The 273,813-nt window shown below is 28.4% G+C and overlaps 30 protein-coding genes, 1 long non-coding RNA gene and 5 pseudogenes across 37 annotated transcripts; 18 read left to right on the top strand and 18 right to left on the bottom strand.

Moving 5' to 3' along the window:
* Window positions 1-45,974: 45,974 nt before the first annotated feature.
* On the bottom strand, window positions 45,975-65,417 carry LOC145751296 (uncharacterized). Its single transcript, XM_082567410.1, has 15 exons — window positions 65,145-65,417; window positions 64,647-64,805; window positions 63,910-64,143; window positions 63,319-63,476; window positions 62,965-63,160; window positions 51,281-51,389; window positions 51,020-51,152; window positions 50,812-50,880; window positions 49,695-49,888; window positions 49,022-49,590; window positions 48,775-48,912; window positions 48,647-48,696; window positions 48,428-48,530; window positions 48,158-48,310; window positions 45,975-47,991 (listed from the first exon to the last, which is right to left on the bottom strand). The coding sequence occupies exons 1-15, from the start codon at window positions 65,301-65,303 to the stop codon at window positions 47,719-47,721; spliced, it is 2,697 nt and encodes an 898-aa protein (XP_082423536.1). The 5' UTR covers window positions 65,304-65,417; the 3' UTR covers window positions 45,975-47,718.
* A 1,277-nt stretch (window positions 65,418-66,694) lies between these two features.
* LOC145751592 (tetratricopeptide repeat protein 21B-like) lies at window positions 66,695-91,063 on the bottom strand. The gene is made up of 32 exons (XM_082567775.1): window positions 90,924-91,063; window positions 90,569-90,698; window positions 90,143-90,253; window positions 89,853-90,016; window positions 89,316-89,434; window positions 88,892-89,044; window positions 88,618-88,732; window positions 88,229-88,297; window positions 87,775-87,891; window positions 86,797-86,991; window positions 86,188-86,388; window positions 85,639-85,768; window positions 85,119-85,276; window positions 84,653-84,800; window positions 84,239-84,324; window positions 83,632-83,691; window positions 83,156-83,263; window positions 82,884-82,954; window positions 82,631-82,703; window positions 82,362-82,472; window positions 82,020-82,139; window positions 81,438-81,578; window positions 80,885-81,061; window positions 80,505-80,618; window positions 79,952-80,044; window positions 78,829-78,974; window positions 70,488-70,643; window positions 70,171-70,357; window positions 69,603-69,698; window positions 69,018-69,146; window positions 68,374-68,494; window positions 66,695-67,134 (listed from the first exon to the last, which is right to left on the bottom strand). The coding sequence occupies exons 1-32, from the start codon at window positions 90,948-90,950 to the stop codon at window positions 66,989-66,991; spliced, it is 3,972 nt and encodes a 1,323-aa protein (XP_082423901.1). The 5' UTR covers window positions 90,951-91,063; the 3' UTR covers window positions 66,695-66,988.
* Window positions 74,846-78,326, top strand: LOC145750422 (uncharacterized). Its single transcript, XM_082566461.1, has 5 exons — window positions 74,846-75,570; window positions 75,997-76,135; window positions 76,536-76,697; window positions 76,932-77,169; window positions 77,396-78,326. The coding sequence occupies exons 1-5, from the start codon at window positions 75,186-75,188 to the stop codon at window positions 78,023-78,025; spliced, it is 1,554 nt and encodes a 517-aa protein (XP_082422587.1). The 5' UTR covers window positions 74,846-75,185; the 3' UTR covers window positions 78,026-78,326.
* A 168-nt stretch (window positions 91,064-91,231) lies between the features above and the next one.
* Window positions 91,232-92,396, bottom strand: LOC145750163 (calcipressin-3-like). Its single transcript, XM_082566125.1, has one exon. It carries the CDS (start codon window positions 92,296-92,298, stop codon window positions 91,660-91,662), a length of 639 nt encoding a protein of 212 aa, XP_082422251.1. The 5' UTR covers window positions 92,299-92,396; the 3' UTR covers window positions 91,232-91,659.
* A 505-nt stretch (window positions 92,397-92,901) lies between these two features.
* Window positions 92,902-94,938, bottom strand: LOC145750233 (hematopoietic prostaglandin D synthase-like). The gene is made up of 4 exons (XM_082566214.1): window positions 94,176-94,938; window positions 93,867-94,069; window positions 93,496-93,591; window positions 92,902-93,211 (listed from the first exon to the last, which is right to left on the bottom strand). Exons 1-4 carry the CDS (start codon window positions 94,306-94,308, stop codon window positions 93,047-93,049), a joined length of 597 nt encoding a protein of 198 aa, XP_082422340.1. The 5' UTR covers window positions 94,309-94,938; the 3' UTR covers window positions 92,902-93,046.
* Window positions 94,939-95,038: 100 nt separating this feature from the next.
* LOC145750527 (putative thiopurine S-methyltransferase) lies at window positions 95,039-96,188 on the top strand. The gene has a single exon (XM_082566586.1). The coding sequence runs from the start codon at window positions 95,094-95,096 to the stop codon at window positions 95,826-95,828; it is 735 nt and encodes a 244-aa protein (XP_082422712.1). The 5' UTR covers window positions 95,039-95,093; the 3' UTR covers window positions 95,829-96,188.
* Window positions 96,189-96,204: 16 nt separating this feature from the next.
* LOC145750529 (putative thiopurine S-methyltransferase) lies at window positions 96,205-97,060 on the top strand. Its single transcript, XM_082566587.1, has one exon. The coding sequence runs from the start codon at window positions 96,207-96,209 to the stop codon at window positions 96,906-96,908; it is 702 nt and encodes a 233-aa protein (XP_082422713.1). The 5' UTR covers window positions 96,205-96,206; the 3' UTR covers window positions 96,909-97,060.
* A 453-nt stretch (window positions 97,061-97,513) lies between these two features.
* LOC145750528 (putative thiopurine S-methyltransferase pseudogene) lies at window positions 97,514-99,811 on the top strand (annotated as a pseudogene). The gene is made up of 2 exons (XR_014283683.1): window positions 97,514-97,827; window positions 97,936-99,811. The product of XR_014283683.1 is annotated as a putative thiopurine S-methyltransferase pseudogene (transcript).
* On the top strand, window positions 99,282-99,806 carry LOC145750530 (thiopurine S-methyltransferase-like). The gene is given in 1 exon segment (XM_082566588.1): window positions 99,282-99,806. A coding segment is annotated over 1 exon segment (525 nt).
* A 1,229-nt stretch (window positions 99,812-101,040) lies between the features above and the next one.
* LOC145750041 (transmembrane protease serine 9-like) lies at window positions 101,041-110,781 on the top strand. The gene is made up of 34 exons (XM_082565955.1): window positions 101,041-101,147; window positions 101,245-101,479; window positions 102,097-102,262; window positions 102,451-102,582; window positions 102,763-102,857; window positions 103,038-103,130; window positions 103,214-103,319; window positions 103,524-103,629; window positions 103,928-104,025; window positions 104,185-104,280; window positions 104,435-104,519; window positions 104,609-104,696; window positions 104,771-104,881; window positions 104,948-105,068; window positions 105,225-105,369; window positions 105,436-105,623; window positions 105,808-105,922; window positions 106,134-106,231; window positions 106,603-106,698; window positions 106,787-106,874; window positions 106,959-107,046; window positions 107,126-107,236; window positions 107,295-107,415; window positions 107,601-107,748; window positions 107,978-108,168; window positions 108,336-108,444; window positions 108,633-108,754; window positions 108,858-108,953; window positions 109,024-109,129; window positions 109,235-109,298; window positions 109,379-109,492; window positions 109,647-109,740; window positions 109,960-110,098; window positions 110,211-110,781. The coding sequence occupies exons 1-34, from the start codon at window positions 101,143-101,145 to the stop codon at window positions 110,401-110,403; spliced, it is 3,963 nt and encodes a 1,320-aa protein (XP_082422081.1). The 5' UTR covers window positions 101,041-101,142; the 3' UTR covers window positions 110,404-110,781.
* A 249-nt stretch (window positions 110,782-111,030) lies between these two features.
* On the top strand, window positions 111,031-130,282 carry LOC145751591 (transmembrane protease serine 9-like). Its single transcript, XM_082567774.1, has 43 exons — window positions 111,031-111,125; window positions 111,212-111,446; window positions 112,095-112,269; window positions 112,476-112,607; window positions 112,743-112,837; window positions 113,106-113,198; window positions 113,269-113,374; window positions 113,450-113,555; window positions 113,664-113,761; window positions 114,025-114,120; window positions 114,197-114,284; window positions 114,372-114,459; window positions 114,540-114,650; window positions 114,713-114,833; window positions 114,998-115,145; window positions 115,254-115,444; window positions 115,644-115,752; window positions 116,310-116,431; window positions 116,755-116,850; window positions 117,060-117,147; window positions 117,256-117,337; window positions 117,484-117,594; window positions 117,652-117,772; window positions 117,931-118,075; window positions 118,370-118,560; window positions 118,734-118,842; window positions 119,034-119,155; window positions 119,234-119,329; window positions 119,399-119,504; window positions 119,577-119,640; window positions 119,725-119,838; window positions 127,057-127,177; window positions 127,331-127,481; window positions 127,591-127,781; window positions 127,843-127,951; window positions 128,113-128,234; window positions 128,400-128,495; window positions 128,566-128,671; window positions 128,757-128,820; window positions 128,901-129,008; window positions 129,177-129,270; window positions 129,540-129,678; window positions 129,830-130,282. The coding sequence occupies exons 1-43, from the start codon at window positions 111,121-111,123 to the stop codon at window positions 130,020-130,022; spliced, it is 5,058 nt and encodes a 1,685-aa protein (XP_082423900.1). The 5' UTR covers window positions 111,031-111,120; the 3' UTR covers window positions 130,023-130,282.
* LOC145751593 (mannan-binding lectin serine protease 1-like) lies at window positions 121,065-126,124 on the top strand. Its single transcript, XM_082567776.1, has 11 exons — window positions 121,065-121,202; window positions 121,277-121,511; window positions 123,432-123,606; window positions 123,974-124,105; window positions 124,328-124,422; window positions 124,604-124,696; window positions 124,986-125,094; window positions 125,197-125,302; window positions 125,525-125,622; window positions 125,782-125,886; window positions 126,009-126,124. Exons 1-11 carry the CDS (start codon window positions 121,198-121,200, stop codon window positions 126,023-126,025), a joined length of 1,170 nt encoding a protein of 389 aa, XP_082423902.1. The 5' UTR covers window positions 121,065-121,197; the 3' UTR covers window positions 126,026-126,124.
* Window positions 130,283-130,796: 514 nt separating the features above from the next.
* On the top strand, window positions 130,797-135,793 carry LOC145750254 (uncharacterized). Of its 2 annotated transcripts, none has more exons than XM_082566245.1 (6): window positions 130,797-131,117; window positions 131,199-131,399; window positions 131,667-131,770; window positions 132,070-132,162; window positions 132,681-132,932; window positions 133,257-135,793. In XM_082566245.1, exons 1-6 carry the CDS (start codon window positions 130,994-130,996, stop codon window positions 133,467-133,469), a joined length of 987 nt encoding a protein of 328 aa, XP_082422371.1. In that variant the 5' UTR covers window positions 130,797-130,993; the 3' UTR covers window positions 133,470-135,793. The 2 variants fall into 2 exon arrangements, with proteins under 2 accessions (XP_082422371.1, XP_082422370.1); XM_082566244.1 differs by having other exon boundaries at window positions 132,678-132,932.
* Window positions 135,794-135,972: 179 nt separating this feature from the next.
* Window positions 135,973-138,527, bottom strand: LOC145750848 (uncharacterized). Its single transcript, XM_082566922.1, has 7 exons — window positions 138,524-138,527; window positions 138,239-138,369; window positions 137,991-138,157; window positions 137,466-137,587; window positions 137,312-137,388; window positions 136,825-137,046; window positions 135,973-136,134 (listed from the first exon to the last, which is right to left on the bottom strand). The coding sequence occupies exons 1-7, from the start codon at window positions 138,525-138,527 to the stop codon at window positions 135,973-135,975; spliced, it is 885 nt and encodes a 294-aa protein (XP_082423048.1).
* An 803-nt stretch (window positions 138,528-139,330) lies between these two features.
* LOC145750847 (uncharacterized) lies at window positions 139,331-141,967 on the bottom strand. Its single transcript, XM_082566921.1, has 8 exons — window positions 141,859-141,967; window positions 141,325-141,499; window positions 140,954-141,069; window positions 140,611-140,777; window positions 140,371-140,492; window positions 140,206-140,282; window positions 139,707-139,925; window positions 139,331-139,498 (listed from the first exon to the last, which is right to left on the bottom strand). The coding sequence occupies exons 1-8, from the start codon at window positions 141,964-141,966 to the stop codon at window positions 139,331-139,333; spliced, it is 1,152 nt and encodes a 383-aa protein (XP_082423047.1). The 5' UTR covers window position 141,967.
* Window positions 141,968-143,576: 1,609 nt separating this feature from the next.
* On the bottom strand, window positions 143,577-145,534 carry LOC145750846 (uncharacterized). The gene is made up of 7 exons (XM_082566920.1): window positions 145,441-145,534; window positions 145,246-145,376; window positions 144,999-145,165; window positions 144,486-144,607; window positions 144,332-144,408; window positions 143,847-144,068; window positions 143,577-143,738 (listed from the first exon to the last, which is right to left on the bottom strand). Exons 1-7 carry the CDS (start codon window positions 145,532-145,534, stop codon window positions 143,577-143,579), a joined length of 975 nt encoding a protein of 324 aa, XP_082423046.1.
* A 691-nt stretch (window positions 145,535-146,225) lies between these two features.
* On the bottom strand, window positions 146,226-148,986 carry LOC145751029 (uncharacterized). Of its 2 annotated transcripts, none has more exons than XM_082567098.1 (8): window positions 148,866-148,986; window positions 148,325-148,502; window positions 147,954-148,069; window positions 147,611-147,777; window positions 147,370-147,491; window positions 147,205-147,281; window positions 146,718-146,939; window positions 146,226-146,508 (listed from the first exon to the last, which is right to left on the bottom strand). In XM_082567098.1, the coding sequence occupies exons 1-8, from the start codon at window positions 148,971-148,973 to the stop codon at window positions 146,341-146,343; spliced, it is 1,158 nt and encodes a 385-aa protein (XP_082423224.1). In that variant the 5' UTR covers window positions 148,974-148,986; the 3' UTR covers window positions 146,226-146,340. The 2 variants fall into 2 exon arrangements, with proteins under 2 accessions (XP_082423224.1, XP_082423225.1); XM_082567099.1 differs by having other exon boundaries at window positions 148,325-148,499; window positions 148,866-148,979.
* Window positions 148,987-150,583: 1,597 nt separating this feature from the next.
* Window positions 150,584-152,541, bottom strand: LOC145750845 (uncharacterized). Its single transcript, XM_082566919.1, has 7 exons — window positions 152,448-152,541; window positions 152,253-152,383; window positions 152,006-152,172; window positions 151,493-151,614; window positions 151,339-151,415; window positions 150,854-151,075; window positions 150,584-150,745 (listed from the first exon to the last, which is right to left on the bottom strand). Exons 1-7 carry the CDS (start codon window positions 152,539-152,541, stop codon window positions 150,584-150,586), a joined length of 975 nt encoding a protein of 324 aa, XP_082423045.1.
* A 692-nt stretch (window positions 152,542-153,233) lies between these two features.
* On the bottom strand, window positions 153,234-155,994 carry LOC145751060 (uncharacterized). Of its 2 annotated transcripts, none has more exons than XM_082567139.1 (8): window positions 155,874-155,994; window positions 155,333-155,510; window positions 154,962-155,077; window positions 154,619-154,785; window positions 154,378-154,499; window positions 154,213-154,289; window positions 153,726-153,947; window positions 153,234-153,516 (listed from the first exon to the last, which is right to left on the bottom strand). In XM_082567139.1, the coding sequence occupies exons 1-8, from the start codon at window positions 155,979-155,981 to the stop codon at window positions 153,349-153,351; spliced, it is 1,158 nt and encodes a 385-aa protein (XP_082423265.1). In that variant the 5' UTR covers window positions 155,982-155,994; the 3' UTR covers window positions 153,234-153,348. The 2 variants fall into 2 exon arrangements, with proteins under 2 accessions (XP_082423265.1, XP_082423266.1); XM_082567140.1 differs by having other exon boundaries at window positions 155,333-155,507; window positions 155,874-155,987.
* Window positions 155,995-156,214: 220 nt separating this feature from the next.
* Window positions 156,215-157,091, bottom strand: LOC145751247 (uncharacterized). The gene is made up of 5 exons (XM_082567354.1): window positions 156,988-157,091; window positions 156,848-156,901; window positions 156,722-156,778; window positions 156,502-156,618; window positions 156,215-156,359 (listed from the first exon to the last, which is right to left on the bottom strand). Exons 1-5 carry the CDS (start codon window positions 157,058-157,060, stop codon window positions 156,298-156,300), a joined length of 363 nt encoding a protein of 120 aa, XP_082423480.1. The 5' UTR covers window positions 157,061-157,091; the 3' UTR covers window positions 156,215-156,297.
* Window positions 157,092-161,363: 4,272 nt separating this feature from the next.
* On the bottom strand, window positions 161,364-162,283 carry LOC145750844 (uncharacterized). The gene is made up of 5 exons (XM_082566918.1): window positions 162,211-162,283; window positions 162,045-162,113; window positions 161,900-161,938; window positions 161,676-161,786; window positions 161,364-161,485 (listed from the first exon to the last, which is right to left on the bottom strand). The coding sequence occupies exons 1-5, from the start codon at window positions 162,281-162,283 to the stop codon at window positions 161,421-161,423; spliced, it is 357 nt and encodes a 118-aa protein (XP_082423044.1). The 3' UTR covers window positions 161,364-161,420.
* A 1,358-nt stretch (window positions 162,284-163,641) lies between these two features.
* LOC145751105 (uncharacterized) lies at window positions 163,642-164,934 on the bottom strand. Its single transcript, XR_014283710.1, has 4 exons — window positions 164,603-164,934; window positions 164,457-164,510; window positions 164,219-164,326; window positions 163,642-163,912 (listed from the first exon to the last, which is right to left on the bottom strand). It is a non-coding gene; the product is annotated as an uncharacterized LOC145751105 (long non-coding RNA).
* Window positions 164,935-192,868: 27,934 nt separating this feature from the next.
* Window positions 192,869-196,576, top strand: LOC145750843 (uncharacterized). The gene is made up of 10 exons (XM_082566917.1): window positions 192,869-192,935; window positions 193,107-193,334; window positions 193,684-193,862; window positions 194,016-194,149; window positions 194,304-194,425; window positions 194,515-194,647; window positions 194,833-194,989; window positions 195,104-195,238; window positions 195,474-195,686; window positions 196,394-196,576. The coding sequence occupies exons 1-10, from the start codon at window positions 192,869-192,871 to the stop codon at window positions 196,574-196,576; spliced, it is 1,551 nt and encodes a 516-aa protein (XP_082423043.1).
* Window positions 196,577-197,129: 553 nt separating this feature from the next.
* On the top strand, window positions 197,130-198,017 carry LOC145751295 (uncharacterized). Its single transcript, XM_082567409.1, has 3 exons — window positions 197,130-197,276; window positions 197,426-197,655; window positions 197,858-198,017. The coding sequence occupies exons 1-3, from the start codon at window positions 197,130-197,132 to the stop codon at window positions 198,015-198,017; spliced, it is 537 nt and encodes a 178-aa protein (XP_082423535.1).
* Window positions 198,018-212,700: 14,683 nt separating this feature from the next.
* On the bottom strand, window positions 212,701-219,658 carry LOC145749306 (uncharacterized). Its single transcript, XM_082565033.1, has 12 exons — window positions 218,400-219,658; window positions 217,886-217,973; window positions 217,428-217,552; window positions 217,182-217,281; window positions 216,785-216,909; window positions 216,225-216,356; window positions 215,871-215,944; window positions 215,342-215,481; window positions 215,187-215,270; window positions 214,693-214,789; window positions 214,407-214,547; window positions 212,701-214,202 (listed from the first exon to the last, which is right to left on the bottom strand). The coding sequence occupies exons 1-12, from the start codon at window positions 218,531-218,533 to the stop codon at window positions 213,508-213,510; spliced, it is 1,935 nt and encodes a 644-aa protein (XP_082421159.1). The 5' UTR covers window positions 218,534-219,658; the 3' UTR covers window positions 212,701-213,507.
* A 303-nt stretch (window positions 219,659-219,961) lies between these two features.
* Window positions 219,962-222,667, bottom strand: LOC145750320 (uncharacterized). Its single transcript, XM_082566320.1, has 2 exons — window positions 222,546-222,667; window positions 219,962-222,425 (listed from the first exon to the last, which is right to left on the bottom strand). The coding sequence occupies exon 2, from the start codon at window positions 222,399-222,401 to the stop codon at window positions 220,602-220,604; it is 1,800 nt and encodes a 599-aa protein (XP_082422446.1). The 5' UTR covers window positions 222,402-222,425; window positions 222,546-222,667; the 3' UTR covers window positions 219,962-220,601.
* A 1,070-nt stretch (window positions 222,668-223,737) lies between these two features.
* On the top strand, window positions 223,738-226,623 carry LOC145750842 (tudor domain-containing protein 1-like). The gene has a single exon (XM_082566916.1). It carries the CDS (start codon window positions 223,738-223,740, stop codon window positions 226,621-226,623), a length of 2,886 nt encoding a protein of 961 aa, XP_082423042.1.
* Window positions 226,624-227,071: 448 nt separating this feature from the next.
* Window positions 227,072-230,707, bottom strand: LOC145751645 (leucine-rich repeat-containing protein 47-like). Its single transcript, XM_082567833.1, has 7 exons — window positions 229,733-230,707; window positions 229,488-229,612; window positions 229,067-229,186; window positions 228,742-228,860; window positions 228,396-228,534; window positions 228,083-228,178; window positions 227,072-227,945 (listed from the first exon to the last, which is right to left on the bottom strand). The coding sequence occupies exons 1-7, from the start codon at window positions 230,649-230,651 to the stop codon at window positions 227,766-227,768; spliced, it is 1,698 nt and encodes a 565-aa protein (XP_082423959.1). The 5' UTR covers window positions 230,652-230,707; the 3' UTR covers window positions 227,072-227,765.
* On the bottom strand, window positions 230,707-231,943 carry LOC145751646 (proteasome subunit beta type-7-like). Its single transcript, XM_082567835.1, has one exon. It carries the CDS (start codon window positions 231,809-231,811, stop codon window positions 230,981-230,983), a length of 831 nt encoding a protein of 276 aa, XP_082423961.1. The 5' UTR covers window positions 231,812-231,943; the 3' UTR covers window positions 230,707-230,980.
* Window positions 231,944-233,098: 1,155 nt separating this feature from the next.
* Window positions 233,099-237,856, top strand: LOC145750368 (uncharacterized). The gene is made up of 14 exons (XM_082566389.1): window positions 233,099-233,297; window positions 233,613-233,797; window positions 234,234-234,325; window positions 234,417-234,507; window positions 234,650-234,691; window positions 234,816-234,917; window positions 235,122-235,178; window positions 235,429-235,539; window positions 235,819-235,929; window positions 236,138-236,287; window positions 236,492-236,626; window positions 236,985-237,050; window positions 237,147-237,192; window positions 237,277-237,856. Exons 1-14 carry the CDS (start codon window positions 233,256-233,258, stop codon window positions 237,301-237,303), a joined length of 1,257 nt encoding a protein of 418 aa, XP_082422515.1. The 5' UTR covers window positions 233,099-233,255; the 3' UTR covers window positions 237,304-237,856.
* A 1,915-nt stretch (window positions 237,857-239,771) lies between these two features.
* Window positions 239,772-242,928, top strand: LOC145751079 (Y+L amino acid transporter 2-like). The gene has a single exon (XM_082567159.1). The coding sequence runs from the start codon at window positions 239,966-239,968 to the stop codon at window positions 241,436-241,438; it is 1,473 nt and encodes a 490-aa protein (XP_082423285.1). The 5' UTR covers window positions 239,772-239,965; the 3' UTR covers window positions 241,439-242,928.
* A 10-nt stretch (window positions 242,929-242,938) lies between these two features.
* Window positions 242,939-244,839, top strand: LOC145751080 (Y+L amino acid transporter 2 pseudogene; annotated as a pseudogene). The gene is made up of 2 exons (XR_014283707.1): window positions 242,939-243,130; window positions 243,322-244,839. The product of XR_014283707.1 is annotated as a Y+L amino acid transporter 2 pseudogene (transcript).
* Window positions 244,840-245,298: 459 nt separating this feature from the next.
* LOC145751082 (uncharacterized) lies at window positions 245,299-247,333 on the top strand. Of its 2 annotated transcripts, none has more exons than XM_082567161.1 (5): window positions 245,299-245,389; window positions 245,998-246,105; window positions 246,265-246,305; window positions 246,495-246,691; window positions 246,969-247,332. In XM_082567161.1, exons 2-5 carry the CDS (start codon window positions 246,009-246,011, stop codon window positions 246,988-246,990), a joined length of 357 nt encoding a protein of 118 aa, XP_082423287.1. In that variant the 5' UTR covers window positions 245,299-245,389; window positions 245,998-246,008; the 3' UTR covers window positions 246,991-247,332. The 2 variants fall into 2 exon arrangements, with proteins under 2 accessions (XP_082423287.1, XP_082423288.1); XM_082567162.1 differs by lacking the exon at window positions 245,299-245,389 and adding an exon at window positions 245,673-245,792 and having other exon boundaries at window positions 246,969-247,333.
* Window positions 247,334-247,574: 241 nt separating this feature from the next.
* Window positions 247,575-248,826, bottom strand: LOC145751081 (aflatoxin B1 aldehyde reductase member 2 pseudogene; annotated as a pseudogene).
* Window positions 248,827-250,554: 1,728 nt separating this feature from the next.
* On the top strand, window positions 250,555-251,783 carry LOC145750565 (aflatoxin B1 aldehyde reductase member 2 pseudogene; annotated as a pseudogene).
* A 595-nt stretch (window positions 251,784-252,378) lies between these two features.
* On the top strand, window positions 252,379-253,405 carry LOC145750605 (aflatoxin B1 aldehyde reductase member 2 pseudogene; annotated as a pseudogene).
* The last annotated feature ends 20,408 nt before the right edge of the window (window positions 253,406-273,813 follow it).

Here is a 273,813-nt window from a genome sequence, read left to right as displayed (position 1 = left end):
GACCTGTGCGGTTCTAACACAACAATTATTTTTCGATTTAAAATTTTTTATTTTTTTTCAAAAAAATTGTATGCAATATCATTGGCCAAAAATATCACGTGACCTAAAAAATACAAAATTTTAGGTTTTGAGATTTCATAAATTTTTAATAAAAGTGTCATAACTTTTATGAATATTAATATTTTTGAAAAATATTTTGTAAACACGGTAATTGGACCTGTGCGGTTCTAACACAACAATTATTTTTCGATTTAAAATTTTTAATTTTTTTTCAAAAAATTTGTATTATCATTGGCCAAAAATATCACGTGACCTAATGAAAACCAAAATAAAAATTACCTCAAACTTTTGTTTTACTGAAAATTTTTGCAAAATGTTTTATCTTGAATGTTAGTTAAGCCAATGCGCGTGTAATAAAATACAAAATTTTAGGTTTTGAGATTTTATAAATTTTTAATAAAAGTTTCATAACTTTTATGAATATTAATATTTTCGAAAAATATTTTGTAAACACGGTAATTGGACCTGTGCGGTTCTAACACAACAATTATTTTTCGATTTAAAATTTTTTATTTTTTTTCAAAAAAATTGTATGCAATATCATTGGCCAAAAATATCACGTGACCTAAAAAATACAAAATTTTAGGTTTTGAGATTTCATAAATTTTTAATAAAAGTGTCATAACTTTTATGAATATTAATATTTTTGAAAAATATTAAGTAAACACGGTAATTGGACCTGTGCGGTTCTAACACAACAATTATTTTTCGATTTAAAATTTTTTTATTTTTTTGAAAAAAATTTGTATGCAATATCATTGGCCAAAAATATCACGTGACCTAATTAAACCCAAAATAAAATTATCTCAAACTTTTGTTCTACAGAAAATTTTTGCGAAATGTTTTATCTTGAATGTTAGTTAGGCCAATGCGCGTCTAATAAAATACAAAATTTTAGGTTTTGAGATTTCATAAATTTTTAATAAAATTTTCATAACTTTTATGAATATTAATATTTTCGAAAAATATTTTGTAAACACGGTAATTGGACCTGTGCGGTTCTAACACAACAATTATTTTTCGATTTAAAATTTTAAATTTTTTTTTAAAAAATTTGTATGCAATATCATTGGCCAAAATTATCACGTGACCTAATTAAACCCAAAATAAAAATTACCTCAAACTTTTGTTTTACTAAAAATTTCCCGAAATGTTTTATCTTGAATGTTAGTTAGGCCAATGCGCGTCTAATAAAATACAAAATTTTAGGTTTTGAAAATTCATAAATTTTTAATAAAAATGTCATAACTTTTATGAATATTAAGATTTTTGAAAAATATTATGTAAACACGGTAATTGGACCTGTGCAGTTCTAACGCATCAATTATTTTTCGATTTAAAATTTTTAATTTTTTTTCAAAAAATTTGTATGCAATATCATTGGCCAAAAATATCACGTGACCTAATTAAACCCAAAATAAAAATTACCTCAAACTTTTGTTTTACTGAAAATTTTCGCGAAATGTTTTATCTTGAATGTTAGTTAGGCCAATGCGCGTCTAATAAAATACAAAATTTTAGGTTTTGAGATTTCATAAATTTTTAATAAAAATTTCATAACTTTTATGAATAATAATATTTTCGAAAAATATTTTGTAAACACGGTAATTGGACTTGTGCAGTTCTAACACAACAATTATTTTTCGATTTAAAATTTTTAATTTTTTTTCAAAAAATTTGTATGCAATATCATTGGCCAAAAATATCACGTGACCTAATTAAACCCAAAATAAAAATTACCTCAAACTTTTGTTTTACTGAAATTTTCGCAAAATGTTTTATCTTGAATGTTAGTTAGGCCAATGCGCGTCTAATAAAATACAAAATTTTAGGTTTTGAGATTTCATAAATTTTTAATAAAAGTTTCATAACTTTTATGAATATTAAGATTTAAAAAAAATATTTTGTAAACACGGTAATTGGACCTGTGCAGTTCTAACACAACAATTATTTTTCGATTTAAAATTTTTAATTTTTTTTCAAAAAATTTGTATGCAATATCATTGGCCAAAAATATCACGTGACCTAATTAAACCCAAAATAAAAATTACCTCAAACTTTTGTTTTACTGAAATTTTCGCAAAATGTTTTATCTTGAATGTTAGTTAGGCCAATGCGCGTGTAATAAAATACAAAATTTTAGGTTTTGAGATTTCATAAATTTTTAATAAAAGTTTCATAACTTTTATGAATATTAAGATTTAAAAAAAATATTTTGTAAACACGGTAATTGGACCTGTGCGGTTCTAACACAACAAATATTTTTCGATTTAAAATTTTTAATTTTTTTTAAAAAATTTGTATGCAATATCATTGGCCAAAAATATCACGTGAACTAATAAAAACCAAAATAAAAATTACCTCAAACTTTTGTTTTACTGAAAATTTTCGCGAAATGTTTTATCTTGAATGTTAGTTAGGCCAATGCGCGTCTAATAAAATACAAAATTTTAGGTTTTAAGATTTCATAAATTTTTAATAAAATTTTCATAACTTTTATGAATATTAATATTTTCGAAAAATATTTTGTAAACACGGTAATTGGAACTGTGCGGTTCTAACACAACAATTATTTTTCGATTTAAAATTTTTAATTTTTTTTTTAAAAATTTGTATGCAATATCATTGGCCAAAATTATCACGTGACCTAATTAAACCCAAAATAAAAATTACCTCAAACTTTTGTTTTACTAAAAATTTCCCGAAATGTTTTATCTTGAATGTTAGTTAGGCCAATGCGCGTCTAATAAAATACAAAATTTTAGGTTTTGAAAATTCATAAATTTTTAATAAAAGTGTCATAACTTTTATGAATATTAATATTTTTGAAAAATATTATGTAAACACGGTAATTGGACCTGTGCAGTTCTAACGCATCAATTATTTTTCGATTTAAAATTTTTAATTTTTTTTCAAAAAATTTGTATGCAATATCATTGGACAAAAATATCACGTGACCTAATTAAACTCCAAATAAAAATTATCTCAAACTTTTGTTCTACTTAAAATTTTTGCAAAATGTTTTATATTGAATGTTAGTTAGGCCAATGCGCGTCTAATAAAATACAAAATTTTAGGTTTTGAGATTTCATAAATTTTTAATAAAAGTTTCATAACTTTTATGAATAATAATATTTTTGAAAAATATTTTGTAAACACGGTAATTGGACCTGTGCGGTTCTAACACAACAATTATTTTTCGATTTAAAATTTTTAATTTTTTTTTAAAAAATTTGTATGCAATATCATTGGCCAAAAATATCACGTGACCTAATTAAACCCAAAATAAAAATTACCTCAAACTTTTGTTTTACTGAAATTTTCGCAAAATGTTTTATCTTGAATGTTAGTTAGGCCAATGCGCGTCTAATAAAATACAAAATTTTAGGTTTTGAGATTTCATAAATTTTTAATAAAAGTTTCATAACTTTTATGAATATTAATATTTAAAAAAAATATTTTGTAAACACGGTAATTGGACCTGTGCGGTTCTAACACAACAATTATTTTTCGATTTAAAATTTTTAATTTTTTTTAAAAAATTTGTATGCAATATCATTGGCTAAAAATATCACGTGAACTAATAAAAACCAAAATAAAAATTACCTCAAACTTTTGTTTTACTGAAAATTTTCGCGAAATGTTTTATCTTGAATGTTAGTTAGGCCAATGCGCGTCTAATAAAATACAAAATTTTAGGTTTTGAGATTTCATAAATTTTTAATAAAAGTTTCATAACTTTTATGAATATTAATATTTTCGAAAAATATTTTGTAAACACGGTAATTGGACCTGTGCGGTTCTAACACAACAATTACGGTTCTAACACAACAACCTCAAACTTTTGTTTTACTGAAAATTTTCGCGAAATGTTTTATCTTGAATGTTAGTTAGGCCAATGCGCGTCTAATAAAATACAAAATTTTAGGTTTTGAGATTTCATAAATTTTTAATAAAAGTTTCATAACTTTTATGAATATTAATATATTTGAAAAATATTTTGTAAACACGGTAATTGGTCTTGTGCGGTTCTAACACAACAATTATTTTCCGATTTAAAATTTTTTATTTTTTTTTTTAAAATTTGTATGCAATATTATTGGCCAAAAATATCACGTGACCTAATTAAACCCAAAATAAAAATTACCTCAAACTTTTGTTTTACTGAAAATTTTCGCGAAATGTTTTATCTTGAATGTTAGTTAGGCCAATGCGCGTCTAATAAAATACAAAATTTTAGGTTTTGAGATTTCATAAATTTTTAATAAAAGTTTCATAACTTTTATAAATATTAATATTTTCGAAAAATATTTTGTAAACTCGGTAATTAGACCTGTGCAGTTCTAACACAACAATTATTTTTCGATTTAAAATTTTTTATTTTAAAAAAAAAAATTTGTATGCAATATCATTGGCCAAAAATATCACGTGACCTAATTAAACCCAAAATAAAAATTACCTCAAACTTTTGTTTTACTGAAAATTTTCGCGAAATGTTTTATCTTGAACGTTAGTTAGGCCAATGCGCGTCTAATAAAATACAAAATTTTAGGTTTTGAGATTTCATAAATTTTTAATAAAAATTTCATAACTTTTATGAATATTAATATTTTCAAAAAATATTTTGTAAACACGGTAATTGGACCTGTGCGGTTCTAACACAACAATTATTTTTCGATTTAAAATTTTTTATTTTTTTTCAAAAAATTTGTATGCAATCTCATTGGCCAAAAATATCACGTGACCTAATTAAACCCAAAATAAAAATTATCTCAAACTTTTGTTCTACTGAAAATTTTTGCAAAATGTTTTATCTTGATTGTTAGTTTGGCAAATGCGCGCCTAATTAAATATAAAATTTCAGATTTTGAGATTTCATAATTTTTAATAAAAGTTTCATAACTTTTATGAATATTAATATTTTCGAAAAATATTTTGTAAACACGGTAATTGGACCTGTGCGGTTCTAACACAACAATTATTTTTCGATTTAAAATTTTAAATTTTTTTTTTTTAAATTTGTATGCAATATCATTGGCCAAAAATATCACGTGACCTAATTAAACCCAAAATAAAAATTACCTCAAACTTTTGTTTTACTGAAAATTTTCGCGAAATGTTTTATCTTTAATGTTAGTTAGGCCAATGCGCGCCTAATTAAATATAAAATTTCAGATTTTGAGATTTCATAAATTTTTAATAAAAGTTTCATAACTTTTATGAATATTAATATTTTCGAAAAATATTTCGTGAACACGGTAATTGGACCTGTGCAGTTCTAACACAACAATTATTTTTCGATTTAAAATTTTTAATTTTTTTTCAAAAAATTTGTATGCAATATCATTGACCAAAAATATCACGTGACCTAATTAAACCCAAAATAAAAATTACCTCAAACTTTTGTTTTACTAAAAATTTTCGCGAAATGTTTCATCTTAAATGTTAGTTAGGCCAATGTGCGTCTAATAAAATACAAAATTTTAGGTTTTGAGATTTCATAAATTTTTAATATAAATTTTATAACTTTTATGAATATTAATATTTTTGAAAAATATTTTGTAAACACGGTAATTGGACCTGTGCGGTTCTAACACAACAATTATTTTTCGATTTAAAATTTTTAATTTTTTTTCAAAAAATTTGTATGCAATATCATTGGCCAAAAATATCACGTGACCTAATTAAACTCAAAATAAAAATTACCTCAAACTTTTGTTTTACTGAAAATTTCCCGAAATGTTTTATCTTGAATGTTAGTTAGGCCAATGCGCGTCTAATAAAATACAAAATTTTAGGTTTTGAAAATTCATAAATTTTTAATAAAAGTGTCATAACTTTTATGAATATTAATATTTTTGAAAAATATTATGTAAACACGGTAATTGGACCTGTGCAGTTCTAACGCATCAATTATTTTTCGATTTAAAATTTTTAATTTTTTTTCAAAAAATTTGTATGCAATATCATTGGACAAAAATATCACGTGACCTAATTAAACTCAAAATAAAAATTATCTCAAACTTTTGTTCTACTTAAAATTTTTGCAAAATGTTTTATATTGAATGTTAGTTAGGCCAATGCGCGTCTAATAAAATACAAAATTTTAGGTTTTGAGATTTCATAAATTTTTAATAAAAGTTTCATAACTTTTATGAATAATAATATTTTTGAAAAATATTTTGTAAACACGGTAATTGGACCTGTGCGGTTCTAACACAACAATTATTTTTCGATTTAAAATTTTTAATTTTTTTTTAAAAAATTTGTATGCAATATCATTGGCCAAAAATATCACGTGACCTAATTAAACCCAAAATAAAAATTACCTCAAACTTTTGTTTTACTGAAATTTTCGCAAAATGTTTTATCTTGAATGTTAGTTAGGCCAATGCGCGTCTAATAAAATACAAAATTTTAGGTTTTGAGATTTCATAAATTTTTAATAAAAGTTTCATAACTTTTATGAATATTAATATTTAAAAAAAATATTTTGTAAACACGGTAATTGGACCTGTGCGGTTCTAACACAACAATTATTTTTCGATTTAAAATTTTTAATTTTTTTTAAAAAATTTGTATGCAATATCATTGGCTAAAAATATCACGTGAACTAATAAAAACCAAAATAAAAATTACCTCAAACTTTTGTTTTACTGAAAATTTTCGCGAAATGTTTTATCTTGAATGTTAGTTAGGCCAATGCGCGTCTAATAAAATACAAAATTTTAGGTTTTGAGATTTCATAAATTTTTAATAAAAGTTTCATAACTTTTATGAATATTAATATTTTCGAAAAATATTTTGTAAACACGGTAATTGGACCTGTGCGGTTCTAACACAACAATTACGGTTCTAACACAACAACCTCAAACTTTTGTTTTACTGAAAATTTTCGCGAAATGTTTTATCTTGAATGTTAGTTAGGCCAATGCGCGTCTAATAAAATACAAAATTTTAGGTTTTGAGATTTCATAAATTTTTAATAAAAGTTTCATAACTTTTATGAATATTAATATATTTGAAAAATATTTTGTAAACACGGTAATTGGTCTTGTGCGGTTCTAACACAACAATTATTTTTCGATTTAAAATTTTTTATTTTTTTTTTTAAAATTTGTATGCAATATTATTGGCCAAAAATATCACGTGACCTAATTAAACCCAAAATAAAAATTACCTCAAACTTTTGTTTTACTGAAAATTTTCGCGAAATGTTTTATCTTGAATGTTAGTTAGGCTAATGCGCGTCTAATAAAATACAAAATTTTAGGTTTTGAGATTTCATAAATTTTTAATAAAAGTTTTATAACTTTTATAAATATTAATATTTTCGAAAAATATTTTGTAAACTCGGTAATTAGACCTGTGCAGTTCTAACACAACAAATATTTTTCGATTTAAAATTTTTTATTTTAAAAAAAAAAATTTGTATGCAATATCATTGGCCAAAAATATCACGTGACCTAATTAAACCCAAAATAAAAATTACCTCAAACTTTTGTTTTACTGAAAATTTTCGCGAAATGTTTTATCTTGAACGTTAGTTAGGCCAATGCGCGTCTAATAAAATACAAAATTTTAGGTTTTGAGATTTCATAAATTTTTAATAAAAATTTCATAACTTTTATGAATATTAATATTTTCAAAAAATATTTTGTAAACACGGTAATTGGACCTGTGCGGTTCTAACACAACAATTATTTTTCGATTTAAAATTTTTTATTTTTTTTCAAAAAATTTGTATGCAATCTCATTGGCCAAAAATATCACGTGACCTAATTAAACCCAAAATAAAAATTATCTCAAACTTTTGTTCTACTGAAAATTTTTGCAAAATGTTTTATCTTGATTGTTAGTTTGGCAAATGCGCGCCTAATTAAATATAAAATTTCAGAATTTGAGATTTCATAAATTTTTAATAAAAGTTTCATAACTTTTATGAATATTAATATTTTTGAAAAATATTTTGTAAACACGGTAATTGGACCTGTGCGGTTCTAACACAACAATTATTTTTCGATTTAAAATTTTTAATTTTTTTTTTTTAAATTTGTATGCAATATCATTGGCCAAAAATATCACGTGACCTAATGAAAACCAAAATAAAAATTACCTCAAACTTTTGTTTTACTGAAAATTTTTGCGAAATGTTTTATCTTGAATGTTAGTGAGACCAATGCGCGTCTAATAAAATACAAAATTTTAGGTTTTGAGATTTCATAAATTTTTAATAAAAGTTTCATAACTTTTATGAATATTAATATTTTCGAAAAATATTTTGTATACGGTAATTGGACCTGTGCGGTTCTAACACAACAATTATTTTTCGATTTAAAATTTTTTATTTTTTTTCAAAAAATTTGTATGCAATCTCATTGGCCAAAAATATCACGTGACCTAATTAAACCCAAAATAAAAATTATCTCAAACTTTTGTTCTACTCAAAATTTTTGCAAAATGTTTTATCTTGAATGTTAGTTAGGCAAATGCGCGCCTAATTAAATATAAAATTTCAGATTTTGAGACATCAAAAATTTTTAATAAAATTTTCATAACTTTTATGAATATTAATATTTTCGAAAAATATTTTGTAAACACGGTAATTGGACCTGTGCGGTTCTAACACAACAATTATTTTTTGATTTAAAATTTGTTATTTTTTTTTAAAAAAATTTGTATGCAATATCATAGGCCAAAAATATCACGTGACCTAATTAAACCCAAAATAAAAATTACCTCAAACTTTTGTTTTACTGAAAATTTTCGCGAATTGTTTTATCTTGAATGTTAGTTAGGCCAATGCGCGTCTAATAAAATACAAAATTTTAGGTTTTGAGATTTCATAAATTTTTAATAAAAGTTTCATAACTTTTATGAATATTAATATTTTTGAAAAATATTTTGTAAACACGGTAATTGGACCTGTGCGGTTCTAACACAACAATTATTTTTCGATTTAAAATTTTTTATTTTTTTTCAAAAAATTTGTATGCAATATCATTGGGCAAAAATATCACGTGACCTAATGAAAACGAAAATAAAAATTACCTCAAACTTTTGTTTTACTGAAAATTTTTGCGAAATGTTTTATCTTGAATGTTAGTTAGACCAATGCGCCTCTAATAAAATACAAAATTTTAGGTTTTGAGATTTCATAAATTTTTAATAAAAGTTTTATAACTTTTATGAATATTAATATTTTTAAAAAATATTTTGTAAACACGGTAATTGGACCTGTGCAGTTCTAACACAACAATTATTTTTCGATTTAAAATTTTTTATTTTTTTTTTAAATTTGTATGCAATATCATTGGCCAAAAATATCACGTGACCTAATTAAACCCAAAATAAAAATTACCTCAAACTTTTGTTTTACTGAAAATTTTCGCGAAATGTTTTATCTTGAATGTTAGTTAGGCCAATGCGCGTCTAATAAAATACAAAATTTTAGGTTTTGAGATTTCATAAATTTTTAATAAAAATTTCATAACTTTTATGAATATTAATATTTTCGAAAAATATTTTGTTAACACGGTAATTGGACCTGTGCAGTTCTAACACAACAATTATTTTTCGATTTAAAATTTTTAATTTAAAAAAAAAAAAATTGTATGCAATATCATTGGCCAAAAATATCACGTGACCTAATTAAACCCAAAATAAAAATTACCTTAAACTTTTGTTTTACTGAAAATTTTTCGCAAAATGTTTTATCTTGAATGTTAGTTAGGCTAATGCGCGTCTAATAAAATACAAAATTTTAGGTTTTGAGATTTCATAAATTTTTAATAAAAATTTCATAACTTTTATGAATATTAATATTTTCGAAAAATATTTTGTAAACACGGTAATTGGACCTGTGCGGTTCTAACACAACAATTATTTTTTGATTTAAAATTTGTTATTTTTTTTAAAAAAAATTTGTATGCAATATCATAGGCCAAAAATATCACGTGACCTAATTAAACCCAAAATAAAAATTACCTCAAACTTTTGTTTTACTGAAAATTTTCGCGAAATGTTTTATCTTTAATGTTAGTTAGGCCAATGCGCGCCTAATTAAATATAAAATTTCAGATTTTGAGATTTCATAAATTTTTAATAAAAGTTTCATAACTTTTATGAATATTAATATTTTTGAAAAATATTTTGTAAACACGGTAATTGGACCTGTGCGGTTCTAACACAACAATTATTTTTCGATTTAAAATTTTTTATTTTTTTTCAAAAAATTTGTATGCAATATCATTGGGCAAAAATATCACGTGACCTAATGAAAACGAAAATAAAAATTACCTCAAACTTTTGTTTTACTGAAAATTTTTGCGAAATGTTTTATCTTGAATGTTAGTTAGACCAATGCGCCTCTAATAAAATACAAAATTTTAGGTTTTGAGATTTCATAAATTTTTAATAAAAGTTTTATAACTTTTATGAATATTAATATTTTTAAAAAATATTTTGTAAACACGGTAATTGGACCTGTGCAGTTCTAACACAACAATTATTTTTCGATTTAAAATTTTTTATTTTTTTTTAAAATTTGTATGCAATATCATTGGCCAAAAATATCACGTGACCTAATTAAACCCAAAATAAAAATTACCTCAAACTTTTGTTTTACTGAAAATTTTCGCGAAATGTTTTATCTTGAATGTTAGTTAGGCCAATGCGCGTCTAATAAAATACAAAATTTTAGGTTTTGAGATTTCATAAATTTTTAATAAAAATTTCATAACTTTTATGAATATTAATATTTTCGAAAAATATTTTGTTAACACGGTAATTGGACCTGTGCAGTTCTAACACAACAATTATTTTTCGATTTAAAATTTTTAATTTAAAAAAAAAAAAATTGTATGCAATATCATTGGCCAAAAATATCACGTGACCTAATTAAACCCAAAATAAAAATTACCTTAAACTTTTGTTTTACTGAAAATTTTTCGCAAAATGTTTTATCTTGAATGTTAGTTAGGCTAATGCGCGTCTAATAAAATACAAAATTTTAGGTTTTGAGATTTCATAAATTTTTAATAAAAATTTCATAACTTTTATGAATATTAATATTTTCGAAAAATATTTTGTTAACACGGTAATTGGACCTGTGCGGTTCTAACACAACAATTATTTTTCAATTTAAAATTTTTAATTTAAAAAAAAAAAATTGTATGCAATATCATTGGCCAAAAATATCACGTGACCTAATTAAACCCAAAATAAAAATTACCTTAAACTTTTGTTTTACTGAAAATTTTTCGCAAAATGTTTTATCTTGAATGTTAGTTAGGCTAATGCGCGTCTAATAAAATACAAAATTTTAGGTTTTGAGATTTCATAAATTTTTAATAAAAATTTCATAACTTTTATGAATATTAATATTTTCGAAAAATATTTTGTTAACACGGTAATTGGACCTGTGCGGTTCTAACACAACAATTATTTTTCGATTTAAAATTTTTAATTTAAAAAAAAAAAATTGTATGCAATATCATTGGCCAAAAATATCACGTGACCTAATTAAACCCAAAATAAAAATTACCTCAAACTTTTGTTTTACTGAAAATTTTCGCGAAATGTTTTATCTTGAATGTTAGTTAGGCCAATGCGCGTCTAATAAAATACAAAATTTTAGGTTTTGAGATTTCATAAATTTTTAATAAAAGTTTCATAACTTTTATGAATATTAATATTTTCGAAAAATATTTTGTAAACACGGTAATTGGACCTGTGCGGTTCTAACACAACAATTATTTTTTGATTTAAAATTTGTTATTTTTTTTTAAAAAAATTTGTATGCAATATCATAGGCCAAAAATATCACGTGACCTAATTAAACCCAAAATAAAAATTACCTCAAACTTTTGTTTTACTGAAAATTTTCGCGAAATGTTTTATCTTTAATGTTAGTTAGGCCAATGCGCGCCTAATTAAATATAAAATTTCAGATTTTGAGATTTCATAAATTTTTAATAAAAGTTTCATAACTTTTATGAATATTAATATTTTTGAAAAATATTTTGTAAACACGGTAATTGGACCTGTGCGGTTCTAACACAACAATTATTTTTCGATTTAAAATTTTTTATTTTTTTTCAAAAAATTTTTATGCAATATCATTGGGTAAAAATATCACGTGACCTAATGAAAACGAAAATAAAAATTACCTCAAACTTTTGTTTTACTGAAAATTTTTGCGAAATGTTTTATCTTGAATGTTAGTTAGACCAATGCGCCTCTAATAAAATACAAAATTTTAGGTTTTGAGATTTCATAAATTTTTAATAAAAGTTTTATAACTTTTATGAATATTAATATTTTTAAAAAATATTTTGTAAACACGGTAATTGGACCTGTGCGGTTCTAACACAACAATTATTTTTCGATTTAAAATTTTTTATTTTTTTTTTAAATTTGTATGCAATATCATTGCCCAAAAATATCACGTGACCTAATTAAACCCAAAATAAAAATTACCTCAAACTTTTGTTTTACTGAAAATTTTCGCGAAATGTTTTATCTTGAATGTTAGTTAGGCCAATGCGCGTCTAATAAAATACAACATTTTAGGTTTTGAGATTTCATAAATTTTTAATAAAAGTTTCATAACTTTTATGAATATTAATATTTTTGAAAAATATTTTGTAAACACGGTAATTGAACCTGTGCGGTTCTAACACAACAATTATTTTTCGATTTAAAATTTTTAATTTTTTTTCAAAAAATTTGTATGCAATATCATTGGCCAAAAATATCACGTGACCTAATGAAAACCAAAATAAAAATTACCTCAAACTTTTGTTTACTGAAAATGTTCGCGAAATGTTTTATCTTGAATGTTAGTTAGGCCAATGCGCGTGGAATAAAATAGAAAATTTTAGGTTTTGAGATTTCATAAATTTTTAATAAATATTTCATAACTTTTATGAATATTAATATTTTCGAAAAATATTTTGTAAACACGGTAATTGGTCCTGTGCGGTTCTAACACAACAATTATTTTTCGATTTAAAATTTTTTTTTTTTTTTTTAAATTTGTATGCAAAATATCATTGGGCAAAAATATCACGTGACCTAATGAAAACCAAAATAAAAATTACCTCAAACTTTTGTTTTACTGAAAATTTTTGCGAAATATTTTATCTTGAATGTTAGTTAGACCAATGCGCGTGTAATAAAATTTTAGGTTTTGAGATTTCATAAATTTTTAATAAATATTTCATAACTTTTATGAATATTAATATTTTTAAAAAATATTTTGTAAACACGGTAATTGGTCCTGTGCGGTTCTAACACAACAATTATTTTTGGATTTAAAATTTTTTATTTTTTTTAAAAAAATTGTATGCAATATCATAGGTCAAAAATATCACGTGACCTAAGTAAACCCAAAATAAAAATTACCTCAAACTTTTGTTTTACTGAAAATTTTCGCGAAATGTTTTATCTTGAATGTTAGTTAGGCCAATGCGCGTCTAATAAAATACAAAATTTTAGGTTTTGAGATTTCATAAATTTTTAATAAAAGTTTCATAACTTTTATAAATATTAATATTTTCGAAAAATATTTTGTAAACTCGGTAATTAGACCTGTGCAGTTCTAACACAACAATTATTTTTCGATTTAAAATTTTTTATTTTAAAAAAAAAAATTTGTATGCAATATCATTGGCCAAAAATATCACGTGACCTAATTAAACCCAAAATAAAAATTACCTCAAACTTTTGTTTTACTGAAAATTTTTGCAAAATGTTTTATCTTGATTGTTAGTTTGGCAAATGCGCGCCTAATTAAATATAAAATTTCAGATTTTGAGATTTCATAATTTTTAATAAAAGTTTCATAACTTTTATGAATATTAATATTTTCGAAAAATATTTTGTAAACACGGTAATTGGACCTGTGCGGTTCTAACACAACAATTATTTTTCGATTTAAAATTTTTAATTTTTTTTTTAAAAATTTGTATGCAATATCATTGGCCAAAAATATCACGTGACCTAATTAAACCCAAAATAAAAATTACCTCAAACTTTTGTTTTACTGAAAATTTTCGCGAAATGTTTTATCTTTAATGTTAGTTAGGCCAATGCGCGCCTAATTAAATATAAAATTTCAGATTTTGAGATTTCATAAATTTTTAATAAAAGTTTCATAACTTTTATGAATATTAATATTTTCGAAAAATATTTCGTGAACACGGTAATTGGACCTGTGCGGTTCTAACACAACAATTATTTTTCGATTTAAAATTTTTAATTTTTTTTCAAAAAATTTGTATGCAATATCATTGACCAAAAATATCACGTGACCTAATTAAACCCAAAATAAAAATTACCTCAAACTTTTGTTTTACTAAAAATTTTCGCGAAATGTTTCATCTTAAATGTTAGTTAGGCCAATGTGCGTCTAATAAAATACAAAATTTTAGGTTTTGAGATTTCATAAATTTTTAATATAAATTTTATAACTTTTATGAATATTAATATTTTTGAAAAATATTTTGTAAACACGGTAATTGGACCTGTGCGGTTCTAACACAACAATTGTTTTTCGATTTAAAATTTTTAATTTTTTTTCAAAAAATTTGTATGCAATATCATTGGCCAAAAATATCACGTGACCTAATTAAACTCAAAATAAAAATTACCTCAAACTTTTGTTTTACTGAAAATTTTCGCGAATTGTTTTATCTTGAATGTTAGTTAGGCCAATGCGCGTCTAATAAAATACAAAATTTTAGGTTTTGAGATTTCATAAATTTTTAATAAAAGTTTCATAACTTTTATGAATATTAATATATTTGAAAAATATTTTGTAAACACGGTAATTGGTCTTGTGCGGTTCTAACACAACAATTATTTTCCGATTTAAAATTTTTTATTTTTTTTTTAAAAATTTGTATGCAATATTATTGGCCAAAAATATCACGTGACCTAATTAAACCCAAAATAAAAATTACCTCAAACTTTTGTTTTACTGAAAATTTTCGCGAAATGTTTTATCTTGAATGTTAGTTAGGCCAATGCGCGTCTAATAAAATACAAAATTTTAGGTTTTGAGATTTCATAAATTTTTAAAAAAAGTTTCATAACTTTTATAAATATTAATATTTTCGAAAAATATTTTGTAAACTCGGTAATTAGACCTGTGCAGTTCTAACACAACAATTATTTTTCGATTTAAAATTTTTTATTTTAAAAAAAAAAATTTGTATGCAATATCATTGGCCAAAAATATCACGTGACCTAATTAAACCCAAAATAAAAATTACCTCAAACTTTTGTTTTACTGAAAATTTTCGCGAAATGTTTTATCTTGAACGTTAGTTAGGCCAATGCGCGTCTAATAAAATACAAAATTTTAGGTTTTGAGATTTCATAAATTTTTAATAAAAATTTCATAACTTTTATGAATATTAATATTTTCAAAAAATATTTTGTAAACACGGTAATTGGACCTGTGCGGTTCTAACACAACAATTATTTTTCGATTTAAAATTTTTTATTTTTTTTCAAAAAATTTGTATGCAATCTCATTGGCCAAAAATATCACGTGACCTAATTAAACCCAAAATAAAAATTATCTCAAACTTTTGTTCTACTGAAAATTTTTGCAAAATGTTTTATCTTGATTGTTAGTTTGGCAAATGCGCGCCTAATTAAATATAAAATTTCAGATTTTGAGATTTCATAATTTTTAATAAAAGTTTCATAACTTTTATGAATATTAATATTTTCGAAAAATATTTTGTAAACACGGTAATTGGACCTGTGCGGTTCTAACACAACAATTATTTTTCGATTTAAAATTTTTAATTTTTTTTTTAAAAATTTGTATGCAATATCATTGGCCAAAAATATCACGTGACCTAATTAAACCCAAAATAAAAATTACCTCAAACTTTTGTTTTACTGAAAATTTTCGCGAAAGGTTTTATCTTGATTGTTAGTTTGGCAAATGCGCGCCTAATTAAATATAAAATTTCAGAATTTGAGATTTCATAAATTTTTAATAAAAGTTTCATAACTTTTATGAATATTAATATTTTTGAAAAATATTTTGTAAACACGGTAATTGGACCTGTGCGGTTCTAACACAACAATTATTTTTCGATTTAAAATTTTTAAATTTTTTTTTTTTAAATTTGTATGCAATATCATTGGCCAAAAATATCACGTGACCTAATGAAAACCAAAATAAAAATTACCTCAAACTTTTGTTTTACTGAAAATTTTTGCGAAATGTTTTATCTTGAATGTTAGTGAGACCAATGCGCGTCTAATAAAATACAAAATTTTAGGTTTTGAGATTTCATAAATTTTTAATAAAAGTTTCATAACTTTTATGAATATTAATATTTTCGAAAAATATTTTGTATACGGTAATTGGACCTGTGCGGTTCTAACACAACAATTATTTTTCGATTTAAAATTTTTTATTTTTTTTCAAAAAATTTGTATGCAATCTCATTGGCCAAAAATATCACGTGACCTAATTAAACCCAAAATAAAAATTATCTCAAACTTTTGTTCTACTCAAAATTTTTGCAAAATGTTTTATCTTGAATGTTAGTTAGGCAAATGCGCGCCTAATTAAGTATAAAATTTCAGATTTTGAGACATCAAAAATTTTTAATAAAATTTTCATAACTTTTATGAATATTAATATTTTCGAAAAATATTTTGTAAACACGGTAATTGGACCTGTGCGGTTCTAACACAACAATTATTTTTTGATTTAAAATTTGTTATTTTTTTTTAAAAAAATTTGTATGCAATATCATAGGCCAAAAATATCACGTGACCTAATTAAACCCAAAATAAAAATTACCTCAAACTTTTGTTTTACTGAAAATTTTCGCGAAATGTTTTATCTTTAATGTTAGTTAGGCCAATGCGCGCCTAATTAAATATAAAATTTCAGATTTTGAGATTTCATAAATTTTTAATAAAAGTTTCATAACTTTTATGAATATTAATATTTTTGAAAAATATTTTGTAAACACGGTAATTGGACCTGTGCGGTTCTAACACAACAATTATTTTTCGATTTAAAATTTTTTATTTTTTTTCAAAAAATTTGTATGCAATATCATTGGGCAAAAATATCACGTGACCTAATGAAAACGAAAATAAAAATTACCTCAAACTTTTGTTTTACTGAAAATTTTTGCGAAATGTTTTATCTTGAATGTTAGTTAGACCAATGCGCCTCTAATAAAATACAAAATTTTAGGTTTTGAGATTTCATAAATTTTTAATAAAAGTTTTATAACTTTTATGAATATTAATATTTTTAAAAAATATTTTGTAAACACGGTAATTGGACCTGTGCGGTTCTAACACAACAATTATTTTTCGATTTAAAATTTTTTATTTTTTTTTTAAATTTGTATGCAATATCATTGGCCAAAAATATCACGTGACCTAATTAAACCCAAAATAAAAATTACCTCAAACTTTTGTTTTACTGAAAATTTTCGCGAAATGTTTTATCTTGAATGTTAGTTAGGCCAATGCGCGTCTAATAAAATACAACATTTTAGGTTTTGAGATTTCATAAATTTTTAATAAAAGTTTCATAACTTTTATGAATATTAATATTTTTGAAAAATATTTTGTAAACACGGTAATTGAACCTGTGCGGTTCTAACACAACAATTATTTTTCGATTTAAAATTTTTAATTTTTTTTCAAAAAATTTGTATGCAATATCATTGGCCAAAAATATCACGTGACCTAATTAAACCCAAAATAAAAATTACCTCAAACTTTTGTTTTACTGAAAATTTTCGCGAAATGTTTTATCTTGAATGTTAGTTAGGCCAATGCGCGTCTAATAAAATACAACATTTTAGGTTTTGAGATTTCATAAATTTTTAATAAAAGTTTCATAACTTTTATGAATATTAATATTTTTGAAAAATATTTTGTAAACACGGTAATTGAACCTGTGCGGTTCTAACACAACAATTATTTTTCGATTTAAAATTTTTAATTTTTTTTCAAAAAATTTGTATGCAATATCATTGGCCAAAAATATCACGTGACCTAATGAAAACCAAAATAAAAATTACCTCAAACTTTTGTTTACTGAAAATGTTCGCGAAATGTTTTATCTTGAATGTTAGTTAGGGCAATGCGCGTGGAATAAAATAGAAAATTTTAGGTTTTGAGATTTCATAAATTTTTAATAAATATTTCATAACTTTTATGAATATTAATATTTTCGAAAAATATTTTGTAAACACGGTAATTGGTCCTGTGCGGTTCTAACACAACAATTATTTTTCGATTTAAAATTTTTTTTTTTTTTTTTAAATTTGTATGCAAAATATCATTGGGCAAAAATATCACGTGACCTAATGAAAACCAAAATAAAAATTACCTCAAACTTTTGTTTTACTGAAAATTTTTGCGAAATGTTTTATCTTGAATGTTAGTTAGACCAATGCGCGTGTAATAAAATTTTAGGTTTTGAGATTTCATAAATTTTTAATAAATATTTCATAACTTTTATGAATATTAATATTTTTAAAAAATATTTTGTAAACACGGTAATTGGTCCTGTGCGGTTCTAACACAACAATTATTTTTGGATTTAAAATTTTTTATTTTTTTTAAAAAAATTGTATGCAATATCATAGGTCAAAAATATCACGTGACCCAAGTAAACCCAAAATAAAAATTACCTCAAACTTTTGTTTTACTGAAAATTTTCGCGAAATGTTTTATCTTGAATGTTAGTTATGCCAATGCGCGTCTAATAAAATACAAAATTTTAGGTTTTGAGATTTCATAAATTTTTAATAAAAGTTTCATAACTTTTATAAATATTAATATTTTCGAAAAATATTTTGTAAACTCGGTAATTAGACCTGTGCAGTTCTAACACAACAATTATTTTTCGATTTAAAATTTTTTATTTTAAAAAAAAAAATTTGTATGCAATATCATTGGCCAAAAATATCACGTGACCTAATTAAACCCAAAATAAAAATTACCTCAAACTTTTGTTTTACTGAAAATTTTCGCGAAATGTTTTATCTTGAACGTTAGTTAGGCCAATGCGCGTCTAATAAAATACAAAATTTTAGGTTTTGAGATTTCATAAATTTTTAATAAAAATTTCATAACTTTTATGAATATTAATATTTTCAAAAAATATTTTGTAAACACGGTAATTGGACCTGTGCGGTTCTAACACAACAATTATTTTTCGATTTAAAATTTTTTATTTTTTTTCAAAAAATTTGTATGCAATCTCATTGGCCAAAAATATCACGTGACCTAATTAAACCCAAAATAAAAATTATCTCAAACTTTTGTTCTACTGAAAATTTTTGCAAAATGTTTTATCTTGATTGTTAGTTTGGCAAATGCGCGCCTAATTAAATATAAAATTTCAGATTTTGAGATTTCATAATTTTTAATAAAAGTTTCATAACTTTTATGAATATTAATATTTTTGAAAAATATTTTGTAAACACGGTAATTGGACCTGTGCGGTTCTAACACAACAATTATTTTTCGATTTAAAATTTTTAATTTTTTTTTTAAAAATTTGTATGCAATATCATTGGCCAAAAATATCACGTGACCTAATTAAACCCAAAATAAAAATTACCTCAAACTTTTGTTTTACTGAAAATTTTCGCGAAATGTTTTATCTTTAATGTTAGTTAGGCCAATGCGCGCCTAATTAAATATAAAATTTCAGATTTTGAGATTTCATAAATTTTTAATAAAAGTTTCATAACTTTTATGAATATTAATATTTTCGAAAAATATTTCGTGAACACGGTAATTGGACCTGTGCGGTTCTAACACAACAATTATTTTTCGATTTAAAATTTTTAATTTTTTTTCAAAAAATTTGTATGCAATATCATTGACCAAAAATATCACGTGACCTAATTAAACCCAAAATAAAAATTACCTCAAACTTTTGTTTTACTAAAAATTTTCGCGAAATGTTTCATCTTAAATGTTAGTTAGGCCAATGTGCGTCTAATAAAATACAAAATTTTAGGTTTTGAGATTTCATAAATTTTTAATATAAATTTTATAACTTTTATGAATATTAATATTTTTGAAAAATATTTTGTAAACACGGTAATTGGACCTGTGCGGTTCTAACACAACAATTATTTTTCGATTTAAAATTTTTAATTTTTTTTCAAAAAATTTGTATGCAATATCATTGGCCAAAAATATCACGTGACCTAATTAAACTCAAAATAAAAATTACCTCAAACTTTTGTTTTACTGAAAATTTTCGCGAATTGTTTTATCTTGAATGTTAGTTAGGCCAATGCGCGTCTAATAAAATACAAAATTTTAGGTTTTGAGATTTCATAAATTTTTAATAAAAGTTTCATAACTTTTATGAATATTAATATTTTCAAAAAATATTTTGTAAACACGGTAATTGGACCTGTGCGGTTCTAACACAACAATTATTTTTCGATTTAAAATTTTTTATTTTTTTTCAAAAAATTTGTATGCAATCTCATTGGCCAAAAATATCACGTGACCTAATTAAACCCAAAATAAAAATTATCTCAAACTTTTGTTCTACTCAAAATTTTTGCAAAATGTTTTATCTTGATTGTTAGTTTGGCAAATGCGCGCCTAATTAAATATAAAATTTCAGAATTTGAGATTTCATAAATTTTTAATAAAAGTTTCATAACTTTTATGAATATTAATATTTTTGAAAAATATTTTGTAAACACGGTAATTGGACCTGTGCGGTTCTAACACAACAATTATTTTTCGATTTAAAATTTTTAATTTTTTTTTTTTAAATTTGTATGCAATATCATTGGCCAAAAATATCACGTGACCTAATGAAAACCAAAATAAAAATTACCTCAAACTTTTGTTTTACTGAAAATTTTTGCGAAATGTTTTATCTTGAATGTTAGTGAGACCAATGCGCGTCTAATAAAATACAAAATTTTAGGTTTTGAGATTTCATAAATTTTTAATAAAAGTTTCATAACTTTTATGAATATTAATATTTTCGAAAAATATTTTGTATACGGTAATTGGACCTGTGCGGTTCTAACACAACAATTATTTTTCGATTTAAAATTTTTTATTTTTTTTCAAAAAATTTGTATGCAATCTCATTGGCCAAAAATATCACGTGACCTAATTAAACCCAAAATAAAAATTATCTCAAACTTTTGTTCTACTGAAAATTTTTGCAAAATGTTTTATCTTGATTGTTAGTTTGGCAAATGCGCGCCTAATTAAATATAAAATTTCAGATTTTGAGATTTCATAATTTTTAATAAAAGTTTCATAACTTTTATGAATATTAATATTTTCGAAAAATATTTTGTAAACACGGTAATTGGACCTGTGCGGTTCTAACACAACAGCTATTTTTCGATTTAAAATTTTTAATTTTTTTTTTAAAAATTTGTATGCAATATCATTGGCCAAAAATATCACGTGACCTAATTAAACCCAAAATAAAAATTACCTCAAACTTTTGTTTTACTGAAAATTTTCGCGAAATGTTTTATCTTTAATGTTAGTTAGGCCAATGCGCGCCTAATTAAATATAAAATTTCAGATTTTGAGATTTCATAAATTTTTAATAAAAGTTTCATAACTTTTATGAATATTAATATTTTCGAAAAATATTTCGTGAACACGGTAATTGGACCTGTGCGGTTCTAACACAACAATTATTTTTCGATTTAAAATTTTTAATTTTTTTTCAAAAAATTTGTATGCAATATCATTGACCAAAAATATCACGTGACCTAATTAAACCCAAAATAAAAATTACCTCAAACTTTTGTTTTACTAAAAATTTTCGCGAAATGTTTCATCTTAAATGTTAGTTAGGCCAATGTGCGTCTAATAAAATACAAAATTTTAGGTTTTGAGATTTCATAAATTTTTAATATAAATTTTATAACTTTTATGAATATTAATATTTTTGAAAAATATTGTGTAAACACGGTAATTGGACCTGTGCGGTTCTAACACAACAATTATTTTTCGATTTAAAATTTTTAATTTTTTTTCAAAAAATTTGTATGCAATATCATTGGCCAAAAATATCACGTGACCTAATTAAACCCAAAATAAAAATTACCTCAAACTTTTGTTTTACTGAAAATTTTCGCGAAATGTTTTATCTTTAATGTTAGTTAGGCCAATGCGCGCCTAATTAAATATAAAATTTCAGATTTTGAGATTTCATAAATTTTTAATAAAAGTTTCATAACTTTTATGAATATTAATATTTTCAAAAAATATTTTGTAAACACGGTAATTGGACCTGTGCGGTTCTAACACAACAATTATTTTTCGATTTAAAATTTTTTATTTTTTTTCAAAAAATTTGTATGCAATCTCATTGGCCAAAAATATCACGTGACCTAATTAAACCCAAAATAAAAATTATCTCAAACTTTTGATCTACTCAAAATTTTTGCAAAATGTTTTATCTTGATTGTTAGTTTGGCAAATGCGCGCCTAATTAAATATAAAATTTCAGAATTTGAGATTTCATAAATTTTTAATAAAAGTTTCATAACTTTTATGAATATTAATATTTTTGAAAAATATTTTGTAAACACGGTAATTGGACCTGTGCGGTTCTAACACAACAATTATTTTTCGATTTAAAATTTTTAATTTTTTTTTTTTAAATTTGTATGCAATATCATTGGCCAAAAATATCACGTGACCTAATGAAAACCAAAATAAAAATTACCTCAAACTTTTGTTTTACTGAAAATTTTTGCGAAATGTTTTATCTTGAATGTTAGTGAGACCAATGCGCGTCTAATAAAATACAAAATTTTAGGTTTTGAGATTTCATAAATTTTTAATAAAAGTTTCATAACTTTTATGAATATTAATATTTTCGAAAAATATTTTGTATACGGTAATTGGACCTGTGCGGTTCTAACACAACAATTATTTTTCGATTTAAAATTTTTTATTTTTTTTAAAAAAATTTGTATGCAATCTCATTGGCCAAAAATATCACGTGACCTAATTAAACCCAAAATAAAAATTATCTCAAACTTTTGTTCTACTCAAAATTTTTGCAAAATGTTTTATCTTGAATGTTAGTTAGGCAAATGCGCGCCTAATTAAATATAAAATTTCAGATTTTGAGACATCAAAAATTTTTAATAAAATTTTCATAACTTTTATGAATATTAATATTTTCGAAAAATATTTTGTAAACACGGTAATTGGACCTGTGCGGTTCTAACACAACAATTATTTTTTGATTTAAAATTTGTTATTTTTTTTTAAAAAAATTTGTATGCAATATCATAGGCCAAAAATATCACGTGACCTAATTAAACCCAAAATAAAAATTACCTCAAACTTTTGTTTTACTGAAAATTTTCGCGAAATGTTTTATCTTTAATGTTAGTTAGGCCAATGCGCGCCTAATTAAATATAAAATTTCAGATTTTGAGATTTCATAAATTTTTAATAAAAGTTTCATAACTTTTATGAATATTAATATTTTTGAAAAATATTTTGTAAACACGGTAATTGGACCTGTGCGGTTCTAACACAACAATTATTTTTCGATTTAAAATTTTTTATTTTTTTTCAAAAAATTTGTATGCAATATCATAGGGCAAAAATATCACGTGACCTAATGAAAACGAAAATAAAAATTACCTCAAACTTTTGTTTTACTGAAAATTTTTGCGAAATGTTTTATCTTGAATGTTAGTTAGACCAATGCGCCTCTAATAAAATACAAAATTTTAGGTTTTGAGATTTCATAAATTTTTAATAAAAGTTTTATAACTTTTATGAATATTAATATTTTTAAAAAATATTTTGTAAACACGGTAATTGGACCTGTGCAGTTCTAACACAACAATTATTTTTCGATTTAAAATTTTTTATTTTTTTTTTAAATTTGTATGCAATATCATTGGCCAAAAATATCACGTGACCTAATTAAACCCAAAATAAAAATTACCTCAAACTTTTGTTTTACTGAAAATTTTCGCGAAATGTTTTATCTTGAATGTTAGTTAGGCCAATGCGCGTCTAATAAAATACAACATTTTAGGTTTTGAGATTTCATAAATTTTTAATAAAAGTTTCATAACTTTTATGAATATTAATATTTTCAAAAAATATTTTGTAAACACGGTAATTGGACCTGTGCGGTTCTAACACAACAATTATTTTTCGATTTAAAATTTTTTATTTTTTTTCAAAAAATTTGTATGCAATCTCATTGGCCAAAAATATCATGTGACCTAATTAAACCCAAAATAAAAATTATCTCAAACTTTTGTTCTACTCAAAATTTTTGCAAAATGTTTTATCTTGATTGTTAGTTTGGCAAATGCGCGCCTAATTAAATATAAAATTTCAGAATTTGAGATTTCATAAATTTTTAATAAAAGTTTCATAACTTTTATGAATATTAATATTTTTGAAAAATATTTTGTAAACACGGTAATTGGACCTGTGCGGTTCTAACACAACAATTATTTTTCGATTTAAAATTTTTAATTTTTTTTTTTTAAATTTGTATGCAATATCATTGGCCAAAAATATCACGTGACCTAATGAAAACCAAAATAAAAATTACCTCAAACTTTTGTTTTACTGAAAATTTTTGCGAAATGTTTTATCTTGAATGTTAGTGAGACCAATGCGCGTCTAATAAAATACAAAATTTTAGGTTTTGAGATTTCATAAATTTTTAATAAAAGTTTCATAACTTTTATGAATATTAATATTTTCGAAAAATATTTTGTATACGGTAATTGGACCTGTGCGGTTCTAACACAACAATTATTTTTCGATTTAAAATTTTTTATTTTTTTTAAAAAAATTTGTATGCAATCTCATTGGCCAAAAATATCACGTGACCTAATTAAACCCAAAATAAAAATTATCTCAAACTTTTGTTCTACTCAAAATTTTTGCAAAATGTTTTATCTTGAATGTTAGTTAGGCAAATGCGCGCCTAATTAAATATAAAATTTCAGATTTTGAGACATCAAAAATTTTTAATAAAATTTTCATAACTTTTATGAATATTAATATTTTCGAAAAATATTTTGTAAACACGGTAATTGGACCTGTGCGGTTCTAACACAACAATTATTTTTTGACTTAAAATTTGTTATTTTTTTTTAAAAAAATTTGTATGCAATATCATAGGCCAAAAATATCACGTGACCTAATTAAACCCAAAATAAAAATTACCTCAAACTTTTGTTTTACTGAAAATTTTCGCGAAATGTTTTATCTTTAATGTTAGTTAGGCCAATGCGCGCCTAATTAAATATAAAATTTCAGATTTTGAGATTTCATAAATTTTTAATAAAAGTTTCATAACTTTTATGAATATTAATATTTTTGAAAAATATTTTGTAAACACGGTAATTGGACCTGTGCGGTTCTAACACAACAATTATTTTTCGATTTAAAATTTTTTATTTTTTTTCAAAAAATTTGTATGCAATATCATAGGGCAAAAATATCACGTGACCTAATGAAAACGAAAATAAAAATTACCTCAAACTTTTGTTTTACTGAAAATTTTTGCGAAATGTTTTATCTTGAATGTTAGTTAGACCAATGCGCCTCTAATAAAATACAAAATTTTAGGTTTTGAGATTTCATAAATTTTTAATAAAAGTTTTATAACTTTTATGAATATTAATATTTTTAAAAAATATTTTGTAAACACGGTAATTGGACCTGTGCAGTTCTAACACAACAATTATTTTTCGATTTAAAATTTTTTATTTTTTTTTTAAATTTGTATGCAATATCATTGGCCAAAAATATCACGTGACCTAATTAAACCCAAAATAAAAATTACCTCAAACTTTTGTTTTACTGAAAATTTTCGCGAAATGTTTTATCTTGAATGTTAGTTAGGCCAATGCGCGTCTAATAAAATACAACATTTTAGGTTTTGAGATTTCATAAATTTTTAATAAAAGTTTCATAACTTTTATGAATATTAATATTTTTGAAAAATATTTTGTAAACACGGTAATTGAACCTGTGCGGTTCTAACACAACAATTATTTTTCGATTTAAAATTTTTAATTTTTTTTCAAAAAATTTGTATGCAATATCATTGGCCAAAAATATCACGTGACCTAATGAAAACCAAAATAAAAATTACCTCAAACTTTTGTTTACTGAAAATGTTCGCGAAATGTTTTATCTTGAATGTTAGTTAGGCCAATGCGCGTGGAATAAAATAGAAAATTTTAGGTTTTGAGATTTCATAAATTTTTAATAAATATTTCATAACTTTTATGAATATTAATATTTTCGAAAAATATTTTGTAAACACGGTAATTGGTCCTGTGCGGTTCTAACACAACAATTATTTTTCGATTTAAAATTTTTTTTTTTTTTTTTAAATTTGTATGCAAAATATCATTGGGCAAAAATATCACGTGACCTAATGAAAACCAAAATAAAAATTACCTCAAACTTTTGCTTTACTGAAAATTTTTGCGAAATGTTTTATCTTGAATGTTAGTTAGACCAATGCGCGTGTAATAAAATTTTAGGTTTTGAGATTTCATAAATTTTTAATAAATATTTCATAACTTTTATGAATATTAATATTTTTAAAAAATATTTTGTAAACACGGTAATTGGTCCTGTGCGGTTCTAACACAACAATTATTTTTGGATTTAAAATTTTTTATTTTTTTTAAAAAAATTGTATGCAATATCATAGGTCAAAAATATCACGTGACCTAAGTAAACCCAAAATAAAAATTACCTCAAACTTTTGTTTTACTGAAAATTTTTGCGAAATGTTTTATCTTGAATGTTAGTTAGACCAATGCGCGTCTAATAAAATACAACATTTTAGGTTTTGAGATTTCATAAATTTTTAATAAAAGTTTTATAACTTTTATGAATATTAATATTTTCGAAAAATATTTTGTAAACACGGTAATTAGACCTGTGCGGTTCTAACACAACAATTATTTTTCGATTTAAAATTTTTTATTTTTTTTTTTTAAATTTGTATGCAATATCATTGGCCAAAAATATCACGTGACCTAATTAAACCCAAAATAAAAATTACCTCAAACTTTTGTTTTACTGAAAATTTTCGCGAAATGTTTTATCTTGAATGTTAGTTAGGCCAATGCGCGTCTAATAAAATACAACATTTTAGGTTTTGAGATTTCATAAATTTTTAATAAAAGTTTCATAACTTTTATGAATATTAATATTTTTGAAAAATATTTTGTAAACACGGTAATTGGACCTGTGCGGTTCTAACACAACAATTATTTTTCGATTTAAAATTTTTAATTTTTTTTCAAAAAATTTGTATGCAATATCATTGGCCAAAAATATCACGTGACCTAATTAAACCCAAAATAAAAATTACCTCAAACTTTTGTTTTACTGAAAATTTTTGCGAAATGTTTTATCTTGAATGTTAGTTAGGCCAATGCGCGTCTAATAAAATACAACATTTTAGGTTTTGAGATTTCATAAATTTTTAATAAAAGTTTCATAACTTTTATGAATATTAATATTTTTGAAAAATATTTTGTAAACACGGTAATTGGACCTGTGCGGTTCTAACACAACAATTATTTTTCGATTTAAAATTTTTAATTTTTTTTCAAAAAATTTGTATGCAATATCATTGGCCAAAAATATCACGTGACCTAATGAAAACCAAAATAAAAATTACCTCAAACTTTTGTTTACTGAAAATGTTCGCGAAATGTTTTATCTTGAATGTTAGTTAGGCCAATGCGCGTGGAATAAAATAGAAAATTTTAGGTTTTGAGATTTCATAAATTTTTAATAAATATTTCATAACTTTTATGAATATTAATATTTTCGAAAAATATTTTGTAAACACGGTAATTGGTCCTGTGCGGTTCTAACACAACAATTATTTTTCGATTTAAAATTTTTTTTTTTTTTTTTAAATTTGTATGCAAAATATCATTGGGCAAAAATATCACGTGACCTAATGAAAACCAAAATAAAAATTACCTCAAACTTTTATTTTACTGAAAATTTTTGCGAAATGTTTTATCTTGAATGTTAGTTAGACCAATGCGCGTGTAATAAAATTTTAGGTTTTGAGATTTCATAAATTTTTAATAAATATTTCATAACTTTTATGAATATTAATATTTTAAAAAAATATTTTGTAAACACGGTAATTGGTCCTGTGCGGTTCTAACACAACAATTATTTTTCGATTTAAAATTTTTAATTTTTTTTCAAAAAATGTGTATGCAATATCATTGGCCAAAAATATCACGTGACCTAATGAAAACCAAAATAAAAATTACCTCAAACTTTTGTTTACTGAAAATGTTCGCGAAATGTTTTATCTTGAATGTTAGTTAGGCTAATGCGCGTTTAATAAAATACAAAATTTCAGGTTTTGAGATTTCATAAATTTTTAATAAATATTTCATAACTTTTATGAATATTAATCTTTAAAAAAAATATTTTGTAAACACGGTAATTGGACCTGTGCGGTTCTAACACAACAATTATTTTTGGATTTAAATTTTTTTATTTTTTTTAAAAAATTTGTATGCAATATCATTGGCCAAAAATATCACGTGACCTAATTAAACCCAAAATAAAAATTACCTCAAACTTTTGTTTTACTGAAAATATTCGCGAAATGTTTTATCTTGAATGTTAGTTAGGCCAATGCGCGTGGAATAAAATAGAAAATTTTAGGTTTTGAGATTTCATAAATTTTTAATAAATATTTCATAACTTTTATGAATATTAATATTTTCGAAAAATATTTTGTAAACACGGTAATTGGTCCTGTGCGGTTCTAACACAACAATTATTTTTCGATTTAAAATTTTTTTTTTTTTTTGAAATTTGTATGCAAAATATCATTGGGCAAAAATATCACGTGACCTAATGAAAACCAAAATAAAAATTACCTCAAACTTTTATTTTACTGAAAATTTTTGCGAAATGTTTTATCTTGAATGTTAGTTAGACCAATGCGCGTGTAATAAAATTTTAGGTTTTGAGATTTCATAAATTTTTAATAAATATTTCATAACTTTTATGAATATTAATATTTTAAAAAAATATTTTGTAAACACGGTAATTGGTCCTGTGCGGTTCTAACACAACAATTATTTTTCGATTTAAAATTTTTAATTTTTTTTCAAAAAATGTGTATGCAATATCATTGGCCAAAAATATCACGTGACCTAATGAAAACCAAAATAAAAATTACCTCAAACTTTTGTTTACTGAAAATGTTCGCGAAATGTTTTATCTTGAATGTTAGTTAGGCTAATGCGCGTTTAATAAAATACAAAATTTCAGGTTTTGAGATTTCATAAATTTTTAATAAATATTTCATAACTTTTATGAATATTAATATTTAAAAAAAATATTTTGTAAACACGGTAATTGGACCTGTGCGGTTCTAACACAACAATTATTTTTGGATTTAAATTTTTTTATTTTTTTAAAAAAATTTGTATGCAATATCATTGGCCAAAAATATCACGTGACCTAATTAAACCCAAAATAAAAATTACCTCAAACTTTTGTTTTACTGAAAATATTCGCGAAATGTTTAATCTTGAATGTTAGTTAGGCCAATGCGCGTCTAATTAAATATAAAATTTTAAGTTTTGAGATTTTGTCAATTTTTAATAAAAGTGTCATAACTTTTATGAATATTAATATTTTCGAAAAATATTATGTAAACATTATAATAAGACCTACGGTTCTAACAGAACAATTATTTTTTGATTTAAAAGTTTTTTATTTTTAATTTGTATGCAATATTATTGGCCAAAAATATCACGTGACCTAATTAAACCCAAGAAATTTTCCAAAACAATTAAAAAAACAAAAATAAGAGCATTTTTTTATTTCACGTACATAGAATCGTTCGCGTGACCTTTTGACCTATCAAAACTGTATACTTAGCTCGACCAATGATCATACAAGGGTTGTATGATTATTGGCTCGACCAAAAAAAAAATTTTGTCGCAAAACTTAAAATTTTATAGTTAATTAGAATTGTAATGACGTTACTAAGATTCAAGATAAAGAAAGTTTTTCAAAAAATCAAAAGAACAAAAATTTGAGCACTTTTTTCTTTGCGTATTCATAAAATAAATTTTTTTTATATTACAGGTCGTGACTATAGCTATGCGTGAAAAAAAAAAAAAAAAAAAAATTATTTTCAATGGGGAAGCTGGGTTTCGAACCTTAGACTTTGCTACTTACAACGTATGGAATTACGCGTTGAGCTACCAGACTCGATTTATAAGCGTTACCTATTTATATACATATGTTTGCAAGAGACTTTTGATAATAAAAAAATATTATGATCAATTTTATTTAACAAAAATGATTTTATAAAGTTGAACAACCGATGTTGTAATGTGTTGTAATGATCAATACTGCCCGTAAAACAAAAAATATATTTAATAAAATATTACATAACGTAATTTGAAAACTTAAATTACAAGCGATATATGAATATAAACTGTATACGTAATATAAAATTGATGTAATTTTTGTTGTGTTCAATATTTTTTGAATTTTTTTTTATCTTAGGTGTTCTTTTGAGTGTTTTAACATAAATATAATCTCAAGTTAAAGTAACGACATCCAACTATTTTGAAGTACTTTAAAAATAAAATTTTACTATGATTGTTTAAGCCAAACACATTTTAAAAGTTAAAGCAAACGAGCCTAAAACCTAAAAGTAATCAACAAATTAAATTTTTTTAAACTTGATAAACGCAGAAATGAAGTTTTGTGATCGTCAGTAGAGATATAACAATATTAGAGATATAACAAGACACTTTGGCACGAAGAAATACTTTTGTAAACAGTTAATATTAATAACATGTTAAAACTATGAATTTAACTTCGTCATTTTTAGGTTGCACTTGATGAACTTCTTTTGTTAACCTTCCAACTATTTACGTGAAAGCGAGAAAAACCTAATCAAAAAGAAAAAAGAAAATTACAATTTTCTTCAAGACGCTTCGGGGAACTCCCCGATTTCTGTTTTTATTTATCACGCTCGGATGGTTTTAGATGTAAATTGCTTTATCCTCGATTATATAATATTTCATGTTAATTAATATTTTACATTTTTAAATATAAATTAAATCACAATGTAAGTAACAAATTTTTGTTCATAATAAGTTATTATTTTTTTGTCTTAATCAAAAAATTTAAATACAGTTAAATATTTCAAGTTTTCTTTAAAATTTCCAAAAATTATCATTAGTTAACCAACTTTGATATATTGTTATTACTACATAAATATTTATTTTTTGGGATGTATTTATTTAGATTCCCATACTAAATCAAATACTTTAAAGCTCTTAAACTTGATACACTATCGAACACATCAAACAATCATTTAAATTTCTTAAATTTAAAAATAAATATCTATTTAATTTTTAACTTTTTTAGTTTTTAAAAAAATGCTAAATTATGTATTTAACTGAATGTTAAAAATTCAGTTAACTTTAAGATAACAAAAAAATAGTTTTTAAAACTTAAATATGTTTTGAATCATTTTTTTTAATTTAACTGTAAAACAATTTTTTAATTTAATTATTTTTTTATTATGGTTCGAAATCTTAGATTTCGAAACATATTGTTATTGTCATTATACTTATTATTATTATGGTTCGAAATCTTAGATTTCGAAACATATTGTTATTGTCCATATATTTATTATTATTTTTATTCTTACTAATCCGAATTTTGAAATCGAATAACTTTTGATTTTGTGTATATTAATTTTTAAAATTTTAGTATGTTGTTTATTATCATATTGTGTTTCAATCCTCCTATTTTGATAATTTAAATATTATTAATTAGTAATTAATAGGTGTTTGTTTATTAAAATTTAGTGATCGTTATTAAGTTTTCAAATTTTGGTCAGTTATATATCATAATATTACTAACTCGAAAATGGATTAAAAATTTAATTTTTGTTTGTTTATTATATTTATTATTATTATTGTTTTTATTCTTATTTGACGAATTTTGAAAGACGATAACTTTTGTTCTTTAAAAGTAAAAGTTCTAAATCTCGGAAAAGGAGTTTGTTTTGCAACATATGCAAAATATTCACATGGTTATACAAAACCTAACCAACAGGGAGAACGTTTTATGTTTTTAGCTGACGTAGTTACTGGGGAATATTATCAGGGTAATTCATCATATTCCGTAGCACCAACTAACCAAGCAACTGGTCACGCATTTGATAGTGTTGTTGATGATATCAACAGTCCATCTATGCATATGGTGTTTGAAGACGCCAGCATCTACCCCAAGTACTTACTAAAATATTGCTAACCTTTTTATAAAGAAAAGTTTTAGTTTGTTCATGTCAATAGTTTTTATTCTTGCTATATTTGACATTGATTGATTATGTTGATGTAGATAAGTTTTTATAGCGCCAAGTAATTTCCTTTGTATATAAAATTATGTATGCATTTAAATTAACTTCGTCGAGTTCCTAAATAGTTAAAAATTAAAATTGATTTTTGCTTTGTTTTATTTAATTATGGTATTTTATTTAAATGCTTGTTTATTTATTAAAAATCAAAAATCAATTTTGGGAATTTAAAATTTAGTAAAATGTATATCTTGATATTAACAACATAGAACTGGGTTAAAAAATTAATTTTATTTGTATAATATATATATAAATGCTTGTTTGTTTATTAAAAATCAAAGATATGTAAAATTCTTAGTTAAGGTGTAAGCATATTTTTTTATTTATAAAAATTTATGCTAAACATAATCAAATAATTTCGAACCATCTTTTATTTATCAAATAAATCTAGTTATTATGGTTCAAAATCTTAGATTTCGAAACATATTGTTATTGTCAGTGTATTTATTATTATTATTATTATTATTATTATGGTTCGAAATCTTAGATTTCGAAACATATTGTTATTGTCATTATTATGGTTCGAAATCTTAGATTTCGAAACATATTGTTATTGTCATTATATTTATTATTATTATTATTATTATTGTTTTTATTCTTATTTGACGAATTTTGAAAGACGATAACTTTTGTTCTTTAAAACTAAAAGTTCTGAATTTTTAGTATGTTTGTTATTATCCCAACGAATCACAAACCTCCTATTTACAACTTTTAATTATCACTAATTACTAATTAATATATTTTATTATTAAAATTAAAAGATTAAATTTTCTGAAATTTTAATATGTTGCTGGTATTATTATTTTGTATGTTGCTATTTAAAATAAAGATTTAACTCTAGCTAAATATCGTTTAATCATTATTTTAGTTTTTTTATAAAATAACGAATCAGTGTGAGTTTAACGCTTGAATAATTTAATAGCGTTCTGGTCGCCGTCAAAAATCGTTCTTTTCGCTGTCCATTAAAGTAAAAAATATTAGTTGAAAATTTAAGTAAAATGTTAAAATATAAGTAAAAAATGTGTAAAATTTTTGTTTTAATTGTTTTGTTATTATTATATTTTAATACTTGTTTGAATACTAAAAAATTAAGATCGGCATTTTGCTTTTAAATTTAGTTTACTTTTATATCACAATATCAATGAGTGCGTGTTCGCTTGTTAAAATTAGGTTTAAATATAAAAAAGTTCATATTTAAATTTACAATTTAATTAATAAACCTATTAAATCAATTATATTTATAAAAAAGAATCAAACAATTTCGAACCATATTTTATTTATCAAATAAATCTAGTATTTATTATTATTATTGTTTTTATTCTTATTTGACGAATTTTGAAAGACGATAACTTTTGTTCTTTAACAGTAAAAGTTCTAAATTTTTAGTATGTCTGTTATTATCCCAACGAATCGCAAACCTCCTATTAACGACATTTAATTATCACTAATTACTAATTAATATATTTTATTATTAAAATTTAAGGATTAAATTTGCTGAAATTTTAATATGTTGTTGGTATTATTATTTTGTATGTTGCTATTTAAAATGAAGATTTAACTCTAGCTAAATATCGTTTAATCATTATTTTTGTTTTATTATAAGATAATGAATCAGTGTGAGTTTAACGCTTGAATAATTTAATAGCGTTCTGGTCGCCGTCAAAAATTGTCTTTTTCGCTGTCCATTAAAGTAAAAAATATTGGTTGAAAATTTAAGTAAAATGTTAAAATATAAGTAAAAAATGTGTAAAATTTTTGTTTTAATTGTTTTGTTATTATTATATTTTAATACTTGTTTGATTACTAAAAAATTAAGATCGGTATTTTGCTTTTAAATTTAGTTTACTTTTATATTACAATATCAATAAGTGCGTGTTCGCTTGTTAAAATTAGGTTTAAATATAAAAAAAGTTCATATTTAAATTTATAATTTAATTAATAAACCTACTAAATAAATTATATTTATAAAAAAAAATCAAACAATTTCGAACCATATTTTATTTATCAAATAAATCTAGTTATTATTGTTTTTATTCTTTCTAGTCAGAATTTTGAAAGACGATAACTTTTGTTCTTTAAAACTAAAAGTTCTAAATTTTTAGTATGTTTGTTATTATCCCAACGAATCGCAAACCTCCTATTTACGACATTTAATTATCACTAATTACTAATTAATAGGTGTTTGTTTATTAAAATTTAATGGTTGTTATTAATTTTTTAAATCTTGGTCAATTGTATATTATGATATTACTAACTCAAAAATAAATTAAAATTTTAATTTTTATCACTAATTACTTAATAATAGGTGTTTATTTATTAAAATTTAAAGTTTGTTATTTATTTTTTAAATCTTGGTCAATTGTATATCATGATATCAGTAACTCAAAAATAAATTAAAATTTTAATTTTTATCACTAATTACTAATTAAAAGGTGTTTCTTTATTAAAATTTAAAGGTTGTTATTAATTTTTCAAATCTTGGTCAATTGTATATCATGATATTAGTAACTCAAAACTGAATTAAAATTTTAATTTTTAATCACTAAATACTAATTATTAAGTGTTTGTTTATTTAAATTTAAAGGTTGTTGTTAATTTTTTAAATTTTTGTCAATTGTATATTATGATATTAGTAACTCAAAAATAAATTAAAATTTTAATTTTTAACACTAATTACTAATAAATAGGTGTTTGTTTATTTAAATTTAATGATTGTTATTAGATTTTTTAATTTTGGTCAGTTATATGTTATAATATTTATAACTTGAAAATGAAATAAAAATTAATTCTTGTTTGTTTATTATATTTAAATGCTTGTTTGTTGATTAAAAGTTAAAGTCCGATATTAAGCATTAAAAATTTGGTATAATGTATTTTAAAATATAAGTAGTTGAAAAACATATTTGAAAAATAAGTTTCAATTGTTTATCATATTTAAATGCTTGTTTATTTAATTTAAATCAAAAATCAATTTTAGGAATTTAAAATTTGGTATCATCTATATCCTGATATAAACAACTTAAAACTGCGTTAAATATTAGTTTTTGTGTGTATAGTATATATAAATGCTTGTTTGTTTATTCGAAGATATGTAATATTCTTAGTTAATGTTTATGCATATCTTTTTTTATTTATAAAAATTTATGTTAAAAATAATCAAAAAATTTCGAACCATATTTTATTTATCAAATAAATCTAGTTATTTTTATTCTTACTAATCCGAATTTTGAAATCAAATAACTTTTGATTTTGTGTATATTAATTTTTAAAATTTTAGTATGTTGTTTATTATCATATTGTGTTTCAATCCTCCTATTTTGATAATTTAAATATTATTAATTAGTAATTAATAGGTGTTTGTTTATTAAAATTTAGTGATCGTTATTAAGTTTTCAAATTTTGGTCAGTTATATATCATAATATTAATAACTCGAAAATGGATTAAAAATTTAATTTTTGTTTGTTTATTATATTTATTATTATTATTGTTTTTATTCTTATTTGACGAATTTTGAAAGACGATAACTTTTGTTCTTTAAAAGTAAAAGTTCTAAATTTTTAGTATGTTTGTTATTATACCAACGAATCGCAAACCTCCTATTAACGACATTTAAATGTCACTAATTACTAATTAATATATTTTATTATTAAAATTTAAAGATTAAATTTTCTGAAATTTTAATATGTTGTTGGTATTATTATTTTGTATGTTGCTATTTAAAATGAAGATTTAACTCTAGCTAAATATCGTTTAATCATTATTTTAGTTTTTTTATAAAATAACGAATCAGTGTGAGTTTAACGCTTGAATAATTTAATAGCGTTCTGGTCGCCGTCAAAAATCGTCCTTTTCGCTGTCTATTAAAGTAAAAAATATTGGTTGAAAATTTAAGTAAAATTTTAAAATATAAGTCAAAAATGTGTAAAAAAATTTTTTTTAATTGTTTTGTTATTATTATATTTTAATACATGTTTGATTACTAAAAAATTAAGATCGGTATTTTGCTTTTAAATTTAGTTTACTTTTCTATTACAATATCAATGAATAGGTGTTCGTTTGTTAAAATTAGGTTTAAATATAAAAAAGTTCATATTTAAATTTATAATTTAATTAATAAACCTACTAAATAAATTATATTTATAAAAAAGAATCAAACGATTTCGAACCATATTTTATTTATCAAATAAATCTAGTTATTATTATTTTTATTATTATTTTTATTCTTTCTAGTCCCAATTTTGAAAGAAGATATCTTTAGTTCCTTAGAATTTAAAAATCTGAAATTTTAGTATGTTGTTTATTATCAGATTATGTTTTCATTCTCCTATTTACAACTCTTAATTATCACTAATTACTAATTAATAAGTGTTTATTTATTAAAATTTAAAGGTTGTTATTAATTTTTTAAATCTTGGTCAATTGTATATCATGATATTGGTAACTCGAAAATGAATTAAAATTTTAATTTTTATCACTAATTACTAATTAATAGGTGTTTATTTATTATAATTTAAAGGTTGATATTAACTTTTTAAATTTTGGTCAATTGTATATCATGATATTAGTAACTCAAAAACGAATTAAAAGTTTAATTTTTATCACTAATTACTAATTAATAGGTGTTTGTTTATTAAAATTTAAGGGTTGTTATTAATTTTTTAAATCTTGGTCAATTGTATATCATGATATTACTAACTCAAAAATGAATTAAAATTTAAATTTTTATTACTAATTACTTATTAATAGGTATTTGTTTATTAAAATTTAAAGGTTGTTATTAATTTTTTAAATCTTGGTCAATTGTGTATCATGATATTACTAACTCAAAAATGAATTAAAATTAAAATTTTTAATACTAATTACTTATTAATAGGTATTTGTTTATTAAAATTTAAAAGTTGTTATTAATTTTTTAAATCTTGGTCAATTGTATATCATGATATTACCAACTCAAAAATAAAATAAAATTAAAATTTTCATCACTAATTACTAATTAATGGGTGTTTGTTTATTCAAATTTAAAGATTGATATTAGGTTTTAAAATTTTGGTCGGTTATATCTTATTATATTTAAAATTTGAAGATAATTAAAAAATAATTCTTGTTTGTTTGTTATATTAAATGCTGGTTTGTTAATTAAAAATCAAAGGTATGTAGTATTCTTAGTTAATGCTTATGCATATATTTTATATTTATAAAATTTTATGTTAAAAATAATCAAATAATTTCGAACCATATTTTATTTATCAAATAAAACTAGTTTTAATTTATTATTGAACCCTTATTATGGTTCGAAATCTTAGATTTCGAAACATATTGTTATTGTCATTATACTTATTATGGTTCGAAATCTTAGATTTCGAAACATATTGTTATTGTCATTATATTTATTATTATTATTGTTTTTATTCTTATTTGACGAATTTCGAAAGACGATAACTTTTGTTCTTTAAAACTAAAAGTTCTAAATTTTTAGTATGTTTGTTATTATCCCAACAAATCGCAAACCTCCTATTAACGACATTTAATTATCACTAATTACTAATTAATATATTTTATTATTAAAATTTAAAGATTAAATTTGCTGAAATTTTAATATGTTGTTGGTATTATTATTTTGTATGTTGTTATTTAAAATGAAGATTTAACTCTAGCTAAATATTGTTTAATCATTATTTTTGTTTTTTTATAAAATAATGAATCAGTGTGAGTTTAACGCTTGAATAATTTAATAGCGTTCTGGTCGCCGTCAAAAATCGTCCTTTTCGCTGTCCATTAAAGTAAAAAATATTGGTTGAAAATTTAAGTAAAATGTTAAAATATAAGTAAAAAATGTGTAAAATTTTTGTTTCAATTGTTTTGTTATTATTATATTTTAATACTTGTTTGATTACTAAAAAATTAAGATCGGTATTTTGCTTTTAAATTTAGTTTACTTTTATATTACAATATCAATGAGTGCGTGTTCGCTTGTTAAAATTAGGTTTAAATATAAAAAAGTTCATATTTAAAATTATAATTTAATTAATAAACCTACTAAATAAATTATATTTATAAAAAAAAATCAAACAATTTCGAACCATATTTTATTTATCAAATAAATCTAGTTATTATTATTCTTTCTAGTCCCAATTTTGAAAAGAAGATATCTTTAGTTCCTTAGAATTTAAAAATCTGAAATTTTAGTATGTTGTTTATTATCAGATTATGTTTTCATTCTCCTATTTACAACATTTAATTATCACTAATTACTAATTAATAAGTGTTTATTTATTAAAATTTAAAGGTTGTTATTATTTTTTAAATCTTGGTCAATTGTATATCATGATATTGGTAACTCAAAAATAAATTAAAATTTTTATTTTTATCACTAATTACTAATTAATAGGTGTTTATTTATTATAATCTAAAGGTTGTTATTAACTTTTTAAATTTTGGTAAATTGTATATCATGATATTCGTAACTCAAAAACGAATTAAAATTTTAATTTTTATCACTAATTACTAATTAATAGGTGTTTGTTTATTAAAATTTAAGGGTTGTTATTAACTTTTTAAATCTTGGTCAATTGTATATCATGATATTACTAACTCAAAAATGAATTAAAATTAAAATTTTCATCACTAATTACTAATTAATGGGTGTTTGTTTATTCAAATTTAAAGATTGATATTAGGTTTTAAAATTTTGGTCGGTTATATCTTATTATATTTAAAATTTGAAGATAATTAAAAAATAATTCTTGTTTGTTTGTTATATTAAATGCTGGTTTGTTAATTAAAAATCAAAGGGATGTAATATTCTTAGTTAATGTTTATGCATATATTTTTTATTTATAAAATTTTATGTTAAAAATAATCAAATAATTTCGAACCATATTTTATTTATCAAATAAATCTAGTTAATTTTTTTTATTCACAATGATCTAACTATTATTTAAATCAAAATAAATTTCAAACAAAAAAAATTACAAAGTATTTTTGGAATCGTAGTAGGCGAATGTTGACCCTTAAAGCTATAGGCCATATAGGATATTTGTATATATATCAAATTTATAAAAAAAAATTTAGATTTTAAATTTAACTATTTTAAAGCAACCCCAGTTAGTCTTATGAGCCTATTTACAGAAAAAACGAGTTCATACTGGTAATGTATGCGAGAAGTATGATTTAAAATATCAATCTGTGCAAAAGTCTTAAAAACGAAATTTAATGATTTTATATTATTTGCAATGGCCTAACTAACATTCAAGATAAAACATTTTCAAAATATTCAGTAGAACAAAGTTACATCATTTTTTTTATTGCGGACCCTTATATAACCCTATCTATGTTTGTATTACAGTCGATATCAATCAACAAGACTGCAAACCGGGTTTCCGGCATTTAAAACAAATATTAAAAGAAAATCTGACGTTGCTACATTATGTAAATCTTGTGAGTTTTATATGTTTACAATAGTTCAAAGCTATTTAGAAGACCTATATTATTAGAAAACAAAAAAAAAAATTTAAAATGAGAGTGGTTATTAGAGCGGAACTGATTATTCATGTGACCAATTAACGCTGATTAGATAAGTATAATTTCTATCATATCCGGAATGTAATCAAAGTTGATTATTCACGTGACTAATTAGTTTCGCTTGAGTGAGGACTATATTAAAAATTTGTTCGTATAATGTTACATTTAGACTTTTTAAATTTTTTTAAACTAGGTCAAAAAATTTACACATATTAATGGTTTTAACTCATTTGTTTTTGTAAATGCGCATATGAGGCTATTGGGGTTGCTCTAAAGTATTTAAAATTAAAATAAAAAATCATATTTAATAAGTTTAGGGCATGTACATACATGCCAGCATATAGGTTATTGACGACCTATTCCGTCGACACAAAAAAAACCCTGTAACTTTTGTTCTATTGCATATTTTTCTAAATGTTTTACGAAGTAATTTAGTTGGATCAAGGCGCATCTAATAAAATATTTAAATTTGAGTTTAAAAATTTTTTAAAATATTAATAAATTTGTTATAACGTCATTAATTATTAATATTTTTTGTTATTTTTTTGAAATACGTTGTTTAGACTAATTGGGTTGTAATGGTATTACTGAAATTTAATTTAAATTTTTAAATTTTTGCAATTTTTGTTCTTGGCACTAAAAGAAGGTCAAGTGGGGGCGCTATAGGCAATATGAAATATACCTCTAATTTTTGATTTATAAAATATTTTATCTTGAATGTTAGTTACGTCAAGGCACACCTAATAAAATGTTTAAATTTAAATTTTAAAAGTAAGTAAAATATTAATTTTGAAACAATGATTAAAATTCAAAGGCAAAAAATTAATCTTTAATTTTAAACAATCAAAAAAATTAAGTGTAATGAACAAATAAAACTTGATTTGGAACATGTTTTATTTTTTGAATAAATCAATTCGAATTTAATAAACTATTATCGATATTAGATTTCAGATACTGAATAAGCATTTAAATATAACAAAAAATCTTTTTTTATAACATTAATATAATTAACCACATTTTGAATGCTTAATATCGATCTTTAAGTTTTGGTAAATCAACAAGCATAAAAATACATCAAACAGACAATAGTTAATTTGTGAATTTAATTTTATAGTATTAATATCATAATATAAAATAAACCAAAATTGAAATTTAATATCTTTTAATTTTAATAAACAAACATCCACTAAATAGTAAATTTCAATTTTTTTAAAATATTTCCTATGCTAATACATTAAACCAAACAGCATTTCACAAATTTATATATTCAAGATTTGAAAACAAAAGTTATTGCAACTTAAATTTCAAGCTATCCCAAAAATACATCAATAAAATACACTAAAATACATATTAATAAAAAAAATACTGATATGTTTTAAAATCAAAGATTGCAAACCATAATAATACTTACAATAACAATATAAAAATAATAATAAATTTTTATTCAAAATTTTTAAATTAAAATTAAAAACACCTTTTAATTGGGTCAATCAGCAATTGCAACACATATTTTTATTTATACATGAGAAGCGAACCTAATTGTACAAAAAGTACAGTGCGACTACAACTTAAGTATAAATTAAATGGAAACTAAATAACTGGATCACGTTTTCTTGTTTAGTTAAATTGATTAGTGAGGTAATTCACATAATTTCATTTTTTCACTTGGACTGAATTGTTTGGATATTTCATCAGCTAGTATGGCATACTTTATAGCTTTAAATTCTTTACCCAATGCTTTGTAGCATAAGTGTAGACCTAGATAAATGCTGTGTTGTGCTAAAGTTTGTTTTACTGTTAGTTTGTTTAGTAAAGTTTGTGCCTTGTTGTAATAAAATATGCCCCTTTCATTATTTTTTAATTTTTCATAACATTCTCCTATACCCCGATAAAAATTTATCATGTTAAGCGGATAATTCAAAAGAATGCATTCATCAATATTTAAATGTTGTAAATATATAGAAAGTGCAACTTTTATTTTTTTAAATTTAGCTTTTGAGTAGGCGTATATTTCAAGAATTCTTAGTTGTATTCCAAAATCTTGGTCTGGTATTGGAAACTTTTTAAGAAATGGTTGGGATATTGTTTCCATTTGCTTATAAGCCTTAAAGTAAAAAAGACATTCCATTTTTATACCTAAAAATGTAAGAAAAAATTTATGCTTAGGTTGAATATGAAGCATTGTTTGTTTGACCAACTTTAGTGCAGCTTGATAGTTTTTCATCCGACGATAAGCATTACAAACAATATATTTTATTTCATATCCCACTAAGTCATTCTTTAACCAGTTCAAAGATTTTCTTTTCTCCCATTCCAATGTAATTCTTTCATTTTGATGTAATTCGTGTAAACTACACCAATAAACACTACTTGAAATACAGTGATCTGGAATGTAGATATAACTTAAAAACTCATCTTCTCCTTGAGCTTTTATTAAACACAACAAAATTTCAAAATATCTAACAAGACTTGCTTCTTCAACAGCTTGAACTAGTTCTTGTGCAGGATCATAATCGTTTAATCCACGAAAAGTTTTTCCCTTGTCAATGTAATCAGCTTGACCTTGTTTTTTTGTATAGAGTTTTAGTCTGACTTCACAAGCAATAGAAAGAGCATACTTAAGATGGTGAGATGTACTTGAATCAATTATTTTGTGCACATTTAAATTATCAATTGCTTTAAATCCAGTGGCAAACTCATTATGGAAATTACAAATAATTGTCAAAAAAAGTGAAATATTTCTATATAAAGTTTGTTTGATGTTAAACTTTTGATCCAATATGCTGATTTTATTTGGAGTAAAATCTATTTTAGTTAACTTTTGAAATAGATCTGATTTGTTTTTGGAAAAATATTTTGTTTTAAGTTTTTGTTTAACCAGATCACAGTATTGTTTATAAATAATATTATCTCCATAAACAAAAGATGTACATTTCAACACATCAGATAAGTGATAACCATTCTTTAAATCTACATCATAGTCAAGATACTTAATCATTTCTTTGACAGGTTGAATAAGTTCTGTTGACCATGGCTTTTTTGTGGTACCTTCTTGTCTTCCCAGTGGAAACTTGCAAGCATGTGGCATCATTCCATCAAAAGAAATTCCACGCTTTGTAAAACTATCAAAAAACCAGTCACCACTATTTTCATTTGTAAAATCATTTAAGGAGGGAATTGCAACACTTGGAATTATAGTTTCCCCCAACATTATAATAATAAAATGAAAAATTACAGAAAACCATCTAAAGTAATTTAAAGTATTGTTATTCACACTTTTGTTGTCATCAAGCAAAATAATGTGTTCAAAATCAGAGTAAGGAGTTATTTCTTTTCGTGCAAGAGACCCCATTCCAGCTATCGCAAATTTATGTGGAGGCTTTCCCATGATTTCAACACACTTTTCAGCTATAAATTGCATAATATAAGTGTATTGGCTGAATATATAATCCTGTATGTTACAAACTGTTTGTATTTTTTGCCATTCAAGTTCTTTTAATTTTGCTTCTGATACTTCATATGGAATATGTTTGAGACACAATAATTTATCTTCAGTGTTCTCCCTTAGCTTTTTTACTTTTTCGGCAACTTTTTCTGAAATATTAGATAAATTTGTAAAAGATTGATCTACATTTGCTATTTTAAGCAAATGTGTGCAAAGTCTATCCAGATCTTTTTTAATCCTCTGCACATTTGAAGGATTTCTCACTATAGCTGATTTTAAAAGAGCACAACTTCTTATTAAGCACAATTTATTGGGACTTTTCTCCTTATAAAGCAGCCCAATTTTATGAAGAATTTCTGCTGATTGTTTTGGTTTATTTTCTTCCCATTTTCCATCCTTTGTTTCTACACACAGTTGTTTTAGCTCGGCAGCAAGTTTATTTTCTTTTTCTATAAATTTCATCTTGCCATTGAACTATTATTTTTAACTAAACGCTTAAAAATCCAAAATTATTTTTTCACTTTTACAATAACAAACTTTAAATAATAGATGTTAAACTACTTTAAATGGAACAGGTAGGCCTATTGTGAAATACCTGGCCACACAACTTGGTTTGTTTGTTTGGTAAACATTTAATTACATATTAATTTTTTTTTCTTTGTTTTTATAGACTCATAAAACATTAAAATACAAAACCCAAGCTTATTATTTTACAATTATAGCCTGAAATCTAATAAAAAAGTTTTATTTTAAATAAAAAATTTTTCTAAAATTTTTACCTAATTTAATCCTGTCTATATTTTAAATTTAGAGGATCTTAAATTACCAGAACAACTGTTTTATTACTTCTACCTTATCTGAAGAAGAGTTTAGAAAGCATTAATTTCTTTAAAAATAATATTAGCACTTTTACAGATTCTAAAACAATCAACATGTTGTAAAACAGACCGCAATGTCAACAATAAACCTGGCACAACATTTGGTCAAGGTACTAGAAACAAACATTCTACATGATTACATTTCTGATAAAGGCAGTTTTTGTTTGGTCAGGTAGAAAACCAATCATTGGTGATAATCAAATAAAAACATGTGTTCATAATAAAAAAATTATGTTTAAAATTATTATCCAAAGTATTAAAATTGTACAAATAGTTTTTTAACCACCTCAGTTTCACTTTTTTCTCTTCTCAAGAACTCATTCATCTTCCCAAGCATCCCAATGACAACACTTTTTGTCCAACTCTTTAAGTCATGCCCATTCACCATACCAGAGCATTAACTAAGAAACAAAATTAATAACCAGATTTATTCGATGAATAAAATTGTTTGATCATTTTTAATTTATATTGCCCTAAATTAAAAAAGTGTGTAAACATAAACAATTGGGACTACTATATGAAATAAAAAGTCAAATATATAGTTTTAAATAATAAGACATAATAAGAGTTTTAAAATCACGATAAACAAAAGATTCAATTTTAAAATATTCCAATTTCAGTTAAAAAACAAGTATATTGTTAAGTAAACAAACAAAAATTCATTTTAACATGTGATTCTATTCTTTGTTATTCTTATTAAGAAGTTATCATATGCCTTTCTACAAAACAGTTGAATTTTGAAAAAATAAATTTTGAGTTATTTTTTATTGATATAATTATACAGTTAATTTTTCTGTGTGGTTATTTTAAGAAATCCAAACCAGCAGTAATCAGCCAGTTAAAATAAACAAATAACTAAAAATAGGAACAATTAACTTTAACTTCAGACAAAGTCTAAATATAATGCCAAATCAATTTTGAAAATTTTAGTATGGTAGGCTAATCATAACTTAAAGAAATATTAATACTTTTTGAAATTTCTTTTACAAGTTTACATATATATTTACTATTTAAAATTTCACCTTTTAAATAAATTCAAGTACTTTAACATAAATCCAGTGTTGATTCTTATTTAGCAGTTAAGACTGCCAACAGATTAAATTTTTTTTAACATAATGTTGTTGACTGTTGTCCATGTTTAAAAAATGTAAACAATGTCACGTGATTGGATTATTTCAGAGTTTCCAAATCAAACAGGTTTGATAATTTTTCAAATTTTATCACTTTTATCAATAAAATAAAAATTTCTTAATAAAATCATCCAAATTGTTTTGTCTTTAAGCCCGCAAACTATATTAAAGATAACACCACCTAAAATTAATTTTTAACATTTTTTTAAAACTACTTTTTTCGTTATTTGGTATAATTTCCTACCATTTTTTTATCCTGGGCAGACATTCTTTAACCTACCTTTAAACATATAGAAAAAAAGCAAAAACTTGTTTGTTTATCCAACAAATATCTATAAAGTGTATTATTATAATGGTTTAAAATAGCTTGTTTTTTTCCTTATTAAGAAAGCAAAAAAAAACAATTTTGATATTAAATTTTTAAATTGCTTTGTATATATAAATCACCCAGTTTTAGCAGATTTTAAAATGTATTGAACGTTTAACTTTTTTCAACTTGCCGAGAATAAATTAACAATCATTTTCACCATAACTCCAAACCAAAATCGTAAAAAAAGCAAATTTATGTACAACAAAATCGCCATATTACTTTATCATCATATACAAATTGTGCTGTAGAAACAAAAAGTTGTTTCTTAAATCATTACCCAGCGATTCGATGCAGAAAATGAAAAAAAAACGTATAAAACAATCACAGATGGTTCGTTAAAAATGAGGTATGGAGAAGAGTATACTGATCATGTCAAACAATAATTATAAGAAAACAGTAAAATTAAAGCGAATTGTATGAGAAAAAATGCGATAGTTGAAAAAAAATGTTGTAGTTTTACACAGGCGCTTTAAATAGTAAAAGACAAATGGGTAAAACGAAAAAAATTTAAATGAGGTCTTCGCGGCCGGGTTTTTTTACTTAATATCAAGCAGAAAAAAGAAAATCAAAAAAGAGAAAAGCACCATCATAATCTAGGCGGGAATTTTATGTGATTGGAACTTTGTAAAATAAAACCGATAAATTTAAAATGTTGTTCAAAAAAAAAATTTTTTCGCTAATTATTTTTTTGCGCAAAAAAGCAAAGAGGTATAATATTACCATGCACAATGCGTATTCAATTGTACACAGTGCGCTACTAAAAATTCGTTTTAAATGTTGACGTATGATTACCAATATAAAAACCGAGGTAAAGTCAAAACAACGCAATTCTAATATGAAGATTTCGAAATTTTTGAACGCAATGCAACAGCTACGAGGTCAAAGAGTAATAATGTATTATTATTACGAGGTCGCTTATTTACGGCACAGTAGGACACGGGTTCGAATCCAGCGGGTGAGGTTTGGAACACGGTAATGTACTACACTAAGTGTTTCTGACGGCGTTTTGAGCATATAGCATTATTACAGGAAAACAACAACACAACTATACATGAAAATTGAGGGTTTTGTTTTTAAGATTCACAGAAAACAGTATGGAGTAAAAAGGGAGTTAAAAATGCGTCTAATACATTTAGGAGCCGCGACTTTCGAAAATTAATTTTCTACGGAACAGCGTGGAACACAAGGGGCGCTTTTTCATGTGAACTATAGAAATCATATATAAATAATATTCGCCTACTCCACAATGGTAAAACAGGCACGAAGCTAATTCTAAGCGACAAAAAAAAACAAAATAAGCGCTAATTACAAAAAAACAACTAAAAAACTTTTATCACGTGACTTAACCAAACATTTAAAAATCCAATACCCCCAAAAAATATTAGGGGCTGCCCCGTAAAAAAATTGGAGTAAAAGAGTGATAAAATGGCATAAAACGCGAAAATAAAATAATATCTCGAACAAAGAACAAAAAAAGAGCAAAAAAATAAACTTGAGGTATTTTGTTAACTTCGTAAGAATATTGCAATCGCTAAGTAGAGTAAAGCGCTAGGTCAAATACAACAACAACAATAAGAAATAATGGTGAAAAACAACTGTAGTATATTATTACCGATATTGCAGGAAAAAAATAGCTCACTCGCATTTCGCCCGCTAGGTGGACACAGAAAGTTTCAATTGATCTGTGACGTCATGACCCTGGTTCAAGCTACTAATTACGCGAAAGCGACACTTATTTTGATAAAGCGTTGTGCGGTAAAGCTGCAATAAAAAGGAGGATCTGATGACGTAACGATATGGGGGCCTAAGTTATTGTGACGTCACAGACTTATCACAGCGGTGATACGTCGTAGATGCCACTGTCTTTCGACGAGTGATTGCGCTGCTCGTCGCGGCACAACTTCGGGTGAGCAGCGTGTGACGTCACGACTTCGATGACGTCATTCGAGTCGTCTGATGACGTCACGGGCGGGCAGTAAGCTGACGAGGCGATGGTTTCTAGACTTCTTCTACTGCTGGCGGAGAGATGGTAGCGACTACTTTTTTCGGACGGATCTTCTTGTGGTTTACGCGAGCCTCGGATCATGGTAGCTAATGGGCCATCCTATTAAAAAAAGTTTGAGTTACTAGATTTTAGTAATCCTACTTGAAGTATTATGTAAGAAAAGCTGGAAGATTGTGTATTTTACTTACTCATAAAACTCAAGTAATTTTAAGCAATTTGTTAGTAAAATATTTACTTCGTAAAAGAAAAAAAAAAGTGTCCTTACCACTAGAAAAGGCATGCTCATTCTTCCAGGAGCGTCCACCTCCTGTTTCCGCTCCTTCTCCAACCTTTGATCCCTCCCTAAGGATAACTGCGCCTGAAGGCGACTGTTCTCTTTCTCTTGTTTCCGCAACCTCCGCTCATAATCATCCAAAAACTAAAAATATAAAATTTTAATTTTTTTCTGGAAAACTTATACAAAAAAATTTTAGTATTAACTAAAACTACCATTAATATGTAAAATATTAAAATAATAATTGTTAAGTTAATTTACCTCTTTATTTTCACTTTCTCGTTTACTACTCGGCGCTTCCAACTTTCTTCTTAACTCAACCAAAATCTCGTTCGCTTCCTTTATTCGAGCATTGTGTTCCGATCTAGAAACAAAGAAAAATTAATTTAAAATCAAGCTACAAATCAAAATAGAAGGTTTGTATGTAAGTTGTATGGCATAAGTTTACTTGATTTAAAATATTGACAACAGATTACATACCTTAATCTTTGCATTTCTGCTTTTCGTTCACGTTTTAAAAACTGTAATTCCTAAAAAAAAAAAATTTACCTAAATTTCTTATTTTTTAGGATTTTATAATTTTTGATTATTCCCACAAAAAAACTTACAGCTTCGAGATCTCGTTTAACTCGTTCTTGTACTTCTAATTTTTCCTCGTGTCTAGCTTTCGCTTTTAAAAGTTCGATTAAAATTTCATGTTTGACCGAACTGTTATTTTCGCATGCATTTTCCAGTAAGCCTCGTATCTAAAAATAAAAAAAAATATTAAAAGTTTAATTTGTGAATAAACTATTTTTTTTATAAATTTGTTGCTAACATTTTAATAAAAGAAAAAAAACAATTTTTTGTTCTCACCGTATGTAGTTCTTGGGTTCCAGCAGCACTGATGACGTAGGACCCGTCACCAATCGACCACTTAAAGTGCTCGTGGGTCGAGGTAAGTGGCACGACTTGTGGCCCGGTTTTTAAATCTTCGTTCGCCGTTCTTTTGTCGTCAACTTTCCGCGTAACTCGATTAGCTTTTGAGGGCGAATTTAACGTATCGCTCTCGCGCGACACCTTGCGGAGATCGGTGGCCGCGGAAGAAAGTTCTAGCATCGCAGTAGCGGCTTCGACAGTTTGACGCATAGCCAACAACGGTGGCATTGCGTTTTTATTTGACGTGGATGCTTGTTTGTGATTAGCAGGGCGAGACTCGTACGTTGTGACGTCAATAATTTCGTTTTCGTGTTCATCCGAGCGTGGCCTATGCTGCGCATTGTTTTGGCGCGCAGGTCTGGCTTGGTAATGGTGGTTGCTGCCGTTTTGACTTGTTGAAGGTTCTTCTTGAGTTTCCGATTGTTTATTTTCGATAAGACGAGAGTTTTCCGAGCCGCGAGGTGGAGCCAAAGTTCGAATTTCGTCGCTTGAACGACGGTGCTCACCTGATGATATCAAAATTTATTTTTATAAAACAAAAACTATTATTTGTAGTTTTAAACTACAATAAAAATCGAAATTATATTAAAATGATATTTAATCTTCTAACCTTCTTTTCTGGAGGACAAAAAAGTAGATTTATGACTAGGAGAAGTCCTCCGGGGTGATGATGAAGATATTCTCCTCTTTGCTTCCTCCACGACGTAACTCGCGGTCCTTTTCTGTTGCTCTGCGGGAGCTAGAGTGATATTTGGAGCTCCTTTTGCCCCAGGTCTTCTTAATGATGACGTGGATGGAGGAGTCCTGAAAAAAAAAGTTTTTTTTTAAATATGTAACTTGTAAAAACAAAGGTTTTTATATATTCTGGAGTATAGAAAAACTAGGGAGTATAAGTAAGCAAAAGGAAGATCTGTTAAGTAGTAAACACGCGAAAACGACCACATTGCGCTTGTCCAAAGTAAGAGAGGCCTGTCTGTTTCTTAATGCAAACGCGGATAAGGCGGGCCTCGAACCCGGCTAAAAATGAGACCGTGTGCTTTGATGTATGGTAGAGAACCCGTTTGAAAAAAAGAGAAGAAGATTAAGATAAAAAAGAGAAAAGTTAGAAAAAAAACGAAAGAGAGTGTCAATTGACAAAAACCAAGAACGATCAACTGTTTCACAACGGAAGATCAATACTAGCCTTTAATTTAAATCGATTAACGTCAGATTATACCAAAAAATACGATAAAATACATAAAAACAGCTTTCATAAAACCCTCCGACTTCATAGGCCTAACTATATAGCACAAAATGCAGCAAAATTTAACTATTTTTACTTAAAAACGCTTAAAGTTATATTGGATAACGTTTGCCAAGTGCTGCTTCGTACAGTATGACCCGCAGGTCAAACGTGGCTATTTTGTTTCTTACAGCGCCTCAGTGTATTATACATGCCGCTAAGGTCTTAGTAATGTCAAGAAGCACTTATACGAAAGTTAAAACGTAGAGTTAGAAAAATGTGGGTGGTCATATATAACAAAATAATAAAATTTTGTCCACAAGTTTAGTTTAAAAAAAAATAAAAACTATTTTCAAAGAAAAATAATAAAAGATTGACCATAGCTATTAATTTAAAAATATTTTTACCAAAAATCCATTTTTTTAAGATTTAGTAACCCATAAAATTATATGGAAATATGTATATTTATTTAAAAATAAAATATTATTAACTTTTTATAGCTTACCAGTCAGAAGGTTCCGAATTAGGTAGAACTGCTGGCGGGCCATATTGCAAATAACCTGGCATTAACCTTCTGCAAAATAAAAAAATAAATGAACACTCAAACAAAAATATTGACAAAACATTTACAAGTAAAATAGATAAAAAAAATAAAATAGATAAAAAAAAATCTCCTAAATTTTCTCGAATTAAAAAAAATCTTATTTTCCAACCTGTCATGCATTAGTGGACCAAAAGCTTTTAAGATTGCTTCCTCCTGAGCAGCATGAAGGTCCGGAAGTTGAGCAAGGGGGGGAAGTCCAGATGCCCAAGGTTTAAATGCAGATCCCCTTATTCCATATGGAACTACAAAAAAAATAAATGTATGTCTAATTTATAAAACATCAAAATAAAATAAACTGCCATTTGTAGTGCGTTGGAAAATTATCATTAGTAAAAACAGATTTTTCTAATATGAAGCACTTTACACTTACATCCAAAGCATAAAGGAGGAGGCGGAGGTCTTTGAGGAGACAGGAACACAGAATCTTCAACTTTTTCATCTTTAAATCTTTTTCCTTGCTGACCAGCATAATCAAATTCCTGAAAAATTCAAAATCAAAAATTTAATTTTATAAAAAATAATATATTTTTTTTTGATTTTTTCCAAGGTGTGTGTGAATGTAAAATATGTGAGTTTGTTTACTTAAATCGGAATGGACATCAGGGCTTAAAAATCGGTAGTCTAAACAAGATAGCCTAATGACTGAATCTTATGTAAACTACTGACCACAAATCTAACCAAACCCCTTTTTACGTCGGCATTTTCAAAGAAGCGGGGAGATATGATAATCAGTCGCGGAGCGCGGTATCTAACCTTTGATGGCAAAAACTATTTAGGAATAAGAAAAAAATGGCAAGTTTATGTGTTATCTGCCCTTTGCTTTTCAGTCCTAGGCTTGAAGAGCAAATTAAAATGGTTTTAAGATTTGCTGTAGGCTTGCTGTGCTGTTGTTTGTCCAATAAAGCTGGACAGCGATTGTTCGAGGGCTTAGCAACGGCTAAACGCATATCGAATGACCAACTGATAGAGCCTCGCCAAATACGTCTGGTACTTCGCTTGACAGTTTTCAAAATTTTGATCGATCACTTAGACCAAATTTGCTACAAACCCTCGCGCTAGCCAAAGACAAAGTCGATTTAAGCTCATTTTTCTTACACAGTCCCCGGCAAAGTAACGAGACAGATGCCAATAAAGGCTGGGCCGGCTATACGTCAGGCTGTCGAATGACTATTAGATTCGAGTACCTGGTTTAACGAGCAAGGTTTTGGCTTAACTGCTTTGAAAGGGTCTTGTCCGGCCTGTTATTGCACAGGCAGAGGCAAGGATTAACCCTGGATAAGGTCTAGCTGAGCGGGACAATAGAAAAACAAGCAGACTGGCTTTTACAGGCGGCTATCGGTTGATCTCCGGCGACGCGAAACATAAAGAAACACGCGAAAGACCGAATCGTAAAATTGTCGAAAAGGCAGCTTTATTAGCCGTACCAACTCACCACCCTTTGTCTGCAAAGCAGTAAAACTACAGCAAGTTTTAATGCAAAGAGTCGTTCGTCGCGGCAATAGGAAAACACAGGACAGCGTTGTCCAAAGGTACGACGTCCAACCAGAGAAAGACAAGCACGTACGACCGCGGGCAGACACACGCACGCGCAAAGAGGCGAAGTTGGCGTATGTTAGCGCTAAATTGCCTGGCAAGTCTGGCCAATTGACGGGCAGTCGAAAGCCATAGGTAGCCCAAAGTGCGCTTTCAAGAAGGCCTGCGGACCATAGAAGCGACGCTATATGCGCTCTAGTGGCCAAGTCAAGGACGCTTCAGCGCGGTTATCCTGTTTTAATAACTGGCGAAACGCAGGCGTAGTGTTATTAACCAACCAAAACACGTTGCAATTATGCTATGTGCACACCAAGCCTTAATCCCATAGCTTTTAAGGGGGGTTTAAGCTTTCAAGCTCGTGTGTATGCTACGTAGACTTAATGTACTTGGCTCTTTATTGAAAAACAATATATTATATATGTTACAGACATATTTAAAAGCAGTTATGTTTTTTACTGAGCCTAGATGGTCATTAAAATACAAAAATTGCAGTTTTAATATCTTTAGCCTAATAAACAGGGCTTGCTTTTTACTGGACACTGGTCAACAATATCATTCTGTTTTTATAAATACAATCTGGAATTTTCGAAGGATGTCGTCGTGTCATTACTACATTTTCACAATTAAAACACATTGCCAAAACTACGTTCAATTTTGCACACGGAACGTAACAACGGAAGAGCGATATTTATAACCTTTTTAACCAAATGTATTCATATTTTTTTTATCAATTACGTTTTGGCATATAATAAGTTTTAAATGTAAAATTACTTAAAGTAAATACCAATTTTAACACGACTTAATATGTAGAAACACGCGATGGCATTTTAAATACAAATAATGCTCTGCAGAAACGTACAAAAAAATAATTACTGCCTAGTCACTATGACGTCATTGGAACGAACTTTTTACGAACCCTTGCCGCGCAGCAAGCTAATTACTTTCCAAATTTCGTAATAAATTTCCAATCAAAAGTCAATAAAATGTGATGCCTACATTAGGATAAGGGCTTAAAATAGATTTTGACGGAAAGTAGCAGTTGTGAAATATTCATTTCGGTATGACGTCATATAGTAAAAACGAAAAACTAATTTGAATTTAAGAATAAAAACTTTATTTACAGTGTTTCCAATTTGTTAATTAAAACTGCAAAAATAAATGAATTCAACTCAGTTTAATGATTTTAACCCATGTTAAGGGGGTCAAATCAGGTTAATACTAACCCACTTAATGTCCCAAAGGCACCCCAAAAAGGCCTCTAATGTCCCCAAAAAATCTCCATTACTTCCCATTTCTGTCAAACCCCAAGTTTGATCGATGGGATTTGGGGTCTGATTACTTTTTAACCCACGAATTGAAATGTTGCCAAAATTATTGAAAGGTCGTCAAATTTAGGAGACAAGTCGTCATGAATTTAGGATATGCTTTACCAATGCCCTTTTAAAATATAGCACTGTTAAAATTGCATGTTTTTTTTAAACTAGAAAACCCAATGAACCCCAGCGTGTTAAATCCCCGTGTATAACATTACAAGCTTAAAAGAAAACAAAATTTTATTTTAAATAGGATTTGGCTTTGAACTAGTAGGTAAGGAGTTAAGAAAATATCCAGTTTTTTAGACAGTTTGACATCGTAATTAACCTGAATTCGTGCTTAACTACTTGGCCTCTAACCCAGTTGTTAGGCAACATCACATAAAAGAGGCATAGGCTTGATAATTCAAGTGCTGAAAATCGTCATTAGAAACGGCCACGCTAAAAGGAATTCGGGTAAATGACCGCTGCACCGAAATCGGATTTGCACAAGCGAAATACGAGACCATAACACACACAACAGCGCCAGTAATGCGCCTTGGAAGCCTAAAATAGCGTTAACTGGACCCTGGTAATCAGCGTTTGCAAACGAAGACTGGACACTTGACTGACCAGCCTTATCATCACTGGCGATTAGCATCGGTCAGTTTGTAAGATAACATTTGCAGTTGCATGCGAAAGCTTGGTCAATAACTCGCCAGCGATTTCAAGTGTAGTTTTAAAGTAAATCCAAAGCAAAACAAACTTTAACGACTGTCGACAGAGGGGCATAACTGCATGGAATATTTCAGCTAAGATTAAAAAAAGGGCTCTGAATGTAAAGTAAGAACCCATATAAGGCCATATTAGGTTGAAATCGGTCCAACGGTATCTTTTTGATTGCAAAAACTCCTAAAAAATGCCAGCCCTAATGCGCGTTTATGCGTTTTTTCCTTTTTCGGTAACCTGATCGCCAATTCGAATCACAATCTTAATGGAAACTTGAAATGATGGACGACTTCTGTCAGTGCCGTTTAAAAACAAACAAAACTCGCACTTGGACAAAAGTCGTTAGTTCTCCAGGGCTGGTAACTTTAGAATGTCCAGGTGCTTAGACCGCCAAATTAATAAATTTAAACGCAACTGTCATAACACTTCCTTTATAGTAAATAAAATAAGCAGTAAATTTCCGTAGTAACAAAAACAAAAATTTACAACCGTAATTTATTTTAAGCAATAAAAATGGCAATTGTAATTTTAAACCACATTCATTTCGAATTTAGCCTGTTGTTTAATACAATTATAACGTTTAAGCCATAAACAAAGGCCTTTAATCAGCTAACCCAGCGGGCGATGGCAGTAGGCTTGTGCTTATACAATATAGTATGCAAACTCTGCCTGACTAAACGCCACGTTGTACGTCAACTCGGGGAAAGTAAAAAGCTATCCATAAAATTTTCCCAAACGTCATGTGGGCCTAACGCACGCACAGGAAGCCTGTATTAGGTCAAACGCGGTTAACCTAACGAGAAAGGTTTACAAAGTTGTAAAGTCCAGCTGCAAAGACGCATCCTTTTAACGTCAAAAAGGAAGCAGTATTCGGTTAGCTTGGCATTTTCCCCGTTACTTTGGTATGTCTTGCCATTTTTAGCAGCCTTGGCGTTTTTAGTAGTTGGAACATATTTTATTCAATTTGCATAATTTCGGCAATTCCTTAAAATAACTTAACAGTATTCGGTCAAGTATTTTATTATTTTTTGCCTTTTTTGTTTGTATTACACCAATTAAAATATTGTGATAACGTTTTTTTGTCAGAATTCCGCCCGATTATAAGAAAACAGGTTAAATGTAATTATAAACACAGACAGATTAATCCTTAAGGTTGTAGGGTCAGCCGTCTATCAATCAAAAATAAAAATAATGAAAAAATCAACCTGACTTATCCGTATCACGAAGGATACTAATAAAACGAACGGATATGCACGTCACAGAAATTCACTTGAATGACTATTTTGGTGACAGACTTGGCAAGCTTGGGTCTCGAAATATGACGTCACGTCCGGTCAGTTGTCTCTCACGTGGTCGACCGAGTGCGACCACAACACTAAGGAAGTAGGCTAAGGGTAAGAGCCAAGATAGCGTGAGAGACCATCATTAAAAACCTGTAATCACGTGACAGTGTCGAGTCACGTGATTTTTGTTGGCCGGTTCGACGAGTTACCAGGAAATTTAGCCTAAGCTGTTTTATCCAAAGCGACTTTTATTTTTATACAATTTAAACCGCGGCTCATGTCGCGCTGCTTTTTAAGTAAGTCTGAATATTGTATTCGATTTTATCGATTTAACCCTTTCAACACGAACAAATTACAATTAGCATTACAACAAGGTTCCAAGTCTCGCCTTGTCGTCGCTAAAGCCTATCACAAGAGCACTGAGTGATTGAATTTAGTGACCACGACAGCGTTTAGATCGTAATCTAGCAAACCGCAGCATTGGAGTTTTATATACTAAGAAATTGGCAGTCATTAAACGAAATTCAAGGGACGGTAGACCATTTATAAAAGGTCACATACACAGTCTCTTGAAACCAACAACAAAAACAACATTTAAAAAAACATTTGGTAGGAAGAGTTTACTTTTAACATTATGGCTCAAAAATTTGCATTTAAAAATACGCATACCAGCCAAAAAACCTTTTAGAAATGTTTCAAAATACGACCTTTGATAAATAGGACTGAATAAACAACTATTAAGGAATCCAACACAAATTAAGCCAACCCTAATAAAATGTCACCGTTCATTGAAGTTCAGTGACGTCACAAAAATTGTTTTCTCATTCGTTACTTCCGAGTTTCATAATAAAATATCGTGTTTACTTCACGGAGTCTGACTATATTCGGGACGCTCAGCCGAATCGCAAAAACATCCACTTCCCGAGTTATTTTAAAAAGTCACGATGATTTCGGTCAATTCAGTTTAAAAACAACACGGCAGTAGGAAAGACACAACAACCCTTAGGAAAAAACATTCCAATTTTAACCGCAAGCTATTTTTCAACTCCCCCTATGCCACGCCCCTCGTCAAACCAGCCAATCAAAATCAAGGCCGACCGACTCTTGGCTCTATCTCACATTTGTGACGTCACAAATACGAGCAAATAAACGTCGGGCGAGTCCGTCTCCAGTTTTAAAGCGAAAAACAGGCTCGCAATAAAAATATCCACTTTAATAAGATTAAATTTGACTTGGGCAAATAAAAACATGAAGTTTTATTGTTTTGCATTCTAACACATCGAGTAATTTAATTTAGACCGGATAGCCAGGAAGCTAGGAGCTGTCAATCAACGTCAAATTTCAAAGGGCGATTTTAACCAAACATCTGGAAAACTAATTCTTGTCAAAGGCAGATAAATGTCTGGCATAAAAGTTAAAGCATTTAGTCTGCTACAGTGAGCTAGTCAGATTTTCGCAAAAAAAAACGATTTTTCCACGAAAAATCGGTGGACGATTTGAAGAATAATTAAATGACAACACTAGACGCATTCATAAATCCATCTAACACGTGACAATTAAAATCAAGTCGCGACTGCCGTTTTGTTAAACGTGTTCAGACTAAACTTCGCAGTTTTAACCATAATCAAGTCTGCGCGTCGATTTTCAACACGTTTTGATCCAGCAATTCAAAAGCTAATTGCTGTGACTCGGTACGATAATTAGAGAAGCGGTCAAGATGGGCTGTAATTTGTCTAGCTTATTATGAAAGTCGTGTTTTTTCCTGCGAAAATTGACCCCTTGACCTCTAAAAGTGCTTTAGGTTATAAGAAATGTTTGGTTTTCGCATAAAAGTGGATTTGTATTCTATTACATGGTCTCATTAAAATTTCATTGAAAAATATCAAATTTGATGGAAAATTTTTCCATTAGGATTATTAGAGGTAAAAATATGATCAAAATAGTACTCGGTAATTCGTAATTCAATAAACAAATACGCATCAAAAATAGCCCGAATTCCAAATATAGAGCTTGACATAGACAAATAACCTTGTTATTATTCTCAGCGGAGAAAACGACATTATAATACGAATTTAATAGGCATGCCGTCGATTAAATACAGATATGTTCGTTGCTGGAAAGAGAAAAGAGAAATTTGAGACAGGGAAGGGGCGCGCTAATGGACCAAGGCTTTGGCGGTTGTCTCGTCGCATCTATGAATTATTGATACGACTGCTTACTGCACGATGCCGCGTGAAGATAAGACGTTGTTCTACAAGGCACTTTATCATGCGCTGAAATGCCATTATGGGCTTTGTATACAAGCAAGTCCATGTTCATTGGCCGTCGTTAGATACAATCATATATCGATTATCCACCGATAACAGGCAATCCAAGAATTCGATTAAGGTGCGTTTCATAGCGGCTTACCTGCGTAGCTTATTGCCAGCGCTGGCTTTCTGCATTTAGCAGAAGAGTCCCGCGTTGAGATAAGCGCGATTAGTCCACGTTGTACCGGTAGTTCAACTTTGTATACACAACTTCAAGCCGAAATCGGGTATTAGCGCGAACGGTGTGGTTATAGGATTTACATTAGAGCTTACGGTTCCCCATTGTCTGGATATCCGACGACTACCTTAGGTCCAGCTGAACAAACAAGCTGGTAGTTTTTGCAAGGCAGAGTAAACGGTATAACGACTTCTTGTTTTATCGCAATTCAAACAAGCCAACTGTTTAACGTCGACCGCGGCATTTGAAGGGTAAAACGAACATAAATTGTATACTCACAGGCTAAGCTACCTATTAAATACAAAATAGTGTTTGGTCATGTACTCCAAATTAATGTCAGTTAAAATGCTAATTGTGGTTTGAATACATGTAAAACAATCGCGCACATGAGACTGCTACACTCGAAAACGGACTTTGGAAGAAGAAATTTGCGTCAAAACATCGGTTTGGATCGTTAATAGTATACAGATGATTCACTGCTAAAATTCCTTGTAAGGTTTTTCAAGGTTATACCACCCACTAAGCTTTAACTCCTATTCATTGTGCATTAAAAATAGGGTTTAATCCGCGTGTCAACGCCTCTAGTTATACTGGTTTGTATAGGATTATAGTTTATGTAGACAATATTGATGCCAAGGCTACTACAGGGGTTATAACTTTTTTTGTCGGTTGTCGGGTTGTCAGGTTGTCAGGTCTAAGTTGTCGGGTTGTCAGGTCTAGGTTGTCGGGTTGTCGGGTCTAGGTTGTCAGGTCTAAGTTGTCGGGTTGTCAGGTCTAGGTTGTCGGGTTGTCGGGTCTAGGTTGTCAGGTCTAAGTTGTCGGGTTGTCAGGTCTAGGTTGTCGGCTTGTCAGGTCTAGGTTGTCACGTCTAGGTTGTCGGGATGTCAGTCTAGGTTGTGAGGTCTAGGTTTTTTTTGTATGTAACTTCATCCTCGCCGTGGGAAAGTCGAATGCGCGTCTTAAACATAGAGTAACATCAGTTACCCCAACCCAGTCTCGAGTTGCCTATGCTAGTTTGGGATATTATAGATTATAATTGCCCAGTAATTCACTGCTGCATAAGTGCCGGCTCAGCAGGAGTTCACAATTTTAAGCAGGAGTTCACACCGCCTTACTCAAGGGCTACAGCATAAGATCACTGGGAATTAAACCCTGCACCTTGTGTATGGTAGAAGAGTGTCCTGACCACTACACCACGCTGCCGGTTGTCACATCTAGGTTGTCGGGTTGTCAGGTCTAGGTTGTCGGGTTGTTAGGTCTAAGTTGTCCTTGTCGGGTTGTCAGGTCTCGGTTGTCGGGATGTATATTGAGTTAAAAATAAATACATATTTTTATAATTCATATTTTTTGGGTGGAATTTTATTTTTCTTTGTTTTTATTTTATATAATCCTTTAAGGGTAGATATATGGTTAATGTGTATAAATATATATTTAAAAAAAATTAAAGAGCCATTTATGAGTTTATTTGACGACAATATACAACAATCAATACAAATATAAGTGGTCAGTCAATTTACCCCATTGGCAACTTAACACCAGACAACTCAACGAACACCTCAACCCGTAGACATTTCAACCCAAGGATAACTGACCATGTAGACACATAACTTGTGTGTTAATGGGTTATCTGAATGGGTGAGGGTTGGGGTTAGGGTTTAATTCATGCAAAATTTTTGTTTAATTTTATATCCGTTTGATTTCATTCGATCTATTGAGTTGTCCATGGGTTAAGTTGTCGGCTTTTGGGTTGTCTGGTGTTGGGTTGTTGTAATGTTTAACATCTTTTTGTTTGATATTTGGTTATAAAGCAAACATTTTATATTCTATAATAGTAAACAATTTTGCCTACAAATAACCCAAAAATTATACAAGTTTTTTTGTTATGTGACCTTTTTTCAATAGCATTAATAATTGATAGATGCATTTTTGCATAAAATCTGATAGTAGAGTGTTAAACCACTCAACAACCTATTGACCAAAATCAAACAACCTAGATAGCTAACAACCTGACCAAATATTTATATAATTCATGCATGCACCATATAACATATTACCTAAACTTGACTACCTTGGTCTAACAACTCAGCAACCTAGACCTGACAACCTGGGTATGACAACCCGACAACTTAAAACCTGACAACCTAGACCTGACGACCCGACAACCTAGACCTGACGACCCCACAACCTAGACCTGACGACCCGACAACCTAGACCTGACAACCCGACAACTTAGACCTGACAACCTAGACCTGACAACCCGACAACCTAGACCCGACAACCCGACAACCTAGACCTGACAACCCGACAACCCGACAACTTAGACCTGACAACCTAGACCCGACAACCCGACAACCGACAACCGCCAAAAAATAGTTATAACCCCTCCTCCAAGGCTAGACGAATGTTATGCCTACAGTAAAGCAGTAGGTTATATGCCACGAGGGATTAAAACGTCAAAAACATAAGCAGCATAGCTGAAATATAAATTACAAACCCTTGGGCATCCTAGAAAAATGTGATCTTGGTATGCGAAAAGCCAAATACATTGAGAAATATTGATTGGAATTATCTTACTTTAAGTGTACCATACAATCAATATTAAATTTCAATAAACCTAGTTATATTTAGATTAATTTAATGCAAAGGCCAATTAACTTTTTTACACAAATACTCATTTTTTTATAAATGTTAAGGCTTGTTTAAATATAAAGCCTATGTCAACACATCATTATCATTTTTAACTTGCAAGTATAACTGGTTTGAAAAATAAATGTCCAAAACTTGAAACATTATTGGGTTCTGCCTATCACAAAATGCATGCTCCAGTGACTTTGGCGGAAAGACCAAGCCCAGGCTTTAAACCAAACTAAACTTAAAACGTGAAAATGTGTCGCTTGTTGACAACGCATCAGCGAACGCAAGTGTCATGAACAGTTAAAATGTAATGCGTCATCGTCGGACAATTTGGCCCTCTGTAAATAAGAAGACAAAAAGACCAGCGTTTTATTTCGAAATACGTTTTTAGACGCGCTGTCTAGCAAAAGGCTTAATATAAAAACGGTAGAAAGGTCATCCAATTTAATATTGATGTTTAAAGTGCAAATTTTTGGGAGTGAATTGATTTTAAGGGCGTTTTATTTGCATATTGGCGTAAATGAATTTAAATTGCTTTTCGATATTGCCAAATTCAGATCAAGTGTAAATGGATCACATTGAAAAAATCACGTATTCGGATAGGATAAAAAAATTGAATTTAAAATTAACTAAAAAGGGTAAAATATAGTATACTAACTAACAATCCGATCCAAACACGGGACTTTTACGTCACAATCGCAATATGAATGTCATCATTATTTGGCAAGGGCCTAGAATACAAAATCCAAAACAAATTTCAAATTACAAAAAAATTCCGCTCAAATGTTATCCAAAAGTGGCAGAAGCGTTCCAAGAATCCCTAATGATGGTAGAGATACATTTGACAACTTTTTTAGGAAATTAAGTTATGCGTTATGCCAGTACTGTTTAAATGACGCAGATAAATGGTAAATACATTAGTATGATATGGCAAATTAATCAGTTTATAAATACGAATTAATATTCCCCTATTTAAAATTAAAAATCGGAGTTAACTTTGCTTTTGTAATCTCAAAATAATAGAAAATCTACACTTTAAAAGCACATTCCATTCCTTTAGAAAAAACGTCACTCCTAAAACTTTAAAGTTAAAAATAGGTAATTAAAAATGGCATGACTAATTGATGGATATTTAACTACGAGGGTATTATCACGTTTACATCGAATAACCACAGTAAAGTTACCTAAATCGATATAACACCACATTTCCAAGCCAATACAACAGGGACGGCGATTTTGTAATGTTTAATTGATATGGCGCTTATAACCGCTAGCATATCAAATCCAAATTGAATAATACGAAAAATTTTCGAATCTAAAGTCACGTGACCGCATTAAACGCCAGCCAAAGCTAGGATCGGATTTGTAGTCGTATATATGCATCTGACACCGTTTATTGAGCGAGCAAAAAAGTCGCACAGTCTGTAATTGCCCCATTTAAGCGACTTAAAACGACGTTGCGGTCGCAGACTATGCTAATCTTACTTAATCTATCGCAGGCATTGCAATACCGTGACGTCATCACGTTGAAATCGCGACAAAGACGCAACCTTTTTTAAGTAAAATCTTAAAATAGCATTGTTGGCCTTGTCCTGAATTTGACATCAATTTTTTACCGCAAATCGGTGATCTAACCACAGCGTAATTTCTATTTTAAAAGGTCAAAAGCATCATGCCTTGGATTCGGAAAATAGGATTATATTTTTGCCCACAAGCTAAAGTCTGGCAAAACAACGGTAATGGAATGGGTAAAAGCGTCGACCTTTACAACCCAACATTTACCTTGTAATTTAAAACTAGAACGTATATAACTTTTTCATGTATATAACTTTTCAGGAAAAATAAAAATAATTTTTAATTTAAGTGCAATATTATGCTGTGCTATGGTTTGTGAATTAGTGTTACAGCCCCAAGCAACTTGAGTTAAACTACCAACAAGGTTGTAGTACAAATAAACTTATACATTACTACATTTGTATATATCAAAAATGCATTGTTTAAGACTATAAAACAGCTCAAAAATGCCTTGAAAATAAAATTACTGTTACAAAAAATTTAAAATCTTCCAGAAATAAACAAAAAAATTTTAAACTTACAAGTCTTCGTTTTAAGGAAGGTGGTGTAGCAGTAAACCTTGTCGACAAGTTTGATAAATCGAATTTAGCTTTTAGCTGGTTTAAAATTTTCTCGTATTCCTTTTGTTTAGTTTTTTCCAAGTTTTTGGGAAGCAAAATGTAGGCCCGCCAGTTTTCGGGATCAAAACCCCAATGACAAGTTCGTTTTTCCAAACCCCTAAAAAGTTTAAAAACAATTGGGTAATTGGGTAAAAGATTATTAAATTGAAAAATAATTTAAAGCAATATTTATGCTTTTTAAATAAAAGTATAAAATCAAATAAAAAATTTTATACAATTTTTGTCGGACATAAAATTTTCGAAAACAATTTTTACTTATGCGAGTGTGCAACGAAGCGTGCAGGGGAAAAAGAAATCTCGCAATCGAGGCAAGTTATGCATGGAGATTCGGGGGTCGTGTAAAGGTCAGGATGAAATATTCCGTCGCTTTGGCCGAAGCACTCATGATACACCTGAAGACCCTTGACATCGTTCTGTAAAAAAATAAAAGTAAATACCAATTTTAAAATCCAATTTCACTTTTTTAATAAACTTTTTTTGAAGTAAAAAAAATAAACTTTTTGTAGCTGATACATTGTTATATAAATCACGAATTATTAGAAAAAAAAATATTTTTTTTTGAAAAATTTTCCAACTTATTTTACTAGATTAAAAATTATATAATAATAAAACCCTTAACTTTAATCGATTAGTAAGGAATGATTACCCTATTATTAAAAACACTTTGGTAACATAATAGCTTACTGAACATTATTTAGCAGTCATCGCTGAATATCCTGTCATTAATAAAACGGCCCTTTTTATTCGACATGATAAAACAACAACACAGCAAAGGTTTATAGAAACAAAGGCACGGCAATTGATTACACACTGTTAATCAAATCTAGCACCATAGTAAACATTTACCTTGTTTAGATCATGCTTTGAGTTCAAGTGAAATTCAACACCTAGAGCCGCTACTAGCCGCTCGGCATCCGTTTTTGTAATAAGTCCACATTGTGTTGTGTTGAATGGCAGAATACCAAGCACTTTAAGAATTTCTAACTGGTCAGGAGAACACCGGCTACAGTAGATGTGCAACTCTGCACATGTTCGGTTAATATCTGAGATACTATATTCTTGCAAGACTGTTGTCAAAATCTAAAAAATTTTCAATTTAAATTTAATGAAGTTTTGGTGTATTTTAAGTCTAATGGTTGTATTGTAAAACGAAAAAGACAAGATCCTGCAAGTTTTACAACATTTGGGCTTTACTTTAAAAAAAATTGCATTTATATAGATTTTTTTGTAAAATAAATACAATACTTGTACAATTACACTATATATGTAGTTTTTGTATTAATAGTTATATAAAATCCAGCTTTTTAATTTCAAAAAGTTAATTATAGTCACGTAGAACGGTGTACTCATAACATTGCCTGTTTAAAAATTAGACATTTTTGAATACCCTTCATTCAGGAACTAAACTCTTTGTTTTAAAGCAATATAGGACAAAGTTCAATAAAATATTCGAAACCATACATTTCCTGACTGATTCATTAAAAAACAACATGAACACAGTAGGACTAGGTCACTGGCCAAATTCAATAAACAAAAAAATAAAAACTCACATTTTTGCCAAAAAATCAATATCAAAATAATACCTGTGGTAAGCAAAGTCTTTTTTCACCACCAACAATAAAACAAGATATTCTTTCGCCAGCTAACTGAGTCTCTGAGCGATTTGTTGACGTGTCATTTGGCATTAGTAGAGGTATTTGTATGAGTGGAGGGGGTGGAATAGGGGGGGATTGATTATTTTCCTAAAAAATATCAATTTTTTTTATTTTACAGCTATATACTGATTTATTATTATACGCTATTTACTATGCCTTTGTATTTTTATTTTTAATATGTTGTGCTTTATCTATTTTTTAAAGCTTTGCACAAAATGTTAAACAAAATTATTTTAAAAATAATTTCCATTTCTTTTATGAAGGTGATACACCATTAGGTTGAAAGTTTAGGAAGGAAGAAGGCTTGAATCACAATAACAGCTATATATGTTACAATAAAAAAATAAAAATAAAGTGTAGACCGAACCAAAATAAATGACGTCAAGTTTACAGATAATATTTAAATTGCATTTCCTTAACAAGTACCTTGAACCACAATTGCGCAGCAAGTGCAGAATAACCACTAGGTCCACTTAAACTGTCAGCACTACTCAGTTGATAGCAATTCAGGGTTGTTTTCAAGCTATCAGGGTACGACTGACGGCGCAACTTGTCCATGACAGCATTTATATCGTGTCCATACATCCAATGTTGTTAATTAAACTTGATTAGGCTTGAATTGTTATTGAAGGTGTGAAGGTTTTATTATTTTTTCAGACATAGTTTTAATGTTTTTTTTCACTAGCAGCAGTATTCTAACTGTCTGACAACAACAAAACATTATTTTATTTTTTATTTGTAATAAAAAAAGGTAAATATTTTTCTTTTTAATATTTAGGACAAACTTAAATAAAACTTTCAATTTTTGGATTTTTAAACAAGAATGAACAATTTAAAATCTTTTCTCAGTTTGACTTTACTGACTATTTAATAAATTTACTTGTTTCAATTGGTTAACCTGAAAAAAAAACAAGATCTAACAATTCCAAACAAAACGCTTAAATGTTTTTACTAATACAATGCTTTCTTTCTGCGCCTAACTTGTTTACGCCAACTAAAAGGTCTCGAAATACAACAGCGTACTTGAAAAAGGCAAAAATATCCATTGAGCCTGGCTACGCGACTACATTCAGCCAGTATCGCCAATGTGACAGACAAATAACGCGAAGTCTACTCTGCGCGTTGACTACTTCGCCAGTCGCCACTATTGTTGTAGTGTCGTTTCTCGTCTCATTGTGTGTGTACCGCGCGCACAGCGTGTATTTAATCCACACACACTCACACAGCGCGACGTCTAGACGAGGTGGTCAGACAACGTCGGGAAAGAGTCGCTCGCTCTGCCCTCTTATCCACACTCCCGTTCAAAGTGGTTCGAAATTCCTGAAATCTAAAAATATTTTTACTTAGAAAGAAAGCCGATTTAAGTCACAACAGCATTTTAGCAATGTCATAGTTTGTACTTGTATTTTACAGCAAATTAATCCCATTTTTTGTATGTTAATTAAATTTTAATTAGTCTGTTTACATTTTTTTGTCTTAAAATATTAAGCATACTAGTCATAACAAAATCCTGTATTCAAATACGTATAATACCTCTACAAACAAAAAATATGACGTAGTTGTGAATGAATCAGAATTTTTAAATTTCTTTGGATTAATATTCTATTTTGGCTTACTTTTTTATGTCAAAATTAATATATTTATTAATTAAAAAAATATTGTCAATCTGCATGTAAAACTAAACATTTTTTTTAATTAAAAAAAAGTTTTTTTAACACTTAAATAGGTAAAATTGAAACAAACATACATTTTTTGGGTAACATTATTATAAATTCAATTATTTATATTACAATATGGTTGGTAAAATTAGCAAAATTTTTCCTACTGAAAAATTTACAACTTATTGTATTTCTTTCTTTACTAAAATGAAGAATGTTTATTTTTACTGCCTTATTTTGATCACATTGACCTATTTGAAAAAAATATTTTGTATTTTATAAATATTTATTCTAACATCAAATGCAGTATTAAAGTTTTAACTAAAAAAAATATAAATCTTATTTACAATAACAGTGTTCAATAATTTTTATATGAATTTACGTTGAAGTGTATTAAAAAAAAATAACCATTTGAGCACAGTATATGTAGAACTAATAAGCAACGTTTAAAAGCACCAATACTATTTAAAATATATTTTAATCTATAAAGAAAAACTAGAAAAATTTTTTTTTCTAAAAACTCTATATAAATTTTTATTACAAAAAAGTAAAAAAATATAAACATCAGAATTTGCTACATAAAAGTCACGTGACATTTGAATCCTTATGATGTCACACGCGAATCCCAGCCCTCGCCTTGTCCAAGATTTCTTTCTTTACCCTGGGGTAATTGGGGTTTTGGGAAAGCACCTGATGTGCTACATCGATAGCTTCAACGTTGCGTTTTGCCTTCAAGTAATTAAACGCAAGTTTGTATCCTAAAAAAAGAAATGTTTTGTTTTTAAAACGTAGATTGGTTTATTTTTTATTGTAATCTACTTAATCAGGCCAAGCATATGATAATTCTTAAAGACTTAAAAAACGTGTCAGCAATGGGAATTAGACAAAAGAAATTGTTAACTCTTTTTAATACTTTTAATATTTTATAAAATAAAAACTTATGGCTGCATCAACCTTGGAAGAGTTTAAAATATTATTTAAAAACTTAAAGTTTAAAATTCAACATAAAAACCATAAGAAAAAAAACGAAAATTTAAAATGTGGTTAAATAACTTTAACCCATTCACTTCGTTACACCGGAAGCTTTACAATGGGTGAATGGGGTCTATTTGGACCCGGTGTTAACGGTGCGTTGTGAGGCCCAGGTGGGTGCGTGTTTTATCAAAGGGGCTAATTTGACCCCAAAGCCACAAGGGTCAAATTGGGTCACGCGTACAACCCGATAACATCTATGGGTGAAAATTAACCGAAATGAGAATTGATTGTTTTCGAATTTTTGACACTCAGAAAAAATCCTTTAACAGATTTTTACCGCTTTAAACTAGGGAAAAATACAGTAATTGATTAAAAAGTTACTATTTTTATATACAAAGCATTTCATTCAGTAACAATACACCTTAACACGTTGGTTTAATTAGAAAAAAATAATTAACGCGGTGCTATTGCTTGATTTAATTTAAGATAAAATCATTTATTACACTTTTTTATGTGAACTGGCACAAACTCAATAGTAATTGTACACCAAGTAAGTATTTACTGACACTTAAGTAGTAATGTCAGAATAGCCACAAAATAAGCAACGGAAATTCAGGATTATTGTTTAAAACATTTGCGAAAATGACCTGGAGTAACCTCTGAACTCGGGGTTAATCCATCTGCCAAGCTTGTGGTTCTTTGGAATTGAGATAAATTATTTTTTTTTTTGAAAATTCGTGCGAGGCAGACTTGGTGCGTTTTTGCTCGGTTTAAATCCCATTAACGCAGTCTTAAACTTTAAAGTTTAATTACTAATTTTCCTGACAGTCAAAATTAAGTTGCTTTTAAAAACTTAAACAAAAACTAAACAGCCAAGCCCAGCAAACAACTTAATTTTTCAAAAAAATTCGCTAAAAAAGCAATTATTTAAAAAAAACTTCAAAAGCCCAATTTTTTTCCAAAATACAAAAACTTTTACCAATCAAATATAATTACTTTTACAAAAATAAACCTTAACATACCAATAACTGGATTAGACTTATTAGAATACTCCCAAGCCTTCTCATAATGGTTTGAGGCATCTTTGTAAGATTGTTCCTTCTCGAATATAAAGCCCTTGTATTCATATGCTTTGCAACATGACTGCAAAAATGAAAACACATCAATAAATATAACTTAATTAATTCAGTAGGTAGTGATTTAAGAATGTTTAAGTTCGATTTCTGGCCACTTTTATTTACCCAGTCTTTGCAAAAATAAGGGAATAGATTTTTGTCAAATTATTTACCCGAAAATCATATGCCTTATAAACCCACTTTTACCGACAATGAGAAATATTCTATTAATCTTTTTTTACCCTAACCCTTTTATAAAAAAAATGCTTACCCTAACGTAAGTTTTAAGTCCAAAGTGTTTACCGTTAATCGATATTTTAAAAATGGCAGAAAAAATAAACTGGTAGTTTTTTTTTATATTACTACTGCATTCTTGTTGAGTTTAAGTGTAAATTTTGCATTATATCGTTTATATAAAATTGGATTATGTTATCGATGGACGGTGATATACTTGTGACGTACAAAAAAAATTCAAGAATTAACAATGGCACATAAACGTATTTTAATTTTAAAACGAATTTAATCCAAGTCAAACAACACCTAAAACATACTTTATTATGTTCGAGACACTTGTTAAGAAGATCGTTGGCCATATCATATTTTCCTGCAGTGATGTAGAGATCTGATAATAAAAGCCAAGCTCGCTCGAAGTCGTCTGCCTCTTCCGAGGTCCACTGCATCTGTGTCACGTGATTAAAATTGTTGATTAATTTATATTTTATATGCTTTTAATTTCTGAATACGTGCCAAATCCAAACAATAATGTGTTATTTTTTTAAATAATTTTTTTATAAAATGCACCAATTGAAATTAAAGTGTGCTATCGAAGTACCAATAACAAGATTACAATACTTGAAAAATAAAATTTAGTGCAACGATATTAGATTTATTTAATTGCAAAATCACAGCATAAATAGTGTCCCTTAAGAATAGCATACCTTACATATTTATGGCAGGTCTAATGATTAAAATTAAATTTCCATTTTTCTTTGCCAATTTGAAAGTTATGTTATTCCAATGTAGTGTTTAGTTAGTCATGTATATTACCCCGAATATAAGTCTTTTTGAGATATTTTTTTCGCATAGGCTAATTACGTATTTTTACATAAATAAATTTACACAAAAATGTAATTTACCTTTGAAATACGTTTCAGTTGATTTCTAGCTCTTGGTGTTTGTTTTAATATCTGGTAAGCTATAGCCATCCCTAATAATGCAGGAACATAATCTTGCTGTAAATATAACAAAAAATTATAAGTTTATAAGATAAATAAATGCCCGATAGGTAACACAGTTGTTATTTGCTGTACCTAGACTCTAGACTATAAGAGAGAAAACCATTTGACCCAAAAAACATTAGACCGAGCACCAACATTTTTAAAACGATATATTACTGAAATTAAAGTTACATTTTTTCAAAAATTAGAGAACAATTTTAGGAGAATGGTTGTAGTAAGCTGGGGTTATTAGAAAATGCTTCAGATTCGGTACAATTTCATTTTTAAGCATAAAGTTTTTCGTCAAATGTATATTAGGTCAAATGGTTATTGATTAAAAAAACTTATTCCAAAAAACAAAACTTTTCCCTAAAATTATAAACAAAATTAACGTAAAATATTATAAAGCATATTTATTATAAAAATCACAACGTCTTTAACAACTAAATTGATATTTAAAATTAATGCAAAAACAAAAATATTTGACCTTTTGTTTGCAGATGTCGAGAAACGAACTCAGTGCCTTTTCAGCATGTGGTTTATGTTTTGTGGTTACAAGAACCATGTTTTCCAGATATTTGACTTTGTAAACATCACTTGACTTAAACTCCTTCACCAACCTTTCAGCTGTTGATAACGCACTGTTGTTTCCTGCTGAAGATTTATCTGAATTGCTGTAAAAAATAATTTATTTAAAAATAAACAAAAACTAAGAAAAATAAAAACATTAAAGAAAGTAAAATAAGTTGGAATTTTTAAAGCACAAAAAAATAAAACTTCTTTAGTGGGATTCGAACCACCAACCTGTCGTTTAGATTTTCGAACACCTCGCCACCCAGAGTTTGTTGATCAGGATTAAGGCAAATTCGAATCATATTTTCAACAGCTTTTTCACTCCAGTCCACATCGCATCTTGCTCTGTTGAATAACTGCAAAGCATCTTGAGCCTTTCCACAATACCTATTAAAATTCAAAAATATAATTTTCATTTAGAAAATCCCTCATAGTTTATTTTAAAAATAATTATATATTATTTGAATTTTATTAATTTTATATTTTTTGAATTTATATTTTAACTTTTGTTGTAATTTTAAAAGTTTATTATTAATATAAAATTCTTTATTATTTAAAGATTTTTAATTGTATGCAAATCTCCGCTATTAAATTTTTTATTCCCCTATTTTTGCCAAAATCCTCAAAAAAACAAAAATTTAAATATTTGCAAAGGAAGTAATACATATTTTAACAGTTAAATATTGAAATGTATTGGCCAATATTCACCAATAAAACATAAATCCCAGACCTACAACGACAGATTACAAAATTGCAAAAAATTCCAATAATTTGTTTGCCAATACAAGGTGTTAGTTAAGGGTAACCCAATTTTAAAAATCATTTTTTACGAAAACAATTATTCTAAAAATTATGGTAACTTTTTATAAATGAAAATATTTTTAAAAATGTTTTTTTTTTAACTTTATTATTTAAAAACTGTTTGTTTTTAGTATACGAAAATTTTAATAAATAAGAGGTCGTAGGGGTATATTATTTACCGTATTTTTTACATAGGAAGTCAAAGTATTCCCATTTCGAGAATATGTAAAAACAAAAGCAAAAAAACAGACTTGTTTGTATAGCAGGACTGTTAGAGTATTACTCATTCAACTTAACAAGATTCCCATCAAATTTCTGTAGTAATTAAATACAACACACAACTTGAACATAAAGTTATTTGATACCTAGTCAGACATATCTTAATTCCTATCAGACAGAAAAAAAAAATGTCTTATTTAATGTCTTATTTTTTTCAAAAAAATGTCTTATTTTAAAAATAGCTTTATTTAAACAAATAATAGGTTTGCGTTCCCCAAAATGTAAAAAAAAATTTTTTTAAGGGTTTGGTCCTTACAGAAAATTTACTGTAAAACAGTCTAAACAATAAACATCTAAATTTTACGTTAATATGTAGCCACGTGGTGTTATTGCGACTATGTAATATGAACACGATATGATAGGAAACGTCTCAAGTAATTTCCTATATCTTTACTTCACGCCGTCTGCTAAGGTCAGTAAGGTCAAAACATGTGTAGTCTCAACCCATAACCCTTTAACTACGATTAAACCATTACTAGGCAGGTACACAACGCATATATACGTCAGTGCGAACACAAAGAGTTCAATTTGAAATGTGACTCTGTAACTGAAGGGTTAGAGTCAGACGACGTTGTTTGGTCTTCAGTCTGCGGTTACCCAAATTTTTTAGTGTTTGTTGCCTATGTTAGGATAAAGGAGCACGCAGTTATATAATAAATAGTATATCCTGTTAAAAGGTATCAAAAAAGGCAATTTGATTATTTAAAACCGAATTCTATGTTTGAATTGATAAAAACATAAAAAAATTATTATTTGATAAAATATATATATTTTTCGGCAACATATTTTAATAGAACACGTGTAGTAAAATGTACGTTTGAGCATTTTTTATATTAAACAAAATAGGTTGTTTCAATTTTTTAATTGACAAATGCATCTCAATTAAAAAAAAAATAATTAATCACTACACGGAACTGCTAAATGTTGCCACAATTTCACTCCAGAAATAAACAAAACCAGACGTTACATATTAGTCATAAAAATACCAACTTACTACAAAGCACTTTGTGGCCAAACAATTTGTTTTGTTTTATTTTAGTCTAGACAAAAAAGATTAAACACTACAATTAATTAAAAATTTAAAAATTAATAAACTCGCAAATGCCCAAAATAAAATTATGCATAATTATTTTAAAATATTGTCGCTTTATTTTATTAAAATATTCTAGTCCGTAAAATTGTAAATAAAAAAAACAAAAGTGCATTATTTCAAATACCAAAAAAAATAATAAAACTTAACTTCCCTATTTTTTCATTTTTTTTTTTTTTTAAGTATTTAGTTTAATAAAAAATATTATAACACAAACAAATTTACATTTAACTGTTTAGAGTTAGCTTATAGTTAAATATTATAACAAAATTGTAGGAAAAAGAAAATGTGTTTTTTTCTATTGGGAGAAAACATCCCAAACAAAAGACACAAACATTTTCTACTAACTCAATAGCGCCAACGTGCGAACAAAAAAAAGTCAATTTTATGCGATCATTTTTACATAAACATAATGATATCCATCACGATATAGAGTATGGTTACTATAAAATTCAAAAATTACTCTCCCTTACAGAGCACGGGTATTTTATAATTAATAATTTAAAAGGGCTGCGACGTTCTCATAACTTAAAGCAGGTAATATAGCAGTAATAAGAAGTAAATTATAGTAGGTCTAAATCAATCCTCATGCCTTGATAAGAAATTTAATTTAAAAAATTTAAATATTTTTTGACCTGTTTGGAAGCACATTAAGTTTTCTTTACACAACGTTTTTAAAATTTATAGCTTTTGTTGTTAAGCAGATTTTTGACTTTAACATATTTAATTAATTCTTTCAGCGTTATGAGAGCGTTTCACTAATCACAGTTAAACGCTAAATATCGATTCTCGTTCGAAATCGATTAAAAGGTTGCCAATAGGGATGTATTGAAAATTGAGAAAGATCCTTTGTACATTTTGGGCAATATTTCGATTAATTATCGAAATAGGTTTTGAAAGTCAATTACTAAGCAGCAATAACAAAATTAGACTGTTTAAAGGTTGTTGTTATTGGAATCTAAGCTATACAACGTAAGTGTTAATAAGTTTAGAAAAATACTCTATGTTTAGGACGTAAGTCAGTGTTCACACATTGCAAATAAATTGAAAAATAAACAAACCATGGTTTACAGTTATGCCAAAGGGCGAATAAACGAAGTGATTATTTTTACAAGTCAGTCAGTAGAAAGAGAGTAGTGTAAAGCAATCATCACCAGCAATATTCAATTTGTTTTTCACACTTTGAACGTTATACGATTGCTCTAACGCGTACTGGCGACAAATTAAAATGAGATTTAAATTAAGGTATAGCTACTTATATAGCAAAGTACTGTATATAGATATATAGACAGTCAGCACGATTTAATCCTACTTCGGCGCGTAGAATGATTTATATAGATCAAAGTTATTAATGTATGGGTAAGTAATGCGTATGTAATAACGTATATTAAATTAGAAACTGTATCGAAATTCCAATAACATACATACGTATAGGAAAGTGATAGCATAGGTACCGTTTTACATTTAAATTAAAAACTATACAGTAAAATGTTCATTACAGTAGTATATATATCTATCGCTGAAGGCCCAAACAAAAAGTTAAGTAATGCTATGTAAAGCAACTGTATAAAAACTAGCACTTTTATTTTGAATAAAAATAGCTTTAAGTAATGTTATGGAGATCCTAAATCAATATTTTCCATTAGTTGGTGATATTGTCAAGTTAATAAATTTTGATATTATAAAATGATTGAATAACAACAAATGTTACGTGGTTTATGCATAATAAACTACTACTACTGTATACACTATAGTTGATTTTTGTAAAGCAAGTTATAGAACTGTGTTTATAGCTTTAATAATTTAAAATATATCAATATTAATATAATTCTTAAAACAAGGTATGTATGAAAAACGCTTTTTAGTGTTTGGCGAATTTGTTTTTTATTAGAATTAAATTTTGTTTTTTATTAGAATTAAATCATTAAACCAATGAACCTTTCAGAAAAAAAAGCAAAAAAATTTAACAAAATGAAAAAGAATTAAAAAATAGGGCAATTCCATATATAAATATACAATATTGGTTAACTATAGTCTTCTAAAGAAAACAAACCTAAATGGAATAAAATGACCTAATCACTGCTTAAAGGCTAATCATAACGACCGCAAGTCACTACAGCACCAAAGGATCAATATTTATAAATATTAAATTGCTTTTTTTGCCTTGCTGTCAACGCGGTTTTATTATTATTGAAAATGTCTATTGATTAAAGCCAGACGCTCGATACAAAACATAATCAGAAACCTTAACGAGTGTTTTGGTAATTAGAATTGAGCAGTTACAAAAATAACGCCCTTAGTAACTTTCAAATGAAAGTTATTTATAAGTAAGGTTAGCTTAAATAGCTAAAACAAAGTATATTAAGCTTTAGGAAATTATGTATTTGGGATCACTTGTAATTTATGGTTCTACGAATCAATTTCGAACCGTAAAAATAAAAGATGCAGAAACACTGTGTATTAATTTTCTTATAGAAATTACCTTTTATTAATAATATAATGATTAGAGAGTAAGGGTAAGGTAGGATTTGGTTAGAGTTTATATATAAATTTTAAAAAACCGTAGAAGTAATAGAAAATTTAGCGAGGACCGTAAAATTAAAGAGTTCGTTTGGGGACCATAAACTAAAACTGACCCAACTTGCTTTTTTGTTTTCAAAGTGTAATTATTTAATAATGTAGGTTTAAACAACTGTGGATTATCAAAAAATATTTTAAATAACTGAACGCCTAAGATCTAATGAAAATTTGCTTGAAAAATGAAGACTTATAATCCTAGAGAATATTCATCAAAAAATATAATTACTACAACATTCCTTTTTTTCGCTTTTATTCGCCCTGCAATATCACAAACATACTCGTGCGCAGGCAACTGTCTTTGCACGTCTACCCCAGACATCAAGGTTGACTGCCACCAGAAACACGTCACCGAAATCCCGCCACAACTCGCCACAGAAGTCCGGGGTGCAACGTCAATCGATTTGAGCCGAAATGACTTAGTCGAGTTGGAAGCAAACGCGTTTTACGAGCTGACTGAGTTAAGGACTTTAAATTTAAGGGGGAATGATATAGACCACGTGAGCGAAGCATCGTTTAATGTGACAAAGCTTCTGCCTTCACCTATTCGCTATCTAGATTTAACAGGTAAGCTTGTTATCAATTTTTAATATTTTTCAAAAAACTACGGATGATTTGACTTGCCCGGTGATCGAACATAGCAGACATCAAAATTTATATTTTAATAAAAAATATAAGTTTGCAGATATGTTTTTGCTGTAAGAAACTTTTTATGTATTACCTTACGATATGTTTTGTATTGCTATTAAAAAAGTGTGGGTTTAATTATTTGTAAACGCCAGTCTTAAGGGCGAATAGTTTGGCATTTGTGCGTTTCGGACCCGAAACCTGTCGGTTCGTAATCCGTTTCCATACCCAAAATAACACACTGCCGTATAATGTAAGATATCGGTTTAAGTTTAAGCACTGAAACATGCTACTCTGCGTTAAAAATAAATTATTCTTTTCTAACTAAACTAAGAAAAACTGAATGACATGAGTTAATTTTTTTAGATAACCACTTACACTTTGTACCACCTTGCTTCGGCGAGCGAGCACCCGATATTTCAAACTTCGATAATTTAGAAGTATTATTATTGGGCGGGAATTTATTTGGTTCTTATATCACAGTCGACTCTTTCAATGGGATAGAGTAAGTTTATTGTTTATACTAGATGTGCGCCTATTTCATGGGCCATATTTTTACCCAATTGATATACAATTAAATCGGTTAAATAGTCGTTTGCCTGTGGTAATTTTTGACGTCATTTTTCCTATTATTGGGGCTTAGAAATTGAACATCTATTACCATTAGGCTTTATCACATAAAGAATTAGGTTAAATGTGATGTATTTAATATCAGAAGTATGACACGTTATTAGAAAAATTAATGTGTTTTTATAACAACTTTTAGGAAATTAGAATAAATTTATTGAATTTTAAATATAAATTATCTGAAATAAAAATATTTTAACATTATTTTTAACAAACATTTATTTAAAAAATACTTTTTATATTTATTTATCAAAATCAATTTTTTTTCTAATTTACAGAAATATTCAGAAATTAGATATTTCGCAAAACTTTGTTCGTGAACTACCTGACCTTTCGTTTAAATCATTGGAAAACTTAAAAGAATTAATTTTATCCGATAACAGAATACCTGAGATCCCTTACACAATATTCCCAAGATACTTAGACTTAGAAATATTAAGGTAAATATAAATAAATATAAAAAAGGAAAAAAATTAAAAGTATAACTACCAAGAGATTTTTAAAATTCCATAAATATTTTTTTTGGTAGCAATTACCCATTTTTTACAGTAACACTAATTTTTGATTAACTCTTTTTATTTAATTTTTTTTTAAGTTTTTTTTTTTTTTTTTTTTTTTTATAAAATTATTTTTTTCAATTTTATTTGTTCAAAATATTTTAATTTTTTTCTCAGAGCTGACAAAAATACAATTAAAACCCTCCCACCTTTAATGCCTGAATCGTTGCAAGAATTCTACCTTTCACAAAACATGATAGGAAATATAACACGAACGGATGCGACTCAAATACAAAGATTAAATAAACTAAAAGTTCTGGATTTAAGCAAAAATCAAATCGAGTTTATTTATTATGGAACATTTTCCACTTCGCCCAATTTGCAGTTTTTAGATTTATCCGAGAATTTAATAAAGGTAAAAATTTATAAAAAAATTTTTAGATTATTGAAATTTTTAAAAAATGCCCGCCAAATCAAAATATCTTTTGTTTAGATCAAAAAATAAAACTACTTCATTTTTTTAACATCAAATTTTTTCTAAGTTCTATGACCAATATAATTAAAAAACATTAGTAAAATATTTCTGAAAAAAAATTTACCATTTTTTTTAGATTGTCATCAATTTTGTTTTTATATTACAGGTTATACCAAAAAACTTTCTAAACGGGGCCCAAAACCTAGAAGTACTTTTTCTACAAAACAACCCTTTACTCACATTTATATCTCAAGAAGCATTTGCTAATTTACTTAACCTCCAATACCTCGTTCTATATGGGTGCTCGTTAAAAACGTTTAGTCTCAAATCTAAAGACGCGATATCAGAAGAGTCGACCTCGCCGCATTTAAAAAACCTATGGCTTTTCGGTAACCCGATAAACTGTAACTGTGCTATATTACCACTGCTGAACTACGTCACATCACAAAACGTCAGCCTGGATTCGGAATTTCGGAACAACAACTACGGCGCAACTTTAACATCGTCGATAGCGAAGCAAAAACTGAATCAAATCGACGTGAACGTATTTAAGACGATATGCGTTAGCCCGTTGAATCGACATTACGCTGTTGTGGGTAAACCTATATTAGACGTTCCGTACGGTCATTTAAGTTGTCCAGATGAACCGATTTACGTTTTAATTTCGATTTTTTTGGGTATCATATCATTTGCAGCATCGATACCGGTTGTTTTTTGTTTAATTGGTTGTTATTTGTTGATTGTAAAATTTGGTAAAGTGCATTTAGGATGGGAGTTTGAAGAAAATGACGATTAGTTTTTTTTTTAATAATTTTTTACTTAACTTTACTTAATTTGCTAAACAATACATTTTATATGCCTAAAAATGCTCTACTTTTTTTAAGGTTTAATTTGTTTGCGATTTATTTAAAAACTTTCCAATAACCTTTAAATTGCAAATATTAAAAATTTAAATAATTATATTTTTCTTAATTATACAAATATTTTTTAGTTGCTCTACTTTATTAGCAACGTAGCAAAAGTACTGTAACTTTATTATTCTTTTTTATCGTAGCACTGATTATAAATGTTATTTATTAGCGCGTAATTTAAATAAATTTTCTATTTTCTCTTATCTGACATTTCAATATATTATAATAACAAACAAAACTAAGTAGAATACTGAATTATGCATATACACTTTTACTTACTAAACCTGTTTTAGGTCTAGCTTAGCAAAAATATACCTTTTTTACTTTATCTTATATATGATATTTAGTAACAAAATTAGTAATTAAATATGTAAACAAATATTTTTAAATTTGTTTAGATAATAAAGCTAAAAAGTTAATTTACAATGTTGGTTAATTTTTAAATGCTATTTCTTATCTTAAAAATAAAAAGGCATAACCAGAAAAATTTCGAAAATGGATTTTTTTCTTAACAAACCGAAGCCATGGGTTCGATTACCACCGGTGTCTTTTTTATACTGCAATATATATCTTTAACCAGTATTAAAAAAAAAATCTAGTTTGTTTGTTCAATAAAACATACCCCTGTGCTTAGCCTGTATACTTCTTACATCAGAAAAATTTAAATTTTTGGTGTGAATTGACTTACCATTCGTACAGTCCTTTACAGTATTGAAACCCAGCGTCCATAGCTGTTCTACCCTTTCCTACCTTCTCTTCAGCAAGTGTGATAAACCTGTTAGCCTCGCCCAATTCACCTCCTCTGCGTAGTAATGTTATAAGACGAGCAAGGGCCTGAAATATTGTTAGTTTATATAATTGTCCATGTAAACAAAAAACTATTTCATTAAATAAAAATTTTCTGGAAAACAAAATTTCGAAAACAACATTCACCGAAATTTAAGTCAACAATTTTCAATAATTTAAAGTCATTTTTTAGAGAAAGGGTATATGGGTAAATTGGGGTTAATAGAGAATGTTTTAATGGTAGTAAAATAGAGTTTTTGAACACACTTTACGGTCAATCGTCTATTTGATCAAACAGTTTTAAGCAATTTGACGGTAATCCAATTTGAACTAATTAAATGAAAGTAAAACAATTTTTCTGCTGTATTTGCTGTTTTTTTTTGTTTAACGACCACATTTAAATGCCTACGGTAAGTTAAAAAAGTTCTAATAAAATACCCAAATTCTCATGTAATGTTTTTAAATTTTAATTTAATTTTACAAAAATTTAAAAAAGTGATAGCCGATATAACTACATAAATTATATTTAGATACCTTAAATAATTTTAACTAAGCGATTAAATTATAAAATACATTTTGATCGTGTTAAAGGAATACAGTTTTATATTGCTATATTAATATTCATGTTTACATTTATATCAAGCATTACGTCACTGATTTGCAACTGGCCCGCGATCATTATTTTAATTGATTTATCCCCGCCGAGACTTATTTTAAAACAGAGGTATTCTCGTTTACGTAATTATTATAAAAGGATAAGGTACTTGATCGATTTTCAATTAAAATATTGTAAAAAAACAACACTAAATAAATATGTATAAATACTGGACTAGTCGAATTACTGTTATTTTACCAAAATAACATTTGACCAAAAATCAAAAACTACATGACCGAAAATGCCATTAAAAATATTGACCCAAATTTCGGTAAAATTTCAAAGGTTTTCGGCAATATATGCACTACCCAAACCAATCTGAAAAAAATACTTAAAATTTGATAATAGTTAAGTAATAACTTAATTTTACCTCATAATGGTCAGGTTTAAGATCTAGTAGTTGTTGGTAATGGTAAATAGCATCCTGATATTGTTTTTTACTGTACATCACATCAGCCATCATCTAATATTATTAAAACGTAAAAGTTTGGCCAAAGTGTTTTAAATTAAAAAGTATTGTTGATGCATAGAGCAATGTTTATGTAAAGGGTAAATTTTAAATCATTAAGTCTAGAGTTCGAATCCCACTGATAACACATTGTTTACAATCATTTAAAAGCATTTCGTTATACCTGATATACTCCAAAACAGTAAAATTCTAAAAGAAATTTGCAAAATCTTTTTTACTTAATGCGTTTTTTAAATCTTTCTTGTAATATTTACAAAACCTGTTTAATTTTTTTAGTATTTTAGCGAACCGAAAGGTTTTGGGTTTGAGTTGCCCAAATGCCACACTATTTGCCCGGCGTTTACAGACAGCTCAAATGATGTCAAACTGAAACACCCCTTTTTAAAAACATTAATAACCCATAACCGAACCAAAAAACTGTAGACAAAAATTTTTGTAATGTCATTTTACTCACCATACTTGCTTGATCGTTTCCATCACTCGACAAACGAAGAGCTTGCATGCAATATTGTTGACATGAATCCAAGTCACCAGTTTGTAAGAACAACCGAGCTAAATCAACCATTATCTGAACATAAAAAAACGTGAATTTATCCGTTTATAATTTATATCCTTTATGTTAAACAAATTATTTTATAAATTAAAAATATAGCATTTTTTGCATGTTTGAAAAGCTTACAGTTACATGTGCAAGTTTAATAATTATACTCGTAATATATGCCCGTTTTTAATATACCCGCACACCACAAACGGCAGTTTTTCGGAAACAAATTTCAAAAAAAATAAAATGATTAATATTTTCAAAAAAAAAATTAATATTTAAAGTTTTTTCACCTCCGCGTCGGTTTCACAATAAATAATTGCCTCCTTTCTGTATTTAATTGCTTGTTGAACATTATTCTCAAATGTCTTCGAGTGATCGGACATCTTACAACATATATCAGCAGCTAAACGTTTTTGTCCAACTGCTAAGTCTGGTTGTTCAACTTGAATTCGTTTTAATACCCGAGCCTTAAAAAAGAATTAAAATATTTGTACATTTTATAAAATAGTTTTAAATTATTATAAGGGCATTCTTAGATGTAAATAATATATTAGGGTTTCAGATTTTTATTTTTTTGCCAATTTATGTATACAAAAAACTTATTAATTTTTGGAAATGTAATTTGTAGGTAAATTATACTTAAAACTCTGCTGTCATGTTATCGAAAAAAAATTTACCAAATAGACATTTGACCGAAAAATATATGCCTAAAAACTTCATTTTTCGGAAATTATGATATTTTCTATTAACTTACCAACTTTACCCTTACTATTCTTGGAACAAAAAAATTATGACCCGAATTTTCGTAAAATGTTGTATTTTGTGCAAATTGTATTTGCTTACCTGCGTATCTCTCGCCTGTGTAAGGTAAGCAATTTCATCATCATGTTTCCCATTCTCCCTACACAAGGTTGCCAACAACATCAATCTTTTCGTTTCGTTGATCGAATTTTCAAGAACGTTTCCGCTATCATCGTCCACGCTCTTATAGTAAAAGATTTTGTTATAAAAGAGTTTGTTGGATATCTGTTATTACCGGCAGCGTGGTGTGATGGTTAGAATATTTTGTTTTACTACATTAGGTCCCCGGTTCGATTCCTAGTGTTGTAATGCTCTAGCGCTTTTGGTAAGGCGTTATAAACGGTACAAACTCCCGTCAAGCCAAAAAAAACAACAACTGAAGTTTAATAATCAAGAAAATATAATTAACAAAATCCTTAATAAATTAAGACAAGATCAGGTTTTACACTGTGTTCAAGCTATAACCTTCCCACATCAAAGATAAATATAGTCAGAAAAAAATATGCCTTTTTGTTTATAATGTCTGTGACACTTTGTTTATATATAAAAAAAAAATTATTTCATAATTTAACATGTCATGACAGAAAAAAAATTATAAGGTAAAATAAAATACAATATTCCTACTTGTTGTAACACCCTCTCAGCTTTGGTATAATGTTTCAACCTCAATAATAAATCAGCAAGTTCAAATCTTAAATGACCTTGTTGACCATTCTTCAATGCTGTTTCATAATAAGTGATAGCCTGCATATAAAAAAAATATAAAACAAAATAATTTTACAATAATAATAAAATCTGTGTTCTATAAAAGTTCAATAAATGTATAAATATTTAATAATTTGGCATGTGTTAAATCATAATTTACATTGTCATTTTTTTCTACGACATGTATTGTTAATTGTAGAATTCTTTCTTAACATTTTGACTAATATGTAAACCATTTAATTTAAAAAAAATTAATAAAACCTTTTTAAAGTCGTGAGTTTTAATAAGTGCTTGACCGATTTTGCTTGCAAGTTTTCCATCTTTGGGGTTTCTTTTTAAAGCTTGCTCATAAACTTCTATTGCTTTTTCAGGCTAAAATAAATAAAAAAAAATTAAATATATTTTATTTTAAAAAATATAACAAAAAATCCAAAAAAATTTAATAAATTTCATAACCAGTAAATTGTATAGCCTATTCAAATTCAGTATACTTATATAAACTTAAACATTATAATTTTCATAATTTATACCTCTTGTACTTTAATGTAAGCATCACCAAGTAATAATAAAGAATGTGCAGTAGGTTGTTTATCAACTAAATCCCTGAAAAATGTGTTTTAAATATTAACAATATAGTATTATAATTTTATAGATATTGTTTTTTTTAATATAAAGATATTTTTATATGTCAAAAATTATAGCAATTTTTTTTTAAAAATACTTATATATAATTTTTTTTTAATGTTTTGAAAATATAAAAAATTTTGAAAATATAAAATTTACCTGTAGCAGCTTGTGTATAGTTTTTTGTCTCGTTTATGATTTAAATAAATGGCTGCCATCTGTTCTTTAGCCTGTAAGAAACAGTAACAATTAATAAAATAAAAAATTTATAAAACACAAGTTTAACAAACAACTTAAAAAAAATATTTATAACATAATCATAACCTTTAAGTTCTTTTAAATACTTTTCGATTAAAGATGCAATTTTGCTTAAAACCAATATTTGATAATAAAAAATTTTTAAATAATGTGTCAAAATATAGGAATTATACCTGAACATAATAAGGTTGGTCTGGTGTTATACCACGAAGAATTGAGAGAGCTTGCTCTATTTCACCTCTTTTAACTGCTAAGTCAGAGTTAGCAACCCTTACTCTTATCTAAAAATTTGTAAAAAATGTTTTTGTTAAAATATGTTTTACTTATATAATATACTTCAATGTAAGCACCATTTGTATTAATTTATCTTTAATAAAAACAAAAAAAATTAGAGTAACATTAGTTACCCTGGCCCAGTCTAAAGTTAACTTTAGCAGTTTTGGGTATTATTATTCATAAGTGCCTGATATTTAATTTACTAATTGGTTTTTGGCCAGACAGAGTTTATATCGTTTATAGCCCCTTACTTTAAGTACTACAGCATTGAATCCAGGACCTTATGTAGTGAAACCAAGTGTTTAAAACACTATGACATGTCAATGCTACAAGATATGTTATCATGATAAAAATATTTATTTCATTATGTTACCTCTTCTGGTGTGCCTTGAAAAGCATTCATAGCATCTTGCATTACCTTTGCAGCTTCATGCTATTTTATAATAATAAATTTGTTTTTAAATACAATTTTTTATTTAAAATTTACATTTTTTTATATAACTGTGACTAAAAAAATGCAAGGCAACATGGATGTTATATTATTTAATATATAAATTTTATCATAATATTATAATTATTCCTTGCAATTTCCGTTGATTGTATTTTGAAATTAAATTTAATAGACTAAGGAAATGTGGTTTTTAGATTTGCTTTTAAAATATATATTACAAAACATACCGCTTTTAAGAATAAAGCCTTAGCTATTTATTTTAGCATATTGTTTTGGCAAAATTTAGTAGCATAAACGTATATTCAGTCCTATAACTTAAAATTTTTTTTGTAGAAAATTTATTTTATGCCAATTTTAATAAAATAGTACCTAAAAATATGTAGAACCTACGGATTAAACAGATATCAAATAAAACAAATTTTTTGAAATAAAGTTAAATAGGTAGAGTTAAGGTGTGATCCAATTTATCTAGAATATTTTAAAGCTTTTTTAATATTTGTAAAAGATTTTTAGAGTATTTTACACCAACCTGTTCATTGTTAGCTAAATGAGCATCCACCAACTCCAGAAATATTGACAATCGATCGTTATTTTCAACTGCTATTACTTTCTTTCCTAATTTACATAAAAAAAGTTTAAAAAATTTTAAAAATTAAGTTTAAAAATATTTATAAAAATTGAATAAAAATGTTTGTATTAAAAATGTTAAATATTATAAAAAACTTGAAAATGAAATTTATTCTCAACCTTTTTATAAATTATTTCTTTAAAAATCATTTAACAATAAAATATTCTGAAGAATTCTAATCAACTATACACCATGTGTTAATGTTTAAAAGCATGTTAGTTTTTCTACCTATTTACACAAAAATTCACCATTTAAATACAAAACCTAATATAAAATTTTCCTTTTTCTTGACCCCAACTAATTAAAACAAAATACCTCGATTTTGTTTCATAATAGCAGACACCGGTCTCTTAATACCAGGTAATGATAATGCCAACTTTAAAGCTTGTATGCAGTCAACCAATCTCTCAGCATGTCGTAAAGATCGAGCTCTTACGAGTAAGTACAAAGGGTGATCACGAATCTAAATGTCAAACATTTTTTTAAATTTATTTCTAATACAATTTTTTGAAAAACAAAATTATAGTTTAAAAACTCAAGTCCTTTTATTGTGCCTTTTTTTTCATTAATAAGCACAAAAATAAATAATAAATCTAATAATTTTACCAGTACTTCTTAAGTACAAGTTGCTGAAAGATATAAAAACAAAATTGTTATCGAAATAAAGGTCCGTTTATTATTACTGAAAAATACAAAAATGAAATAAAAAAATTTATTTGATAAAAAACACAATATAACTAACATTAGTAAATTGTTCACTTATAAACAGTTAAGGTTTTACCTCAAAGTTAAAGCCAAGGGCAGTCTCAAGATATTGTTCAGTTGCTTTGTAGTTTCCCAAATGTTGATAGATTTGTGCAGTTAACAAGTGGGCATCACCGTAAGTTGAATCCTGGTCCAAACAATGTTTTAAAGTAGACATCGCACCATCTGAATCACCTGTAAAAAACATATCAAAATTTTTCTTAAAATATCAAAAAATTAAATTTTTTGATATTGTCAGATTATAAACTACAATATATGTGTAGAAATTATTTTTTTCTAGTTAAAGGCTTTGCATTGTATAGCCTATAATTTATGTTTTAATCAGCATAAATTCATGGGTTTAATCCCCACTGCTGCAATGTCGATGCTTATTTAAATACCGCCAAAAATAATGAACAAGTCAATAGGTGTTATCCAATAATACTACAAACTGCAAAACGCAATTAAAAAATGATTCAAAGTGACAAATGTTATCTAAAAATTAGGCTGTGTAAACAAAAAAATAAATAAACAAGAAAAAGTTGTAAAAAAATTACCTGAAAGAAAAAGGACTTTAGCATAAGAATACAAAGCCTCCAATAAACCAGGTATATGTTTGGTCAAAACTTCCAACATTTCCTTGCACAAGTTTAAAGCTGGAGAAATAGCTTGACCACTCAACACAGGCTAAAACAAAGATACAATTATAAACATTTATATTGGGTCATTTGATTAACAATGTGTTGTATTAATTAGACTATAAAATAACACAGACACTAAGAAAAAGACTTGCATTTTCTACATAGGGGGCATTGGGGCAACTTAAACTCGAAATCCGTTGGCTTGTATATAATGCCTTGACTCATATACCAATGCAAAAACTAATTTACAATGGACACAGTGCAAAAGCTTATTATTTATAATATAAATTTAAATGTCTAATTAATAATAGGTTACATTAACGTTCAGTTGGCCCTTACAATAAAAAATTTTCTTTATGGTAGGTGGGTAAATTACCACAAACAAAAACAACATAACAGTAACCGATCAAATGCAAAAAATGAATTCAACAAGGCTAGCACATAACTAGTATGAATGTTTATTACCTGTGAGGGAGATATTCTTAACACTTCTTTTACCAACTCCATCACCAGATCAGGATTAACTTTCATGAAAAATTCGATTCCATATCTTCCCCCCGCCACTGAGTTCATATGATTCTCCCAAGCTGTGCTCGCAAACTTTAGAATCTCTTCCTGAGATTTGGAGAGGCAGCGAGCGTGAAGAACTTTAAGATACCAGACCTCCTGTAGTGTTAAGGAATTTTTAAACATGTTAACTATAATAATTATTTTTACAGGTTAATTAGATAAATCATGAATTAAAATTAAAATGTTATGTTTTTTAATAAAGCTTTCAAAGTTTAAAAAAATTGTGTTTTTTTCCTACAGAAAAGGACTGTGAGATAGCTAAAAAGTATAAAGTTTTTATAAAATTACCATATATGACACCTACAGTTACTAATTTAGCTAAATCAAAAAAAAACATTTAAACAAAACACACAATATCAAGTAATTTAAAAAAATAAACTGACATTGGTATCTTTTTTAAACAGTTTGTTATAACAAAAAAGGATAGCTTTTTTAGGCAAAAATATTATTTAAAAAAAAACGCTTAAAAGAAAAATGCTTATTTTAAAAAAATACAGAACTTACAGATAAATTGTCACTGATAGAAGATTCCAGAAAATCAATAGAATCATAAGCATCACTTAATAAAGAATTATCTGAAGATTTAGTTGACTCATATTCAATTAATTGACATCTAACTCTCCCAATTAATGTTAAAACATAAGATGAATCAAGCTCAGCAGCGTTGTCAAAGCATTTTCGACAATCTTTTAGTTTATCCTAAAATTTAAAAAATATTTAAAAAAAAAAAAAAATTAATTTAGAAAAATAATAAAAACAGAAAAAAATACATAAAAACAATAACTCACATTCAATTTAGTGCTATTATTTAGATTAAACATTTTTTTAAATATCCAAAATTAAAAACAAAAAGCATAACACAAAAAATGAAATAATACTGAATACACTTGATAGTGTCTTATTATTCAGTCCAAATATTGGAATTTATTAATAATAAATGAGTTTGTGGTCTTTGCGGATTTTGAATGTTGAGAAAACATGTAACATGACAAAAATCAATTTATCAAAATCAAGTTTTAAAATATAAAAACAACTTTATATAAAAACAAACAAAAAAATTAATATCCTAACAATTATTTGTGCCAGAAAAATTTAAGTGTAATAAATATAACATTAACAAGTAACATTTATTTAATACACATACTTCAAAATAAAATTTATTTTAATACAGTGAGTATAATAACTGAAAAATATGTATATAGTGAAATGGGCTCCTAATACTAAAAATCACTGAAAAATACATTTATCTGAAAACCAAAATTTGGGTTTTTCCCAGATAAAGGGTTAGGGTAAGAGAGGTAAAAATGTGATGTTGTCTGTGAAATAGTGTTTTAAGGCATATATAAAGTTTTTAGTCGAATGTCTATTCGTTGAAATAGATTTTGGTAATATGACAGTCTTCCATATCAATTGATCATAAAATTAAAATTAAATAAAGTTAAAATTTAAAAATAAATTTTATTTTGAATAAGATATATTTACCATAAGTAACAACTGCATGCCTAGTTCATAAGCATACTCAGCACTGATAGGGTTTAAAGATACAGCTCTTTCAACTAAAGTGTAAGTCTGGTTTAAGATTGGCAAATTTCGACCACACTGAAATAAAAAGGAATTATTTAATCTTGTTTTAATCAATTAAAATTCAATATTTGTTAATTTATATATTTAAACTTAACTTTTTCAACTTAATGTTTTTGCACCAATTGTATTATTTAATTACATAATTTTCCCAAAAAAAAAAAAAAAAAAATTTTGAAACTCCTATTTATATGCAACCTTAAGTGATAGTATACTATAAAATTAATTTTCTTTCCTTAACATTATATATTTCTTCAAAAACAAAGATATTCATACTTTCCAAAAAAAAAAGAAAAAACGTTTATTTATTTAGTTTAAAAATATTTAAACAAAATTGTTTAAAAAGTTGACTCACCATTCTAGAGAAAAGCTTTCCGGAAGAATAATAGAGCTCATCATTTTGGGGTTCAAATCGATCAATGACCTACAAATTGTAAAAGACAATGTCATTACACAGTAACAAATCTATTGTATTTTAAATATTAAAATATCAAAACAATAAAAAGGTGTTTTAATTAAATGCTTTAAATTAATGATTATCTATATTGTATTTGATATATACAGAATCGTAGTATACATATTACCATACTTTTTATATATATTAATAAAATGTTAAATAACAACAAAATTATTGTTTATTAAATTCTACAAAACCTTAAAATCACATCAGTTTTCTAATAAGGGTAACCCCCAGCAAAACAGGGAATAAAGCTTTTTTAGTGATTGTTGTTAAGGCATTTTTACCTGTATCAGTTCTCCTAGTTTGTTTACAGCATCTGAGTATTTTCCCTCCCTACCTAGAGTGTAAAGAATTTCCATTCTTAAACCTTCAGGGTGGTGTGGACTCATTTTCAACAACCTATCAGCAATATATAGTAAAAAACAAAAATTATTTTTACAATATATGTATATTTTGTGTATTTTTTGTTTTTGCAATGCATCTCAAAAACTTTTTTTTAATTTTTTAAATTAAAACAAAAATATTACACAAGAAAGTTTAATTTAAAAAAAATTTCACCTTTGCGTAGATTCGATCATCTGATCCCAGTTTTGCATTTGTAAGTAAACTCTTATTCTTTCAACATATCCAGGCACGAAGTTGGGAAAAGCAACATTAACTTGATGAATAGCTTCTAAAGCATTTTTCTTCTTACCATAATGCATGTTGTATCTTAATTAATTTCGTTAACAAAACATTAAATTTAAATTGATTAAGTAATTTTTAAAAAATGTGTACCTATAGATATATATTTAAAGAAACCTATTGTAAATATGTTTGGTATAAAACAAATTAAAAAAAAAAGACATTAATTTTTAAAATAAAAAAAAGTATATAAAAAAATTAAATATACAAACTAAAATAAATTAAAATCTTAACACTAGCCATACAAGTAAACAAAAGTGTAGAAAAACAAAAAATAATTTATCAAGTTTTCCCTCACTTTGCTTTACCAAGAATACCAAATGGATCATCTTGACCCTGATCAAAATATTTTATTGATTTTTTTCGCAAAATTTCTCGATCCGTTCTTAAATCAAACCAACCTTTCAACACAAGACCCTGAATAACAAAGTTAAAATAAATAACTTGAAAATTTTCAAACTATATACATCTTTTTTAAAGTTTCAATTTAAGCATATAACATTTTTTAATACAATTACTATATTATAGTGATTTTGTTGTATTGTACTACTATAGATTGTAACTAATTTAGAATAAAATGTTAAAATTTATAAAATGGTTTCTTAACGTCAAAAAAAGTCAAAACAATGAATTATTCTCACAGATTATAATTTTTACGCTTAAGAAAATTTTAAATCACTTGTATTTTACGGTTTTCTTAAACCAAAAAATACAAAAAAAGTTGCAAAAAAGGTTAAGTAAAGAAACAATTCAAAAGAACTGCTATGATAAAAAATTTGTTTAAAGGCATAAAGTAAGACTGATTTAAAAAACTTTAATTACTAAAAAAATATACCTGTTTAAATTGTTCATTTGCTTTAATTTTATCAAGATATTCCTTGGGACTTCTACTACCCCCTGCAAACCAGATCGCAACCACAGCAAAATAAAGTTCCAGGTCTGTTGCGTTCCTCTTTAGATCATTGATCTTCATCTCAAGAGCATCAATCGAGGACCGATCTGTTTAAATTTGTAAAAATTAAATAATTAAACAAACTTAATGACTGAATATGACGTAAGAAGTAATGTTTTTTTAATCTTTGATACATTTATATGTTAATTTAATTAATTTATTCTGAATTTTACCTGGATTTCTAGCCTTAGCATAGGCAGTACACAGAGCAATATGAGCCCCAATAGTTACATTTTGTTTGTCTTTTACAAGTTCCAACTCTCTTGTAGCTTCTTGTAATTGATCTTAAAAAACAGAAAAAAGTTATTAGCATAAACAACAGGTAATCATTTGAATATCAAATGTGAATAAAATAACGACCAAGTAAAACCTACATAACATAAAACTTAATGTATATGCCTTTAATATTTAAAAAATAAACAATTTGTAAGTCTTTGAAATATAAAAATGGTGTTTGTGGTGTGTAGATAAATTATTACAAGCAAATATTAGTTGCAAGTTGCGTTCATATAATGACAAAACTTATTAACATACTATTGAATAACAACTACTTTTTTTTTAATTTAAAAAACAAAGTTGACAAAACAAAGTTGACTTACTTTCACACAATAGACCAAGCCCCTTATAGAACGACAGCACAGAGTCAGATCCATATTTTCTCATAGCATCAAGAGCGATCATTTGCACATGCCTATAGTAACCCTCATGTAAGTTGTAGTTAAGAGTCGCCTTAAAAAATAAAATAGAACTTCTATGATAACAAAAAAATAAAAAGCAAAATGTTTTGAGTTTTTTTATGATTACACAAAATAGTTTTTTTAATTTTGAAAAAAAAAATTTTAAAACAAAAAAGTTTGTTTACAACAGTTAAAGTTACTAATGATTATAAAATAACCACAGTGCGTATTAAAAAAACTATCATAAAATTATCCTTTATAAAGGATTAAACCTTACCAGTGTTTCTAAATCATCGGCTGCCATTTCTTTAACTTTTTAACTTAAGTTTTACACAAAAAACTTACAAAACCTATCACATGCAAAAAAATAGAATCAAAAAACAATAAAAAAATAATTTCAACCAGCAACTTAACATATTACTCTAAATCAAAATAAATAAATATTTGTTTAAAAATTTCTAAACTTTTAATTAAAGAAATTTATATACATAAATACATTCACGCAATTTAATGGTAAAAAAATGCTTTGATTTATAAATAAATAAAAAAATTAAAAAATAAACTTTACGACCAAAGTCATAAGATAATAAAGTTTAATCTTAAAGGCAGTATTTAAGTTAACAAAATCCTCTTTTAAAAGTAAATTCACAATAAACTTAGTCAAATTAACTAAAAGATTTGGGTAACAGGGGCATACATAAAGTTTATTTTGCTGTATAGAAAAAAAGAGGTTAATTAATGTTGCCATTTTTAAAGTTTCCACAAGACTTGATAATAAATGCGGATATTGCATTTTTTTATATGTGCAATTTTTTAAAATTAGTGTGATTTTATATCTTAAATAGAACCGCCCATTAATCTAATAATGTAAAAAACTTTAACACAAAACCGAAAAGTAAGCATAACATAAAAAACATAACAAATACAACTATGAAATAGGTGATGCTATAAAGGTAAGTGTATTTTTGATTTATATATATAATATATTCAATAAAAAAAATTTCATAATATTTTTAAGCGCCTGGCCGTCTAGTTTGTGGAATTTTTATTGAGTTTTCAGAAGATATATCTGCGTCCTCACAAACATGTACAACCACACTTGGCGTACATGCAGTACCACGGTGCAACTCGTGCGTTTGTCCTGGCACCATGTTTACCACGGCAGACAGTAGGTCAAAGTTAAAAGCGGGTTTGTTTTCTTCAATGGGCTCCCACCCTACCGGAGGCGAAGCGGGGGGTGAAATTAAAAATTGTTTTTCTGGCTTTGGGGGTAACAAACTTGTAGACGTACCCTCCTCGTTAGGTGATTTTACTTGTGTAAAATAAAGTTCTATTGATTTTCCGTTAAAATTAGATTGATGAAGCGATATCTTTGCGTCTGTTGCTTCTTCTGGTGTCTCGTAAGAAACCCGTACTCGTCTGAAACTTGGTAAATATAAAAAACTAGCAGATCCGAATCTTTCAAATAAAAACTGAAACCTTTGCTTGTCAGGTTCGTTGTGAAATACGCTCTCGTGGACGTTACATGCAAATAAACTATTTGGTAATCCAGTAAATTGATCCATTTCGACCATCATGCTTTCGTTGCCATTATTTTCCATCTCGCAATCCATTCCTTCTAGTTCACCGAAATTCTCATCCTCAAATTTCATGTTTTAGGCTAAGTTGTAATACCTACTAATGTTTAAAATCAACCGTATACATTTTCTGCTAATTAAAATGTTTAATTACCATTAATTTACAACGTGACTTTAAATAGTGTAACTTTACAAAATATTATTTTTAATCCAAACGGAATGTAAACATTTTACATAAAAATGCTATAAAAAACATAGAAATCATATAAAATATTTAAATTGTTTTATGTTTAATCCAATGATATATATAATTATTATATATTATTGGTTTAATCAATCTATGTTTTAGTTTTAACAAACATTTATGGTCATAAAATATTTTGATTTTTAAATTAAATTTATTAATGTTTTGCATGATTAAAAACGAAAAGAATAGTTTGTCAAGTTATTAAGGTTGAAGTATAGTTATTAATACAAAAAGAGTTATATTTGAATATCATCTAAATTTAAAAGATATATGCAAATCTACACTTTGTTTTTCAGTTTCAGCCAATATTTTTGTTATATATAAACTGTTTTACTTAGGTTTAAAAACATTTTTTCGTAATAACTAACTGTAATTATCTATTTTCAATAAACTGTTATAAGTAATTTTTAACTAGAAAGAAAACTCACAATATGATCGTTTTTTTATTAAAAAATTACATGAATTGAAGGTAGCAAAACGTTGGTATGGCAAAATTGACAATCAAATGGTGTACACATTGGAATTATTACATGGTAGTAAGTACATGTGGTTGTGGTAATTTTTAATCGTGTTGGTTTAGAAAGTTGTCTTTGGGCGGCTTGCTATATACTTTGCAACCAATGGATGGGCAAATATCTTTTTGTAAATGGACAGCAGTTTTGGAGTCGGGTCAAGTATACTGGGTTTCAAATCGACTAAATAATCGGCACAGCTTGCCCAACCTATATCAGCAATAACAGCCTAAAAAGAGTTTTATTGGTTAAATTTTAAAGCTTAAATTAACGCACTAAGAAGGTTAAACATAGACTTAATTAGTAAATAAACTTTTCCGTATTGTGTGTCGAATTAATAAATACTTAATAAGAGGATGTACTTGTTTATGCTGTATTTTAAGACAGTATAAACCCGCATAACTTTAGTTTGAATAGATATGCATGTATTTGGAAAGTAGTGAAACAGAAAATTGTGTATTAAATACGCTATAGCATGAAAGGCAAACAGTTTGTAACCTACTGCAAACATACCTCGTCTCCTGTCACATATTCTCCCTCTATTTTTTCTTCCATTTCGAGCAGCAGCGGCGGTATAACTTCATTCAAGGCCTTTTCCATTAAAATTTTCTTTGAAATGTAAACAAAGTTAAATATAGCTGGGTTGTCAGAATTGATTATTAACTTTTTGATTGATTACACATGATAAGATAAGTTACATTTTATTTATTATAGGTAAACTTTACTACGGCCAATTATTCAAAATAAGTAAAAGTGTTTATCTTAAAGTATGATTTAGATCAATTTGGATTGATGGCCTACAGCCAACTAAAAAGTACGGTAAAACGGATTAAGTTTGACGTTAAATGTGGTATAAAAATATACCTAACTTAACGTTTATACACCTTTTGCTCTTCATTTTTTTCTAACCAAGGCAATTTCATCATTACATCAACTCCCGCTTCGCCAAATTCGTCCGATTTTGCCATTTGGTATGATGACTTTCCGGCCAGGTTCAACTCTCTCGCTAGAAATCGGTTGATTGCATGGGATTTGGAGATTTTCTTTCCGTCCACCTCGAGAACTGGCAGCTGTTTATATGGCATATCTGCAAAAAATGCGTTTAGCGTTTCATTTTTACTGCCCCATATATTCTTGAATATTAAACAAATTAAAATTTTAGTTACAGAGATTAGTCAAACAGGCAAACTCACCACTCTTGTGTGCCGGCCAATCCTTGAATTCGATGCGAAAATCTTCAAATTCTTGTCCTGCATAGGCAAAAAGCAAACGTGACAATTCACCCCGTCCTCTCAGATTGAAATAGTACAGTTTGTAGGTAGGCATTTTATAAACAGTCAAATTTAACTCGACACTAAATAATGTTGATATGTTCTAAACGTTAAAGTATTGTTAACAAAAACACATATATTTATGTACCAACTCTAACACAGCGCTTGTATAACAAGAAAATACGAGAAAACCTTACTCAAAATCAACGAACCATGCAACTTTTTTACACAACTAGCTCACCGCTCTACACATACAAACCGTTTAAAGTCTACATAACTGAAATGTTGGACCTTACAGTATTTTATAGCTGTAGTACCAAAGCGTGACAAGGCATTTTTGGGCCTGCCTTTTTCGGCGAAGATTAGCCAAACTAGTATTGCACCATCAATCGAAATAAGTAATATAAAATACTCAAGTTTTAACGTAATACAGTTGGTAGCAAACCGGAAAGTTATAAACTTTATTTAACTAAATACCTAACAGCAGATTACATTGTAAATTTTATGTAGTAATGAACTGTTACCTAAGTTTTCCAGGCATTTAAACGTTTGGCAGCAAACATGTAACAGCTTTTGTTGTGTTATGTTACCATGTTTTTGTTGTCATAAATTGTCATGTTCGTGTGTAAGAAGTTGTGGTTAGTAACAGGCCCGGAAAATAGGTTGCACGCACATGCTGTATAACCACCGGTGCGTGTCAACATATATAGAACGCTGTTGTAGATGTTTACGTTAACCATTTTTAATGGGCTTATTCCGTTATTACCTAGTATGTTGAAATTTGTATTAAGCTGCAGGTTAACAGCTAAAAGAACTTGTGTTACTAGGTTAAACCGAAATATGTCGGATTCTAAAAATACGGTAGATGGTAATAAACTGCCACCAGGAATGCGTATAAACCATTATGGTGTTGTTGAAAGGATTACATTGGGACTTACTGACTGGAAAGAGCGATGGAAACGGGATTTTTGCGGCTTTCACAAAACTGAAGTCCATCCAGACTTGCTTAAACATTGTGATCAAATGTTGCCAAAAACTGGTCGTGTTTTCGTACCTTTGTGCGGTAAAACTTTGGATATGAAATACCTTGTTGAAAAAGGAAATGAAGTAGTTGGGCTTGAATTTTCAGACAAGGCTGTTAAGGCCTTCTTTGAAGAAAATAATATCGAGTATACTGTTGCAAAAGAAGAGCCATTTGACGTATACAGGGGGAAAAACATTGCAATATTTAACGGCGATTTTTATAAAGTTACCCCAGCACAATTAGGCACATTCGATGCAATTTGGGACAGAGCTTCTTTTGTTGCTATCAACCCAGAAGACCGAGCAAAATACGCACAATTGATAACATCTTTAATGAACCAAAGCTGTGCTTATTTGCTTAACGCCTTTCACTATGAAACCGACACCTTTATTGGCCCACCACACAGCATGACAGACGACGAAATCTACTCTTATTTCACTGGTATTTGTGACGTCACAAAATTAAATGCTGCTGATACTTTAACAGAACAGCAACGAGCAATTGGATTTAAAAGTTTTGCAACTAAAAACTTTATTCTCAAATTAAAATAAATAGAATATTGTTTGCTGAATTACGTGCGATTAAATTACTACCATGACTTGCGCTTTTTACATAAACATAACACGAATTTAATTGCTTTCTGCGAAAAAGGCAAATTTTAGCTTATGTTACCTTTTAGCTTATAAATGCCGGTTTAGTTTTTGGTATGTTAGTCTAGCTTAAAATAAGAGTTGTAGTTGTTGAAATGCTTTATTTGCAATATCAGTCGGCACAGTAAATAAATATCTAATGCTTTTGTTATGTTATTAAAAAGAAATTGATAATCTAAAGTGTTACCAATTAATAGTATAGTAATCATTTCTTTTATTCATTTAACATAAAACTAACAAATTGATATTTATTTTTAAAAGGTTTAAAAAGTTATAAGCATGCCTAAAAATAAACTGCATTCAACGGAAATAAATAAAAATGACAATATTTGCAAGAAGTTAAAATTTGACGAATCTTATTGGACAAAACGTTGGCGTGACGATGAATGTTGGTTTCACTTGGATGAACCTCATGACGTTTTGGTCAGGCACTTGGACAGGCTTTTACCCAAGAAAAAAAGTCGAGTTTTTGTTCCACTTTGCGGAAAAACTGTGGACATGAAATTTTTTGCTGACTTAGGCCATGACGTTGTCGGTCTCGAGTTAGCCAAACAGCCTATTTTAGAATTTTTTGATGAAAACAGAATTGATTATGACGTCACAGAGAAGGACGAGTTCAAGATTTACACAAGCAACCACGTTCAAATTTATGAAGGAGATTTGTTTAAGTTGGACTGTGAGAAAACAGGCAAATTTGACGCCATTTGGGACCGCGGAGGGTTCGTTGCGATTAACCCCGAAGAAAGGCGAGATTACGTAACTGTGATGACGTCACTAATGCACTCGCAATCGCGGTATTTGTTAAACGCGTTTACCTTCAAAGAAGAAAAGTACAAGGCACCACCGCACTCCATGACCGATGACGAAATTAACGATTATTTTTCTGAGTGTGACGTCACAAAGCTGGAGACAATAAAGTCATCGGCTTCGTGGACGACAAACAACTATTTAATTCAATTAAAAAAGAATTGTTCAAAATAGTTTTTTTAATGTTGTATTTTACATCTAGGCACTTAATATTAGAATTTATATTCAATTTTTTCTTTTCTTATATTAGGTAAAATAATAAACCAGTAGCCTAATGGGTTATAATATTTTGAAACAAAATACTATAGTTTGTAAGTAGACATTTTATTGAACAGTTAAATTTAAGCTGACACTTGGTATTGGTAATATTTTCGGTTCAGGTTAACTGTCCGTAACTCAACAAAAAAAAGTTACGTTCTCAAAACCAGTGAATTTAGGAGTTTCGTAATATTTACGAGATAGCTCTCTCGCGATGTAGCCTATGCGAATAAATAATAAACAATAAATAATAAACATTAGCTATAAATTACTACATTTTAGTGTAATCATCAAACTTAGATAGGGTTGGGGTAAGGGTATATATATTTGAAGAATCGGATGATAAAACACAACAAACTTAGATAGGGTTGGGGTAAGGGTTAGATAAAACAACGTTTCTTTCACAAAACGCGAGAACCACACAAAACGAAAAAGGCGTTGCGTAGGAGAGTTACGTACAAGCTACGAGTAAATTTGGGAGGTACGTAGTGTTTATCAGTTTTGTCTGGGTACGGACAGTTAACGTGAACCATATTTTCTAACCCTTGAAGTAACGTTTATGTAAAATTTGTTTTGGGTTTAGCAGCGAAATAAAAAGTATAAATTTTATGTGACATACTTATTATAAGATTGTGTTGTACCGTTTGTGTAGTAGGCTACTGATATAAAAGTATCTTAACCATATTTATACATCAGCAAATAATAGTTAAAATCTTTTGTACTGTTTAATAAACCTCTACTATGTTTTTAATGGCCTAACTTGTCAATTATTAATAGTTGTGGTTAATAAACTTCACTGAAGTATGTATTTCACTTGAAAGCGTGACAACCATCGGTGCGTATCGACTAATGTAAAAAGCACTTAAAAAGCCTTAGCAGCTTATTTTGCAAAACTGGCTTGTTTTGCCATTATCAAATCAAGTATGTTAAAATTTTCATGCAGTTGCAGGGCAACAGCCAATAAATATTGTGTAATTGGATTAAAACGAAAAATGTCAGATTCTAAAAATAAACTGCCACCTGGAACGCGTATCAACCATTATGGTTACATTGAAAGGATTAAATTGGAACTTACTGACTGGAAAAAGCGTTGGGACGGAAATTTTTGCGCCTCACACGAATCTGAGTTTCACCCAGATTTGTTAAAACATTATGATAAAATATTGCCAAAAACTGGTCGTGTTTTCGTGCCTTTGTGCGGTAAAACTGTGGATATGAAATACCTTGTCGAAAAAGGAAACGAAGTAGTTGGGCTTGAATTTTCAGACAAGGCTGTTAAGTACTTCCTTAAAGAAAGTAATATTGAGTATACTGTTACAAAAAATGATCCATTTGACGTGTACAGGGGGACAAATATCGCTATTTATAAGGGCGATTTTTTCAAAGTTACCCCAGCACTATTAGGCACATTCGATGCAATTTGGGACAGAGCTTCTTTTACGGCTATTAACCCAGAAGACCGAACAAAATACTCAAAAATAATCAAGTCATTAATGAATCAAAATTGTACCTACTTGCTTAATGCTCTTTACTATGAAACCGATACGTTTATTGGCCCACCACACAGCATAACAGACGATGAAATTTACTCGTATTTTACTGACATTTGTGACGTCACAAAATTAAGTTCTGCAGATACTCTGACAAAACAGCAACGAGAATTTCAACTAAAAAGCTTTGCAACCAAAAACTATATTTTTAAATTAAAGTAACGCAAAAACATTTGTGTTGAATCAAGTGCGATTGAGTTGCTACCATGACTTGCGCTTTTTATAAACACGTATTTAATTGCTTTCTACAAAAAACGCTAATTTTGTTGGTCTTGGTCAACTTAAAAAAGGGGGTTTGTTAACAGCATGCTATATGTAAACAATAATGGCTGTCGAATAAGATAAACATTATAAAGCATTAAAAAATAATTAACTAATTCTGGCATAACAGTGTATTGAAAAAGATATAGTAATCTATTGTCACAAAAGTACCTAACCCATTTATACATTGGCGAAAGAGATTAAAATATATTGTACTGTTTAATATACCTTTTGCTATGTTTTTTGTTGACATATTTTTTTAATTGTTAAACTTTGTCGTTAGTAAACTTCACTAAAGTATGTATTGCACGTTAAAGCGTGATAACCACCGGTGCGTATCGACAAACACAGACCTTTTTTAAAGCCCTTCTTGTTTATTTTGCAAAAAAACACTTGTTTAGTTATTATTAAGTATGTCAAAACTTTTTTTTAGTTGTAAGTTAACAGATAAAAGTTATTTATTAAGTGTAACCAAAAAATGTCAGATTCTAAAAATACAGTAGATATTAATAAACTGCCACCAGGAATGCGTATAAATCATTATGGTTACATTGAAAGAATTAAATTGGTCGTTACTGACTGGAAAAAACGTTGGGACGGGGATTTTGGCGGGTTTCACAAAACTGAAGTTCACCCAGATTTGCTGGAACATTATGATAAAATGTTGCCAAAAACCGGTCGTGTTTTCGTACCTTTGTGCGGTAAAACTGTGGATATGAAATACCTTGTTGAAAAAGGAAATTAAGTTGTTGACCTGGAATGCTCGGACAAGGCTATTAAGTCTTTTTTTAAAGAAAGCGATATCGATTATACTGTTACAAAAAAAGAGTCATTTGACGTATACAGGGGAAAAAACATTGCTTTATTTAACGGCGATTTTTTCGAAGTTACCCCAGCACTATTAGGCACATTCGATGCAATTTGGGACAGAGCTTCTTTTACGGCTATTAACCCAGAAGACCGAACAAAATACTCAAAAATAATTAAATCATTAATGAACTAAAATTGCACTTACTTGCTTAGTGCACTTTTCTATGAAACCGACACCTTTATTGGCCCACCACACAGCATGACAGACGACGAAATTTACTGGTATTTTACTGACATTTGTGACCTCACAAAATTAAGTTCTGCAGAAACTCCAACAAAACAGCAACGAAAAAACTTAAAAACTTTGCAACGAAAAACTATATTTTTAAATTAAAGTAATGTGAAATGCTTCCGCTGAATCAAGTGTAAACAAGTTAGTAACTATAACAGGTAAAGGCAAATTCTAGCTTAATATTATTATTTTTAGGCTCACATATCTTGGCTTGGTTTTCGTCCTGTTGTCTTAGCAAAAAAAATGATGTCCATAATAAAATGCTATTATAAAAACAGTAATGGTTGGCTAATAATATAGATAAACATTACAAAGCCACAGTAGGCCTAAATAGTTAACTAATTTTTGTCTAACAGGGTTATTAAAAAGATATTGACAGTTTATAGGGTTGCCAATAATTTTATAATTGTGTATTTATTATTTTTATTAATTGTTTTGCTATTAATTAACAAGTTAATACCCGTTAAAAAACAGATAGCCTATAAAAAAATTAAAAAATCAAGTTTTAGTTTCACTAAATATGGTCATGACGTGATCGGTTTTTGGTTTGTTTGTGGCAATGAACTTTCGAGAAAGGTGTGACGTCACTGCAATGATGACACTCATGTACTCAAAATTGCGATAATTGGTAAAGGGGAAAATAACAAGACACAACCCACACTGGGTCAATCACAAAAATAACGAGTCTTTTCTAAATGTGACGCCACAAAGCTTGAGACAATAAAGTCATCAGCTCTGTGGACGACAAACAACTAATTACATGTTTGCACTTGACATTACAATTTATATTAATTTTTGTCTTTTTTTATTTTAAATGTTAGTTGTAACAATCACAAGTATTGCCTTTTATTAATATTACAGAAGAATAAAAGTCATAACCATATTGAACTTGGCCATTTTTTAATAAAACAAAAAAACAATTAAAACATAAATAAAATCCTTATTCAAACTTCACGTGGCAACGTATTGGACATTTATAATAAGTTAAAGCTTTTAAAAATAAGTTCTAAATAAAGTAATATTCCGAATCATCATTTTTGAATCATCAGCCTACCTCAACAATTGCAAACACATAAATAAAAGCTTAATTTTCGTTGGTAAAATATTGCTTCAAGCTATTATCGTAAACAAGTCTAAATAATTACGCATCAGTTTACGCTAAATCTTAATTTATGTATTGGTTGTGTTGCCACGAAGGTTGGTAACGTTTTATATTAACAAGCAGTGTGTCTTAAATATGAGGTGAGTTTGTTTGGTTGTTTTTTTAACAACAATAGTTTGAGGTTTTATACAAAATCACAATTTAAAGCGTTTGTAATAAGGCATTTAATTTATACAGATTCGTTCAAGTTTACTTGATAGTTTTTGCTGTCGTCTTGGAGTTTACTTTGGGTCAACTACCAATACCACTGACTGGAAAATTTGGTTCTTTTAATAGTCCAGGTTATCCAAACCCTTATACACCAGGATCTATGGTCTGGTTTGCACAAGCAAGAAGAGGATATACATATAAAGTATATTTTACAACATTTGACTTGTTTGAATCTCCGGACTGCCGGGTTGATTACGTAGAGGTTAGTTTTATATGCTTCTTAAACAAAACTTTTGTGTTGGAATCAATTAAAAATCATAAAAAATCCTGTAACCAATGTTGTAATAATAAAATTAAACAATAAATATAATTTTACTAAAAATTTTAAATATTTTTTAAAATCTGTATTTTAAATAAATTCGTTGATATCCTAAGGCTAAAAATTTTAATAAAAACGACTATGACTCAAAAAAATGTTTACCGAATGAATCAAAAGTTAAGTTGTTTTTTTTTAATACAATTTTTTAATACATATTTTGTATAATATAACATTTGATTATTAAATCTTTAATAAATATTATAAAAATAAATTTATAGAAACAAGATCGTTATATTACTTATATTATTTTCATACTAAGTATGTTGCTTAGCAACACGTCAGTGAATCAGTCGCTTAATTACAATAAAAAAACAAAAGTATCGCTTAATGAGAAAAAAAAGGTTTGCCAGAGAATTGAAAAACTATAATCAAGGCGAAATTCTTTAACAAATCGGCGTGCGTTTGATTCAGTTAAATTGCGAAGTAAATTAATGCGTGCCTTCGCACTTGTTTTAGTTTGTTTCAGTTTACTTAAAAACTGTTTATGTGTTACTTAACAGATCGATAACGAACGCTTTTGTGGAAATTTGTCAACGCTCAAAAAGGAACCAACTTGTCCTGGACAATCCAAGACTAACAGAGTATTTGAATCGGAAATTTTGGTAATTAGTTTTGTGGCAAGAAACCGAAACTATGTAGGATTTAAAGCAAATTATTCTGAAGAAGGTTAGTGTTTTATTTATGTTTGATAAAGAAATATCTTGCCATGATCACCGACACAACTTTTACGGAAATATTATCACCTCAGAAAATGTTTTTTTTTGTTAAGGTCTTGTTAAAATTAGTATAGGTTGTAGCTATTTACTTATTGTCATTTTAATAGGAATATATAAACTATATATTTAAACATTCAGATATAAATGAATGTGAAACAAGGCCAGAATCGAATTTGTTGACATGTAACCAAAGATGTCACAACACGCCAGGATCTTATTTTTGTTCTTGTGTTGAAGGATTTAGATTAAGAGGGGATCAACATACTTGTGGTTTGTATAATAAACGTAATTTAGGTATCTAACTCAATACTGTTATTCTAGTACAAAATTTTGCTTAATTTTTTATGTCAGTTTATATAACCATTGCTAATTCTTTTACGACAATACTGCGTTTTACTAGTAGTGGTGTTGTGATAATATGAAGTTAAATTTGTAAAATTTGTTTTTTAGAACATGAAAATGGACAAATTTTTATTGACCAGTCGGGCGAATTTTCTCAAATACTACCATTTAAAAGCAATGAAATATGCGAAGAAGTTATAGTGGTATTATAAGAATTATTTTTAAGCAAAGATTTAATATGCCAATAAATAGATACTTATTTTTAATTTGTGTACCTTTATATACAACTTATAAACAATTTATTACATTTTTATTATGTTCTTTTTTAAATGAAGTATTAGTTTTTTTTAATAATAATAACTAGTTTTCGTTCTTTTTTAAAGGTGCCTCCTGGACAGACAATTGAGTTCGAGTTTTTAAGTGATCTTTTTGATGAAGAAGGATGTGGGTCAGAAGAAAACTACAACTGGCTAACAGTAATTTATTTTTATTTAAATTTCTACAAGTGTTATAACGTTGCAATATTAAATAGTTTGAAAACTAAAATGCTTTTTTATAGGTTGAGGGAATTTTGGTAAATTCAAGCTACTCATTTTGTTATAACGAAGGTCCTCAAGCAAATTGTAGTGGAAAGAATGAACAGGAGCAAGTCAATTCAGCGCAAGGTAGATTAATAAAAATGTAATTTAGAAAAAGCCTTGGTTGTGTAAAACAGTTGTGCTGATATCAATTTGCAAACCAAAAGGCGACGGTTTGGAGCTTTCCGATGACACAAAATAAATGCATCTCGTATATTAAAATAACATAAAGAAGAGAATATAGATAAATCAAAATAAAATCTAAAAAAATTTTATTTAATATTTTTTTAGGATGTCCACCACTTACTACATTGCTAGAAGAAAATTCAAACATTCAAGATCCGCGAGATCTACCAACATCTATTGGATCTGTTATAAGTTTTGAATGCAAACAATGGTAAAGTGTTTTTTTATGTAGTTTCTTAAAACAAAGTATGCATTACGCAACCAATTTAGTACTGTAAAGAAAGATTTTAGAAACAAAATTTAAACTTTACAAAACAATTGTTGGTTAATTATTAATTATATTCAATAAGATTTAAAACTGCCAAAAAATTTTAATCCAGACTTGGTTGGGGTAGCAAATTTTTCTCTTATGTATTGTCAACTAAGACTTCACGTTTGATAATTTAGTCAGTGTAGCTTACCTTGGACAGCAAGGAACTATATTTATGTGTGCAATGATTACTTTTTAGGTATACAAGTGAATCAGGAACTTTTACGTGGGAATGTGCAGAAGACCAGACATGGATTCCTTTTGGATTTGCATTTGGGCCGCCTCACTGTATACTTGGTATTTTGTTAACAAATTTTTATTGTTACAAATTATCTTACTGTCTAGAAAAAAAACAGAAATGCTAGGTGCAACTTATCTACACTTACAAATATAATGTAAAAATTGATTAATTTTTTGACTAATTGTTTTAAATTTTACTCGACACTTGCTTGACAGATTGTGGAATGAGAATTTTAGGCAACCCTGGACGAATTGTTGGCGGAGTGAATGCCCAACTTGGAGAGTGGCCATGGGCAGCTTTTATTGCTTTTGGTAATGTTTTTTTTTAATTTTTTTTATAAAACATCAACCATTTGTAATAACTTTAATAATTATTTAAACATATATAACTTTTCAAACATATATATATTAATGGCAAACATTTTTTGAAAGCTATATTTATCAGTTTTTTATTTATTTAAATAAGATATGGTTGGCCTAAACACACGGAATTTTTGCGGAGGATCATTAATAAAAGAACAGTATGTTGTATCTGCTGCTCATTGCCTAAGGTAAACAAAGATTACATAAAAACTATTAAACGATTTTTGTGAAAAAAAATTTGTCGAAAGATGTTAAACATTTTATAATTTGCGTTCAGAAGGGAAAGTTTAGTGGAGGAAATGGAAATATTTTTGGGTGTTGTTCAAAGGAACGAAGAAGGAAATAGGAACAATCCCGATTTACAAGTAGCTCTTGATGTTTTTTTCTCTATGGCGTAATAAAAGGAATGTATCAACTTTATTTTTATTATTTTGTTTAGAGATTTAGAGTAGAAAGTGCTACTGTACATCCAAATTACGACCAAGGTAGTCCATTTGACAACGACATAGTAATATACAAACTACGCACGAAAGTGAATATTGCGAGAAATGTAAGTAAATACAAGTAACGCAAAGACATAGGTTAGCGCTTCTTAAAATTCTAATAATTTGTTTAGGTAAGACCAATATGTCTCCCAATTACTCCAAAGGAACAAAAGCTTCCGCTTCAAGGAACAATAGGTTATGAAAGATATGGCCCAAGGCAGAATGGTGTTGTGATAGGATGGGGTAGAACATGTAAGTTTTGTTTTACGGGCAAAAAATTTGAAACAATTTTTGTTTTTAAATTATATTGAAAAAAGTTGATGTTATACCTATGTGGTTAAATAAAAGTTTTTAAAAGTTTTATTAGTCCTATATTTATTTAATTTTTTGAATGTTTTGTATCTTTAGCTGATGCGTCCAATTCACTCAGTGAAACTTTAAACATGGTCAGTTTACCTTTTATTGAAAGAAATAGATGTGCAAGAGAATTACGAACGCAAAGTCCCAATCCCGACCTCCGGATTACGGAAAATATGTTTTGTGCAGGATTTTTGTATGTAACACTATGCATAAAAATTTAATCAAATATATTAAATTTATTATTTATATTGCGATCTAGAAATTTGGCTAGAGATTCTTGCAACGGAGATTCCGGAGGACCTCTGATGTGGGAAGACGACACAAATAGATCTTTTTTGAACGGAATTGTGTCTTTTGGATCTCAAGGAAGTACATGCACCAATGTTGATGGATTTGGAGTATACACAAATGTTTCCAATTACATTGATTTTATTAACTCTGTAACAAGTAAATTGTTCAATAAAACTTACTAAATTACTTTTTTAATGCGGCATTATACTTAAATATTAAAAAACAAATTATTAATGCATTACCTTAAGCGCTTTCAAATACTGGCGTTTGTTAACTTAAGCCACTTGGCATAGAAATAATCACGCAACAAAATTTATTGAACAATATTTGAATAATTTAGCGTTGATGTCATGCCCCTCACTTACCACGTTGCTAACAGAAGATTCAAATGTCCAAGATCCTAGAAGTTTATCGCTATCTGTTGGTTCAATTATCACCTTTGAATGCAAACAATGGTAAATGTTGTGTTGTTGCAATTTTTTACTTTTTTGTATGTGGAATTTAAATTTACATTAAAACATTAAGTTTCAGCACACTTTAAAAGTGAATTAAAAAAAAACTTTTAGTAATACAATATATTTAAAAATTAATTTTTTTGTAAGTATTTGCAATAATAATAAATATGACTTAATTAAATGCAGAGTTAAATACTATTATCACATCTAGGTATAGAGCGGGATCAGGAAGTTTTACTTGGGAATGTGCAGAGGATGGTACATGGGTGCCTTTTGGATTTGCATTTGGACCGCCTCGCTGTATACTCGGTAGTTCGTTGTTAAACAACTTCCACTTTATTGCTAATGTGCAAAATAAAAAAAATTAATGGCTATAAATTAATTATCTATGTTATATAAGCAAAGTTGTTTAGATTTTCTATTTAAATGCAAGCTCTATTTACAACAGAGGCCAAACCAGTAATTATGTATTAGCTACTAACTTAAAAAGTTAAAAACTGTTCGATTTTATAAAACCTTTAATCATTTTTAAATTTTGTAAATTGAATTTTTAATCATATTTTAAGTTGTTAAATTAAAAGTTTATTAAATTATATTAACTTTTCTTAAATGTTATTTTTATTACTTTATAGAAATTATATTACAATAGTTGTGTAATTAAATCGTTGCTACTTGCATAGATTGTGGAATGAGAATTCCAGGTAACCCTGGACGAATTGTTGGGGGCAGGAATACCGAACTTGGAGAGTGGCCTTGGGCAGCCTTCATTGCTTACGGCAAGTCTATTAATTTAACATATTTAGTATTTTACACGGTTATGTACTGGTTTTCGGCTTGTCTAAGTTTTATATGTTTTTTTAACAGATTCGCGCGGCTTAAATACACAAAGATTTTGTGGTGGATCTCTGATTAAAGAACAATATGTGGTATCTGCTGCACATTGCCAGATTGGGTAAAATGTGTTGTAAATTTTAAATGCTATTTGTATAAAGAAATTTCTCGTATAGTTATTAAACGTTGGATAATTTATGATTAGAAGTGGAGTTTCTGTGGAAAATGTTGAAATATTTTTGGGTTTTATTCATAGAAGCGAGGCAAGAAATCGGAACAATCCTGATTTACAAGTAACATTTTTCGTTTTATATTTTTCAAGGTTATACCAATTTTTTAAATTTTTTATCTAAAAAAATAATTGTTTTATAGAGATTTAAAGTAAATAGTGCTACCATGCATCCTCGTTATAACCAAGATCTTCAATTTAACAACGACATAGTAATATACAAGTTACATACAAAAGTGAATATTGGAAGAAACGTAAGTAAATGCAAGTAATTCAAAGCCACAGCACAAATTAAACTTGTAAATTGTTTAGGTGAGACCCATATGTCTTCCAATTACTCCGGAAGAACAAAAACTTCCGCTCCAAGGAACAAGAGGTTATGAAAGATCTGGTCCAAGGCAAGATGGTGTCGTTATAGGATGGGGAAGAACAAGTAAGCTTTGTTGTTTTCAGTAAATTATTAACAAAAATAGTTTTGTTCGGTCGCTGAACACTTGCATAAACCTATGACAAAAATTATAAATAGGTTAATATAGTGCCATACTAAATATTAGTTGATAATTTTACATAACTTTTGTTGATTTTATTATAATTATAAATCTTGTTTTGCACCTTCAGCTGATGCTTTTAATTTCATCAGTGATACTTTGAAGATGGTCAGTTTACCTGTTATAGAAAGAAATATTTGCGTTAGGGAATTTCGTAATCAAAATCCTGATACTCCCCAACTTGGCATCACAGAAAATATGTTTTGTGCAGGATATTTGTAAGTTGATATTTGTAAAAAAAATAGATAAACTTATTAAATTAAACATTTGTTTTATATTTGCAATTATATATAAAAGCTGATCTTTGAACGCATGAAACTTTAAGTGTTCTTAATTAGTTCAACAGACTTATATGGCCTAATATTGTACAGTTTTTGCACAGTTTAACCCTTTCACTATAAAAGTTTTTAATTTGTAAATTTTTGTGCAAATTATTTGGTGTTTTAGAAATTTAACAAGAGATTCTTGCAACGGAGATTCCGGAGGACCTCTGATGTGGGAAGACGACACAAATAGATCTTTTCTTAACGGAATTGTCTCTTTTGGATCTCAAGGAAGAATATGCACTAATGTTGATGGATTTGGAGTTTACACAAATGTTTCCAACTACATTGATTTTATTAACTCTGTGACAGGCTGTAAGCATACTTAAAATTATTGTGCTTAAAATTATTAATGTTAAGCGTAACATGTTTTAATTATATATTAAGAACTAACAAACTATGTTTTATATAAGTTTTTACTTTAATGTTATTTGAAAATGGAAATTTAATAACATTTTATCAATGCCTATTTTTAAATTTAGCAATTCTCACCTGCCCTTATCCACATCAGTTACTTAGTGTCCCAAACAGTGAAGCCGAAATTGGTGGTTTTAGTATAGGCTCAACTATTACAATAACTTGTTCTGAACCGTAAGTATGCGTAATATAACTATGTAGTGATACAAAATATATTTCTTTTGTTGTTATGCTAATTATCTGATTAGCAAAACAACCATTATCAGTTTTTTTTTTAAGTTTTGTCTATTTGCGTATTTGTGAACCTTTTTTGGGATTGTGTATAAACTGAGATTTATTCAAATAAGTATGTTATTTTAAAGGTATATGGAAGATGAAAATAAATTTTATAAGTGGGTTTGTGGTGAAAATAAAATATGGAGAGCTAGTGTTAATAGCGATACAAGAATAAGCAATTCCGAAGACTTACCTACATGTACATTACGTAAGTACTATGTTGTTTGAATCACCAAAAACGCATATAAGACCGTATAAAAAATGTACAAAGTAGCTGATGAGATATTTAACTGTAGAAATTATTTTTTTAGAATGTGGTCAAAAAAATTTTAGAGTTGGAAAACGAGCTGTCGGGGCGAGAGATTCGTTTGCTAATGAATGGCCTTGGATGGCTTTTATTGATACAAGTAAATATTGTAATGAAGGCCAACTGTTAGCTTGATGTAAGGTTTTTTTTATTGATGCTTTTGTACCAAGGTGGAAGTAGCCGTGGTTTAAGGTCCCCTTCCTTTTGCGGAGGTTCACTAATTCACCCTCAATACGTCGTTTCTTCAGCAAGATGTACATCTCTTGCAAACACCAGGTTTTAAAATCTAAATAATAAAAAGGGGTTTAAAACATAATTTATTTTGCAACTGTAAAATTTTAGTATTTAGTAGTATGCTTATTTATTAATCCGTGCTTACAGGGTTCCATTTAATCAATACATAGTCTTTTTGGGGGTAATTGACAGATCAGAAAGAGATTCTCAGGTAAACTTTTTTTTATTTTTTTTAAAAACAATAAATAACTAATTGTATTTCGTACAAATTGAAATTTTGATGTTTTAAAGGATCTTGACGTTATTGACCTGGTAGTTCCTCGTGAATACAACGCTGGTGAAAATGAGTATGACAACGACATTGCTGTACTGAAGTTAGACCATTCAGCAACATTGGGAGACATGGTTTTTTAATTATTTTTTAAGCACTAATCAAATTTATAAATTTTTACTGCAAAAAAAATTTTTTTTTTGATAACATGTCACTTCAAAATCTTATTAATTTATTTTTTGCATTAGACATATTTATATAATAATTTTTTTATCACTTTGTTTTTAGGTACGACCAATATGTCTGCCTCTAACTGAAGAACAACAAATTCTTCCCTCTACATCAAGTGTTTATGGTGCTGGTATTGGTTGGGGAAGAACGGGTAAAATCTAATATAATCCACAATATAATAACAATAACGTATCATTTGTTTGTTGCTTTTTCTTTTAGTTTTTTTTTAGTTTTTTAAATTTTAACTCTTTTATAGCAAACTTTTTTATATTAACTTGTTTTTTTTTGTATGTAAGTTAATTTTAAACCGCTTTTTTATTTTAATTCTGAATTTGCCTTAGTATTACTTTTATTTGAATATATTTTGTAGAAACGAATAACGAGGCTTCATTATTACAATTATATCGTGTTCCCAAAATACCTAACTGCCGAAATCATCTTAACCCTCGATCGCTATCTCAAAGAAATATTAAGTTTACTCCTAATATGTTTTGTGCTGGGCTTACAAGGTAACGTTTAAAAACAAATATGTTGGCCTTTAAATAATCATTTATTAAGCTTCATACCTAATTTTTAAGATATTTGAATTCCCTTTATTTTCTCTTTTGCAATTGTTTTTAGCGCGTTCAGAAATTTTTGTACAATGGACGAGGGTGGACCTCTTATGTTTAGAGATCCTTCACGACTGTGGTATCTTAATGGAATTGCTTCATTTACTTCGTTGCCAGATTGCCACAACAGATTTACATTTGGTATTTACACAGATGTATCTCGCTACGTTGATTTCATTACTAATACTATCAACCAAAACTAAATTTCTTTTATTATTTACATTTGTGTAATGTTTTAAGGTAAACTATTGCATTTAATCAAATTAATAATAATGTTGTAGTATTTTTAAATGACAAACTTTACGTTGAAATGTATTTCAAAATTATCCTTTTTTTACAAATTTCAATAAACCAAAGAAACGTTGGTTTAAATTATTGATTTATTTAGTTAGGTAAACAAGCGCCACCAGTGGTTTAAATATTGGATTTTAATTTAAACTTTATTTAAAAACTAAAAATATTCTTAGAATTGTTTTTCTTGTTAATGTTGTTGAACTTTGTATAACAAATTAAATTTTAATCATGTTTTATGTTAGTTGTAACAATAAATCAGTATTGTGTTTTAATAACATTTCACATTAATAAAAATTAAAACATATTTAAATTTTTTTTTTTTTAATAAAAATTTGTACAAACGTCACGTAGCAACATATTAGGCAATTCAAGCTTTTAAAAACAAGTTCAAAATAAAGTAAATATATTGAATCATCATTTTTGAATCATCAATTTACTTCAAAAAATGCAAACACGTAATAGATAGAAATTTATTTTCGTTGAGAAAAAATATTGCTTCAAGCTATTATCGTAAACAAGTCTTTAAATAATTACGCATCAGTTTACGCTAAATCTTAATTTATATATTGGTTGTGCTGCCACGAAGGTTGGTAACGTTTTATATTAACAAGCAGTGTGTCTTAAATATGAGGTGAGTTTGTTTGGTTTAGGTTGGTAATAAAAGTTTACAACTAAATCATGATTAAACCTGTTTACAATTAAGTATTATTAATTTAGATTTGTTCAAATTTGCTCGATTGTACTTGCTATCGTCTTGGAGTTTACCTCAGGTCAACTACCAATACCGCTGACTGGGAAATTTGGTTCTTTTAATAGTCCAGGTTATCCAAACGCTTATACACCAGGATCTATGGTTTGGTTTGCACAAGCAAAAAGAGGATATACATATAAAGTATATTTTACAACGTTTGACTTGTTTGAATCTCCGGACTGCCGCCTTGATTACGTTGAGGTTAGATTTAAATGCTTATAATACAAAACTTTTGTTGTGAGCTTCGTAGTAAACCTTTGATTAATTTTATAGCTAAAACAAACAATGTTAAAACTGATTTAAGAATAGATTTTTCTAAAAATTTAAAATAATTTAAAAACTTTAATTAAAATCTATATTTTAAATTATTTTGTTAGTATTATCCTAAGGCTAAAAACTTTATTAAGAACCACTATGACTCAAAAAATGTTTAATGAATGAATCAAAAGTTAATTTGTTTTTAAATATTGTTGTTTTTTAAAAACTAAAAATTGCATCTATTTTTTAATAACAGATTGCAAAAACCAATATTATCGACACAAGATCATTATATTACGTATCTATTTTAAGTATTAAGTATGTTACATATCTATTTAAGTAATTCCATGTTTTGTTTTTTTTCTTGGTAATACGTCAGTAAATTAGCCGCTCAAAGGCTAGTGAAATGCAATAAAACACCAGTACATCGCCTCAACCAATAAAAAAATACGTAATTTGCGCTTTATTCAAGGCGAAATTCTTTAACAAATCGGCGTGCGTTTATTTCAGTTGGATTGTTAAACAAATTAAGGCGCGCCATTACATTGGTTTTAGTCTACTTAAAAAAACGTTTCATGTGTTAATTAACAGATCGATAATGAACGTTTTTGTGGAAATTTGTCAACGGTTGAAAATGAACCAACTTGTCCTGGACAACCTAGGACCTACAAGAAATTTGAATCTGAAAATTTAGTAATTAGTTTTGTGGCAGGAAATCTTGAAAATCGAAACAATGTTGGATTCGAAGCAAATTATTCTGAAGAAGGTTAGTCTTTTGAATATGTTTATTAAAAAAAGGAAAATGTTAACATCTAAATGTTTGACCTATGGCACGAACACCATTTTTTACTAAAAAAAATTAGAATTCTAGAAAACATTTCATTTTTATATCTTGGTGGAATATGGCCATATTGTAGTTATTCAGCCATTATTTTTTAATAGGCACAAATTAAACTATATTTAAACATTTAGATATAAATGAATGTAAAGCAAGGCCAGAATCGAATTTGTTGACATGTAACCAAAGATGTCACAACACTCCAGGATCTTATTTTTGTTCTTGTGTTGAAGGATTTAGATTAAGGACGGATCAACATACTTGTGGTTTGTACAAAATTTTGTGTGCAAGTTTTGCTAATTGTTAAACGACTACATTGTGCTTTAACAGTAATATTTTTGGGAAGTATCATAACATCAAATATGTTTGTGTTTTTAATATGATTTATCTTATGTTTCTAGAACATAAAAATGGACAAGTTTTTATTGACCAATCGGGCGAATTTTCTCAATTAGTACCAATTAAAGGGGAGGAAATATGCGAAGAAGTTATAGTGGTTTGTATTTTAAAAATGATATCTCTCCAATTATATTTTATCATTTGTCATAAAAATGCTAACAAACATGTGAAAAATATTTATAAATTTTTATAGGTAAAATCTAAATACTTAATATATTAATGATTTTGGATGTGAAATATTTATATTTTGATTGGCCTGATTTTATATACACATTTGATAAACTGTTTAATACTTTTTTACTTTGTACTTTTTTAAATGTTTGTATTTTTAAATAATAATAACTAGTTTTTGTTGTTATATAAAGGTTCCCCCTGGACAAACAATTGAGTTCGAATTTTTAAGTGATTTTTTTGATGAAGAAGGATGCGAGTCAGAAGGAAATTACAACTGGCTAAAAGTAATTTATTATTTTTTTGTATAATATGAAAATTTTAAATTAATCAAAAACTAAAAAAGTATTTTTTTAGATTGAGGGAATTTTGGTAAATTCAAGCTACTCGTTTTGTTATACGGAAGGCCCACAAGCAAATTGTAGTAAAGAGAATGAAAGAAAACAAGTTGACTCAGACAAAGGTATTATTTAAAATAGATTAAGTTTTGGAAAAATAAAAGTAATGGTGTGAAAAAATGGTTGTGCATTTTCTTTAGGATGTCCTCCCCTTACTACATTGCTAGAAGAAAATTCAAATATTCAAAATCCGCGAGATCTGCCAACATCTGTTGGATCTGTTATAAGTTTTGAATGCAAACAATGGTAAGTTTTTTTTTTCAGCATGTAAATATTGGCAACTAATACAAAACGGTCAGTATGGCCTACCCTATACAGCAAAAATATATATAAATGTGCAATAAATATTTTTAGGCATAGAAGTGAATTCGGAACTTTTACGTGGGAATGTGCAGAAGATAAGACATGGATGCCTATTGGCTATGTATTTGGGCCGCCTCACTGTATACTTGGTATTGTGTTAGAATTGTTTAGTGTATATTCTAAACAGATTTTTGGTATTTTAACAATATCTTTTTTTAATATTACGAGTTACATAATTGTATAAATAGCAAAAAATACAACCCAGTAAAACTTGTTTCGTTAATCTTCATTGAGCAAAAAATACAACCCAGTAAAACTTGTTTCGTAAATCTTTCATTGAACATATAAAATGTTAACCTGCTTAAAAGTTGTTTACAAAATGTTTAAATTTTACTCGACACTTGCTTAATAGATTGCGGACAGAGAATTCGACATCATTCTGGACGAATTGTTGGCGGAGTAAATTCCGAACTTGGAGAGTGGCCATGGGCGGCCCTTATTGCTTACGGTTTTGTTTTATTTTTCTCTTTATAATACAAACAACGTTTAGTTTTAAAAAAAATGTTTATGTTTAATCAAAATAGACACAGCTGGCTTAAACACACATAATTTCTGCGGAGGATCTTTAATAAAAGAACAATATGTAGTATCTGCTGCTCATTGCCAAGATGGGTAAGCAAAAGTTATATGTGAACTATGAACAAATTTTTATATAAAAAAATGTATATATATGTTAAAAATTTCATGATTTGCGTTTAGAAGGGAAAGTTTTTTAAAAGAAATCGAAATATTTTTGGGTGTTGTACACAGAAGTGAAGAAAGAAATAGGAACAATCCTGATTTACAAGTAGCTGTTGTAGATGTTTTTTTATGGTGTTAATATAAGATTGTATTCACGTGAAATTTGATTATATTCAATTTGTGTAGAGATTTAGAGTGGAAAGTGCTACTTTACATCCAAATTACGATCAAGGTAGTCTATTTAACAACGACATAGTGATATACAAACTACGTACGAAAGTGAATATTGCAAGAAATGTAAGTAAATACAAGTTACCTAAAGCAATAGAGAAGTATTTATTTAACAATTTGATTCTTAGGTGAGACCCATATGTCTTCCAACAACTCCGGAAGAACAAAAACTTCCTCTTCAAGGAACAATGGGTTATGAACGATTTGGTAAAAGGCAAGATGGTGTTGTGATAGGATGGGGGAGAACATGTAAGTTTTGTTTTACAAACAATAAATTTGGAACAATATTTGTTTGTAAATTTTATTGAAAATAAACTAATTGGTGTAATATCTTTGTTGTTAAATATATTTTTCCATCAATATGGTAAATACTAATTTATATTAATCTAAATATTATCCAACTGATTATAAAGCTGATGTGTCTAATTCAATCAGTGACACTTTAAACATGGTCAGTTTACCTCTTATTGGAAGAAATCGGTGCATTAGAGTATTACAAAGACAAAATCCTAATTTTCCCAACCTTCGCATCACGGAAAATATGTTTTGTGCAGGATTTTTGTAAGTAAAAATTTGCATTTAAATTTAATTAAGTTAAAAAAAAAATTGTGCAATATGTTTTAAAATACAAATTTTTATGTTTTTTGTATAATTTGTCTTGCCGTCTAGAAATTTAACCAGAGATTCTTGCAACGGAGATTCCGGAGGACCTTTAATGTGGGAAGACGACACAAATAGATCTTTTCTTAACGGAATTGTGTCTTTTGGATCTCAAGGAAGAATATGCACTAACGTTGATGGATTTGGAGTATACACAAACGTTTCCAATTACATTGATTTTATTAAATCTGTAACAGATTGTAAGTATAACTACAGAGATATTTTAGTAAATAAATTGTTTATTAAATCACTTTTGATGCATAACTATATTTCGGTTATATATGACAACGTAATATTTTAAAAAGTAATAAGTTTTCTATGTGATAATTTACACGCAATAAAAATCAAGCAATTTAAAAGTTTAAAGTGAATTTAATAATGCTTGTTTTTAATTTTAAGCTAATCAAGGCTGCCCGAATCCACGCCAATTACTGAGCGTACCAAATAGTAAAACTAAGGTCGATGGTTTTAGTATAGGCTCAACTATTCGTATCACCTGTCCTGAACCGTAAGTATCTTAAGTGCGACATGATAAATTGGTAATACAATGTTATTTGTAAAACATACATAGTTGTAACATGTGCTAGGTGACGAGTGCTTTTATTTGCCTTATCTTTAATTGAATATGTTTAAACTTAACATCTAAAATATACAAAAAATATCTGAAATCTAAATATTAATTGTTTTAACAATAAGTATATTATTGTATAATCTTAGAAAAGGTAATTATATTGTGTTTCAAGTCTAAAAAACAGATTTAAATTTAATTATGTCGTTAGTAAACAAATTAATGTATTTTTTAAATCATAACAAAAATAAATCATAGCAAGTTTTTCATCGACATGTTTTGAAAGGGCGATTTTTTTAATAAAGTTTGCAATAACTTTATGAAATCGTAAACAATATATTTTTAAATTATAAAATGACAAAAACTTTTTATATTAGTTTAAATTCCTCTTTATAACATTTGAAAAATAAAGTGATCAAAAATTTATTAAGTAAATTAATTTTTATTAGAATTGTAAATGCAAGTCAAATAGCTTTTAATTAAATATTATTAAAAAGATATATGGAAGACGAGAAAAAGTTTTACGAGTGGGTTTGTGGTGAAGATAGAATATGGAGAGCAAGTATTAATCGCGAAGCAAGAATATCCAATCGCGAAGACTTACCTACATGTACACTACGTAAGCAGTTGCATGTATTTATTAAAAGCCCATATAAGCATTAAATTAATATTTTTTATTAAGTACTATGATAAGGTTAGCACACTACTTACTTTTGATTTACTAGTAAACCGATCATAAGGGATTTTAATGAATGCTAGATTTTGTAAATTATTCCCAACTTTCAATATTATCATGTGTACATTTTTGCGATTCTCTAAAATTCTAATTTTTTTAAATTGCCAATGTTAAAAACTTATTAAATAACAAAAGTTTATTTTAAATTTATTACTTTCTGAAAATTAAATTAAAGTATTTGTTTAAAAACTTTTGCTACTTGGTAGAATGTGGTATGAGAATTACAAATAACCCTGGTCGAATTGTTGGCGGAAGGAATTCTGAACTTGGAGAGTGGCCATGGGCTGCACTTATTGCATATGGTAATTACATTAAATGGAAGTTTTGTCATTACATTTTTGAAATTTTATTTTGTTCTAAATTGTTTTTTTTGTTTTAGGCCTAGTTTAAGAAATTTTGTTTAACGTAATAAAAAAAATTTTGTGCATCAGTGCATCTATAAGAAGGAAGAGCTACGTAATAAAAAAAAATTGAAAAGAACCTATTATTTAAATATATATATTAAATACAGATTCGCTTGGCTTAAATACACAGTTTTTTTGCGGCGGATCTCTAATCAAAGAACAATATGTTGTATCTGCTGCACACTGTCAGTTTGGGTAAACAAAAAAAAATTATGTAAACTTCTAACTTCGTAAAACAACTTTGCAAAAAAAATCTGTTATAAATATTTATGTTGCTTTGAACAGTTTATTATTTGTGTTTAGAATTAATATTTCAAAAATTGAAATATTTTTGGGAGTTATTCATAGAAGCAAAGAAAGAAATGAAAACAACCCTAATTTACAAGTAAATGCCTTTTTGTTTTAATATTTAGTTTTTTTTATTTAACTATGCTATGATACTTTTAATTGATTATTTTTTTATTAAAATAAAGTAAAAATTAATATTTAAACGATTTACTTTGTTATAATTAACTTATAATTGTTGTGTAGAATTTTACTGTAATAAGTGCTACCATACATCCTCATTATAACAAAGATCTTCAATTTAACAACGACATAGTAATATACAAGTTAAATACAAAAGTGAATATTGGAAGAAACGTAAGTAAATGCAGTAACCCAAAGCCACAGCACAAATTAAACTTTTAAATTGTTTAGGTGAGACCCATATGTCTTCCAATAACTCCAGAGGAACAAAAACTTCCGCTCCAAGGAACAAGAGGTTATGAAAGATCTGGTCCAAGTCAAGATGGTGTTGTTATAGGATGGGGAAAAACATGTAAATTGTGTTTTATTTAGCAAATTATGCACAAACTTATATTTGTTCACAAGACACATTAATAAATTTTGGCATAGAAATAAAAATACAAGGGTACTGGTGCAAAAATGCCTTTGGTATTTATAGCTAACTTTTGTTGATGTATTATGTATATTTAGCTGATGAGATTAATTCATTCAGCGACACTTTAAACATGGTCAGTTTACCCCTAATTGAGAGAAATCAATGCATTGCAGAATTAAAAAGAAAAAATTCTGATCCCAGCTTCAGCATCACAAAAAATATGTTTTGTGCAGGATTTCTGTAAGTAAAACTGAATTCATGCAAGTTAAATAAATTTGCAGTCAACTTAACATGTGTAATAGATTCGTAATTAGTTATGACTAGTACTTATCTTAAAGCTCTAAATAAATTAAACTTCTAATGTTCTAATTACTAGCTAAACTGACCTAAAATGTAGTGATAGTTGTTTTAATTTGGCTGAATAATTTTAAATGTTTTTTTTAACAATCTAATACTCGTTTAAGTGTTCTGTAGTTTAAGTTATAGGACAACTGCATATGTAAAAAATGAATTAATTAATAAAATGTGTTTAAGCAAATTAATCAGGGATTCTTGCAACGGAGATTCCGGAGGACCTCTGATGTGGGAAGACGACACAAAAAGATCTTTTCTAAACGGAATTGTGTCTTTTGGATCTCAAGGAAGTTTTTGCACTAATGTTGATGGATTTGGAGTATACACAAATGTTTCCAACTACATTGATTTTATCAACTCTGTGACAGACTGTAAGTATACTTAAAATTATTGAGTGTATTGTGCTTAAAATTATTATTGTTATGCGTAACATGTTTTGATTATATACTAAGAACTAACAAACTATGTATTATAAAAGTTACTTTAATATTATTTGAAAATGGAAATTCAATAACAATTTATCAATGTTTGTTTTTAAATTTAGCAATTCTCACCTGCCCTTATCCACATCAGTTATTTAGTGTCCCAAACAGTGAAGCCGAAATTGGTGGTTTTAGTATAGGCTCAACTATTACAATAACGTGTTCTGAATTGTAAGTATGCGTAATATAACTATGTAGTAATAATAATATAATTATTTTGTTGTTATGCTAATTATCTGATTAGCAATACAATCATTATCGTTTTTTTTAAGTTCTGTCATTTGTATTAGCGTATTTGTAAAGCTTTTTTTTGTATTGTGTATAGACTGAGATTTATTTAAATATGTATTTTATTTTAAAAGGTATATGGAAGATGAAAATAAATTTTATGAGTGGATTTGTGGTGAAAATAGAATATGGAGAGCTAGCGTTAATAGCGATGCAAGAATAACCAATCCCGAAGTCTTACCTACATGTACACTACGTAAGTAATGTTTGAATTAATGAAAAATAAACAAAGTAGCTCGATAAGATATTTAACTGATTAAAATTATTTTTTTAGAATGTGGTCAAAAAAATTCAAGAGTTGGAAAACGAGCTGTTGGGGGAAGAGATTCGTTTGCTAATGAATGGCCTTGGATGGCTTTTATTGATACAAGTAAGTATAGTTATGTACAAGAGGTTTGATGTTAGTTTCATTCTTTTAAATTGGTGTTTTTGTGTTAAGGTGGAAGTGGTTTCGGTTTAAGGTCTTCTTCTTTTTGTGGAGGTTCACTAATTCACCCCCAGTACGTCGTTTCTTCAGCAAGATGTACATCTCTTGCAATCACCGGGTTTGATCTAAAATTTAAAAATGTTTACCTGGAGTAATTACCTAATATGTTTTGTTTAATCTAATTTTGTAGAGTTTTGTATACCCGATATACAGTTTTTTTGGGAGTAATTGACAGAGGGGAGGAAGATTATCAGGTAAACTTATTCTGCAATTTAAATTCGATCAAATAATTAATGAACTTGTTGTAGGCTACCTAATATTTTTTTTAATTTTCAAAGGATTTTGATATCATCAAGCGATTGGTTCCTTCTGGATATAATGCTAGTGAAGATGAATATGACAACGACATTGCTGTACTAAAACTAGATCATTCCGCAACATTAGGAGTCATGGTTTTTATAATTTTTTTAAGCCCTAAATTATTAAGTATACATGGTAATATTAACTACTTCTTTTCTAATAACTCTAAACTGATAAAGTTACTCTAAATTCTTGATAATATTTTTGTTAAGCATTTGACTTTTGTTATTGTATTTTTATCACCTCTGTTGTTTTAGGTACGGCCAATTTGTTTGCCCTTAACCCGGGAAGAAAAAATGCTTCCTTCTACATCAAGCGTTTATGGCGCTGGTATTGGTTGGGGAAGAACGGGTAAATTCTAATATAACATAAAAGATTATTATGAGAACGTAGAATTCGTTTGTTGTTTTCTCTTTTATTTTTTTGCATTTAAATTAAAACTTCTATCTATTTTATAGTAAACTTTTTTAATTATAACTTTTTTTCGTGTGTGTAGTGTCTTAAACAGTACGTTTTGTTTTATTTTATATTTGCTTTAGTGTGTTATTTTCTTTTTAATTAATTGTATTTTATAGAAACGAATAACGAGGCTTCAGTATTACAATTATATCGTGTTCCTAAAATACCTAACTGCCGAAATCGTCTTAACTCTCGATCGCTATCTCAAAGAAATATTAAGTTTACTTCTAATATGTTTTGTGCTGGGCTAACAAGGTATAACGTTAAAAACAAATCGGTTATTTAATTATGGAAATTAATTATTTGTTAGCTGCAAACTTAAAGTTTAAGGTATACCTATTTAAAATTAACTTTTTTTTTCTGTTGTTTCTAGCTCATTTAGAAATTTCTGTACAATGGACGAGGGTGGTCCTCTCATGTTTAGAGATCCTTCACGACTGTGGTATCTTAATGGAATTGCTTCATTTACTTCGTTGCCAGATTGTCACAACAGATTAACATTTGGTATTTACACAGATGTATCTCGATACGTTGATTTCATAACTAATACCATCAACCAAAATTAAATTTCTTCTTAGTTGTTCATATCTGAGTAATGTTTCAAGTTAACATTTAAAATTTTTTTATTTATAATGATAAGAAATATGTTGAAGTATTTTTAAAGTTGAAATTTCATGTTGAAACATACTTAAAATTGAATACATTTTCTCTCAAATTCAATTACCTTAGAAAGGCTTGAATAAAACAAACGCTTTAAAACAGTATTCTTAATTCATTAAATCAGCTAAAAAAATGCAAGTACCTAACAAACGTTGGTTTAAATGAATGCTTTTCTTGAAAAAAAAACATTGCTCCAAGCTATTATCGATAGCAAGTATTTTAGTTAAAGCGCCATCAGTTTAAGCGTAGCCTTATTTTTATATATTGGTTGTGTTACTAAGAAAGTTCGTAGTGGCGTTTGTGTATGATTAACAACTGCTATAGCTTTAAAAATGAGGTAAGTTTAATAGTGTTAATGTTAATTAACAATGTTATATAACATGCCAACAATAAAGCTTTAAATTTATACAGATTAGTTCAAGTCTGCTTGATTGTACTGGCGTCCTGCTTTAAGTTTACAATAGGCCAGTCACCAGTAGCGCTAACTGGAAAATTTGGTTCTTTTAATAGTCCAGGTTATCCAAACCCTTATATACCAGGATCTATGGTTTGGTTTGCACATGCAAGGGAAGGATATGCATATAAAGTATATTTTACGTCGTTTGACTTGTTCGAGTCACCGGGCTGCCGATCCGATTTCGTTCTGGTAAGCTCTGCATATTAACATTATATGCCTTGTGAACGCAGGTTAAAGGGAAACTCAACAGAAAAATAAGGCGAGCTAATATGTTTTTTAAACTGTACTGAGTTTAAAACTCTAATCAAAAATATTTCTCTGTCTGCAATAAGCCTAATTCGATGTTTTGAACTTCGACGGCAAACCTTTTATGACGTCACCGAGTTGTACGCGAATTTGTTAGCTATACGCTGTGATGCGGTCATATGCTGTTTTATAGTCGTACGAGTTTTCTTAAAAAGTTAAACTATTATAAAAACGTTTATAAGCTTCCTAAAGGATAGTTCTACATTGCACTAGTGTTTTTATTCGCTTAGATGCAGCAAAAAAGTTTTTATGCCAATTACAAACTTGTTCTATTGCCAGACTGCTGAACGCAGACTGTGTGAGATCTGCGTTTAGCTGTTAAAGGAATTAGTATATGCCAATGTGTGTTTGTATGTGTGAACTATGATGAAACATGTTTAAAACTTAAAATTTCGTTGCAACTTAAACTCTTTTTTTCAGTTGTCAGAGTGTTTTTAAATTTTACACGAACAGATGCTCAGTTTCTTGTAAAACAACACTACTTCCATCACTGTTATAAGTAAGTTCAGCCTCATAAACCGGTTTAAATGCAAAGGATTGTAATTGTGCATCAGGAGCAATTTAAGTCTTTAACATTATTTTGGTTTTCAGTTATGGGCATATTTATGGTTTACAGAATATATTAAAAATCTTATAACAATTATTCTAAAGGTTTAAATTTTTAATAAAAGGCATTTGCATTCTTGCGACTTCATTTTTTTGCCTTTTAAACAATAATACCAATTTTTTAGCGTTTAGTTACAGAATGGAAATTACCACATATTATAGCGTTGTTTTACTAACATAATTTTTTTAATGCTACATGATAAGTTGTGTTAGTTTGGCATGGCGATAAGTCTATTTTTTTAATCTAAAACAGTTAAATGTTAACTCTTGCAACATACGTAAAAACTTTATTTTTGCTTAAAAAACACTTGTGCAATCTAAAAACACTTGTGCAATCTAAAAACACTAGTGCAATGTATAACTATTCTTGGGGGAGCTTATAAACGTTTTTTATAATAGTTTTACTTTTATATTAAACTTGTACGACTTTGAAACAGCTTATGCATCATAACGTATAGCTATAAATTCGCGTACAACTCGGTGACGTCATAAAGGGTTTGTCGACGAAGTTTAAAACATCGAATCAGGCTTATTATAAACCCGAAAATATTTTTAATAAAAGTTTTAAACTCAGTACAGTTTAAAAAAACATATCAGCTGGCCTTATTTTTCTGTTAAGTTCCCCTTTAAGTATACCCATATTGTAAAGCATGAATATTAATGCAATTTAAATATTACCTTAGGCTATATGCTTTTTAAATCAAATGTTTTTCTAAAAACGCATTCAAACAAATAATGATTAGGCCTACAAATTTTATAGTAAATGATTCAACGAAATTTTTATATTGTTTAACATGCATGTTAAGTTATTTAATGTATTTCTAAATAGTATTTAAAAAAACAACTAATTTTTAAACATATGTAACTACCCTTAGGCTAAAAATTTTTAACACAGGCTTTAATAAGTCAAAAGTCTAGAATTTATTAATAAATATTCAAAACGAAGTTGCAATGCTTCGGGCATAAAACAAGATTTATTTTTTGATTTAAAAAATGTTCAAGGTAATTACATAATAAAAATTAGAAGTTTTATGTTATAAAACTACAAATTTAACAAAAGTTTTAATTAAAAAAAAAACTTATGTTTGTATATATATAAATTTCTTTTTAAATATTGAAATCAATAGTTTTGAACAACTTTCAAACAAAAATCCATAATTCTGATATTTAAATTTTATATTTTGTATTTACGAACAGATCGATAACGAACCTTTGTGTGGAAATTTGTCAACGCTCGAAAAGGAACCAACTTGTCCAGGACAACCCAAGACTAACAAAGAATTCGAGTCTGGGTTTTTATTTATTCGTTTCGTAGCAGGAAATGTGGATAACCGAAACAATATCGGATTTGAAGCGCATTATTCTGAAGAAGGTTATTCATTTTTATGCTTTTATAAAAAACAACTTAACGTGATAACTTTAGTTATTTTTGTTTATTTAATCTAAGGAACTAATAAATTTGTCTTTTAATGATTTTTTGCTAACTAGATTATAATCGTAATCAACAAAATCTTAACCAATCAAAGCTACATTGATAGTTTTGTTATAAGTTTAATTTAAATGCTTTTTTACCAAAAATGTAGTAATCTAACACACATATAAAACTAGCAAACAATCTAACCTTATTTTTAAGCAATAATTTTAGTATAGGTCTAGTTATAAATGTCTATGGTGTAATTATTTTAATCATGCTAGTATTATATTTAATTTTTAATATAATTAACATTTACAATTTTAAGATGTCAATGAATGTAAAACAATGGCGACATCAGGTGGTTTAATATGTAACCAGTATTGTCACAACACTCCGGGATCTTATTATTGTTCTTGTCTAGAAGGATTCAGATTAACAGCAGACAAACATACTTGTGGTTTGTATATCACATTCTTTACACATTTATTTCCTTATTCGGTCATTAAACTTGTTAAGTACACAATTTTGTTTTATTCTTTCCAGTTAGTTTGCAATACGATAGACCAGCTAACATTTATTCTGTTAGATTTAGGCCACTATATGCCTACTAGCTTAGATGATACATTTTTTAATTTATGCAACTTTTAAAATTTTTAAAATAAACTTTCCTAATTTCTAGAGCATGAAGATGGGAGAACTTTTAGTGACGAAACTGGGGAATTTCCTCAATCACTGCCAGTTAAAATGGACGAAATATGCGAAGAAACTATAGTGGTTGGTAGCATTTTAAAACATGCCTACATTAGCCTAACATTGTTTGAACTATAAAAATAAATATAATTACCTTAAGAATAAATTATACCAAAATTTTAATATTTTTTACTGTTTTATGATGTACAATTGTTGTTAGTTATAGTAGGGATCAAACAGTAATTTATTTTTTATTTTTATGAAGGTGAAACCTGGCCAAACAATTGAGTTTGAATTTGAAAGTGATTTCTCAATAGAAGAAGGATGCGAGTCAAACGAAGAGTACGGCTGGCTAACAGTAATTTATGTTAAATTATATTTAAGATAAACGTTACATTATATTGCTTGTATCAGTTGATGAAATGCTTTTAATTCTATAAGCAAATATGTCAAATTAAAGATGATTTGTGAAACGTTTCATTCAAAGTTGTCAAATCATGACAATAATTAAATTAAGTTCTTCTGTTTGATCTAGTGTCTTAATCTTTGTGGCGATTAATATTAAGCACAAACAGTAAATATTACTAGTAAATATGCAATTATAATTATTTTAAAACACAAATATATATGTTTAATTATTTCTTTAGCTGGAGGGAAATTTAGTCAATTCAAGCTACACACTTTGTTATAACGAAGGCCCACAAGCAAATTGTAGTGAAGATATTGATAGAGAGGGACTCGTTCTTCCAGAAAAAGGTACCAATAATAAAAATTTGATTTTAAAACAATGTTGTGACATAGGCTACTAGTCAATAAAATTAAGGTAAAAAATGATTTTTAAAAAAACCTAATTTTTAGTATGTCCACCGCTTACCACGTTGATAACAGATGATTCAAACATTCAAGATTCAAGTAATTTGCTAACATCTGTTGGATCTATTATCACCTTTGAATGCAAACAATGGTAACGTTTTTTTAGTAATCTCATTCTTTTTGTGTGTAGTTTACAAGACTTTAGCTCAAATGTCTATCACTATAATAAGCAAACTGTAAAATAACTCTTGCATCTTATCAGAAGCAAATTATTCCATCGAAATCAAATTAACTATCTTTTTAACAGAACATTACTGTAATATTCTTCATGTATTTAAATAAGCTTCGACTTTTAAATTATAATTATATTTAGGTTTACTAAAGATTCTGGAAGTTTCACGTGGGAATGTACAAAAGATCAGACATGGGTGCCTGTTGGATCAAAATCTACCCCACCTCACTGTGTATTAGGTATCACAATGATATCGCTTACTAAATCGATTTAAAAAAAAAACAAAATTTAGCTAGAAGTATATTGTTAGTGATTTACTGTTTTTGTACGTTTTATCTTAAAATTTAATCCTCTTAAAAAACAATAACTATTTGTAAAATTAAACTCATAATACTTAGATTGCGGAAAGAGAATTCCGAACAATCCTGGTCGAATTGTTGGCGGAAGGAGTTCTGAACTCGGAGAATGGCCATGGGCAGCCCTTATTGCCTATGGGAATACAAGTAAGATTATTAATCTATCTCTGTTTAGCAGGAATATATTATACTGTTAAATAAAGTTGTCATTAAGACTATACGATACTATATGTGAAAATCAAACTTATACATGCTTGATTTTTTTTTAGTACTACTCGTTTATTGAAATAAGGTAATTAGAATTATAATATATAGTGCCGCGTGGCTTGGAATCATCGATCGTATGTGGTGGATCTTTAATAAAAGAACAATATGTAGCATCTGCTGCGCATTGTCATATTGGGTAAAGAAAACTTTTTTCTTAAATTTTAAAATCTCATTACCAATAAACAAATTTAATTTTGTTAAATTTATCGTGTCATGTTATGAATTGTGTGCAGAAATGGAGCTCCTTTGGAAGAAATCGAAATATTTTTGGGAGTTATTCATAGAAGCGAAGAAAGAAATAGAAACAACCCTAATTTACAAGTAACAATTTAATTTTGTTTTATATTTCTTCTTATGTAGCTTTGGCTTATTAGTTTTTTTGTAAAAAGCACATTTAATTACAAAACTAATACAATTTAATTTTATAACATATAGCGTAAATATCACAGTTAGCTTTAAATATTATGCACCAAATGCATTGCCTTATTTAAATTATTATCTATCTTGACATATACTGATAAGGCTTGTTAATGTTTTTGGATTAAATTAACTGATTTGAATGTTGTGTTACTTTTTTGAGTTGCGTTCTATGCAACCTCTAAACGGTTGAGTTAGGTTTTTGTGTTGTATGACAATTGCCTTGTAACTAAATCTGTTGTATGCCAAACCCTGTGCTTGTTAATCAGTCTAAGATTAGGAAATGGCAAAAAGGAAGCAAACATAGAAAACGTTACAATTTGTTTTAAGTTTAATTTATAATTGTTTTGTAGAGATTTACAGTGATTAATGCTATTATTCATCCAAATTTTCAACAAGATCTTAAATTTAACCACGACATTGTTATATACAAACTACATAAAAAAGTGAATATTGCAAGAAACGTAAGTAAATACAAGTAGCGTAAAACTGCAATAACGAAAAGTTAGAAAAATTGAATTTTTGTCATCGTTTTTTTTATGTAAAATTTTAATTATTTTAAATAATTTTAGACGTTTGTTAAATACCAGAAATAAGAGAACATTAACAAAATTTCGAGAAATGTCTTTTAAGGTAAGACCAATATGTCTCCCAATTACTCCGGATGAAAAAAAACTTCCTCTTCAAGGAACAAAGGGCTATGAAAGATCTGGTCCAAGATATAATGGTGTCGTAATAGGATGGGGGAGGACAAGTAGGTTTTGTATAACTACAGCTGTATAATATATAAATTAGTTTTTGGTCGTTGTGTTCGCTCTCATAAATTTAAAAAAATATTTTTAAATAAATGCTAAGTTTATTTTTGTTATTAACCAAAATCTTGCAAATTTACAATTTTTATCTTCAGCTGACAGTAATGATTTGCTGCTTAGTGATGTTTTAAAAATGGTCAGTTTACCTTTAATTGAAAGGAATAAATGCGTTAAGGAATTCCGAAAACAAAATCCTGATTCCCCTGAACTTGGCGTCTCGAAAAATATGTTTTGTGCGGGATATTTGTAAGTAAACAAATATGTTTAAAAAGTTTTTTTTTTCTAAATCCACTTTAATTGAAATGTTATTACTAATATTTGAAAAAAAATACTTTTAAAACGTATTGTATTCTAGAAATTTAACAAAGGATTCATGCAACGGGGATTCTGGAGGACCTTTAATGTGGGAAGACGACACAAATAGATCTTTTCTTAACGGGATTGTCTCTTTTGGTTCTCAAGGAACAACGTGCACTAATGTTGATGGATTTGGAGTTTACACAAATGTTTCCAATTACATTGATTTTATTAACGCTGCGACAGACTGTAAGTATATTAATTGTATCAGACTTACTTGGTTAGTTAATTAATGCTTGTTGTTTTTTAGCAATTCTTACCTGCTCCTACCCACATCAATTGCTAAATGTTTCAAACAGTATAGCTAAAATTAGTGGTTTTAGTATGGGCTCAACTATCACAATAACCTGTCCAGAACCGTAAGTGCATGTACTAATTCTGATATGTGCAAAAATATTAGTAAACAATTAAGTTTATTATATCAAAAAAATAAAGATTTGATAATTTTTGTGAAGTACATATGTTGGTAGACATTATCATCACTAACTTTTTTTTCAATACATATTTGTTCTTTCTATAGGTTTGAACTTAATGAAAACAAATTTTACGAGTGGGTTTGTGGTGAAGATAGAACATGGAGAGCTAATATTAATCGCGATGCAAGAATAACCAATTCCGAAGACTTGCCTTCATGTACATTATGTAAGTATCATGTATATGTGTCAAATGTAAAATATTTTATTTACTTGTTTATTATATGGTTAACTAGGGTTTAGCGTTTTTTTTTCTGTTTGCAATTTTGTATTATTGGTTAATCTAGTATTTATTAGCGAGTTATATAAGAATAACTTGAAACACATTTTTTAGCATGTGGTCAAAAAAATTCAAGAGTTGGAAAACGAGCTGTTGGAGCAAGAGATTCGTTTGCTAATGAATGGCCTTGGATGGCTTTTATTGATACAGGTAAATATTGTAATGTAGGCCTACTGTTACCTTGATGTAAAATTTTTTATATTGATGTTTTTGTGCCAAGGTGGAAATGGCCTTCGTTTAAGGTCCCCTTCTTTTTGCGGAGGTTCACTAATTCACCCTCAATACGTCGTTTCTTCAGCAAGATGTACATCTCTTGCAAACACCAGGTTTTAATATTTAAATATTAAGAAGGGTTTAACTGTAAAATTTTAGTATTTAGTAATATGCTTATTTATTAATCCGTGCTTGCAGGGTTCTATTTAATCGATACATAGTCTTTTTGGGGGTAATTGACAGATCAGAAAGAAATTCTCAGGTAAACTTTTTTTTATTTTTTTTTAAAACACTAAATGACTATTTGTATTTTGTACAAATTTATATTTTAATATTTAAAAGGAATTTGACGTTATTAAACTGGTAGTTCCTTCTGAATACAACGAAAATGAGTATGACAACGACATTGCTGTACTAAAGTTAGACCGTTCCGCATCATTGGGAGACATGGTTTTTTTAATTATTTTTTAAGCACTAATCAAAATTATAAATTTTTACTGCAAAATTAATGTTTTTTTTTCTGATAACATGTCACTCCAAAATCTTATTAATTTATTTTTTGCGCTGGACATTCTATTTATATAATAATAATTTTTTTATCACTATTGTTGTTTTTAGGTACGGCCAGTGTGTCTGCCTCTAACTGAGGAACAAAAAATTCTTCCCTCCACATCAGAATTTCATGGTGCTGGTATTGGCTGGGGAAGAACTGGTAAATTATAATATAAAATCAAAGATAATTACAATAACGTATAAATAGTTTGTCGGTTTTTTAATTTTTTTTTGTCGTTTTTTTTTTTTTTAATTTTTAAATTTGAAAAATTGTAATCTTTTGTAGTAAACCTTTTTAATATAAGCAGATTTTTTTTATATGTAAAGTGTAATTTAAACTACCTCTTTATGTTATCTAATACTTTGCTTACAACTTAATTATAAATATCCATTAGTGTGTTTTTTAAATTTCACTTACTTACTTTATAGCATCAGAAAAAGAGACTTCTGTATTACAATTATATCGTGTTCCCAAGATACCTAACTGCCAAAATCATCTTAACACTCAATCATTATCTCAAAGAAATATAACGTTTACTTCTAATATGTTTTGTGCTGGGTTTACAAAGTAACGTTTTAAAATAAATATTAAAAATATATTTATATAATATATAAAATAAATATTAAAACGTATTGTGCATGTTAATTTTATAGATTTAAAATAAATGTTCTAAGGTATTTAAAATTCACTTGATTTACTTCTGTGCAACATTTTCTAGCGTATTCAGAAATTTCTGTACAATGGACGAGGGTGGACCTCTTATGTTTAGAGATTCTTCACGCTTGTGGTATCTTAATGGAATTGCTTCATTTACTTCGTTGCCAGATTGTCACAACAGAGATACATTTGGTATTTACACAGATGTATCTCGCTACGTTGATTTCATTACTAATACCATCAACCAAAACTAAATTTCTATTTGATATTTATTTGTATAGGATTTAAGTGAAAAATTAAATTACAATGTTAACTTTAAAAGATTAAATTTGAAGTAGTAAAAAGTCATTTAAAATTTTTTCTTTGGTGCATCTCCATTTGGCACTTAGTTTATATGTGTTTGCTCCTTTGCTTAATAATAAATACTTCGCCGCTAAGCACCAAGTTAGTGTAAATAATTTTTTTTTGCAAAATTTGCTTTTTCGAAATTTGTGCGCTGTATAAATAAATGCAAATTGCTAAGAACTTTTTAAAATTTTTAAATAATATTTTTTATCAAACCGTTAAAAGCTATGCTGAAAATGCTGTCAGTTCAAAAACTGCATACATAGATTTCATTTCTTTGTGATTTGATCGACAGTGAACTTAAACTAGAGGTAGAGTGTTGTTATTAGCATCTTTAAATGGCAACTTTTTTTAGATCGAAAAAACAATATACATTCATTTTTCGACTTTACTTTATCTTGGTTTTTAACTGCTCAAAATATTTTAGAAGGGTGCAGTTTAACAATACCAGAGGAAATATATGTGTCCACTTGATAATTGTTATTGTTAAAAAAATTGTTTTAACTAAAAATGTTTTATCTGAAATAATTTAAAAATATTTAGTGGTATGGCCAACGATCATGGTTATTGCGAATAAAAAAATATTAAAATATATGATGTCTATGTCAACGTGTTTTTTGGAACTTTGTTTTGTTTCGCACGAGTTCTTTATTTTCTATTTTTCTAAATCTGCGAATGTTTAGTATTATATTTGTGTTTCTTCTCCTTTTATCAGGTTATAGAAATTAAAGAAGTTTAAACATTTTTACAAACAATTTAAAACTTAGGTAGAGACTATGTTGGCGATGTAAAAAGTTATTTAATGGTCTGTTTGATAACATAATACAGTAATATCAACTGTACTGTCATATGCAAACGTTTTCTGGTTTTGGACAGAAAAATGAACCCATCACAATATTATCCCTACCAGCTTGCTGCTTCTGCAAGCATGCAGGGATTGCCACCCGGTTATACAGTTCAACCACCTTTTGTACACCATGGTCCTCAATTACATGTGCCTGCAGGTAAATATTAATTTTTTTGTTTTTTCGTGTATTGTTTTAAATTTTTTCAATGGATAAGAGTATTTTTTATGAAAATTTAAGGAGGGGTTCACGTGACTCTTCCCCCACCACCTCCTACAGTTGGGGCAGTGTTACCCAGGCCCCAAATTTCAAATGAACCTGACATCGCTGTGGAAACATCGACTACTGCAACAATCAAAGAAATTATTTCTGAAGAAACGGAAGAAAACAAAATCAATGAAGAAATAGAGGAACCAAAAGAAAATGCTTCTGTTGAATCAGGTGAATAAGCCTAAACTTGAAACTTTATTCTAAGTTTGTTAAAACTTTTATATATACCTTAAAAATGTTTATTTTTTGCGATTGTATGAAATTTAACTTTTAAGCATCTTTTAGTTCTTTTTGTTTTTATTTTATGTTTACTTATTTTAGTGGCCCATACAATCACTTAACAAAAAAAGAATTGTTAGCATTTTAAAAATCTTACAAGATGATGTTTAACTCAATTTGGATTTCTATTTAATTAAAGTTTGTGTTGACTTGTTTAAGATGTGAAAACCATCGTAGCTCACTCGACCTACTCTAAACCAGACAGTCAACCTTCCAACTTACCTTCACTAAGCACCACTACAACTGCAGTTGCTGGCACAGTAGTAAGTTTTTTTTATATTTATGTCTACTTGTAGTGGGAAAGTTGACCTTATGCCATAGAGTGACATCAGTTACCCTGACCCAGTCTCGAAGATGCTGGAGTCTACAGTATTTGCATTTGCCTACATAAATTTTTTAAATATCTTTTTTTTAGCAGAAATAACTATTTAAAGTGGCTAGTAGTTGTATTTTAAATTAAAGCTTGAATATTTAATCAGTTTTATTATATATTTACATCTGTATAAACTTATACATCACAGTATATAATTATTCCACTCTTTAAAACGTATTTTGTTTTTAGCCTACACCTATGGTGATGCCACCAAACCCAGCTGGTGGATTAATTGGAGGAGTTTATGCAGGAGCTTACATACAGCAATCAATACCACAATCAGTAAGTCTGATATTATGGTAGTTTAAACAAACCTTTATTTATATTATTTATTTGCCTAAATAATTAAAAAATTGTATATGCTAATTTATATCACTGATTCAAACAAAAACAAAACATTGGTATATATTTTAACTACTTTTTTTAAAGTTAATATAACACAGTCGCTGTATTATTATTATTAGTAAAAAAAACTTGGTTACAAAACTACATAAAAAATTTTCACTGAGCGCATTTTTTATATAAATATTTACCTAAGTAAATCATTACATTTCAATAACATATTTTAGCTCAGAACAAATAAATAATAAAATTTTAGTATTCAAAACTCAAATTGTTTTAATCTCTAAAGAAAAACAGTAAACATCGCAAACATCTCCTAACAGATAAATAATTAATTTAAACTAATGTAAATGAAATGTTTTTGTAAATGCAAGGCATAAAATGACTTTTAATAAAATGTCTTGATCTTAAAGTTATTTTACAAAGGTTGTTTATTATTAAATTATCGTTAAAAGCAGATTGGTGCTGCTACAACACATCATCAACCACAATTAATGGCAATGGCTACTGCAGGCTTTCAACCTACCATATCAGCCCACACTCAACCTGCTTCAAAGCTTATGTACCTTCCCCAGACTCCAACTGTACAAGCTAACCCTTATGCAAGTATGATGCAACCTACCTTGGTTATGGACCAAACTGGAAAGACTTATATTATGAACCAACCTGCTCCGGTTCAGTACCAGATGGCTGCTCATGCAGGAATAAAGGTGGGTTTGTATATTTTTTTATTTTCTTAATAAATCAAAATTTATAAAGTGTTTTTATTGTGGAATTTTTAAATTTGCAAAATAAGAAAAATATTGCATTTATTTTAATGGAAGGTAAGTATATCTCTAATGGTGTTTAGTATAGTTAATTATATGAATTGTTATTGTTTTTTGCTAATACTACATGATCCAAAACAAATTTCTTTTTTTTCCAATTGACGAAGTTTTTAAACAGAATTGATAAAAGAGGCACTTTGAAGAAGTTCAAAAGTTCTACATCTTCATAGTTTTTAAATTATAAATAAATTTACTTTTGTTATTCAGGCAGCACCAGGGCACCAATATATGCTGGCTCAACAGCCTGCCCCACAACTTTACACTACCCTGCAGGCCCAAGCCTCTGCTGCTTTACAAGGGGCTACTTTTGCCCGCTACCCTGCCCCTACTGGGTATTCTATACCTGGGGCTGTCCCTGGAATTAACCCAGTCCCAGGTGCCCAAGTGGGTAACCAACAGCTGTACTACTATTATACTTAGACTTTTATTTATTTAGCTTTAAAGGATGTTTTTGTTGCAAGAATTTGGAAGTTCTTTTTTGATCTAGAATGTTCCATTTAGCTGACGTGGAAAAGATTGTTTTGCCTATTGCAAGATAAGGGATTATAATTTAATCACTGTGCTGTAATTTATCGGGAAAAAAATTTAAACAGATTATATCTATGTTTAAATTCAAAATTAACTTAAGATAACGTCAACAATTTCATTCAAGAACTTTTCAACAAAAATTTGATTAAATTAGGAAAATTTAAAAAATTCATATCAAATTACTTAAAACACGAAAAGTGCGGCTTGTAGGCCCAAAAAATTTAGGTGCTTTGGTTACTTAAACTACTTGAGGTTTATAATTTTATTGTGTGTGGTTTAAAGTAGGCCCTAAAGGTTTGTTGTATTAATGTCAACTTGTTGGTTTAGGAGTTTAACAATGGTCTTTTGTGACAGAAATTAAAATATTGTGAGCTTTTTCAATAATATTTTTTATTGTCCGAGTTATTATATCGGGCCCAAATTTATTTAATCTATAAATTAAGGCCAGTAAAATTTTGAATAAAAGTTGTTTTTTTGTTGTAGGCATGGTAATTAAGCTGGGTTTCTATTTAATAATATAACTTCTAATTTAGGCAATAATTTGTTTTGGTTGGTTTGTTTTGAAAAGTCAACATTTGTGATATATAAAAATCTTTCTATTAGTGATTATTTTTAGTATACATTAACATCTTAACTTGTTGAGGCGTGTTTACATTTATTTTAATAAATTGATTATTTTTATAACACAATTTTTTTTTAAAGAACACAAAACAAAAAAGTAAAAACAGTTTGGTGGTGCCATAACTGCTTTGCTGTTTTAAAACACTTGAATTGCTTATTAAAACTTTATATTAAGTCTATAAACTTACTGGTGGCCTTTACTAGTTTCTTCATTGTTTAAATATGTGTTTTTGTTCAAGGTTTTGGACATATAGGCTTCAATGTAAATTTGCACGATAATGTTTTGTTCTAATTTGTCAGACAAATTAATTGCTGGTGCATTATTGACTAGGGTTTAAAAAAAAGTTGTTTTTCATTGGGTGATTTCATCTTTGTGGTGTGCAAAAAATCTTAAATACTGCTATAAGCTTCTTCATCAAAGATATCTTTACTTATTTAATGTATTTGCTTTAAATAAATCATGTTATGGTTAAGTTGTGCAATTTAAAAAGAGCTTTTTTTGGACAAGCAATAATTTGAAGTGTAAAAGTTATGCTTTGTTGCTTTATTTCAAGGGGTTATGAATTGTGTAAACTGTGTGTCTTTATTTGTTGTTGGTGCTTTTAGTGTAAATTTGTTTTAACTGTTTTAAATATCTGGGTTTTTTTTTAGGTCAACAAAATTTTTAAAGTTATTTTTACTGTTTAATATTTTTATGGTTTTAATTTTGTTCTTTATTATTTGCCAAAAATATTCACAATATTTTTACAGTTTTATAACAAAAGCGGAATTTTCATATATATAAATATATACTACAATTTTTTACTTGAATAAAGTTAAACCATAATATTTAATTTCTGTAAATGCAAAAAAAATACAAAATACTAAACATTATTTTCTAATGATTTTGAAAAGGTACATTTTTATATCTTATACTTTATTAGTACAAAATATGCTATTAGCTTGAAATGTGTCTTGAATACATAAGTTTTTTAACCAAATATATACGATTTAAATTAATAGTGGACAGTAATAAATAGTTAAAACACTTTTTTTGTTATTTCGACTGTGCTGTTAAATTTGCCTGTTACATGGAAACTGTAAAATTTGTCAAAAAGTATTTGTTTATTTTTGAAAAGTTTAAATTTGATTTTTAAAACCAAAAACGACTTTTTAGGTAAAATTTACAGAAGTTTTTATTTTTCATGATTTTGGCTTTTAGTTTAGTTATAATAACTTTTTCTATGTTATTTATGTTTTAAAATATTTCACAACTTGGTGCAATTTTAAATTACGTTGATAGCATTCATTTGCTACCTGACTATTTGTCGAAAATAATCATTATTTAATGAATATATTCAAACAAAGCATTATATTAGTACTACCGAATGTTCCTTCTACTTTTGTTGGTTTCAAGATTTTTGATTAACAATTTTCTTCACTTAATTAATTTTTAAACCATTTAATCAATTTTAATATGTTAGTCATTAAATTAGGTTATGTCACGTGACTTTGTCATGATACTGTGTCCACAACCGCCTGATTATATTCTTGATGTGCTTTGTTTTTTTTCTATGTAGACATTAATGTTTTTCATACGGTTTTTGGTTATTATAATATTACTATAATGCTTTAAAGTAGTGAGTTATGTTTTACAAACGATAAAAAACAGTAATTGGTAAGTGTTTAGTTTAGGTCATGAAGAAAATAGCGACTTTTACTACGAAATAAAGCAAATTTTAGCAAGTTAGTATGTTACTACCACAGTCCAATGTCCTTGCAAAATACAGGATTTTTAGAAAGGATCTATTTGCTTTGCAGATTTTCGGTTAACATGTTTAACGTTTTCCTTTTTTAAATATACAAAATCTTGAAATCCGAATAAAGCTGCCCGCGCTGCTGCGCCGTACGTCGAGTCGAGCGTTCGAATCTCATTAACAGTATAGTTTTTTAAAATCTAAAAATTTAAAGTTAAATGGCAAATATTCGGGTCGACTGAAAATGAGGGAATGGAAATTGAAGGAACGGAAAATGAAGGAACGGAAAATGAAGGAACCGGAAAATGAAGGAACGGAAAATGAAGGAACCGGAAAATGAAGGAACGGAAAATGAAGGAACCGGAAAATGAAGGAACGGAAATTGAAGGAAAGTGAAAAAAAGAGTAGCGGAATCCTAAAAAAATAAAACGCGGAAATACCGTTGACTGTTTATTTAGGTTTACTGTCATTTATTCGAGAACTGATAAGCGATAATAAGTTAATTTTTATTACCCCAGCATACCCTAACCCTCTTCTATAAAATGCCCGTTTATTTCTAAAATAATATTGACTTAAATAAAAATAAATAGTCAACGGAATTTCCGCGTTTTATTTTTTTAGGATTCCGCCTCTCCTTTTTTCACTTTCCTTCAATTTCCGTTCCTTCATTTTCCGGTTCCTTCATTTTCCGTTCCTTCATTTTCCGGTTCCTTCATTTTCCGTTCCTTCATTTTCCGGTTCCTTCATTTTCCGTTCCTTCAATTTCCGTTCCTTCATTTTCCATTCCCTCAAATTCCGCGTCCCCAAATATTCCAAGACCAAGTTAAAAATATATAAGTTAAAATAAAAATGAAAAATTAAACAGGTTGTGTTAACATGGACATAGCTACCTTATATTGTTTAGCAAACGCGTATCCAGGGTGAACATGAAGCATATAGTTTTGCGAAATATTGTAAGACTCGTTAGATATGCAATCTCTACCGTCCGCCCATGGATTAGGTCTTTGCATTCCCGTAAGGTCAACGTGGACGGGGAGGTCGCTGCGTGTTTTCCATAATTTCATCGGGTATTTGCACGACATTGTAGCCTGTTTTCTATTTTTCGAATATGCCTTAAAAATAAATTTAGAACTATGTAAATCTAACCTACTGTACATTAACAATTTAAACGTATAGCCCGCAGTTTTCATAAAATCATATCACTCAAAACCGTTTTACTGAATGGAATTTGACCAAAAATTGCATTTTTACCGACTATGAGACATTTTTATTTATTTTTCACCCCAAAACTCTTAAGGAAAATGCCTTTTAATATAAGAAAAATTGTTACCTAAATTTTGGTTAATTGTTATTTAATTAAATTTATGTTCTACTTACAGCTGTAAAGTTTCTGTATGCCTGAATGCACTCTTGTAAAAACGTAGAATTTGGTTCTGATAAAAACGCGCCGTTACCTATAATAACAAATAATAGCATTTTGGTCTTTAGTATATATTCATATACATAAGTTAACATATTAAGGACAGCTTACTCAGGGAATTTTTAGTTGATTGACCAATAGTAAACGGGTAATTTCGAAGTCCATCGAGCGACTTAAGTACTATAACGTCGGAGTCCAAATATATTCCTCCGTGTTTTACAAGTACATTATTTCTGTATAAAATTCAGTAAACAATGATAACCAAGTACAGAAAAAATTTTAGAAAAAAAAATGTTATTTAGTGAAATGGAAATGCAAAACTGAAAGTTATGTTTAAGTTTATTGTTAACAGGGGTTGTTATGATTTGTGCGTAATGTCTAAGTTAAAAATCCTGATTTTTTTTAATTATTTATAATCTGTACAAATACGAAAGGTTGTAAAACAACAAATTTTATGTTATTAGTAGTTCTTTTAGTCTTTAACATAGATCAATTAAATTGTGCCACAGCCCACATATTAGTCATAAATCTAAGGAAAGAAGTGCCTAAAACCTGATAGTAGTTACCCTGGGTTCGAAATTACATCTTTATTAGTGAAGCTTCAATTTTAGATTAAATTATGACTTTCTAAATTACCTTGCCACGTCTGTTTTGTGTGCAACCCATTTAATTTTGTTGCCAAACACTTGATCAGGGGCTTTCAGGTATTTCGTTTTCAAACAAGGAACTTCTTTTTTTAATCTATTCCAATATATTCCTTCGGGTGGTAGTCCATCGATATGAAATATAATTTCTTCAGGTCTCTAGTTACATATTGCTTATGGTGTTAATAAAAACAAATTCCTTATTAAATTAATATAGTAATCTTTACTATAAAAGCGTACTTGAATTGCCGCTGCTGATCTTACGGATAGGTAGTGATAGAATTTCATAGTTCGATTGCCAAACCAAATATAGTGTACTACATTAGGGACCAAATATTTTTGTTTGTGCCTAGCTTCTGGTGACAAAACAACTTAAAATTAGAAAAAAATCTTAGCCTGTATTAATATTTATGTTTATGTGATCATGCTATAGACCTACCTCTTTTTTGGCTTCTGCAACTGATAGTTGAATAAGGAATTTGTGTACATATCGTGTAGTTATCAGCACCCTTGGGTTTTTTACACCCATATTTAACTGCTGGTTTTTTTATCTTTGAATCTAGAAGCTTCTTATTTTTTTCGAAATAAATTTTGGTTTTGTATAGGAATGGTATCTATAAAGCGTATATGTTTAAAACTTTTGTCTAAGGAAATTAAAATTTTCAATTTTTTACCGGTTTAGGGTACGTCACCGCTGCTTTAAGCATATCCCAGAAATACACAAATGTTATTGATCCAAGCATGGAAGTAATACATAACACAAATAAAACAGATCTAAATAACATACTTATATTCTTCTATATTCCATTTTAAAGCTTGCCTATAATTTTAAATATCACTTGTAAATTGACTAGTTTAACAAAAATACAGTTTTTTTACGTTATTCAAGCCTAAAAAATTTTTAGAATGGATCTACGTGTGGTTTTATATTATTTGTTTAACATTTCCTGTTATTATTGACTAGCTTTTATCGAAAGCTATAATGCTCTCACGGTTTTTATATTACTTATTTGGTATATAGTTTAGTGTTTATTGATTACTTTTTTTATAAATTTGATTAAACCAAACAATTTTTTTTAATGAAATAATCCAAACAATTTATAGCCTATAGATAAATGTATACTTACACATTTAATAGATGTTAATTTGTCTAAATATTAGTACAAAATAGCAGTAATAATAAAAAAAAACATAAAACTTGTACAACTACGCTTTTAAAATGATTTATTTTTTGTTTTTCATATATTGAATATTATAAGCAAAAATAAATATTTAAATAAAAAGCTTTATCATTTTGTTTAAAACCTAATAATTATATTACTAGGTATTTTATTAATCTAAAAATATTTCAATTTGTTTGGCAGTTTTTCTGTTAAAATGTTTTACTTTTTCATAACTTAAATAAACTAAATCTTGAAATCCAAATAGAGCTGCCCTTGCGGCTGCACCGTACGTTGTATCCATGGTTCGAACCTCGTCTAATTTAAATTCGTTTAAAATCTACAAATAAGAAACATAATTTATTGACAATGTTATTTTAGCACTTTTAATATATTTTTAATGTTAATGCAAAGAGATGGTATTAGATCGAAAATGTGCTACTTATTTTGAACTTAGTTTGTTAAAATGGCAAAAATGTGGTTAAAACCTTATGTTGTTTACTTTTTCTAAATTCGGCGTAAAAATATATTTTTTTAATATAACTTACTCTCGGGTCTTTAAGTAATGATTTACGAGGGTGGATATGAAGCATATAACTTTGTGAAATATTAAACGAATCTCCAGATATACAATCTCTACCGTCCGCCCATGGGTTGGGTCTTTGCATTCCGGTTAAGTCAACATGAACAGGAAGATCGTATCTCGTTTTCCATAATTTCATTGGATATTGGCAAGAAAGATAGGCTTTGTTACCTTTTATTACATTCTGCAAAAACAAGTAGACAGTTTTAAGGTTTAATAAATTTTAGGTGAAGTTTTTTTCTAGGTATATTTAAAAATGGGAAACCGGTACCAAACGTCGCTGGCCGAAAGGTTTCGAGTTCGAGTAACAGCAATACTACACTTTTTCCCCCTAAGTTCTAGATATAAGAAAAGCTTTAACCCGTCCAACTAACACACTTTTACCCAAAAAAATTATTAAAATCTACTTAAGGTGAAGAAAAAATTAATTGTAAAAAAACCATTAGAACCTTCCACATACTCACAGCGCCAAAAGTTTTATAAACTTGAATTAATTCTTGAAGAAAGGCGGCATTTGGCTTGGCCAAAAAAGCACCATTGCCTGTAGCAAAATAAAGAGGCTGTTTTTGAAAGTTACTTAAACTAAACACATTTTTCTATTGGTTCTCGGTTTTAGTCCTTGTACTTACTTAAAGACTTTGGCGTTGATCGCCCGATAGTAAATGAGTAATATCTTAGTTCATCTAGAGATTTTAGAATTAAAACATCAGAGTCCAAATATATTCCACCGTGTTTTATCAAAACATCATTTCTATAAAAAAATTTACATTACTGGTTAACTGAAACCTAAGAAATCGAATTTCATGCATATTGGTTTGTTTGGATCAAAATTTAAACATGACTATCCACGTTGAATTGTATTTTATTACCTTGCCACATCGGTCTTATGCAAAATCCACTTTATTTTATTTCCAAATACCTCCTCTGGGCATTCTAAATACTGAGTTTCCAAACATGGAATTTCATTTGTTAATCTAATCCACAAGTCTCCGCTAGGGGGCGGCCCGTCTACGTGAAATATAATTTTTTCTGGTCTCTAAAAACGAGGTCAGTTTTAAAAACACGTTCATGAAAATTCTATATTCAACAGAACCCCTACCAGCTTATACTATTATATATGATTGCATTAAATTTTAGTTAATGCAAATAGTTTAAGTTTTAAAAAATAAACAACATATACAAAACTACAATGCAGTTGTAATATAAACCCACTTGATTAGCTGCTGCAGATCGTATAGAAAGGTAATGATAATATTTCATTGTTCGATTCCCAAACCAAATATAATGAACTACGTTTGGGACCATGTGACCCTCATTGCCGAAATTACCTGCAAGTGTTTTTGTTAATTTAAATAACTTGAACGCAATGGTAAATTTTAGTTTTGTACAAGAAAACCTAATTAACTTATCCGTAGACAGACATTTAAATTACAATTTTTTGCCAAAGCTGGCATAACTAATGTCATTAAATTGTAATTAACTAAGGTTTGTGCTAAGTCATGTTATATATGTTTAATCTGTAAGGTATATTCTGTTACATAGACCATACAACACACACAGTAGTATTTACAAATCAACCTAACCTTTTGTTGGTTTTCTGCAACTAATAGTTGAATACGGAACTTGGTCGCATACAGTATAGTTAACTGCACCTTTAGGTCTTCTACATCCATATTTTAAAGTTGCTTGTTCGTATTTTTCTTCGGGTTCTAATAGCTGTTCATATTCACTATCGAAAGAATCCACAGTTTTTTTTGCCTGCTTCGACAAAAAGTAATCAAATACCAATAATACTGCAAAATCGAAAATAGAAGCCCACCATATAACAATGAGAGTTGTAAACAAATGTAGAAAGTTTTAGCTCAATAAATATTCTTTAACTTTTTTATGTTTATTAATTTCAACTCTTAAACTATTTTTAATAGTTATAAAATTAAATATAAATAAATATAACTCTTATTGCAAAATTAAATTATGCAATATGAACTTATAGTTGCAGTGTAACCAAATATACATATATCATATTTGAAGCTTTTTTGGCAACATACTAACATTCATTTTTCTTTACTTGGTTAAATTTTACAGGTTTTTAACTTTGCATATGAAATTCACCCTACCTCAAGTTGTAGATTTTCTGCGTTTTCATATTTGCTGTAATAAAAGAAAGCCCCTAATGTCCATAATGTTGCAGTTGCACATATAAAAAACACATACTTTCTAGACATATTTTTTCCTATTCTATTATATTTAACAAAAACTTATCGTTGGTCACCACTAAGCGAGTTGTGTAAAACGCCGAAGGCATATTAGCAATGTATACCGGCTTGTGTAGAAACTTAATTAAGAATCCTTTTTTTAATTTTTATAAAATTTTATTTCCATAAAAATGTGGAATATAATACAATTGTGTCTGACTATAAAAAATACCAATAAAACACTTATTTATTTAAAATACATGTAAATATAGGTTTTTTATTACAAAATATAGCGAATAGTAATTTTTATAAATTAAGCATTTTAAAAACTGAACAAAAGTTATTTTTATGCGATCGGGCCTGCTTTGCCGGACCTTTTGCAACGGACTTGGCAGTAGTTGCATCTGTCTGTAAAAAAATAAAGTTTAAGTTTTTGGAATTGTTGCATGTGATTCTACCAAGGCAAGTGCTTGTTTCTTAAGAGTAGTTTGTAATTTAAACACAAAAATTTGGATATTTAAGTTGAAATTTAAAAAAATGTTAAAATTACTTCTTTTTGTTTTTGTTTTGAAAACTCCACATTTTGTTCTCTTTTTAGTTATAGAATTGTAAACACAAAATTTTAGACATGCTTTTCTGCTCGGAATTTTGAATTTTCTCCTCAAAACTAAAACCAAATTATTTGTTTAAAAATTAATAACTAAAATTAAATATTTACATTGCCAAAAATATTTTAGATTTTAAAAATTTAAATGATGAATGCTATTTACCTGTTTTAAGGGGTTTAACAGAGGGCAGTGTGACATTCGCTTGCGTTGTATTTGTTTCTATTAACAAAATTAAGAAATAATAAATTTTATTTATTTAAAAAAAATTACAAATAATATTGACATTACCTGAAAATTGCTTTAACTTTTGGAGAGCGACATTTTTTGTTAGAGTTGTAGATACTAAAAATACAAAAATATTGAGCGGTTAATTATTTATTTATTTAATTTATTAATTTAAATATAACACAAAAATTGCAATATGTTACCTTCATGAGATTGTGGTATTAGGACTACCAAAAATATAGCGCACACCGCACAGAAGAGCATTATTCTATTCATGATGGCTTAATTTTAAAATAATATTTTATCTAAACAGAAAAAGTATTTAATGCAATAAAAAAGAAGCATTTTCTAGTACAAAAAATTTTTTTTGATCACTTATTATACTAAACCTATAAGTTTTGATTACTTATATATATAAGCATTCGTATGCTGCAACTTATGCGCAAATTTAAATTAAATGCCGGCATATTCTCACATTTATACCCGAATGTAATCTGTTTCGAAATTAGGTTATGTCACGTGACTTTGTCATGATCACGTGACCACAACCGCCTGATTATATTCTTGATGTGCTTTGTTTTTTTCTATGTAGACATAAATGTTTTTCATACAGTTTTTGGTTATTATAATATTACTATAATGCTTTAAAGTAGTGAGTTATGTTTTACAAAGGATAAAGAACAGTAATTGGTAAGTGTTTAGTTTAGGTCATGAAGAAAATAGCGACTTTTACTACGAAATAAAGCAAATTTTATCAAGTTAGTATGTTACTACCACAGTCCAATGTCCTTGCAAAATACAGGATTTTTAGAAAGGTTCTATTTGCTTTGCAAATTTTCGGTTAACATGTTTAACGTTTTCCTTTTTTAAATATACAAAATCTTGAAATCCGAATAAAGCTGCCCGCGCTGCTGCGCCGTACGTCGAATCAAGAGTTCGAATCTCATTAACAGTATAGTTTTTTAAAATCTAAAAATTTAAAGTTAAATGGCAAATATTCCAAGACCAAGTTGAAAATATGTAAGTTAAAATAAAAATGAAAAATTAAACAGGTTGTGTTAACATGGACATAGCTACCTTATATTGTTTAGCAAACGCGTATCCAGGGTGAACATGAAGCATATAGTTTTGCGATATATTGTAAGACTCGTTAGATATGCAATCTCTACCGTCCGCCCATGGATTAGGTCTTTGCATTTCCGTAAGGTCAACGTGGACAGGAAGATCGCTGCGTGTTTTCCATAACTTCATTGGATATTTGCACGACATTGTAGCCTGTTTTCTATTTTTCGAATATGCCTTAAAAATAAATTTAGAACTATGTAAATCTAACCTACTATATATTAACAATTTAAACGTATAGACCGCAGTTAATAAAATCATATCACTGAAAACCATTTTACTGAATGAAATTTGACCAAAAATTGCATTTTTACCGGCTATGAGACATTTTTATTTATTAATCACCCCAAACCTTTTAAGGAAAATGCCTTTAAATATAAGAAAAATTGTTACCTGAATTTTGGTTAATTGTTATTTGATTAAATTTATGTTCTACTTACGGCTGTAAAGTTTCTGTATGCCTGAATGCACTCTTGTAAAAACGTAGAATTTGGTTCTGATAAAAACGCGCCGTTACCTATAATAACAAATAATAGCATTTTGGTCTTTAGTATAAATTCATATACATAAGTTAACAGATTAAGGACAGCTTACTCAGGGAATTTTTAGTTGATTGACCAATAGTAAACGGGTAATTTCGAAGTGGGTCGAGAGATTTTAGAACTATAACGTCAGAGTCTAAATATATTCCACCGTGTTTTACCAGTACATTATTTCTGCATAAAATTTAGTAAAGAATGATAATCAAAAACAGAAAAAAATTTATAAAACATATATTTAGTGGGATGAAAATGCAGATCTAAAAGTTATGTTTGAGTTTATTGTTAAAAGGGATTGTTTGGAATTGTGCATATAGTCTAAGTTTAAAATCCTGATTTTTTTAATTGTTTTTATAATCTGTACAAATAAGGTTGTAAAATAACAAGTTTTATTAGTAATTCTTTTAGTCCTTAACATAGGTTAATTAAATTGTGCCACAGCCTACATATTAGTCATAAATCTAAGGAAAGAAGTGCCTAAAACTTGATTGTAGTTGCACTGGGTTCGAAATTACATCTTTATTAGTGAAGCTTCAGTTTTAGATAAAATTATGACTTTCTAAATTACCTTGCCACGTCTATTTTGTGTGCAACCCATTTAATTTTGTTGCCAAACACTTGATCAGGGGCTTTCAGGTATTTCGTTTTTAAACAAGGAACTTTTTTTTTTAATCTATTCCAATATATTCCTTCGTGTGGTAGTCCATCGATATGAAATATAATTTCTTCAGGTCTCTAGTTCATATTGATTATGGTGTTAATAAAAACAAATTCCTTATTAAATTAAGTGAGTAATCTTTACTATAAAAGCGTACTTGAATTGCCGTTGCTGATCTTACGGATAGGTAGTGATAGAATTTCATAGTTCGATTGCCAAACCAAATATAGTGTACTACATTAGGGACCAAATATTTTTGTTTTTGCCTAGCTTCTGGTGACAAAACAACTTAAAATTAGAAAAAAATCTTAGCCTGTTTTAATATTTACGTTTATGTGATCATGCTATAGACCTACCTCTTTTTTGGCTTCTGCAACTGATGGTTGAATAAGGAATTTGTGTACATATCGTGTAGTTATCTGCACCTTTGGGTTTTCTACACCCATATTTAACTGCTGGTTTTTTTTATCTTTGAATCTAGAAGCTTCTTATTTTTTTCGGAATAAATTTTGGTTTTGTATTGGTTTGGTATCTATAAAGCGTATATGTTTAAAACTTTTGTCTAAGGAAATTGAAATATTCAATTTTTTACCGGTTTAGGGTACGTCACCGCTGCTTTAAGCATATCCCAGAAATACACAAATGTTATTGATCCAAGCATGGAAGTAATACATAACACAAATAAAACAGATCTAAATAACATACTTATATTCTCCTATATTCCATTTTAAAGCTTGCCTATAATTTTAGATATATCACTTGTAAATTGACTAGTTTAACAAAAATACAGTTTTTTTACGTTATTCAAGCCTAAAATTTTTTTAGAATGGATCTACGTGTGGTTTTATATTATTTGTTTAACATTTCCTGTTATTATTGACTAGCTTTTATCGAAAGCTATAATGCTCTCACGGTTTTTATATTACTTATTTGGTATATAGTTTAGTGTTTATTAATTACTTTTTTTATAAATTTGAATAAACCAAACAATTTTTTTTAATGAAATAATCCAAACAATTTATAGCCTATAGATAAATGTATACTTACACATTTAATAGATGTTAATTTGTCTAAATATTAGTACAAAATAGCAGTAATAATGAAAAAAATCATAAAACTTGTACAACTACGTTTTTAAAATGATTTATTTTTTGTTTTTCATATATTGAATATTATAAGCAAAAATAAATATTTAAATAAAAAGCTATAACATTTTGTTTAAAACCTAATAATTATATTACTAGGTATTTTATTAATCTAAAAATATTTCAATTTGTTTGGCAGTTTTTCTGTTAAAATGTTTTACATTTTCATAACTTAAATAAACTAAATCTTGAAATCCAAATAGAGCTGCCCTTGCGGCTGCACCGTACGTTGTATCCATGGTTCGAACCTCGTCTAATTTAAATTCGTTTAAAATCTACAAATAAGAAACATAATTTATTGAAAATGTTATTTTAGCACTTTTAATATATTTTTAATGTTAATGCAATAAAGATAGTATTAGATCGAAAATGTGCTACTTATTTTGAACTTAGTTTGTTAAAATGGCAAAAATGTGGTTAATACCTTATGTTGTTTACTATTTCTAAATTCGGCGTAAAAATATTTTTTGTTAAAGTAACTTACTCTTGGGTCTTTAAGTAATGATTTAACAGGGTGGATATGCAGCATGTAACTTTGTGAAATATTGAAGGAATCTCCAGATATACAATCTCTACCGTCCGCCCATGGGTTGGGTCGTTGCATTCCAGTTAAGTCAACATGGACAGGAAGATCGTATCTTGTTTTCCATAATTTCATTGGATATTGGCAAGAAAGATAGGCCTCTTTGTTACCTTTTATTACATTCTGCAAAAACAAGTAGACAGTTTCAAGGTTTAATAAATTTTAGGTGAAGTTTTTTTCTAGGTATATTTAAAAATGTGAAACCGGTACCAAACGTCGCTGGCCGAAAGGTTTCGAGTTCAAGTAACAGCAATACTAAGTTCTGGATATAAGAAAAGCTTTAACCCGTCCAACTCAAACACTTTTACCCCAAAAAATGATTAAAATCTACTTAAGGTGAAGAAAAAATTATATGTAAAAAAGCCATTAGAACCTTCCACATACTCACAGCGTCAAAAGTTTTATAAACTTGAATTAATTCTTGAAGAAATGCGGCGTTTGGCTTGGCCAAAAAAGCACCATTGCCTGTAACAAAATAAAGAGGCTGTTTTTGAAAGTTACTTAAACTAAACACATTTTTTTATTGGTTCTCGGTTTTAGTCCTTGTACTTACTTAAAGACTTTGGCGTTGATCGCCCGATAGTAAATGAGTAATATCTTAGTTCATCTAGAGATTTTAGAATTAAAACATCAGAGTCCAAATATATTCCACCGTGTTTTATCAAAACATCATTTCTATAAAAAAAATATACATTACTGGTTAACTGAAACCTAAGAAATCGAATTTCATGCATATGGGTTTGTTTGGATCAAAATTTAAACATGACTATCCACGTTGAATTGTATTTTATTACCTTGCCACATCGGTCTTATGCAAAATCCACTTTATTTTATTTCCAAATACCTCCTCTGGGCATTCTAAATACTGAGTTTCCAAACATGGAATTTCATTTGTTAATCTAATCCACAAGTCTCCGCTAGGGGGCGGCCCGTCTACGTGAAATATAATTTTTTCTGGTCTCTAAAAACGAGGTCAGTTTTAAAAACAAATTCATGAAAATTTTATATTCAACAGAACCCCTACCAGGTTATACTATTACATATGATTGCATTAAATTTTAGTTTAATGCAAATAGTTTAAGTTAAAAAAATAAACAACATATACAAGACTACAATGCAGTTGTAATATAAACCCACTTGATTAGCTGCTGCAGATCGTACAGAAAGGTAATGATAATATTTCATTGTTCGATTCCCAAACCAAATATAATGAACTACGTTTGGGACCATGTGACCCTCATTGCCGAAATTACCTGCAAGTGTTTTTGTTAATTTAAATAACTTGAACGCAATGGTAAATTTTAGTTTTGTACAAGAAAACCTAATTAACTTATCCGTAGACAGACATTTAAATTACAATTTTTTGCCAAAGCTGGCATAACTAATGTCATTAAATTGTAATTAACTAAGGTTTGTGCTAAGTCATGTTATATATGTTTAATCTGTAAGGTATATTCTGTTACATAGACCATACAACACACACAGTAGTATTTACAAATCAACCTAACCTTTTGTTGGTTTTCTGCAACTAATAGTTGAATACGGAACTTGGTCGCATACAGTATAGTTAACTGCACCTTTAGGTCTTCTACATCCATATTTTAAAGTTGCTTGTTCGTATTTTTCTTCGGGTTCTAATAGCTGTTCATATTCACTATCAAAAGAATCCACAATTCTTTTTGCCTGCTTTATTAAATAGTAATTAAGTCACTATAAAATTGTAAATCAAATATGTATGTGCCTGTCATATAGCAATGAGAGTTGTAAACAAATTACGGATTTCTAATAAATTTTGGGGAGTTGTGGAAAGTTTAAGCTCAACGAATATCTCTTGACCTTTTTTCAACTCTTAAACTAATTTTAATATTGATTAAATTAAATATAACTCTTGTTTCAAAATTTAATTATGCAATATGAACTTATAGTTGCAGTGTAACCAAATATACATATATCATATTTGAAGCTTTTTTGGCAACACACTAACATTCATTTTTCTTTACTTGGTTAAATTTTACAGGTTTTTAACTTTGCATATGAAATTCACCCTACCTCAAGTTGTAGATTTTCTGTGTTTTCATATTTGCTGTAATAAAAGAAAGCCCCTAATGTCCATAATGTTGCAGTTGCACATATGAAAAACACATACTTTCTAGACATATTTTTTCCTGTTCTATTATATTTAACAAAAACTTATCGTTGGTCACCACTAAGCCAGTTGTGTAAAACGCCGAAGGCATATTAGCAATGTATACCGGCTTGTGTAGAAACTTAATTAAGAATCTTTTTTTTAATTTTTATAAAATTTTATTTCCATAAAAATGTGGAATATAACATAATTGTGTCTGACTATAAAAAATACCAATAAAACACTTATTTATTTAAAATACATGTAAATATAGGTTTTTTATTACAAAATATAGCGAATAGTAATTTTTATAAATTAAGCATTTTAAAAACTTAACAAAAGTTATTTTTATGCGATCGGGCCTGCTTTGCCGAACCTTTTGCAACGGACTTGGCAATAGTTGCATCTGTCTGTAAAAAAATAAAGTTTAAGTTTTTGGAATTGTTGCATGTGATTCTATCAAGGCAAGTGCTTGTTTCTTTAGAGTAGTTTGTAATTTAAACACAAAAATTTGGATATTTAAGTTGAAATTTAAAAAAATGTTAAAATTACTTCTTTTTGTTTTTGTTTTGAAAACTCCACATTTTGTTCTCTTTTTAGTTATAGAATTGTAAACACAAAACTTTAGACATGCTTTTCTGCTCGGAATTTTGAATTTTCTCCTCAAAACTAAAACCAAATTATTTGTTTAAAAATTAATAACTAAAATTAAATATTTACATTGCCAAAAATATTTTAGATTTTAAAAATTTTAATGATGAATGCTATTTACCTGTTTTAAGGGGTTTTACAGAGGACAGTGTGACATTCGCTTGCGTTGTATTTGTTTCTATTAACAAAATTAAGAAATAATAAATTTTATTTATTTAAAAAAAATTACAAATAATATTGACATTACCTGAAAATTGCTTTAACTTTTGGAGAGCGACATTTTTTGTTAGAGTTGTAGATACTAAAAATACAAAAATATTGAGCGGTTAATTATTTATTTATTTAATTTATTAATTTAAATATAACACAAAAATTGCAATATGTTACCTTCATGAGATTGTGGTATTAGGACTACCAAAAATATAGCGCACACCGCACAGAAGAGCATTATTCTATTCATGATGGCTTAATTTTAAAATAATATTTTATCTAAACAGAAAAAGTATTTAATGCAATAAAAAAGAAGCATTTTCTAGTACAAAAAATTTTTTTTGATCACTTATTATACTAAACCTATAAGTTTTGATTACTTATATATATAAGCATTCGTATGCTGCAACTTATGCGCAAATTTAAATTAAATGCCGGCATATTCTCACATTTATACCCGAATGTAATCTGTTTCGAAATTAGGTTATGTCACGTGACTTTGTCATGATCACGTGACCACAACCGCCTGATTATATTCTTGATGTGCTTTGTTTTTTTCTATGTAGACATAAATGTTTTTCATACAGTTTTTGGTTATTATAATATTACTATAATGCTTTAAAGTAGTGAGTTATGTTTTACAAAGGATAAAGAACAGTAATTGGTAAGTGTTTAGTTTAGGTCATGAAGAAAATAGCGACTTTTACTACGAAATAAAGCAAATTTTATCAAGTTAGTATGTTACTACCACAGTCCAATGTCCTTGCAAAATACAGGATTTTTAGAAAGGTTCTATTTGCTTTGCAAATTTTCGGTTAACATGTTTAACGTTTTCCTTTTTTAAATATACAAAATCTTGAAATCCGAATAAAGCTGCCCGCGCTGCTGCGCCGTACGTCGAATCAAGAGTTCGAATCTCATTAACAGTATAGTTTTTTAAAATCTAAAAATTTAAAGTTAAATGGCAAATATTCCAAGACCAAGTTGAAAATATGTAAGTTAAAATAAAAATGAAAAATTAAACAGGTTGTGTTAACATGGACATAGCTACCTTATATTGTTTAGCAAACGCGTATCCAGGGTGAACATGAAGCATATAGTTTTGCGATATATTGTAAGACTCGTTAGATATGCAATCTCTACCGTCCGCCCATGGATTAGGTCTTTGCATTTCCGTAAGGTCAACGTGGACAGGAAGATCGCTGCGTGTTTTCCATAACTTCATTGGATATTTGCACGACATTGTAGCCTGTTTTCTATTTTTCGAATATGCCTTAAAAATAAATTTAGAACTATGTAAATCTAACCTACTATATATTAACAATTTAAACGTATAGACCGCAGTTAATAAAATCATATCACTGAAAACCATTTTACTGAATGAAATTTGACCAAAAATTGCATTTTTACCGGCTATGAGACATTTTTATTTATTAATCACCCCAAACCTTTTAAGGAAAATGCCTTTAAATATAAGAAAAATTGTTACCTGAATTTTGGTTAATTGTTATTTGATTAAATTTATGTTCTACTTACGGCTGTAAAGTTTCTGTATGCCTGAATGCACTCTTGTAAAAACGTAGAATTTGGTTCTGATAAAAACGCGCCGTTACCTATAATAACAAATAATAGCATTTTGGTCTTTAGTATAAATTCATATACATAAGTTAACAGATTAAGGACAGCTTACTCAGGGAATTTTTAGTTGATTGACCAATAGTAAACGGGTAATTTCGAAGTGGGTCGAGAGATTTTAGAACTATAACGTCAGAGTCTAAATATATTCCACCGTGTTTTACCAGTACATTATTTCTGCATAAAATTTAGTAAAGAATGATAATCAAAAACAGAAAAAAATTTATAAAACATATATTTAGTGGGATGAAAATGCAGATCTAAAAGTTATGTTTGAGTTTATTGTTAAAAGGGATTGTTTGGAATTGTGCATATAGTCTAAGTTTAAAATCCTGATTTTTTTAATTGTTTTTATAATCTGTACAAATAAGGTTGTAAAATAACAAGTTTTATTAGTAATTCTTTTAGTCCTTAACATAGGTTAATTAAATTGTGCCACAGCCTACATATTAGTCATAAATCTAAGGAAAGAAGTGCCTAAAACTTGATTGTAGTTGCACTGGGTTCGAAATTACATCTTTATTAGTGAAGCTTCAGTTTTAGATAAAATTATGACTTTCTAAATTACCTTGCCACGTCTATTTTGTGTGCAACCCATTTAATTTTGTTGCCAAACACTTGATCAGGGGCTTTCAGGTATTTCGTTTTTAAACAAGGAACTTTTTTTTTTAATCTATTCCAATATATTCCTTCGTGTGGTAGTCCATCGATATGAAATATAATTTCTTCAGGTCTCTAGTTCATATTGATTATGGTGTTAATAAAAACAAATTCCTTATTAAATTAAGTGAGTAATCTTTACTATAAAAGCGTACTTGAATTGCCGTTGCTGATCTTACGGATAGGTAGTGATAGAATTTCATAGTTCGATTGCCAAACCAAATATAGTGTACTACATTAGGGACCAAATATTTTTGTTTTTGCCTAGCTTCTGGTGACAAAACAACTTAAAATTAGAAAAAAATCTTAGCCTGTTTTAATATTTACGTTTATGTGATCATGCTATAGACCTACCTCTTTTTTGGCTTCTGCAACTGATGGTTGAATAAGGAATTTGTGTACATATCGTGTAGTTATCTGCACCTTTGGGTTTTCTACACCCATATTTAACTGCTGGTTTTTTTTATCTTTGAATCTAGAAGCTTCTTATTTTTTTCGGAATAAATTTTGGTTTTGTATTGGTTTGGTATCTATAAAGCGTATATGTTTAAAACTTTTGTCTAAGGAAATTGAAATATTCAATTTTTTACCGGTTTAGGGTACGTCACCGCTGCTTTAAGCATATCCCAGAAATACACAAATGTTATTGATCCAAGCATGGAAGTAATACATAACACAAATAAAACAGATCTAAATAACATACTTATATTCTCCTATATTCCATTTTAAAGCTTGCCTATAATTTTAGATATATCACTTGTAAATTGACTAGTTTAACAAAAATACAGTTTTTTTTACGTTATTCAAGCCTAAAAATTTTTTAGAATGGATCTACGTGTGGTTTTATATTATTTGTTTAACATTTCCTGTTATTATTGACTAGCTTTTATCGAAAGCTATAATGCTCTCACGGTTTTTATATTACTTATTTGGTATATAGTTTAGTGTTTATTAATTACTTTTTTTATAAATTTGAATAAACCAAACAATTTTTTTTAATGAAATAATCCAAACAATTTATAGCCTATAGATAAATGTATACTTACACATTTAATAGATGTTAATTTGTCTAAATATTAGTACAAAATAGCAGTAATAATGAAAAAAATCATAAAACTTGTACAACTACGTTTTTAAAATGATTTATTTTTTGTTTTTCATATATTGAATATTATAAGCAAAAATAAATATTTAAATAAAAAGCTATAACATTTTGTTTAAAACCTAATAATTATATTACTAGGTATTTTATTAATCTAAAAATATTTCAATTTGTTTGGCAGTTTTTCTGTTAAAATGTTTTACATTTTCATAACTTAAATAAACTAAATCTTGAAATCCAAATAGAGCTGCCCTTGCGGCTGCACCGTACGTTGTATCCATGGTTCGAACCTCGTCTAATTTAAATTCGTTTAAAATCTACAAATAAGAAACATAATTTATTGAAAATGTTATTTTAGCACTTTTAATATATTTTTAATGTTAATGCAATAAAGATAGTATTAGATCGAAAATGTGCTACTTATTTTGAACTTAGTTTGTTAAAATGGCAAAAATGTGGTTAATACCTTATGTTGTTTACTATTTCTAAATTCGGCGTAAAAATATTTTTTGTTAAAGTAACTTACTCTTGGGTCTTTAAGTAATGATTTAACAGGGTGGATATGCAGCATGTAACTTTGTGAAATATTGAAGGAATCTCCAGATATACAATCTCTACCGTCCGCCCATGGGTTGGGTCGTTGCATTCCAGTTAAGTCAACATGGACAGGAAGATCGTATCTTGTTTTCCATAATTTCATTGGATATTGGCAAGAAAGATAGGCCTCTTTGTTACCTTTTATTACATTCTGCAAAAACAAGTAGACAGTTTCAAGGTTTAATAAATTTTAGGTGAAGTTTTTTTCTAGGTATATTTAAAAATGTGAAACCGGTACCAAACGTCGCTGGCCGAAAGTTTTCGAGTTCAAGTAACAGCAATACTAAGTTCTGGATATAAGAAAAGCTTTAACCCGTCCAACTCAAACACTTTTACCCCAAAAAATGATTAAAATCTACTTAAGGTGAAGAAAAAATTATATGTAAAAAAGCCATTAGAACCTTCCACATACTCACAGCGTCAAAAGTTTTATAAACTTGAATTAATTCTTGAAGAAATGCGGCGTTTGGCTTGGCCAAAAAAGCACCATTGCCTGTAACAAAATAAAGAGGCTGTTTTTGAAAGTTACTTAAACTAAACACATTTTTTTATTGGTTCTCGGTTTTAGTCCTTGTACTTACTTAAAGACTTTGGCGTTGATCGCCCGATAGTAAATGAGTAATATCTTAGTTCATCTAGAGATTTTAGAATTAAAACATCAGAGTCCAAATATATTCCACCGTGTTTTATCAAAACATCATTTCTATAAAAAAAATTTACATTACTGGTTAACTGAAACCTAAGAAATCGAATTTCATGCATATGGGTTTGTTTGGATCAAAATTTAAACATGACTATCCACGTTGAATTGTATTTTATTACCTTGCCACATCGGTCTTATGCAAAATCCACTTTATTTTATTTCCAAATACCTCCTCTGGGCATTCTAAATACTGAGTTTCCAAACATGGAATTTCATTTGTTAATCTAATCCACAAGTCTCCGCTAGGGGGCGGCCCGTCTACGTGAAATATAATTTTTTCTGGTCTCTAAAAACGAGGTCAGTTTTAAAAACAAATTCATGAAAATTTTATATTCAACAGAACCCCTACCAGGTTATACTATTACATATGATTGCATTAAATTTTAGTTTAATGCAAATAGTTTAAGTTAAAAAAATAAACAACATATACAAGACTACAATGCAGTTGTAATATAAACCCACTTGATTAGCTGCTGCAGATCGTACAGAAAGGTAATGATAATATTTCATTGTTCGATTCCCAAACCAAATATAATGAACTACGTTTGGGACCATGTGACCCTCATTGCCGAAATTACCTGCAAGTGTTTTTGTTAATTTAAATAACTTGAACGCAATGGTAAATTTTAGTTTTGTACAAGAAAACCTAATTAACTTATCCGTAGACAGACATTTAAATTACAATTTTTTGCCAAAGCTGGCATAACTAATGTCATTAAATTGTAATTAACTAAGGTTTGTGCTAAGTCATGTTATATATGTTTAATCTGTAAGGTATATTCTGTTACATAGACCATACAACACACACAGTAGTATTTACAAATCAACCTAACCTTTTGTTGGTTTTCTGCAACTAATAGTTGAATACGGAACTTGGTCGCATACAGTATAGTTAACTGCACCTTTAGGTCTTCTACATCCATATTTTAAAGTTGCTTGTTCGTATTTTTCTTCGGGTTCTAATAGCTGTTCATATTCACTATCAAAAGAATCCACAATTCTTTTTGCCTGCTTTATTAAATAGTAATTAAGTCACTATAAAATTGTAAATCAAATATGTATGTGCCTGTCATATAGCAATGAGAGTTGTAAACAAATTACGGATTTCTAATAAATTTTGGGGAGTTGTGGAAAGTTTAAGCTCAACGAATATCTCTTGACCTTTTTTCAACTCTTAAACTAATTTTAATATTGATTAAATTAAATATAACTCTTGTTTCAAAATTTAATTATGCAATATGAACTTATAGTTGCAGTGTAACCAAATATACATATATCATATTTAAAGCTTTTTTGGCAACACACTAACATTCATTTTTCTTTACTTGGTTAAATTTTACAGGTTTTTAACTTTGCATATGAAATTCACCCTACCTCAAGTTGTAGATTTTCTGTGTTTTCATATTTGCTGTAATAAAAGAAAGCCCCTAATGTCCATAATGTTGCAGTTGCACATATGAAAAACACATACTTTCTAGACATATTTTTTCCTGTTCTATTATATTTAACAAAAACTTATCGTTGGTCACCACTAAGCCAGTTGTGTAAAACGCCGAAGGCATATTAGCAATGTATACCGGCTTGTGTAGAAACTTAATTAAGAATCTTTTTTTTAATTTTTATAAAATTTTATTTCCATAAAAATGTGGAATATAACATAATTGTGTCTGACTATAAAAAATACCAATAAAACACTTATTTATTTAAAATACATGTAAATATAGGTTTTTTATTACAAAATATAGCGAATAGTAATTTTTATAAATTAAGCATTTTAAAAACTTAACAAAAGTTATTTTTATGCGATCGGGCCTGCTTTGCCGAACCTTTTGCAACGGACTTGGCAATAGTTGCATCTGTCTGTAAAAAAATAAAGTTTAAGTTTTTGGAATTGTTGCATGTGATTCTATCAAGGCAAGTGCTTGTTTCTTTAGAGTAGTTTGTAATTTAAACACAAAAATTTGGATATTTAAGTTGAAATTTAAAAAAATGTTAAAATTACTTCTTTTTGTTTTTGTTTTGAAAACTCCACATTTTGTTCTCTTTTTAGTTATAGAATTGTAAACACAAAACTTTAGACATGCTTTTCTGCTCGGAATTTTGAATTTTCTCCTCAAAACTAAAACCAAATTATTTGTTTAAAAATTAATAACTAAAATTAAATATTTACATTGCCAAAAATATTTTAGATTTTAAAAATTTTAATGATGAATGCTATTTACCTGTTTTAAGGGGTTTAACAGAGGGCAGTGTGACATTCGCTTGCGTTGTATTTGTTTCTATTAACAAAATTAAGAAATAATAAATTTTATTTATTTAAAAAAAATTACAAATAATATTGACATTACCTGAAAATTGCTTTAATTTTTGGAGAGCGACTTTTTTTGTTAAAGTTGTAGCTACTAAAAATACAAAAATATTGAGCGGTTAATTTTTTATTTATTTAATTTATTGATTTAAATGTAACACAAAAATTGCAATATGTTACCTTCATGAGATTGTGGTATTAGGACTACTAAATATACAGCGCACACCGCACAGCCAAACAATATTCTATTCATGATGGCTTAATTTTAAAATAATATTTTATCTAAACAAAAAAATTTGTTAAATCTTTATTTAAATGCGTTATGTAATATACTAAACATATAGGTACTAATTTCTTATATAGAGCATTTGTATGCTGCAACATACACGCTAATATAAGTTATATGCCGACATATTCTTACATTTATACCCGAATGTAATCTGTTTCGAAATCTTGCTTAACATTTAAAAATCCCGGAAACTGAAACATTTCGTGATTGGCATAATTTCGATCTTAAATTTGTTAGATATTTTCAAATGACAAATATATCCTACTACATCTAATTTAATGCTATTAAGACTATGCGTCACCCAAAACGTTTTAAAACTTAGCCACTTGCAAAATATATTTTATTTAATTTTTCTGCTTTAGCACGGTTGAACTATATTGGTAACTATAATTTTCTATTTTATTTTAACGCTATAAAGTCTAGTGACTTTGTATTGTGGGCATATATATATATATTCTTTGTTTATCAACCATGGTAAAATGGCATATTGGGAGCTTATATTTTGAACATACAAAAGAAAAAGAAAAGAAGTATATTTGTAAAAACTCTTTATAAAACAACGCTTCATTAAAAACTTTTTTAAATTTTATTAATCATCTTTATAAAAATACCCTTTTTAGCGACTTAATCAAAAAAGTGCATCAATCAAAAAATGGCTATTAAAGTTACATTAACAATACGTTCCGAAACAACTTAAAAAAAGACGAATTTTTTTTCTTTTTTTAAATTAAAAAACATAACCACGTGGGTATAGATACCAATTGTCACAACTCAAAAACTTCAAAAAAATATTCTCGTGTTTTACCATGATATACTAAACGTGATTTGAACAAGTAAACAATTGTAAAAATACCTTAAAATGCGACACACAAAATAGTGCGATTTTATTGGTATAAACATATATGTCTATTGATTTGGTTTTAAATAGGATTATAGCCTACGACGTAAAATGGATTTATAAGAAAGGGTTACTGCCAAAATACCGAAAATCAATTTACCGAATTGACGTTTTAACCGAAAACAACATTTTTATTGGCAATAACACATATTTTTGTTAACTCTTAACACTTCAATTCTTTTTTAAAAAAAAGTCATTTTCTTAAAAATTCTTCCTTAAAAAACGCCCACTTAAAAATTTCCCATTAAAAACGCCCTCATAAAAATTTTTACCTTAATTTTCGTGAATGCCGTTTTTGAACTTATATTATTCTAAAATATGTCTATTCGGTAACATAGGCGAGTACCCCAAATATGCTGTTAAACGTACTTAACCCTTAGGTATTACATACCATATTAAAAAGCAACTTGAATAAACTAACAAAAAGGTTATATGCATTTAAAGTCATAATATATAAACGTGAGTAACAAGGTCTCATCTATTGTTACTAATCACTTTATAATTAACATTCGTGACGCAGCAAGGTCTCAAACGCATCCGACCATTCATATCCGTTTATGACGTCACGAATAAAATGAGACAGCTAAATTCGTTGCGACAATTTTTTTAGGTAAGGTAATTATGCATATAAGGAAATTTTACTTTAAAACAAATGTTGTAGTATAACGTATGTGTATAGGCAGGTCAAATCACTACAGAACAATTGAATTTAAACACGTTGCCATTTAAGTTGATAGAATTGGAAAATTTTAATTTACGTATGTCCTTTTGGTAGCACCTAACTAACAATTTGTTATTGTAAAATCTAAGTATTTGTTTCTTCCTTTTAAGTCCATTTAAATATAAAAACCAAAGTTGAAACGAAGGCAAACGAGAATGCGTGCGGCACACATAAGCAAAAATAACTCAGAAACTTTTTTACGATTACGTAATTTTATCGAAAGTTGCATCGTTTCAAAATGATGCAGCATAATGTTATAATCAAAATCGTAGCGGGCGCACAGAAAATGGGAAATTTCTAACCGGATGTTTTTTAAATCGTCGTTTTCGCTTTTTAAAACTTGTGAATTGACTCATTTTCGAGCTGCTTTTTGCCGTTGAGCGCTGTGACGTATTTCCTTCTACATGCCAGATGACGTCATCGCCGTAAAATCGCATCGCAAATTAGAAAAATTTCCCCAATTATAACTAAACAATAAATTAAACTAATGCTTAAAATTTTATAATTAGTTTTTCGTGAGCTTTATATAGATATCTATATTCGATTACATCATTTATATATATCCCCTAATTATTTTATTTAATATTTACTCTATAAATATTTCAGCGTTCTATTTAAATTTTTACCACATTAAATCTATGCAAATTAATTGCAGTGTTGCAATTAAACCAAACTATATCGTAATATTGTATTTATAACATTTATATTTTAACTAATATTTTATCCATATAATATAACTGTTCAGATATAATGTTATAAGGGTTCAGATTGTTATTATTTTTTTTTAAATACATGATTGATAGTTTTGAAAATTAATTACAAAACAAACCTGTAGGGCAATTTATAACATTTGTACATGCTGTAGTTAAATAATACTTAAAATCAAACATTATATTTTGATTTAATTACATTTAAATTACGCAAAAGGTTTTTGCATTGTATTTAACTTCATAGGTTTGTTGTTGAATTGATTTGCTATCTTCTAGACAGCCTAACGAGGTTTGTCGTGCGTTCTTGCCAATTCGTTGCTTCCTTAAAAAATGCGGCACGTTAAATCTTCATTTGAGCTGTGGTTAAACACCAACATAATTTACATACTTAATTCAAACACGCAAGACACTAATTTATAAAATTTCGCAATTTTAATCGAAAAAAATCGATTTAATTTGGAATTAATTATCGGACCGGCAAAATAATTAGGATTTTTCGTTGGCACTCGATTTTTAATAACTTTCTACCCTTATATAACATATCGGTTTTATTTTAATTTTAAACAACCTTTTGGGTTTTAATATATTTAAAGGATCGGAGGTTTTAAAGGTTTTTGTATTTCGTTAAATGTGCGTGGGCAAATTTGCACAGGCGAGACGATCGCAATAAAAAAAAAAAACAATTTCTTTGAATAGCAACAGCCTGTGACATTAAAATATGTAAATTGGTTGACACGTTATTCTTTTTTTTGACTTTGCAGCGTTAGCGAGTGTGCAAAAAATTGGCTTAAATGCTCAAGCGAAAGCTCCCAAGGCGAAACCGCGGAAAAGTTAGGAAAACACTTCATTTAATCGATTGCTTTTAATTTTCGATCACTCTTTTAAAACCAAGTTTCGCACAGTTTTATAACCTCCGGTAGTTTTTTATTAATAATTAAATGAACATAAGCAATATAGAGATACTTAAACGATCTTTATTTCAAATCTTTTTTTACTTTTTTAATAGGTTGAATTACCCAATAAAATGCTATTTAAAAAAACGTTGTTTGCAAAGTAAATTTGCTATAACACTTTTGAGTAATTAAATTATTTGGATTTTAAAAATTACAATTAAAAATTCTGACGTTGTCAATTTATATAAGTCCTAGTAAAAATGTGTCACATAATTGGATTTAAATTTTGAACATGATTAATGCAAGTTTATTTTGGTTTCCTTCACACCTTGTAAAAAACGTGAAAAACAAGTGTGTCTAAGTCATAGGTCATATTATAAAAACTCCCTTTTTTAAATTTATTTTTAAAAATACCCGATCGGTACTAACAGTTGTTGACGTACATAGCATCTTTGCCAACAAACAACTTTGTGTAGCCAGAATCTTAACGGTAATGAGAATAAAATGCCTTCCAAGAAATGATGATAAATAACCTCAGGCTTAAGTTTGGTAACTGGAATTTACAATAATGGTATTAGCGGGTTTTCAGTCGACTTACTATGGAATAATAAAGCTTAAATGTACGTATGACAACCTTTTTTTCTAAGGTCACGTTATTGAATTGTAGAAATTATGGTATTTGTACTAAAACGGAACGGTATTTGTTTTTAAGCTTTTGTGTTACGGTCGTTAAACATAAATGTATACCTTTATTAAATAACTGTTCGTGCTTTAAAGCCAGGTGACTTTATTAAATAAACCTTTTTTTCAATTCTTGGAACTAAGTTTTAGTTATTATATTTTTTGCAAATATTTTGAATGTTTTTGTGTTTTAATAACAAACTAAACTCTTGTTTAAAAAATCTTTGTATGCTACAAATTAATTTTATTACAAAAATATTAAAAGTAACACTGAGAAAAATACAGTTTTAATAAATAGAACTTTAATGTAAAAAATTTACAAAAGTAAAAAAAAACAAATGTTAATAAAGTATAAAGGAAAAAAAACTAGCATCTGCATATTTAAAATATAAATAAAAACTTGATAACAGATTGATGTTGTTTAAGCAAAAATTCCAAATAGTTTTTTCATCTTTCGGCATTTTGGTTTGCACCATAAGCACAATCCTAAAATAAAGAAAAATTTTAAAAAATTTGGACAAAAAAAATTTAAATTAAAAAAATATATATCACAGTTTAAATAGCCGTGAAAATGTATACTATAGAATATTGTAACTGTACCGTATAAATTATCTATGTAAAACTATTGCTACTATGTACAGAATTATCTTAGAATTTTCGTATAAATTAAACTTACTTCGTCGTTGGAATAAGCTGCATCCCCTCTTTCTAGGCTTGCCGTTAATGCAGAAAGGCCGACAAGTAAACTTGTTAAAAGTAAACCCTTTGGTTGCTGGCTTAGCAGGAGCTAAAAAAATAAAACATCAATTTTATTATTTAAAAATTTACAAAATTAATTTATTTTTTAAGAACTTTTGCAAATGCATATTTTTTTTGTTAGATGTAGATATATTGACTTACCGGATTTTATTGTAGGTTTTTCGGTTGTATTCGTAGTAACTAAAAACGAAAAAAAAATTTTAAATTATTTGAAAAAAATATTAAATTAATTTTTGCCAAAATTTGTGAAATTTATTTTTTTTATAGATTTTGTTAAAAATTTTACCAATTTCATTTGATACTTCTATCTCCATTTCTTCCATTAATACATCTACCATATCAACAGATACCGAAGCTACATAAAGAAAATAAATTTATTTTTGTGCTAAATTACTTACGATAATTTATAAAAAATAATTTTATTTTTTGATATTTGAAAAATCATTTTTTACCTTCATAACTGCTTGGAAGGTTGCATATTATTCCTAGAGTCACGATTAAAGCAAGTGCTAAAAAACTTTTCATTTTTGTTGTTTAGTTTTCTTGTCGAGAAGATTTTAAATATTTTACAAACTTTTAACTTTTCAAGATATTTTCGAATTTTATTCTTAAGTTTTCGAAACAATTTTTGTTTATGATGTTACGTTCGGTTGATGCGGTTTATATAGAAAACGACCAAGACAGAAATAGGAACGACGCGACAAAAATATCACATTAATTTGGATGACGTCATTTGCGTGACGAAGTATATGCAAAGCTCGAAATTAAGTTGCTTTCGTCACACCCATAATTCACCCCTCCTCCTTTTAATATGGGTTTCTCATTATGTCAGTTTTTAGAATTATTTTAATGACGTGTTAGTAATTCTACTTTCGTTCTCGTGCAGTTCATGATTCAGCAACCATAGGGAGGTATAATTTTTTAGTTTACTATTTTTACTTTTTCGAACTTTAGTCATTTCAATGATAAACCACGTCATTAGATTGTTCCATTACGAAATCTATGCGATCATGGTAAACTTGTATTCAAGAGTGATGTAATTTTTTTTCCAATTTGTGCAACGGAAGGAAATGCTATGGTGTAATGCATTGTATATCTAGTTCTACTTTGACTTTCAGTGCAAGGTTCAACCAGTTACAAAATTTCAAGATAAAAATTTTTATTTCAAAAAATGTGACGTAATCACTAAACAAAAAATGATAAAATTATTAACTTAAGACGCAGCCCAAGTATGGCTTATTTACAAAAATTAGCTTATTTTTGTACCATAAATATACACATTTTAATAATAGAACGTAACAAACTTTTTTAAATTTTAGTATTTATTTTTAAAAATATTTTAAAAATTAAACAAAAATTAGTTTCTGGCAATCTTATATTTAATTACTGTCTGTTTCCTTAAACAGTTATTAAAATGTTTTATTTTTAAAATAAGTTATACAGTTATGTCACGACTTTAAAATAAACGTAAATCCTTATAAGCTTACCAACACGTTAAAATCCACTTAAAAAGTTTTATGTTTACAGAAGTATAACACTTTAGGGATCTTGCAAAATTTCGATTTATTTTAAGATAACCTAATAACAAACTTAACTATTTCTGTTGGTTTTTTTTATGACGTAATAAATTAAGAGATTTTAGTTTAAAAGATTTTACTTTCTAGGTATAAATAATTAATTTTAAAATAAAATAATTTTTGCAGTAACGGTTTTTTAAAAAAAATGGGATTTAAATAAAAAAATCAACTTATAAAATATTTATAGAAATATTAATTTTCTTAAAAAATTATCAAAAAATCTTCTTTAGAACTTGTGTTTATTTTTAATAAATTTAAATGCAACTTTTGGGTTCTACTTTCTACCAGACAAACGTCAAATTCTTTTCAATATTTTTTTTTATTATTGTATGTGTGTTTTTTTACAAATAAAGACAACTGAGCATAAAAAACAATGAAAAAAATAAAACAAAAACGAAGCACTTTAAAAGTGTAATTAAATAAATGAAGAAACATTACAGTGATACAGAAAAAAATGGAAATATAAAATTAAAGATAAAAATATGATAAATCACATGACTCTTTGATGGTTATTTGCTTTAGAAAATGCCGGAATTTCTCATTTTTTTGCAGTTTTCAGAATAGTACAAACACACTTCTACAAAAATAAAAAATATAAAGTTAAAATCTAAAATATTATTTTTTTCAATTTTTTTCCACATCAATTAAAAGAGTTAAAAGATTTAGAATAAATATTACATTAACGCGACGGAAAAATATGACAAAATTTAATAAATGTTTTAGAACATGCAATAAATGTTAATATTTACACGAAGATTTTATAGTATTTTAAAACATCATCATCAAACGCAGTTGTAAATTATAAATAGCTTGCTATAAAGGTATTCAACATTTAAAGCATTGTGTTATTTCATAAATTTTGCCTGGACCAGTTTTAACTTACTTGGCTTTTCGTCTAGAGCACATTTTACATTCTTTCGGGGTTTGCCTCGTTTAGTACAGTATTTCCTGTAATTCATTCGTCGAAAATGAGCAGCCGATTTTCCGCTTCCTGAACATGAATAAACATTCATTAAACTATTAATAAAATTTTGCCAACGAAAATATTAATTTTAAAAAAATTAGTTGTTTAATTTATTAGTCGCTAAGTTATAATGTAATTTGTATGTGCAGTATGTTACCTCGCGCTAGAACAGATCCTGCTTTCCGCTTGACTAACCCTGGAGAGATTGCAGCTAAAAAAAATAAAATACAAGTTAAACCGATGTAATTATAAAAATTGGGTAATTTTATTTAAATGTTATATTTTATTATTTTATAAACTTACCTTGCTGTGATTCAGGCACAAGCAGCATTACTACCAGACAAAATGCAGCAATTTGGATAAAGTTATTCATTATTATATTTTTCAGTTTTGTTTTTTTTTAAACCTTTTGTAGGTATTTGCTCTACTGCGTTTAATTTACAATTGTGAAATCACACAACTACACTGGCTTTATATACAGACCGCACGGTAGTTTCTCCCATTTAAGCATGTCATGCGCAAACCGGGGAAAATCCAATTTTAACTTTACTGAATTCGAAGCGCAGCGTTTTTAGTTTCGCTGCTTCTTTTTTTTAAGTCGCACGAGACGAATTGCGTATTACTGTCTAAGATTATGTCATTGCATTACCTATTGCAGCCCTAATTACCTAAAAAGGTGTCTTTCAACTTGTCTATTTGTCTATTCAGCTTGCTCTTAATATCAAATTACTATTTGGAATAAATTAGGCAAAGGCGGTAAGGCCTTACATAAAAACAATCTATTACCAAATGAAATCTATTACCAAACACAAGGGCTGTATAATTTCAAATGTTTGAATGTATTTATTTTATTTTACACTCAGGTAAAATAGCAGTAAATATTAAATTAAAAAACATAAAGAAGTATATAATATATTAGGGTGCTATATTAGCAAATCTATTGCAATCATTTAAAAAGACGCTGTTAAGAAATTTAACAGGTTAACTTGCCCAAAACTATTAGTCAAAATCTATGTTTAGTAAACGTTATATACACTTGATAAACCACCATAAGGAAGAAGCATTTGGATGTGGGTTTCCTTTTTTAAAGGGTAGCGTGTTGCGCTACTTTAACATAAAACAACAGAAACGTCTATTTTAAAGTCTGTCTAGACCGATCGTCTTACGTTCCTAACTTTTCTCCTCAAAAAATAATACCTGAGTACTTTTAACACAAAAGATTTTTGATCGACAACATGGCGAAACTTTTTAAGCTAAATTGTTAGTTGGGAACAGTGATATTACTCGTAATAGGGAGATGACGTTTTGCCAATAATATTTAAGGCTCTTTAGGAATATTAAAAATGCGGAATTCCAATATCATAACATTACCTATATATTACTAAAAACGCGCGCAGGCTTACCTACTTGACAACTCTACTTAAACAAGTGCATTGCACTGTAACTTTTTAAGTAAGATCTGCAAAAATTAACTTCTGTTTACCTTAGGCAAACATACTTGATTGTAAAAGGAGAATTTCTCTTGATTCTGTTTAACAAATAAACCGTAAATTTTTTGGGGGAAATAAAATAAAAAAGTTAAATAAAAAAGTATATCAGCAATGTAAGGCCTTTCTCATTTAAAACATATTTTGCTGGGTTTGGTGACCATGCCATAAATTAATTAAAATCTTCATGTAAACATTAATACTTTAAATTGATTTTGTCATTTTTTCCCGTCGCATTGTTGTAATATTAATTGTATATCGTATTTATTATTTACTTTTATCAATGCGCGAAAAACCAAAATAAAAAAAATAATAAAAAAAAAAAAATATTGCAGTCAAACCCATTTAAAATTTATTGGTAGGGGATTTTTTGGTTTATAACTTTAGTATAACCTTTATCGCTTTACAAATTAGGTATAATCCTTAGCAAACAAAATAAAATTAAATATTGAATTGGTACACAACCATGTTTATGAGTTGGTTAAATGTATACGACTTTAAACATAAAAAAAAATATTAAAAACTATTAATAGTTTTTACGTTAGAAAACATAATATTGCAAGTCTTATCATGATACGGCAAGTTTTTAGTATTCCGAGTATAACTTTGTTTACGTTTATCGTCAATCTACATTGACGTATTAAACGACATGACGATGTTAAAATTCGCTATTAACCCGATAATTTATGAGTCATGATTCAACGTTAATATTGCGTGCATTTCAAATGTTTCGCGCTAAAGTTAATTAAAAATTCGAGTGCCCAAACAGAATTGTAATAATGTAATTGCAAAATTTAAAAAAAGGTCGTACTTTAAAAGCGGTTGTTAATATACGAGGTTTTGGGTGATAAATTATAAAACGCCCACGCTTTTAACATTTGCTAAACATATTAGCACAGTGGTTTAGGTTACGAAACCTTGCTTTTCAAGCGCATAAAAAGGGTTAATCTTACAATGAGAAAATCTTATATTGCAGAATCGCTTAACGAAATTCATCATTCAATTATCTGGGATTTTCTTGAATTCTAAAAATAAGAATTCCTAGAAATTAAGTCCCAACAGCATATATCCACCGTTAAAAATAATAAAATAATAAAAAAAATTCTAAAAATGTTTAGAAATAGGGTAAACTTTAAGGGGAACATTCGTGCAAAATTCTTTGACTTTGGCATTTTTTACTTTACTTACACCCAGCGCAATATACAAATCTTGAAAAACTTATTTATAATACTTTATTTGCATAAAGTAGCATCATTATGTTTAAAAAAATAATTTAAAGACTAGTGGTTGTTACTGGGGGTTTTAAAAACACAAAACCAACAATTTAACTTGAATTCGCTTGAACTTTTTGTAAGTGTTGACATATTTAAGATAAAAAGTGTTTTAAAAATTTCCACATGTATTTTTATTAGTGAATAACTGATAAATATGTTAACTAACCAGACGTACATCTTGTATTTATTTGAATACGGGGGTAAAACAAAAACATGTGTCTGCAAATAGAAATAATGATAACAAGATTTACCTATTACATCATAAAAATACCAAAAGCTTAGATTTAAGTTTTTAAATTTTCTTGGCTGTGCAATTATGTGTATACGTTTATAATTTATTTAAACATAAGTTATAAAGTTTTTATCCATAACCTATTGTTATAGGTTTTAAATTACTGGAGAAGGGATGTTGCAACTTGAAAATGTAAAACCTGTTCTCAAATGCTTGGTAGCATAGATTGCAAAATTTGTCTTTGGAATTTGTTATTTTTTTATGTTTTGTTAAATATTAACCTGAGTTTTTTATTATAACCAACAGAACACGAATTCTTTACCACTTCACACCTTTTTAAACTCTCATAAAATGTTTATGATTCATTCTAAAAAGTTACCTATGTCATAAAAACAGTATAATATTTCGTTGTAAACAAGGTCATCTTAAATACCGCAACGTCAATTCATATGTATTTTTAAATCTACTTTTAAACGTTGAGATAGGTTGTGATTCAACGTTAAGTTATTGAATAATATATTATTGGTTTAAGTTATAAAAAACAAATTAACATGTGAATTTAAAATCGTAAATATTACGTGGTTTATTTTTAAATATAATAACTTAAAATTTTTTAAATTATATAACATCTAATTACCGTTGTTAAGAGTTATGGTATGTTGTGATGAGTGTATTGCTTAAGGGTAATATTTGTAAGTCAATTATATGATAAATTTAACCTCTTTTTTATTTGAGTCATTGGTTTAAACTTTTTATTTGAGTCATTGGTTTAAACTTGTCATGTATGTTAACTTCATCATATATTGCTCGGTTAATGATGAATAATAACTTCCGTTTAAAAAAATAAAAGCACATTTAGTACCGTTCATTCCATAGTGTTACGGAAGAAAATTTTTACGGTTCTGGTCACACCAATGTTGTACATTGTTTACTCTGTATTAAGGCGTTTACGCGTAGCTTAAGTACCACTAAATAATACACATCCTAAGTATACAGTGGTTCGCTTTTTTTATACAATTACCTCTAGATTTCGATCTCAAGGCAGGCCTTAACACTTAATTAGGTCCTGTAATTATGGTTCGAAACATATTGTTATTGTCCGTATATTTATTATTATTATGGTTCGAAATCTTAGATTTCGAAACATATTGTTATTGTCATTATATTTATTATTATTATTATTGTTTTTATTCTTATTTGACGAATTTTGAAAGACGATAACTTTTGTTCTTTAAAACTAAAAGTTCTAAATTTTTAGTATGTTTGTTATTATCCCAACGAATCGCAAACCTCCTATTTACAACTTTTAATTATCACTAATTACTAATTAATATATTTTATTATTAAAATTAAAAGATTAAATTTTCTGAAATTTTAATATGTTGCTGGTATTATTATTTTGTATGTTGCTATTTAAAATGAAGATTTAACTCTAGCTAAATATCGTTTAATCATTATTTTAGTTTTTTTATAAAATAACGAATCAGTGTGAGTTTAACGCTTGAATAATTTAATAGCGTTCTGGTCGCCGTCAAAAATCGTTCTTTTCGCTGTTCATTAAAGTAAAAAATATTAGTTGAAAATTTAAGTAAAATGTTAAAATAGAGGTAAAAAATGTGTAAAATTTTTGTTTTAATTGTTTTGTTATTATTATATTTTAATACTTGTTTGATTACTAAAAAATTAAGATCGGCATTTTGCTTTTAAATTTAGTTTACTTTTATATCACAATATCAATGAGTGCGTGTTCGCTTGTTAAAATTAGGTTTAAATATAAAAAAGTTCATATTTAAATTTACAATTTAATTAATAAACCTATTAAATCAATTATATTTATAAAAAAGAATCAAACAATTTCGAACCATATTTTATTTATCAAATAAATCTAGTTTTTATTTTTATTCTTACTAATCCGAATTTTGAAATCGAATAACTTTTGATTTTGTGTATATAAATCTCTAAAATTTTAGTATGTTGTTTATTATCATATTGTGTTTCAATCCTCCTATTTTGATGATTTAAATATTACTAATTACTAATTAATAGGTGTTTATTTATTAAAATTTAAAGTTCGTTATTGGGTTTTCAAATTTTGGTCAGTTATATGTCATAATATTAATAAGTCAAAAATGGATTAAAAATTTAATTTTTGTTTGTTTATTATATTTAAATTCTTGTTTGTTTATTAAAAATTAAAGTTTAATATTAAGCAATTAAAATTTAGTATAATGTATTTTATAATATTACTAATTAAAATACATATTAAAAAAAATAATTTTTGTTTGTTTATTATATTTAAATGCTTGTTTATTAATAAAAAATCAATTTTAGGCATTTAAAACTTGTCTAATGTATATTCTGATATAAACAACTTAAAACTGGGTTAAAAAATTAATTTTTGTTTGTTGAGTATATTTAATTACTTTTGTTAATTAAAAAATTAAATATTGATATTTTAAAACTTTTAAAATAATTTTGTTCCGAAATTTTCTTATCCACGTTTTTAGTCTAATAATTGATTATGTAATATTAAATTTATTTATTTAGTTAATATTCATAATTAAGTAATGTTTATGTATAATTTTATTTATTAATAAAGATTTATTTTAAAAATGATCAAATGATTTCGAACCATATTTTATTTATCAAATAAATCTAGTTTTTATTTTTATTCTTACTAATCCGAATTTTGAAATCGAATAACTTTTGATTTTGTGTATATAAATTTTTAAAATTTTAGTATGTTGTTTATTATCATATTGTGTTTCAATCCTCCTATTTTGATAATTTAAATATTATTAATTAGTAATTAATAGGTGTTTGTTTAATAAAATTTAGAGATCGTTATTAAGTTTTCAAATTTTGGTCAATTATATATCATAATATTAATAACTCGAAAATCGATTAAAAATTTAATTTTTGTTTGTTTATTATATTTAAATTCTTGTTTGTTTATTAAAAATAAAAGTTTGATATAAGGCATTTAAAATTTAATATAATGTATTTTAAAATATTTGTAATTAAAATACATGTTTAAAAAATAATTTTTGGTTGTTTATTTTATTTAAAAGCTTGTTTATTTATTAAAAATCAAAAATCAATTTTATGAATTTAAAATTAAGTATAATGTATATTCTGATATTAATAACATTAAATTGGGTTGAAAAATTCATTTTATTTGTATAATATATTTAAATGGTTGTTTGTTTATTAAAAATCAAAGATATGTTATATTCTTAGTTAAGGTGTAAGCATATTTTTTTTTATAACAATATATGCTAAACATAATTAAATAATTTCGAACCATATTTTATTTATCAAATAAATCTAGTTTCAAACTGTTGCTGTTAGGCGATATGAAAAATAGGCCTGACATATACCCTTAATTAATTTGCATTAAAAAATTTAAAATTGAGTAAATTAGTACTTAATTTTTTAAGGTTGCCTTTTTTTTGAATTTTCTATATTTTAAAATTGTAAACTGTACTACTATAAAGGTATACATAATAAAAGTCACCAGTACCCATATATAATAATTTATTGCAAAAAAATCGTTTTACACACCATGCGAGTACATTAAATTTTTATTTCAAGATATTACGGTTATAGAGTATTAATTTAAATGTATATTGTATGACTTAAGAGGCGACGTTATCTCCTAATAATGTAAAACCTGCTAAGACATCAACACATACATCTGTACTCTCGCAACGCCCGAAAACTTCATCAAAAAAGAGGCCCTCGGGACATTCGCACCTTGCCAGTGTATTACATGAGCCATCGCAATGTATAGGTCCAAAACGTGAACTAATTTCGCTACCACTGCCTCCGAACGCCTGGCTTAAAAGATAACATAAACAGCTTGGTGCACACGTACCTGCATTTTCGGGAATTGCAGTTGACCCGGCTGGGCAGTCAGCTAAAAACAAAGAGTGTTTTTACAGCGACGTTATTAATAAGATTTTTGTAAGGAAAAAAGCTTATCCTGATAATGCAAACTACTTCTGTAGTTCTGGTATTGTAAAAGTTTGTCGTTTATTAGTAATACTATGCCCAAATAATAATAACATGAACTTAAAGTACCATAAACAAGCTTGGACATTTTAAAGCTTGGATTTAAAACAGAACAAATTTTGATTTTGATTTTTTTAAAGTTTGTTTTATTTCTTACCCACTCCGCCACACTGCTCAACTTCAACGCATTCTTGAGTTTTTTCATTAAAATAAAGTGGTTCAGGACAGTGGCAAATTGTATCTAATCTACAATCACCGTCACACTGTTGTCGAGGATTTATAAAAATATCAGCTCGCTGTTCCGTTCTGTTTTTACATGCACAACTAGCGGCGCAGCTACCATTCATGGCAGTTATAGGTTCTGGACACGTCACTTAAAATATCAAATCAAATATTAAATAATATTTTACTTTAAAAATATTTTATTAAGAATCATTTACATTGGCATTCGCTTGGCTCTACACATTCACCAGTCAGCTCTTCGTAAAACAATTCGTCAGCGCAGCTGCACAGTGTAGTTGAGTTACACGATGTAAAACAGTCACCAACAAAGGGATCTGCTAAAGTTTTCCTTAAACATTCGCACGTTCCAGAACAGCCGAAAATGCGGGCAGGAGTAAGTGGTTGTTCACATTGATCTAAAAACACAAAATATTATTATACCTGTCTTAAGCTACACTGAACAAAACGCCCTGTTATGATTTTTTACAGATCCTGAACAAGTGAATATAGCAATACTTATCAACACTGTGTTTACCTTCGGTTGTAGCTCTGCAGTCAAACGTGCTAGAAATACACATATCGGTAACGGAATCGTGTACTTCATATGCAAGACACCTCCCACACGATCCATAGGTTACATCGCAACCTGAGTTACACATTGGAGTTGGAAAAAACGTGTTAGTGGCACATGCGCAAGTTTGAACGCATGGGGCGGGCATGAGCGGTGCTGGACATTCTAGAAACAAATATCTTATTCTTAGCTAAGTATAGTTGTAGGTAAAAGTATTTAAAGCAACACTTGTTGGTTAATAGATGTAACGAAAAAAAGTTTAAATACGGTTTGAACAGTTGCTAAAATCAACGCATTCCGCCGTCACTTCGTTGAAATATAAGTCATCCGGACACGCGCAAACTGCATCTGTATTACACGATCCGTTGCAATTTAAATCAACTTGAATTCCAAGAGTACAATTACAACTTTTGGAACAAGAAAATGTCTCGGTAAAAGGTGCATTACATTCAACTGCAATAGAAACAAATAGTAAAATAGGCGTAAACAAATCAAGTAACTTAATGTTTATTAACTTAGCCTATTAAATACATGTACATCAAACAGTTAAAGTCCTTGACTGAATATTATAATTTAAGGTTTTAAGACTTACCTGGTGGACAGCTGTCTCCAGCTACGCAGGTGTCGTTTAAAAGAAAAGTACCAGGCGGGCAAAAGCAACCAAGACGACAAACCTGAGGACAAAATTGGGGACTTCCCCTTCCATCACAAGTGACGTCACATCCGCCACAACTCGAGAATTTCTTGCCATTGGTGCAGGCTGCGTTTAAGTAAAAGTTGGAACATTTTTGTTCACGTTACTTTTTTTACAAGAGTCGTGTAATTTAAACGTGGTAATTTTATTTTTTTGACAAGAAGTGTCTTTTGTTTTTTTATTAAGATTACTATATTGTGGCAAATGTTGTTGTCTACCATTTTTAAAATAAATTTAATCGTTTTTTCTGAATTTTTTGTGAGGAAGCATGGTGTTTATGTACCTGGAAAGCATTCGGACATATTAACGCATTGGCCAGTGCTCTCCTGAAGGACAGTTCCATTCGTGCAAATACACTCAGCAGAATCGCGACATTGAGGCCCGTATCCACAAACAAAACCAAATAGTGGTAATTGAGATAAATCTTTAATACAATCGCAAGTGATTGCACACTCACTAAGTGGAGCCGGGATCATTGGCGCAGTACAATTTTCTGACGTAAAAACTTTTTTTTTAAACAGCTACTAAAATAGCATTATGATGTTTACTAAAAATTAGTTGTAGGCACAACCTAATTTTTATATGATACGGTTAAAAAATAAGATATCAGCTGTTTTGCGGGAAAACTTCGATCATTTTGTAAATGCTAAAACAATATAACGGACAATATAGTACCTAAGAAAGCCCTCTAAATGATATTTAAAATATCACAATAATTTTAGTATTAAAATGTACACCCCTACTTAGTCAGAAATGGCTTACTTTAGTATAACCGAAAATACGTTATTGAAAAATAGTTATGGAACTCGCCAATCTAAGTTTTTTGTCAACAGTTACAGAAATTTACCCACATTACAAGTGCTTTTACAGTGTTTCTATTTTAATAAAAATTTGTTTTTTACCTGGTACAGTTTTCTGGCATTGATAATTGCCAAATAAGCACATGTTTGTGACACTATCATACGTTTGATAGTCTGGGCACCCACAAAAGTTTAGGGTTGTATCACAGTTTCGATCATTGCATGCAGCAGAAAATAGACTGCCAAAAGTACATTCACAAGATTGAGGGCAGTCAGAAAAAACTAACGGGCTTGGACAGGGTTCAGCTAAATGTCAAATTATAAGTTTCTAAAATTTACGCTTTACTATCAAAAACGTAAAATAAAATAACAGAAATATTATTAGTTAAGATTTTTAGAAATATTTCCAGTGAAAAAATATTTTAGTAGGCATACTTTTAAAAAATTGATTGCCATGTAGATTCTGTAAATATTTATTATACTATTTTTCTGCGCCTGTTTTATATTACTGCAACATATTAAAGTAAGTATATTTATTCCAAATCTTTTTGCGCCTAGTGTATAGTATTATCCTGTTTTCATTACCCTAAAAATGTCATAAAAGTGCACAGAGACATCCTTTTATTATTTACATTTTATTCCTTTTTTTGAAAAGCGTTAACCGAGAACTAGTTAAGTTCAACATTAAAAAACCTGCTTACAAATCTTACTAAGTTACCTCGAAAGCAGAATTGCTCATCAGGAACACAACCGGTACCGTTGAAATATCCACCTTCTGGACATGTGCAATTTGCTTGAACTGAACAACGACGTCCAAATCCACATTCTTCTGTGTCGTATAATGGACTTGATCTATCAACGCATTCACAGGTTAAAGGGCAATCAAAAATTCCTGCTGGGACGGTGGGAGGTGGGCAATCCTCTAAATTTAAAAATGTACAATGTGCGATTAATAAACCTAAAGTTTAAACGACAAGTAGGCTAGTCAAAATTAAAATACAAGAAAATCAAATTTTATTGAAAAAAACAAATATGATATTTGTGATAACCTGGCCTTGCGCGTTTACATTGAGAACTACTAGGGAAACAGGACTGAGTAGCATTGTCGTAAACCTCAAAATTTGGGCAAGCGCAAAATTCTAATCCTGTGTCACATCCATTAACACATTCTTTGTGAAACGGAAAAGACGAACATCGACATGACCGAGGACATTCGTTAAATACCAACGGAGCAGTGCAGTTGGTATCTGCAAACATATTGTAGTTTTATTGTACATTGTTAACCAGTTGTTAAATCATTAACTTAATATCCATTTTTAATATAAATAAAGCGGAAATAGACGCCGCGCTGTAATAAACTCTTAATTCAACGTTTAATTGTTTTTAAAAAAAATTATGTCTTAAAAATTGTTCAGTTTAACATTTATGGTCCGGTGTCAATCAAGTACCTCGAAGGCATTCCTGCTGACTGACACACTCTCCAGTACTTTCTTCAAAATAATCGAGTTGATTTTCACAAATGCACAAAGCTGTTGAGTTGCACCGCCCACCGAGCGAACACTCAGAACTAAAGAAAATATCGTTTCCTCTATCAGCACACTCGCAGCTTAAAGCGCATTCAAAGATTCCCGCGGGAACAAGGGGGGAGGCACAGTCTTCTACAAAAGTTAAGGGGATTGTAAGTTTTTGCAAATTGTTTTTGTGTTTAAATTAGATTTATACCTGGAAGAGCTCGCCTGCATTGGTTAGATTTAGGCAAACAAGATCCAGTGACATGATCGTACATACCAAAGTCAGGACATCGACAAAGAAACTCTATGTCGCAGCCAAAGCGACAATTTGGGTTAAGAAAGGAAAATCTGTCGGAACAGCGACAGCTGAGGCCGCATAAGCTAAACTCCAAGCCCTCGGGACATTCTTAAAAAATAAAATTTAAAGAAATGTTTGAATTGAAAAGTTTTGTCTATGTAATTAATGTTACAGATAGTTATCTTATACCTGGAAAACATGATTCTGAAACGTTACACTGCCCGGTTTCTACATCGTAAAAATGTTCGGGATCAGGGCAAGTACAGGGAGATGTGAGGTTGCATGCGTTAAAGCACTCAAATGGAAAAGAACTATTCGTTGGAAACGGGCCATCCGTTGGAAACGGACCATCTGTTGGAAATGGGCCATTCGTTGGAAACGGACCATCTGTTGGAAACGGGCCATTCGTTGGAAACGGACCATCTGTTGGAAATGGGCCATTCGTTGGAAACGGACCATCTGTTGGAAACGGGCCATTCGTTGGAAACGGACCTTCTGTTGGGAACGGGCCCAGACCTTCACCTCTCTGAAGTAACAGTCTTAAACATGAACATGTCTGTAAGCATTGTATTGAATTAGCTGGAACGGTCGGCGCCTCGCATTGATCTGTAACATATTTAAATTAAACTCAACTTTGAAAACGCATGTTGGTAAAATTTTCTTGTGAATGCTAGTATATTAATAAAGTCAATTTTTTATTAAAAAAATGTAAATTGTAACAAGGTATTTACCAGGAGTTGTTCTAGTACAAAGTAAATTGTCTTCCAAACAAGTACCAGACCCTGCGTCGTAGGTTAATCCCAATGGACAAGCACATTCGTTAAGCGCAAAGTCGCAAGTACCCGAACAATCTTCCAATTCTGGAGTAAGAACACATCTACAAGATGGGGAACACACGTTTTGAACAGGTTCTCGGGGAACCGGACATTCTAAGAAATTGAAAAAGAAAATATTTACATTAACTTACTACTTTACATGCAAAATTTTACCCTTTGCAAATACAAACTACTTTAAAAAGGTAAATAAATAACTACTTACGGTTTAGTCGTTCTTGCAGTCTGTTGGCTAAAAAATATATATTTTATATTTTAGAAAAACAATAATTAAACAAAAACATTTTAAACCCGATTAATTTATAAAATACAATAACTTTAAAATACCGTATAAAGACAGAAACGCTACAAAAAGTGGAGCAGACACTAAACCCATTCTGATTTTATGGTACACCAAATTAAATAACAATTTTCTAAATAAAAACTAAAACATTTAACATTTGTTAAACGCCCTAGATGTTGCAACTTGTAAGCTATCATGTAAATATAACACATTACGATTAGGCCTTATCAGGAACGTTAATATCCTGTTGTTTGAAACGACAAAACTGCAGCAATTGTTTTCAACAACACAATAGTTCTTCAATACAATTACTTCTGATATCCTCTAGCAATATGTTAAAATGATATTCTTTAGTTTAAGTCTCTATACGTAGGATCTTACCAATAACTAAGTTGCCGACGCAATATTTTCACAAAACTTAGTCATTTTCAAATAGCTTAAAAAATTGTAATGTTTTTCTGAGAAAGTATGCACATGTATGGTTTTTGTTTATGCACTTTGTACAAATAAATAAAAAAAGATGTAAATAAAAATAATTAAGTAAATTTTAATTGTTTAACAACCCCTTTTAACAACTTATAGATCGAAAGATGAAATATTGAAATAAAAAATAGATTTTTTAAAGCAATACAATTAAATGCCCTCATCGCTTTATATTAAAAACAAAGTTGTGCATAGCATAAATGCAAAGTTCTTGGTAACAACAGCTTTATCTCAAAACAGTTATTTTTGTATTCTCATGAATAGGTAAGTCGTGTAAAGCACGGATATGAACGTTTCCCGGTGGAACTTTGTGCTAGAAGGAGTGATATTGTTTTCCTTACCATGTAGATACGCGATGAGTGTAAACATAACATAAACATGTTTATCAACGTTTTTACATTAACTTGACTTTAACATGCGAAATTTACAACACAATTCTAACTTTACCACAAGGTATTACTTTTTTATACTTTATCAGCTTTTTTTTTGTATATATCTTTATCCTCGATGTGGGAAAGACAAATGCGCGACTTAAACATAGAGTAACATCAGTTACTCCGACCCAGTCTCGAGTTGCCTGTGGCAGTTTGGGATATTATAGATTATAATTGCCCGGTAATTATACTGCTGATTAAGTGCTGGCTCAGCAGGAGTTCATACCGTTTATAGCGCCTTACTCAAGTGCGCTACAGCATGAGATCAGTGGGGATTGAACCCACGACCCCATATGTGGTGTAGCAAGTGTTCTTACCACTACACCACGCTGCCGGTCAGCTTATTGTACTTAGTGATACACATTTTATTATTATACAAAAGTATTATATGTAATTGACTATTTGAATAACACAAACGCACATGAGCTCAAAGCGACTAACGTTTCAATGAAAAAAAGGTTTTGTTGCGAAGTGTTTAAGCCGTGAATAAAAACGTTCCCTTACGATTGTTTAAAGAGATAGTTCAGTCGCGGAGTTTCTTTTTTAATTATGCTGGATATTTTCCAACTTGCACGAGGATACCATTATTTTAAAAATTGGTCAAGTAGTTTTTGAGATATCGGGATTTAAAATTAAAAGGAAAAGTTACAACGCTCGCGAGTCACGTGACGCACGCAGTCATCGTCGTAAGATCATATGCTGGCCGACATAGGAAAATGACCCTATTTTGTCGTCTCTGAGCCGTTTGTTGTACTTTTTTTAACTTTTTTTTGCAGAAAACAAACTTAACATAAAAAGCAATATTTAGCGATATTATATTATACATTTTTTACTTTTTAAGTATTTTTAATTGGGTAGGCCGTATTTAAAAAATTTTTACAAATTATGGCTATGCTGTTAATTTTGAAAGTTTATCAGCCCAAAACGCTTACAAACTCTTGCAAGAAACGGACAGGTCAACTAAGTCTTATTAAAGCAAAGTTTACCGTTAACACAGTCTTAGTTTTGTTTAAAATAAAATCACTTCATTGTTGTTAACTAATATATTGTCAAATTAGTGTATATAGCATATATAGGCGATATATACTTTTATTTTGGTTATACTATAACAATTATTTAGGTTATATTTTTACAAGTGTAAAGCTCAAACTAAAGTTAAGATAGGCAGCAGACACTAATATTTGTTGCCAGGGGTACAAGTACTTACGTATATTGTACGTTATATTAAAAATTGTTTAGAATTATTAATAAAAAAAATACATAAAAGATGTTAACCAGAATATTTAGTTTATAGTTTATTGATGTATATTATTCTTTATGTGTCTTAATTTATGTGACGTTAAAGAATTAGAACTATTTTTATATGACCCCCAACAAAATTGTCGGATATATTAAGTTTTAAGCAAAACTTACTGTTCTAACAGGTAAACTTTGCTTTAGTAAACGTCAATTCATATGTATTTTTAAATCTACTTTTAAACGTTGAGATAGGTTGTGATTCAACGTAAAGTTATTGGATATTATATTATTGGTATAAGTTATAAAAAAATAAATTAACATATGAATTTAAAATCGTAAAATTCACGTGGTTTATTTTTAAATATAATAACTTAAAATATTTTTAAATTATATAACATCTAATTACCCTTGTTAAGAGTTATGGTATGTTGTGATAAGTGTATTGCTTAAGGGTTATATTTGTAAGTCAATTATATGATAAATTTAACCTCAGATGTAATGAGAATATTACAAAACTTTTATCTGAGTCATTGGTTTAAACTTGTCATGTATGTTAACCTTATCATATATTGCTTGGTTAATGAATGTTAACTTCCGTTTAAAAAAATAAAAACACATTTAGTACCGGTCATTCCATAGTGTTACGACTAAAAATTTTCGGGTCCTGGTCACACCAATGTTGTACATTGTTTAATCTGTATTAAGGCGTTTACGCGTAGCTTAAGTGCCACTAAATAATACACATCCTAAGTATACAGTAGTTCGCTTTCTTAATACAATTACCTCTAGATTTCGCTCTCAAGACAGACCCTAACACTTAATTAGGTCCTGTAATTTCAACCTATTGCTGTTAGGCGATATGAAAAATAGGCCTGACATATACCCTTAATTAATTTGCATTAAAAAATTTAAAATTGAGTAAATTAGTACTTAATTTTTTAAGGTTGCCTTTTTTTGAATATTTTATATTTTAAAATTGTTTGGTATATATATTAACAAGTATACAAGTAAACTGTAATACTATAAAGTTATACATAATAAAAAGTCACCAGTACCCATATATAATAATTTATTGCAAAAAAATCGTTTTACACACCATGCGAGTACATTAAATTTTTATTTCAAGATATTACGGTTATAGAGTATTAATTTAAATATATATTGTATGACTTAAGATGCGACGTTACCCACTCATTAAAAAAAAAACTGTTGTGGCTTTAACGCATACATCTGAACTCTCGCAACGCCCAAAAACTTCATCAAAAAAAAGGCCCTCGGGACATTCGCACCGTGCCAGTGTATTACATGAGCCATCGCAAACTATAGATCCAAAACGTGAACCAATTTCGCCTATTGAGCTGACACCGAACACATCGTTAAAAAGATAACATAAACAGCTTGGTGCACACGTACCTGCATTTTCGGGAATTGCAGTTGACCCGGCTGGGCAGTCAGCTAAAAACAAAGAGTGTTTTTACAGCGACGTTATTGATAAAGTTTTTGTAAGGAGAAAAGCTTATCCTGATTATGCAAACTACTTCTGTAGTTCAGGTATTGTGAAAGTTTGTCGTTTATTAGTAATACTATGCTCACTATAATGAAAATATTGATTTAAAGTATATAAACAAGCTTTGACATTTTAAAGCTTGGATTTAAAATAGAAAAAAATTGATTTTGATTTTTTTAAAGTTTGTTTTATTTCTTACCCACTCGGCCACACTGCTCAACTTCAACGCATTCTTGAGTTTTTTCATTAAAATAAAGTGGCTCAGGACAGTGGCATATTGTATCTAATCTACAATCACCGTCACACCGTTGTCGGGGATTTATAAAAATATTAATTTGCTGTACCGTTCTGTTTCTACATTCACAGCTAGCGGCGCAGCTACTATTAGTATTCATGGATGTTATAGGTTCTGGACACGTCACTTAAAATATCAAATCAAATGTTAAATAATACTTTACTATAAAAATATTTTATTAAGAACCATTTACATTGGCATTCGCTTGACTCCACACATTCACCAGTCAGCTCTTCGTAAAACAATTCGTCAGCACAGCTGCACAGTGCAGTTGTGTTACACGATGAAAAACAGTCGTCAACAAAGGGATATGCTAAAGTTTGCCTTAAACATTTGCACGTTCCAGAACACCTGGAAATGCGGGCAGGAGTAAGTGGTTCTTCACATTGATCTAAAAACACACCAATATTATTATACCTGTCTCGAACTACACCTGAACAAAACGCCCTGCTATGATTTTTTACAGATCCTGAACAAGAGAATATAGCAATACTTATCAACAATGTGTTTACCTTCAGTTGTAGCTATGCAGTCAAACGAGCTAGAAACACACATATCAGTAACGGAATCGTATACCTCCATTCCAGGACACCTTCCACACGATCCATAAGTTACATCGCAACCTGAGTTACACATTGTATTTTGAACAGCCCTGTTCGTGGCACATGCGCAAGTTTGGGCGCATGGGGCGGGAAACAGCGATGCTGGACATTCTAGAAACAAATATCTTATTCTTAGCTAAATATAGTTGTAGGTAAAAGTATTTAAAGCAACACTTGTTGGTTAATAGATGTAACGAAAAAAAGTTTAAATACGGTTTGAACAGTTGCTAAAATCAACGCATTCCGCGGTCACTTCGTTGAAATATAAGTCATCCGGACACGCGCAAACTGCATCTGTATTACACGATCCGTTGCAATTTAAATCAACTTGAATTCCAAGAGTACAATTACAATTTTTGGAACAAGAAAATGTGTCGGTAAAAGGTGCACTACATTCAACTGCAATAGCAACAAATAGTCAAATAGGTATAAACAAATCAAGTAACTTAATGTTTATTAACTTAGCCTATTAAATACATGTACACCAAACAGTTAAAGTCCTTGACTGAATATTATAATTTAAGGTTTCAAGACTTACCTGGTGGACAGCTGTCTCCAGCTACGCAGGTGTCGTTTAAAAGAAAAGTACCAGGCGGGCAAAAGCAACCACGACGACAAACCTGAGGACAAAATTGGGGACTTCCCCTTCCATCACAAGTAACGTCACATCCGCCACAGCTCGAGAATTCCTTGCCATTGGTGCAGGCTGCGTTTAAGTAAAAGTTGGAACATTTTTGTTCATGTTACTAATTTTACAAGAGTCGTGTAATTTTTTTTTCTAAACAGCTACTAAAATAGCATTATGATGTTTACTAAAAATTAGTTGTAGGCACAACCTAATTTTTATACGATGCGTTTGAAAAATAAGATATCAGCTGTTTTGCGCGAAAACTTGGTCATTTTGTAAATGCTAAAACAATATAACAGACAATATTGTACCTAACAAAGCCCCCTAAAAGACATTTAAAATATCACAATAATTTTAGTATTAAAATGTACACCCCTACTTAGTCAGAAATGGCTTACTTTAGTATAACCGAAAATACGTTACGGAAAAATAGTTTTGGAACTCGCCAATCTAAGTTTTTTGTCAGCAGTTACAGAAATTTACAGAAAATTTAAGTGCTTTTACAATATTTCTATTTTAATAAAACTTCGTTCTTTACCTGGTTCAGTTTTCTGGCATTGTGAATCGTTAAGTAAGCACATGTTTGTGACACTATCATACGTTTGATGATCCGGGCACCCACAAAAGTTCAGGGTTGTATCACAGTTTCGATCATTGCATGCAGTGGAAAATTGACTGCCAAAATTACATTCACAAGATCGCGGGCAGTCAGAAAAAACTAACGGGCTTGGACAGGGTTCAGCTAAATGTCAAATTATAAGCTTTTAAAATTTACGCTTTACTATCAAAAACGTAAAACAAAATAACAGAAATATTATTAGTTAAGATTTTTATTTTCAGTAAAAAAATATTTTAGTAGGCATACTTTTAAAAAATTGATTGCCACGTGGATTCTGTAAATATTTATTTTTTGCACATTTTTGTTGTTTTATATTACTGCAACATATTAAAGTAAGTCTAGTTATTTCACATAACTTTTCCAAGTACATAGTGTTCACCTGTTTTTATTACCCCAAAAGCGTTATAAAAGTGCACAGAGACATCCTTTTATTATTTACATTTTATTCCTTTTTTTGAAAAGCGTTAACCGAGAACTAGTTAAGTTCAACATTAAAAAACCTGCTTACAAATCTTACTAAGTTACCTCGAAAGCAGAATTGCTCATCAGGAACACAACCGGTACCGTTGAAATATCCACCTTCTGGGCATGTGCAATTTGCTTGATCTGAACAACGACGTCCAAACCCACATTCTTCTGTGTCGTATAATGGACTTGATCTATTAGCGCATTCACAGGTTAAAGGGCAATCAAAAATTCCTGCTGGCACGGTGGGAGGCGGGCAATCCTCTAAATTTAAAAATGTACAATGTGCGATTAATAAACCTAAAGCTTAAACAACAAGTAGGCTAGTCGAAATTAAGATACAAGAAAATCAAATTTTATTGATAAAAACAAATATGATATTTATGATAACCTGGCCTTGCGCGTTTACATTGAGAACTACTAGGTAAACAGGACTGAGTAACATTGTCGTAAACTTCAAAGTTTGGGCAAGCGCAAAATTCTAATCCTGTGTCACATCCATTAACACATTCTTCGGGAAACGGAAAAGACGAACATCGACATGACCGAGGACATTGGTTGAATACCAACGGAGCAGTACAGTTGGTATCTGCAAACATATTGTAGTTTTATTGTACATTGTTAACCAGTTGTTAAATCATTAACTTAATATCTATTTTTAATATAAATAAAGCGAAAATAGACGCCTGTATTAAACTCTTAATTCAACGTTTAATTGTTTTTTAAAAAAATTATGTCTTAAAAATTGTTCAGTTTAACATTTATGGTCCAGTGTCAATCAAGTACCTCGAAGGCATTCCTGTTGACTGACACACTCTCCAGTACTTTCTTGAAAATAATCGAATTGATTTTCACAAGTGCACAAAGCTGTTGAGTTGCACCGCCCACCGAACGAACACTCAGAACTAAAGAAAATATCGTTTCCTCTATCAGCACACTCGCAGCTTAAAGCGCATTCAAAGATTCCCGCGGGAACAAGGGGGGAGGCACAGTCTTCTACAAAAATTAAATGAATTGTAAGTTTTTGCAATTTTTTTGTGTTTAAATTAGATTTATACCTGGAAGAGCTCGCCTGCATTCGTTGGAGTTAGGCAAACAAGATTCAGTGACATGATCGTACACACCAAAGTCAGGACATTGACAAAGAAACTCTATGTCGCAGCCAAAGCGACAATTTGGGTTAAGAAAGGAAAATTCGTCGGCACAGCGACAGCTGCTGCCGCATAAGCTAAACTCCAAGCCCTCGGGACATTCTTAAAAAATACAATTTCAATAAATGTTTGAATTGAAAAGTTTTGTCTATGTAATTAATGTTACAGATAGTTGTCTTATACCTGGAAAACATGATTCTGAAACGTTGCACTTCCCTGTTTCTACATCGTAAAAATGTTCGGGATCAGGGCAAGTACAGGGAGATGTGAGGTTGCATGCGTTTAAGCACTCAAGTGGAAAAGGACCATCCGTTGGAAACGGGCCATCCGTTGGAAACGGACCATCTGTTGGAAATGGGCCATTCGTTGGAAACGGACCATCTGTTGGAAACGGGCCATTCGTTGGAAACGGACCATCTGTTGGAAATGGGCCATTCGTTGGAAACGGGCCATTCGTTGGAAACGGGCCATTCGTTGGAAACGGACCTTCTGTTGGGAACGGGCCCAGACTCCCACCTCTCTGAAGTAACAGTCTTAAACATGAACATGTCTGTAAGCATTGTATTGAATTAGCTGGAACGGTCGGCGCCTCGCATTGATCTGTAACATATTTAAATTAAACTCAACTTTGAAAACGCATGTTGGTAAAATTTTTTTGTGAATGCTAGTATATTAATAAAGTCAATTTTTTATTAAAAAAATGTAAATTGTAACAAGGTATTTACCAGGAGTTGTTCTAGTACAAAGTAAATTGTCTTCCAAACAAGTACCAGACCCTGCGTCGTAGGTTAATCCCAATGGACAAGCACATTCGTTAAGCGCAAAGTCGCAAGTACCCGAACAATCTTCCAATTCTGGAGTAAGAACACATCTACAAGATGGGGAACACACGTTTTGAACAGGTTCTCGAGGAACCGGACATTCTAAGAAATTGAAAAAGAAAATAATTACATTAACTTACTACTTTACATGCAAAATTTTACCCTTTGCAAATACAAACTACTTTAAAGTAAGGTAAATAAATAACTACTTACGGTTTAGTCGTTCTTGCAGTCTGTTGGCTAAACAATATATATTTTATATTTTAGAAAAACAATAATTAAACAAAAACATTTTAAACCCGATTAATTTATAAAATATAATAACTTTGAAATACCGTATAAAGACAGAAACGCTACAAAAAGTGGAGCAGACACTAAACCCATTCTGATTTTATGGTACACCAAATTAAATAACAATTTTCTAAATAAAAACTAAAACATTTAACATTTGTTTAACGCCCTAAATTTCTTTTATGTTGCAACTAGTAAGCTATCATGTTAATTCAACACATTACAATTAAGTCTTACCAGGAACGTTAATATCCTGTTGGTTGAAACGACAAAACTGAAGCAATTGTTTTCGACGACACAATAGTTCTCCGATACAATTACCTCTGATTTCCTCTTGCAATATGTTAAATGATATTCTTTAGTTTAAGCCTCTATACGTAGGACCTTACCAATAACTGAGTTGCCGATGCAATATTTTCATAAAAAAATTCTTTTTTGGTACTGTTTATATCTTTTAGCAAAAAAATATAAAAAATATGTGTTTTCTAAATATAGGTGTCATTTTAAAATATCTTAAAAAATTTTAATGTCTTTCTGATAAAGTATGCACGTATGGTTTTTGTTTATGCATTTTGTACAAATAAATTATTAAATTTTACTATTAGTTCAAGATGTAAATAAAAATAATTAAGTAAATTATAATTGTTTAACAACCCCTTTTAACAACTAATAGCAAAACAATTAAAGGCCCTCATCGCTTTATATTAAAAACAAAATTGTGCATAGCATAAATGCAAAGTTCTTGGTATCAACAGCTTTATCTCAAAACAGTTATTTTTGTATTCTCATGAATAGGTAAGTCGTGTAAAGCACGGATATGAACGTTTCCCGATGGAACTTTGTGCTAGAAGGAGTGATATTGTTTTCCCTACCATGATGATACGCGATGAGTGTAAACATAACATAAACATGTTTATCAACGTTTTTACATTAACGTGACTTTAATATGCGAAATTTACAACACAATTCTAACTTTACCACAAGGTAATACTTTTTTATACTTTACCAGCTTATTGTACTTAGTGATACACATTTTATTATTATACAAAAGTATTATATGCAATTGACTGTTTGAATAACACAAACGCACATAAGCTTAAGGCGACTCACGTTTCAATACAAAAAAGGGTTTGCTGCATAGTGTTTAACCCGTGAATAAAATCGTTCCCTTACAATTGTTTAAGTTTTATTGCAGTGTAGGGACTGAGGTCAAAATAAATCTAATCATAAAAGTATTGACTCCTAAGGGTGCTCTTATCCGAATATAAATGCAATGATGTATAAAGTATAAGTCTCTAATGTCTAAAACAGGGTTTAAGACCCGTTAAAAATGGTCAAAAATAGCAAACTGAATCTACAGACAACATCTATTTATTAATCAAGCACGTTTATCACATAATTATCCCGAAAGTTACATTACACATATACAAAAACGGTATTTACGTACACACTACAAAATCTGGTTTCTAGGTTACATACCTAGCGATAAACATAATTACGAGTACATTACACACACAAAAAACCTTTTCCGTATATCGACTACATCCTTTAATATGGCAGAAAAAAAAACAGACAACTGTCAATCCACATTTTTACATCAAAAGGGTTACACTATTAACCCTTATTCTATGAAATTTATAGAATAATACAGTACGACTGAACAGGAAATTAGGCACAGCTTCCACTGGCTCTACATAACAAATAGCGACAATGTTTACAAGGGCACGCGAAAAATACACAATTGGACCATGTTCAATATAATAACGATTAAATTTAGAGTGTCTAACTGCCTTATGGGCGTTAGACTTGTCCTTGAATAAAGGGGTTAATTTGTTTGTCCCCTTTATAACCTGTATATATTTAAATATACATAAATACAGTCTCTATGAGTTTTTTCATATCAATAAGTCTTTTGTACGGTGTTTAAACCGCACGGGAGGGTAGCGAGTTTGCACTGTTTCGGTTCGCCGAACGAAAGTTATTATTGCGCCTGTGAAAATGGGTTTCTTACGTATTTCTTTTGTTTGTTGAATCAATATCACTTGATTCTGGTTAATAATGTTCTGTTTTTGGTACCCCAGTGGCCAACGCTGTATTTTATTGTCCAAGGCCACCAACAGGTCATACGGTTTTCTCGTCGTTCGGTGTGAACCGGCATCAAGTCTGGTTTGAGGCTAGGAAAGCCTTGGCATTAGAATTGATGGAGATGCTAAGCGCTTTCCTACAGCAGTATTTACATTTATGATCAGGGTTAAAAGAACTTGAATTAACTTTTAGATTTCTACATAATAAATGGTAAGGCCACCAAAATAGGTATAAAAGCTATATCAGACAAAGAAATATAAAATATAGTTAAGCATGTATTTAATTACAGCATGAAAAATTTGGCACTTGTGATAATAATGTAAGTGACAAATGATAATGTGATTTTAGCTGTGTAACTTAAAAACATTACTACTTGTTTGTTTTGAATTGCTTTTGTGTTTTTTTAAATATAATAAAAAGTGCAACAAAGTGATAATGGAATTTTTCAGCTGTGTTTAAATCAGGGTTTTGTTATTGAGTTTGCCTTGAAAGGCGTTTACAGTTAACGCAACGAAGCGTCAGTTTAAGTGTATATAATTTTTATAAGGTCCGCATTCTATTTTGTTGTAAGCGGGCTATTTTTCTCTGGTTTTATGTCTATTTTCTCATTAGTCAAGACTCAGTTCCTCAAAATCAGTCTGCGAAGTATCTTTTTTTGTATTCGTTTGATCAAACGACTTAACAATATTGAATACTGCAGTTTTTGCATCAACAACTTGGACTTCAGCAATGGCCAAAACAAATAATTTCATAATTGAAACATGATTTACAACGGTTTTAATAAGTTCCCACATTATGCTGTCAACTGGGGTATTTTCTTCTGGGTCTAAAAATCGTTTCAACAAACCAAAAATCTCGTTAAAGGCGTTAACAAACTTTAAGGATTTCTCCAACAAAATTTTATCGATTTTTGCCTGATTCTTACCTATGGTATTAATCACAAAGGTTTGGATTAATTCCATAAGCTTTTCATAATTTGTAATCGTTCCGGAAAATGTTATCATGATTCTAGCACTTGTGTTGCGAAAATTTAGCTCTTTATAAACAGAGGCAATAATTTCATTTTTTGGGAACGTAGATGAACTGAATTCTAAACAGCTCATTAAACTTGAAATTTTTTCAAGGCCGTCGAAAAATGGTAAAATATCTCTACATACTTTTTGAATGGACATAAATGCTTTGGTATACTTTTTTAGAAGCATATAGTTGTGAAACAGAGTAACGTGGCATGGCCATACAAAAGTTGGGGGAGATGCATACTTTTCCAAATTCGAAATCTCTTTTTCCAAATATTCAATCGCTTCTTTATTCTTATCTAGTTTACTTTCACACATACCAATCCAAAAATGGATGGTGGCCAATTCTAACGCTTGTTCTTGGTTTTGTGTGGATTGACCTGAAGGGGGTTGCAATCTTGGAAATATCCAATCAAGAGCTTCTTGATAGAATCCTAAGGTATAAAACGCCATTAGCCGCTCTGACAATTGGTCTCCAACAAATTTTCTTTCCCGAAAAAATATGTTTTCCTGTAGAATGGCCGAGATGGCAAAGTATTCCACCATACTTCTTACACCGCATATTTCAATTGTTTGCAAGTATTGTACAATATCATCTTGGCGTTCTTTTCTTGCGTAAACATTTAATCTCGATTCGCATGCAACGGCAACAGAAAACTTTAAGTCCAGGCGATTTTGGTCTGTCAAATTTTCCAACCTATCAATAATACCACAACCACTAGGTTCTGTAATGTTATACATCTTTCCTAAGCACGAAATGAAAAGAGTTAAAGTTCGATACATCAACACTTTGATGTTTGTTTCAGATTTTCGTTTTCCCAACCCCAATTGCGAAGCGAGAGTAAATCCCAACCTGTTTTCGTGACTTATTTGATCTTTAATAAATGCAAAAAATTCCTGTGAAGTGAATAACGAAGTTTTTTCTTTAACCGAATTTTGAAATTCGGTGTAAATTTTCTGACTACCATATACAAAGCATGATGACATTAGCATGTCCGCCAAGTGGTATCCGTTCTTTAAAATTTGATCGGTTCCAATAAAATTTGCCATTGTACTGACAGGCTGTATAAGTTCCAGGGTGAAGGGTTTGTTTTTTGTTTTAAATTGCCTGCCTAAAGGCGACTTACATGCATATGGTACCATTCCGTCAAACGAAACTCCTCGCGTTGTATAAGCATCATAAAACTTAAAATCGGAACATGATCCGTTTAAACTTGGTATATCAAGACATGGAATCATAGTTTCTCCTAAATTGATTAATATGACTTGAAAGATCAAGGTAAACCATCTAAAATATTCTAGAATTTTAGGATAATTTTCGCAATGTTGATTTTGGTCTTTAAGCACAATAATATTTTCAAAATCGGAATAAGGGGTAACTTCCTTTCTTGCCACAGATCCAAGGCCAACCAAAGCAAACTCGCAAGGGGGTTCGCCCATTATTTCAGCACAAAAACCTGAAATTTTTGACATTATTGTTTTGTAATCTTCAGTTATTTCGTTTTCCAAGCCCATAATTATGTCGATCTTTTCTTTTTTGAATCTATTAAAGTCATCGTCAGATGCGTCCAAGGAAATTATTGGAACGTCTCTAAGTCTATTTTTTACTTTATTTCTCATTTCAGCAACGTCTTCAGCAACTTGTTCAGCTAGCTTGGGTAAATTAAAGTCTTTGTTTTTAGCTTTGGCAAATAGGAGTATTTCTGAACAAAATTTACCTAGATCTTCTTTAATTTTCTTTTTGTTATCGGGATTTCTACAAATAGCTGCATTAAGCAAAGCTGTGCTTCGAATCAAACTTATTTTGTCTGGTCTTTTGTCCCAGTATACCAAGCCAAGTTGGTGAAAAAGTTTGGCGGATTCTTTTATATTTGTTTCCTTACCGTCTTTATCACAAGTCGCTTGCAATTTTTGAACAATTTCATTTTCGTTTAAGTTACACATTTTTAGTTTTTCTTAAAAGATATCTAAAAAAACATTAAGTTAGTTACTAAGTTTAAAGCCCACCAACTATAGTCAGTGGGTATTTCCTAAAAGTAAATTTTCATTGAACAAGTTAGTGATGCGGAACTTAATAAGGGGAACATTTGTTGTTCTATTAAGATTTACTTCCTTAAATATTTAACAAGCCAAAAGTCTAATGTGTACTGTGTACTTATTTATTATAATTTCAGATTGGGGCCTAAATTGTTACTCAAAAATAAGTTTAAAATTATGGTACGATTTTGTAAAATTGTTTTTAAATTCTCTATGCAAATAAGTAAAATACATCTGGTAATTTAATATAGATGCAATCAATTCTAAATCTGGTAATTTAATAAAGATGCATTCAATTCTATATTAAATGTTTAATATGCGAAGCCTTTATTGTAACGCAAAGCAAGCTAAGCTAGTTTCACGGGTATGTTGTATGTTTAATACCCGTCAACCAAATATTTTAATTGACACGTTGTACTTTATTATTTACTAATCAAATATGAAATGCATGTACACCATTAATGCACATTTCACTCTAGCAATATGTTGTTATGTACATTAATAAATCGTTACGGCTAAGAGCTTATAAATATAGAAAACTGTTATTTTTGTTAGCTTTAACAGTGGCTGGATTTTATTTAACATGGTATTTTATCTTAAAACGATTTTTAAGTTATTGTTTATTTGTTAAGTAATACTTTGCTGCTAATGAATTTTTACTTCTTATGTAGTTTTTTAAGTTGAACAAGTTTATGATGAGGTCTGCTGTTTTGAATTTTATACTATTTAGCTTGGGAATATTATTTCAATGCAGTTTGTTAGTCAATGCCATTAAAGTGTACGACAGTTGCTCAGATATTAAAGCCAATACTCCAGTCGAATACTTAGACGCTTTAAGCGATGGTTTTTATTTTATAAAACTGCGATCTGGCATTGGAATTCAAGTATATTGCGTTGGCATGCAAAGCTCAAACCCGATTGAATATATACATTTAACTAGCGGCCGAAGTGCGAATTATGCTGAGTTTTATAGATACGTTGGTTAGTAATTAACTTATAAGTTTTACATAATATTTCTAGACTGAATAAAGTTACAATTTAATCAACAAGTTACCTAATATTTATTTCGTATGCTACTTACTTTACTTAAAATTTGGTTTCCTATCTAACATAAAACAAAAAAAAATAACAACTTAATACTGATGTTGAAAAAACTTAAAACTGATAATCAACTTATACTTAGGCCTTTTCTTTCTTGCCAATTCTCAATCCTTACCGAAAGCATTAAAACACCTTTAGGCTATCAAAAATTGAACTTAAAATGGGTTTATCAATAACTTTAACTATTTGGAAATACTAAATCTTGTCTACTGTAGGTTCAACCACATCGTGTACGCTCGAAGATTTACCCGAGCAAGAATATAATGAATATGGAAAAACTGAATTTGAGAAATTACTTTTTGATCCTAAAACGCGAACTGTGGCTGTGAACGACTTCTCATTTTCGACTACAATTTCGGGAAAACAAATCAAGTAAACACAATGTGTGAATTAAGGGGGCGCTGACTTTAACTAAACAGGAGATAATGTGGATTTTAGAGGAGAGTGTGTGAGCTTAACTTTTTTTTTTAAATTAAATTTAGCCAAAATTTAGGCTATAGTTGGTCATGTGTATATTACAATAGACCAACTGTAGGATTTTAAATTTGAACTATAAAATTTTGTATTTAAAAACTATGCTATATTATTTAAAATTCAAGTATTAAATTCTAAAACTAACAACCTTTCTAAATTTATATCGTTAAAGTAATTATTTATTGCCACTAAAACTAACTAATTACATATTAGGTACGGTAATGCAGGGGACATGCATTCCTATTCACCGAATTGCGAACCCTTTGGTCGATTTAGCATCGATTTTACTGGTACACCGTGGACACTTAACACTGACATTGAATGGCAATGGATTGGATCGTATAGCAACGGAGACAACACGCAGGGAGTTTCTGTCATTGACGATAAGCGTGTGTTCTTTACTTTTGTTTATTACATTATAATGATATTTCCTATTTATGTACCAATATTTTTTTTTTTAACAAAATAATTTAAATTGTTTTGAAAAAACTATAAAAAAATTACTTGCTTATAATGTTGGTACAGTTGGCCACTGCTATATGAGTCTTGGTTAAAAGAATAATTTAATATTTATTGTGTTTTTCAAATTAAAAACTAACTTTTTAACTTATAACTTTATCGATTGGGTTTTATGTTAAATCTGTATTGAATATTTTATACTTTGTTTAGGTTATATTGGTTGCTTTGTTGATCAAGGGGAAAGAGATTTACCAGAAAGTTTATGGAACCACCCGACTGTTTATTCACAAACTTGTATTAACCATTGCAGGGATGCTGGATTCGAATACGCCGGAACACAAGTTAGTGTTTAGATTCTTTACGAATTTGTAGTAAAAACGCACAATAAAAACATCACTGCTCTTTTAAAGGGTGACGAAATGATTATCTTAAACATTACTATCTTATTGCATAGTGTTGATAACGTTTGCGATGTTGATTTGTTTGAGCCATAGCTTTTCTACTAGCAATTTGTTTTTTATTAATAGATGGTATTAGTATTAAATTTTAACATAAACATGCTTTAATCTTTTAGTATTCCGACGAATGTTATTGCGGTCATACATACGGCAATTTCGGACAAGCAAACGAAGACGATTGTAATATGGTTTGTGCTGGAAATCCCAACGAAATGTGCGGGGGGCCTTGGCGAAATTCAGTCTACAAAACAGGTAACTTTAAAGGGGTGACTTAAATGCAGCGGTCAGTAAAGAAACGGGGCAATATCTTGAACGTTGCACAATCAGTAAAATAAACAATCTTATTTTCTACTTGCGACTTTAATAATTTAATTTAGATAACTTTTGCGCTTTATTATAATTGTAACCCTTTATTTTTTAAAGGTTCTACCCAAGTAACTTCAGGCAAATGCGGGGGGTTTCCCGGAAGTTGCTACCCTACCTTAAACTACAATAAGATTGAACAGTTAAAATTAGACATCGAGCCTAGCCATCCCTGTTTAACGGGAACTCCGTGCTTTAATTCCGGAATTTGTGTCGCCGCAGACGTCGATAGTTTCTTCTGTATGTGTCACGTGGGCTACGTGGGTACATTTTGCGAAGTAGTCGAAGGTAAAAATATTAAATCTTCAGTTGACACTTTTAAAATTGACCGCCTTTGTATATTTAATTATAAATACTTTGGTACAAGGGATGTGATAAGGCCGAGTAAACAAATGTTAATAAATTACATATTAATATGTCTGCTTATACACACGCTTATAAAACACATTCTTATTTGATAAAACAGCAAGATAAAGATCAAATTCTGCTGTAACATTTTATAAATTATTTTTTACATTTATAAAAAGGAATCATTAAACACTTTTAACAATAAAAATTTAAATTTAAACAATTCCGATAATTTTAACTGGGCAAGCTCTTAACATTTTGTGAAAAAAATGCCTATGACATCTTTTAGATCCTCAGATTTTTATAAGCGAACCGACAACAACGGTAGACGATGACACTACCCTTGTTAGTTGTCCACCTGGATTAATGGCAGCCAAATGTGAATGCACGAATAAGAATTGCGATGGAGCTTGGTTTAAAGGGGACGAGTGCCAAGCAACTGGGAATGGAAAAGGTGGCACAACAGCTGTAAGTTTTTTGTCGCCAGTTAATTCGAATTTGAACCTGCAGTTTAAATAAAATAAATATTATTGACTTTAATATATGTTTAATATTATCCCAAATGGTTACTGGTCTTATTGTTTAGATAACATAAGTTACCTATCGATTTGTTAATTTAAGGCTCAAGTGACATGTTACCAGTATGACCCTACCTACCAACGTTTAATCAACGTTGATAGTTCAGCTAACTTTCACAACGCTGTAATCCAATGTCCAGAAAATTCGGTTATGACTAATTGTGCTCTTCTTGATTGGTTGGTTTTTTGTTTTTAATTTTTAGTCATAAAAATGCTTTGTCAACATGGATGATCTTTATTTATTTTTGTAAAATATGTATAGAACGTTTTGTTTTATAAACTTAAAAACCCAATTACCTGTATTTTATATTATCAATGTATTTTTACAAAGGTGGTTTACAGAACCGAATTATGGACGTGGTGATATAGATAACAGTACTACGCCGGCAACATGCAGGCAAGACTACTGTGCAACGACCAGTAGCGGATGTAAAGTACAAGCAAGATGTCTCTGTAAGCTCAAATAAAAATTAAGTTAATTCGATGCAAGCTATAAGCGTATTTCAACGATACGTAAACATACATCTTAAACTACGTTACAGTGGCTGACTGTGGTTGCAGGAATGGTGGATCTTGTATTCATGCCTCTGGTCAATGCGCGTGCCCTGAAGGATTTTATGGAAGCAAATGCGAAAGTTTTGATTACTGTGCATTTTACGAGGATACGTTAGTATCGTTATTTCTACTTGCATTAAATTTTTGTATACCAGGTGAAGTCGACGTTCATTTTTAACTTTGCTTGGTTAACCTGTGTTAGTATACTGTATAAGTTATATTTAAACGCAACACAAACAAATACACCGCAATATTTCGTGCAGAAATGTTGTTTATTAACCAAGTGCTAATATTGACTGTTGCAGCAACAATGCGCCAGCCTGTAAAAATGGAGGTGAATGCTCTGGAGTTCCTGGTCACGTGATTGGCACAACTGGCGGGACATCGACAACGAACGACAATTGTCAATTTCCATTTACCTTTCAAAACATGACGTATTCAAAGTGTGTAGAAATAAACGAAGTATGTTAAAAGTGTGTACATTCTTTGGTACGATTTTTAAAATTTATTTTAGTTATAGTTTAAAGGTATTTTATTAAAGTGTTATAAAATATTGTAATCTACACTCTTGGTAAGGTTGGACCGCCATTTGCATGTTCTGCTATTTTGGATGGCGAGGATTCTTACATTGATTTTGGTTACTGGAACCCAGGTCCCATATACACCATGGAGGTTTGGGTTCGTGCGTCTTCCTTACCAGACGGACGACATGTAAGTTAATTTTTTTACCATTTTTTTGTATGTTAAATTAATAAAAAGATTTTAGTATGAAACTTTTATAACTTTTGTTTTTATGTAATCTTTTAAAATTAGTTTGTTAATGGAAACACTAAAAACTTTACGCCTTGATGATTTCAGATGACACCTAAATTTGTGCCACGAGTTTTAAAATTAGAAACTGAAAATTAATGCAAAAATTAGAGAAAAACCAATACTTTTATAATAGGCAATCGCTGGAGGTTTTGCTAACTGCCGAGATTGGGGTATTGGCATGGAGGGCAGAAGGTTTAAGTCGTTCTACAAACCCGTTGATGGGTGTACTGCTGCTATTCAATACGACCAAGATATCGAAATTAACCGCTGGTATTATTTGGTTAAAACGTCGGACGGAAAGACGGGGAAGTTTTTCGTGAACGGTGTGCAAGTTGGGAGCAATGCAGTATGTATTTAGTTGTATATGTATTTTTTTTATGTATCTTCATCCTTGTTGTGGAAAGGTTGACTGCACAACCTTAACATAGAGTAACATTAGTTACCCTGACCCAGTCTCGATTTGCATTTGGCGGTTTGGAATGTCATAGATTATAATTGTCTAATAATTGAACTGCTGATTATGTATTTGCCACCAGGAATTCATACTGTTTATAGCGCTTTACTTAAAGCGCCACAGCATGAGAGTAGTGGGGATTAAACTCGCAACCTCATATAGTGTAGCAAGTGTTCTTACCACTACACCAGTTTTGCTTAATTTTAATTGTAAAATTCCTAGACAATGAATTGTTATACTTACTAAAAAATACATCAACTTTTTATCATGTTTACATCTTAGGCACATTTTAGCTATTGTTAAATTGATTTTAAGCTTCTGGTAAAAATTGTTGTTTTGAAAGCTAAGTGCTGCTAATTATGTAATTATAATTGCAATATAAGCAGTTGAAATTAATATTTGGTCTTTATCTTTCAAAGCTAGATAGTTTAGCGCATTTAGTCTAGTAATGCTGATCAATAAATAAAATTTTCGTTCTATCTTTTTAATGGTAAATATATACATAAAATATAGTTAACTTTATATAGCCATAACAATTATGAATTTATTCATTGATATTTCTATCGTAGATCTAATTATTTTTATACATTTTGAAACAGCTTGTCGAAATGTTGCCTGGTACAGCAAATGGTTTTTATGTGGGGGGTGAGGAATGTTGCGGAAACTTCTTTCCAGGAGAAGTAAAAAGTTTGAAAGTGTGGAAAAGAAATTTAGATCAAAATGAGATTACTGCCAGTTATGTAAACGAACATCTCTCTTTAGACACATCAACGGTTTGTTAATACAATCTTAAACATTTTAAATTTGTTTGTTAATACAATCTTAAACAAAAAACAAGTATTTGATTTAATCTATATTCGTTTTTTTATTGTAATTTTTTGTTTTTCAGGTTAAGAATAAATTTGCATAAACAATAATAACATCAATGACTTAAAGTTGTTGTAAATCACCTGTAGTTAATATTCCTTCAAAAAAATTTTTAACTTTCTGATCCATGCTAATTTTTTAACACTTTTATAGTCTATAATTACTATATATTTATTAATAGGTTATTATTATTTTTTAATGTCACATCTTTAATTACTATACATTTAATAATAGGGTTTTAGTATTTTTTAATATCAATAGTAATTGCATATTAATTACTTTTGCAATTCCGAATTTTTTTAAAGACCTGTAAACTACAAGTAATCTAATGTTCACGTTTGCAATGTATTTAGTTATATTTTCAATAAAAATAATTTACAACTGTAGGAAAATGCTCTAAACAAAGGGCTTGTTGGCCATTGGGACTTTGGAGAAACAAAACACCCACCCTGTGCTGGGGTAGATCACATGGGATCAGATTGGACTGTTAAAGATGGGGAAGTAATTGGTGGGATTCACTGTAACTTATCTCACTTTGTGGTTGCAGAATATTCAACTGTAAGTGTGGCACCTTGGGATGGAAAAACTGGTGGAAAATTGGAAATTTATGCACAGGTAAAATGCGTTGTTTTAGTATTTACTGAATTTTTCAAGTTGTTAACTGGGGTGTGCAATATATTTTATGTTCTTTTAAATAAGGTTTAAATAATTCCTGTTTCAAAATAGTTTAATGAAATTTTAGTTAACAAAAATACTTTAATCAGGATATTGACATTTATGGGGTTTTAACTGCAACTGGAAAGGGTTACAGAGGTGGGGGTAGCCCCTCGAATACTAGACAGTCGGGAATGCAGGGTGAAACTTACACTGGTACTTACCCTCCTGCTAATTCAATAAATCCCAATGTAGGAGGAGGAGGTGGTGGTGGGGGTGAAGATGATGGGTCCAATGATCATGGCAAACCTGGGGCTGGAGGGGGTTATGGGACAGAGGGGTAATTTTATTTGTAAAAATTTAAAAATGCAAATTGTCGATTTGTTAAAGTTTTTTTTCAATTGAAAATTAAAGTTTAAATTCTGTCTTCAAAGTTTTTTTAATTGAAAATTAAAGTTTCAAATGTTGTCGGCTTTTGTTTATGTTAAAGGTTAAGGTTTGTGAATCTTTATTTTTAAACAGAATTTTATTTTATTTTATAGAACATCATGTAAACTACGACCCGGCAAAGACGTGTCACATTGTGGCACCGCTGGCAAAGTTTATGGAGATGATATCATGTCCACACTACATCTAGGATCAGGAGGTGGCAGTGGTGGCAACGATAATTCACTTAATGACAATCCTCAGGGTGGAAAGTAATGTTTTTTTTTCTTTTTGAGATCCTTAAAAACTAAATTTATTTTAGGATTTTTCTTAGATTTTGTGCATTTTATTAAATAATATATCACTTGTGCCTATTTTTATTTATACATCACCTATTTGTCTTAAGCATTGTGGCAACATGGTGTAGTGGTTAAATTACTTGGCTTCACTACTACAGTTTCTGGGTTCGATCCCCACTGCTCTTTTGCTGGCACCCTAAAACAAGACTTTATAAATGGTATGAACTCCTGCCAAACCAATGCTTAATCAGCAGCTTAGTTATCAGGCATTAAAAATTCAACAATATTTGAAACTGCGAAAGACTACTTGCGACTGGGTTGGGGTAACAAAAGTTACTTTATGTTTGGGTCGTGAAGTCGACCTTTTCATATCGAGGATAAAGATATATAAAATAAATTGATTTACGTAACATGTAAATAATTTTTTAATTTAAATGTTAATAAACAGGGGTGGAAATGGTGGTGGAGCAATAAGGTTGGATGCATTAAGACATATAGAAGTGGTTGGTTACATTGAGGTTAATGGAGGTATTGGGCAAGGAGATGTCAGTACAAGGTAGATTATTAAACTGTATTGGCAAATATAAAAAAAATGGTGTAAAAAATCATGCTTTATTTTAAAATTGGATTCAAACTCAAAGTACCTTTTTAAATTTTTTTTTTTTAAATATCTATATAAAAATAAACAAAAAAATTTTTAATTTTACAAAAACCATTTTTAAATGTAAATTATTTTCAGTTGCGATGCATGTCCGACAGCTTGTAATGATCAAGCTGCATGCAAGGGAAATTCCCAGACAGCATGTTATGATTGGGTGGGTGCAGGAGGTGGGGGTAGTGGGGGCAGTTTGTATTTAAGGGGTCAAATTGTTAATGTTGGTAAGTTTAAAGTTTAATAAATGTGTTTAAAATTTGTATTTAATTAAATGGACCTATTTATATTTTGAAATGAAAATTTTTATTCTTGATGTGGAAAGGTCGACTATACGAAGTAAACATCAGTTACCCTGACCCAATCTTGAGTTTCCTTCAGCAGTTTGGGATATTATAGATTATAATTGCCTGGTGATTAGATTTCTGATAAAGTATTAGCTTAGCAGGGGTTTATACCTTGTATAGCACCTTACTTAAGGGTGCTAAAGCACGAGAGTAATGTGGAACGAACCCAGGACCAATTGTAGTAAAACCTAGTGTTCTGACCACTATGTTTAATGGTTGCTAGTGTTTATTAGGTTTTAAAATACAATTTACATCTTATTTAAAAAATAAAAAATTTTAAGGTATTTTGTTTCATACATTTTCAGGGTTAAACCATATATCTGCACTGGGGGGTAGAGGGGGTCACGGAGCAAATATTGCATGTGGTGGAGATGGAGGTGAAGGAAGAATAAGAATTGATTATGTTGAGTTGTTGGGGTCTTATCCTTCACAGACTTACATTCAATCTTATGATAAAACTTTTATGGTTTGTAAACATGTCAAATATTTAATATTTACATAAAAAAATAAAATATACAGATCGCTTATTTTATGATAACATTTTTGTACAAAATCACAAAGCTTACAACCTTAATAATAACATTATTGTAGCTCCTTTAAGTATCCAACATTTTTGGTCTTTGAATAATTGCTGTTCATGTAGTGTATTCATTACAGACATAAGATAAGAGTGTGCTTTCAATTGTAGCTGCTTTCATGTCATAGCATTGTAATTCACAAGTGTTAAATTTGTTAGTTTTTAATAAAATTAATTGTTTTTTAATTTTCTTATATTAAAATAAATTGTTTTTCAATTTTCTTATATTTAGGATAAAAGCAATCTGGGTCAGCAACAAATAGATATTTCCAACACAGTATATGGTAATGAAGTTTACCTTGGATGCTTTGTTGATAGTGCTGACAGACATTTAACAGCTCAGGTGTTTTTTTATAATTTATTAAAAATTTATGATTTCTCTAATAAACTATAATGGCTAATTAAAAAAATTGTTTTAATTAAGTGATAAATATATAATGAAAAATGATCATTTAGAAAAAGCAAAAGTATATAAAAAAAGTTGATTGTCATATTTGCAAACTTAACTATTTGGCTAGAAAAATAGTCAAACTATGATTTATATTCAAAAATGTTTAGGTTATTTTAACTGATGATGACAAGTTAAAACTGACACCTGAATATTGTGTACAAAGATGTAGACAATTAGGTTACAAATATTCTGGTACTGAATACACAAACGAGTGTTTTTGTGATAATGAGATTTTAAAACATCCAAGAACAGAAGAAAAGTAGGTCAATTTATTTTTTTAATGTTGAACTGTTGGTTGGACTATATAACCTACACTCTTTCTCAAGTTACCAGTTTAATATTATTCAATATAATTGCCTGATAATTAATCTACTGATTAAAATTTGAATCAGTAGAATTTTGTTACATTTATTGCACCTAATTTAATGGCACCACAGCCTCGAAGCATTGGGGATCAAACGCAGGACTTCATGGGTCAGAAATAAAACTTCCAACTAAGTTTGGTCAAAAAAATTGAATTTTATTGTTTACCAAACATCATCACCAACCAACAATTAAACTTATTCTGTAGACCTTTTGGGTAAGGTACGATAAACAATATGGCCCTGCTATGTCAAAAACCAATTGCTAGATTATTGATAAAAAACTTTAATTATTAATGTCTCGAACTGTCAAAGTTAACTTTATACTTAGAGTTATGTTTAGAATTAGCCTTTTTATATCCAGAATATATTTCAGACATTTGTTTTTGTTATTTTAAGTGAATGTCAAATGCCGTGCTCTGGGGATGACAAACAATATTGTGGAGGAAGGGACAGAATCACGATATATGGACCTCCACCACTAGGAGGAGCTGCAGTGGAGCATAACGGAGTTGTTCAAGAGTGTAAACCTTGGTGCCAAAATGGATTTAAAAATGATGGAAGTGTAAGATTAATTTACTTATAAATGTTTTTGAATATTTAAAAGTATAATCATGTATTTTAAGTATATTTGGTCTTTATTTCAACTATTTTTAAATTTTGAAGTTGTATTTTGTAATACATTTTTTTTTGTAATTAAGTGGTATAAATGCTTTTTCATTGTGATATAATAGGTTAGTTGTATCAACAATTTCCAATTTTGTTAATAATTGACTCCATCTGTCTATCCCCTATTAATACCTTCTCATCTTTTTTTTTTAATTTAGAAATATATTAATTAAACATTTTTTAATTGAGTTTAAATTGTATTTAGTTTACATGGGGGGAATGTGTTAATGATGGATATGTAGCAGACTATATTGCAAAATGTGATTGCTTAGCTGGGTTTACTGGTGATGATTGTGGTCAAACATGCCCTACCAACACCTGGGGTTTAGGTTAGCAAAATTACTTTTAATTTAAATAAATTTAGTTTAACACATGTTAAGGTTAGTAAATGAGTACAATTTTTTTAAATAATTTTAAATTAATTTATTTATCCTTTATGTCAAAATGTTAACTTATGGCTTAAACGGAAAGTAACATTTGGTATTCGACTCAGAGTTAAACAGTTTGGGATATTATTAATTATATTTGTCTAATATTAAATCCGGCAATTTACTTTTGGCACAACCGAAGTTTATATTATTTAAAGTGCCTTACCCAAGCGCTATATAAAAGAAGTACGAATCAAATCCAGGACCTTTTATAGTAAATTAAAGTGTACTTACTATTAAATCAGATTATCAATACATTTCTAACAATGGGTAAAGTTGTGTTATAGTGATTTAAAAATACTAGTTGTTAGCCCACCCTGCGGTTTGGTTTTTAATTAACAAGGTTGCAACTTTCAACTTATATTTGCCAGCAATAACTTAACCTTACACCACAAATGGCAATTTTATTTATTTAACAGGCCTGGACATACATACACATATAATAACTTTATTTCTTTTTAATACTTTAATTATTATAGGTTGCAAAAACACATGTGCTTGCATATCTGGCCATACTACCATTTGTGATGCTGAAACAGGAGGTTGTGTTTGTATGAATGGTTACCAAGGCGATAGATGTCAAAGTCTGTGTCCAGTAAATACCTGGGGGCAGAGCTGTAGTCAGACTTGCTCATGTTCTACTCATGTTGTAAGTACAACATTTTAGGTTTTATATTATTTTTGCTATATTTGTGTTTCCCTAATCCTAACAATAGGGTTTTAACATGCTTTAACCTAGCCTATTTATAAAAGGGTTCTTATTTATTCAAATGAGGTTTTAAAAATCTTTTTTTAAGGTGCTTAAAATGTGTTTTAACATATTGATTAAGTAATTACATGTTTTTGTTAAACAAGTAAATTTATAATTCATGTTAGTATAAAAAAGTATTTAACTCTAACAAAAAACTTAACTCTAATATGTCAGCAGTGGGAACCAAACTAAGAACCTCGTTTTTTAAAGCAATTTTTTATTTTCTAAATTCACTGGCCAATTTCATTGCAATTTTTCTTATTTTTCAAGCCATTATTAAACTGTTATTTTTTTTTTTTTTTTAGACCACTAACAGTGAAGGTTCAATATGTGATAAAACAAATGGTGATTGCAATTGTATAAGTGGTTACTCTGGTGCAAGATGTGACCAAATGTGCACCAGTGGTAAATGGGGACCAGATTGTGTTAACCAGTGCACTTGTCAGAATGGTGCTTGCTCAACAGTAAATGGAGCTTGTACTTGTTACGCAGGTAAAATATGGGTTAGATTTTCGGTTTTATATTTTTAAAAGGTTTGTGGTAAAGATAATAGTTGTATATTTTTTTATGTTAAATTCAATGTTATAAGTTACATAAAAGTTAAGGTTACAAAGGATTTCCCTGTATTTGGGTTTTACTGCATAAAGACATTAGTTTGTTTTTCTTTCTAATTAAGTCATAGTGGCTTCAAATTTAGCTTTACTGCATTTAAATAGGAATTAAACCGAAAAAATAGCAGGTTAATTGGTTGGTAATATACCTAACATTACCCTTTACTGCCAAATGGAATTGGAGACTAGGTTAAAGTAACAAATGTTACTCTATGTTCAGGCTGTTAAGTCAGCTCTCTCACATTAAGGATAAATAAAAAAAAAAAAATTTAAATGCACATTTAATTTGACTTGTTCTGACAGTTTTAAATATATACATTTAAATAATTTAACTAGGATATAGTGGAACAAATTGTGATATTCCATGCAGTGATAATATGTGGGGAGCAGGTTGTACTACATCATGTTCATGTAATGGACATCCTTGTGATTCAGTGACTGGTGCTTGTATCTGTCCACCTTCCACTACTGGAACAAAATGTGATGTAAGACCCTATGTTAATTTTGATAATGATTTAAACTCAATGTAAGAAGGGACTGTAAAGTATACTATTATAGTAGCTGTGATTACACTAGCCTAGGTATGAAATTTTTTTGGCAATTTTGGACATAATTAACTTATAGTATTGGTGGTTTTTTTCTGTTTTTTTTTATGAAAAGACTGACTTCACAACCTAAACATAGAAAACATCTGTTACCCTGACCCAGTTTGAGTTGCCCAAAATAGTTTAGAATGTTATAAAATATGTTGACTAAAAATTATTCCGTCAAATGGTTTCAGGCTTAGCGGGATTTTGTACCATTTATACCACATACTAATGGGTCATGACATGAAAGCATTGGGGTTACAATCTATGACCTCATGTTGTGAATGCAAATTTTGTAGCTAAATTCAAGTTTTCTTACTACACCATTTTTGCTAAAAATTATTTGTAATCTTTAAAATAGAAATGATAGGTTATCAAATAATTATATAACCCAAATATATTTTATTATAGGGATGTCCACCTGATAAATGGGGGACTAATTGTGTTAATATTTGTAATTGTGGTTCAAATTCTGTTGGTTGTGATCCATTGTCTGGTTCATGCTACTGTGATGTTGGCTTTACTGGTTCTGATTGCTCCCTCAGCTGTCCTCTTGGAACGTAAGTGGATTTCAAGTTAAAATTTTAAATTTTTTTAGGGACTAAGTTTGGTGGCCTGATTTTTATAAAATATTTTATAGTAAGAGATAGTTTTGTGTTATTTCCTTTTTTTTATTGTTATGGTAAGGTTGATATTACAGCCTAAACATTGCTTATTTTTTGTTAGCTTTGAAATTTACAGTTTTGGTTGTTAGTAATTTATTGGATTATAATTAACAAGCTAAATATTTTTTCGTTATGCAGTAGTCAGTATTATTTAAAAGATTTAATGCAAGGGTCCTATGACATTAAAGCAGTGGGGTTAAAACCCTTGATTATTGTAGTGTAAAACCATTTGTTTTACCAAACAAGTTTGATTATAGTTTTGTAAAATTTATATATTTCTTAGGTTTGGAGCTGATTGTGCTTATACTTGTAACTGTGATATAAACAACATCCAAACATGTGATAATACTGGATTGTGTGTTTGTAAACCTGGTTATTATGGATATCAATGCCAGGCTCTTTGCCCCAGTGGAACATACGGTATTTTAATTTAAATACTAGCAGTCACCAAAAAATAATTATAGTGTCTATTTATTATACCTTTAAATGTTTTTTTTTTTTAATTGCAAGAAAAAGTCTGGGTAATCCTTTATGCAAGTTTGCTAATTCAAGCAAACATTTGTGTTATAAAACTGTCAGATTTTATACAAAATATCAAAATTTTGAAACTGATACCTTACCAAAGGGGGCCAAAATATAAATATTAAATAATTTTTGGTATTTTTATTACTTTCTGGTATATATCTTATTTTTTACACAGTGATTGCTTATATTTTAGACTACATTTGTTAACATATATTTCCCTTGCCAAATTTTAATATGGATACCCCATAAATGTTATCTAAAAAAAACGGATATAACAAAGTTTAAAATCTTTGTACATTTAACTAGGTGATGGCTGTTCAATGGCTTGTGCTTGCCAAGGAGACGGAGCCGTTTGCGATCCAATCACAGGTCTTTGTCAGCAATGTCCGCCTGGCTTTGTCGGAGATCAATGTCAGTTTTCGTGTCCGACTGGATATTACGGAGAGGCATGTGCCTCCCAATGTACTTGCTTTATACAGGGAACACATTCATGTGATCCTGTTAATGGAATATGTTTTTGCAAGGTTTTATTTATTTACTGTCTTTTTAATGATAACATATTAATTAACTAATTTTAAATGATAACATATTAACTTTAGCCCACTTTTGAGTTGTCTTTGTTAGTTTTAGGTATTATTGAAAGTATATTACTGGTTTATTAACCTTTTGATTGGTTAAACTATGTAAATAATTTTTTTTATTCCTAAATTATTTTATAAAGGTAATTTCAAAAACTTATTTTATATCTTAAAAATAATAAAAAATAAAATTATCAAACTTTAAAAAAATTTTTTTTTCAAAATTTATGATTAATTTTTAAGGTTGGATATCATGGGGATATGTGTTCCCAATTATGTGACAATTCACATTGGGGTCAAAACTGTGCGTTTGACTGCATGTGTGATGTGCAAAACACTAATATATGTGATTCAAATTCGGGATTTTGTTTGTGTAAACCAGGATTCGAAGGCGACACCTGTTCTGTTAATGTGAGTTTTTTGTCATTATTTTAATTAAAAAAAGTTGCAAAAAGTTTTATACAAACTATGGATTTTTTACGGTCGGCATTTTTTTGATTTATTTACAACTTTTAACTAGTTATCTGTGATAGTTTACCTGAGCAACATCAACAGCAGATTTATTTATTTTGTAGGCCAACTAATTAACATATATATAGATGTTTAGTAGCATCTCAAATATATATATTATATCTTCTCACGGCCGAAGCTTCTGGTCCTTGTTTGAATAACTTTATAATCATTTTAAAGTAGAGTGAGTGTAGTTGTAAAAACACTACGTGAGAGCTTTACTACACAAGATGTCCTGGGCTTGATTCCTATTGCTTGGCAACCCTTTTTTTATTTTTTATAGTGTGCAAATAATGTCTGTACCGGAACCGGATGCGGATGCCAAAACCAAGGACTCTGCCTCCAAGATGGATCATGTCAATGCCATGAAGGTTTTCAGGGTGATAAGTGTGAAAAAGATTGTGATGATGGAACTTATGGACAGGATTGTGCTTACACATGTATGTGTGCTAATGGGGGTGCTTGTAGTACAGTACGTTTTAGTTAAATTTTTGAATATTATTTTTTGTGTTTTATAATTTTTTTATTAATTATTTTAGTTTACGTTTAATGATTTTAAAAATCTCCCAAGTTCAGTTAAAAGTTTAGAATATTATTTTTCTATTTAAATATAAACCAACAGCAAGTAGTAGTCAGAACATTTGCTACACTACATGAGGTCGTGGGTTCGATCCCCAGTGCTCTCATGCTGTAGCGTCAAGCACTAATATTAGAATAAACTTCTGCTGAGCCAGCACTTAAACAGTAACTTAATTATGTTGCAATTATATTCAATAATATCCCAAACTGGCAAAGGCTTCTTGAGACTGGGATGGGGGTTGTTTGGTACTTTATGATTATGTCGCATAGTCAACCTAAACACATCGAGGATGAAGATATTTAAAAAAACAGAAACTAAATTTAAGAATACAGTCATTTTACCAAATTTTTATTTTTGTAGATTGACGGCACTTGTACTTGCACTCCAGGCTCTCAAGGTGCTATATGTGATATACCTTGTTCCCCTGGTTATTATGGTATAGGTTGTCTACATATATGTCAGTGTGTATCGGGTGCATGTAATACAGTGGATGGATCTTGTACTTGTAACTCTGGGTTTACAGGAACACTTTGTAACCAAGCTTGTCCAGCAGGTACTTTAATTTTCTTTTAAATAAACAATATATATAAATTGTTCATATTTTAAGAAATTAATGCATATATTGTTTTTTTAGTGAAAAAATGTCTTATTACTAAACTTATACTTACTAACAAAGAAACAAAATAAAGGAAAACAATTTAATTTAATAAATTATTGAATTTATTGTAGGTAAATATGGAGTAAATTGTGCATATAATTGTTTGTGTGATGTGAGCAGGGGAACCTGTAATCCTACCGATGGAGTATGTACATGTTATGCCGGGTATACTGGATACAACTGCCAAACACCATGCTCTGTAAGTTGTGCAGTAATGTAACAACCAATTTTTCAGCGTAATTTTAACAAACAGGGCTTTTAGCGCGAAAATTGTTTTTTATAATAACTAAATTTATTTGTTTTATCAAGCTCAATATAAAAAATGAAATAAATAAGGTCTTAGGACTTAGTTTAATATAAATAATCAAAGTGAATAATCTTTTATTTAAAGTAAAATAAGTCGATTTATTATTAATGAATTGTGTATTTTAAATGTATGTCTAATTATAGGCCTTTGGAAAAAAAATCTACTATTTGTGGTGTGCAGGAAAACACTTGTTGCAAATATAAAGCAACAAAAGCCTAATGGTCCGGTAGTGTGGTGAATCGGTCATGGCAGACTACAAGCCGTTTCGGGTTGGAGCCGCACCAACGCCACACTATTCGCCCTTGAGCACGGCGTTAACAGATAGCTTGAACACTGCCCAACCGCCTTAAAAAAACTATTTCTTTAAGGGTATATAGAAAAAATATAACAAAAAAACAAAGGCCAAATGAACTAAAATGCAACCTATAGGTCATTTAAGTTAGTGTTAATAAATTGCATTTTGTCTTTAGACTCATGTGTTTGGTGAAAATTGTGCTTATACTTGTCCTGATTGTGGAATTCAAGCCCAACCAGGTTGTAACTCAGTTACAGGAGCTTGTACTTGTTTGCCTGGGTATTCACCACCTTATTGCAACCAAAACTGCCCAACTGGGTATTACGGACAAGACTGCCTAGAGAGATGCACGTAAGTTGTAAAGATATATGTTTTAATTTATTTACTGAAAAATATTTAATATTTTAAATATTTAAGATTTCATATTTTAAGTTTTTTCAGTGTTAAAAAAATACAAAATTATGTCTTGTTGAGGACTGTTAAAATTGCTATCTTACATCTAGGTTGTTTTGTTTTTTATTTTGTAGGGGTAATTGTTTAAATGGAGGTTCGTGTGACTCAGTGGACGGAAATTGTAATTGTTTGGATGGATTTACTGGTAGTGATTGTGCTTTTGCGGTAAGCAATTTTTTTAATAAATCAGTTTCTTATAATATTAAAAGAAGAATTTAGGCCTTTGCTGTGCATTTACTTAAATCTTTTATGTTGATTTATTTGCAAGGTTATAATTCTGTGTAATGAAGCTGTCATATGTTTCCGTTAGAAATGTCTTAATTTAATTGTTCAATATAGCTTTTAATATAAAAGATTCTTACTAAAAATACTTTAAAATTTTGCGTAAACAAATAAACTGCATATGCTATAATAGCTGCTAGTAATATTTTAGCCTAATTTAAAAGAAATATTATGCAACACTTTTAATAAATTTTACTAATCACTGTAACAAATTATTTAATTAAAAAAAATTTAAAAAAATGTTTTTATAGTGTAATGCTGGTTATTATGGACCAAACTGTGCTGCCCAATGTCAATGTACAACAGGTCAATATACTTCATGTTCTTCTACTGATGGTACTTGTAACTGTAATCCTGGATATACTGGAGGTAAGTATTCTAAAGTTGTTTAGTTATTGTATTGATTTTTGGGTAGCATGAACATTTTAGAAATATTAACAGTTAAGTTGCTATACATGTATAATTTTTTTTTTTTTTTAAACATGTATAATTTTTTATTGCAACCATATAACATTTGTTAGACTTTAATAATTTAAAAAGCACATATATTTATATATTTTTCCAGATATAATTGTTTTAATTATATGCTTATTTACTTAAATTTCAAAACAATCTATAAAATCATTGTTTAAATTTTGTAGTCTGTTATAATATATAATATGTAAAAACATTGCTGTTAAATCATAATTATGAATTTTAACATTCTAAGGTACCACTAGCAATAGCATAGCTTTCCAAAAATATAAAATATATATTCATATATATTTAACTGCAAATTTATTTCACTATTACATTGCACTATATACAAACAAAATATGTTTTTAATTTAGTGTTATGTGAGGCTACCTGCTCATCTGGAAAATATGGTTCACAATGTGCACTTACATGTAGTTGTGATTTAACATCATCAAAGTGTGATCCTACTGATGGAAATTGTGTTTGCAATCCTGGTTTTTCTGGTGCAGATTGTAGTAATGGTAATTTAAATTATTTAATATATACCAATTTTCTGCATTTTGATTTTTAGAATAAGACTGCAACTTGAAACTAACATATATATGACTAGAAACTAATATATATATATATATATGTATGTAATAATTTACCCGTGTCTCACAAAAAGCAATTCTTTTTTCAAAAGCTTTTAAAATGGACATGCACTAATATATATATAAAAATAAATCTACATATATAGTGCTTATTAAGCTTTGTTATATATGGGTAGTTCAGTTTTTAAATTTCCAAAATTAAAATTAGTATAGGAATTGTGGTAAAAACACTTCAAAGCTTTAGAACCTAGCATAATTGGTTTTAATAAGTTATTAACTATTAAATTTTTATGCAGAAATAAAATTTAATATTTAATTGTAGTTTTTATTCAAACATTTTTTTCAGCTTGTGAGGCTGGAAAGTGGGGAACAGGTTGTACACAGGATTGTTTATGTTCTTCTTCCACCACGAGTTGTGACTCTCAAAATGGTGCTTGTGTGTGTTTGGACGGTTATACTGGTGATATATGTGATAAAGGTGAACATTCATATTTTAATTTTACCCAACATTAGTTTCCCTTTACAAAAAAATCATGTTTTGTAAGTAAGGTATTAGTAGTATTAGTAGTGGCCTAAGCAGTTTTTAAAATTTTTTTTATTAATTTTTTTTCTTTTTTTTTTATTCTTTTTTTTTTTTTTACCCAACAGAATGTCCATCAGGGACATGGGGTAAGGGGTGTGTTTACAAATGTAATTGTTTAAATGGAGGAACTTGTGACTCAAGGAATGGAGTTTGTCAATGTGCTCCTGGTTATACTGGTCATTCGTAAGTACATGACAATTGTTTTTTTTTCAATTTTAACAAAAATAGTTTTTAATAATATGCGTTTTACCAGCAGCAATTTTAATGCTATGCTTAATAATATACTATTGCATTTTGCCGGTTAGAATTGTGCAAGGTTAGATGCAGACAAAATTTCAAAGTAGTTTTGGGTTAGGTTAATCATTCTCTAATAAAATCTTGGTATAAACTCTTATATATATTTAGCTGCAATGTCGTATTTATTGTTTTATTATTATTTATTCTTAAATTATATTTGATGTGTAAAAAAATAATTTAACGTAAAACTGGATTATGATACTTGAAATACATAGGCTACATTTAAACTGTGATGCTACCCATTTTATACTGAGCATTAAAAATAATGAAAATATTTTAAAAAAAACCTGTAAGAAAATTTAAAATATATTGTCTATCCTTTTTATTTTTACCAGGTGTGAAACAGCATGTGATGGCAAACATTTTGGTTATAATTGTGCTCAGTTATGTTCTTGTGACAACGATATAGTTTGTGATGGAGTAAGTGGAGCTTGTTTGTGTAATGCTGGATGGGGTGGCCCCAACTGTCAAACTCGTAAGTTTTATTTTATAGAAAATAAAGGGGGTTTATATTACTTTGGTTACACATAGATTTTGTAAATAAAAGATGAACGGAAGTATTATTGAAAAAATTGTGAATAAAAAACAGGGTTAATTTTTGAATTTCTCCTTACACTTAATTTAAATATGAATATGAAGTGTAATTGTATGAACATAAATCTATTTATGCAAATATAAAAAAACTATAAAATAAGCCCCATTGTTTTTGTATATATCTTTATCCTTGATGTGGGAAGGTCGAATGCGCGACCTAAACATAGACTAACATCAGTTACTTCGATCCAGTCTTAAATTGCCTTTAGCAGTTTGGAATATTATAATTGCCCGATAATTATTCTGATTAAGTGCTGACTCTGCAGGAGTTCATTCTGTTTATAGCGTTTTACACAAGGGCTTTACAGCACGGGAGCAGTGGGAATTAAACCCACAACCTCATGGTAGTGTAGAAGTGTTTCTACTACTACACCACGCTGCCGGTCTATTGTTTTTATGTACCTAAAAATATGCTAACAAAAATATTTCGAACAAAAAAAACATTTTTCTTTTAATCTAGCTTGTGGTAATGGATTCTGGGGAGTTGGGTGTGCCAACCAATGTCCGGATTATTGTCCACTCTCAACCAAATGTGATTCTGTGACTGGTGATTGTATTTGCCCCAATGAAGTCAGTGGAAAATATTGCAACATAAGTAAGAAAATAGATCCAATTTGTTGAAATAATTTACATTTTTAATTTTTTGTGGTTTTCAGCTCAATGTCCTGCAGGAATATGGGGTCCGGAATGTGACCAGATGTGTCCACAAACATGTGCCACGGGTTGTGATGCCTACAGTGGTGTTTGTTATTGCGGTGACCTCATGGCTTCATGTAAAAATGGAGGTCTATGTAGCTCAGTAAGTTTAAAAAAAAATCCTAAACAATTTTTAAATTTAAGGGATTAGATTTTATTAAATTAAGTTTTTTTTTTTTACAATAATAGTTTTATTGATAAATAAATTTATACATACCAGTACTAAAAAATGAACCAAAAAAATTATTTGACGTTTTGTTTTACTTAATTGTAAAATTTCACTTTTTTTCAGGGTTATTGTCAATGTGCAGATAGTTTTATTGGATCAGATTGTTCAGTTAAAGAAGAACCAATTAACACAGGAGCAGTAGTAGCTGGTGAGTTAAATTATGTACATATGATAATAAAAAATTGCATATCTTAACTTTATTAACAAGCAAAGAGAATCAAGTCAAGAACCTCATGTAGTGAAATTATGTATCCTAGTCACCAGATTGTGCTTTTGCTTTTATTTTAGCCTGCTCTCAATAAAATTCTTTCGAAATATTATATTAGAAATGTAAACAATTTTATTCATTGTCCAGGTGTAATTGTAAGCCTCTTATTTGTCATTGTGTTGGGCCTAGTTATTTATATCTTCTACTTCAAGAGAAAGGTTGATATTACATTGACATCCTTAAAGAAATTGGACCCAAGACAAATTTTCTCAAATAACAAAGAGGTAAGTGTTCTTTGTTATTTGAGTTATTTTGTTATTTTTATTGTGCCTTTAAAATTTTCTGAATTTTTTTTAGATAAATTTAAAACATTTATCTAGAACAAAAATGTTTAGTAAAGTCGGCCATGGCCATAACACTAATCTGTATAAATTTAAGCAGACTATAGTGTAAAATCCTTTACTGCTATGTTGCTTACTATAGATGTAAATTCTAAATATAGGAAATTTTAAATACCCAACTTTCATATAAGTAAATTAAAAATATTTAAAAAAACAATTTGCTCTTAAAAAATTTCCTGTGTAATTTTAAATAAGGAAAAAACTTTAAAAACAGGATTCAAAAAATAATTTTTTATTTCTATTTAACCTTGTAACAAATTTAAAAAAATATTTTTCCATTTTTTTTACCTTTTTTAAAATTTAAACCGAACAAAATTGTACTCTAGGATGATATTAAAAAGTTATACACGGCGAATGTAGACAATCCTAACTACGATTGCAGTGAAACTAACGCCTAACAAAAACAAAAGGTTCAGTTTGTATTTAAACTTGCCATAATAATTTCTTTTAACAATCGGCGCCAAAATAATTGAAATCATATCAGAATTTTGTAAAGATAGTTATGATTATGTGCAATATATATATACATATAATGTTGGTGTATAAAATCTATGGTAAATTATAGGAAAAATTACCCGAAGCCGCTATAGTAACTTAAAGCATTGAAATTTAGATGTCATTTTTGGAGAAAGTTAGGTAAGATATTGCAATTTCTAAATAGAAGGCTAGCTAACAGAAAGTGACTAAGGTGTTTTACTTGAAATCTTAAAACATTTCTGCAACAAGAACACTTTTATTGGAGTTTACATCTAACACTAGCACTTTACAATATAATAATAATAATAATGCAACATATACCTATACACCACAATGCAAAAACAAAATGTTCACGAAACAGAAATACTTAGAATAAAATAGAACTAAACAGAAAAGTGCACACTGGAAGGAAAGAATTATTTATAGGAACATGTTCAGGCTTGAAGAAACAATAATGCCGCAAAGTTACAGTTCAAAATAGGCAAAAAAAAGGGAAAATTGTCAGTTATTTGGACATAACAGTTGTGAAAGCTTTGGTATACTATGTACAGAAAAGTAAAATTTTTGTGTTTTCGATGCTTTTCAGGTAATGTTATTTAAATACTAATTAAGCCACAACTAAAACATGCACAAGTAAGAAATTTTTTAGGCAGACGAACTAGCTATGTTACTGAGACTGTGCGCTGGCATGCAGTTCTCGTTTGGGCCACATCCTAGCGTAACACACTGAAGTGTGTGTCCACTATCGCTACAGCAATCCTGTGTGTCAACCCCCATGTTCTGTGATTTATTTGTGTCCATCAACGGAAAGGAAAAGTTATTTTGGTTCATTTCACTAGGATTAATACCAGAAGGATTCATCCGACTAAATTGTGAGCCGTTATTGTTATTCATTACCATGTTTTCTGGCATTTTCATGAAATCGAAAGTACTCGAGCCTCCACCTTGGTTTGGGGTTAATCCGAAATCATGTAAAGAAAATCCTGGTGATATCTCACCCCCTATATTATTCATAGATCGCTCGGACGTGTAATTATTGTAATACATGTTACTGATATCCTCTTGTGGCCTAGTCAAGTTACTTTGCATCAGAGTTGGCTCAGGAGGCTTTGGTGCAGTTTCAGCCTGGATGCTTTGATAGGAAACTGGTTGTTCGACCTGAGTGTTTGCTAGGTTGCTGTTGTTCATCGTCTTGCTGTCGAGCACGATAAGTTGAGCAGTTGGTGGCGTTGTGTTGGTGGCTTGAACGTGTTCTGCTGTGCTGTTGTTACAAGGGCAATGGCAAATTTCTTTCGTTTCCTTTTTGATAATTACAATTGGGATGCCTTCAAATGTGTTTTCTAAATAAAAAACATATATTAAGCTCACATTGTAACGTAGCTTCAGTTTATCATTATTTTATATGCAAAGCTATAAATTGAACATATTAATATATATATATATACATATGTATCAACTTAGCTAAATAATATATATGGTTCTTGGCCATGTAGAAACAAATTCCCAATCGTTTTTCACTTATAATAAAGTATTTAAAAACCTACCTGATATAGCTTGCATGGCCACTTTAGCTAATGATGATATTTCGGAACTGTTAAGGGAATTGCCAGTTTCAACCGTTGTAAAGTTTGACGGACTTGAATCTTTCGAGCAACAAGTTTGCTGTTGTTGAGCTGGCGATGTTACTTTATTAAAAAATAAACACAGTTAGAAATCAAGGTTAATTTGCCCCGTTTTGGTCTTTTTGTTAGAAAAAAAAAGTTTTAGTGTTCTACTAACAATAACACACATGGCAATCATATACCACTGGTAGTATATATCTTTAATTACCTGAGTTTGTATTTAAACTTGTAACCCCTTGTAAAGTGATATTAGATTGTCCTGGAAAGTTAATTGTTGCTGGATCCACATAAGGCGCTATTTTGTTCTAAACGAAAAAGTTATTTTTGATTTTTTGATTCAATTTGTTTTATGAACAAAAGTAATTTTATAAAAAGTGGGGTGTTATTGTTATTCTGGTATATTTAATAAATACAGGTTGCTTTTTAAATATTGTAAAATGGCGGTATAAATGAGAAATACATAAAATGTCCACTAGGCTTAGACATATTGGTCTGAATTTTAATTGTTGTTATATGGTCCCACTTTTTAACTGATATTTGCCCGAATAATTTACTTGGGCACCACGAATAACACATTATTTTTATTTGTAAGGCTTTAGATTCGATACTTGTAAATATAAATTAAAATACATATATTGTACACTAAGCTCTGTTATATGTAAGTATAAAAGTTAAAAAAAATATAACAATATGATTGCTCACCTGCATTTGATTAAATTGTTGTGGTTGTTCTTGGTTTAATCTTAGTGAGTTTGCCGCACCTAATAACATCTCAGCTGCTTTATCCTACGAAAAAATAAAAATTAAATTTCATCTCAAAAAAATTTCGATTTAAAAAAAGTGGAATGTTTACTTACCATGTCATAATTGGACTGGTGTGTTGGATTTTTTGGTTGTGTATCTTGCTTGTGGGTATTACATTTGTGTAATTTTAAACTGTTTGAGGTTGCGTAAGCCTTTTCACAGCCTACCTCTTCGCATGCAAACGGCTTTTCTCCTTCAATATAAATTTTTATCCCTATTAGGAAATGGAATTTAACAAGTAGAACCCCTAGTTTGATTTTTTATATAGGCAGGCTAATATACAAGTGTATTTAAATAAAAATACATGCTGGGTAAATTTGTGTTTAGTTGACCGAAATATAGTCATGATATATATTAAGTAATTTTTATTAATAACAACAAAAAAGCATTTTTAGGTTTGGTAATTTTTTTAACAGTTAAAAGTTAGTATTATGGTTGTTTGAATATACAAGCCTTGTGTTATAATTTACACAGTTAGTTTTTATAATCACACAATATAGAATTTTAGCATATTGTTTTAATTACTATGTTATATATACATATATATACATTAGGTCGTTAATTTTAAGTAGGCTATTTTACCTGTATGGCTTCTGGTATGATATTTAAGATGGTGACTGACAGTGAATGCTTTAGTACATTCAGGCACTTGGCATCTAAAATACAGAATTGATTAAAAATTTTTTTTGTTTCAATATCTTGTTGTAAGCCCATCTTCACAATACATAATACAAGGTATTTTAAACAATACAATGTAGTATCATGTAACACGATATTCTTATATATATACTAGTAGTGTTAAAACAGTTGTTACATAGTCTATCAGTCATCAACTATAATGTGGGGTTCATACACTATTAATAAATGTTATACACCATTTAACCTTAAAAGACTTGTTGTTTAACGAAGCCAATTATGTTACTGCTGAATACATACTTGAATGGCCGTTCTCCAGTATGAGTTCTGTAATGTTTGCGCAAATCGCTAAGAGTTGTAAAGAACTTCGAACAACCGTCTGAGTCACAGTTAAACGTCTCACCACTGTGTAACCTTTGATGCGCTTTTAACCTGTAAAACATTGTATAAACTAGAATTTAGGTGGTAAATTAAAATATTTTAGGTGGTAAATTAAAATATGTTTTTTTGGGGTATTTTTTTTTGCTATGGCACATTTATGTTAATTTTTTATGCTGCCATTACACTTATTAGGTATATTAATCAATAAACTTAACTTAAAATAATTGAATTAAAAGCTGATGGAAATCAATTTTAATCAAATTATAAATAATCTGTTTTAAAATCACATGACATACTAAACAAATCATGATTTAAAATAGATTGTTGTTTAGAGAAATAGTTAATACAGCCTTAAGCAATTCCAACTGGGTAATACCATAAATCTAATGTGTTAAGAAAAGAAATCTATTTTCATAAACTGTTTTAGGCACTTTCTCAAAATTTGAATATTCAAGCAGAAAAAGTAAATAAAATCTTACCTGTATAAGGTATTGAATGATTTTTCGCACTGTTCCATAGAACATTGATACGGTCTTTCTTTTGTATGAACACGAACATGAACTTTAAGGCTGTAGCTCGTTAAAAAAGCCTTTCCACAGCCATCCTGTAAAAGACAGGAAACAATAAACATTACTTGGCTTAACTTCCCGGCTGAAACACAGACCGTACATGTTATTTATTATGCAGGGGCTGGTTAATATCCAGTGAATAATTTTAAAAAAATTTTCTTCCAAAAAACATTTTTTTAAGTGTTTTAAAATGTTTTAACAAAAATTAGTTTTGAATTTTTTTTTTAATATTTTAAATATAATTTTTTTGTTTTTTAGAAAATTTATTTTTTTAACAAAAATATATTTGGTATGTGGGAAAATTTACCTGGTCACAAACAAAGTAATATTCCCCCCTGTGCGTTTTTTGATGTGATTTAAGGTTTCCTGCAGTGGTGTACATTCTTTTACAGCCTGTGTAAAAACATCTAGAAAATATAAGATGATGTTTTTAACCCCAGTTAACTTTTTATTATCATAAAAAACATTTTCAATATTATATAATTTTTGTAAAATATAGCGGTTACAAAAATTAATTAAAACTTTTTAGATCTATATTTTTACAAGGGCATACTTGAATTTTTTGACATCCTTTTTTAAACTTTGTTTGTCGAAAGTTTCCAGAGTAATAGTTGCACCGTCTATGTTTTCATCTTGTGGCATACACAAATCATGTGAGGGGGACACTGTCATAAGAACCTAAAAAATACCAATATTAACTAATTTCAATAAAGATAAGTTAATAAAAAATATTTTTCAGGTAAATTTAGTTAAATTTAATTTATTTTTTAAGAATGTAGTAACTATTAAATTGGTTGTCACATAAACTTGTTTATTTACAAGGTGGACTTATATTGAACATTTATATATAAGTATTATTATGTAAATTTAGCTTTATTAAATCAAGTTTTCTTTTGTTTTCTGACTAGGCTAAAGCAATAACTTATATATATATATTGCTTATAAATATAAATATAATAAATGATCAATGTTTTAAAAAAATTAATAAATTTTGCTTTAATAATTTAATACCTTTCCATCTTCTGGAATAATAGTATGTCGAATCATACCACGCTCATTATTTTCACTTGTATTGTTTTGCCCACTGCTTGATACATTTCTATAAACAAAATACAAAATAAGTAATCTTTCTATGAAATATAAAAATCCAAAAAAAAAATTTTAATTTAAATATTACATTCGTATAAATGAGTTTTCATTTGAAAAAAATGTTTAAAAATGTCAGATTTGTTCATAAAGCAAATACATTTAGACTTATAGTATAGGGCTTGGTCTGCATCAAACTATATGTATTATATCTTAAAATATTTTACATTTGTGTTGTTTAATCATTAGATTGTGGGGTTAAATGCTTACAAGAACTTTTTTTTTTAATTTGGGTTTACATGAAAAAAGCATATTTTAAAATTTTAAATAAGTTTGGTATATACTGTTACCGTGGAAAGGGCATTGTTTATCTTTATCTGATTTTTTGTTTTAAATCTATCTCTGACAAGGGGAAATTAATCAATCTTAATACACTTACTGATTGGTATTGTTGTTGTTTTGATATTGATTTTGTAATCCAAGTTTTTCAAATTCTAATGGTTGATTCTGTGTGTTGTTTTGTTTTCTGATAAATTTGTCGATAGAAACACTGGTTTGATCATAACTATCCATTTTAAAAGTTTTAATTAATAAAACTAGTGAAGAATAAAATAAATTGTATTAATTTAAATTTTTTGGTTTTAGTACTCGGATTACTTTATATTAAGTTGTATACTTATTCATGTAACAATTTTTTATAAACTGGATTATATATATTATCTTTTCAATATTTCAATTTATTTTGTAGTTTCCAACCTTTTATAATTTGGTATGTGGTTATTACCCTTCCTATTACCCCAAAAAAGTTTTTTCATCCCCTTTTTATTGGAAATACTTTTACACCCCTCAAAAAATGTTTTCATTGATTTAAAACTATTTAAAAACACTTGCAATAAGGGGTTAAGAGGCTTTTAAATATAAATCAACCCGAAGCTCTGTTGGCGTCAACTGCCAAGTTTATAAATGCGGAAAAGCTGTAAAGGCGGAATTTTTATAACCTTACCCTAATCTTCTCCTGTGAATACCGCCCTTTTCGCATTTATTTAAGTACTACTACGGTACCTATAAACTATACAGGATCGAATGGACCGAATGGATCGCATGCATTATGCTTATTCTGAATGGGTGAGGGTCGGGGTTAGGGTTTAATTTATGCAATATTTTTTTCCATTCTATTTATTCGGTCCATTCGATAACCATTTGATATACATTTGATCCATTCGATCCTGTATAGTTTATAGGTACCCGTACTACTATTTTAAACTGGCGGGCAACGCTTATCTGCTTTTAGAGCTTCATCAACCCTATCCCAAACCTCTTACATTCAAGGTAGTCAAAATATATAAATTACTAATCAGAAAGTCAAATCTGACCAAAGTGCCACATTTCTGTCACATCTCTTAATATACGTCACTTAGTTACATGTACGGGCTTTTTGGGCGCATTATTTAGTTTTTCTAAGATAAGAGAAACACTTGCAGTGGGTATTTATTTACCTGCCAAATTTCATACTTGTAGATAGTTATGTAATAGCTATGCTACTTAAATAAAGAAGCCTGTATTATTTTGGTTTATTAGTTTTGACACATTTATCGTATTTGGAATTAACGTACAACGTAAAAATTTTGTTTTTCCGTTTTTAACGTTAATCCGCCTGTGTAATAGTGAATTATACAATACAACTTAGTTAATATTAAATAATTTTATATAACTTAGTATGGTACAATAAGATTCTTTAAATAGCATCTTTTAAATACACTTCCTCCCAATATTAAGTTATTACAAATATGTAAATTTTCTAAACCGAACTTTTGACTAATACATGACCAAGTGTGGTTCCAGTAAAAACTTTTAACATTTATTTATCCTCGATAAGGAAAACTGTCTTATTTAATTTAAAGTTTTTTTACTAATATATATTTTAAATAAAACACTACATTTTTACAATTTTTTTATAGAGTATTTACAAATACAGAAAGAGTATATAGATTATAAGGTGCAAGTTTGTTTAATATTTTTAAAAAATGTATAGATTTACAGAAATTGAAGAAAAACACATTTAAAAAAATTAAGATACATGATATATGTTAAAAAATTAATCAATTCTTGAATTAAGGTGTTTAAACACTGAATAGCATTGAACAAGTTTGCAATATTTATTCGAATACAAAATAAATAAACACATTTATATGAAATTCAATCAATAGAAGAGCACCACATGTAAAAAAAAATGAAAAACCTCGTGAAATACATAGGGGACCTTAAAGTAAAAAAAATTATTTTTAATTATTTTTGAATTTTTTTTTTTTGAAGTATGAATAAGTTCTTTAAAATAAATTAATAACTGAAGAAGTAAGATTAAAATCATTGGAATCTTAATATATTGGATTTTTGAAACAAATCCAATGGTTTGATCTTATTTTAATTTTTTTTCTCACACCATCGGTTTTAAGTGTTTTCTATATATATATATGTAATTTGTTTGTTAAATATTTTTACTGAATATTATCTACAAGGTTATTTTTCGAAAAAAAAGGATGTGAATAGTTTAAGATGTCAATAGTTTATGTTTTACTTTTTACAGATAATCTGAACTAATTAAAGGTGATGCTTAATTTTTATTTGTTTTGGGTTATATTGCTTACAAACCTTCGTACAAGCCCCCATTTAATCTGTTTTCTAATCCTCTATGGTATGGACAATGTCCGCTTTCCTCAGGCAACATAACAGGTGGGGGTGGTATTATTTGAATATAGTTTATAGCTGGTGTTGCGCTATAGTTTAAAGTTGCCGATGTACCATTGTTGACGGTTGCCATTGTGCCTGTGCCATTCTCATCTTGAACATGATCGAGTGCCATTTTTAATTTTAATCCATAATGTATTGGCATCCATTTACCGTTTTCGTCTACCTCAATTCTGTTGATTTCCACCGAACTTTCTGGCATATACTTTTCTTGCTCAATAATCCGAAAGTAAAGTTCCCCAAAGTTATCCATCAGACAGTAGTGCTGTAAGTGCATGTTCCTCCATGCTTCTGGTACTACATCATATGAATCATGTTCAAAATATGTGAAAAAATATTTTTGGTTGTTTTCAATAGGTCCTAGCTTTCTTTTAATATGTATTAAAGCAGGGGCAATGCTGTTGTTGACATGGCAGTTCCCATTGTCTTTATTTTTCCACTCTTCCATGGCTTCTAATGACCATACAGTCAAAACTTTGTCATAAGAATCTATGGTCTCAATAAACCAATCAGCAATGCTCATACTTTTAATAATTTGATTCCAACACTCCAGCATCACTGTAAGTCCAAGATCCTTTTGTAAGTAAGAAGCAAATGCCTCTACAAGCTTTTCATGTGTTTTATTTTTTGATGAATACAAAATAAAAACTTTTTTGTCTGGTATATCCACTGGGGGCAGTATTGGAGTTTCAGCTTCGTCTTTAATTGGAACCTCTGTACTTTCAAGTTTTCTACGCGCCCATAACAAAATAATTAAACCTGACAATAACACCACTGCGCCTATTACGACCCCGATTATCAGCGAAATACTTTCTAAATGGCATTCACCAACAAAAACCACATCTTCCAAAACATACCGCTCCATATTTTCACCTTTGGCAATTACACTATAGTTTGAATTTTTATGGGAAACCGGTATAATTACTGTCGAGTTTGTTTGATTTTGCATTCTGTAATCAGTTTTCACTGTAGCTAAGTTGTTTGTATCTCCCAATCTTAACACAGTTATTGTAACAGTTTTACCATATTCACTAGGCATATTGTAGTTGTAGACAATCGACTTCTCCCCACATGTTTTAGTCATCACAGTTGACCGTAATTGGCTTTGTAAAACACATTCCGTTGCAATGTTCATTCTTTTATCAGTGCATTTTGGCACTTTAATTGTTATGTTTTTATTTATTTCCCTGTTTATATTGTTAACATTTGTAACTGAAACTGAATATTCTTCACCAGCGTAAACAGTTGGACCAACTTCATCTCCATAACAGTCATAGAAAAATTTGGCGTGTGCATGGCTATTAAAGTTAAGTTGATCTTGAAAACAAAAGTATGTCATAAAAGTTTTATCGGGTAAATGATTTTTATTCCGAATCTCTAATTTGTGACCCTTAATTCTCTTTATGGATGCAGTTTGTACCATCTGCCAGGTTACATTTAACCCAATTTTAACAGTGTTACTGTCAGGGTCAATATAAAGATAAACACCATGGTTCAAAATGTTAGGATTTGGATTTTCTGTTGGAACATTTTTGCCAACTAAATTACAAATTTCTGATTGAACTTGGCAAGCAATAAAATTCCTTTTGTATTCCTTTCCAACTTGTGGGGAATATGTTGAACAGTTATTTGAACATTGGCTAAATGCACTAACTTGAGCAAGTAACATAAAGCACCATATGAATATCACATACATGCTACAAATTCAAGTTACCAAGGCCTGTAATAAAAGTCACTGTTAATTTAAACAATTGCAACAAGGCCCCTTTTTAAACAATTTTTAATGAATTTTATTTTTTATTGTAAATATTTTAAGTATATTTATTTTAGAGGATCTTACGTAAAAGCTTTATCTGTTTATTTACGTCCACTTATTAGATTATACAATTTAATTCACTTTTTTGTTTTGCGCCAAAAGCAAATAGCCTTTAATAAATATCCAAAATAAAACCTTAAAATATATCCTGAGTAGTTAGAATCTTATAATATTTGTTATCTTGTAAACAATACTGTATGTAAATATCGGGATTCCCCTCTAGATTTAGTTTATCCTCACAGATTTGCATTTAAATTTATATCTTTTTATAATACTTGCTTACCAAATTAATTTGTATAAATTTTAAACTATTAAACAAATTATTAATGGTATTTGTACCAGATTATTAGTATTGCGATTGGTACTTTAGCTAAAACGACCAGGTTACCACAATTGGTATTTTAAACTCCTGTTACCACCAGCAATGTAGGTTTGCATCAAATGTTTGTGAATTTTTATCCATATTAATCTACTGTTTTTGATTACATTTAGTTTAAGTTTATGTATTAAAAATATAGTTTATGCTAAACAAGATAGTCACGTTACTATACTGTTTGTTTTTAAAAAAGATTGATATTTTTAATTGTTTAAATTTAGCAAAGTGGATTTTCTCGAAAAAAAGCACGTGGTGAACGTACTGAACGATATGGTTTTTAAAATTAGTTTAGAGAATAAAATAACTCTTAAAAAACTACTTTTTATAGATTTTTAGTCAAGTGTTTAAATTGCTCATTAGTATTTATTTCTATTAGGTAAAACTGTTGTTATGCCTTCAAATTTGTTATAATAAAACGCATATTTTTTAGTTAGTTTCTTACCAGCAGTTTTTAAATATTTAAAAAACAATAACTAAGTTAAATTTATGGTATTTTATTTTCAACTAAATTTCTGTGTTGCATCAAAGCTTAATTTAGTTTTTACTTAAAGTTTTTCACTATTTATGTATTTTTAACAATTTGGTTTATGTTAATACTGAAGTACCCAATAAGCCAATTCGCATCACAAAGCCCCCCTCCTACGCTATAAGCAATCAACAACTTAACAATAGGGCAAAATAATGGGTTATAAATATTGCAAAATGGCAATGCTAACTCAGACGGAATACTTGTTGTTAAGGTTGTATTAGTTACTTTAACCTAGAGCAGAATTTTTTTAATTTAAAGTGTAAATTTTTTTGTTAGAAACTTAGCATTAAAGTTTTTTTATAATCTATAAAATGCCAAACGACAGCTGGGACCCACAAAGCGAAGCTTTTAACAATCGGAGCTTTAACCCGGATACTGGTGGAAAAAAAAGGCCGGATGCAGCAGAGGGTGATGCCCCAGTAATCAGCCTCTACGTTGTGGGTATTCCCCCTGAGTTAACTAGGCATGCTCTTAAAAATTTGTTTTCGTCCTACGGAAAAGTTTTGTGTTCTCGAGTATTGGATGCCAAAGTTCCGGGAAGGCCCAAGGCTGGTTTTATAGAATATGCTTCTTCATCAGAGGCCGAAAATGCTATAAGAAATCTTAACCGGTTTCAATTTGGAAAATATCAGCTGAGGGTGGAGTATGCAAAACGGCGAAATGAAATCGATACCAGATGTAGTCCCTCCCAAAAATCAGCTCTGGAATTAATAGAAAGGTTGGAAAAAGGTCCATTGATCGAAAAAGACTTAAAGCAACTTAAACAAAAGCTTGACGAAGAGTATTTACCTAATATACAAAGAAGTCCATCAAAATCTGAAGATAATGTGCTTCAAAATGTAAATTTCAATCCATTGAATGTAAACCAAGTAAAAACTTCCTTTAAAAGGGATAACAACAGCGACCCAAAACCAGAAGGTAAAAAAATCTGCCAAGTGTGTAAAAAGAAGTCTTCCACATATTGTGGGAAATGCATGACAGTTTATTACTGCTCCAAAGAATGTCAAAATGTTCACTGGGCAGATCACAAGAAAACATGTAAGAAAATTGATGAGCTTAAAACCCAAAGCAAAAATGAATATCATTTTAACGAAGAACCCCTTGTTCATGTTGATGAAGATATTTGTAAAAACGTTGCAAAGCATCTAAAATCTCTTTCCACTAAAATTGATAAGATACCATCACCTGATGAGAATAAAACCATTGAACGAAAATCGGCAACAACTTTACCTGATTACCCATTACAAGTTGGAGATTACAAAGTTATGAACATAACTGACCTTGATTTTGCTTCTGGTACTATTTTTTGTCAGGAAATACAACCCAAGACTGACATAAGTTTAGATTCTCTGCAAAGCAAGCTCAAGGACTGGTTTTGTTTGAAGGATCGGCCGCAACTCTTAAACGCAAAGGTTGGATCAATTGGTGCTGCCTTATACTCAGAAGATGGCCAGTGGTATCGAGTGCGTATTGATGCAATCGAAGAAATGAACGTTAAAGTTTGTTTTATTGACTATGGCAACTCCGAAGTTGTGTCCTTGAGTCAAATTAGGGAACTTCCCCGGGAGTATTTCAAGTATCCTGCATTTGTTGTAAGCTTGAAGTTGGCGGATGTAGACGATAGTGAAGGATGGTCGGAAGAAGCCATCCGAGTTTTCACTACTTATTTGCAGCAAAGCACAACAATCAAAATTGTTGTTCAACAAATTTCTGATGGGCAAATATTCGCGAATGTGATTTGTGGTGAGGTGTGTTTCAATGAGGAAATTGTTAAGAATAACTGGATGCGTGCTAAGCCAAAAAAGATAACAAATGATATTAACCACAATGAGGTTTTGACCCCTTCTGTCGTTAAACCAACCACTTTCAATAAAGTTACTAGTTCTCTAATTCAAACTCCTGTTGTATCTAAAGTAGATAAAGATAAAAAAAAGGTTAAACCGATGCCGGAAGTTTCTCTTACTCATGAAGAGCTACCTAAAAATCTTTTTAGCCTTGTCATTACTTCCGTAAAAGACCCCAGTAACTTCCACTTTCAAGTAGTCAAAGAGAGTTTGAACACATTGAATCAATATCTTAAAGAACTTACTTTGATGTGTTCTTCGCTAGACTCTGACCCACAATGCAAATACAATTCAGGAGAGGTTTGTGCTGTACTTTATGATGAAGACTCCATGTGGTACAGAGGAAAAGTATTGGAGGTTTTACCAGATAATAAATTTGAAGTTCTCTTTCTGGATTATGGGAACATCGAAATTGTCAGCCATCAAAAAATTCATTCACTACCCAGTGATTTTTATGCCTTACCGATTCAAGCATATTCTGCAAGTTTACATGATTGTTTTCCCGTTGGAGAAAGTTGGTCAGACAAGGCAGTTGAGGCCATAAAAGCTTGCCAGAATAATGCTTTAAATGCTAAGATTATCTCTTTGGAAAATGGACATTGTTCAGTTACAATTTATGCTGATTCCGACACCACTCTTCAGGAATATCTTTTTTCAAATAAACTAGCTGTGGAAACACCAACGAAAATCGTAAAAGAGATACCAAAGCCAGTTGTAAAAGAGGATCTTTTTACTGTTATATCAAGTGTCCCTAGACCTTCACCAACTAAAATAGTTCAGTATTGTGATACTCTTTCAGTAGTAAAGCCCGTCAAAGACCAAACTGTTTCAATTAATATCACCTCCTGTTGCAAACCAGGGCTTTTCTGGTGTCAACTAGTAACAGATCAACTAATTGAACTCTCTGATTTGCTTGTAAAGCTCACTGCCTGCTGTAACAATCTCCCAAAAGGGACGTTCACCAATTTTGTTCCAAGAGCAATTTGTGCCGCCTTTTTTGAGGAAGACCAGTGCTGGTATAGAGCTTGTATTCAATCCATTGAAGGTGATAAATGTGTAGTTGAGTACATTGACTATGGTAACACTTGCTCTGTTTCTTGCGACGAAGTCATGGGTTTGCCAAAGGAGTTTGGTGTTCTTCCTGTTCAAGGTTTAAAATGTTCATTGGCCAACATAAAGCCGATAACTGACGGCAAATGGAGCAATGACTACATCACAGTGCTAAGTTCATCTGTGGGTGAACCTCTGGATGCAAAGTTTGTGGGAAAGACAAAAGGAGAATATGTTGTTTTAGCACCAAGGTTAATCAACCTTTTGGTTATATACAAATGTGGGGAGTTTTGCTTTCAATAAGCACAATACTCTAATAACAAAAAAAACTTTTTTAAAGTACTTTTTCTGTTGATTTTAAGTGTTAATGGTAGCACTGTTTTGTTCGTTATAATAATGTTCCTTTTTAAGAATAATATTTTAGTATTTGATTTTGTAACAGTGATACCTTGTTAAGTTCCTTATTTATTTTTTATTAAGTAGTTTACCATTGTGGTAATAATAAGTAAGATCTAAAGACTAGATCAAGTAATGTATTTTCACATACATATGTAGGTATGTTCAATTTTTAGGCCTACAAAATAAAACAAACTTCCGTTTGTGGCGTGCAGGTAAATTATCACGGGCAAATATCAGTTAAGAATTGCGACAATTAAAATTCTGACTATAGGGCTTGCTATCTACACATAGTAAATAATCTAGCTATTAACTGTGCTTTTAAGTGTTAACAGCATTTTTGTCATGCTTTTTTCATTATAATTCCTAATTCATTTCCCTTTTCTGTATTATTTTGATTTAAATATTTTAATAATTCATATATTAACTATACACATTACAATCACCCTTTGATACTGTTTGGTATGGTGTGTTGGCTTGGCATTTTGTGTTTACAGACAAGAAATTGCCTTCTGATTTTGTGAAATTGTTAGTTAATACCTCTTGTTAAGAGACGTTTAGTTTTTAAGACATATTTTTTCGGCACTGCCAATACTTGTAACACATCCTTTTTTTGTACTCCAGTAGACTTTAATAACGTAAGTATTTTTACCAATTAGAGTGGTACCCTTTTTGTTTGTAGTATTATTACTTCTTGTAACCGTAAGTGTTCCTGTTTATGTTATTTCATTGCAACTGTGCTTGCCAATTTCAGTTCGTTGTAATAAAAATATTGCAAAATATTTTAAATTTTGGGTGGTGCAACAATTTAAAAAGATTATTGTGAAGATTTTTCATACATGATGTTGTTTTCAAGAAATAACAGTGGGAAATTTATAAAAAAAATTGTGGATTATCTTGTCAGCAAATTACAGAAACTAGAATATTTAAATTAAACTTAATTAGGTCTTCTTGGAATTAAAGAAACAACTCCTTGATTTACTGACTAACATCACCAATTAATGTAAAACAAATGGCATAATTTTTCCAAAATTTTTAAACTTTATTTATTAGGATTGACGTTGGATTTTGATTTCTTTCGATTCAAATTCTAAATCTGTCCAAGAAGGATAAAGAACTTTCATGTTTCCATCTGAGTCCTCGACACGAACTTGTTGCACGATTAAGGTCTTGTTTGTTTCTTTATCCTCAACTTCTTCGTCGCTAGAATCGTCGTAAAAATCTGCAACCTGGAATATAGAAAAAATTAAGAAAATGTAAGCGGAGTAATTTAAATCCCAGTCCTTTTTAAAAAAAACGTTTTGTTTTTAATGATATTACATTTTTTTTTCAACTTATGCCTACTTTGAACTTGTTTTAATTTTACCTTAGGTCGAATTGAATAGAATCCCAACTCGGCCATTTTTTTTAAAAGTTCGTTCATGATAGTTTTACATGCATTAAGTGATTTAGTCCCGGTAACCTACAGAATAAAAACTCATGTTTTAAATCAAAATTTTACATTTATTATATTGGTTTTTGTTATTACATATTTTTTTAATGTTTACAATGTTTGTGGTACTTAACCTAATATTTCTACTCTTTTAACTTGAAGTATATGTCGTAAATGTTAAAAAAACGCTTACTAAATTAAATACTGTAAGCATTATTTTTTAGGATAAAAATATATTTTTAATTACCTCCACAAATATGTCTCTAGTGTCTTGTGATATTTTTGTGACATCACAATTGGTCAGAGGTGGAAGGGAAATGACACAATCGTCTTGGGATCTTCTTAAATATGCAAATTTATCTTTTCCTTTTAACAGTGACAGGTATCTAGATATTAAATATTAAATTCGGATAGTTAAAATTTAAATTTATTTTTATTAACTATAACTGTTTGAATTATTTTAATGTAGATTAACTAAGTAGTGTAACGATTTTTTTTTAAATTAAATTCCAAGGAGAACAAAGTACACTGTCTTAAAAAAATGTGATTTTATTTTAAAAATATGGTTAAGAAATTCGTCCTTAATCTGTTACTTGTATATTCCTGACACTTGATTTCTCTTTTTTTCTTTCCTCACGGTTTCAGCTTCTTTGCATAATTTTTGGTAAAGTTGGAAAGCAGACAACTCCCCTTTTCTGCCCAGTGGTTGTATCTTGAAAAATATTTTTTGTTAATAATTTGTTACAGTAACGGCAACAAATTATACATTAGAGTAATGATCAGGATTTTAGTTTTCATAACTCTTAAATATAATTAACCTGCAAACCACAAACAGTTCTATTTATTTTTGGCCTATAAATAAGACATTGTCCACTAAGCCTCTAACTAAAATTGATGTACACAAAAATTTTTTTTTACCTTAAATAAAGTTGGATCTTCGGCGTCATAAAAAACCACTGAATCTTGTATTGCTTTTAAATCATGGGTGGCTATTGTGGCAATTGTCCTTTTATCGCATAACTCGTCATGCAATCTAGTCTATAAAATGACATAGTTTGTCAGGTAAATTTTTGAACAATTTTGAAAATAAAATTTTTTATAGTTTAAAAATAAGGTAGTAACACATAATACCTTGACCCAGTATAAATTGACTTTGGCGGTTTGTGACAATATTAATTAAATTGTCTATTAGATATTGGCTCCGCAGGAGTTTGTACAGTATATAGTGTCATACTGAAGGGCGCTTCAACTTGGAAACGCTATGGATGAAACCAAAGATTTCCAAATCTTTAACCATAAAACAATTTAATAACTTAAATCGCTCTTAAAGATTACTTACCTGTAGAGTTATAAAATTTTTAAATGAGTTTCCTTGATCTAGAACAAGTCCTCTAATGACACATCCAACAATGTAGGGTCTTACTTCCTTCACTTCTTCACTTGTAATTATGCGAAATGGCTTTTCTATTAAAAAAAAATTTAATTTAAAATTGTATTATTAAAGATGCTTTTTTTGGCGGAACCAAAAAACAGTTTTTGTCGTAATAAACACATTTTCTGTGGGGTGTATAATTTTATATAAACCTGGTGATTCTTCAGTCTCTGCTCCAATCTTTAAAACATCTATAAAATACTTTACTAAATTCTTTTCCAATTCTGTGTTTTCCTCTTGAATTTTTTGTCCCTTTAACTTTTTTCGAGCACCCTTTCCTTGCGGTTTACTCTTCCCATCATTTGACTTTCCATTAGTCTGTAGTGGTCTGCCCTTGCTTCTAATATAATCCAGAATTGATTTTTGTGAATTATCTTGATCTATTAATTTCTTCATTCTTTTGTCTTTAAGCGGATTTTGCTTGAAATTTGTTTGTTTTAACTTTAAACAACTTCCAATTGCCTTGGTTAATTCCTTGAGTTGGTTATTCGATAAATCTATAACTTTTAGGGATTTTATCTTTACTATTTCATCTCCAATGTCATTAATTTGATTGTGAGAAGCATATAACTCAGCTAACCGGTCTGAAAGTGTTAATTCATATAAACAAGTTGGAAAGTCTTCAAACTCGTTTTGAGAAATATCTAAAATCGCCAGATTCGACAAATTACAAATGCTAGTTGGTAGTTCCGTTAATTTGTTATGAGCAACATTTAAAGTTTGCAAATTTGTCAGTTTGCCGAATTCTTCTGGTAGACTAGTGATTTTGTTCTCCGATAAGTCAACAATCTTTAGCGAAGTCAGTGTACAAATTGACTGGGGTAATTCAGTTATTTCGTTCTTACGCAAAAACAACTGGGCTAAATTCTTTAAATTTGTAATCTCTTTACTGAGAAATTGCACACCCAGTGAGTTAATTTCAACAAAGTTTAAGAGTTCCAAATCGTATAGTTCATTAGGCAAATGTCCTTCATTTTCTTTGACTTTTAATTTCAATTCATCACCTTTTAACACCAATTCCCTTCTATTTTCCTTTGCTGCCACTTCTATTTCTGACCAAGTACTTGTCATAGTTAAATACCTATTTTTTTTTTAAATGTTAAGTTAACTGTTTTGACTATAAAACCTAGATGATAAAGCAGAACAAAATATTCAGTTTTAATTGTTATTTGAAATACAAGTAAATACCAAAAACTAAATAAGCTATGTAATTTACGCTTAAAATTAACACATTTCTAACAATTCAGCAAATAATTTTAAACTTTTGATTTAAAGTAAAAGCATAGAACATGAATAACTAATTGAAAATAATGAACAAAATATTCTCTTATGCTTTACAATTTGTTAACTTTTCTAAACAGTTAAATTTGAACTTGTTTTGTTACGAGTTATTTTTATAATTAAGAAGTGTCCATTGCTTCTTGAACCTTCTCTGACACAACATCGTACTTGATATTTTTAACAATCTTCGAAATGACCTCGGTAGTTCCAGGTTTGTACTTGTAATTTCCTTGCCTCACTCCTTTAATGTTGGCCGTGTCAAATGGTCTCAAATACTCAACTTTTTGATCCAGCCCAATAATGCAAAGATCAACATTTGACCCTGAGCCAAGATCGTTAAAAATACCAGCGGCAACTGCATCACGAATAAGCTGCATTGCCTCAGGCTTTTTCATGTTCGGTTTAAAACCTGATTCGAACACAGCCATAGCAGCAAGGGACCCAGACCCCATTGTAACGTATGGCAACTTGTCAGTTGAACCATGAGGATGTATGCTGTATAAATGAGGGCCAGTGCAATCCACACCTCCGAGTACCAAAGCAGCGCTGATGTACCCCTGGTACCTAAACAGGTATTGCTTAAGCATCCGATTTGCTGTTGTGACTCTTGACGTTCGGCCAGTGCTGTACCGATGAAGCTGCAAACTAGACGAGATCATTTGTGTTGTCATTTCAGTATCAGCAGCAGTTCCTGCCCCACAGCAATAAATATTAGGAGCTATGTAATGGATTTTTGAACAGTTTTTGTCTGCCACGATGGTGTCTTCTGTTGCTCTTGTGTCCGCTCCTAATATAACTCCACCCTCGAACACCAAACCAACAATTGTTGTTCCGGTTTTTCTGTATTTTGGTAAGTTTAAGCCAGTTTTTTCCAGTCTTGCATTTCTAGCACAATTGTCAAATGAGAACCCACCAGTAGGTGGTTCCAAGCAAGAGAATGTTGTAGCCATTTTTAAAAGTAATTACTGTGTAACAAAATTTAAAAACCTGAATTATTAACTATATTATAATAAAAAATTAAATGCAATAAAGACAATTAACGGGTTAAGTGGCACTAACAAACTAAAATATCATATTCTTGCTATTTTTACACCACACGATTTGCCAGTCTGGAAAGTAGGGCAGTTTTCGACGAGATTTCGTGCTTGCAAGCATAAAAAATAGCGTGACCGCGCGTGCACGCGTAAGTTATGTTTTCGTGTTTTACATAACTTTGGCTTTAATAAGCTACCAAAAGGCGTTGGTATTTTTAAAAACTAGGCGTGCAAAACGTTAAATTAAGGCGTGCATTTTTTCCACCGAAAAAAATCTTGTGCGTGTACGCAGCCCTACTTTTCAGACTGGACTGCAGGACCATTTGCACAATTAGATATTAAAAATAGTCTTATTTTATTTAAATGTATTGCAAATAACCCTTAGTTTTAAAAAAATTATCTTTAATCTAAAATTATAAGCTTTTTTCGCACAATCCGTTGGTTTATTCGCTGCACGGGTTAAATATAACTAATAAACTCGTTTAAGGTATAAATGCTAGTCATGCCAACTCGACAAAAGTTGTGATTACCAAAAGGACAACAGTTTGGTCATACAAAGTTTTGTTATCTTCAAAAACATTTAAATACATTGTTAAAATTGTCAAACCTTGTTAAGGTTAATTATTTTAATTGCTATTAAAAAATAATTTTATGGTATTGGTAAAAAAATAACTGTATAAATAAAATAAAAAAATATTGCGCTACCACAAAAATATTGCGCTATCACAAAAGGCAGCGTTGATTTTACGATTACAACTTAATCCACCTGACGAGAATATATTTTCGGATCGTATGGATTGATTGACTATTATATGGATAAAAGGATCGAATGGGTCGGATGTGTTAATGGGTAATCTGAATAGGTGAGGGTTAGGGTAAGGGTTTAATTCATGAAAACTTTTTGTTTAATTAAATATCCGTCAAATATGCATTTGAATTATGTAATATCTATTTAATATATATTCGATTCAGTTAATAAAACTTGATTTATTAATCCGTTCGATCCGTTGATCCGTCAAATATATATTTTCGTCAAGTAGATTAAGTCCGATTCTGATTTTACTTGTTATTGTTATCCACGTGATTACACCTTATAGAACTTTTTTTTTTTAGTCGTCACATAGAACTTTCTAGTAAGTCTGGAGTTATATAGTAATAATAAGACCGGCAATCGTTTATTTCATAATAGTTGGCACGCTTGTATGGTTTACAGTTGCGCGTTAAATATATTAATAAATAGATTAAGTTATTTAACTGGCTGACTGGGTCGTTAAAAATTTTAATATTTTCTGATTTTTTTTAGGGGTTCGAATATTTAGACAATTACTTATTTTTTTGAAGTTTTTATAAATTGAAGAAAATGAAGATTAGTAAAATATTATTCAAATTGTTTTGTGTATCAGTAAGTATTATTTTTGCTTAACTTTTTATTAAAACTTTAATCAGAATATTTGTTTTTGTCTTGGTTTGCGGTTGTTACGTATAAAAACTTAATTCATTGCATTCATCTTTTCATGTATACACATGTAATTAAATAGATTTGTGAGTGTCCAATTTAAAGGCCCTTTAAATAAAACAAACTGTTAATTATGTTGTGTTGGTAGATTATAATAGGCAAAGCAGGCGATCAACCAGGATTAAAAATAAAATTTGTTCTAATTTTCATAAAAATCAAATACCCAAAAATTATTAAAAGTTGTAATGAAATTATGTTTAGATTTTATTTCAACTCGGTGCGAGCTTAGGTAAGCCTCAGCCTCCTCACTTAACTTGCAATTTGCCAAAAACAACTGAGGATAATTATGCAGATTATTTATATCCTCTTCGAACAAATTCAAACGTTACTGTTGGATACTGCTGCAAATGCCCAGGCAGCGCTACTCCTTTAACACTATGCGATTAGTAAGTAGCTATATATTAATATTTTTTGTAATTTTGTTCATATTTACATAAAAAGTTTAAATTGACATTAAAATAATATAATATATAGTAAATAAAACAGTTAGTACTAAAATACAGTATGCGAAAAGTTTCGGGATGTGGAAAATATAGAGGCTATATGTGAATGTTAACAAAAAATCGCTAAATGCGAAGGAGATCAAAATTTTTATACTTTTTTCCAATCTTCTCTTGCGCTTTACAGTCGATTTCACATTATTCTTTATCTTTTAATGTCAATTCCCCACAATTTTGTACCCTTTAGATAAATACTGCATTCTTACCACAGCAAAAACATCAAAATGCCACTTCGTCCAGCATTCTGCGAATTTTTGTTAACCATTACGTCAGTCCCGCACTATCCCACATCTCGTAAAAAATAATCTTGTTTTTTTTTTAGTAAAAACCAAAACTTAACCTCAGAATGTCCTGTTGTTGTGGCCGATTCTAATCATGATGCTGATTCAGCAGTAAATAACCAGGAAAGTGAAGGTATAAATCTGATACTAAATATAGTAAAAACTTGCCAAATACTTTAATTTCAAACAAAAATAAAACTTAAAATTTTTTTGTTTTTTTTTAGTGACAAAATCATCAGGTCTAAGCCTACTTGAAAAGAGATTGATTGGCGCAGTTATAACTCTTGTAATTGGTTTAATTTTGCTTTTTTGCTGGTAAGTATTATTTTGATACAAATTAAATAAGGCTATTTATTATGTGTTTTTATTAATTATTATAAAAGATCACTTTACATTTTAGTATTGGTAATGTGTTTTAGTAACTTTAACGGCTTAACGGTTTATCTTTTATATATAGTTGCCGTAAAAAGATTAATTGTGTAAAAGACAAAAAGTCAAGGTCAGTAGCAAACTCTTAAACAATGCATTTATTACATATATACTGTTAAAAAGAACAATTTTTGATATTTACATTTATCATTTTGATCGACTTTGTTCAAAACGGTAACTATTTTACTATTTAGTGCTGATATTGAGCTAGGCCAAAGAAACGGAGCTGATGTTAACCGTCATTCTAATATTACTACTCCTACTGCTGCTACCACATCAAACAACAGCAATAGCAGGTTAGTTTAAGCTTTTTTTTGTTTACCAAAGCGTTTATGTGAACACTGTTTATAGTAGTTATTTTGTGTTTCTCAGAACATTTTTTTAAAAACAAGTATTTGGTGAAAAAGTGTTTTACTTTCATATAAAAATAAATTTAGTAAATTTTGAAATATTTATATACTGTATATATATATATATAATCACTTATTTTAAATTTATAGTGTGTATAGTATGGCATCCGAACAAAATAGAGTCGATGAACAAACACCTTTAGTCAGGTAAATAATCTTTTTAATGTTTATCAAATTGTAATGCACGAAAATCAATTTACTTAAAGCTTTTGTGGAGCTATATTAATGTTCTAATATTAATTTGTTGCACATGTTATTTAAAATTCTTACCATAAATTTGAAAATTTAACCATTTTTATTGTTAATTAAATTGGATAAAAAAAATTGACGCCGTTTTAATAAATTTATTCTTGGTTAACATCATTTTTAATAGTTTGTAAATTTCAATTAAATTTAGTAATGGTGATCAAGAAAACCTAAACACCATTCATATTCCTAATGGTAACACTTTGAGCCATGTTTCTGCTACTAAGACGTCAACTACATCAACTGCCAGCAACAATAAGAGGTAAGCTAAAGACTTAATTTATCAGTCGGTAAATTCTGTCAAGCTTGGTTGCAAGTAATTATTTAAATTTACGTTCCCAAATGAACTCTAATGCTTTAAGGTTCTTGGCTTATTCTTTTTTGTACTTTACAGTTCTTGTTAATTATCTATAATACTTTGCAGGCTTCACTAAATTTTTGTTTATACTTTATGGTCCTATTTTTGTTAAGAATCATAAGGTACAAGTGATCCTAATTTTTTACCGAAATTGTTTCAGATAATTGGTAATTTATTTTTTAGTAACAGTGATCAAAAAAATCAAAGCACCAGCAATGATAATGCTTTAGATTTTTTAAACAATGAAACTGCCAGTATTAATACTTCTGCCCCTAGCTCTGTTGCCAAACAAATGTGAGTTTCTGTTAAAATTGTTAAATAATATTGATTTAATCTTGAATACTCCAGCTTTGGACATAACAAATTTTATAGTTGAACATACTTATCCAAGAAATATGTTACATTAACGAAATAGTAATCAAGTGCAGTGGTATTGCACAAATTCTTTTAAACAGTGTCGGGTAATTTTTTGTAACAATGAAAAATATTGCTTTGTTTTTAGTGGTGGTTTTCACCGAGACCAAGGCAATCAAAAACAAACATTGGACAATAACGATGATACTGGTGCCCCGTCTTCATCTTCTGCTGTTCTACCACAGAATGTTAGTGAAAATAGACGAGAGAGTAATAGTTTCAAGAAACCATTTAATAGGTAAGTTAAAGTATTCTTTAAACAAAGTTTTTTTAAATATCAGGTTTACGCTAATGGTATGTAACCATAGGGTTGTTTTTTTGCAAATACATAACATAGGTTGTCGAATTTTTACATTTTTTTATTGATTTGATAGTCTTAGTTTTTATGGTTTGTTAATATTTTTACAAAGTTTTCATAACAACTGCCTATTTTTGTTGTAAGGTGCTACAGTGCCATAAAAGCTTTTGTTGATGAAGATGGAAAAAAAATTGACGGTGAAAAAACTAGTACAGACTCTTTTTCAGAAAGTACCTCTATTGTAAAAGATGAAGCAGATGGGTTTGATGTGAATCGAGAGTAAGTACAAAAACTTTTTAAAGGTAGTTTTTTTTTGAATATTTGAACTGTTGTGGTAACAAAGCACAAAAAAGGGTTTGCTTTTACCCTATTATATTAATATATTTGCCTAACTCTTTGTTATTTATTTGTAAGCGTTCAGAGGTTTTTGTAAGTAAATGTTTATTGCAAATCAATGTGTTTAAATTTTATAGAATAAAGCTTAGTGGAAAATGTATGTATATCCAAATTGAAGGCCTTAAAATTTAGAAAGTTTTTTGTTTTTGGTGCACGAGTAAATTATTGTTTGCAAATATAATATGCCGATTATAAAGTGGGCCATTGACTAGTGTTAATATTTGCTGTTATTAAATTAAAGGGCTGACCTTGTTCCACCCAGAAATCCTGAAAGTGAAGATCGAACAGCACTAGAAGAACAACCTCTGTAAGTAAATTATTTTTTAAATAAAATATAATTGTTAAATTTTGCATTTAACCATTACTTATGGAAAACATTATTGGTATTTATATTTATATTTAGAGAGAGGGCGAGGGACCAGGAAAACAATGCGGAGATCATTATTCAGGTAAAAGAAGTTTCTTTTTAATGTTTATAAAATATTTTATAATTTTCATTTTTAAATAACTTTATTTAAATTCAATTGCATTAGGTTGCATACAATCCAACACAAACTTGAAAGAAGAAAGATTTATTTTTATGGACATGTGATGTTATGATAACTGGCAACAAACTTTAAAATATTGTGAGAGCATTGGCAACAAACTACATAAACTTCTAAAATTTCCACTGCAGAACAATGTATATAAAACTTCGTAGTTAATTAGAGTAGATTTATATTTGCTTTCATTCTTTTTTGTTGTGTAAATCCCTGTAAGTGGAATGTGCTAAATAATTCTTCCTATCATTTAATTCACTTTTTAATTTTAATTAACCCACTGTGAATTTTAATTAACCCACTGTGAATTTTTTTAACGCTTTTGATATTTTACTATAATAAATATTTTTACTTTTTTCTAATTTATTATTGTTTTCATATACTGTTGATCAGTATTGTATGTTCTCACATATTTCACCCAGTTCACAAAGGTGGTTAGTTTCATGCTCTCTGTTGCCGATTCTGCTTTGCTTTTTCTTTATTACTTTATTTTACCATATCAGAAAACTTATACCTAAATGCAAGCTTTATTTTTGTGTAGTTGCCTTAATAAAATGTGAAAAGCCTCACTTTATTGCCCAAACGTATTGTAACATTTCTTATTAAAAATATAAATGTTTAGCAGTTTAAAAAAAATAAATAAATGTTTACCGGCAGCGGCGTGTAGTAGTTAGAACGCTTGCTATACCACATGAGATCGTTGGTTCGATCCTCTCTGCTCTCAGGCTGTAGCGTCCTTGAGTAAATCGATGTAAACGGTAGGAACTCTTACTGAGCAACCACTTAATCTACAGCTTAATTATTTGACATTTGAAATCAATAATATCCCAAACTACAAATTTGGTCAGGGTATTAGTTATTACTCTGTTTAGGTCGTGAAGTCGCCCTTCCCACATCGAGGATAAAGATACATAAAAGTATATATCATATCAAATTTAATGACAACTAACTTGCAGATAGGTTTTTGGCTCGGTTGGAGTTGGTTATGGTTATTGCGCTTTATATGTTGTTCCAAGTGCTGCCATGTCGTGTTATGCTTGAATAAGACGTTTTTAACATTTAAAATTTTGTTTTCAGCAACTGTAAAAAAAAACGCGTAGCTTTAGGCGACATTTGCCCTGCAGTATTAAAGATAAACAACAACTAGTCGGGGGATTGTATATACTAAAATTTAAAACTAAGTATATATTGGCATGTAGTAGTTAAATGACATATAGAAATAATTTGTAGGTTTTTTAAAAATATTTTTAACTAAACATAAATACGATTGCTTAGTAGTTCGGCAGAGTTTAGGTTATTTGTTGAAAATTGTTAAAGGCATGTGGTAATGTGTGCTGTTGCTTATCAGGATGTTGATTAAAAAAACCTTCATGAAAAATGGCAAAGTAAAGTCTATTCAACAGTATTATTGGTTTAATTACTTAAAAGACTATATAGTTGTGCAAAACTTGTGTTAACTATTCCAAAACAGGTGTGTTTTATCTAAACTTTAGAAACTTTCAGTGTTGTTCTACACAATAAAGTGGTGTGGATTTCAAAATTTGGTCCATTGGAACAAAATTTTGACATTGGAACAATACCTATTTTCAAAAAAAACAATGTTCGTTTTCTGAAACCAATGGAATTTGATATTCGAATGGACTAGAGCAACGCCGTTGGTATTTTATTTACAAGACGCTTCGTGGTCTTTATATATTAAAGATTTATACCTAAAAGCTTTATTATAATAAGATAAGCGTTAAAATCTGATCTGTACGCAGTTGTGAATTGTTGTAAAAATGGCATTACGGCGAAATAAATCGTTTTCCGACTAATTAGGGAGACACTTTGTATGAACATGTTAGTCTGGTTTTCTTGGGTAAGCGTACAAAGTAAGTCAACAGTATATAATTGAAATTGTAAAATGATGACTAAAAATTGTAAAATGATGACTAAAAAGCTATTTTAAAAACTATCCAAGGAATATGATGCAACCATATCAAAGCCCGAGTAATGTGACGTCATACCATTGATATAAGAAATGTTGTTAAGAAATTACTTAATCTAAAAGTTGGCATACATCATTATAGAAAAATTAAAACTTTTTGGACTGAATTAACTGTAGTAAAGTATAATAATATAATTTAAAAGAATGATATTTTTTTTGGGTAAATTTTAATTTATTGTATGTTCGCTCAAACAACAAAAACGGCGTAAATACGTAAGAAAAATAACATCATGTATGCTAACTCGCTTGTATATTTTCCACACATCGTAGTATTTTAGCATAACACGTGGCGTGTAGTAGTAGTAGTGTTAAGAAAAAGACGGCTGAGAAAAAACGAGGTGAGAATTCTAGCAGTAACAGGCATTGTGATCATAGTTGATTGAAGTGTCTAAAGTGCCAATTATCGTATATTAAGTTGTTCTTAATTTTGCTTCAAAAGGTCTATAGCCGTTTTTTTGTTTACCTTTTTTGCCAAACTTCACACATGAAAAGAAATATTTTGTTTATTTTTGTTCTTTTTAGCTCTCACAATTTTTTTTTTTAAATTACTGTTGAGGTTATAAATATAGTTTTATTTAGTTTAATGGTGAACTTAATTATTTGTTAGGTTAAAGTTTATAAGATTTAGTTTGGTGACTGACAATCTGACAATAATAAATTTAATTTATTTAAAAAATTTTTTGATTCAAGTTAAATATGTCAAATCAAGAACTGCAAATTACCAGTGAAGACATTACAGCTACCAAGCAATCTGTAAATTTGAAGAAGAAAATAACATTAGCAAATGGAGTTGCTTTAATTGTAGGAAACATCATTGGATCGGGAATTTTTTTAACCCCAAAGGGGGTTCAGATTCAGTGTGGCTCACCGGGGCTTAGTCTAATCATTTGGGCCATTGGAGGGTTATTTTCACTTGTAGGAGCATTGTGTTATGCAGAACTAGGTACAACCATTGTAAAATCAGGGGCAAGTTATGCTTATATACTAGAAGCTTTTGGGCCTTTGGTGGGTTTTGTTCGTCTTTGGATATCTGTGTTAATTATAGAACCAACTGTACAAGCAGCGATTGCTATTACTTTTGCCAACTATCTCGTTCAGCCTTTTTTTCCTACATGTGACCCACCATTTTATGCTGTACGCTTGATGGCAGCGGGCTGTGTATGTATTATAATGGTTATGAACATTTGGAGTGTTCGATATGGTACTAGAATACAAGACATTTTTGCGTATGCAAAAGTCATTGCCCTGATTGTTATTATTATTGCTGGATTTGTTACAATGTTTAAAGGTGATTCATCTGGAGCTCTTGCCGAACCATGGTTAGGTACAACGAATGATGTTGGAAACATAGCATTAGCAATGTATTCAAGCCTTTATGCTTATTCTGGTTGGGATACATTAAACTTTATGGTTGAAGAACTTCAGGATCCTTACAGAAATCTTCCACGAGCAATTTACATTTCCTTACCCATCTGCGGAATTATTTACATCTTAACCAACATTGCGTATTATGCTGTTCTTACTCCTGCTGAGCTAATTGCTTCGGATGCAGTTGCTGTTGGCTTTGCAAGCAAAACGCTTGGAGTTGTACAGTGGATGATTCCAATTGCGGTTGCCATGTCAACTTTTGGAGGACTTAACTCTTCTATAATGGCGTCATCCCGACTCTTCTTTGTTGGTGCAAGGGAGGGACATCTTCCTGATTACTTTGCAATGGTCAGTTTGAAAAACTACACTCCAGCACCAAGTCTTCTTTTAACAGGATTACTGACCTTAATTTTTCTCTGTGTCGAAAATGTATTTGATCTTATTAACTACTACAGTTTCATGTACTGGCTCACTGTAGGTCTTTCCATTGCAGGACAAATATACCTCCGAATTACCCAACCAAAGTTGCCAAGACCTCTTAAAGTTCATATTATTTTCCCTATTATTTTCTGCTTGGCATGTTTGTTTCTCGTTATTGTGCCATTTTTTACCGAGACAAGAGATTCTTTATTAGGCACCGTGATTCTTGCTACAGGGATTCCAGTTTATTTCTTGTTCGTTTACCTACCTGCTGAAAATCAACTCTCTTGCTTTAGCTCGTTTAGTGAAGCAATCACCCGATTCAACCAGAAACTTTTACCGGTTGCTATTTCTGAAGTTGAAATTGAAGGAGATTTTTAAACCGAAAGTGGTATCCCAAAATTAAGTGTCACATTTACTAAATTATTTATTAGGTGCTGTACATTTTTGGGTGCTTTTTAATAACAAGGGCTACATTTTGTATAGAGCTTTATGCTTGTATAAACTATAATTTTTTGTTATGCCCCCTAGTCTCCATGCATTTTTAATTTTGTCCTATTATCGAGTAGAAGTTTGATATTTGGTTTAGTTTTTTTGCCGAGCTTGCATATATGTATTTTGTAGTTTTTTAATTGAATTTTATACTATCTAGTCGATTAGTTTATAGTTTATTTAGTTTATAGTTTTTGTATCATATATTCAAGAAACTAAGGTAAAAAAGTTGCTTATTATTATGATTTATTTTTTAATTCAATAGCATGCAAATATTTTTAAAATGATATTTTTGAAAAACTTTTTTAAAATATTTAACCCACTTTTTAATTCACAACCCTTTAAAACACAATTTAAAAATGTCTTCAATATTTATTGTTGCCCTGTAGTTTTATTTTTTTACCTAGATGTTGCAAACTACTGCAACTGCGATATATTCAGCAACCTTTTTAAAAGTTTTGCATTTTTTACAACATAATCAGAAAAATATGTACTTTTTTGTTTTTTTTAATTGTCTTTTATAAGTCACATGTTTTTGTTCTTTTATCACTTTGGCATACATACACAATTTTAAAAAGTGATATAATCATAAAATATTGAAGTGTTAATATCATTTACCTACCTTTTTTATCATTTAAGTGCCACTTCAACACAATTTTTGTAGCTTCAATGCAAATGCACAAGAAAACTATTCTTCTTTATCAGTAAAATATTATTTTGCTTTTGGTACATTGGAAATTTGTTAACCCTCAATATTAATTTTAACATAAAATTTTTAAATAATTTTATTATAATTGTTTGTTTTTTACAGTGTCCTTTATAGTTAGTCACCTATTGGTTATGGGCCATTGTATTTTTATAGTGTGAAATTATTTTGTAAATATGCATGCTGTGGTTTTATTTAAAGTATACAGCTTAGTACCTGTTTTAGTCTTGCTGTACAATTCTAAAGCACTCGATAAAAAGCCACTGTTTATTTATATGTGCTTTGGTCTGGTTTTAAGCTTTACTGTAAATTGTGAAATTTTAAATCCTCTAAAAACTCAACAGTTTTTTTTACCTTCATAATTTAATTGTGAAAATCCTTTGAACTCAAGCTTTTTTTTACTTAATATTTAAAGCTAACTGTGATTGGCAGCACCTTTATTTATGATTTGTTGTTTATGATTTAAGTGTGAGTGTAACTTGCATGCTACAATTTTAAATTTAAAACTGTCACTCTTAAATATTCAAGTTGATGTTAAATATGATTTTTGTTAACTTTTCACATATGTTAGCCAAGAGTTACTTGTGTATTTAAACTGGATAATAAAGATGTAAATGTTTACGATCCCTTAAAAGTAGCACTGAGTTTTTAACATATGTAATTTTTTAAAAGATACATAGGAAAAGTTGATATAAGATTAATTGGTGAAATTAGGCTAAACCAATCACAATGACATTTGTATCCTAAGGGCATTCGCCCCCAGAGTGTAAAACGTCAAGTCATATTGAATAATTGCCCTTTTTTTCCTTTTTGTATCCTGTTACCACTTCACTTCAACACACGTGTTTGCGTAAGGCATGCTGTCACATATTACAGTGAGTAGTGTTGGGTCTGTAGAATTGCTTGTTTTACACAGTGTTTGCATAGTGCATGAATTTGGTTTAATGTGAATTAAAGTGTTTATAAACTAACAATTATTATGTTAAAATTATTAACCCTTTAGTAAGGATTATTGAATACAGTGTCATAATTTTAATTTAATGGTTTCATTTTTTAAATTTTACAGTTTTAAAGGAAAAAATCTGTAGGCAATTTTGTATTTAAAATGGGCTCCAGTGAAAATATTGCTAAAGATGGAAATCAAGTCGTCACTTTAAAGAAAAAAATTACACTTGTAAATGGAGTTGCTTTAATTGTTGGAAACATCATTGGATCAGGAATTTTTTTGTCTCCAAAAGGCGTCCAGCAGGAATGCGGATCTCCAGCATTGAGTTTATTAGTTTGGGGAATTTGTGGAATATTTTCACTTGTCGGTGCATTGTGTTATGCTGAACTAGGTACAACAATCGTAAAATCAGGAGCAAGTTATGCTTATATACTAGAAGCATTCGGACCTTTAATTGGTTTTATGCGTCTGTGGATATCTGTGTTGATTATTGAACCCACTGTACAAGCAGCAATTGCGATCACATTTGCTAACTATTTAATCCAGCCATTTTTTCCAACATGTGAACCTCCTTTTATAGCTGTAAGGTTGTTGGCAGCAGCCTGTATGATTATCATCATGTTTGTCAATTGTTGGAGCGTTCGTTATGGAACTAGAATTCAAGATTTCTTTGCATATGCAAAAGTTATTGCCTTGATAGTTGTTATTATTACTGGGTTTGTTGTCATGGGGAAATATGGCACATCAGTTGGTTCGTTTTCTGAGCCTTGGACCGGCACAACAACAAATGTGGGAAATATTGCTCTGGCCATGTATTCTGGTTTGTATTCTTATGCCGGCTGGGATACCTTAAATTACATGGTAGAAGAACTTCAAAATCCGTATGTAAATTTGCCGAAAGCTATATATATCTCTTTGCCAATTTGTACTATTATCTATTTGTTGGCAAATATTGCTTATTATGCTGTTCTTACCCCTGCTGAAATTATTGCATCTGATGCTGTAGCTGTTGGTTTTGCTGATCAAACTTTAGGAGTTGTAAGTTGGATGATTCCAATTGCTGTTGCCATGTCAACGTTCGGTGCTCTTAATTCCTCGTTAATGGCATCTTCTCGATTATTTTTTGTAGGAGCAAGAGAAGGGCATCTTCCTGACTACTATGCCATGGTTAGTACAAAACAGTTCACGCCAATGCCTGCTATTGTGTTGTCAGGCAGTTTAACACTGATTTATCTTTGTGTTACTGATGTGTTTCAACTTATCAATTACTACAGTTTCATGTACTGGCTTACAGTTGGTTTGTCTATTGTCGGCCAAATCTATCTTCGCTTTAGCCAACCTGACTTGCCAAGACCTCTTAAAGTTAACATAGCATTCCCAATCATATTCTGCATTGCCTGCCTTTTTCTGGTTATTGTACCATTTTTTACGGAGACCTTTGAATCCTTAATCGGCACGGCCATTCTCCTTACAGGCATTCCAATCTACTTTCTGTTTATCTACATTTCTCCAGGCAGAAAACCGCAATGTTTAAATGGAGTTATGCAAAAGTTCACCTGTTTTATGCAGAAGATTTTTCCAGTGGTCAGACCTGAATCTGAACTAGATGCCGAATTTTAAAACCTTGTTTTTAAATTTTTTTTTAAAAGCTCGCGGAGAAATGCTCACCACCATAACAAGATTTACTTTTTACACGGTACACCATTTGTGAATAAAGTCATTTTTTAAGTTGCTTAATTAATTACTACCATGACTTATATGACATAGTGCAATCAAACACTACCTTTATTAAGTTATTCGCTCTGTGTTTATTGCTTAAATGTTTTTATTGTAAATTTTTGCCAAGCTGCTTTATGCTAGTGCTAGTGGATAGTTAAAAGGTGGTTACTTTTTTGTAGTTATAAACACTATTGCTGCCTGTTTGATTTTACCTAAATAAGTTAAATACACAAAATAACATGTTTTATAATGCTACACAATTATTTTTCACTGTTTTCTTATTTATTGCAAAAGTGTATTTTTTGTGCATAGTGCTAATACGTATACTAAACATTGTAAGGGTATTTTTATCAAATTTTAATCTGCAGATATCATTTCATTTTAGGTCAAATAGGGTTTTTAAAATGTAATTTTGTCCTGCTTTCCTGAAACAATCTGCTTAATATCTTTTGTAGTTGCAATCAAAAAGGTAATTTATAATATCCTGTAATTTTATACTTTAATTAATCTGTTGCATTATTTGTGCTTCCTATAAAATCATACAATTACTCTAAAGTGATTCGAAATAATTTTTCTTTTATTGCAATATTTTATAAATGATAATTATTTGTAGTAAATATATTTCCTGTGGTAGTAAAAAGTTAGCATGATTTCTACGCATGACTTTTTTGTGTACATTACAATTGTGTTGTGAGTAATTTAATCTGTTTTTTTTTTGTTGAAAGACAGAAAGTAAATAGTTTAAAAATTAGAGATAGAGAGAAAGAGAAAAGTATAAATCAGTTAAAACTTTTAAGTGGGTTTATATTCTTCGCCTAACTTCAGAAAAAAGAAATATTTTCACAATTTCACTAGAAAGTTAAAATACCAAAGTCATTACTTTTTTATAGTGTCTTACCTGTTATATTATTTTGAAGTTTTTAAAAAATTTAACAAATAAAGATATTAATACTTGCTATTTGCCATATTGTTTGTTTAGTAAGCATGTTTTATATGGCTCTATATAATCATATAATTATGCTAAGTACACTTACAGTGTGTGTTGAGTACCAGTAATTGTTGAATTAATTGTTTTAGGTCTGACTAAAATGGCAAGTGGGCTACGTAGGCTACTTTTAAAATGGGACACTAGATTTCAGGCCAGACTTTCTCCTTCATTAAAAAGCAAATGGAATCATCCTGCTGGTATTTTAATTATTTTATATTTTTGATTAATTTAAAACCAAATATATATTTCAATGTATTGCATTTAACTTCTTAAATTACAACAAATTGTTGTAAAAATCTATGTTTGTAAATATATTATTGCTATGTAAACTTAAAAATGTTAAATTGATTTTGCAGGACCTAAAACCATCCATTTTTGGTGCCCGGTCTGTAAATGGGTAAGTTTGTTTAAGCATATTTTTGGCCATGAGATAAAATTTGCATTCTATTTGCATGACTAATCGACCATTCATTAGGCTTTTGTTAGAATAGTTTCGTTACATAAATTTGTTAAGTTGCAATACTTCTAAACAAATAAAAAAACACTTTATTTTTTTACTATAACTAACTACAATTTTAATATTTAGGGTTTAGTTTTTGCTGGTATGTCTGATCTTGCTCGGCCGGTTGAAACTTTAAGTCTTAATCAGTCCTTATCACTTGGTGTAACTGGCACAATATGGTCAAGATATTGCTTAGTCATTATTCCGAAGAACTATTTTCTTTGCTCTTGTAATGTGTTTCTTGGATTGACTGGTATAGCACAAACAGGAAGGGTATTAAAGTAAGTTTTCTTATTTTTTCACCCTTACTACATGTTTATAAAAATACAAATTGTAAAGTTTTAATTGATTGTAAATATTTTTATTTGAAACATTTAATATTATTATATATCATTTTTTGAATACCTATTATAAAGTAGGGCTTCTACAGCCTATTCACTCCATTTAGTTTGATACAATATATACCCCACCTTTTGAACACAGTACACAGGACACTTAATTGCACGCATGTAATTTAATGAAGCCCCATTATAATTATTATAATGAAATATTTTTCAGTTATCAATATGGAAAAAAATAGGCAAAGTACATGACAACTAAAGCAACATGATTCTTCATTTTTATTTTTTACTACATTTAAAGACCTATTAAGAAGTTCCATATTATATTTTGTAATATAAATTTATAAATTCCTTCTGTACTTTTTATAATTGGCGTAGGTACGATAATTAAACCCTTTTTCTTCAATTAAATTTTCATTATTCACATAATTAGTAATTCTTTTGCAGCAATTAATTTTTTATTTCATATTAGAACTTAATTTTGGAGATTATTGTTATTAGATAAATGAAATATTTTTGAAGTAATTTCTTACCATAAGGTTGTGTTTATTATTTATTATATATTTTTTAAGGGTATTTTGAAGTAATTTTTTAACCATCATGTAACTGTTAATACTAAAATTTATTTTTTATATTTTAACTTTAAAAGGTGATGATAATAAAAACAATTTATATATAATAAAAGTTCTATAAATTAATATAAAGTGTAGAAACAATTTAGAATTACAAATGTTCTAAGCTATCTACATGAAAAAACACACAATAAGTATGTTGTACCCTTGTTTTGCTAATGTTTTGTAGCCATAATTATCACACAAATGCCTAATATTTAAAGCATTTTATTTAATTAACAATGACCGTTGCAAAGAAAAATTAGTTTACCATATTGCATAATTCTAAAAATAATACAGTAATTTTAAATATAAACAGTAAATATAAATTAACATTTTCTGCATCACGATTAAAAATGCATCTGTACATGTATAATTACTGTTATTTCTTCACTACCTCATGTAATCAGGGCATGAACCATTAACATTAAGCCAACATTTTTCAATAACATCAACAACTCTTTGATCCAAACTTTCTTTTTTAACATAAGAAATATTTTGGTTGAATTGATCCATAGATGAGGCACCAATAATAACTCCATCACCATGGTTACCATCCAATATGGAATGATGATACAACCATCTGAATATAGCTTCTGTTATTGGAACTTTTCCTTTTCCATAAACTTCGTCTAAAATATTCTCAATGTCGTTTACAGCTTTGAAGTTTTGATCTCTCCAAAAACGTTCGCGGTAGGTGCCTACCCATACACCCTTGCCAAAAAATCGGCCCGGTTCATCCTTGTTTACTTCTTCAAATTTGTGTTTTCCAGTTAACACACCTCCACATAATGGGTTGTAAGCATAAAACCGCATTTTAAAGTATCGAAGACATGGAAATAATTCTCTTTCTACTGACCTTGTTAAACAATTAAACATTCCTTGGTAAACAGTTGGCAAAATCCAACCATTTTGTTTGCAGATTGTATAAATTTCAGCTACTTGCCAAGCTGCATAATTTGAAAGACCAAACTCTTGAAACTTACCTTCTTTGTGAAGTTCATTTACAACTGCAAGAGTTTCGGAAATAGGAGTTTTGTGATCCGGAGCATGCAAATAAAATATATCCAATGAGTTCATTTGGAGTCGTTTTAAAGAAGTCTCCAATTGCATCCGGACACTCTCTTTTCCTAATCCCTTCTCATTCCATGGATTTGCTTTTCCTGATATTTTAATTTGATCTCTACATGACATTTTTCCCAAAAATTCATCAGTTTTACCCCCAGAGTACATAAAAGCACTATCCACTTCAATCTGACCTTTATTTTGAGCTGCAATAAATGCGTTTACCATCTTCTCGCCATTAACCAAGTTAAGTCGCCTTCCAATTTCCATTCCACCCAAGATTGTCCTTACTGACATTTTTGAATCTAGTTTAATTACTTTATTTTAACAAAAATATTGTATAAACAGATGAAACTGTCAACCAAATATTAATTTATTGGTAAAAAAACGAAAAAAATAGAATTATTAAAAAAATTGGTAGCTACGTTCGTTGCAATGCCTGCAATCTGCAAACATGTGTGCAGGTCACGCTAACGACGCACTCGGTAAACATATTAAACTGTATGCGCATAGTGAGCGTGGTGATTCTAATTTTTTCATCGCATGATGATGAACGAGAGCCGTTATTATGGTTCGAAGTCTTATCTCTACGGGGACGCGGAATTTGAGGGAATGGAAAATGAAGGAACGGAAATTGAAGGAACGGAAAATGAAGGAACCGGAAAATGAAGGAACGGAAAATGAAGGAACCGGAAAATGAAGGAACGGAAAATGAAGGAACTGGAAAATGAAGGAACGGAAAATGAAGGAACCGGAAAATGAAGGAACGGAAATTGAAGGAAAGTGAAAAAAGGAGAGGCGGAATTCTAAAAAAATAAAACGCGGAAATACCGTTGACTATTTATTTGTATTTAAGTCGATATTATTTTAGAAATAAACGGGCATTTTATAGAAGAGGGTTAGGGTATGCTGGGGTAATAAAAATTAACTCATTATCGCTTATCAGTTCTCAAATAAATGACAGTAAACCTAAATAAACAGTCAACGGTATTTCCGCGTTTTATTTTTTTAGGATTCCGCTACTCCTTTTTTCACTTTCCTTCAATTTCCGTTCCTTCATTTTCCGGTTCCTTCATTTTCCGTTCCTTCATTTTCCGGTTCCTTCATTTTCCGTTCCTTCATTTTCCGGTTCCTTCATTTTCCGTTCCTTCATTTTCCGGTTCCTTCATTTTCCGTTTCTTCATTTTCCGTTCCTTCAATTTCCATTCCCTCATTTTCAGTCGACCCATCTCTACCCCAACACAACTTTTGAAACTGTCTTCTACTTTCTAAAAAAAGGTGATCCTAATAAGTACATTTTCTGATTGATTAAATTTTCGAAAATTTAATTATGTTGTTGGTCTTACTAATCTGAAGGTAGGTATTTATTTTAAAAGTTAATACAATAATAAATTTTACTACTGTAAATAAATTTAGGTTTGTATTTAAATAAAAAAAGTTTTTACTGGGGTTTTCCCTGTTTATCGACTTATTTGTATTTTTGACCAATAGCTGATTGGTCAGTTACAGTCTGACAGTTATGATAGTAAGTAAACGTTGTTAAGCGTAAAGAGGAAAAACCGAAACACAGACTAAAGAGAAAAATAGAAAAAAAGTATCTCCAACCCCTGAACGTGATTTAAGAAAGTTTTTTAATAAAACCCTACATGAGGTCGTGGGTTCAATCCCCACTGATCTCAAGCTGTAAAGCCCTTGTTGAGTAAGGCGCTATAAACGGTACGAACTCCTGCTGAGCCATTTTTAAGTGCTGGCTTAGCAGGTGTTTATACCTTTTATAGCACCTTACTTAAAGGCGCTACAGCATGAGATCAGTGAAGATTGAACCCACAACCTCATGTGTGGTGTAGCAAGTGTTCTTACCACTACACCATGCTGTCGGTAGTTAAAATTTGTAAAAAAAAATTTAAAAAACACAAAATTTGGTTATATATAAACAATAAAATTAAACTTAGTTACTATTTATGTGTGTTTTTTCGCAAATAAATTGTATTAAATAAACAAATAGTACGGGTACACTGGGACTAATAGAACTAAGTCTGAATCAGCTGGCAAACATGCATTTACGTAGTCAAGTGTTTTATTATTTTTTTTATTAAAAACGAATTTTTTTACGAGAAGTGCCTAGTTTATCAGCTAATATTTTATAATAAAGTAGTGAATGAAAAAAATGTCGGTACGAACAATCTTAGGAGCGGGACAAATAGGGCCCAGACTTGACTTGGATGAAGGAGAAAAAATGGTGAAGGCATTTATTGTCTCACAAAATGATAAAGGTAATGTTGAAGTGGATAGTGCTTTAATGTATGGTGGTGGGAAAACTGATGAGGTATTGGGACAAATGTCATGCAAAGACCAGATAAAAATTTCAGGAAAAGCAAATCCGTGGGATGGAAAGGGATTAGGAAGAGAGAATGTTCGGATGCAAATGGAGACTACTTTAAAAAGACTCCAAATAAACTCATTGAATATATTTTATCTGCATGCCCCAGATCATGAAACCCCCATCTCTGAAACTCTTGCAGTTGTAGATGAACTTCACAAAGAAGGAAAATTTCAAGAGTTTGGTCTTTCAAATTATGCATCTTGGCAAGTAGCTGAAATTTATACAATCTGCAAACAAAATGATTGGATTTTGCCAACTGTTTACCAAGGAATGTTTAATTGTTTAACAAGGTCAGTAGAAAAAGAATTATTTCCATGTCTTCGATACTTTAAAATGCGGTTTTACGCTTACAACCCATTATGTGGAGGTGTGTTAACTGGAAAACACAAATTTAAAGAAGTAAACAAGGATGAACCGGGCCGATTTTTTGGAAATAGTTACTGGGTTGATGTGTATCGAAAACGCTATTGGAAAGATCAAAACTTTGAAGCTGTTAACGACATCCAAAAAGTTTTAGAAAAAGTTTATGGAGAAGAAAAGGTTTCAATAACAGAAGCAGTACTCAGATGGTTGTATCATCATTCCATATTGGATGGTAACCATGGTGATGGAGTTATAACTGGTGCCTCGTCTATGGATCAATTTAATCAAAATATTTCTTATGTTAAAAAAGAAAGTTTGGATCAAAGAGTTGTTGATGTTATTGAAAAATGTTGGCTTAATATCAGCCATTCTTGTCCAAATTATTTTCGATAAGTCATAGTTATAGATTTTTTAAATATTTCGAATTCAAATTAAAATAAACAATAACAACTGCCTTGCTTATTGCCATGCAAATGTGTATTTATACAATGTTTTATTTTGTAAACAGTAACTGTTTCTTAAAAGTTAAAAAAAAATTGTTGGTTTTACACAAATATAAAATTAAAAACAATTTTTGGGTTTAGAGCAGCAAAACAATATTATTTTGATCTAATGTTTTATACTTACGTATTCAATTATTTGTATTGTTTTTTAATTTTGCTTTTCTATAAATGAAAGTTTTTTAAATTAATGTTTTCAATATTAAGTTTAACAAAAGCATGTTATATTTATGTATTAGGTAAGTGTTAAATAGCCAATTACTTTTTTATTGCTTAAAATAAATTCACAAAACTTACACTCAACAATAATTTGTAGCTTAATGTTATAAATTTTAAAATAAAGCCTAGCCATCACAGAAAGCTTGTAAGTACTCGTGGTTGTTTATTGTGTGTTTACTTTTGATCTATTGTCAACAAAAGGAAAGGTTTTAAATTTGCTGATTCATAAAAACATGCTGGTTAAACTAATGTTTAAAAGTTTAATTGTATATGTTACAAATATAATAACAGTTATGTTAGACATGCCCAACAAAAGATTAGTCAAGTTACTTTACATTATATTAAATAGATAATAAAAAAAACATTTTTATAGCACAAATTTAATTAATTTTTTTTAGAAGTTTTTTATTTGTTAGCTTTTTGTCCATATTATAAAGAGCACTTCCCGTAGTTTATTAAGTCAAAGTTAAAACGAAAATGTCTGTCCGAACAATATTAGGAGCTGGGCGAATTGGGCCAAGGCTTGATTTAATTGAAGGAGAAAAAATGGTAAATGCTTTTATTGCCTCACAAAAAGATGACAACGGTAATATTCAGGTTGACAGTGCTTTTTTTTATGGAAAGGGAAAAACAGATGAACTCTTGGGACAAATGTCATGCAAAGACCAAATAAAAATTTCAGGAAAGGCAAATCCATGGGATGGAAAGGGATTAGGAAAAGAGAGTATCAGGATGCAATTGGGGACTTCTTTAAAAAGACTTCAAATAAACTCATTAAATATATTTTATTTGCATGCCCCAGATCATGAATCCCCCATCTCTGAAACTCTTGCAGTTGTAGATGAACTTTACAAAGAAGGTAAATTTCAAGAGTTTGGTCTTTCAAATTATGCAGCTTGGCAAGTAGCTGAAATTTATACAATCTGCAAACAGAATGGTTGGATTTTGCCAACAGTTTACGAAGGAATGTACAATTGTTTAACAAGATCAGTAGAAAAAGAATTATTTGCATGTCTTCGATACTTTAAAATGAGGTTTTATGCTTACAACCCATTATGTGGAGGTTTGTTAACTGGAAAACACAAATTCGAAGATGATAATAAAAATGAACCAGGTCGATTTTTCGGAGATAGTGCCTATGTTGACATTTATCGAAAACGTTATTGGAAAAATCAAAACTTTAAAGCCATAGCAGACATCCAAAATATTTTAGACAAAGTTTATGGAAAGGGGAAAGTTCCAATAACAGAAGCTGTGTTCAGATGGTTGTATCATCATTCCATATTGGATGGTAACCATGGTGATGGAGTTATTATTGGTGCCTCATCCATGGATCAATTTAATCAAAATATTTCTTATGTTAAAAAAGAAAGTTTGGATCAAAGAGTTGTTGATGTTATTAAAAAATGTTGGCTTACTGTCAGTTATTCTTGTCCTGATTATTTTCGATAACTTGTGATTTTAAGTAGTAAATAAATTTTTTTGTAATATACATGACCTTTTACCTTGCTGATTGCCATTCAAATATACAAAACTTAATTTAGTGCTAAAATGTTTGCATTGAGTAAAAATATTAAAAAATTGCTTTCTTATGTAACTAGTAACTGTAATCCTAAGTTTATACTATTTAAATAGCAAGTATGAATAATATTTAAATAATTAATTAAAGGTTAGTTAAAGTTTTTTTTATCATCTCTGTTAAGAAGAATCTACAGTTAAAAAAATTGTTGGTTTGGGAAGAAGCATAAATCTTTTATTTTTTGGGGTTTAATGCAATGCGGAGTCACGTGTTTTGTTTATTACATTGTCCATACTATTTTTTTTAAAGTTTTACAATAATAATTAAACAAAAAATCATCATCTAAGTCGAAATACTGCAGGATAAGCTAAAGGGTTTGTTAATAAGTATTAATTTTGTAAAAAGTAGAATAGATGTTAGTAAAGTTTATTTACTTTAAATGTATTTGTTAAAATACTGTGTTCTGAAAACTAGAGATGCAATGGAATTAACATTTATAGAAAAGTTTTTATAATCAAATTTCAGGTAAGTTTTCTATTTATTTATTTGATTCACATGTTTTTTACATAAAAAAAATAAGAGTTAAATTATTTTCTAGTAAAGCCATTAAATTAAACTGATCATAAAAAATATTAACTTTTATAAATAAAATGTAACAGCTATTTTATTACATTTGGTAAAGTTAATAGCTATTTTTTTTTAAATTAGACATGTGCGTTATTAATATAATTAAATTTAAATGTGTTATGTTGAATAAGAATTAGTCATTTTGCTTTTAAAATTTATGAGATTGTATTGTAGTTAGCATTTCTTGTTATTGTAATATTTTAATTTTTTTATGTTATTATTAAATAAATTAAACTTAGGTAAAACTGATAAACTCTACAAGTTAGACTGTAGAGAGAAAAAAGATGGTAATACACAAGGCTTATGGATTCGAATAAACCACTTGAATTACAGCTGATTACAACAAAAAGGTGAGCACTTTAAAATATTAACTAAAAATTTACCTAAAATATAGGAAAAAAGATGAGCATATATATTTTTTTATTTGAGCATGTTGGTGCAAACTTTATCAAATATTTCAAAAAAACATAAGAAACTACTACATTCTTTTTGCAATAAACAAAATTATATTTTTACATGTTTAAATTTTGTTTAACTCGTAGTTTCTATTTTTAACTTTGAATAAAGAAAAGAATAGCTGTAAGAAAAAGTGGTTACCATGGTTTTCTTTAATTTAACTTTTTATAACTTGCTATAGATACTATTTATAAGAGGACTTTTAAAATAAAAATTAAGTTTATGGTATATCATCAATATATAAAAAAATGTATTTGACAAAATTTTAGAATGATTTAAAATTGGTATTTATTTTTAAAGTTTTAGTTACGAAACTTGTATTTTAAAAATGAATATTGATAATAGTCAAGGTAAATTGAATAATTAAATAGTTTAACAATTTTATTTCAAGATGTTACACATTAAATTTTGCATTAAATTTTGGACATATTAAAAGAAAAAGGGTTAGCTGATTCTGGGACCAGACAGAAATTACAAAATTAAACTTTTTTTTTAGTGACTTATGTTTATTAACAGTTTCGTTGGCTTCGGCAATATGTTTAAGGGCATATTTTTGTTAAATTTGTATTTCTTAATAGACTTAGCACCTTTGCTTGATCATAATATGTGTAATTCTTTAATTTAATTTAGATGTTTTGTTCAAATGTGTTTAATTATATTAACTGTTTTTTGTAAATATTTTATAGTGATAGTTTGTAACTATTTTAAATTTGATTTTTAATTCCATTTGAATGAAATTGTTGTTATGTTTGGTAAGATTATTAATAAAAACTTGTATTGCAAACAAACACCTGCTACAACTTAGTATGTTTTTATTTACAACACTAAACTTATAATTGTTATTTCTTTTCACAGTTAAATTGATGTTTAGAATTGTAAATAAAAAAGTACGGTAGCCTAATGCCAATAAAATGTAATTTTTTAGTTTTAACAACAATATAAGTAAAAGTGGACAATTAGACAAAAATAGTGAAAACTAAATTTATTTGATAAATAAAATATGGTTCAAAATCGTTTGATTCTTTTTTATAAATATAATTTATTTAGTAGGTTTATTAATTAAATTATAAATTTTATATTTGATATTGTAATAGAAAAGTAAACTAAATTTAAAAGCAAAATACCGATCTTAATTTTTGGTAATCAAACGAGTATTAATATATAATAATAAAAAAACAATTAAAAAAAAAAAATTTACACATTTTTGACTTATACTTTAACATTTTACTTAAATTTTTAACCAATATTTTTTACTTTAATGGACAGCGAAAAAGACGATTTTTGACGGCGACCAGAACGCTATTAAATTATTCAAGCGTTAAACTCACACTGATTCATTATTTTATAAAAAAACTAAAATATTGATTAAACGATATTTAGCTAGAGTTAAAACTTCATTTTAAATTGCAACATACAAAATAATAATACTAACAACATATTAAAATTTCAGAAAATTTAATCTTTAAATTTTAATAATAAAATATATTAATTAGTAATTAGTGACATTTAAATGTCGTAAATAGGAGGTTTGCGATTCGTTGGGATAATAACAAACATACTAAAAATTTAGAACTTTTACTTTTAAAGAACAAAAGTTATTGTCTCTCAAAATTCGGTCAAATAAGAATAAAAACTAGATTTATTTGATAAATAAAATATGGTTCGAAATCGTTTGATTCTTTTTTATAAATATAATTTATTTAGTAGGTTTATTAATTAAATTATAAATTTAAATATTAACTTTTTTAAATTTAAACCTAATTTTAACAAACGAACACGCATTCATTGATATTGTAATATAAAATTAAACTAAATTTAAAAGCAAAATACCGTTCTTAATTTTTGGTAATCAAACGAGTATTAAAATATAATAATAACAAAACAATTAAAAAAAAAATTTTACACATTTTCTACTTATACTTTAACATTTTACTTAAATTTTCAACCAATATATTTTACTTTAATGGACAGCGAAAAGGACGATTTTTGACGGCGACCAGAACGCTATTAAATTATTCAAGCGTTAAACTCACACTGATTCATTATTTTATAAAAAAACTAAAATAATGATTAAATGATATTTAGCTAGAGTTAAATCTTCATTTTAAATAGCAACATACAAAATAATAATACCAACAATATATTAAAATTTCAGAAAATTGAATCTTTAAATTTTAATAATAAAATATATTAATTAGTAATTAGTGACATTTAAATGTCGTAAATAGGAGGTTTGCGATTCGTTGGGATAATAACAAACATACTAAAAATTTAGAACTTTTACTTTTAAAGAACAAAAGTTATCGTCTTTCAAAATTTGTCAAATAAGAATAAAAACAATAATAATAAATATAATGACAATAACAATATGTTTCGAAATCTAAGATTTCGAACCATAATAACTAGATTTATTTGATAAATAAAATATGGTTCGAAATTATTTAATATATTTAACATAAAATTTTATAAATAAAAAATATATGCATAAACATTAACTAAGAATATTACATACCTTTGATTTTTAATTTACAAACCAGCATTTAATATAACAAACAAACAAGAATAATTTTTTAATTATCTTTAAATTTAAATATAATAAGATATAACCGACCAAAATTTAAAAACCTAATATCAATCTTTAAATTTGAATAAACAAACACCCATTAATTAGTAATTAGTGATAAAAATTTTAATTTTAATTCATTTTTGAGTTAGTAATATCATGATATACAATTGACCAAGATTTAAAAAGTTAATAACAACCTTTAAATTTTAATAAACAAACACCTATTAATTAGTAATTAGTGATAAAAATTAAAATTTTAATTCGTTTTTGAGTTACTGATATCATGATATACAATTGACCAAGATTTTAAAAATTAATAACAACTTTTAAATTTTAATAAATAAACACTTATTAATTAGTAATTAGTGATAATTAAATGTTGTAAATAGGAGAATGAAAACATAATCTGATAATAAACAACATACTAAAATTTTAGATTTTTAAATTCTTAGGAACTAAAGATATCTTCTTTCAAAATTGGGACTAGAAAGAATAAAAATAATAACTAGATTTATTTGATAAATAAAATATGGTTCGAAATTATTTGATTATGTTTAGCATAAATTTTTATAAATAAAAAAAAATATGCATACACCTTAACTAAGAATATTACATATCTTTGATTTTTAATAAACAAACAAGCATTTAAATATATTATACAAATAAAATTAATTTTTCAACCCAGTTTTATGTTGTTAATATCAGGATATACATTATACTAAATTTAAAATTCCTAAAATTGATTTTTGATTTTTAATAAATAAACAAGCATTTAAATAAAATAAACAACCAAAAATTATTTTTTAAACAAGTATTTTATTACAAATATTATAAAATACATTATATTAAATTTTAAATGCTTAATATCAAACTTTTATTTTTAATAAACAAACAAGAATTTAAATATAATAAACAAACAAAAATTAAATTTTTAATCCATTTTCGAGTTATTAATATTATGATATATAACTGACCAAAATTTGAAAACTTAATAACGATCTCTAAATTTTAATAAATAAACACCTATTATTTACTAATTAATAATATTTAATTTATCAAAATAGAAGGATTGAAACACGATATGATAATAAACAACATACTAAAATTTTAAAAATTTATATACACAAAAACAAAAGTTATTCGATTTCAAAATTCGGATTATTAAGAATAAAAATAAAAACTAGATTTATTTGATAAATAAAATATGGTTCGAAATTATTTAATTATGTTTAGCATAAATTATTATAAAAAAAAATATGCTTACACCTTAACTAAGAATATAACATATCTTTGATTTTTAATAAACAAACAACCATTTAAATATATTATACAAATGAAATGAATTTTTTAACCCAATTTAATGTTGTTATTATCAGGATATACATTATACTTAATTTTAAATTCCTAAAATTGATTTTTGATTTTTAATAAATAAACAAGCATTTAAATAAAATAATCAAACAAAAATTATTTTTTAAACATGTATTTTAATTACTACTATCATAAAATACATTATATTAAATTTTAAATGCCTTATATCAAACTTTTATTTTTAATAAACAAACAAGAATTTAAATATAATAAACAAACAAAAATTAAATTTTTAATCGATTTTCGAGTTATTAATATTATGATATATAACTGACCAAAATTTGAAAACTTAATAACGATCTCTAAATTTTAATAAATAAACACCTATTAATTACTAATTAATAATATTTAAATTATCAAAATAGGAGGATTGGAACACAATATGATAATAAACAACATACTAAAATTTTAAAAATTTATATACACAAAATCAAAAGTTATTCGATTTCAAAATTCGGATTAGTAAGAATAAAAATAAAAACTAGATTTATTTGATAAATAAAATATGGTTCGAAATTATTTGATTATTTTTAACATAATATTTTATAAATAAAAAATATATGCATAAACATTAACTAAGAATATTACATACCTTTGATTTTTAATTTACAAACCAGCATTTAATATAACAAACAAACAAGAATTATTTTTTAATTATCTTCAAATGTTAAATATAATAAGATATAACCGACCAAAATTTAAAAACCTAATATCAATCTTTAAATTTGAATAAACAAATTTTTTTAAAACTAAAAAAGTTAAAAATTAAATAGATATTTATTTTTAAATTTAAGAAATTTAAATGATTGTTTGATGTGTTCAAAAGTGTATCAAGTTTAAGACCTTTAAAGTATTTGATTTAGTATGGGAATCTAAATAAATACATCCCAAAAAATAAATATTTATGTGGTAATAACAATATATCAAAGTTGGTTAACTAATGATAATTTTTGTAAATTTTTAAAAAAACTTGAAATATTTAATTGTATTTAAATTTTTTGATTAAGACAAAAAAATAATAACTTATTAGAAACAAAAATTTGTTACATACATTGTGATTCAATTTATATTTAAAAATGTAAAATATTAATTAACATGAAATATTATATAATCGAGGATAAAGCAATTTACATCCAAAACCATCCGAGCGTGATAAATAAAAACAGAAATCAGGGAGTTCCCCGAAGCGTCTTGAAGAAAATTGTAATTTCTTTTTTCTTTTTGATTAGGTTTTTCTCGCTTTCACGTAAATAGTTGGAAGGTTAACAAAAGAAGTTCATCAAGTTCAACCTAGAAATGACGAAGTTAAATTCATAGTTTTAACATGTTATTAATATTAACTGTTTACAAAAGTATTTCTTCGTGCCAAAGTGTCTTGTTATATCTCTAATATTGTTATATCTCCACTGACGATTACAAAACTTCATTTCTGCGTTTATCAAGTTTAAATAAATTTATTTTGTTGATTTCTTTCAGGTTTCAGGCTCGTTTGCTTTAACTTTTAAAATGTGTTTGGCTTAAACAATCATAATAAAATTTTATTTTTAAAGTACTTCAAAGTAGTTCGATGTCGTTACTTTAACTTGAGATTATATTTATGTTAAAACACTCAAAAGAACACCTAAGATAAAAAAAAATTCAAAAAATATTGAACAGAACAAAAATTACATCATTTTTATATTACGTATACAGTTTATATTCATATATCGCGTGTAATTTAAGTTTTCAAATTACGTTATGTAATATTTTATTAAATATATTTTTTGTTTTACAGGCAGTATTGATCATTACAACACATAACAACATCGGCTGTTCAACTTTATAAAATTATTTTTGTTTAATAAAATTGATCATAATATTTTTTTATTATCGAAAGTCTCTTGCAAACATATGTATATAAATAAGTAATGCTTATATATTGTGTCCGGTAGCTCAACGCGTAATGCCATACGTTGTAAGTAGCAAAGTCTAAGGTTCGAAACCCAGCTTCTCAATTGAAAATTTTTTTTTTTTCATTTTTTTTCACGCATAGCTATAGTCACGACCTGTAATATAAAAAAAATTTATGTTATGAATACGCAAAGAAAAAAGTGCTAAAATTTTTGTTCTTTTGACTTTTTGAAAAACTTTCTTTATCTTGAATCTTAGTAACGTCATTACAATTCTAATTAACTATAAAATTTTAAGTTTTGCGACAAAAATTTTTTTTTGGTCGAGCCAATGATCATACAACCCTTGTATGATCATTGGTCGAGCTAAGTATAAAGTTTTGATAGGTCAAAAGGTCACGGGAACGATTCTATGTTCGTGAAATAAAAAAATGCTCTTATTTTTGTTTATTTAATTGTTTTCGAAAATTTTTTGGGTTTAATTAGGTCACGTGATATTTTTGGCCAATAATATTGCATACAAATTAAAAAAAAAAAAAAATTTAAATCAAAAAATAATTGTTCTGTTAGAACCGTAGGTCTTATTATAATGTTTACATAATATTTTTCGAAAATATTAATATTCATAAAAGTTATGACACTTTTATTAAAAATTTATGAAATCTCAAAACGTAAAATTTTATATTTAATTAGACGCGCATTGGCCTAAATAACATTCAAGATTAAACATTTCGCAAAAATTTTTAGTAAAATAAAAGTTTGAGGTAATTTTTATTTTGGGTTTAATTAGGTCACGTGATATTTTTGGCCACAATGATATTGCATACAAATTTTAAAAAATAAAATAAAAAATTTTAAATCGAAAAATAATTGTTGTGTTAGAACCGCACAGGCCCAATTACCGTGTTTGTAAAATATTTTTCAAAAATATTAATATTCATAAAAGTTATGAAACTTTTATTAAAAATTTATGAAATTTTAAAACCTAAAATTTTGTATTTTATTACACGCGCATTGGCCTAACTAACATTCAAGATAAAACATTTTGCGAAAATTTTCAGTAAAACAAAAGTTTGAGGTAATTTTTCTTTTGGGTTTAATTAGGTCACGTGATATTTTTGGCCAATAATATTGCATACAAATTTTTTGAAAAAAATTAAAAATTTTAAATCAAAAAATAATTGTTGTGTTAGAACCACACAGGTCCAATTACCGTGTTTACAAAATATTTTTCAAAAATATTAATATTTATAAAAGTTATGAAACTTTTATTAAAAATTTATGAGATCTCAAAACCTAAAATTTTGTATTTTATTAGACGTGCATTGGCCTAACAAACATTCAAGATAAAACATTTCGCGAAAATTTTCAGTAAAACAAAAGTTTGAGGTAATTTTTATTTTGGGTTTAATTAGGTCACGTGATATTTTTGGCCAATGAGATTGCATACAAATTTTTTGAAAAAAAATAAAAATTTTAAATCGAAAAATAATTGTTGTGTTAGAACCACACAGGTCCAATTACCGTGTTTACAAAATATTTTTTGAAAATATTAATATTCATAAAAGTTATGAAACTTTTATTAAAAATTTAAGAAATCTCAAAACCTAAAATTTTGTATTTTATTAGAAGCGCATTGGCCTAACTAACATTCAAGATAAAACATTTCGCAAAACTTTTCAGTAAAACAAAAGTTTAAGGTAATTTTACTTTTGGGTTTAATTAGGTCACGTGATATTTTTGGCCAATGATATTGCATACAAATTTTTTGAAAAAAATTAAAAATTTTAAATTAAAAAATAATTGTTGTGTTAGAAACACACAGGTCCAATTACCGTGTTTACAAAATATTTTTCAAAAATATTAATATTTATAAAAGTTATGAAACTTTTATTAAAAATTTATGAAATCTCAAAACCTAAAATTTTGTATTTTATTAGACGTGCATTGGCCTAACAAACATTCAAGATAAAACATTTCGCGAAAATTTTTAGTAAAACAAAAGTTTGAGGTAATTTTTATTTTGGGTTTAATTAGGTCACGTGATATTTTTGGCCAATGAGATTGCATACAAATTTTTTGAAAAAAAATAAAAATTTTAAATCGAAAAATAATTGTTGTGTTAGAACCACACAGGTCCAATTACCGTGTTTACAAAATATTTTTTGAAAATATTAATATTCATAAAAGTTATGAAACTTTTATTAAAAATTTATGAAATCTCAAAACCTAAAAATTTGTATTTTATTAGAAGCGCATTGGCCTAACTAACATTCTAGATAAAACATTTCGCAAAAATTTTCAGTAAAACAAAAGTTTAAGGTAATTTTTCTTTTGGGTTTAATTAGGTCACGTGATATTTTTGGCCAATGATATTGCATACAAGTTTTTTGAAAAAAATTAAAAATTTTAAATCAAAAAATAATTATTGTGTTAGAACCACACAGGTCCAATTACCGTGTTTACAAAATATTTTTCGAAAATATTAATATTTATAAAAGTTATGAAACTTTTATTAAAAATTTATGAAATCTCAAAACCTAAAATTTTGTATTTTATTAGACGTGCATTGGCCTAACTAACATTCAAGATAAAACATTTCGCGAAAATTTTCAGTAAAACAAAAGTTTGAGGTAATTTTTATTTTGGGTTTAATTAGGTTACGTGATATTTTTTGCCAATGATATTGCATACAAATTTTTTGAAAAAAAATAAAAAATTTTAAATCGAAAAATAATTGTTGTGTTAGAACCGCACAGGTCCAATTACCGTGTTTACATAAAATTTTTCAAAAATTTTAATATTCATAAAAGTTATGAAACTTTGATTAAAAATTTATGAAATCTCAAAACCTAAATGTTTGTATTTTATTAGACGCGCCTAACTAACATTCAAGATAAAACATTTTGCGAAAATTTTTAGTAAAACAAAAGTTTGAGGTAATTTTTATTTTGGGTTTAATTAGGTCACGTGATATTTTTGGCCAATGACAAATTTTTTGAAAAAAATTAAAAAATTTTAAATCGAAAAATTGTTGTTGTGTTAGAACCGCACAGGTCCAATTACCGTGTTTACAAAATATTTTTCGAAAATATTAATGTTCATAAAAGTTATGAAACTTTTATTAAAAATTTATGAAATCTCAAAATCTGAAATTTTATATTTAATTAGGCGCGCATTGGCCTAACTAACATTGAAGATAAAACATTTTGCAAAAATTTTGAGTAGAACAAAAGTTTGAGATAATTTTTATTTTGGGTTTAATTAGGTCACGTGATATTTTTGGCCAATGATATTGCATACAATTTTTTTGAAAAAAAAATAAAAAATTTTAAATCAAAAAATAATTGTTGTGTTAGAACCACACAGGTCCAATTACCGTGTTTACAAAATATTTTTTAAAAATATTAATATTCATAAAAGTTATGAAACTTTTATTAAAAATTTATGAAATCTTAAAACCTAAAATTTTGTATTTTATTAGACGCGCATTGGCCTAACTAACATTTAAGATAAAACATTTTGCGAAAATTTTTAGTAAAACAAAACTTTGAGGTAATTTTTATTTTGGGTTTAATTAGGTCACGTGATATTTTTTGCCAATAATATTGCATACAAATTTAAAAAAAAAAAAAAAAATTTTAAATCGAAAAATAATTGTTGTGTTAGAACCGCACAGGTCCAATTACCGTGTTAACAAAATATTTTTCAAAAATAATATTATTCATAAAAGTTATAAAACTTTTATTAAAAATTTATGAAATCTCAAAACCTAAAATTTTGTATTTTATTAGGCGCGCATTGGCCTAACAAACATTGAAGCAAAGGTGGGCACAGTTAACCGAGAAAGTAACTTCGTTAAGTGGTAATTCGTTACATAGTATATTAACTTCGTTAACGTTAATAAGTTAATTTAAACAAAATGTAACGGTAGTTATCGATAAACGTTAACGTTAAAATTTAAATAAAACAAACAAAGAAACGACCCTATTTAAAAAAAACAGCAGTTTTTATCTTAGTTGATATTTTACTTACACGAACGTAAGTTTAATAACGTTTTTAAAACTGCATCGTTAAAAATTTCAATACATCGTCATCGTCGTCAATACATCGTTTATACGTCAGTCAATACATCGTCAATACATCCTTTAAAATTGAAACAATTAAACCCAATAAACGGCAAAATAAAACATATATACTTTTATATTACCATGGTAAACTTGTAAAAATATTAAATTAACGGATTTAATTTAACGGAAGCACAATTTAACGAAAGTTAATAGGTCCGTTAACGATTTTTAAAGTTAACTTAAAAGTTAAATTTTATTGAAAAATTTAACTTCGTTAATTAACGATTAACGCATTAACGGTTTAGTGCCCACCTTTGCATTGAAGATAAAACATTTTGCAAAAATTTTAAGTAGAACAAAAGTTTGAGGTAATTTTTATTTTGGGTTTAATTAGGTTACGTGATATTTTTTGCCAATGATATTGCAATACAAATTTTTTGAAAAAAAATAAAAAATTTTAAATCGAAAAATAATTGTTGTGTTAGAACCGCACAGGTCCAATTACCGTGTTTACATAATATTTTTCAAAAATATTAATATTCATAAAAGTTATGAAACTTTGATTAAAAATTTATGAAATCTCAAAACCTAAAAGTTTGTATTTTATTAGACGCACATTGGCCTAACTAACATTCAAGATAAAACATTTTGCGAAAATTTTTAGTAAAACAAAAGTTTGAGCTAATTTTTATTTTGGGTTTAATTAGGTCACGTGATATTTTTGGCCAATGACAAATTTTTTGAAAAAAATTAAAAAATTTTAAATCGAAAAATTGTTGTTGTGTTAGAACCGCACAGGTCCAATTACCGTGTTTACAAAATATTTTTCGAAAATATTAATGTTAATAAAAGTTATGAAACTTTTATTAAAAATTTATGAAATCTCAAAATCCAAAATTTTGTATTTTATTAGACGCGCATTGGCCTAACTAACATTCAAGATAAAACATTTCGCAAAAATTTTCAGTAAAACAAAAGTTTAAGGTAATTTTTCTTTTGGGTTTAATTAGGTCACGTGATATTTTTGGACAATGATATTGCATACAAATTTTTTGAAAAAAATTAAAAATTTTAAATCAAAAAATATTATTGTGTTAGAACCACACAGGTCCAATTACTGTGTTTACAAAATATTTTTCAAAAATATTAATATTTATAAAAGTTATGAAACTTTTATTAAAAATTTATGAAATCTCAAAACCTAAAATTTTGTATTTTATTAGACGTGCATTGGCCTAACTAACATTGAAGATAAAACATTTTGCAAAAATTTTGAGTAGAACAAAAGTTTGAGATAATTTTTATTTTGGGTTTAATTAGGTCACGTGATATTTTTGGCCAATGATATTGCATACAATTTTTTTGAAAAAAAATAAAAAATTTTAAATCAAAAAATAATTGTTGTGTTAGAACCACACAGGTCCAATTACCGTGTTTACAAAATATTTTTTAAAAATATTAATATTCATAAAAGTTATGAAACTTTTATTAAAAATTTATGAAATCTTAAAACCTAAAATTTTGTATTTTATTAGACGCGCATTGGCCTAACTAACATTTAAGATAAAACATTTTGCGAAAATTTTTAGTAAAACAAAAGTTTGAGGTAATTTTTATTTTGGGTTTAATTAGGTCACGTGATATTTTTGGCCAATGATATTGCATACAAATTTTTTGAAAAAAATTAAAAATTTTAAATCAAAAAATAATTATTGTGTTAGAACCACACAGGTCCAATTACCGTGTTTACAAAATATTTTTCAAAAATATTAATATTTATAAAAGTTATGAAACTTTTATTAAAAATTTATGAAATCTCAAAACCTAAAATTTTGTATTTTATTAGACGCACATTGGCCTAACTAACATTCAAGATAAAACATTTTGCGAAAATTTTTAGTAAAACAAAAGTTTGAGCTAATTTTTATTTTGAGTTTAATTAGGTCACGTGATATTTTTGGCCAATGACAAATTTTTTGAAAAAAATTAAGAAATTTTAAATCGAAAAATTGTTGTTGTGTTAGAACCGCACAGGTCCAATTACCGTGTTTACAAAATATTTTTCGAAAATATTAATGTTCATAAAAGTTATGAAACTTTTATTAAAAATTTATGAAATCTCAAAACCTAAAATTTTGTATTTTATTAGAAGCGCATTGGCCTAACTAACATTCAAGATAAAACATTTCGCAAAAATTTTCAGTAAAACAAAAGTTTAAGGTAATTTTTCTTTTGGGTTTAATTAGGTCACGTGATATTTTTGGCCAATGATATTGCATACAAATTTTTTGAAAAAAATTAAAAATTTTAAATCAAAAAATAATTATTGTGTTAGAACCACACAGGTCCAATTACCGTGTTTACAAAATATTTTTCAAAAATATTAATATTTATAAAAGTTATGAAACTTTTATTAAAAATTTATGAAATCTCAAAACCTAAAATTTTGTATTTTATTAGACGTGCATTGGCCTAACTAACATTCAAGATAAAACATTTCGCGAAAATTTTCAGTAAAACAAAAGTTTGAGGTAATTTTTATTTTGGGTTTAATTAGGTTACGTGATATTTTTTGCCAATGATACTGCATACAAATTTTTTGAAAAAAAATAAAAAATTTTAAATCGAAAAATAATTATTGTGTTAGAACCGCACAGGTCCAATTACCGTGTTTACATAATATTTTTCAAAAATATTAATATTCATAAAAGTTATGAAACTTTGATTAAAAATTTATGAAATCTCAAAACCTAAAAGTTTGTATTTTATTAGACGCGCATTGGCCTAACTAACATTCAAGATAAAACATTTTGCGAAAATTTTTAGTAAAACAAAAGTTTGAGCTAATTATTATTTTGGGTTTAATTAGGTCACGTGATATTTTTGGCCAATGACAAATTTTTTGAAAAAAATTAAAAAATTTTAAATCAAAAAATTGTTGTTGTGTTAGAATCGCACAGGTCCAATTACCGTGTTTACAAAATATTTTTCGAAAATATTAATGTTCATAAAAGTTATGAAACTTTGATTAAAAATTTATGAAATCTCAAAACCTAAAAGTTTGTATTTTATTAGACGCGCATTGGCCTAACTAACATTGAAGATAAAACATTTTGCAAAAATTTTAAGTAGAACAAAAGTTTGAGATAATTTTTATTTTGGGTTTAATTAGGTCACGTGATATTTTTGGCCAATGATATTGCATACAAATTTTTTGAAAAAAATTAAAAATTTTAAATCAAAAAATAATTATTGTGTTAGAACCACACAGGTCCAATTACCGTGTTTACAAAATATTTTTCAAAAATATTAATATTTATAAAAGTTATGAAACTTTTATTAAAAATTTATGAAATCTCAAAACCTAAAATTTTGTATTTTATTAGACGTGCATTGGCCTAACTAACATTCAAGATAAAACATTTCGCGAAAATTTTCAGTAAAACAAAAGTTTGAGGTAATTTTTATTTTGGGTTTAATTAGGTTACGTGATATTTTTTGCCAATGATACTGCATACAAATTTTTTGAAAAAAAATAAAAAATTTTAAATCGAAAAATAATTATTGTGTTAGAACCGCACAGGTCCAATTACCGTGTTTACATAATATTTTTCAAAAATATTAATATTCATAAAAGTTATGAAACTTTGATTAAAAATTTATGAAATCTCAAAACCTAAAAGTTTGTATTTTATTAGACGCGCATTGGCCTAACTAACATTCAAGATAAAACATTTTGCGAAAATTTTTAGTAAAACAAAAGTTTGAGCTAATTATTATTTTGGGTTTAATTAGGTCACGTGATATTTTTGGCCAATGACAAATTTTTTGAAAAAAATTAAAAAATTTTAAATCAAAAAATTGTTGTTGTGTTAGAATCGCACAGGTCCAATTACCGTGTTTACAAAATATTTTTCGAAAATATTAATGTTCATAAAAGTTATGAAACTTTGATTAAAAATTTATGAAATCTCAAAACCTAAAAGTTTGTATTTTATTAGACGCGCATTGGCCTAACTAACATTGAAGATAAAACATTTTGCAAAAATTTTAAGTAGAACAAAAGTTTGAGATAATTTTTATTTTGGGTTTAATTAGGTCACGTGATATTTTTGGCCAATGATATTGCATACAATTTTTTTGAAAAAAAATTAAAAATTTTAAATCAAAAAATAATTGTTGTGTTAGAACCACACAGGCCCAATTACCGTGTTTACAAAATATTTTTCAAAAATATTAATATTTATAAAAGTTATGAAACTTTTATTAAAAATTTATGAAATCTCAAAACCTAAAATTTTGTATTTTATTAGACGTGCATTGGCCTAACTAACATTCAAGATAAAACATTTCGCGAAAATTTTCAGTAAAACAAAAGTTTGAGGTAATTTTTATTTTGGGTTTAATTAGGTTACGTGATATTTTTTGCCAATGATATTGCATACAAATTTTTTGAAAAAAAATAAAAAATTTTAAATCGAAAAATAATTGTTGTGTTAGAACCGCACAGGTCCAATTACCGTGTTTACATAATATTTTTCAAAAATATTAATATTCATAAAAGTTATGAAACTTTGATTAAAAATTTATGAAATCTCAAAACCTAAAAGTTTGTATTTTATTAGACGCGCATTGGCCTAACTAACATTCAAGATAAAACATTTTGCGAAAATTTTTAGTAAAACAAAAGTTTGAGCTAATTATTATTTTGGGTTTAATTAGGTCACGTGATATTTTTGGCCAATGACAAATTTTTTGAAAAAAATTAAAAAATTTTAAATCAAAAAATTGTTGTTGTGTTAGAATCGCACAGGTCCAATTACCGTGTTTACAAAATATTTTTCGAAAATATTAATGTTCATAAAAGTTATGAAACTTTGATTAAAAATTTATGAAATCTCAAAACCTAAAAGTTTGTATTTTATTAGACGCGCATTGGCCTAACTAACATTGAAGATAAAACATTTTGCAAAAATTTTAAGTAGAACAAAAGTTTGAGATAATTTTTATTTTGGGTTTAATTAGGTCACGTGATATTTTTGGCCAATGATATTGCATACAATTTTTTTGAAAAAAAATTAAAAATTTTAAATCAAAAAATAATTGTTGTGTTAGAACCACACAGGCCCAATTACCGTGTTTACAAAATATTTTTTAAAAATATTAATATTCATAAAAGTTATGAAACTTTTATTAAAAATTTATGAAATCTTAAAACCTAAAATTTTGTATTTTATTAGACGCGCATTGGCCTAACTAACATTCAAGATAAAACATTTTGCGAAAATTTTTAGTAAAACAAAAGTTTGAGCTAATTTTTATTTTGGGTTTAATTAGGTCACGTGATATTTTTGGCCAATGACAAATTTTTTGAAAAAAATTAAAAAATTTTAAATCGAAAAATTGTTGTTGTGTTAGAACCGCACAGGTCTAATTACCGTGTTTACAAAATATTTTTCGAAAATATTAATGTTCATAAAAGTTATGAAACTTTTATTAAAAATTTATGAAATCTCAAAACCTAAAATTTTGTATTTTATTAGAAGCGCATTGGCCTAACTAACATTGAAGATAAAACATTTCGCAAAAATTTTCAGCAAAACAAAAGTTTAAGGTAATTTTTATTTTGGGTTTAATTAGGTTACGTGATATTTTTCGCCAATGATAATGCATACAAATTTTTTGAAAAAAAATAAAAAATTTTAAATCGAAAAATAATTGTTGTGTTAGAACCGCACAGGTCCAATTACCGTGTTTACATAATATTTTCCAAAAATATTAATATTCATAAAAGTTATGAAATTTTGATTAAAAATTTATGAAATCTCAAAACCTAAAAGTTTGTATTTTATTAGACGCGCATTGGCCTAACTAACATTGAAGATAAAACATTTTGCAAAAATTTTGAGTAGAACAAAAGTTTGAGATAATTTTTATTTTGGGTTTAATTAGGTCACGTGATATTTTTGGCCAATGATATTGCATACAATTTTTTTGAAAAAAAATAAAAAATTTTAAATCAAAAAATAATTGTTGTGTTAGAACCACACAGGTCCAATTACCGTGTTTACAAAATATTTTTTAAAAATATTAATATTCATAAAAGTTATGAAACTTTTATTAAAAATTTATGAAATCTTAAAACCTAAAATTTTGTATTTTATTAGACGCGCATTGGCCTAACTAACATTTAAGATAAAACATTTTGCGAAAATTTTTAGTAAAACAAAACTTTGAGGTAATTTTTATTTTGGGTTTAATTAGGTCACGTGATATTTTTGGCCAATGATATTGCATACAAATTTTTTGAAAAAAATTAAAAATTTTAAATCAAAAAATAATTATTGTGTTAGAACCACACAGGTCCAATTACCGTGTTTACAAAATATTTTTCAAAAATATTAATATTTATAAAAGTTATGAAACTTTGATTAAAAATTTATGAAATCTCAAAACCTAAAATTTTGTATTTTATTAGACGCGCATTGGCCTAACAAACATTGAAGATAAAACATTTTGCAAAAATTTTAAGTAGAACAAAAGTTTGAGGTAATTTTTATTTTGGGTTTAATTAGGTTACGTGATATTTTTTGCCAATGATATTGCAATACAAATTTTAAAAAAAAAAATAAAAAATTTTAAATCGAAAAATAATTGTTGTGTTAGAACCGCACAGGTCCAATTACCGTGTTTACATAATATTTTTCAAAAATATTAATATTCATAAAAGTTATGAAACTTTGATTAAAAATTTATGAAATCTCAAATCCTAAAAGTTTGTATTTTATTAGACGCACATTGGCCTAACTAACATTAAAGATAAAACATTTTGCGAAAATTTTTAGTAAAACAAAAGTTTGAGCTAATTTTTATTTTGGGTTTAATTAGGTCACGTGATATTTTTGGCCAATGACAAATTTTTTGAAAAAAATTAAAAAATTTTAAATCAAAAAATTGTTGTTGTGTTAAAATCTCACAGGTCCAATTACCGTGTTTACAAAATATTTTTCGAAAATATTAATGTTCATAAAAGTTATGAAACTTTTATTAAAAATTTATGAAATCTCAAAATCTGAAATTTTATTTTTAATTAGGCGCGCATTGGCCTAACTAACATTGAAGATAAAACATTTTGCAAAAATTTTGAGTAGAACAAAAGTTTGAGATAATTTTTATTTTGGGTTTAATTAGGTCACGTGATATTTTTGGCCAATGATATTGCATACAATTTTTTTGAAAAAAAATAAAAAATTTTAAATCAAAAAATAATTGTTGTGTTAGAACCACACAGGTCCAATTACCGTGTTTACAAAATATTTTTTAAAAATATTAATATTCATAAAAGTTATGAAACTTTTATTAAAAATTTATGAAATCTTAAAACCTAAAATTTTGTATTTTATTAGACGCGCATTGGCCTAACTAACATTTAAGATAAAACATTTTGCGAAAATTTTTAGTAAAACAAAACTTTGAGGTAATTTTTATTTTGGGTTTAATTAGGTCACGTGATATTTTTGGCCAATGATATTGCATACAAATTTTTTGAAAAAAATTAAAAATTTTAAATCAAAAAATAATTATTGTGTTAGAACCACACAGGTCCAATTACCGTGTTTACAAAATATTTTTCAAAAATATTAATATTTATAAAAGTTATGAAACTTTGATTAAAAATTTATGAAATCTCAAAACCTAAAATTTTGTATTTTATTAGACGCGCATTGGCCTAACAAACATTGAAGATAAAACATTTTGCAAAAATTTTAAGTAGAACAAAAGTTTGAGGTAATTTTTATTTTGGGTTTAATTAGGTTACGTGATATTTTTTGCCAATGATAGATATTGCAATACAAATTTTTTAAAAAAAAATAAAAAATTTTAAATCGAAAAATAATTGTTGTGTTAGAACCGCACAGGTCCAATTACCGTGTTTACATAATATTTTTCAAAAATATTAATATTCATAAAAGTTATGAAACTTTGATTAAAAATTTATGAAATCTCAAATCCTAAAAGTTTGTATTTTATTAGACGCACATTGGCCTAACTAACATTAAAGATAAAACATTTTGCGAAAATTTTTAGTAAAACAAAACTTTGAGGTAATTTTTATTTTGGGTTTAATTAGGTCACGTGATATTTTTGGCCAATAATATTGCATACAAATTTAAAAAAAAAAAAAAAAAATTTTAAATCGAAAAATAATTGTTGTGTTAGAACCGCACAGGTCCAATTACCGTGTTAACAAAATATTTTTCAAAAATAATAATATTCATAAAAGTTATAAAACTTTTATTAAAAATTTATGAAATCTCAAAACCTAAAATTTTGTATTTTATTAGGCGCGCATTGGCCTAACAAACATTGAAGCAAAGGTGGGCACAGTTAACCGAGAAAGTAACTTCGTTAAGTGGTAATTCGTTACATAGTATATTAACTTCGTTAACGTTAATAAGTTAATTTAAACAAAATGTAACGGTAGTTATCGATAAACGTTAACGTTAAAATTTAAATAAAACAAACAAAGAAACGACCCTATTTAAAAAAAACAGCAGTTTTTATCTTAGTTGATATTTTACTTACACGAACGTAAGTTTAATAACGTTTTTAAAACTGCATCGTTAAAAATTTCAATACATCGTCATCGTCGTCAATACATCGTTTATACGTCAGTAAATACATCGTCAATACATCCTTTAAAATTGAAACAATTAAACCCAATAAACGGCAAAATAAAACATATATACTTTTATATTACCATGGTAAACTTGTAAAAATATTAAATTAACGGATTTAATTTAACGGAAGCACAATTTAACGAAAGTTAATAGATCCGTTAACGATTTTTAAAGTTAACTTAAAAGTTAAATTTTATTGAAAAATTTAACTTCGTTAATTAACGATTAACGCATTAACGGTTTAGTGCCCACCTTTGCATTGAAGATAAAACATTTTGCAAAAATTTTAAGTAGAACAAAAGTTTGAGGTAATTTTTATTTTGGGTTTAAATAGGTTACGTGATATTTTTTGCCAATGATATTGCAATACAAATTTTTTGAAAAAAAATAAAAAATTTTAAATCGAAAAATAATTGTTGTGTTAGAACCGCACAGGTCCAATTACCGTGTTTACATAATATTTTTCAAAAATATTAATATTCATAAAAGTTATGAAACTTTGATTAAAAATTTATGAAATCTCAAAACCTAAAAGTTTGTATTTTATTAGACGCACATTGGCCTAACTAACATTCAAGATAAAACATTTTGCGAAAATTTTTAGTAAAACAAAAGTTTGAGCTAATTTTTATTTTGGGTTTAATTAGGTCACGTGATATTTTTGGCCAATGACAAATTTTTTGAAAAAAATTAAAAAATTTTAAATCGAAAAATTGTTGTTGTGTTAGAACCGCACAGGTCC

This window comes from Corella eumyota, chromosome 4, assembly GCF_963082875.1.
Source record: "Corella eumyota chromosome 4, kaCorEumy4.1, whole genome shotgun sequence".
Taxonomy (NCBI): Eukaryota; Metazoa; Chordata; class Ascidiacea; order Phlebobranchia; family Corellidae; genus Corella; species Corella eumyota.
This window is presented reverse-complemented; position numbering and strand designations above follow the sequence as displayed.

Coding starts and splice junctions, on each gene's coding strand:
- LOC145750422 (XM_082566461.1), top strand. CDS start 75,186: ATGAAGACTTATAATCCTAGAGAATATTCATCAAAAAATATAATTACT. Junction 75,571..75,996: donor TCGCTATCTAGATTTAACAG/GTAAGCTTGTTA, acceptor TAATTTTTTTAG/ATAACCACTTACACTTTGTA. Junction 77,170..77,395: donor TATCCGAGAATTTAATAAAG/GTAAAAATTTAT, acceptor TTTATATTACAG/GTTATACCAAAAAACTTTCT.
- LOC145750527 (XM_082566586.1), top strand. CDS start 95,094: ATGTCGGATTCTAAAAATACGGTAGATGGTAATAAACTGCCACCAGGA.
- LOC145750845 (XM_082566919.1), bottom strand. CDS start 152,541: ATGGGTGTAGAAAACCCAAAGGTGCAGATAACTACACGATATGTACAC. Junction 151,615..152,005: donor CACAAAATAGACGTGGCAAG/GTAATTTAGAAA, acceptor AATTTTATGCAG/AAATAATGTACTGGTAAAAC. Junction 150,746..150,853: donor CGTTTGCTAAACAATATAAG/GTAGCTATGTCC, acceptor TTAAATTTTTAG/ATTTTAAAAAACTATACTGT.
- LOC145750847 (XM_082566921.1), bottom strand. CDS start 141,966: ATGTCTAGAAAGTATGTGTTTTTTATATGTGCAACTGCAACATTATGG. Junction 141,070..141,324: donor TTGCAGAAAACCAACAAAAG/GTTAGGTTGATT, acceptor AAACACTTGCAG/GTAATTTCGGCAATGAGGGT. Junction 140,283..140,370: donor ATCAACGCCAAAGTCTTTAA/GTAAGTACAAGG, acceptor ATTTTGCTACAG/GCAATGGTGCTTTTTTGGCC.
- LOC145751079 (XM_082567159.1), top strand. CDS start 239,966: ATGTCAAATCAAGAACTGCAAATTACCAGTGAAGACATTACAGCTACC.
- LOC145751645 (XM_082567833.1), bottom strand. CDS start 230,651: ATGACAAGTACTTGGTCAGAAATAGAAGTGGCAGCAAAGGAAAATAGA. Junction 229,613..229,732: donor AGAGACTGAAGAATCACCAG/GTTTATATAAAA, acceptor TTTTTTTAATAG/AAAAGCCATTTCGCATAATT. Junction 227,946..228,082: donor TCTATTCAATTCGACCTAAG/GTAAAATTAAAA, acceptor TCTATATTCCAG/GTTGCAGATTTTTACGACGA.
- LOC145750254 (XM_082566244.1), top strand. CDS start 130,994: ATGAACCCATCACAATATTATCCCTACCAGCTTGCTGCTTCTGCAAGC. Junction 131,118..131,198: donor TCAATTACATGTGCCTGCAG/GTAAATATTAAT, acceptor TGAAAATTTAAG/GAGGGGTTCACGTGACTCTT. Junction 131,400..131,666: donor AAATGCTTCTGTTGAATCAG/GTGAATAAGCCT, acceptor GACTTGTTTAAG/ATGTGAAAACCATCGTAGCT.
- LOC145750041 (XM_082565955.1), top strand. Junction 102,858..103,037: donor TATGCGAAGAAGTTATAGTG/GTATTATAAGAA, acceptor TCTTTTTTAAAG/GTGCCTCCTGGACAGACAAT. Junction 103,131..103,213: donor AAAACTACAACTGGCTAACA/GTAATTTATTTT, acceptor GCTTTTTTATAG/GTTGAGGGAATTTTGGTAAA.
- LOC145750848 (XM_082566922.1), bottom strand. Junction 137,588..137,990: donor CACAAAACAGACGTGGCAAG/GTAATTTAGAAA, acceptor AATTTTATACAG/AAATAATGTACTTGTAAAAC. Junction 136,135..136,824: donor CGTTTGCTAAACAATATAAG/GTAGCTATGTCC, acceptor TTAAATTTTTAG/ATTTTAAAAAACTATACTGT.
- LOC145750846 (XM_082566920.1), bottom strand. CDS start 145,534: ATGGGTGTAGAAAACCCAAAGGTGCAGATAACTACACGATATGTACAC. Junction 145,377..145,440: donor AGAAGCCAAAAAAGAGGTAG/GTCTATAGCATG, acceptor TCTAATTTTAAG/TTGTTTTGTCACCAGAAGCT. Junction 144,069..144,331: donor CATACAGAAACTTTACAGCC/GTAAGTAGAACA, acceptor TTTATTTTTAAG/GCATATTCGAAAAATAGAAA.
- LOC145750163 (XM_082566125.1), bottom strand. CDS start 92,298: ATGAAATTTGAGGATGAGAATTTCGGTGAACTAGAAGGAATGGATTGC.
- LOC145751593 (XM_082567776.1), top strand. Junction 121,512..123,431: donor GCCGATCCGATTTCGTTCTG/GTAAGCTCTGCA, acceptor ATTTACGAACAG/ATCGATAACGAACCTTTGTG. Junction 125,095..125,196: donor ACTCGTTCTTCCAGAAAAAG/GTACCAATAATA, acceptor CCTAATTTTTAG/TATGTCCACCGCTTACCACG.
- LOC145750368 (XM_082566389.1), top strand. CDS start 233,256: ATGAAGATTAGTAAAATATTATTCAAATTGTTTTGTGTATCA. Junction 235,540..235,818: donor ACTGCCAGCAACAATAAGAG/GTAAGCTAAAGA, acceptor TTTATTTTTTAG/TAACAGTGATCAAAAAAATC. Junction 237,193..237,276: donor ATGCGGAGATCATTATTCAG/GTAAAAGAAGTT, acceptor CAATTGCATTAG/GTTGCATACAATCCAACACA.
- LOC145750844 (XM_082566918.1), bottom strand. CDS start 162,283: ATGAAAAGTTTTTTAGCACTTGCTTTAATCGTGACTCTAGGAATAATA. Junction 161,787..161,899: donor AAAACCTACAATAAAATCCG/GTAAGTCAATAT, acceptor TTATTTTTTTAG/CTCCTGCTAAGCCAGCAACC. Junction 161,486..161,675: donor CAGCTTATTCCAACGACGAA/GTAAGTTTAATT, acceptor TCTTTATTTTAG/GATTGTGCTTATGGTGCAAA.
- LOC145751591 (XM_082567774.1), top strand. Junction 117,595..117,651: donor AAGTGAATATTGGAAGAAAC/GTAAGTAAATGC, acceptor TAAATTGTTTAG/GTGAGACCCATATGTCTTCC. Junction 118,076..118,369: donor ATGTTTTGTGCAGGATTTCT/GTAAGTAAAACT, acceptor AATGTGTTTAAG/CAAATTAATCAGGGATTCTT.
- LOC145751029 (XM_082567098.1), bottom strand. CDS start 148,973: ATGTCTAGAAAGTATGTGTTTTTCATATGTGCAACTGCAACATTATGG. Junction 147,492..147,610: donor CATAAGACCGATGTGGCAAG/GTAATAAAATAC, acceptor TTTTTTTTATAG/AAATGATGTTTTGATAAAAC. Junction 147,282..147,369: donor ATCAACGCCAAAGTCTTTAA/GTAAGTACAAGG, acceptor ATTTTGTTACAG/GCAATGGTGCTTTTTTGGCC.
- LOC145749306 (XM_082565033.1), bottom strand. CDS start 218,533: ATGGATAGTTATGATCAAACCAGTGTTTCTATCGACAAATTTATCAGA. Junction 217,282..217,427: donor AAGGATGTCAAAAAATTCAA/GTATGCCCTTGT, acceptor TATATTTTCTAG/ATGTTTTTACACAGGCTGTA. Junction 216,357..216,784: donor TCATTCAATACCTTATACAG/GTAAGATTTTAT, acceptor AATGTTTTACAG/GTTAAAAGCGCATCAAAGGT.
- LOC145750233 (XM_082566214.1), bottom strand. CDS start 94,308: ATGCCTACCTACAAACTGTACTATTTCAATCTGAGAGGACGGGGTGAA. Junction 94,070..94,175: donor TTGGCCGGCACACAAGAGTG/GTGAGTTTGCCT, acceptor CATTTTTTGCAG/ATATGCCATATAAACAGCTG. Junction 93,592..93,866: donor AAAAAAATGAAGAGCAAAAG/GTGTATAAACGT, acceptor TACATTTCAAAG/AAAATTTTAATGGAAAAGGC.
- LOC145751296 (XM_082567410.1), bottom strand. CDS start 65,303: ATGTATGGACACGATATAAATGCTGTCATGGACAAGTTGCGCCGTCAG. Junction 50,881..51,019: donor GGTCCACTAATGCATGACAG/GTTGGAAAATAA, acceptor TTTATTTTGCAG/AAGGTTAATGCCAGGTTATT. Junction 47,992..48,157: donor TGAGCATGCCTTTTCTAGTG/GTAAGGACACTT, acceptor TTTTTTTAATAG/GATGGCCCATTAGCTACCAT.
- LOC145751646 (XM_082567835.1), bottom strand. CDS start 231,811: ATGGCTACAACATTCTCTTGCTTGGAACCACCTACTGGTGGGTTCTCA.
- LOC145750843 (XM_082566917.1), top strand. CDS start 192,869: ATGGTTTGTGCTGGAAATCCCAACGAAATGTGCGGGGGGCCTTGGCGA. Junction 193,863..194,015: donor GAAAAGGTGGCACAACAGCT/GTAAGTTTTTTG, acceptor TGTTAATTTAAG/GCTCAAGTGACATGTTACCA. Junction 195,239..195,473: donor CCTTACCAGACGGACGACAT/GTAAGTTAATTT, acceptor CTTTTATAATAG/GCAATCGCTGGAGGTTTTGC.
- LOC145751592 (XM_082567775.1), bottom strand. CDS start 90,950: ATGGCAGCCGATGATTTAGAAACACTG. Junction 85,277..85,638: donor TAAAGTCCTTTTTCTTTCAG/GTAATTTTTTTA, acceptor TGTTTTTTACAG/GTGATTCAGATGGTGCGATG. Junction 82,473..82,630: donor CTTACATTAAAGTACAAGAG/GTATAAATTATG, acceptor TATTTATTTTAG/CCTGAAAAAGCAATAGAAGT.
- LOC145751295 (XM_082567409.1), top strand. CDS start 197,130: ATGGGATCAGATTGGACTGTTAAAGATGGGGAAGTAATTGGTGGGATT. Junction 197,277..197,425: donor AATTGGAAATTTATGCACAG/GTAAAATGCGTT, acceptor TACTTTAATCAG/GATATTGACATTTATGGGGT. Junction 197,656..197,857: donor GGGGGTTATGGGACAGAGGG/GTAATTTTATTT, acceptor TTTATTTTATAG/AACATCATGTAAACTACGAC.
- LOC145751060 (XM_082567139.1), bottom strand. CDS start 155,981: ATGTCTAGAAAGTATGTGTTTTTCATATGTGCAACTGCAACATTATGG. Junction 155,511..155,873: donor CAGAAAATCTACAACTTGAG/GTAGGGTGAATT, acceptor TATTTAATAAAG/CAGGCAAAAAGAATTGTGGA. Junction 153,517..153,725: donor CATTACTTAAAGACCCAAGA/GTAAGTTACTTT, acceptor TCTTATTTGTAG/ATTTTAAACGAATTTAAATT.
- LOC145750529 (XM_082566587.1), top strand. CDS start 96,207: ATGCCTAAAAATAAACTGCATTCAACGGAAATAAATAAAAATGACAAT.
- LOC145751082 (XM_082567162.1), top strand. CDS start 246,009: ATGGCAAGTGGGCTACGTAGGCTACTTTTAAAATGGGACACTAGATTT. Junction 246,106..246,264: donor CAAATGGAATCATCCTGCTG/GTATTTTAATTA, acceptor TTGATTTTGCAG/GACCTAAAACCATCCATTTT. Junction 246,306..246,494: donor GGTGCCCGGTCTGTAAATGG/GTAAGTTTGTTT, acceptor TTTAATATTTAG/GGTTTAGTTTTTGCTGGTAT.
- LOC145750320 (XM_082566320.1), bottom strand. CDS start 222,401: ATGTATGTGATATTCATATGGTGCTTTATGTTACTTGCTCAAGTTAGT.
- LOC145750842 (XM_082566916.1), top strand. CDS start 223,738: ATGCCAAACGACAGCTGGGACCCACAAAGCGAAGCTTTTAACAATCGG.
- LOC145751247 (XM_082567354.1), bottom strand. CDS start 157,060: ATGAATAGAATATTGTTTGGCTGTGCGGTGTGCGCTGTATATTTAGTA. Junction 156,779..156,847: donor AAAATTAAAGCAATTTTCAG/GTAATGTCAATA, acceptor TTTTGTTAATAG/AAACAAATACAACGCAAGCG. Junction 156,619..156,721: donor TGTTAAACCCCTTAAAACAG/GTAAATAGCATT, acceptor ATTTGGTTTTAG/TTTTGAGGAGAAAATTCAAA.